Source organism: Schistocerca piceifrons, chromosome 5 (assembly GCF_021461385.2).
Source record: "Schistocerca piceifrons isolate TAMUIC-IGC-003096 chromosome 5, iqSchPice1.1, whole genome shotgun sequence".
In the NCBI taxonomy this organism is placed as follows: Eukaryota; Metazoa; Arthropoda; class Insecta; order Orthoptera; family Acrididae; genus Schistocerca; species Schistocerca piceifrons.
Genome location: NC_060142.1, coordinates 662,796,320 through 663,084,677, shown reverse-complemented (window position 1 = coordinate 663,084,677; position 288,358 = coordinate 662,796,320). Strand labels below are relative to the sequence as shown.

The 288,358-nt window shown below is 40.1% G+C and overlaps 3 protein-coding genes across 4 annotated transcripts; 2 read left to right on the top strand and 1 right to left on the bottom strand.

Annotated features, from left to right (window-relative positions):
• Positions 1-87,007: 87,007 nt before the first annotated feature.
• Positions 87,008-115,985, bottom strand: LOC124798503 (membrane protein FAM174A-like). The gene is made up of 3 exons (XM_047261941.1): positions 115,362-115,985; positions 108,778-108,948; positions 87,008-88,107 (listed from the first exon to the last, which is right to left on the bottom strand). Exons 1-2 carry the CDS (start codon positions 115,763-115,765, stop codon positions 108,810-108,812), a joined length of 543 nt encoding a protein of 180 aa, XP_047117897.1. The 5' UTR covers positions 115,766-115,985; the 3' UTR covers positions 87,008-88,107; positions 108,778-108,809.
• Positions 115,986-116,290: 305 nt separating this feature from the next.
• Positions 116,291-197,090, top strand: LOC124798502 (F-box only protein 33). 2 transcript variants are annotated; one of them, XM_047261939.1, is made up of 7 exons: positions 116,291-116,703; positions 149,893-150,127; positions 175,385-175,536; positions 175,625-175,745; positions 178,087-178,282; positions 178,364-178,488; positions 195,482-197,090. In XM_047261939.1, exons 1-7 carry the CDS (start codon positions 116,297-116,299, stop codon positions 195,614-195,616), a joined length of 1,371 nt encoding a protein of 456 aa, XP_047117895.1. In that variant the 5' UTR covers positions 116,291-116,296; the 3' UTR covers positions 195,617-197,090. The 2 variants fall into 2 exon arrangements, with proteins under 2 accessions (XP_047117895.1, XP_047117896.1); XM_047261940.1 differs by lacking the exon at positions 195,482-197,090 and adding an exon at positions 190,109-190,350.
• Positions 197,091-222,084: 24,994 nt separating this feature from the next.
• On the top strand, positions 222,085-223,467 carry LOC124799184 (piggyBac transposable element-derived protein 4-like). The gene has a single exon (XM_047262719.1). The coding sequence runs from the start codon at positions 222,085-222,087 to the stop codon at positions 223,465-223,467; it is 1,383 nt and encodes a 460-aa protein (XP_047118675.1).
• The last annotated feature ends 64,891 nt before the right edge of the window (positions 223,468-288,358 follow it).

Genomic DNA, 288,358 nt, shown 5'->3' with positions numbered 1-288,358 from the left:
GTTGCAGTCAGATAGCGTAAAAATACTAGTCAGGGCCAACCGATTAAGAGACACAGCGTAATCAGACTTACAGCTACTAAAAACTAAAAACATTTTCAATTAATATTTAATTAAGCCCCCATGCAGAGTATAGTTTTAAGTGTCAGGAAGTCGTTTCTGAAAGTATTTGTGTGGAGTGTAGCCATGTATGGGGTGAAACGTGGACGATAAATAGTTTAGACAAGACGAGAGTAGAAGCTTTCGAAATGTGGTGCTACAAAAGAATGCTGAAGATTAGATGGGTAGATCACATAACTAATGTGGAGGTATTGAATAAAATTGGAGAGAAGAGAAATGTGTGGCACAACTTGACTAGAAGAAGGCATCAAGGGATCACCAATTTAGTATTGGACGTTAGCGTTGAGGGTAAAAACCGTAGAGGGAGACCAAGAGATGAATACAGTAAACTTATTCAGAAGGACGTAGGTTGTAGTAGGTACTGGGAGATGAGGAATCTTGCACAGGGTAGAGTAGCATGGAGAGCTGCATCAAACCAGTCTTTGGGCTGAAGGCCACAACAAAAACAACATGGGAAAAACTCAGGTGGACGATTGGTTTGCTCGATTAAAAAATGGCGACTTGTCGGATGACGACAAACATCGTTCTGGACGTCCACTAACTGCCCGAACTGACGAAAATATTCTGAGTTTCTTCTCCCAGGTCAGACCGTCAATGAAACCTTTTATTTGGAAGTTTTAAGGAGATTGTGCAATAGTGTTCGTCAAAAAAGACCCTATTTGTGGCTGACAGGACACTAGTTCTTCCACCTCAGCAACGCACCTGCACACACAGACATCTCTGTTACACAATTTTTTGTTAAAAGTGGCATGGTTCTGCTGCCCCACGCACCTTGCCCGCCTGACCTGTCTCCGTGCGACTTTTTATTTCCACATACGAAAGGGGCATGAAAGGACACCGATTTGACAACACTGAAGAAGTCGAGAGAAAACCGAGGGAGTAGCTGTCAGCCATTTCTAAAGATGACTACAAAAAATGTTTCGAACAGTGGAAGCACCAGAGGGACAAACGTATTAGTTGTGATGGAGAGTATATGGAACGGGATAAGTACGTTTCCGAAACGATTTGAAAACATATAGCTTTTAAAAAATAAACCCGTTTTTTTGGTGGGGGGGGGGGATTACCCCTTCGTAACACCTACGCCACCATACCGCAGCACGCCGCTGGAGAGCTGGAACAATAGGGCGCAACCCACCGGTAAAGTGGACTATCTGTCACGAATTTGTTTTCTGCTTCTGAAAGGGTACAGTCCTCCAACCATCCATTCTGACCCGATGTAAGCTTACAACAACAGTGCACCATCATAACACACAGTAGCTAGGTGTCGTACAAGCTTCCAGTGTGCTCAGATCAGTCCGAATAATCATAAACGGCGTGCCAGGCGACCTCGTTGTGGAGAAACGGAAATTACTAGAGAAGTGCAGACTCTGGTGCTCTAAGATCGGTGTACCGAAGCTCGCCAGTACGAGGCAGCTGCGGAAATGTTGCAGCTTTGTCAGCAGTCCAGTCCAGAAGACTTCTTTAGCTACCTAGTTACCACGGATGAGTGCTCGGCATTATGACTACGACGACTGTTCAAAGAAGTATCCAGTGTCTATCTATAAAATCAATCTTCATTCAGATACAGTTATTTGACACCAGGAACTTTCAAAGTAGTCCTGTCCAGCTTCTGGACACCTCCCACAACGCTGCTGGCACTGCTGGAAGCATCGCTGGAAAGCCTCTTCTGGTATGGTGCGCTACTGCTCCGTCGAATTCCACACAATGTCTTCCCCGTTCTAAAATCTGGTCCCTTTCAGAGTATTTCTCACTTTAGGCCAAAGCCAGAAGTCGCTCGGTGCTAGGCCAGGGCAACAGGGGGGCTGACAAATCACAGTCGTGTTGCGCTTGGCCAGAAAATCTCTGAGTTAATTGAGAACGACGATCGGGTTTGTTATACCGTGGTGGAGGTGAAAAGTGCCTGCTGCCTCCAAATCTGTCCGTTTGCGTCGCACTGCTTCACGAAGGCGATGCAGAACCTCTCCTTAGTGATGTTGATAGACCTTAGAAACTTCTGGAGCGTACACTCCATGTACCGCGCAATTGGAGTCTAAAAATACGGTCAGGGTGACTTTCACATTGCCGCAGATCTGCCTCGCTTTTTTTGGGCCTCGGGGATGATAGTGATTCCACTGGAATTACTGGAACATTGTCTCTGTGTCGTACCCATATACCCAGGACTCATCACCAGTGATCACTGTGTTAAGAAAGTTGGGATTACAGTTTATAGTGTCCAGAATGTCCTGTGCGATCTTCGAACGAAGTTTCTTCTGCTCAATTGTTAACAACTTCGGCACAAATTTTGCTGATATCCTCCTGAGGTCCAAATGTACCGTTAAAAAGGAATGAATGGATCCAGTACCAATTTTTACCTCGTCTCCAAGTTCTCCGATAGTGATTCGTCTGTCATGATGGGCCTACCTGAAAGTTCTCCACTCTTTACTAATGACAGATCATCTTTGGCACGGTTGTACTGCTCCTTTACCTGCGTGGTACCTACTGCTTCGTCCCCAGATCTTGTCGAATCTTGCGGATTGTTCCACACGCTCAAAACAAAATTTGATGTTCCATTTTTCTGTCATTTTGCCCACAACGCAAAATTCGACTACCACTTATGTGTGTTCGCTTGTCAGTGACCAGCCAAAGACTGGTTGTTTCTGCAGTAGTGAGAAAAAATCAGGCATGCGCACAACGTATGCCTACAAAAACAGACAGAGCGCGCTCCCCGATACCATTATTGGTTTAGGCAATAAAAAAATAAGGTCGAATACTTTTTGAACAGCCCTCTTATCACCCCGAGATAAACGAGCAAAGCAATCATTGGAATCATTTGAAATCACTAAACCAATAAAGGCCAAGTCCCAATCATCGTCCGACAGGATGATGCTGACGTTATACTAAATTACGTTCGTAAGGGGCAAACCATAACGGGAGCATACGCCCGAAACCTCCAGACGATGTTACAGGAGGCTGTTCAAATGGTTCAAATGGCTCTGAGCACTATGGGACTCAACTGCTGTGGTCATAAGTCCCCTAGAACTTAGAACTACTTAAACCTAACTAACCTAAGGACAGCACACAACACCCAGCCATCACGAGGCAGAGAAAATCCCTGACCCCGCCGGGAATCGCACCCGGGAACCCGGGCGTGGGAAGCGAGAACGCTACCGCACGACCACGAGATGCGGGCCAGGAGGCTGTCGCGGAAAGCTCTCCCCTGCTAATTCTGTACAGGTCGCTGTGTAACATGTTGTTTCTCTGAGACAGCAACTTTTGCCTCCCTCCTCCCCTCCCCTCCCCTCCATATTCTCCTGACATGGCTCCAAGTCGCTAGTTCCTCGCTCCTCAGATGAAGAAATCATAGCGTGTCAGTGATTTCCAGAAAGACAAGGAGGTGATTTTTCGAAATGTAACGATATCTTCGTGGCCAAAATACAGGACTGTAAAATCAGTGTCTCTCTCCAAGTCATCCAACATTGGCAAAACATTGTCACGTTGCATGATGGGTGTATAAAGAGGAGCTAACACAATCACTACAGTTCGTGGTAGCAGCTAGATATTTTCGAGGTTATAACTACAGCTTTATGATTGTCCCTCGAACCTCGCTGGTCCCTGCCGTTCGTGAACACGAGCGAGGAAACAAACGACTGTCACAATTTATGCCCTAACCTCTGGCTTGGTCTTCGTATGTACGTTTTCTTGGATCATATATTCGGCAACATTCTGAAACAAAAAAAGTACAGAATAATATGTTGATACCTCAATCTGAATTTCCTGGACCTCGCAATAATTATAAACAGCAACCAACATGAATTTTCCTTCTACAGAAAATCTACATCCAGAGACCCTATTACTCATAACAGATACAATCACCTGTCATCCCACAAATATACGAGTTACACACATGTGCTCCACAAGTTAAACAGAACTTATCTCAAGCCCCTAAACTTCTCATACGAACTAAAAATAATCAAATTTTTGATGAAAATGAGTACAGAACAGACACCATAAACAAACGCAACAATAAGATAGAAATGATTAAGTGGCCACCCACACAAGAGCACAACCAAACGGTCTGCAAACACAGAGGCACCGCACACACGCGACATGGCAGACTACACCACACCAGAAAAAAGAAACAAATGGTGCACGTCACCATATAATAATAAAATAGTACACTGACTTCGAAATGTAATGAAAAAGCAACGTATCCCAATAGCATGCAGAACAAATAATGCAGTACAAAGAAGACTAACAACGGGAGGCCGCCAATTGTGAAATTCAGATCCGATTCATACTGCGCATATTAAAAGCTCATGGCCAGAGGTGTAATGTGGCAAAGCACCAAGATGCACTTCTCAGCCGTTCTCGAGAAAATCGACAGTTAAAAGAAACCGTTGCGGTGAAATACTCTCTACGGTTTGTAATTTTCTGCAGCGTGGTGGTGCACCGGTAAGCGCTCGGGTTCGTAATCCGAAGGTCGCCGGATCGAATCTCGCTCCATGCAACTTTCTTTTTTAGTTTTTGTTTTTTGTAATTCATATATATATATATATATATATATATATATATATATATATATATAATTCCCGGCAATCAGTTGCAACAATTATGCATATAATAAGTTGTTGAAAGTCGTTTGTCGTGGAAAAACTGGCGACTTCGAACATCATTATGTTTTGCGCAAACAAAGTTGTATTTCACAAATGTTATTAATTGTCTTCATAATGTTAACCACGTATAGTTAACGGAAGACGTAGAAACGAATACGTATAGCGTACCGGTAAGTCAAACGTTCGAATTAGAATAGAGACCCCACGAACACAAACTTTCTGTGGCAGGTATGAAATATAAACTCCGTCACTCGCTCGTTACACTTGAAGGACAGATGTTGAATGGGCCGAAACGAGCCGCCCCATAACAGCGTAGTTCCCTGCTAACTTCGAAAGAAGGTAGATGCGGTCCCTAGCGCAACTTTAAACATCGTCGAAAATCAGTGCGGACGGGACAGCTTTGGTACACCCTGTTAAACAAACGGAAAAATGGAGGCGGTACAACTGGAGAGCGATCCGCCTTCATTAACATGCATAAGCAATTCGTTAATAGTTTATATATAAAAACCAATAATAAAAAAAATATTGCATGGCGTGAGATTCGATCCGGGACCTTCGGATTACGAACCCCAGCGCTTACCGCTGCGCTATGACGCTGTAGAAAATCGTTACTCGTAGAGAGTATTTCACCGCAACGGTTTCTTTTAACTGTCGATTTTCTCGACAACGGCTGAGAAGTGCATCTTGGTGCTTTGCTACATTACACCTCTGGCCATGAGCTTTTATTATGCGCAGTATGAATCGAATCTGAATTTCACAATTGGCGGCCTCCCCTTGTAAGCTCAGACGAAAGAATTTCATATAAATTCAGCAACGTAAGAATATAGCAACACCAATTTCATTCCTGTCTATCCTAGTACATGGGAGAAACATGCAGGAACTTCCGAACAAAGTACACACAACACATGACAGCTCTAAAAAGTATTAGTACACATTCCACTCTGGCAGAGCACTTAATGGGTCGTATGAATAAAATTGAGAACGTACTTTATCCTCGGAGTTTCCGAAACATTCTCATACTCGCATAAATAAAGCGAGTCGGAGAATATACTACAGCTGAGAACGTTCTCAGCTTGAGTAAAAGGGTCGGGGAAACTGCTCAATGTAAAGAACACTCACTAATTTCGTATGAATAAAGCGAAGAACATTCTCCGTTTTTTGAAGTGAGCTCCGTAGCATACTTCGAGCTGAATAAGTTCTGTTGAGTTAAGTTTTACCGAGATTTTTAGTAAAAACGGCAGAACTTAGGTTACTCGGAAGGCAAAAAGAGATATAAGTAGCCCAAAGAAAGATGGAAGAAATAAACTGTAAAATTTTATACATGTTTAACATTAAAACATTATTTACCTGGTGAACTTTCCTTCCCGAAAGACATGAAAGAAAAGGCGGCAATCTCGCAAGCAAAGTGAAAATGAAATCATTTTCCAGCTCTTTAACAGACACAGGTTTTCAGAGTGGTGTAGGAGAAGGTATGCACTAGACAACTGTGGTCACTTATATTTTCAGATGTTCTTCGTCATACTTTCTCACAGCGTAACTCTTATATTTTATTATGTTAGAAATAAACAGGCGATCAGAAAAATTATTAACTTGTTACTTACAAACCTAGCAATCTGTTTCTCGTAATGAAACCTCACAGGCGACCGCTTAAGTAGTTGACACGCGAGCGGACCAATATCAGTCATGTTTAATCAAAATTATCTCCTGTTAAAAAACTCTGACAGGGACCGATTTTGAATAGAAAAACTTTTCCGCATGTCGAAAATTCGGTAACATTGTCAGAAAATGCATTTTCGTAAACTGTCTGTAATCGTCTTAATAATTTGTTGCCGCACATGAAACTAAAATCGTAACGTAGTGCGACTGTTTCAGAACACAATAAGGCCCGTTCCATTTATGTACGTGGCTGCACGATCCGTTACAGCCATGCGGAGAAGATGCCTGTCATCTTGACTGCTAGTGATACGAGGCCGTTGGGATCCAGCACGGCGTTCCGTATTACCCTCCTGAAACCACCGATTCCATAGTTGCCTACTTGAGCGAGTTGCATGAAATGTAGGATTATACGTGTGGTTCAAAATGGCTCTGAGGATTATGGGACTTAAGATCTGAAGTCATCAGTCCCCTAGAACTTAGAACTACTTAAACCTAACTAACCTAAGGACATCTCACACATGCATGCCCGAGGCAGGATTCGAACCTGCGAACGTAGCGGTCGCGCGGTTCCAGACTGAAGCGCCTAGAACCGCTAGGCCACACCGGCCGGCAATTATACGTGTGTTCTGTGTGCGCACGTGGAGAAGACAAACGCCCAGAACCTTCTCAAGAAAGTGGAGAGGCATTGAGGAAGAACTCTCTCGTCGAACAGTATAGTTCGAGTTTTTTTTTTTATTCATCCGAAATTTAGAACTTTTTCAGAGAATATTCTTTTGCTCTGAGAACCTTCTCCGGAAATGTTCTCATTTTTACTTATGCGCTCCAATAAACGAAAGCCACCACCCCACAAATATCGAAACTGATCTACACATCCTGGAACACAGCAACAGCTTACTCTGGAAATTAATGTTATAAAAAAATTGTTACATACAAAAGACTGTATCGGGAGGAAAAAACATCATAAATGAACGTTCAACACGTCGAAATTTTCTGGCGATACATCTCACGTGTCGTGACACCCAACAGCAAGATGGTATGATGACTGAATTATAGCCAATGTGAAAAGTTGTGCTTATTTGTGTTTTCAGAGCAACAAAAAGTCGGCCAACCAACGTGAGTACGTGACAGTCTACGTTACAACGCAGTGTCCACCAAAATTGTATTACAACACAACCACAAATTCCAACTGTAATAACACCGATGTTTGTATCACATCTTCATACTTGTAATAACAGCAATTCATACCTCTGCAAATGACTTTCTGTATGCCGAATAAAACAGCAACAAACACAGAAATCATGCAATGACTTTAAAGTAACTATGAAAATTATTCATATAATATCTGGAACAAAACAGTACTATACACATCTAATTAATATTTTGTCGTAATGTATTGTGACGATGCAAATCTTGCCTGTTGTTTTAGAATAAAGAAACCCACCGATGATGGCCGTATTTCGCTGAAGACAGTTTGGGGATGTATATAAACAAAAAGTGTTTGCATCAAGGCGGACTCACAATCCCATATTGTTTTATGCTGGCGCAGACCAAAAGAAGAGTTCAAGTTACAATGATTGTTCGTATGCTCCTTCCACCAGACATAAACTGCTAAAAAAATGCACCAGACTTACGACCTGTGTATTTTCTGCGTTTCCCTTTATAATGGAAACCTCTTTCACAATGCTCGTTTGACCACAGACAACCACTACTTACAGCCATTTATGTAAAGGAGTTATCTAAGAACCAAAAAAGCCTAGTAAACAACAGAAGAGCTGATCTTTTGCAGAAAGATATTGTATACTTCCTCAACGACATGAAGTTTTATTTCTGCACTTCCTCCCAAATCAGTGGAACGCAGGAAACCTGTATGTCATGCAGTACCTACACTCAGCCACGTATTTAGAATACACGAAGAATAACGTGACCGGGGGTTGCAAGCAGAGGCTGCAGTGGAAACACCGAGTGTTGCAGGGAAGTGCTGTTCGAAACTGAAGTCTACACGCTCATTTTTTGTAAATATTAAGTGGAGCCCCTCCTCGCCCACACTTGTATGTTAGTGTCTGAAAAGAATTCCACTGAAAACGCAACAAAAGCGGCGATGTACACTCCTGGAAATTGAAATAAGAACACCGTGAATTCATTGTCCCAGGAAGGGGAAACTTTATTGACACATTCCTGGGGTCAGATACATCACATGATCACACTGACAGAACCACAGGCACATAGTCACAGGCAACAGAGCATGCACAATGTCGGCACTAGTACAGTGTATATCCACCTTTCGCAGCAATGCAGGCTGCTATTCTCCCATGGAGACGATCGTAGAGATGCTGGATGTAGTCCTGTGGAACGGCTTGCCATGCCATTTCCACCTGGCGCCTCAGTTGGACCAGCGTTCGTGCTGGACGTGCAGACCGCGTGAGACGACGCTTCATCCAGTCCCAAACATGCTCATTGGGGGACAGATCCGGAGATCTTGCTGGCCAGGGTAGTTGACTTACACCTTCTAGAGCACGTTAGGTGGCACGGGATACATGCGGACGTCCATTGTCCTGTTGGAACAGCAAGTTCCCTTGCCGGTCTAGGAATGGTAGAACGATGGGTTCGATGACGGTTTGGATGTACCGTGCACTATTCAGTGTCCCCTCGACGATCAGCAGTGGTGTACGGCCAGTGTAGGAGATCGCTCCCCACACCATGATGCCGGGTGTTGGCCCTGTGTGCCTCGGTCGTATGCAGTCCTGATTGTGGCGCTCACCTGCACGGCGCCAAACACGCATACGACCATCATTGGCACCAAGGCAGAAGCGACTCTCATCGCTGAAGACGACATGTCTCCATTCGTCCCTCCATTCACGCCTGTCGCGACACCACTGGAGGCGGGCTGCACGATGTTGGGGCGTGAGCGGAAGACGGCCTAACGGTGTGCGGGACCGTAGCCCAGCTTCATGGAGACGGTTGCGAATGGTCCTCGCCGATACCCCAGGAGCAACAGTGTCCCTAATTTGCTGGGAAGAGGCGGTGCGGTCCCCTACGGCACTGCGTAGGATCCTACGGTCTTGGCGTGCATCCGTGCGTCGCTGCGGTCCGGTCCCAGGTCGACGGGCACGTGCACCTTCCGCCGACCACTGGCGACAACATCGATGTACTGTGGAGACCTCACGCTCCACGTGTTGAGCAATTCGGCGGTACGTCCACCCGGCCTCCCGCATGCCCACTATACGCCCTCGCTCAAAGTCCGTCAACTGCACATACGGTTCACGTCCACGCTGCCGCGGCATGCTACCAGTGTTAAAGACTGCGATGGAGCTCCGTATGCCACGGCAAACTGGCTGACACTGACGGCGGCGGTGCACAAATGCTGCGCAGCTAGCGCCATTCGACGGCCAACACCGCGGTTCCTGGTGTGTCCGCTGTGCCGTGCGTGTGATCATTGCTTGTACAGCCCTCTCGCAGTGTCCGGAGCAAGTATGGTGGGTCTGACACACCGGTGTCAATGTGTTCTTTTTTCCATTTCCAGGAGTGTATTTTCGCCTGGCGTGTTAAACATTGGTAACTTTCAGAGAAGCATCATAACTGCCGAATTTTGGGTGAAACCTACATTCCTCTTGTTGCCATGTTAGAATTTGCTTCTTCTGCCACAGCACAGTCGAGTTTACACAATGTCACCTCACTAACATGTTGCTCAGACAATTGCAACAGAATTCTGAAACAGTAAGTTATTAAGTTTATTAAGTGAGGAACTGAGGGGAAAGTAAGGCTAATAGCTTATGAAAAAACATGTCCTTGGTACAAAAATAAATGTGGAATGTCTTCACTTATGTTGTTCCAAAACTCACAGCATCTCTCGTTTCACCAGCTACCGATGGCCCTTAGTGGAATAACATATTAGATAATGACGTTTTGTGTAATAACCATACAGTAGTAGTAGTAGTAGCTTTATTCATCCATAGATCTCTTTTTACAAGGATGTAAGAAATGTCAAAGTATTTACAAATTTAGATCAATTTAAAATAAGCTAATTCGTATATACATATATTTACAGACTTCTAGTTAGAGACAATCATTAGATTTACTCCTGGTATACAATACTTTTCTTACAAATAACTTATTAAATAATGTAATGCCACACTGATCACTCATATCTCACTATCAGTCACTGCACACACTATACACACATTGTTTCATAATACTTCACTCATTACACACACACACACACACACACACACACACACACACACACACTGGTGATCTCTGGGCCATTTTCTGTACTGCAACTTCCCATTTGCTATCATGAAAAGCTGAGTCAGCGTACTTCCATAATGAGTGAGATGTTGAGCTCAGAAAGAGGAAGAGGTGTTAGTATGGTGCTGAGCATAGCTTGGGGGTAAGTATTTCTAGAAAGGAAAAAAGAAGGAAAAAACCATAAAGTGCAGGTGTTATATGGAATGTTGGATATTTTATAATCATGATTGTTGTTGTTGTTGTCTTCAGTCCTGAGTCTGGTTTGATGCAGCTCTCCATGCCACTCTATCCTGTGCAAGCTTCTTCATCTCCCAGTACCTACTGCAACCTACATCCTTCTGAATATGCTTAGTGTATTCATCTCTTGGTCTTCCTCTACGATTTTTACCCTCCACCCTGCCCTCCAGTACTAAATTCCTGATCCCTTGATGCCTCAGAATATGTCCCAACAATCGATTCCTTCTTCTAGTCAAGTTGTGCCACAAACTCCTCATCTCCCCAATTCAATACCTCCTCATTGGTTATGTGATCTACCCATCTAATCTTCAGCGTTCTTCTGTAGCACCACATTTCGAAAGCTTCTATTCTCTTCTGTCTAAACTATTTATCGTCCATGTTTCACTTCCATACATGGCTACACTCCATACAAATACTTTCAGAAACGACTTCCTGACACTTAAATCTATACTCGATGATAACAAATTTCTCTTCTTCAGAAACGCTTTCCTTGCCATTGCCAGTCGACATTTTATATCCTCTCTACTTCGACCGTCATCAGTTATTTTGCTCCCCAAATAGCAAAACTCCTTTACTACTTTAAGTGTCTCATTTCCTAATCTAATTCCCTCAGCATCACCCGACTTAATTCGACTACATTCCATTATCCTCGTTTTGCTTTTGTTGATGTTCATCTTATATCCTCCTTTCAAGACACTGTCCATTCCGTTCAACTGCTGTTCCAACTCCTTTGCTGTCTCTGACAGAATTACAATGTCATCGGCGAACCTCAAAGTTTTTATTTCTTCTCCATGGACTTTAATACCTACTCCGAATTTTTCTTTTGTTTCCTTTACTGCTTGCTCAATATACAGATTGAATAACATCTGGGACATTCTACAACCCTGTCTACCTCCCTTCCCAACCACTGCTTCCTTTTCATGCATCTGGACTCTTATGACTGCCGTCTGGTTTCTGTACAAATTGTAAATAACCTTTCGCTCCCTGTATTTTACCCCTGCCACCTTTAGAATTTGAAAGAGAGTATTCCAGTCAACATTGTCAGAAGCTTTCTCTAAGTCTACAAATGCTAGAAATGTAGGTTTGCCTTTCCTTAATCTTTCTTCTAAGATAAGTCGTAGGGTCAGTATTGCCTCACGTGTTCCAACATTTCTGCGGAATCCAACTGATCTTCGCCGAGGTCGGCTTCTACCAGTTTTTCCATTCGTCTGTAAAGAATTCGCGTTAGTATTTTGCAGCTGTAACTTATTAAACTGATAGTTCAGTAATTGTCACATCTGTCAACACCAGCTTTCTTTGGGATTGGAATTATTATATTCTTCTTTAAGTCTGAGGGTATTTCGCCTGTCTCATACATCTTGCTCACCAGAAGGTAGAGTTTTGTCAGGACTGGCTCTCCCAAGGTCGTCAGTAGTTCCTATGGAATGTTGTCTACTCTCGGGGCCTTGTTTCGACTCAGGTCTTTCAGTACTCTGTCAAACTCTTCACGCAGTATCGTATCTCCCATTTCATCTTCATCTACATCCTCTTCCATTTCCATAATATTGTCCTCAAGTACATCGCCCTTGTATAGACCCTCTATATACTCCTTCCACTTTCTGCTTTCCCTTCTTTGCTTAGAAGCGGGTTTCCATCTGAGTTCTTGATATTCATACAAGTGGCTCTCTTTTCTCCAAAGGTCTCTTTAATTTTCCTGTAGGCAGTATCTATCTTACCCCTAGTGAGATAAGCCTCTACATCCTTACAGTTGTCCTCTAGCCATGCCTGCTTAGCCATTTTGCTCTTCCTGTCGATCTCATTTTTGAGACGTTTGTATTCCTTTTTGCCTGCTTCATTTACTGCGTTTTTATATTTTCTCCTTTCATCAATTAAATTCAATATTTCTTCTGTTACCCAAGGATTTCTACTAGCCCTCGTCTTTTTACCTACTTGATCCTCTACTGCCTTCACTACTTCATCCCTCAGAGCTACCCATTCTTCTTCTACTGTATTTCTTTCCCCCATTCCTGTCAATTGTTCCCTTATGCTCTCCCTGATACTCTGTACTACCTCTGGTTCTTTCAGTTTATTCAGGTCCCATCTCCTTAAATTCCCACCTTTTTGCAGTTTCTTCAGTTTTAATCTACAGTTCATAACCAATAGATTGTGGTCATAGTCGACATCTGCCCCTGGAAATGTCTTACAATTTAAAACCTGGTTCCTAAATCTCTGTCTTACCAGTATGTAGCCTATCTGATACCTTTTAGTATCTCCAGGATTCTTCCATGTATACAAACTTCTTTCACGATTCTTGAACCAAGTGTTAGCTATGATTAAGTTATGCTCCGTGCAAAATCCTACCAGACGGCTTCCTTTTTAATTTCTCTCCCCCAATCCATATTCACCTACTATGTTTCCTTCTCTCCCTTTTCCTACTCTCGAATTCCAGTCACCCATGACTATTAAATTTTCGCCTCCCTTCACTACCTGAATAATTTCTTTTATCTCATCATACATTTCATCAATTTCTTCATCATCTGCAGAGCTAGTTGGCATATAAACTTTTACTACTGTAGTAGGCATGGGCTTCGTGTCTGTCTTGGCCACAATAATGCGTTCACTATGCTGTTTGTAGTAGCTTACCCGCACTCCTAGTTTTTTTATTCATTACTAAACCTACTCCTGCATTACCCCTATTTGATTTTGTATTTATAACCCTGTATTCACCAGACCAAAAGTCTTGTTCCTCCTGCCACCGAACTTCACTAATTCCCACTATATCTAACTTTAACCTATCCATTTCCCTTTTTAAATTTTCTAACCTACCTGCCCGATTAAGGGATCTGACATTCCACGCTTCGATACGTAGAATGCCATTTTTCTTTCTCCTGATAACGACGTCCTCCTGAGTAGTCCCCAGCCGGAGATCCGAATGGGGGACTATTTTACCTCCGGAATATTTTACCCAAGAGGACGCCATCATCATTTAACCATACAGTAAAGCTGCATGCCCTCGGGAAAAATTACGGCCGTAGTTTCCCCTTGCTTTCAGGCGTTCGCAGTACCAGCACAGCAAGGCCGTTTTGGTTAGTGTTGCAAGGCCAGATCAGTCAATCATCCAGACTGTTGCCCCTGCAACTACTGAAAAGGCTGCTGCCCCTCTTCAGGAACCACACGTTTGTCTGGCCTCTCAACAGATACCCCTCCGTTGTGGTTGCATCTACGGTACAGCCATCTGTATCGCTGAGGCACGCAAGCCTTCTCACCAACGGCAAGGTCCATGGTTCATGATTATTATTATTATTTATTTGTATAACATTTTTTATCAAACCCCTACTCTGTTTTAGATAAGTAATCCTTCAATGTATAAAATGTATTGCATAACACGTACGTTTTAGCTGCCTTTTTAAATAAGTGTATTTTTGCAATTTCTTTAATCTCTTTTGGTAATTTATTGTGTAGTTTTATTCCTTGGTAGAAAATGATGTTTTGATTTTTATGTTTAGTTTTTCTTGGTAAATGTAAGTTGAATCTATCTCTTGTTGCATGTTCATGGACAGAGCTGTTTGTGCAGTAATTACCAATGTTATTTTGATGAGTACAACTGACTGGTAAATGTATTTGCTTGGAGCAGTTCAAATCCCCAGTGTTCTGAACAGATCTTTACAATGAGCTCGACTAGTATTTTTGGTTATTATTCTTATGCCTCTTTTCGGGAGTTTCAAAATTGTGTACATATTTTATGCATTTGTTCCCTAAAAAAAGAATGCCATAGCTAAGAATTGAGTGTACATATGAATAAAATGTAACTAAAAGACACTGCATGTTACACACTGATGATAGGATTCTAAGGGCATAACAAGCTGATGACATTCTGTTCGCAAGTACCTTTGTGTGTTCACACGACTTCAACTGATAATCAGTATTCATTCCTAGAAATTTTGCATTTGTTACACAGTTTATAGAGGTGCCATCTACATTTAATTTAACATTGTCATTTTTCCTCTTCAAACTGAAATTCATGGCATAGGTTTTCTTTATGTTCAATGTCACTTTATTACTAATTGACCAATCATAAACTTCCTTGAGAGTTTCATTTGCTTTCTCAGCAAGGAGTTCTCTCATTTTCTCACTGATTATAATATTGCTGTCATCAGTGAAGAAGATTCGCCATGTGTAACACTACTGGGAAAGTCATTGATGTATATCAGGAACAGTATTGGTCCTAATATGCTACTTTGCAGAACCCCTATATTAATGTATTTTGGTTCTGATAAGTGTTTTACTAAATTGATGTATGTGTTATCTCTACTCTTTGTATCCTATCTGTTAGGTATGATCGAAACCAGTCATTAGCTACCCCTCTTATACCTAACGCTTCTAATTTATTTAATAGAATCTTGTGGTCGACTGTATCAAACGCCTCAGAAAGATCCAAAACTATGCCTGTGACACACCCATCTTTATCAAGAGCATCAAATACAACTTTTGTGAATTCTACTATGGCTGACTCCGTATTTTTGCCACTTCAGAAACTAAACTGTGATTCGCTTAAAAAGATTGTATTTATTGAGGTAATTCATTAATCTGTCTTTCATAAGTGCTTCTATTATTTTTGAGAATGCTGACAGCAGGGAAATGGGCTGGTAAATTTCTATGTCTTCTGCATTACCTTTCTTAAGCAAAGGTACAACTCTTGCCTGTTTTAACTGCTCTGGAAATGTCCCTGATGTGAAGGATTCATTTATTATATTTGTTAAGGGGCCTTGTATAATCCCTATGCGTTGTTTCAGTACACACATTGGTACTTCATTCTAAGCCTACTGACTTTTTATTTTTTAGTTTTTGAACAGTTTTATTCACTTCATTCTCTGTGGTTGGAAGTAGCATCATTGTATTTAGTGCAACATTATTTACAGGTGTTACATTTGTTTGGGAGAATTTTTTCTGTAACTTCCCTGCAATGCTTGAAAAATGCTCGTTTACATAGTTTGCTAAGTGTTGTGGATCATTTATTACCTTACCCCCTCCCATAGCAGTATGTTATTCAGCATTTGTTTGCCTCTCCCCGTTTGCTTTTTTATAACATCCCAGACTGCTTTGCTTTTATTCTCTGCATTATATATTATTTTGTCATTAAATGACTTTTTTGCAGCAATGAGCACCTTCCTATAGATCTTTTTGTATCTATGATAGAAATTTAAGAGTTCTGGATCATTGCGAATCTTTTTCATGGAACTGAGGTGTTTTAAGTGTTTGGGAGGACTTCTTAATACCTGCTGTTATCCATCTGCTTTTGTGAGATGTTGATACAGAGAGCATACTTTTGGAAACGCCTTTTCAAAGTTCAGTTTAAGTAATTTGAAGAATTTTTAGAGAATTTCATATTCACATTGGTTTCCTTATACACTTCATCCCAGCTGTGTTTTTCTAGTGCTCTTGAAAAATCTTTTATTTTTATTTCTGATAGATGTCATTTGTAGGCTTGTAGTTTAAGGAATGATTCGATGCCTGACTTTACTGTTGTTATTTGACAGAGACGGTCTGATAGTCCGAGATCTTTCACAGCTACATCACATTTTTCCCTGTCCATATTTGTTCCCACATGGTCAATTACTGATGAAGTCGTTGTGGTAACTCTTGTTGCACTATTGACCAATAGTGACACGCCAAAACTTTGAAGGGTGTTAATGAAGGTGCTGCTGGATTCATTTATGATATTAGTATTGATGTTAATGTCCCCACACAGAATTATGTTGACCTTTGTACTTGAGACTTTATCTAGAACTTCTGTTAACTTATTGAAAAAAAGTGTCCACACTACCACTAGGAGATCTATACACACACAAAATGATTAATTTCTTGGTGATATAAAGAAAGCTCTTCTTTGCAAACTATCACTTACCAAAATCCCACTTTGATAACTGAAACCACTGAAACCTGAAGAATGTTGTGGATACTTCATTCTGGCTTTATTGCTGGTGGGTGAGATCACCAATGAGCATGCTACAGCAGATCAGTTTTCTCGAGATTGGTGGCACATAGATACCTCTACCCAAGTCTAATTCAATATGTTAGCCAAATTTCACACGCAACAACATATCACGTGATATGCACTAAATGCAAAGTCATAGTGATCCCTATTTTTCATTGCAAACTTTTTCGAATTTCACGCAGAGTCTTACTTAAATGCATTAACGAAATGATGGGCATATAACCATGAAGCTGACATATATACAGCTATAATTTACGCAAAAATGATTTTTTTTTATTGAACAGTTTCCGTCCTCGTCCGAAGAAACGACTCAACTTGCCCACTGCTTCGGTCGAAAATTGTTCGCTGCACAGTGGGCACCACATCATAGGGTCCTGACCATATCCTGCGTAGAATTTACGCATGAGCCCAGGACAGCAAATTTTTGAAAAAAAAGATAATGCGCAAAAGAAAAAAGAAGCGATGGTTGTGGGAATTCTTATTAGTGAGAGAGACATCGGCGGTAGACTGACGGAGGTGTCAGCATTTAACTGGCAGCACTGCCTCTTCTACGTTTTTGTGTGGCTAAGCAAGGACGCTTCACATATAGAAACAGAAGCTTTTATGCAGTATGTTACCAGCTTGGTGCTTTTAGTACTGTCTGAGTATATTTCCCTCTGTTTTATTAACGTGGTGAAGTTCTGATGTAAACGTGGTGAAGTTCTGATATAAAGTAAACGTCAATATTGACGGTAGGAAACATTTCAGTGGCGTAGGCTACATAAAATTTGCTGAGCAAAAGAGGAGGAGGGAAGGAAGTGTTTAATAAAGGCCGAAGAGTTACACACGTTTTTCGTTAACAAAGGACTAGTCTGTGCAGCTGCAAGTTATTGCTGTATAGAGAACTTGAAACCTACAAGTGATTCACAGTGCAGCGGCAATTGTGGTGAAAAGCTCGAGACTAGTGAACCTGAAATTGATGACCAACGTACGAACTATTCCACAGCAAGCGAACCAGCGGGAAAGTTTCGTCAGACTTTACTGTTGATGATCTCTGCTTTTGGGAAACCGGCGAAAAAACTCGAGATTGCATAGTACAAAATGGAATTAAACTGAATGGAAACCTTGATTTTGTTAAGTCAGAGGTAGCATATGCCCTATAAACAAAGGTATATTTCCAAGGATTTGTTTGAAAGGAAATTGTTGAATGGAGACATCGCGCAAAGCGATTACTTTATTTACTCCTCCAGTTAGGGGTCACTTTACTGTGCACTAACTATTTGGTGGTTCATCCCGGTTCTATAAAAGTGACTTTAAGGGTTGGAAACACCCATCAAAGAGTAACTGAACATGAAAATTCCCGTGCGCATCGTGACTGTGTTGTAAGTTTCAAAGAAAAGGGAAATACTCTATGCAGAGTTGGTAAACAATTTAGGCTATTACTCAGTTACAAGTAGTAGTAAAGTATTGGAGAAATGAAACTACTTCTACTTCAGAATCGAACTTGTTGAAGATTATTGCCGTTTGTAGCTCATATGTAGAAGAGTACTGTAGTGGGAAACAGTTTTATTGTTTTTAATGTTTTATTATCTCGTCTTCGTCTGTGTGATTTTCCCGTCAGCTACAGTTGTGGCTTGTTTGGTATGTGAAATAGTGCAAGCGGGACCATATTTAGATAATGTTACGCACAGGGGCTCAATAATTTTTTTTTTTTTTTTTTTGTCACCTCACTGCACACATAGACAATTCTGAAAAACATTTAGTAGATAAATTGTAAGCAGGTTATCTAAAACAAGTATTTTTTTATTTAAAGAAGAAATTTTCGAGAAAGGAAAATATTGTACGGAATTATGGTAACTGACCTTGAGTTCAGAGTAGAGAGATTGGTTGCAATTTGTCCAAAATACAGGATGTAGACGCCAAACGTAGCATTATTAACCATTCACACATACACCCAAAGGATAAATCAGTAGAAACCAAAAAAGGGTATATATCAATAAAGAATGTTAGTAGTTCAGTGGATTTCTTCCGCTTTGTTATCGCCAAACACATTTATCAGATTTTCAAAGTCGAGTTTCACAGTCAGATATTTTCTATTGCTAGTACATGCAGGTGATTCAAACACTCCTTAGTTTGAGAAGTGTGCAACTAGTCCATAACCCTTCCAAGAACTGAGAAGGGTCGTTCAGCAGATTGGTTTGTTGCTACTGTCCTCCAATAAATTTGAAGAGCAATTGCGATGTTCAGATGAATATCAAAGAGATATTTCCCTCTCAGCATTTTATTTAAGACGCCAAAGAAGAACTCAAAATCAAGCTTTTGAGATGGACACAGCCTGTTCCAAAAGACTTCTCTATATCCTCTGAGCAACCATGCTGCAGCTGCGTGGCTCGAAGACTTCTTAAGTAATAGAAGCCAGTACGTTGTCCTCGATGGTGAGTGTTCATCGGAGGTGAGGGTATCATGTGGAGTGCCCCAGGGAAGTGTGGTAGGTCCGCTGTTGTTTTCTATCTACATAAATGATCTTTTGGATTGGGTGGATAGCAATGTGCGGGAAGGTGTCGTCTTTGAGTGACTGTAGGAGGATACAAGATGACTCAAGATGACTTGGACAGGATTTGTGATTGGTTTAAAGAATGGCAGCTAACTCTAAATATAGATAAATGTAAATTAATGCAGATGAATAGGAAAAAGAATCCTGTAATGTTTGAATACTGCATTAGTAGTGTAGCGCTTGACACAGTCACGTCGATTAAATATTTGGGCGTAATATTGCAGAGCGATATGAAGTGGGACAAGCATGTAATGGCAGTTGTGGGAAAGGCGGATAGTCGTCTTCGGTTCATTGGTAGAATTTTGGGAAGATGTGGTTCATCTGTAAAGGAGACCGCTTATAAAACACTAATACGACCTATTCTTGAGTACTGCTCGAGCGTTTGGGATCCATATCAGGTCGGATTGAGGGAGGACATAGAAGCAATTCGGAGGCGGGCTGCTAGATTTGTTACTGGTAGGTTTCATCATCACGCGAGTGTTTCGGGAATGCTTCAGGAACTCGGGTGGGAGTCTCTGGATGAAAGGAGGCGTTCTTTTCGTGAATCGGTACTGAGGAAATTTAGAGAACCAGCATTTGAGGCTGACTGCAGTACAATTTTACTGCCGCCAACTTATATTTCGCGGAAAGACCACAAAGATAAGATAAGAGAGATTAGGGCTCGTACAGAGGCATATAGGCAGTCATTTTTCCCTCGTTCTGTTTGGGAGTGGGACAGGGAGAGAAGATGCTAGTTGTGGTACGAGGTACCCTCCGCCACGCACCGTATGGTGGATTGCGGAGTATGTATGTAGATGTAGATGTAGCTGTTTTGCAGTGGTGTAGACTTCATTTTCGTCAAATTGGATAAGAACGAAAACTTTTAAGAAACTCTTTGTAGACACTAAGAGGCTTATAGAGTTCTGTGGATAGTCTGTCCTATGTAATTAAATAGCTGGTCTTCAGGTGTCACAATCAAAGTTTTCGAACGACAGTTACATTTTCTGACTCAGAATCTGAGTCATCAAAGAATTTCTTTTGTTTCTTCACACGTTTTTCTTTCGTTTCATTGACTCGTACAAGTTGTTGTGTAGCCAGCGGTGGCCGTGCGGTTCAAGGCGCTCAGTCCGGAACCGCGCGACTGCTACGGTCGCAGGTTTGAATCCTGCCTCGGGCATGGATGTGTGTTATGTCCTTAGGTTAGTTAGGTTTAAGTAGTTCTAAGTTCTAGGGGACTGATGACCTCAGATGTTAAGTCCCATAGTGCTCAGAGCCATTTGAACCATTTTTTTGAAGGTTTGCGGCAAGCGGTTGCGACGCGTCCACATGTCTGTTGTGGACTTAAACTATTGTTTGTGCACTGGCGACGGACAGAAGTGCGTTCCTCTTTGTATAGAAGTAGATTACAGCGGGGAAAATGAATACCGGTAACTGGTCCAACGAAGAAATATTACAATTAATCGAATGTTTTCAAGCAGAATCCCGCATTTGGGACCCGAGGAATAAAGACCATAAAGATAAAAAAAAGTGGCTGATGCCGGGAGTCATGTCAGTGAAGTTTTAAAGAAACCTGTCAAAAAAGATTAAAAACAAAAGGAAATTCTTTTGGTCACGTTTGGTAAACATTTAAAGAAGAAACAAAATTCTATTCGTTCTGGCTCAGGTACAAATTTATTTATTTATTAATATTTACATGATATATACAATAAATTTGATAAATAGATGATTGGAACAAAGTGTATATTTTCCAAAGTTCTATATTTATTTTTACTAAAATAGTTGTGTTACTAACAGAATAAGTATGTATATGACATAAATAATAAGTAATAATAATTTTCCCTCCGAATTCGAAGGTATTTACGAACCAGTTTGGTTTGCATACAACTTATGGCATCATTTCTTCTGCCAATATATACCAACAAGATTGGTTCGAACTCAGATTCGGTAAGGAAAAACACTTCAGCATTTTGGTATCTATCAATTTTGATTTTTACTGTTTCTATAATATAAAGCACATGCTCTAAAATTAAGAAGTCAGAATTCCTCATGAAGCTTCGTACTCCTACAAAAGTATGAAGTAAATTCGTCCCTAATCTTGATGGCATTTAGCGATGATCTTCGAGGTACAAGTGGCACATTTTGTATTGCATTATATTCTTTTATATTGCACCATGCACCAGGTGTTATCAGATTCCCATTACTATCCCATACATCCAAAGTTCCAGGGGGAATATATCTTTCTGAAGAAGATCAGCTTTTTCTGAGAAGGTTATGTGGTAGCAAACAGATCATAGTAATTTCTTCCACAGTTTCGAGATCTAAATTAATGTTGTTGTGGTCTTCAGTCCTGAGACTGGTTTGATGCAGCTCTCCATGCTACTCTATCCTGTGCAAGATTCATCATCTCCCAGTACCTACTGCAACCTACATCCTTCTGAATCTGCTTAGTGTATTCATCTCTTGGTCTCCCTCTACGATTTTTACCCTCCACGGTGCCCTCCAATGCTAAATTTGTGATCCCTTGATGCCTCAAAACATGTCCTACCAACCGATCCCTTCTTCTAGTCAAGTTGTGCCACAAACTTCTCTTCTCCCCAATCCTATTCAATACCTCCTCATTAGTTACGTGATCTACCCACCTAATCTTCAGCATTCTTCTGTAGCACCACATTTCGAAAGCTTCTATTCTCTTCTTGTCCAAACTAGCTATCGTCTATGTTTCACTTCCATACATGGCTACACTCCATACAAATACTTTCAGAAACGACTTCCTGACACTCAAATCTATACTCGATATTAACAAATTTCTCTTCTTCAGAAACGATTTCCTTGCCATTGCCAGTCTACATTTTATATCCTCTCTACTTCGACCATCATCAGTTATTTTACTCCCTAAATAGCAAAACTCCTTTACTACTTTAAGTGTCTCATTTCCTAATCTAATCCCCTCAGCATCACCCGACTTAATTTGACTACATTCCATTATCCTCATTTTGCTTTTGTTGATGTTCATCTTATATCCTCCTTTCAAGACACTGTCCATTCCGTTCAACTTCTCTTCCAAGTCCTTTGCTGTCTCTGACAGAATTACAATGTCATCGGCGAACCTCAAAGTTTTTACTTCTTGTCCATGAATTTTAATACCTACTCCGAATTTTTCTTTTGTTTCCTTTACTGCTTGCTCAATATACAGATTGAATAACATCGGGGAGAGGCTACAACCCTGTCTCACTCCTTTCCCAACCACTGCTTCCCTTTCATGCCTCTCGACTCTTATAACTGCCACCTGGTTTCTGTACAAATTGTAAATAGCCTTTCGCTCCCTGTATTTTACCCCTGCCACCTTCAGAATTTGAAAGAGAGTATTCCAGTTAACATTGTCAAAAGCTTTCTCTAAGTCTACAAATGCTAAATTAATAGGGCTTCGAAAAATTCTGAACACTGAAGTTAAAATGCCAAAAGTATTCTCCACTCCAACCCGGGTTCTAGACAATTGTTCGTTAAATATTCTTTTTGCGGTCCAATCTCATGAAGTCCAGGGTAGGGCTTCATAACATGCGTACTGAGTGCAAAGGCAGCATCTGTCAGAAATACGTATGGCACGTTTACGTTATTATTCAATCCAGGAAGTGGGCATGGTGTGGGGAAGTTCATTTCGTTTCTGTAGATTCTTTGCCATAATAATGAATTGTTAAAAACACCACTATCGCTAATCCTCCCTTGACATCCTATGTCAACAAATATAAAGTTATAATTGCTATCGACTAATGCCAAAAGCACTATACTGAAAGCTTTCTTGTAGTTGAAATATTCCACTATGAGGCGGACACTTGATAACTACACGCTTGTCATCCAATAATCCCACACAATGCGAGAATTTACTATTGTATCCCCTTTCTATATTAATCCAATCTTCCGCTGTAGAGGGCATCTGAAAAGGTAATGTTAAAATAATAATTAAAATTTGAAATAATTTTTTTGTACTGTAGAATTATTAATAAAATCTAATTTTTGGAACAATCAAGATCATCAGAAACAGCTGGCGAAGAAACAGTGGATGAAGCCGAGAAGACAGAAAATTATAACAGCGTGGCTGGTTCCTCGGCTCCTGCATCTACGGTTTCTTCTCCATCTACAAGTAAATCTAAGGAGAAATCTCGTCATCGCACTGCTTCGAATATAGTGGAACAGCAAATGGCCACAGCATTTGGTCAATTAACGAATGTACTTAGTCAACATCCATCATGTGCAAATGCTGAAGATGATGAATGTGATCAGTATGCTAAGCTATTATCCAAAGAGATGCGGGAACTTCCTCAAGCCAACAGAAAATTAATGATGTATGAAATAGAGGGTTTATTTATCCAAAGAATCAAACAGAGGTCATTTTCGTGTGAAACACCATCCCCTCATCATTCATTTCAATACTCTAGACCATCATCAGTGTCAAGTGGATATATAGTAGTACCAAATTGCTCAGCACGTGTTCAAACGTCATTTTCTGAACCTTCTACCCCAAATCATGACCCCTTCACTATCAATCCCATCTCCAATTTTGAAAGATCCTCCACTCCATTACCACCACCACATCCTCTAAATAGAGATGACAACATAACTATTTACTCAACTGAATCCAACCCTTCAAAGCCCACCTCTACAATTACAGTAATACCTGTAGAGACTAAAACATTATTAATGAAGCATTCCAGAAAGTTTATGAAGATTTTGAGCAGTATGATACTAGTGCATAAGTAATAACAATTGTACAGAACACTGATTAATGTTTTTGTACACCTAGCTCTTCAAACTAATATTAAAAACAAAATATCAGACATGTTTCACATTACCTTTATTTCTTATTTCAGAATGTTATTAATAGCTCTGCAGACTTCAGGTGTAATTTTTGATATTGCCTGGGTGGATACTTTAAACAAATAGTGTAGACTTTTGTTACTGTCTCCAGATGCTAAATATCTTAGTGTTATTTCCAGACAATATTTAGCTGGTATAGCTTCTCTGAAGTCTGTATTTTTTTCGAAACCATTTGTGAAATTTCATTCACCAAATATTCAAAATCAGTGTAACTCATCCTGCAGAAGTTATCAAACTGTCCAGAAGGTTCATGAAGAAGCTCATTACATTTTCTTCCATAAAATCTGTGCAATCACCAATTGCAAATCAATAATTTTTCCATAGGCCTAATTATATTAAATGAAATTCACATAAGAAACTATAGAATGATCTAGATACATGAATGAAGCTATAATGTAATAATTTAACAATTACCTGGTACGGTTTCTATGAATTTTTAACACCCATCATCTTCTTTGCCGTATTTTTCATTTTCTTTCCTCTTTTTTTTAATAATAAAGATAGGTTAAGCCAAAGTTATGGCCGACACAACCTCTACGTCCATCATGCTTGCTTCTCCAGAACAAACAAGCGCACTCACGAGTGTGTGGCTAGTTCCCCAAACGTAGCCAAGCGTTTGTAGAGGCTTGGAGCTTGCGGCAAGCACTAAGCGTGTGAACGCGGCATAGGTTTCATTATTGAAAATATGTCAGCCTCTTCTGACCGTAGTGTTGTATTGAAATGTTCCAAAATACTCCCCTACATTGTAGCCATGAATGCAATGTATTTGGAGTTAAACTTAAGCAATATCAATCCCACTTCTGATTTAATCACAGCTTTCTCACCTTCCTCTGCAGAAATGCACGTAAGAACTTTATTGACTGCATCACAGTTACTATTTACACTTTTTCAGGCATCAACTCAAGCTGACCATCTTTGCAGAGATACTTTAAACTCAAGTTTCAGTCTAGAAAAATTTACTGTAGAATTTTCCAGTGTTCTGCAGATGCTGAAAGAAATTGTTAACTGTTTGTGGCAAGTCCAAAAATGTTGTAGCAATTTTATTGCATGTGGCTGTGGCTTCACTTGATCCTACCAGATTCAGGCAATGAGTGGAGCAAGTGATGAAAATGCCAAGGGACTGAAGGATTTGATTTGAGCTTGTACGCTACAGTAAATTCCCAACATATTTGCAGTGTTATCATAACTTTGGCCATGGCAATTTCTTATATCTAATCCATGGGTGCTGAGGAACTTAAATAATGCATCTGTCAATTCTTTCCCAGTATGTCCAGCGTTTCTCATAAACTTTACAAATCACTCTTGTGGTACACCATATATATTCACATGTCATATAATGAAACTTAAAACTGATCACAGTATGAAATCAGCGGTAGAATCCACAATAATGGAGAAGTACTTTGCATCAACTATCTCCACTATGATCTCTTGTGTGTAGTCTTATCCATGATATTTATAATTTCTTCATATGCACTAAATGATAAATATGAGGTGATTCCTTAAACTGAGTTTCCATATTTAGCTACATGACCTGCTAAGAATGAATGATGACTAACTGAAACCCTCAGCTGCCGACAGGTGTTGTTGATATACCTCAATGTGGACAGCTGAAAATGTGTGCCCCGACCGGGACTCGAACCCAGGATCTCCTGCTTACATGGCAGACGCTCTATCCATCTGAGCCACCAAGGACACAGACGAATAGTGCGACTGCAGGGACTTATCCCTTGCACGCTTCCCGTGAGACTCACATTCCCAACTGTCCACAATTCTACATATGTAATGTACCTTATAGACATTTGCCCATCCACTCATTACTCGCGCACACTTTGGCGATTCCGTAAGAGTTTGGGAAACCTGCACGCATTCGCACAGACGAAGGTCAATGGCTGGGTAGCCTTTAACTATATATATGAAGCGGGAAGCGTGCAAGGGATAAGTCCCTGCAGTCGCGCTATTCATCTGTGTCCTTGGTAGCTCAGATGGATAGAGCATCTGCCATGTAACCAGGAGATCCTGGGTTCGAGTCCCAGTCGGGGCACACATCTTCAGCTGTCCACATCGAGGTATATCAACAACACCTGTCGGCAGCTGAGGGTTTCGGTTACTCATCATTTATTCCAGGGAAAAGCAGCACGGTCATCAACTGTATTCTGTTCTTTCCAGAACAGTTACTGTCTTCATACTGCCAAGAATGGATCAAATTCAGCTATCAGCTCTAAACATGTCATAAAATTACAATTCTGCAAGGAACAAAACTGGTCTTCATCTCCATGAAATGGCAATCCTCTTGAAGAAAGTCTTTTCACTATAGCCGCTGTTCCCTGTATACACACAAAAACATCAAGAGGCAATGCTGCCAGTTGTATGATGTGCACATCTCCATCCACCTACAAACGATTTCCCTCTCACTAATAAGAATTACAGCAACCATAGCTCTATTTGTGCACATAACAATTTTTGTTCAAAAATTTGCTGCCCTGGGCCCAGGCACATGTCTCCCATGTGTAAATACGGGGCTGAGTGTAGGTAAGTTTCTTGCATTCTACATTCACCAATTTTGGTTACAGTGTATAGAATAAAACTTCAAATTTTGAGTAAGTATACGACATTCTTCTATAATAGGTCAGGTCTTCTGCAATTTGTTAGACATATGTCTGCTTGTGTCTGTATATGTGCGGATGGATATGTGTGTGTGTGCGAGTGTATACCTGTGCCTTTTTCCCCCCAAGGTAAGTCTTTCCGCTCCCGGGATTGGAATGACTCCTTACCCTCTCCCTTAAAACCACATCCTTTCGTCTTTCCCTCGCCTTCCCTCTTTCCTGATGAAGCAACCGTGGGTTGCAAAAGCTTGAAATTTGTGTGTGTGTTTGTGTTTGTTAATGTCTCTATCAACATACCAACGCTTTCATTTGGTAAGTTACAGAATCTTTGTTTTTAGATATATTTTTCCCTGCAGATATTTGTATTCAGGTTACGACATGTACAATATGCCTGTGCAATATTCCTGTCATCACTGGCGATGATGTGGTGCAGATAAATAGCAAAATTCCGCATGACCCACTGAAGTGTTGGGGAAGTGTTGGGACTCTAATGATGTCGATGATCTACTGAATGGCTGTTTTTAGCTCAACAGTGGGTTTTGCGCTATTGCTGCATACCTTGTATTTAAATATGGCCCCGCAAAAAGGAGTCGCATGTGTTCAGATCCGGAGAATACGGCGGCCAATAGAGGCCCATGCCAATGGCCTCTGGGTATCCCAGAGATTAGATTAGATTCAGTTTCCGTTCCATAGACCCAAAAAATGAGATGATTCTCGTGGGTGTGGAACATGTCAGAAAGTATAACATGAACACATAAAACATTTGAATATAATACTTACTACCCTGCTCATTTGTCAGAAGATTGTTGAAATAGGTCAATACAATGCGGTAAACTGGGACAGCTAATATTTACAGAATTAACATGCTGTAAAAATGGAACATTGTTATGCACTATTAATAAATTTATCATACACAAAATACCTAATCTTGACTGTTGTGACCAAGTGCTGTCAAAACTTAAATCTAACAGATATTTTTACTTAAGCTGGCTTAACAGTCTCTGTTAAGATATTCATCTATGGTGTAGAAGGAGTTGCCAATCAAAAAGTCTTTCAAACTCTGTTTAAACCATGCTTAATCTGAAAGCAAGTTTTAATGGTTGCTGGCAATTTATTGAAAATGTGTGTTCTTGAATATTGGGGCCCTTTTTGGTCCAAGGTAAGTGATTTTAGATCTTTATGCAGATTGTTCATATTCCTAGTATTGATAGTATGTATTGAGCTATTGGTTGGAAATAGAGATGTATTACTTGCAACAAATTTTATTAAGGAATAAATATACTGAGAAGCAGTGGTTAGAATACAAAGTTCCTTGAACAGGTTTCTACTTGATGATCTTGAATTTACATCACAAATGATTCTTATCACACACTTTTGCTTCTAAAAACTTTTTCTCGGTTTGATGAGTTGCCCTAGAATATGATCCCATATGACATAATAGAATGAAAGTAAGCAAAATATGCAAGCTTTTTATATTTATATCTCCTACATCTGACATACAGACCTGTTTAGGAGCTTAAGCAATTCTGTGGTATGCACTTCCCAACCGAATTTATTATCGAGTTGTAATCCCAGACATTTAACACTGCCAACCTCTTTGACCTGCAAGTCTTCATATGTTATACACGTGCTGTAAGGAAATCTCTTACAAGTTCTGAACTGCATATAGTGGGTCCTCTCAAAGTTTAATGACAGTGAATTAGCCTCAAACCACTTATTAACGTCAGTGAAAATTTGACCAGCAGCTGTTTTTAAATCTGTACTTGATTTGCTACTTATTGCAATGTTTGTATCATCTGCAAACAAAACAAACTTAGCATCTGGCAATGTAACAGATGAGAAGTCATTAATGTACACAAGAAAAAGCAGCAGACCTGAGATGGAACTTTGAGGAACACCACATGTAATTAATTCCCAGTCAGATGAAGACTGACTGCCTACTGCACAGGTTTTTCACAACAACACAATTTGTTTCCTATTAGATGGATAAGACTTAAACCATTTTGCAGCATTGCCGGTGACACCATAATATTCTAATTTACTTAAGAGAATGCTGCGGTTCACACAGGGAACGCTTTTGACAGGTCACAGACAATGCCAGTAGCCTCTAATTTATTATCTAATGAATTAAGTACAGTCTCACTGTAAGTGTAAATAGTTTTCCCTATATCAGAACTCTTAAGAAATTCAAGTTATGACTTGGACAATATATTATTTGCAGTCAGATGCTTAAGGAGACACTTGAACACAACCTTTCCAAATATTTTTGAGAGAGCTGCCGAAAGTGAAATTGGTAGATAGTTTGATGGTACCTCTTTATCCCTCTTCTTGTAAAAAGGGTTAACTTCATCATATTTTAGCCAATCTGGAAATGTTCTGCTGATAAGAAATTGATTACACAAATAACTTAAGATAGAACTCAACTCGCATGAGCACTCTTTGATTAACTTTGTTGATATGTTATCATACCCACTGGAATATTTAGATTTTAAGGATTTTATGATTGATTCTTCTTCTGTGGGAGACGTGTCATTTACATTTTACTGAGGTATTTTTAAAGACTGGTCTCAAATACTCTGTGACACTGTTCACCGAACCTGATAACTCCAAGCTGTCAGTAACAGAAATGAAGTACTTGATTAAGAGGTTTGCAACACTAAATGTACTTGCAACCAATGTCTCATTTCTTTGCAGAGCTATCTGTTCCAAAAGGCCCCACCTGTCTCTGTCTTCACTGTATCCTATATAGTTTTTATTTTGTTGCCTGATGTAATTATTTTTTTCTCATAATAAAGCTGCTTCGATTTCTGGATTACTTACTTGAATATTTGGTGTATTCTTTGTATAGTATTACAATTCTAACATCAGAGCTGTTCCTAGATATTAGACACAGTCTCTTTTTTGTCCCACATGATATCTTTACTTCTTGTGTAATTCACGGTTTATTTTTTGACTTCTATGTGATTTGAGTTACCTTTAGGGGAAAACAGTTTTCAAAAGTGGAGGTAACTTTATTAACGAATGCTTTGTATTCTCCATTTGAGTCAGAAGTATTGTACACATATATCCAGTTCATGTCTTTGAGCAATTTCCTGAATTTCTCAATTTTTGACTTGTTTATTACCCTCCTGTACTCAGCTGTAATAGATTTTTTATCCTGACAAGTTTCAACATTTAACACAAGACACTGCATGCCATGATCAGATAGCCCATTTACTATTTGATCATGACATGCAGCATCTTGTATTAAGCCAGAATGCGGTCCCCAAAGTGCTCCTCCAGGACATCAAACAGTCTCCTGCTTCAATGGAGATGAGCTCCATTTGCATGAACCACATCTTGTCGAAATCAGGGTCACTTTCAATAACGGGGATGAAATCATCTTTCAAAACCCTCACATAGTGTTTGGTAGTCACCATGCCATCCAGGAATATTGCGCCGACTATTCTGTGACTGGACATTGCATATCACACAGTCACCTGTTGAGGGTGAAGAGACATTTTGATCATGAAATGCAGATTCTCAGTCCACCGAATGCATCAATTTTGCTTATTGATGAACCCACCCAAATGAAGGTGGACTCTGTCACTAAACCAAGCCATGCATGCATATGCTAATTCCTATCATGCCCCATGGCCAACTGTGCAGTTTGAACATCCTAACACAAACTGTTCAGAAAGTATAATGATTTTATTTCACATAGTTCAATAATTGTTACCCTGTATTTAGAAGAGAAACTCATATTGATATTAGATAAAATTTATGTGTGTCATAAGGTAACATTGTAAATGACATAACAGAGATACTCATTAGACAATAATCAAAACAGAAGACATATTTAAAACCATTAACTGGGTAGTACAATATAAACATGAAACCGATATAGATCACAAAATAAAAATAAAATATAAGTTGTGAAAGAATAAGTTTAGAACTAATACAAGCTAAAATGTTACATTAGTATGTCCAAATACAGTCACACTTCAATAGTCAAACATATATTTTAATTTGGACTTTTACTTTTGTTTTTTTTCTGTGACAGTAGCAGCAAATAATAGTCTGTGCAAATTAAAGGCTTTGTCTGAAAAAATTGGATAAAACTAGTGGCTGAGTAGTATAACAGAAAGAACACTGGCTTTCTTCAAGGTAGCTGTTTTTCTCCTAATATCTAAACACAGCGTAATCTATAAATAAATACCATAATTATCAGTAAGAATAGATTTGCACTGATCATAATGTGGCGTTAGTATAGTTTACAATAGTAGCCAGATGTGGCTACATTTGAGTATAGCTAGTCCTCCAAACTAGATAGCTCTCTCTCTTTTCTCATAACCCAAGCTTCTCTCATTTGATTCAGTGCTCGCACAATTTGCCATTTATTATGCCTTGCCGAGTACTATTTGTATCCTCTGATGCCTTACTCATAAAAGTTGTCATCGGATATGCTCTTTGACTCTGTGCTTATTATACCTCCTGCTGCAGTGCTCATTCAATTTTTTATTAGTTATGCTCTATGCCCTTTATCCCTATACTTATTAATCTGGTACAGTGTGCATACAATTTGTCATTTATTGCAGCTTGCTTCAGTTCTGTTTGTATCCTTTGCCCAAGTGCATAATTATTGTTTGCTTCAGTGCTTACAAAATTCACAGTTGATTATACCTTTTGCTTCAGCACTTATGTACTGTGTCCCTTCATGCCTTTGCAATTTGTGGTTAATTGTATCAATCGCCTCAGTGTTAGTATGGTTTGCAAACAATCATATTAATTGTCTCATGCTCATTTACGTTTCCCCTCAGGGCTTATTCTGTTTAGGCTATTTGCTGTTCATTAACTCTCTTATTTTCATTAACTCTGTTATTGTTCTCTGTTAACTCTTATTCTCAGAGACTTATTTTTCCCATTATACATTATATTTCTTCATATGATAATTTTCAGTATATTTATGACTCAAAGTTGCTTATACACATGCATAGAAATATTATAGATATGCTACAGGTTTGAGTTCTCATCTGGTATGTGGTCTTTAAAGCATGAACATACCACTTTTGAATTTCTGATGAAACCTATGGCCTGTTTAAATATTATCTCCTGATCATTTTATTTGCATCTAATCTCAGAAAGTTTATCATTAATTATCTAGACACTATTACAGTGAAATTTATACTTTCTTCTTCTAAGTAATTTTCTGTACATGGTCAGCCTTTTAAACTTGACCACTCATAATCATAATCATGAATGTCATTACTAATAAATATTCACTCATTATGTTGCATAATTCTTTGCAAAATGCAATATTACTATTGTCACTAATTACAGTGTATATCATGATATAAGATCTGTTTTGGTGTCTTCTTTATGTTACACAACTGTTTAGTCTGGCATAGGGTACGGATCTTACGACTTCATCAACAAAACGTCATAAGGAGGGCATCGCAAGGCACCTCAGTAAATAGGTGTCCTGAGCAAGTCTACATTTACATACTTCACAAGCCACAGTATGGTGCATGATGGAGGGTACCTTGTACCACTACTAATCATTTCCATTCCTGTTCTTCACACAAACAGAGCGAGGGAAAAACAATTGTCTATATGACTCAATATGAGTCCTAATTTATCTTATCTTCATGGTCCCTATGCAAAATGTATGTTGCCATCAGGAGAACTGTTCTGCAATCAACTTCAAATATTTGTTCTCTAAATTTTCTCAGTAGTGTTTCATGAAACAAATGTTGTCTTCCTTCCAGGGCTTCCAATTTTTGAGTTCACAAAACTCTATGTTATACTCTCATGTTGATCACATCTACTGGCAACAATCTAGCAGCATGCCTCTGAACTGCTTCAATGTCTTCTTGTAGTCTGACCCGATCGGGATCCCAAACACTCAAGAAGAAATCAAGAATGGGTCAAACTATTGTTCCGTATACTGTCTCCTTTATAGATGAACCACACTGTCCTAAAATTCTCCCAATAAACCGAAGTCTACCATTCACCTTACCTACAACCTTCCTTGACGACTGTTCCAATTCATATCATTTTGCAATACTACTACTACATATTTAATCAATGTGAATTTAATCATCGTGAACGTGACCAGCAGCATACTGCCATGTTGATAAATTATTAAATGAAGGAGTAATCTGAATATCATGGTTGCATTTCAGTTTGAACCTCAGTTTGAAGGAACTGTCTCAACGAGGGCCACACATACACACTTATGCGGTTAACATGAAATCACAAACCACAAATACAACTGAATAATCGGGACAGGATATATTTAATATTCCAAAATCAGAGCAATAAGTAAACACTAGGACCGAAACAAGGGGTCACGGGGAAGTTAGGGTCACAGTTAACTTGTGTGGCCACGTGGTTCACAGAAACACAATTTCTGCGTACCATGACCAAATTTTAGAAGACTAAACCACGCAGTCACGAACAATTAATATTTTACAGAGGACACATTTGAATAGACAAACGGTAATGGCAGAGGGCAAACAAACTCTAATATTAACCCACATGGATAGTTTCCAATGGACATAAAGTAATGAAACAAGGAAAATTCACAAAGAGACAAAAATTATCATGATTTGGAAAAGATTAGAATATATACACACGCGATCACATACACAAAAACATTCACACTGAACCGAGGGCGCACTTCCTATGTGAGATTGCTTCAACATATGCAATACCTTTGTGCTACATTCTTTGTCCAGGCCACAGTCTGCATTAGGAATCAAACTGAAAGTCTGCAAATGCCTTGCATTCCTTGTTGCGGCCCAGCAAAACAATTTTATAAAACAAAATGTGAGGCCAAAAACTGAAAGCTCCCCTCTCGCTATGAGACAATGCGCCATGTGGTTAAATCAACTCACCCTTCTTCGAAGAGACCTCAGCTGCAGAACCCAGGAGAGCTGGATGCAGACTGCCCAATTCACCAATTCACACTAAAACTTCTCCCACACAACCCCATGACCAGGAAAAGCCAGAGATGAGACTTCCGACACAAATCTAACATCAGTAACTTTCATACAAACGGAACAAACCTCTTTGCCTACCTGAAAACTACAAGGGTTTCCATTCTGTAAGACTACCGCTGATTATCTGCAGCAGACTAAACCACCATACAGCAAAATGAAACACACCCACATTCATTCACTCACACATGCCAGAGAGTTTTGGAATAGGAGAACAAGGGATAAACATTTTATGGAATCATAGTCGTGAGTCGGGTTACATATAAAAAGTCGTGAGTCGGGTTACATATAAAAACATGGAAGACTTATAATGGCGTTATAGACACATTTGCAAGTCTGAAAAGAACCAACATAACAACCATATGATGCTTGCAAATCTTAGAAACAAATTGGCTACAGCTAGATTGAATCATAGCTCAGTCTTCCCTGGTACGAAGTGTAGCAATGAAAATTCCCAAATTGTTCTGTAGGATGAAAGTGTATTGGAAAGCAAATAAAATGATAATGAGAGGGGACTGTAGGACCCTTTCATCACTTAAACTGTCCCGGAGAAGACTATGCCGTGAATTTTCTAGCCATACTAGAAGATTAGCCAACACTCTTCAAAACAAACATAACTTAAGAAACAACTATCACAACAGAGAAACAGCAGCTCAGAAGAAACGACTAACCTAACCTTACCGCTGACTAATACATGAAGAAATGCCCGAAAATGGTTTTACAAGAAGGGCCTTCTTAATAATATAAAAAATAAGAAAACTTGTATGACCATAAAAGGAAATGAATTTAACTCCTGGGAAATTATATCTGTGATTAAAAGTTTCATCGAGCAAAAAAAATTACCTAAGCTCCCTTCACAAGAGCAACATGATACTTAAAATTCAAACAATAAAGATACTTATAATAACATAGATACAGCATTATATAAATTGAGAAATGGGTCAGGACAAGTCTGGTACAAGATTTGGTAAGGAAATGGAGTAGATTTGGTGACACTACTAACTACAAACACAAAACTTTATGTACTACTAATTGCATTACCACACAAAATCTACAGAATTTGTACCAGTCACCAAAAACATATGGAACGACTATGATACCCACACATAAAAAATATATTTTTTTTGAAAATTAATACCCATATTACTATTCTCTGACTGCTTCTCCATGGTTTGTAGTACACACTTGCTGATCTGTTGAAAATTTCCGTGACGTCTTTTCTATGAACATTTCACAACAGAAGTTATTGTTAATGATACACAGAAGGTTCATACAAGTCATACCTGGAATCGTAACGTGATAATGTTTAGGCATCAGATTGATCTACAACGAATTAGTGGGCATAAAAATAGAAATCAAAATCACTTTATCCTATAAGTAAACACATAAAAGACTGTCAAAAAAATCAAGTCATTTGCCCATGGCCATAATTTCTCATACTATACTCACAGCCATTGCACCATTACTCACCACGTGTTGCCAGGGATCCTCACATACCTTCACCTTATTTATTTTTTATTTATTTATTTATTTATTGTTCCGTGGGACCACATTTAGGAGAAGTCTCCATGGTCATGGAACGAGTCAATACATGAAATTATAACACGATTGTAGAAACACATAAAATGAAACAAGTCGTTAGTTTAAATAAAGAAAATCAAGAATGTAACACTGGAATTTGCTTAATTTTTTATCTCTTCCAGGAGCTCCTCGACAGAATAGAAGGAGTGAGCCATGAGGAAACTCTTCAGTTTGGACTTAAAAGTGTTTGGGCTACTGCTAAGATTTTTGAGTTCTTGTGGTAGCTTATTGAAAATGGATGCAGCAGAATACTGCACTCCTTTCTGCACAAGAGTCAAGGAAGTGCATTCCACATGCAGATTTGATTTCTGCCTAGTATTAACTGAGTGAAAGCTGCTAACTCTTGGGAATAAGCTAATATTGCTAACAACAAACGACATTAAAGAAAATACATACTGTGAGGGCAATGTCAAAATTCCCAGACTATTGAATAGGGGTCGACAAGAGGTTTTCGAACTTACACCATACATAGCTCGAACAGCCCGTTTTTGAGCCAAAAATACCCTTTTTGAATCAGAAGAATTACCCCAAAAAATAATACCGTATGACATAAGCGTATGAAAATATGCGAAGTATACTACTTTTCGTGTTGAAATGTCACTTATTTCAGATACTGTTCTAATGGTAAATAAAGCGGCATTTAGTTTCTGAACAAGATCCTGAACATGGGCTTTCCACAACAGCTTACTATCTATCCGTACGCCTAGGAACTTGAACTGTTCCGTCTCGCTTATAACATGCCCATTCTGTCTGATTAAAATGTCAGTTCTTGTTGAATTGTGGGTTAGAAACTGTAAAAACTGAGTCTTACTGTGATTTAGCATCAAATTATTTTCCACAAGCCACGAACTTACTTCATGAACTACATTATTTGATAATGTTTCAATATTACACACAAGATCCTTCACTACCAAGGTAGTGTCATCAGCAAACAGAAATATTTTTGAATCACCTGTAATACTAGAAGGCATATCATTTACATAAATAAGGAACAGCAGTGGCCCCAGCACCGACCCTTGGGGAACGCCCCATTTAACAGTGCCCCATTGGGACTGAACATCATTACCACTCTCAATATTGCGGAGGATTACCTTCTGCTTTCTGTTCTTAAAGTAGGAGGCGAACCAATTGTAAGCTACTCCCCTTACTCCATAATGTTCCAACTTCTGCAGTAATATTTTGTGGTCAACACAGTCAAAAGCCTTCGTTAAATCAAAGAAAACACCTAACGTTCTCAACCTTTTATTTAATCCGTCCAAAACCTCACAGAGAAAAGAGAATATAGCATTTTCAGTTGTTAAGCCATTTCTAAAACCAAACTGTACATTTGACAGCAAATTATGTGAATTTAAATGCTGCAGTAACCTTGTATATACAAGCCTCTCGATAACTTTAGCAAACACCGATGGCATAGAAATAGGTCTATAATTGTCAACATTATCCCTGTCTCCCTTTTTATAAAGTGGCTTCACTACCGAGTACTTTAATCGGTCAGGAAACCGACCACTGCTAAAGGAAAAGTTACAGATATGGCTAAGTACTGAGCTAATATACGTGGAACAATACTTCAGTATTCTGCTAGATACCCCGTCATATCCATGAGAGTTCTTGGTCTTTAGTGATTTAATTATTAACTCAATCTCCCTCTTGTCAGTATCATGGAGGAGCATTTCAGGTAACAGTCTCGGAACACTTTTTTCTAAGAGCGCTATATGATTCCCTGTTGGGACTAGGTTTCTATTTAGTTCACCTGCTATATTCAGAAAGTGATTATTAAGTACTGTACATATATGCGACTTATCAGCAACACGGACATCCCCACTACGCACTGATTCTATATCCTCGACCTGTCTCTGCAGACCAGCCACTTCCTTTACGACTGACCATATGGTTTTAATTTTATCCTGAGACTTAGCTATTCTATCTGCATACCACATACTTTTTGCCTTCCTAATAACTTTTTTAAGCACCTTACAATACTGTTTGTAATGGGCTGCTGCATTTAGATTTTGACAGTTTCTAACGTTTTGATATAATTGCCACTTTGTTCTACAAGATATTCTTATCCCTTTAGTCAGCCACCCAGGCTGCCTGTTTGTGCTAGTACCCCGTTTTAAACGTTCTAACGGAAAGCAACTTTCAAAGAGCACGAGAAAAGTCTTGAGGAAAGCATTATATTTATCGTCTACTGTATCAGCACTATAAACATCTTGCCAATCTTGTTCCTTGATAAGGTTTACAAAAGTCTGTACAGCAACTGGATCAGCTTTCCTAAAAAGTTGGTAACTATATTTAACATGTGTTGAAGCACAAAAATCTTTTAGACTTAAAATTTGTGCATCATGATCTGAAAGGCCATTCACCTTTTTGCTAACAGAATGCCCTTCTAATAATGACGAATGAACAAAAATATTGTCTATGGTTGTTCTACTGTTCCCTTGCACTCTCGTTGGAAAGAATACGGTTTGCATAAGATTATATGAATTAAGGAGGTCTACCAGCATCCTTTTCCTTGCACACACTTATAAGTTGTTACCCTGATCATTTACCAAATATAAAATTGCATGAGTTTAAAACATGTTTCAAGATTCATCTTCCAGGGCTTTCATATTCTTATCTCTTTAAATATAGCTAGTAGTAGGTAGTGGCAAATTACAACTTCTAATCATCTTATAATGTGGTATCACTGAACATCAAACACTATTAGTCTCACTTCATACACAAATCCATCAACCTATAAGTTGTCAAATTGTCTCATTAGCAGCGCAGTACATTTGCAAGTCCCACAAAATCATCCTCACCTAGAGAGAATAAATACACCACAACTGAAGTTTATTTTACACAATTATCCATCAACCAGCAAGGCGTCAAACCGGCGCATAAACATCGCAGTACAGTTGCAAATCTCACAAAATCATCCGCACCTACAGGGAATAAATATGCTACAACTGAAATTTATCATAAACAACCACCTTACAACCATTTACTCACCACACCACCACACTCTTTACCTTATCACTCATGGGAAAAAAAAACCTATCTTACTGTGAGAGAAAGCACCTCATCTGACCCTTATAACCTTTCATACTCTGATGTTATAAAATTATGAAACATGACCCTTTTCTGATGAAAAGAAGATACAACAGTAAACATATTAAGGTACCCTTCACAATTCGTAGGAAATAATACATTTTAATTTTACCCACATAAGAAATGAATCAAAAACATAGGGGACACACGTCGTTCTGATCTCAGACGTACATGATCATTTGCTTCTTATTCAATACACGGTTTTACATTGGAGATGTGGTGCAGGCCCTTCAATTTGTGAGATCCATTTGATTAGGGGCATTAGGTGGATTGTGTTGGGGGTTTGCCGGATGAATTTCTACACCCGCTGGCGGACGACCCACGCTGTTTTTAGTACTCCTGTCATTCCTTACTTGGTAATTATTTCAGGGCCAGCCACGACTACTGCTCCCTGGTTTGCCATAGTTATGCCTAAATCGCTGCTCATTTCCATCTCTCTCTACCCATCCAGAGTGTCTCCAATTCCCTCTTGGCGATCGGTGACCATTGGCATCATTCGCTCTACCCGAATTCCGTGAAGAGTCGTGACGCTGTCAATGATAGGTCGCTCTGTGATGCCCGGGTGACCCATTGCACCATGAGTGCCATCTACCCCGACAACTGCGGCTCCACTCACGCAGATGCTGCTCGTAGGCACCCCGACCGTAATTATGAACACTGCCATTCGCATCGCACTCAAGTTCTAGGAGCAGATAACGGAAACCCTCTATGCAGTCCTTACAGCGTCCTGCAAGGATAACATGCCGAAATTGCATGGGAAATTTTCCCAGACAAATTTGAATAATTTCTGTAGGCCCATAGGGGTCTAAATACTCATTTGCCTGCAGCATGTGTTCGAAAATCTTCACAGAGCTAGAGAATTTCGGCTGGTTGAGTTCTGGTAGCGTGATAAGTCCGTGTTTTACTCGACTTTGGGCTGTTACTGACCAATAAATCGAAAGAAAATGCTGTCGAAGTTCCCTGAACGAGTATCAATTGCGTACAATTGACCTCATATGCACCGCTGGCTCACCTTCGAGGTAACTGCACATGTATTCAATTTTGTGTGCACTTGGCCACACCAGAGGAAGGGAGAATTCAAATTGTTCCTACTTGGCCTGCAGGTGAATTCCCGTGGCCAAATTATGGAAAACTTCAAACTTCCTCACCGTCAAAAAGTGTCTGAAATCAAATTCGTGATTTCTACTCCTTGACGATGCTCCTGAGTGGATCTGCACCATTCCCACTCGGTATGAGAACTGTGATCGTAACGATAATCAAACTCACTATAATTCCCGGAATCACTGTCAGAGTAATTGCCCTTGCATTCATTTATTTTTGCGTTGCGAGCCGTTACACCTTTCATGCCTAATTCTAAATGGGCCATGCGCTCACATAGCACTTTGGTAACCCCTTCTTGTTGCCCATTTATCTCACATTGTATGTGTTGAAATTTGATTAGCGACCGTATTTTGTCTGTGTCTGCTAATGATGATGTAATCATCTCCTTATTGCCGTCAAGAGTTGCCTGCTATTGTGTCCGAGATTTTGGCTATCTTTTCCCGCATCTTTTGATGGGCTGTGTCCTGCTGTAATTGCATTCGCCCTAGATCTCACTCAAGGGCCATTAGCAGTTGGCCATGGATTTCTACCTGGGCACTGATGTGGTCATGGCACTTAATGGCAGCATCCTCTATTCGGGACATAAGAGCTGCGTGGTCACTCTGGTATTGTTCCTCTCATGCGCAGAGATTATCAGCGACCATTTCTTTGTGCTCCACAACACGCTTGCAAATGACCTGCTGCCCCTCCCCTAAAGCACTAATATGTTGGTCCCTGATACCTTGCATTATCTCATTACTTAATTTTGTAGTTACTTCCTTGAGATGCCTCTTATTCTCTTCTGCTTGCCTTTTATTACCCTCTACTAACTTTTGTAGGATAGCCTATAACGAATTTATGTTTTCCGACTGGTTCGAATTTGCTAAAAAGGGCTCAGAAGTGGACAATGCCCACACTTGTGTTTTCCGTGTTTTCCTCCTGGGAGGGCTCCATGTTTTTAATTCGTCCTAGTTCAGCATTATTGTTTGACTGGTTCCCCCAACTGCGCTCCCTGAATGACTGCGTGTCTCCATCGTATACTTAGTTACTCCGTGTTCAAAACAAAAACAAAAAATACCAAAAGGCTCATAATCTACTCACATTCCCCACAAAGCACTCAAAAAATTACTACAGTATACCAACACATGCCATTGATCAAGGATCACTAATTATCACAACTGCAATGCAATGAAATAAATTATAATTCCTATAAAGCAATACATATAAAGATAAAACATGGAAACAATGCCATCTACACCTATAGTTCAAATCAACGCAAAAGTTGTTCTGTGTTGTGGAAAGGCAATATACAAGTTATCACATCCAAAAGAAATTAAACTAAACCTAACTGCACATAAGAAGTTCTATGGTTTACCGAAATCATGGCAGGGTCACCATGTGTAAGTGACGTGCACTTAGGTGGTGTTTATGAAATGAATAGAGCCCTAAGCTATATCCTGATGGCTAAATGGGCCACATGCAAATGGAAATGCTATCTGACATTAATATTAAAGTAAAAGATTGGGTTGCCACCAACACATGACAAACAAGACTGAGTTGGAAAATTAATTAATTCAATCTTCATAAAAAAAAACTCATAAAAGAACATTCATTTGTAATGTCACTCACAAAAAATGGGATACAGTTATTAATATGATCCAGGGAGTGTTCACATCAATCAAATATTACAATAAAGTAAAAAGTCCGTGAACGCTGTAAATAAGAGTAGCTTGCAGCAACATTCCTGAGAACCAGATCTATTCTAAAGAATTTGTTTTAAATAAAAAGAGAACACTAATTATTGGACCTGTGTGCATGGAAATGCTATGGATGGGTTAACAAGGAAACTACAAGGTGAATGGCATAGGTAAAGGAGACATAACATCGGTACACTGGATAAGACTTCAAACAAAATTACGAGGGTATTTCGGAAAGTAAAGATACACCGTATGCCAGAGGAACAGAAGAGTTTTGACGAGCAAGTTGGCAACACTGGTGTTAACCTTGAACCGTTAGCTTTCTCCTCACAGTTGTTCGGCAGTTGTACATCGCTTCTGGTTGGAGTAGGTCGTGTTTAAAATGGCTGCACCGATTCAGAATCCCGCCAAATGCAAAGTGGGCTCCGTCATATGTTTTCTTCATGCAAAAGGTCAGTGACCAGTGGATATTCGCAAAGAAATTGTTTCTGTTTATGGGAACATTATGAATCAACAAAATGTAACGAAATGGTGTCATCATTTCTCAGAAGGTAGGACCGATGTTCATGATGAACAAAGAACAGGTCAGCCATCTGTGATCTCTGATGCCCTTCTTCGGAGAACAGAGGAAGCAATTCGTACGAATAGATGTCCCACATTGAAAGAATTGCTTCAGATCATACTGGACATGTCAATGACAACTCTTTATGACATTGTGACTGTCAAGTTAGGGTACAGGAAATTGTGTATGCACTGGGTTCCAAAACTGTTAATGGAAGAACACAAAAGAAAAGGATGGGCCTTGCACTTGACTTCCTCACACGCTATTCTGAAGCAGGTGATCAGTTCCTTGATCACATTGTGACGAGACATGGTTTTATCACCATACACCTGAATCCAAGCAACAATCAATGCAATGGCGCCATTTGAATTGACCAAAAGCCAAGAAATGCAAAACATGGATTTCAGCGAAGAAAATCATGGCTTCTGTTTTTCGGGACAGACAAGGCATTCTTCTGTTGGAATTTATGCCTCCTGGAACGACAATTAATGCTGCTGTATATTGCCAGACTTTGAAATTTCTTCAAAGGGCAATTCAAAACAAACGCAGGGGAATGCTGACAAGTGGAGTCCACTTGCTTTATGACAACGTTCGGCCTCACACAGCGCTCGTAACCACAGCACTACTCAAACAATTCAAGTGGGACGTATTGGATGATCTGCCATACAGCCCGGACCTTGCACCCACTGACTTCCATGTCTTCTGTTACCTGAAGTCACATCTTGGTGGAAAATCATTCCACAATGATGAAGAGATCAAAGATGAAGTTGAAATGTGGTCCCGACAACAGGCGGCAACATTCTATGACTGTGGGAACCTAAAGCTTGTGCACCAACTTAACAAATGTTTGGATAATGGGGGTGATTATGTCAAAAAGTTGCAAATAATCCAGTTAATAAGATGTAACTGACGTTTTCTAAATAAATGTTCTATTTAAGGACTGCCAGCCATTATATCTTTACTTTTCGAAATGCCCTCGTATTTATTTCTTAAGACATTAATATAAGACATCTATATAACTGCTATTGCCTGGTAACTATGTATGATTTGCTTGTGAAATGCTGTACGATTCACAACAATCTCTTAATTTAGAATCACAGTCATAATTATAGGGGGACGGGAAAGATTTAATACTTGCAATCAGACCCGCATTCACTCAAAGAACAGCAACGACGGCCCCAACACCAACATGCAATGAAGCAGGAGGTTTGTTCTGCCATGTTGAGAAGTGATTAAATAAAAGAGTAATCTGAATACCATGGTTGCATTTCACGTTGAACCTCAGTTTGGAGAAACTGCCTCAATGAGGGCCACGCTTATATGATTAACAAGAAATCATAAACCGCAAATACAATTGAATAATCCGGACAGGATATATTTAATATTCCAGAATCAGAGCAATAAATAAACTCAAGGACCGAGACAGAGGGCCACAGGAAAATTAGGGTCACAGTTAACTCATGTGGCCACATGGATCGCGGAAACACAATTTCTACATACTGTGGCCAAATTTTAGCAACATTAAACCATGCAGTCACAAACAATTAACATTTTACAGGGGACATATTTGAATGGGCAAATGGTAATGACAGAGGGCCAACAAACTCTAATATTAACCCACGTGGATGGTTTCCAATGGACATCTAGTAATGAACCAAAGAAAATTCACAAAGAGACAAAAAAGATCGAGACTTGGAAAAGATTGGAATGTATACACACGCAGTCGCAGGCACACAAACATTCACACTGAACTGAGGGCGCACTTCCTACGTGAGATTGCTTCAACATACGCAATACCATTGTGGTACGTTCTTCTTACGGACTAAAGTCTGCATTAGGAGTCAAACTTAAAGTCTGCAAAGGCCTTGCATTCCTTGTTGTGGCCCAGCAAAACAATCTTTATAAAACAAAATGCGAGGTCAAAAACTAAAAGCCCCCTCTCGCTATGAGACAATGCGCCATGTGGTTAAATCAACTCACCCTTCTTCGAAGAGACCTCAGCTGCAGAACCCAGGAGAGCTGGCTGCAGGCTGCCCAATTCACCAATTCACACTAAAACTTCTCCCACACAACCCCATGGCCAGGAAAATTCAGAGATGAGACTTCCGACACCAATCTAACAGCAGTAACTTTCATGCAAAGGGAACAAACCTCTTTGCCTACCTGAAAACTACAAGGGTTGGCCATTCTGTAAGACTACCGTTGATTATCTGCAGCAGACTAAACCACCGTACAGCAAAATGAAACACACCCACATTTATTCACTCATGCATGCCAGAGAGTTTTGGAATAGGAGAACAAGGGATAAACATTTTATGGAATCATAGTTGTGAGTTGGGTTACATATAAAAACATGGAACACTTGTAATGGCATTATAGACAGATTTGCAGGTCTGAAAAGAACCAACATAACAACCATATGATGCTTGCAAATCATAGAAAGAAATACGCTACAGCTACATTGAATCATAGCTCAGTCTTCTCTGGTACAAAGTTTACACCTGAATTGTTCTGTAGGATGAAAAGTGCACTGGAAAGCAAATAAAATGATAATGAAAGGGGGCTATAGGAACCTTTCATGAAGAAGTGCACACACAAGCTAAGTGTTATGGAAATCCTTCTTTGGACGAAATGCTTAAAATCTCAATGTCTTTTGAACTCACTTAGGACTTGAATTTTAGAGGGGAGTCTCATTTTGCTACATTGACCGTGACAGCCAGGCTGGCAGTACACATGCCGAGAGCAAGCACCAGGCAAATTGGAGTGCACCCCCGCATTCTGAGTAAATGATTTGTGTCTCCCCCCCTCCCTCCCTCCCCCCCCCCCCCCCTCCTCCCTGCAGTCATTCCAAGTTGGACAGTGACACACTGAGTTTTCCTAGTCATAGTTCCTTTATGGAGGTTGCATCTCCTTTCCTGTCTAACAGCCACATGGGGGAGCATCATCTTCCCTCATGCTTTCAATGTTTCTCTCGGCACTCACATTTGCGATGTCCACGGCAGTTGGCTATCTGCTTTGCCTGTGGCATTCTCAGCCACATTGCTTGTGTGTGCCATGTGTCTCACACACACACACACACACACACACACACGCACACACACACACACATGCACACACACGCACACACTCTTCTCTGATATATAGTTTTACCAATGTGATGCTGGGCTCCCCTCCACTGAGAACTTTATTCTGTTTCAAGGTACTAAAGATATGATTATCTCATTTTCAGAATTGTTTGCTAAAAGTTTGAGTCAGGCAGTATCTGTCAAGATATGCATTCACTTGAAGCCAGATTTGGCCCTGCACTTCACACAGGCACACCCAATTCTTCACATGCTCTGGGACACCATGAAGGTGGAAATAGGCAGGTTGATTGCCCTGTGTGGTCATCCCAGTTTCTTCCAGTTAGTGGGCTTCTCCCCTCTTCGTTGTCAATAACAGGATGGCTCTCTCAGGCTGTGCAGCGATTTCAAGGCTGTGAACAACCAGTTGATCATAGATTCTTTCCAATTCCACGACCAGAGCACCTGTTCTTCAGGCTACAGAATGGAGACTGTTATGTGAAAACTGATCTGTTGATTGCTTATTTACAGCTGCCATTACATCCAGATCCCTGCGTGCTTAACATGCTATTTGGCTTGTACTGGTATAGCCGACTTCCACTTGGAATCACTGGTCCCCAAGCTGATTTTCAATGCTTCTTGGATCACTTGATTCAGGGTGTTCCCTTGTGTGGCAACCATTTAGATGATGTCATGACGGATGCATCTATGGCCTAGCACCTCCACAATTTGCACTCCTTGTTTCCTCACTTACCAGCCAAGGACCTGAATTATAGTTCTCAGTAAGTATATGTTTTTCCAGCCTTTGATGGAGTACTTTTGTTTTCTCTTCTCTAAACAACGCATCCATCTGACCAGACACTACATACAGGCCACTGATATCATGCCCTGCCCCCAAACTCTGAAAGAACTACAGTCCTTTCTGGAGAAGATTGCCTATTACAGTCATTTTACCCCTCAGGCTACCTAGCTCACCACCCCAGTCAACATTCTGCATAAGAAGGGGGCTCACATCATGTAGTCACTCAAATGTGAGGCAACATTTCTTATGCTAAAGTGGACTCTGCAGTCGTCACTGTGCCTTGTCCCATACTTGCTGCGAAAACTCCTCCTCACCACTGCTGACACCTCACAGAATGGAGTCAGCATAGAGCTCTCCCACTGGGAGCCCAATAGTTCTGAACACCCAACTACTTTCATTTCCAAAACTCTCACCCATTCTCAGTGCAACTACTTGTAGATAGAAAGAGAGAGACATTAACCACTCTCTGTACAGTGAAGACATTCCATATCTACATGTACAGCATGAAGTTACAGTTGATCATGAGCGACAAGCCATTAATCACATTATTTGGTCCTCAGTCTAAACTCCTGGACAAACCGGGACAAATGCTTCAGCCTGGGCCATTCTTTATGTCTGCAGATATGTATGACATCCTCTACAAACCTTCTGGTTGCCATGCAAATGCTGATGCTCTGTGTGGTATGCCAGCTGGCCCAGATCCTGAGTTTGATGCTTAGGAAGTTATCATTTTTCAGCTAGACTCTGCCTCATTGTTGACCATTTAGGGTCTCCATCTCAATACATCAGTGTTTGTGATTCGAGTGTGGGTGGACCCCACACTGTTCCTTTCTCTAGTGGATTCAGCATGGTTGGCCTCCGAGACTGACCATGGACACTCATGCTCTCCTGAAAAAACTTTACATTCCGGACTTGACTCTCACTTTCTGATGGTGTTCTCCTCCTCTAGACAGAACACGAATGGCCTCTGGTCATTATACCACCAATTCTGCACCACAAGGTCCTCGATCTCCTACATTCTGATCACTGGGGTGTTTCACATACGAAGCAGCTTGCCCGTCGGCATGCCTATTGGCCGGCCATCAATAGTGATATTGAGTTGATGGTTTGGTCTTGTACCACATGTACCCACCAGCAGCCAGCTCCCCCCCAAGGTTTTTTCGGCCTGGCCCCAGGCAGGCCTGTGGGAGTGTCTTCACATTGACTTAGCCAGACCTTTTCTGCAGCGGATGTGGGTTATTGTGGTCAATGCTTTTTCCTAAATACACTTGCCTCTGTCATGTTGGCAAATGACTTTTAGGCCCTGTCTCACATCTTTTATGTTGAGGGCCATAATCTCAGGCAATGGCCACCAGTTTACCTTCACACAGTTTGTTCCATTTGTGAGGTCCAAGGGATCACACACCTGCCAATCACCCTATTCCACCAGCTATCCAATGGGGAGGCGGAACAGTTGACAGATGGTGTGGACTTTCAAGGAGAACATGTCTGCCAGTGCACACTCTGCTTTTACAGATGAGGCACCCATGCTGTTTTTGGCCTCACTGCTGGGAAGTGACCCGCTGAATTACTAACTGGGCAGTCATTGTGCACTCTCCTTACACTGCTGTCTCAACTAGGACCTCAGCCCCCCTGTCTTGGGTCGATCACTGGTGCCAGCTTGGTGCCCCAGTGTGGGCACGATCATTCTATCACTATCCATCGTGGGTGAGCCAGAAACTTTGAAGGTTCTGTGACAAGCTACACTGCGACTTCCTGGACTTTTGACAACGGTTGAGAACTGTAGGTTCCTCCTAGATGGATCAGGTGTGCACTACACATCAGAGGCTGCTACTCAGGTAGCTGACTGTGTACGGGGTGCAACACAGTGGCTTTTTAGATTGGGTGGCTCTCCTTCTAATCCAGATAATGATAGTTGTAGGAAACAAAGAAGTCTAAGATCAAAAGAAGTGCCTCCCACAGATGACAGTTTTAAAATCCTAATGGTAAACTGCCAAAGCATTCGCAACAAAGTGCCAGAGTTTGAAGTGCTCATTAAAAACAGTGAAGCTCACATAACATTAGGCACAGAAAGCTGTTTGAAACCTGAAACTGATAGCAGTGAGTTTTTCAGGGAAAATTTAATCTTATATCGAAAGGATACGCAAATGGAAACTGTTGGTAGTGTATTTGTCGCAGTAGACGAGAAAGTTAAATCCACTGAGATAGAAATTGAAGTTGCATGTGAGATTGTTTGGGCAAGACCCAGTATCAGGGGTGGACATAAAATGGTTATTGGATGCTTCTATCACCCACCAGACCCATCTCTTGATGTAACCAAAGACTACAGAGAAAACGTCAGTTCACTTGTACATAAGTTCCACAATCATACAGTAATCATAAGTGGAGACTTTATACATCCAACAGTTAATTGGGAAAGATACAGTTTTGTTAGTGGTAAGCATGATAGGACATCCTGCGAAACTTTACTAAATGCCTTCCCTGAAAACTACCTAGAATGGATAGTTCGGAACTCCACTCATGATGGAAACATCTTGGATTTTGTAGCAATAAATAGACATGACCTCCGTGAGGATGTGGTTGGGACAACAATGATTACCAAGGTACAAATGAACACTAAAACAAGCAGAAATATATACAGGTTCAATAAACTAGATAAAATATCAGTAGTGTCATGTCAAAACAAGGAATTTGAAACCTTCAGCACGGCAGAAGAGCATCAGAGGAACTGTGACTCAAGTTTAAAAGAATAGTTGACCATGCACTGGATAGATATGTACCCAGTAGAACAGCTCATAATGGGAGGGAACATCCATGGTATACTGTCATTGAAAATAAACTTATAAAAAAAAAAACCTGAGATTACTGCATAACAGGTGTAAAACAAAGTGTAGGGCTATAGATAGAGAGATGTTGAATGAAATGTGGTTGGCTGTCAAGAGAGCAATGTGTGACACCTTCAATGACTACTGCAGCAGAATATTTTCAATAGACCTTTCACAGAACCCAAAGACCTTCTGGTCATATGTAAAGGGCGACAGTGGCACCGATGTTAGTATACAGTACCTAGTGAATGACACAGGAACTGAAACCAAGGGTAGCAAATCAAAAGCAGAAATGCTTAACTCTATTTTCAAATGTTCCCTTACCAAGGAAAATGGAGGAGGATTGCCAAGTCTAATCCCTGTACCACTGAAAAGATGCTGAAACAAGTATTAGTGTCAGTAGCGTTGAGAAACAGCTGAAATTGTTAAAAATTAACAAAGCTCCAGGGCCCAATGATATCTGTGTCAGATTCTATACTGAATTTGCAGCTGAGTTAGCCCCTGTTCTAACTATAATGTATCGTAGCTCCCTTGAAAAAAAGACCATGCCCACTTCTCATAAAAAGGCACAGGTCAAATCAGTCTACAAGAAGGGTAGTAGGAGTGATCCACAAAACTGCTGTCTAATATTCTTATCAAATTTTTGTAGAATCTTAGAACATATTCTGAGCTCAAACATAATGAGGTATCTTGAACAGAATGACCTTCTCAGTACCAACCAGCATGGATTTTGAAAACACTGGTCACGTGGAACCCAACTTGCACTTTTCTCACATGACATACTAAAAGTTGAGGATCAAGGCAATCAGGTAGAAGCAGTATTTCTTGATTTACAAAAAGCATTTGACTCAGTACCACACCTATGCTTATTCTCAAAAGTACAATCATATGGGGTATCAAGTGAAATTTGTGACTATATTGAGGACTTTTTGATAGGGAGGATGCACCATGTTATTTTGGATGGAGAGTCATTGTCAGATGTAGACGTAACTTCAGGTGCGCCCTAGAGAAGTATGTTGGGACCCTTGCTGTTCATGTTGCTTATTAATGACCTTGCAGACAATATTAATAGTAAAATCAGACTTTTTGAAGATGATGCAGTTATCTATAATGAATGCGATTTCAACATGTGCAAGATGGCGCCGGGTGAAACCTCCTCATGTAATGATGTCTCAGTTACTATAAAATGTGATAGCGATGTGTGTAAAAAAGGTTTAGTGAGGTACCCTGTGTATCAAGTGCAAGTCTTGGTACCACGATAAATGCATAAAAGTGAATCTGAAGTATATAAAAGACGACCATGACTGGACATGCCATCAGTGCTTCACGAGTGCCATGAAAAACGAAATACTGAACACACTAAAATCAAAAGAAACAATAATAAGGGTTCTTTCAGATGATTTAGGAACTATAACCACAAAATACCAAGAACTCCAGAAGAAATATCAAGAACTGGAATTGGAGCAAAATCATCGCCTAGTACAAGATGTTGCTGTAAAAGGCCTTTCTGTGCAGAAAACATGGCATGTGCCGACTAAAGCATTGTAAACAAACAGTAAGTACAACTCCAGTGATACCACTATCAAATAAATACTTGGTTCTAGATAAAGACTGTAATAAAACAGCAAGCACAGATGAACCAAAATCAGTGACAAAACGTCCAATAAAGTGCACAATCACGAAAAGTTGTACAACCAATAAAACAGGGAACTACAAAAAATGAGTCCTTTTACTTGGTGACAGTCACGCCGAGGGAATTACTGAGAAAATGAATGAATACAGTTCGCCATTCATGGCCACAGGAATAACTAAGCCGAGCACGCCTTTGACCAAGATAATGAAAAACAGTAATTCACTAAATGAGTTATCTAAGAATGACACCATCATAATCATGGGTGGAAGCAACTATGTATACCAAAACGAGGGTAAATTTGCCACACAATGTCTAAAAACAACACTACTGAACTTCAAAGTGCCAAATATCATAGAGACAAGCACACCTTGCAGACACGATCTGCAGGAAAACTCAGTCTTAAATTTGGAGCTTACAAAAATAAACAGACAGTTTCATAAAATATGCAAGTTTTATCAAAACATAACATTCTTTGAGCTTCCCAACTCAAGAGATCTGTTCACGAAACATGGTCAACACTATAACAGCGCTGGGAAGTCTTGCATCGGCAAAATGCGGACAAAACTAATACAGAAAGATAATCATGCTGCAAGAACTGCTATACAGCCAGCTTTGATCAAGGAAATACGAAAACACCATAACAGCTCCATAACAAGGAAGCCAGTCACAGCCACAGCATCAGTGCAGCCAGGATCATCACTTGAACAAGAAGAGGCAGTGCCAGAATCATCTTCAGCCAAAATAGCAAGAAAATGGGAGGATCCAATGGAAGAAACAGTGGCCAGTGCATCAGTCGGTAGGATAACTGTAACACCTCATCACCAAAAGGATTTTTTAGACCAAGGCAAGCGAAACGTAAAGACTACAAGGTAAGCAGTGCTCAGTGCTTCTCAGTCTTCCGTCAAAATAAGCAATGCATAAGAAACAAAGTGCAACAATTAGAAGTGGAACTGCAGTCTATTGACAGCTCACTTGTTTGCATAACAGAACATTGGTGTAATGGTTCAGAATTAACAAATGTAGCACTAAATTCATACAGTCTAGCCTTTCATTACATTAAAAACACTATGGAATGTGGTGGATTATGCATATACATGAAGGGGGGATTATCTATAAAATTAGAAATGACGTTATGGCATTAAGTGAGGATAAACACATAGAAATATCAGCTTTAGAGATAAAAAACCTAGATGTATTCCAAAGACTGAATGTGCTATGTATTTATCGTGCTCCCAGTGGTGACATGAACACATTCACTACAAAGTTAACCCAAGTGTTAGATATGGTCTCCAGCCCCAAAGGCAAAATCATCATTTGTGGAGATCTAAACATAAACATGATGAACCCAGATGTGCCCTGAACATTATGTACACCGATGGTATAACACCATTAATTAACACTGCCACTAGGATAACCAGACATTCAGCATCAAGTATTGACCATATGCTAATGGACATAGACAAAGATTGGTGTGGCATTGTCATAGATGACCTTGGCGTCTCAGATCATTCCAGTCAGTTATTAAAATTAGGCATAGAATTAGATAATAACACTAAAATAAACAAGTACAAGGTGTGGTTTCAGTTCTCTGATACTGCAGACATGTGTGTAAGTTGCGTTTGTGTGAGTATGTGTGTGCTTCTGTGTATGTGTCTACTGCTGACAAAGGCGTTTATGGTCGTGAGCTACAATTGTGTGAATCTTTTTGTTGTGCCTATCGCGACTCAGCATCTCCGCTGTAAGGTGAGTAGCAACTTTCCTTCTCTGGTATTGCTACAAGTACAGTAGGGTTTTCTCTAAGTCAAAAAGAGCTCTATTTGCCTCATTAATTAACAGTGAAACATGGGAGGAAGTGTACAGAGAAACTACTATAAATGGGAAGTTTTCAAAGTTTCTGTCAATATTTAAATTCAGATTTGAAGAAGTGTTTCCTTAAGTTCTAAGAATCACTGAATCACTAAATCATGCAACAATAACAGCTGGGTAACCAATGGGATAACAAAATCCTCTGAAACCCACAAGCACCTTAGCTCAATGAAAAACTACCATAACGATTGAGCATTTCATAACTATTATCATACATACAGAAAGATCTATAGAAAAGTATTGTTATTTACTTATTTATTTATTTATTACTTGTCATTAGCCAACATTTGTTGAAATAGACAGTTTTGACATTACATTTGATCGTGAATCTAAAATTGGGAAACTATGTACATTCAGATTACATTACATGAGGATAAAGAGTTATTCTCTACATTATAATTCCTTAACATCATAGTTACTCTCTACTACATTCCGATTCCTTAACATTGTAATTACTCTCTACTACATTCCAATTCCTTTACATCATAGTTACTCTCACTCTCTACTACATTCCAATTCCTTTACATCATATATACACTTATCAGCTAACAATTTGTGCAGCTGCTTCTTGAAGGCATCACTTTGTAGGTTTTTCAGTGATGGTGGTAACTTGTTATATAATTTTAATCCTGTTTGTTTAAAGCTACTTTGGACCTTAGACAGCCTAGTAAAGTCTACATCAAGATTGTTTTTATATCTGGTATCATGTGAATGAACATTTATTCTGGAAGGTAAGGTATGTATTTGTTTTTTTATGGAAAGAAGACACGTTTTTGTATACAGAGAAGGTAATGTTAAGACGTTAAGTTCCTTAAAGTGCAAATCCCATGCCACTTTCCTTGACGTTGACCTCCATCTGTCCAATGGCCAGCTTCACACATCCGTCCACATCAAACCCACCAACAAGCAATAGTACCTCCATTATGACAGCTGCCACCCATTCCACATCAAACGGTCCCTTCCTACAGCTTAGGCCTTCGTGGCAAACAAATCTGCTCCAGTCCCAAATCCCTGAACCATTACACCAACAACCTGAAAACAGCTTTCGCATCCCGCAACAACCCTCCCGACCTGGTACAGAAGCAAATAACCAGAGCCATTTCCTCATCCCCTCAAACCCAGAACTTCTCACAGAAGAACCCCAAAAGTGCCCCACTTGTGACAGGATACTTCCCGGGACTGGATCAGACTCTGAATGCCATGTGTGAAAGCACCCACGTGATTTACCAACTGACCTGCCTACACTGTGACGCTTTCTATGTGGGAATGACCAGCAACAAACTGTCCATTCGCATGAATGGACACAGGCAGACAGTGTTTGTTGGTAATGAGGATCACCCTGTGGCTAAACATGCCTTGGTGCACGGCCAGCACATCTTGGCACAGTGTTACACCGTCCGGGTTATCTGGATACTTCCCACTAACACCAACCTATCCGAACTCCGGAGATGGGAACTTGCCCTTCAATATATCCTCTCTTCCCGTTATCCACCAGGCCTCAATCTCCGCTAATTTCAAGTTGCTGCCACTCATACCTCACCTGTCATTCAACAACATCTTTGCCTCTGCACTTCCCTCTTCCCTCTTTCCTGATGAAGCAACCATGGGTTGCGAAAGCTTGAAATTTTGTGTGTGTGTTTGTGTGTTTTTTATTGTGCCTATCTACCAGCACTTTCCCGTTTGGTAAGTCATGGAATGATGAAGCAACCATGGGTTGCGAAAGCTTGAAATTTTGTGTGTGTGTTTGTGTGTTTTTTATTGTGCCTATCTCCCAGCACTTTCCCGTTTGGTAAGTCATGGAATCTTTGTTTTTAATATATTTTTCCCATGTGGAATGTTTCTTTCTATTTTATTGTATACACTTATGTTGACAATATCCATACAATCCTGATTGTCTACGGATGGATAAATAAATAAATAAAGTAGTGCAGAGATTGCCAACTTGCTCTAAATGTTCAGAAATGTAAAACTGTGCACTTCACAAAGTGAAAAAAACATTGTATCCTTTGACTATAGTATCAATGAGTCACTGTTGGAATCAGCCAAGTCACACAAATACCTGGGCGTAACACTTTGTGGGGATGTAAAATGGAATGATCACGCACATTCAGTTGTGGGTAAAGCAGGTGGCAGACTTCAGTTTAGTGGTACAATACTGGAGAAGTACAACCTGTCTACAAAGGAGATTGCTTACAAATCACTCATGCAACCAGTTCTAGAATATTGCTCAATTGTGTGGGTCCCATTCCATATAGGACTAACAGGGGACATTAAACATATGCAGAGAAGGGCAGTACAAATGGTCACATATTTGTTTAATCCATGGGACAGTGTCACAGAGATAGAGAAGGAACTGAATAGGAATGCTCTTGAAGACAGATGTGAACTATCCTGAGCAAGTCTACTAACAAAGTTCAAGAACAGGATGTAAATGATGACTCTAGGAATTATGAATATGCTACAATTCCCCACATGTCACTCACATATGGATCTTGAGGATAAGATTAGGATAATTACTGCATGCACAGGGGCATTCAAACAATCATTTTTCCTGCACTCCACACGTGAGTGGAACAGGAAGAGACCCTGGTAAACTGGTACAGTGGGATGTACCGTCTGCCATGCACATCACAGTGGTTTGCAGAATACAGATGTAGATCTAGAACATTGTTACAGCTTGGGATGACTGCTGTCAATAACACACTGTCGCATGGTTCTCCTGTCATGAGGATTGAACTAAGTAAACTGTGTACAAAGTCATTAAAACTTGATTTACATCCTAAAGAGCTGGAGCGCATGAGAAAATTTCTGTTGGTGAGCATAGGTATGGAACTATTAACTGGTATCTTACATGTGCCAGAGCCATATGTTACAAAGATGAATTAGTTGCATTGTGGTGTGTTATATGCAGGAGTATTGTACAAATTCAAGAAATAGACGGGGAATATGTGGGTGATGAAATGGCATTGGTAAAAGGGTTATTAGTTGTCAATTTGGTCATTCTGCATGAGAAAAATTTAGACATTTCAAGTGTGGACCTGGGTCATGATCAAACCATCAGTACAGCTGCATTATGTGCAAAAATTGAGCATTTGAAAGGTGAAGATAGGATAGCTCTCAAGAAACTATTAGTGAAAATTGAGAACATGCTCAGCCCTCTTGGACCATTATTGGCAATGCCCACAGAGCAGCACAGGATTCCAATGGGACACAAATCATCTGTGTATTGGAAACCATACAGAGTACCCCATCAGCTACATCTGACAAGGGCAGAGCATATTATCACCAACTGAATGTTAGCATAATAGAAGAAAGTAGTAGACGGTGGAAAGCACTGGTCATTAGTGTACCCAAAATGTCACCAGGCTCTACAAGCAGGCATAGTTTCTGTGGCGATTATTGTTGTTTGAACAATAAAATTGTTACAGATTCATATCTGATACCAAATATTACAGTGATTGTGGTCTACCACTGTGGTAATTGGCTGGCAGGAGTATGTATGTGAGGCTCTATGCCAGCTAGCTGACACCTTTACAGACAGCATCTGTCCTCCAGATCCCATCCCTGTGATACAAACTGATCTTCAGTCCCTCCTTAAACCCTCAGACCCTCCACAATGACTAACACCTCAATCCGTAAAACTTCCTACTCCATCAAAACCATGCATTTCCACCTTTTACCTTATTAAGATCCACAATCCCAATTACCCTGGCTGTCCCATACTGCTGGTTCCAAAGCACCCACTGAATGTATGTCTGCCTTAGGTGATCAATACTGCAACCTATAGTACAGAAACCACCCTTCTATATTAAACATAGCAATCATTTCCTGAAATCTGTGCCCATCCTACTCCCATCACACACCTTGTTTGTCACCATTGATGTCACCTCCCTCTATACCAACATCCCCCACGCACATGTGCGGTGGGGGCGGGTTTGTTCTGTCATTTTTTTCGTCTCCTTTGATCTCTCTCTCTCTCTCTCTCTCTCTCTCTCTCTCTCTCTCTCTCTCTCTCTATCTATCTATCTATCTGTCACTTTCATTGAATGGTTCACCTACCTCTATATTTCTTCCTTCTGATGTCCCTTCACGCTGCAGTAGTAGATACACACTAGGCAGTGTAAAGCAGCGTTGATGAAACAGCTACCTAATACTTACCAAACAGAGTCCGCGTAACTCAAGTTGCAAATCAGTTCCTGTAAGTTCATTTTCACAAATTTCAGGCGGTAGGAGAATGCAGTTTAATTGCAGTAAGTATTTGAAAATTCTATTAACGTCTTTTTATTCATAAGGAAGCACATGAAATGACTATCAAGTCTGTATTTAATGATGCAGATGCTTTATCATTCCAAGTTCACTGTTACTCCAATATATTTCACACGTAAAAGCAGCCAGAATTCCTGCAAGTCTGACCCGATTAATTTTGCAATCTAACCGTCACTGACCCACCACTATTAGCGAGTTCAACATTCGGTCATTTCAGTGGTCTTCTATGTTAGAAGTGCTCACCAAAGTATTACATAAAGGACACAGAATATGCCACGCGGAATTGTCTCTATGACAAAAAGGTCACATGCTTATAAAACTTCAACTAATTAATTCTGAAACATCAGACTTTCCTCAAATTGTTCGTAACTGAAGCCACCTATGTCACGACACATTTTAAATGACCTCACTAGTTCTTCATTCTACATATTATTTTCATGGAGACATCTAACATGATGTTACTCAGAAGCAGGTTAGCGAGCGACTATATCAATGCTCCTCTCCTCTCTGCCTATCTAACTATCTTCGGACAGGGACAGCTTAATTATGATTGGCGGTTGATCTGAATGACCAATCAGAATGATCCTTCCAGATCATTCATGTGGAAAAACTTGCCTTAGCCAACCACTAATCAAATAGTCATTTACATCATTACAATTTTTAATATATTGTTTAATAAAATAAAACAAAATGTAAAATAATCTTTAAATTAATATAGAAAGTTTTTCCGCTCCACACTTTTATTCTGGCTGTTCTCTTACAAAAGCAAGCACACATCGACATACGTCATCAGCATCGTGGTTACAACATAATTTTCCCACAGTTCAATTTCATAACGTTTTACATAAAATGACATTAAGTTTTAACATACATCCCACATACACTCTCTCATTCATTTCCATGTATTCACACAACAAAATAATAAGCAAATAATAATTTTGAATGGTTTTTATACTAGAAAATACAACATAATGTAGAGGAATTAAAGTTTTGAATGAAAATTCCAATTAAGTAATTTTATACACTGAGAACTTTAATATAGCTTCTATTGCTAATGAAAACCAATCTGTTCTTGTTTCTAACTGTGTTTTAAAATGTAAGTGTTGTTCTTAGGGCATTTAAGTAATTTTCTCACTCTCTGTAACTATAATAGATAAAAATCTGAAATTTTGACAGGATCCCTTCCTTAATGACAAAAGATTGCATACCAAGTTTGAACAAAATCGGATGATAATTACTAGGGTTTATTTAGACTCGTAGGGGTATGGATTTGCGTACCGACTGAATGTTACTTGAGACTGTTCTCATGGCTGGTAACGTCAGCTGCGCTGTGAGTCAGAGTGAAGAAAAAACATAGCCATCCTGAAGCCACCGTGCTACACGGCTGAGTGCCTTACTGCATTGAATGTTATTTCGTAACAACCTGCTATGTTACGCATGGTCTGTCTCCTGCTGAAAATTTATCTCAAGCAGCACCCACCTGCTTCCAAACCTATGACATCCTTCCTGCTCACCTTAATCAACTTTACACTTACCAACAAGTATTTTCCCTTTCACAGGCAGACATACAAACAGATCAGTGGAAACCAGGATGGCTCCTTCCTGTGCCAACTTTTCCATGGATTGCTTGAAGGAGACCTTCCAGGGATCCATAAGCCATCAGTCACTGGTGTGGTTTAGATGCATTGATGACATCTTTGCCATGTGGACTCATGGTGAGGTTGACCTATTAAAATGTTTGGAATCTCTTAATACAGTCTCCCAATTAAATTTCACATGGTCCTATTCCAAATCGCATGCTACTTTCCTTGATGTTGATCTCCCTGAGGCTCTGCTACACACTTCCATTCACATTAAACCTATTAATAAAGAATATCTTACATTTTGACATTTGCCATCCATTCCATGTCAAATGATTTCTCCCATACAGCCTAGGCATTTGAGGCAAACGTATTTGTTCACATGCAGACTCTTTTCAGCAATACACCATCATTCGTACCTCAGCCCTCACAGGATGTAATTACCCCACCAGCCTAGTTCAAAAGCAGATTTCCCGGTGACACATTATTTATTTGCCACACGACTGTCCTCACATTATTTGTGCATTTTTAACAAAATGTCAGTTTGGTTTCCAGAAGGGTTTCTCAATGGAAAATGCTATATATACTTTCACTAATGAAATATTAAATGCTCTGAGTAACTGGAAGTCACCCGTTGGAATTTTTTGTGATCTATCAAAGGCTTTTGATTGTGTAAATCATGGATTACTTCTAGATAAGCTCAGGTACTGTGGTATGAATGGGACAGTGCTCAAATGGTTTAAATCATACCTAACTGGAAGAGTGCAGAAAGTTGAAATAAACAGTTCACATAATATGCAAAAAACTGGTGATTTCTCAAACTGGGGAACAATCAAGAATGGGGTGCTGCAAAGTTCGGTCTTGGGTCCTCTGCTGTTCTTAATATATATTAATGACTTGCCATTCTATATTCACGAAGATGCAAAGCTGGTACTTTTTGCCGATGATACATGTATAACTATCACACCTGACAGACAAGAATTAACTGGTGAAATTGTAAACCATGTTTTTCAGAAAATCATTAAGTGGTTCTCTGCAAATGGGCTCTCATTAAACTTTGACATAACACAGTATATACAGTTCCACACAGTAAATGGAATGGCCCCATTAATAAATATAGACTTCGATCAGAAATCGGTAGCTAAGGTAGAATATTCAAAATTTTTAGGTGTACGCATTGATGAGGTGTTGAACTGGAAAAAACACACTGAGGATCTGCTGAAACGTTTGAGTTCAGCTACTTATGCTATTAGGGTTATTGCAAATTTTGGCGATATACATCTGAGTAAATTAGCTTACCATGCCTATTTTCATTCTCTGATTTCGTATGCCATCATATTCTGGGGTAACACATCATTGAGTAAAAGAGTGTTCATTGCACAAAAGCATGTAATCAGAATAATTGCTGGAGCTCATCCAAGATCATCCTGCAGACACTTATTTAAAGAGCTAGAAATCTTCACTGTAGCCTCACAATATATATATTCACTTATGAAATTTGTTACTAACAATCCGAATGAATTCAAAAGTAATAGCAGTGTACATGGCTACAACACCAGGAGAAAGGATGATCTTCACTACTCAAGGTTAAATCTAACTTTGGATCAGAAGGGGGTAAATTATGCTACCACAAAAGTCTTTGGTCACTTACCTAATAGCATCAAAAGCCTGACAGATAGCCACATAGCATTTAAAAGGAAATTAAAAGAATTTCTTAATGGCAACTCCTACTCATTAGATGAATTTTTGGATATAGTAAGTTGGTAATTTCCCAATCCCCACAAAATAATAATAATAATAATAATAATATTGAGGGTCATGTAATATTTTGTCTAATGTAATATCTTGTATAGACACCTTTTATTAACCTGACACGTTCCACATCATTACAAAGTGTCATATTCATGATCTATGGAACAAGTACTAATCTAATCTAATCTGTATCAGAACTGTGCACAACATTTGCACTTCAGTCTCTAGTTCATGACAACAGTATTTTCTTAGATTTCAGCTACATAAAAGTATACATTAGTCAGATACAAATGGTCATTTTTCTAGCTTGGTATATTCTTAGCCACAAAAATGTACATAAAATAAGCTGTGCATGACAGAAAGTCAAAACAAAACAACCAAAGCCAGCAAAAACAGCAAGGCTTACAACCGCAAACACCAACACAGCAGTACGACTGAAGTTAATTTTACTTGACACATTCTAAACATCTACTCAATAACTTATATCCTGGATTGTGTTCAGAACATAACTTAGAGTACACAAATATATAAACGAAGCATGGATACAAATACACTAAATAAAAAAACACATCATAGTAATCCACTAGAGTAAACACAGAAATCAATGCATTTAAAATTTGCATACTATTTAGGTATCTAAGAATTACTTTCTCATAGCAGAGTTCAGCTCATAGTTCTTAAAAATTACTATATACAGGTGAAACTTAGAGACTGAAATCTCATGAATCATTCTCATGAATCATCAGAGAATAGCATTAATGCTAAGTCCATGTTTGCTACGGTTTGTAGCTTATTTAGAAACTTTGCAGGAGTGTCAATATTCATTGTACACAAAGCACAGAAAACATTCTCCTTCAGGTAATCATTGTGTCCTTTTCATTAACTGGTAACATAGTTCGTGCAAGGATGAGATGCTACATTACTATTTACATTACTAACAAATGAACATTACTATAAAAAATGACAAAATAGAAAATATTTAGTAAGCTTTTGCTTACAAAATTAATGTTCATAGTGCAGAAGACACTAGCTGGTGTGTAGCAAATACGGTCCTCAATACATGAATAAACATAACAACATAGTATAAATTATTATGAAATCTCAAACCATTTGCTGGTACATACTTTATGTCTCTCTTTGAGCCTCATTATCTCCTAGTATTTAGAGCAGCAAGCTTTTTCTTCCAATAATCTTACAACAAGTTACCAAATGTTTACATACAGGTTTACACAGAAATACTTATTCTAGGAACAAAATAAGAAAATCCATCATAGACAAATTAAGTACATCTCCTTTTTAAGAGAGGTGGTTTAGGATGAGACCGAAGTAACACCATTTCGCCTAGGCTAAATGATTGAACTTGGCATAGTATTTAATGATACAAGTCTTCTCTTCCCACGAGATGTCATGTCTCGAGGCGAGTGGAAGGGGAGGTACCCACTCATTCTTCTCAGCTTTATTTAACATTATTTCATTGGATGTGTGCCCTGTGGATGATGTGGAAGATCATCCATGATTTCTTCAATGAAGGTGACTAAATCAACCCACATATTTTGCTTACGTCGAGTAGATCATCTGTGTATGCTGACATCAGATCTGATTGGTTGTGGGGTAAGTGACTGTCTGCCCCCAGTACATTAACATCCACTACTTGGATAGACAGGTCTGTACGAGAACTGACTTGATGTGCCTTTGCATGAATTAAATTTAACTTTATCTCCCTCTCATTAATAGTCAGGGTGCAGGTTTTGTGTTGGAGGTTGATACACGCATTCCTCTGTCTTAGGAACTCCATCCCTAACAAGCACTGTACGGTCAATCCCTTCACTATTAAGAACATGCACTCCATGGCTCTGCTCTCGAATTCAATTAAGACCAGTACCTGCTTTTCTACCCTTTGTGTACGGACGCCAATAGCTCCCAACACAAAGCAATTCTGTACGGGCAACGTCGGTACTTTTGTGTTTTCCTGTATTCTTTTCAGAAAATGAGTAGCCATCAAACTCACACATGCACCAGTGTCGATTATAATTGTAACCAGAATATCTCCGACTACCCCATTTACAGCTGCTTGCACCTGATCTACCTAAATACCTTTACAAGATATCGAATCACCCGATAGTTCTTCCCAAATATCAGCATCATCGCTGTAACGAAGCATGTTTGCTACATGAACAGCACTGTTGCCCCCATTAAATCCTGCAGTCACGATCAGGGAGCGTGATAAGACTGCAGTTAGTTTGACGCATCTGAAGTTTGCGCAGGGTGCTCATCTATGCACTCCACAATTTGCACTGTCTCATTTCTGAGATTTTGTGACCATCCGGCTGGTGGTCTTGGCTCGGAAGCAGTTTGATTCTAGCTTGTGTTGGTGTTTGGCGGATTATTATTTTGCGGGGAGCGTTGCGGCCACTGGTAACCTGTGTTCTGTCCGAACGACCACTGTTCCACATTGATCTGTTCCGACCGTTACGATAAGCAGGGTTAAATCTGTTATCTTTATTTCGACATTGAAACCCGCCACCATTATGTGGCTGTTGATTCCCATTTGTATTTTGCTCCGCCTCTTGCATGGGCGGGGCCGCATCATTATTAGCAGCGCCTTCTGACCATTGTCGTTATGATTGCGACACTGCACTGCTCATGCGCCATCATTGCTGTTTGCATGGCGCGCGTCATCGTGGATTAAATCAAGCACATCTACGACTGATAAAAATCCTTCTATGTCATCTTCTGAGGTGTGAATTAATTTTTCATGGATATCCACTGGTAATTTGCTTTTTAATATCCCGATCACATCTTTCGATGCGATTGGATTGTCCCAGTACCTAGTTTTGTTAATATACCACTCGAAGTACTTTCGAAGTGTTCCCTGTTTAGGGTGGTATGTTTCAGGATTAAATACCTCTCGTCTCAATCTGGCTTGGACGTGTGGTGGCCAGTACCTGGTCAAAAACACCTGCTCGAACTGTTCGTACACTGTACAGTGCTTGGCAGTGGCTGTAGCCCACAGTGTGGATTCTACTTGCATGTATGCTGCAGTGAATTGTATCTTCTGTCTGTCATTCCATGACGTAGGCAGCACCCCTCGGAAACCTTTCTTCTCCAGGATAAAAATCTGAAACTGACGATGTTTCAACAGACCTTATTTTAGCAACACTGTAGTTAAAACATTCGCTGCCCCCACAGATTCGAGTGGAGGATTACCGTACGGACTGTAATGTCCAGTATGTTGCGGTGATGTCATATTATTCTTTTAGCCCCCACCGAATTATTTTGCAAAAACGGCGGTAATGAATCTGGCACACGTGGCAACTCTTGCATCTGACAAATCTCGTTTTTTAAATCATTCACTTGTTGCTGCCACCCAGGCAACTTATTTTTCAAAATATTTTGAATGTGACCAAGATCATTCCCCAATGATTCACCAGATGCGCCTGGTTCAGACAGTACCTCTGTACCAACAGCTCATACTGCGGCACATATTTCTGTCTCGACTTTTTAAATTATGTCTTTATTGCATTCTGATACCCATTCGCCAAATTTCCTATTTAATCTTTCGCCTTGAGCATTGAGGTTTTGCTGCAATTTGTGCTCTTGCACAAATGAAAGTTCGGCGAACTGATCTGTCAAATTTGACATTTTCGCTTGCATGGTTGTCTGCGTGTCTTTTAATTCCTTCACATCAGTGTATCTTTTAATTCCTTGTCAGACAACCACTTAACCTGATCCGGAATCTCAAGATATGCTTCAGTTAAGCTCGAGATTTCAGTTCGGATTTGCACTAGGTTAGCATCCGGTTGACTGTTCAGATCAGTGACTATATCATCAAATTTCCCATGAATGTTTTTAGATAAGCCTTGAAAGTATGCATCCAATGAAGTTCTTTGCTCACTAAAACTATCTTGAATATTTTTAGTCAAATCTGCAAATTTTGCATTAGATTCAGTACTTGGTTCATTAAAACTTTCTCGGATATTTTTGGTCAAATTTTCAAATTTTGCATCAGACACGGCGCTTTGTGCATCAAATTTCCCTTGTAAATCAGTACGTTGTTCAATGAATTTCTCATCCAGCTTTTTCAACACGTTGGAAGAGATGTTATTGAACATACCTGTTAATCTTTGAAAGCAATCTTCAAAGGATGCAATCGGCTGCGTCGCATGCGCAGTTTCTTCACTCGTTCCTGGTTGCATGTCATCAGATTCCAATATATTTGGAGCATTTGCGCTTCCGCTTTCCGATTCGTCAATTTCGGAACCCGTTCACACCATTATCGCATCGGCAGCAGTGCCGTCATCCACATGCAATTGTCTATCTGTCTCATTGCCATATTCATGGTGTAAAATTTTCCGTATTTCGGCATTGACTAATAGAAACAGTAAAATATGGGAACACTGGCTTTGAATGATAATAAAATGAAGCTGGACAATGTACTGAGGTTTTAACACCTCACACAGCTGCAATATAATTATTAAGTAAGGACAAGATGGCAGCCTGAAGGGCTAAGAAAAATATTAGAAAGATGAATGTGTCATCTTGTTGCAGCACAGTGCAATGGCAGACATGATTCACAAACTTTTAACAATGGAAGTTAACATTAAAATGCAAATTAACACCAATGATGTAGTTAACGGAAAAAAATGCCGAAATATGAGTTACTGAGCACGCGTTTAAAGTTGTCAAACATGTAAAACAGGCTGAGAATGATGATGTCCCTCACCTTTTTACAGATGTGAAGCGCAGAGCTGTACTTTCATAACTCCAGGATTGTACAATATTTCCTCTTTCACCAGCTGTCCAAACAATTTACCACCAATGTCCCATTATTTTCAGATACAACAATTCTCCAAAACAGGTTGACCCTCATAAGATAGACCATGAAATATAGAACAAAACATGTATTAGCACAACAACAATAATGATGTCTGGCCCCATGTTGGGCACCAGAATGAGGCTAAATTTACACTGCCCGCGATGCGATGCGATGCCGAGCCGAGCCGAGCCATGAAGCGCTGAAATCGCGTGACAATGGGCAGGCTTGGTTTAACAGTGGCAACAGAGCGGTGCCCGTTTAGACTGCAGGCTGGGCCAAGCGATATGATGCGGTGCGACGCGAGGACTCCTCTGTAGTCGCAACCGAGTTTGCGTTTCGCGCGAGTGTTTGGAGCGATTGCTTGTTTGCGCTTGCGTCTGAAGTAATTGCTTGCTTGCAATGGACATCGAAAGACTAATTAACAGTGTGCGTGAACGCTCCGTGTTGTGGGAGCAGAAAAATAAATATTACCACCATAGGAATTTTGTTCGTCAAGCATGTAATGAAATAGCTGAAGATTGTGGAACAGACAGTAAGTACAAAAAAGTAAAATAAATAGCTACAAGACTCCAAGAAATAAGTAACACAAACAACTTCGTTTATTTTCTAATTTTAATTGTGTATAGATACTATTACAGTATTTTGATAATGAAATGACGTTCACAATAGTTACAGTATTTGATAATTTCGACATGAAATATATTTGCGTTAATGACTGTTGACATAGTTTTTGAAGGCCTCTCTGACACTCCTCGCTCTTCTTGAAGCATTACTGTTTGCTCTGTCATTTTGGAATTTCACGTCTATATTTTCAGGCGAGGTACTGAAGAATAAGTGGAAGAACCTACGTGACACTTTCCGCTCTGAACTCAAAAAAACTCGGCTGAACGTTCAGGAGATGAAGGTGGCATGCCGCATTTCCAATCCAAATGGCCGTGGTACGAGCTAATGACCTTCCTGACTGACATGACGCCACGGAAGACCAAGACTAATGTTCATCACAGTAAAAGAACAGCATCGCAACACGACGACGCACACGACGACGTACCATTTTCACCAGCCCTTACAGAGAAAGAGAGTGTTTCACCTGATGAAACCAACCAAGCCAGGTCTTCAAGACTGTAAGTTCAGAGGGTAGCGTTTCGATGCCTCCTCCCTCACCCACCCTACACACAAACCAAAACAAGAGATCCAAGAAATCGACAAACTCTGAGTTGCTAAATATAGAGAAACAAAAGTTGAAGCTAATTGAGCAACAAATGTCGAAATCAGAAACGCAAGATGACAGCTATCAGTTTGTAGTGAGTTTGCTGCCAGCAATGCGAAAACTATCACCAGCAGCTCAGTTGAGACCCAGGATAAAAATTCAGCAGGTTCTTTTGGAAGAATTGGAACAAGCAACCACTTCCACTGCACATTCGTTGATGTCACCCTATGCACCTGAAAATCCAGTTGAAATCGTAATTGCTGGAAATCCGCAGAATGAAATAGTCATTTCTGAAATTCAACCTGATGACATTGTTATTTCAAGCCACCAAGATTCTGAAAACTTTGATACTTAAGTGAGTGAACTGTGATGTGTTTTACTTCTCATTGTCAACTATGTCAAAATTTATTAAAAGAAAGTTTGAACCTATCACAATTTGTAAATCTTTCATAACAAAATGATTGCTGTAAACTTAGTATTGTACTTACCTAATGGTGATCATAACTTTTTCAGGGGTAATAGCCATTCTGAAATTTGTATTTTGCTTCTGTAATCTATTTGAAACAGACGACACTATATAATCAAATGTCTCTGTACTCATTCTGGATAACTCCAAAATTTATCCTCATCTTTTCCCAAGTCACTGTACAAATGATGAAATTTTCCTAAAGCCTTCCTCTCCTTATTGATTTCATGCACCCATTCACGACTGCGTTGAATTCTCAGAGCACTGTTTTCTAATAAAAAAGAATTTACTGGGTCTAGGAAACACGACATCGTGCCGAAACTGCTCAATTGCTGGCCAGATCGCGCGCGCGCGCTGTATCATGTGCAATGTGAACGCTCCATCGTATTGCATCGCTTTGGCCATTATGCTTCGCGTCGCGTCGCATTGCAGGCAGTGTAAACGTACACTGACACGTTTCCTAGCCTTAAAGGGGAATCCAAAATGTAAATTAGAAGTCCAAATTAATGAAGAAGTAGGATGTGCCATCAGATTGCAGTTGCATGCGTATTGTCGCCCGCAATACAGATGGTGCATCACAATGAAACTGCAACATACCGTGCTGAGTTTGATGTGAAGTGGCTAGTATAAATTAAAAAATAAAACATGGACCACCATCAATAATATGAACGAAGCGGGGCCTGTGTCCAACTGGTGCAGGCCACACTACGACGTCACTGTTAGAGGACGGCAGGCCGAATCATTCTTTGTTTCACTTGCGTGAAAACTGCGGCAAGATGCAAATGAAATGATTGGCGCACCAATCTCAGGGACATGGAGCAATATACGTGGTTTGAAATTACGGCCATATAAGTCCACTAACAATGGGTCGTCGGCGCCTCTTTTCTAGCTGTGATCATCTAAAAAACATAAGTCATAAAATATTAATAACGAAGTGACATGGAGGGTTGAAATTTAGAAATGAAATTCACAATAAAGTTAACTTTGACTATATTATAAGCATTTTAACATAGATTCATACAGAGAGTCATGACAATGCGTCCGTATCTAATCAGAGCGGGAACAGAACAGAACAAAAACCAGCAGATGCTAGACAAAAGAATTAGACATAAAAATGACTAACGAAATTAAACAGAGGCTGTACGTCAGCAGATACATCGATAAGTACACACAGATGAAATTATAAGACAGGATGTAATATGGAATCTCTGACTCCGTAAATGCCAGAAATAATTTTAAAAGCAAAATAAATACTACTAATTAAAAAGTAATACTACACTGGGCCATCACGTCTAATCCTGGTACTGCTGATCCCTCCAAAAAAAATTTTGGAGTACCCTCTTGTCACTCAGTATTATCCTGATCTTGAACGTATTAATCAGCTGCTTCAACAAGGCTATGACTTCCAAAAATTGTGCACTGAAATGAGTTCCATTCTGTCTGACATTTTGCCCATCACACCTAGGGTAGCTTCTTGTTGCCTGCCTCCTCCCATCCCCCCTCGAATCTCCATAATATCATAATCAGACCCTATGCACCTTTTGTACCTGTTTCCCGATCCCTGTGATCATTCACACTGTAGCACTTGACATAGGGTACCCTCTTACCACCACCAATACTAGCTCTGTAACACAAACACACACACAAAAAACAGATCACCCAGCGAGATAGGTTCAGGCACTCCCCTGCAGTTGAGTAGGTGCTGGTGGTCTTGAGGTTCACCCCACACACATAGCTCGTTCTCCGAGATGTATCTCTATTTACAGCTGTTTACCTTACACCAAGATACTCCAGTTTTCAGTCTATTGAGGACCTTCCATGTCTTGTATGTGAGGCAGTGACCTGCAACAGTTTCTTCTTTGGGGTCGTCTCAATATTCCTCTGTTGATGAACTATGCCAGAGTTGTATTCTGTGCATTGCAGGTAGTGTTGGAATTGGTTGTGTTGTCTACAGGAAACTTTTTCTCGATTTCAGTCTTGGTGATTTATGTTCATGTACAAACAGGGGAAGTCTTGGGTCTGTCTCCCGCTTCTTTCCTTCCATTTCAGCCACAGTTCTCCTTCAGATATCTGGAGGTGATGTGTCCAAGAGATAGTAGATTTTGTTGACTGGGTTTGCCTGCAGGCTGCCTGTCACAATGTGTCCTCTTTCATTTAGGTCAATATTTACCTGGGCACGGTGAAGGAAGATCTGAATACGATGCGGACATGGCTAGATCTGTTCACTACTAGAGTATGTGTGGCAAGACTCATACAATCACTATCTGACAGCATAAGGGATGCCAGAGTAGCAGGCAACAGCACTGCAGGAACGAAGTATATGGGGAGTTGAGGCCTACAATGCTACCCTCAGAATAATTCCTGGCTGGCACACAGAAGCTCCAGAAGGAATTAACAGCAGGCTTAAAACAAACATTTACACCAAATTAGCAGAGCTTATCATTATTCTATCAAGCTGCAATGGTAAGAATGAGAACTGATAGAGCCTGACTCCATCTGTTAATTCAAGTTCTGGTGAAAAGTATCAGCGCACGGTACAAATGTTTTGTAGTCCACCCTCACCCAATGAAGTGGGAAGCTCTACGGTAGTTTATACAGATAGAAACATGAGAGGTGATATTGGACCAAAGAAAGGGAAGTTACTTATTATTGTCAGCAGATGAACTCCATTGTTGCCAGGCAGACTGGGTCACAATATGCCTGACACATGTCATCCAGACCAACACAAATAAATGCAAGGTAAAATTGCTTTTAGGAAAAGCAGGAACAGGAGGATGCCCATGGAATACCGTTCCAAATGGCCGATGTGCATTGGATCAATTCCATGTTCAAGCCCGAAATAGTTATCATAAACTGCTACGAGTAGGGTTGACCTAAAGGGATAATTAGACTAGAGCTAAGAGATAATAGATTGGAGATCAATGGCATGACTAGTGACAGCTCAGGAGGTGCTTTTCATCTCCCAGCCACAACCACTGACACTACTATCATGAATGTGACAAACCCATTGTTATATTGGCCAGATAAACTATGGGAAGTTGTTCTAGACCAGAAGACTGAGTTAATATTAGAAGTTAATATAGAAGTTAATATATCAAGCAGCCAATGATCACTTTGGTTCACAGTGGGCTAGAGTAAGTCAGAGTATATTGTACATTTATGCCAAACCAAGAATGTGCTGATAGATTTTCCCATAAATGGAAATTGACATCAATTCAGTGGACAGGTTTTCCCAAAGGGTAGAAGAGTGTTGCGTCACTGTTTGGCCTGGATTAGCGAACGGCCCATGTGACTGAATTAGCAAAACATCATAAGGAAAGTGTGACTAAACAAGTTAGGATCTCTTTAGTTCCTCTCTTAAAATTTTGCCATCTGCCTCCTTAAATTCATTTTATTTTCATTTTCACCTAATTACCATTAACACGCATGAGTATAATCTGCATTTCCGAGAAAGAGAAAGGTTGGTGCTCAGTCTTAAGGAATATAGCACCAGCTCTAATTCAGTGCTTAGTCTTATGTATGTAATGTATTTCCTAATTTATTCTGACATTCCTAATTAATATCTTTTGCTGCTATTGGGTGAAATCAGTAATTGTTTCGTGGCTTAGATTCTATTGTTGACTTATAAACAAATATAAATTCTGTACTAATTATAAACATTTGCAAGAAAAACTACTAGGATTCTTCAAGTATTTATTTAGCTCTATTCGAAAACATATTAGCAAAGGCAGCCCTTAATTAATTCCAAAATAATTACCACTTTTATCAAACGTATCGTTTGTGTAATGATATCTGTTAATTTCATTATTTAAACAAATAATCTGGTATATCCTCTGTGGATTAGGCATTAGGTGCCAGGTGCCATATGGCTGGTAGACAGTAGCCAATGTACGGCAAGGAAACTCCTTATCATAAACTGTTGTGATCTTGATGCAGCCACGATCTGTTTGGCAGGATAGTTTCTAGAAGTGTTTGCTATTACCGGTGCGCTCGACAGTGGAGTGAATTTCCTTTGAGGTTCTATCACACAGAACTTTAGCAGACACCCAAATTATGTGATTTTTCATGCTTTCCCAATGGATCTGTTGCAAATATGCTTCTCAGGTTTGCCACCAAATCGTATTGTATAACTCTCACAATATTTGATCGATGCAACTGCTCGACATCATCAGGTGGTCATAGCAGCCGCTGTCACTGCTGCAAGGCGCGACTGATGATAATCGCACAGCGTAGTCGAAATTTATTATGCCAGGAGCAGGCAATACGTGGGAAGACACTTGTAGTTGGAGGAAAGCGGTGCTCCTAGTACCCCCTGCAGGGAGCTGTGGAAAGGCCATCCGTGGGTTCCCTATGGGCAATGACTGTGCTGCCGTGCACTCCTGTGATTAATGGCTGAATTAAATCTCAGTAGTGGGTTGCGTTGCATGATGAATTAGAAGTTCTTGTTTTTCCGGTTTTGATTTAATGGCAGCCAGTGCAGGATTAAAGGCGGCACTTAGTTGAAAACCTGCATCCCTGTTGATAAGATTGTCCACCATACAGATATGTATGGCCTCCTTAACAACACAGTCCCAGAAAGATGATTCTGGGGATAAAATTTCAGTCTTTTCGTAACATACAATGTCTCGTGTCCGGGCAATGTATGATGATGGAGTTCGATGCAACATTCTCACACGGTTCAGCATGTCTGCCCAATATCAGATTTTCCACATTGGCATGGGGTTTTATACATGCCACGTTTCCTGAGGCCAGGGTCATCTTTGACAGAGCACAGTAAATTTCTCAGTTTTGCTGGTGGCCGGTAAACACACCTGATGTCATGCCTTTTTGAGGATTTTTTCTATTCTCAAAGACATGCTGCCAAAATGGGGCAACAACTTCATTGCAGTGGGTGCCTCAGCATCTTCATTTACATCCCTGCTTTGAATTTGCTTAGAGTGAAATGCATGGCCTATCTGCCTATCAGAATAGCCATTCTGTTGGAATACCGTTATTAGGTGCTATAGCTCACCAGGTAGACTGTCGTCATCTGAGATCACATGTGCTGTATACACCAAAAAGTGTAAGACATTACTATGCCGCACAGGCTGATGACAACTTGTGGCCTGCAAATATAGCTCCGTATGAGTTGATTTGCGATAGAGGCTATGTCCCAGAGTACCATCAGCTTTTCTTCTGACTATGGTGTCCAGGAATGATAAAATGCCATCCTTTTCCAGTTCCATTGTGAATTGCATATTGGGATGGAGCGAGTTCAGATACCGGAGAAATACAGGTAATGTCTCTATTCCATGGGGCTACAGCACAAAAGTATCATCTACATACTGCCAGAAGCAGGAAGCTTCAAGACTTGCCATCTGCACTGCTTTTTCCTCAAAGTCTTCCATAAAACAGTTGGCCACTGTGGGAGACAGAGGACTTCCCATGGTGACACCATCCACTTGTTCAAAATACTGGTCACTGAATAAGAAAAAAGTTGAGGTAAGCACATGTTTAAATAATACCACAATGTCTTTCTCAAAGTGACTGCTGATAAGCTCTCACAAGTACTGCAAAGGTACTTTTGTAAATAAAGATATGACATCAAAAAACTTACCAAAATATGCGACACTTGTAGCTTAAGTGTGTTCAGGCCTCTGAATTCCAGATAAGGTGATCACTCTTGTCTAAAAGAGCTCCCAACAGTGTAGTGAGATGTTTGGCCTGAAAATAAGTAGGATCTCCAATGTTGCTCACTACTGGGCAAAGAGGAGTCCCATCCTTATGTATCTTGTGTAGTCTGTACAGTCTTGGGGGAACTGCAGCCTGTTGGTGTAGGCTCTTAGTTACTTTAGAAGGGATAGAACTCTACCTGAGAAGATCTAATGTTTTTCTCTGGATTCTGCCAGCCAGATCCTCTCTTAGCTTGTGATAGGCAGGATCGTTGAGCAGCAGTTCCATCTTGCTGTTGTATTCAACTCGTGATAAAAGGACAATGACATTCCCATTGCTGGCAGGTAAAATGACGAGTTCTTTGTCTGCTCTCAAGTGTTGCAGAGTCTCACTTTCTGCTGAGCTGATGTAGAACTTTCCTGGTGGGTCTTGTGTTAAAATTCAGCAGGTGTCACTTCTGCAACATCACTTGAAAAATTCAAAATTGCCTGTTCTATGCCAGCTACGGCATCTCAGATTGGAGCTGTTTGTGGTGTTGGTGCATAGTTCAAACCTTTCTTGAGCACTGCAACAGCTGCATTGTCCACAATTCTGTCTGTGAGATTAAACACAGTGCATCGAAGCGGCACACTCCATTCTTGCAGTTGGGCCTCGAGACGAGAATACTTAGACATTTGGCGAACCTTCACATGTTGTTTTGACCAGTCAGCAAGCACCCAGGTGGCGTTGTCTACCCAATCCAATCCCAGGATAATGCTGAGAGTTCCGAAGAGATCTTCAGATACAGTGATAGTAATTTTGTGCACTCCATGTGCAGTTCCTGTCATACCCTCTCTCTACTAGAGCTGCCCTCCCCTGTCGTTCCCAAACCTTTCACCTGGTTCAGATTCACTGATGATACCTTCATGATATGGTGTTACCTTTTGTTGTTGTTGTAATTTATTTCTCACTGTTGTGAGATTTCCTGGCTAGTTGTGTGAAGTATAGTGACACATGTGGAGTAACTTCTTAAAAATAAGATGGGGGGTCTATTTTAATCTATCCTTGTTGGTAATTTATTAGTCACTTTCTTATATAAAAGTCCTCAACATATAATTAACATCAATCCACATCCATGTAAATTACAGTTCACAAATAATATTTAAATTCTCCACAAGCCAGACCAGAGGGTATACACATTCTTGTTGTATTGGCTGTGAAAATAAAATTTTCTGATCAAATACTATTATGTTAATGACTCTTTGCCCTAAAAAAAAAGGATCCCAGACTATCACTGATGTTTATGTTTAAAAGACTTTCTCACATGTTACTGCATGAAAAATCTAATTAACTGTCACTTTAAATGTTGTACTGATTTTATTCTCCTATTTTATTAGCGAATATTAGATTTGTTAGCATTATGAGTATGAAAAATGAGCATTTCACTATCATACGGAGGCAAATAATTTTCATGAAAGAATAATCCAAAGTCACTTTTTGAACAGAATGCACATACAAAAGAACATCAAGGGACAAGAAGAAGAAGAAAAAGAGGAGCAAGAGACAAGAAGAGCAACAGACAAGAAGAGCAAGAGACATGAGACAAAATTCTTTTAAGATATATCTTATATACTACCAGTACAGAGTTTACGTAAAAACATACAGTGTTCTTTGTTTTTTGACTAAAATTATTCTAATTACTCTTTAACAACAATTTTTGGACCTTTCAGTATACAAACTCCATTGGGTATGTATTAATATTTTTAGTTGGAATAACATAAAAATATTTTTCTGTCTTATTTGATTTCACTTCTTGTGATAAGGAGGCTTATAAGATCGGTTACAATGATGTGGACCAAGGATGAAGACACCTTATCCAGAATTCCTCCAGAACCTCAACACCCTCTCCCGCACTTGTTTCATCTGGTTCTTCTCAGTGTAACAAGCCTCATTCCTTGATGTCGACCACTACCTCAAGGTCGGCTACATCAGTACCTATGTCCACATCAAACCTGCCAACAACCAACAGTATCTCCACTTTGACAGCTGCCACCCATTACACACCAAAAAATCCCTTCCATACAGCCTAGCCACCCATGGTCATCATAATTGCAGTGACGAGCAGTCCCTCTCCAATCACAACAGTGGTCTCTCAAACTGGAATTACCCTCTCAATCTCACCCAGAAAAGGATCACCCATGCCTTGTCTCACCAGCCTCCTATAATCCCCCACATAACCACAGTCTGGTCACAAGGGACTCAATAGCACCCATGACTGGAGAAACTGAACCACACTCTCCACCAGGATTTTGGCTCTCTCTCATTGTGCCTTGAAGTGAGAAATATCTTCCCCAATCCTCCCATAGTGGTATTCTGCTGCCCATCCTACCTACACAAACTTAGCTGCAAACAATGTGTTGCATTCTAGCTGGGGATTATTACTAACACACTGTCTGTTCGCATGAAGGACCATCGCTAAGCTTGCGAAGATGCAGCTGGACCACCTAGTTGCTGAACATGCAACCCAAGACATTGTGCTTCACTTTAATGAGACAGCGTGTGCCATCTGGATTATTCACACCAACCCATTTTATCCGAATTGCACAGACGGGGACTCTCCCTAAAACATATCTTTTGTTCCCATCATCCCTTACGAGAGTTCAGTCGATATGTATGTTACCAATAAACTATACATCTGCCCTATAGTAATAATTGAACTCTGAACTAGACGAAATCTTCTTAAATCTTGGATCAATAACAATGTCTGTTAAATCAGTATTCCAACTTGGGAGTTACAATCAGACTTTATTACACCTTGACTATACATCAGAAAAGAGATTAACATGCATTTTTATGTCTGACGTCGAGTTCAGGTTACGGCATTCAACAAATTAAACAAAATGTTATTGCAAAAAGATTCAATATCTGTTCACATTATTGCTGTATGTTATGTTAGACATTTATATTCCCTGGAGCCGTGCACGGCACAGCAGTCTCTTTGTTACACTTGCAATGAAGTCAAGTGCAGCACTACAGCTCAAGTCTCTGCATGAAGTCTATTAGGCGTACCTCAAACAAACAAATAGAGAACAACAGAATGTGCTCCACAAAAATTCTTAATACATAATAAACATATTTCTAACTCTCAAAATGACTTTTCTAGTCAACTTTACCAAAATGCACAACTTTGCATACTTTCTCATTCATATATCAAGCTAGTATGGAAATTTCTATTAATCACATTGTTTCCTTTTCTGAAATTCTTATCAATAAAATTGGAGGAAATCTCATACCCTCTAGCCTCAGCTTTCAATCCTGCCAGTGCACCTTCAAGTCCTTTCCTCTCCTTTCTCTCCCCCCCCCCCCCCCCCCCCCCGCCCCCCCCCGCCCCCTCCTCCCATCCACTTGTAACATAACCATATTTATATGGGAAAATATGCCTCCGGTAGCTCACCCCCACGTCGAATCTGGCTGAAAATTGGTTGTCTAGAATAGGCTATTTTAAATGATGAGTTCTACACCAGTTTTGCAGTACATACACTTTAATTGCACTTACATGCTGAATAACCTACTGCTTATGTCCATATTGAGTCTCATCTATTGTAATTTACGCACAGATAAATGGTTAGTCACATACTACACTCACCTGACGTTCTATGATGATGATCATTGTTCAAGTGCAGTAACCTAACATCGACGTACTGATTCACAACCAAAGTGTGGCAAATAAATCATTAACACACTTGCCGTTTACCATTATCCTTCCAAGTAGACAGTCATATGAAAATGAGAATTATGTGAACAGTAATTGTAAGTTGGAGGTAACAGTTCAGTTTGACCCAGTTGTCACAGTAGATGATCATTATTGAAGTTTGACACAGCCCTTAATAATAATTACACATTTCTGTCCAATTAATCATCAGAAACAATCACTAAATTAAAGAACAAATGCCCAGATGTGAAATTCAGATAAAACTTGGCACACTGTACTAGTTGCAATTTGTGTTAACTTGTCTGTGGTACATTTCCCCATACCTGTGGACATAGATCTCAAACATTCCATAACCTCCCACAAACTCACTAACGTGGCTTACAGCAGCCTCTCTTTTATAAGACCACAATAATTAGAACTACATTTACTTATTATTGTTCACTGGCTTTTTACAAATTATAAGTAAATATTAACATTCCTGGTTAAATGAACAGTCAAATTTTAGATACAATAATAATTGCTATTGAATTACACTGTTTAGTTTGTCAAAGTATGGTATATTTCAGAAAAATATTTTAACTATGAATGCTAATTACTCTGAAACTAAACAAGAGCTTAAGTTGCTAACATATTTTCGATATTAGCTGTATAAATGCTACAGCCCTTTTCATAGATTTTTCATCTCCGTTATTAGGAAGTTAACAATCAGGTATATGTTTACACACGAATAATAATAGGTACGTTTTATATTACAAGTATTTGTGATTAGCACAGTTTTTACATAAACTAATCATACTTCAGTTTCTTGCTAACCAAAATAATGTAATGGATAATAAAATTGAATTGGCTAATCCCTAATTTAATATTCAAGATTTTTGGTACTGTGCATGTCATAAAAATAACACTACTGAAGATATCTGCATAAAAATTAAAAATTTGGGAGGGAAGAATAACACAACAGTTGAATGGAATCCACCTGCTTTGTTACACCTCCTGATGCACCTAGCATGCTCTACAGACCTGCATGCTCAACACAGGCAGCACTGGCATCTCCCTCCCCCCACCCCCACCCCACACACACCCATACCCACACCCACACCCACGCCCACGCCCACACCCACGCCCACACCCTGCTATCCCTCCCCATCCCTGCCACATAACTCCTCCTTACCCACACCAGCTGGCAGCTGCTCATTGTCGCACAGTTGCAGTCAGGACTTAGTGTGTGTGAATTAGCACGTGTGAATGCATGAGACATCTACTTCTGATGGACTTTGTCTGAAAGCTTAAATATCTCTAGTATTCTCTTTCTTTGTTCCTGTCTGTGACTAAATGCATCCTCTATATGGGCATAACAATCTACCCTTTCAGTGTTGTTATTCCATTCTGGACTTTCCATTGTTTAAATTGATCAAAAACAAATCATAGTCAACATACAACTTCATTCTAATCCTGGTAGTGGAAGATATTTTCAGTGTATGATTTATCCTTGCAAGTGGAGAAGAGGTAGTGGTAAAATGTTTCCAGCCACCAGGCTGTGTACAAATATCCTCCTCTCTAATAGATTAAGGATATTTGTCACTCAACAGTGATCTGTCTTTCAGAGAGGGATGTTAAGGCCTGCAGTCCCCTTGCTACTCATCAGGATTGCATCTGTGGATTTCACTTTCTCCCATATCCCTATCGCTAATAACACGAACTTGCCACAGCACTTAAGACTTCAGGGTTGTGCGGCCACATAATTCTATCATGACAAATGTGCCACCGTATTCTATATCAGGGGTGAGCAGACATCGCACACAACTCGTGTTGCACATGAACTTTGGTCCTGTGCAAGAGTAGATTGGATATCAGGCCCTGAAGCATGGGGACAGCTCTTGGGCTGCAACAGAGTAGCACAGGACTTAGCTGTCGAAGATGATGAGAAGCAGTCACTAGACAGCATAAATCATATTGCATGCAACAGAAAATGCAGTGTCAATTGAATAAATTGAGAAGTGGGTACTTTACATTTAAAAAGGATTAGAAGTATGTAAATTTTTCTCTGTGCAGAATAATGGAAATTAAAAATATTGAATATGTGGTCACATACTTGCTGTCATTGGAAGTTTGGAAAAGAATGACATTATAACATATTTCACACAGATGAGTATAGCTTATTTTCAGAATCTGAATGATTGTGAAAATTAACTGACCTTAAAAAAAGCATTCAGAAGACACCTGATGAATCTAATGTAAGTTGCTTTCATCATGAGAGGTCTATAACTATCTTTCAGCATGTCTCTCATATAAAGGATGTACGAGGGCCATTCAATAAGCAATGCAGCACATTTTTTTCTGAAAGCAGATTTATTCAGTATTCCAATATTATTCATCACTATTTTGGCCACAAAACTTTAATTTTTAACATAATCTCCATTCAATGCAGTGCTCTTACGCACTTTACTGGGAGGGCCTGATTGCCTAGATGGTACCACTTCACCGGCCCGTGTCAGAGCCATCGTCTTGCTGCATCAATAACCTCCCCATCATCCTCACACTGCTTCCCGTTGTGTGCATTGTTCGTTGGACCAAACAGATGGAAACTGGAGGGTGTGAGATCCAGTCTGTAGGGTCGATGAGGAAGAACCGTCCAATTATGTTTTTTGAGCATTTCTCAGGTGCACAGACTTGTGAGGCCTTTCATTTTCATGGAGGAGTAGGAGAAGTTCATTTGCATTTTTGTGGTGATGAACACAATGAAAATTATTCCATTCCATTGTGGCAGGGTATTACAGCAACCACTTTTGAATTATTCCAAGACTGTTTTTATTCTGTAAGAACACACTGAAGTCATTTCTTCAGTTTCCTGACGGTAGTACAGTACACTTCAGAGGTGATCATTACACCATGAGGAAGGACATCAAACAGAATAACCCCTTCAGAGTCACAGAAGACTATCAGCATGACTTTACTGGCTGAAGGTGTGGCTTTGAACTTTTTCTTTGTGGAAGAGGTGGTGTGGCGACTCTCTATGGATTGTTGTTTTGTTTTCAGTTTGATGTTATAAACCAATTTTTCATCACAAGTGATTATATTTAACAAAAAATTGTCACTATCGGACCTGTAACATGCAAGCAACCCCCCATAGATGGTCCTTCATAGCTCTTTACGATCTTCTATCAGGTGGTGAGGAACCCAGGATGAACACACTTTTGAGTACCCCAACTGTTGGATAAATGTGTCAGCAGCACCAACAGACATCCAGTTGAGTAACGAGGTATTTTATCGTGATGCGTCAGTCACCTGGAATGAGTGTATCCGCTTGTTCCAACATGGCAGGACTCACTGCTGTGTGCAGCCGACTGGCACCTGCGAGATCAGACAGGTTTGTGCGTCCTGGTTACGGTGATGAAAGATGCCTCGGCCAATGACTCCCTATGCTTTTGTTCACTGCCAGGTCTCCATAGAAACTCTGCAAGTGTCTTTGAATATCTGTGATGCCCTGGTTTTCCATCAAAAGAAACTCAATGACAGCTCTCTGCTTGGAACGCATCACCATTACAGACACCATTTTGAAGGCTACATATAGTGCCGCCATCTATCAGAACTTCATGAAACTACAGAGGCTGAAGTGAGAATATTCCATGATCTTCCACAACAAATCATACATTTACTTCAACCGAAATTGGCAGAGCAAAGAAGTGTGTTGCTTTACTTATTGAACACCTCTCATATTATTTTATGCAGCAGTGTTTTCAATTTTTCTGGACAGCAGTAAGCAAAGTCCAGCAGTTTGTACAAGTTGTACGATTGCACATAACATAGCAAGAGTTGGAAAACAATTTGCCAACCTTGAATTCATAAAAGAGTGGATCAGTGATGCTGCAGATCTTTTGTACCCAACTGTATGTTAATCAGCTTCGAGCATCTAGCCTTTCTTGGAGGACTGCGCCTCTCTGCATAAGTACCTTGGCTGGTGATGTTTACCAGCAATTAATAAATAAAGTGCAGGACTTCATTGCATTTTCCTCACACTTGAGTCCACAGACTTTCCAGATACTGCACAATTAGTGATTTATGTCGGATTGTTTAGATATAATATCTCTAAAGAGCATTAACATTGATGCTGACATCCTACAAGCTCTGATGCTGACATCCTACAAGCTCTCAAAGGTGCTACCAGTTTACAGTGGGAATTTTTGGCATCAGTGACAACAGACAGCACCTACAATGAAAGGGAGCAAATGGGATTTGTTGAATTACTAAGAAAAAGGCTGCAGCACACAGAAGAATCATTGTACAACTTCACTGCATTTGCACCAACAGATACTCTGCGCAGAAGCAATAAAATTTTTGACATATCGACGGTTCCATAAATATTAAGCTGAATTTGGAGAAGAGTAAAGTGACATACCATACCACAGTGAAGTCAGCAGGCTTAACAGCAACAATGCACCATAAATATTTTTGGAATTGAGAATGCCAATAATGGGAAGGACAGCGTGTACCTTGTACTGGGACACAGTGCATTTCTCTACTCTGTCTTCTGTCTATGAAAAGAATTACAAGGAGTACATATCTCGAATAATACAATAAAATAGGAATTCCTCAAGCAACCTGGACACAAAACTTACCACAGCAAGAGAGTCCTAGTCTTCATTGTGCAGCAATGAAAATACAAGTAATGTCAGTGGTGGCTCAGCTGGGTTTGAGAGAGATTTTTTCTTTGTCATGAACATTAATAAATCTCAGTTAAGACCAAAACAAATGATAAAAATTTATGTAACTGTTTGTGTTTGTCTGCAGATAGAAATTCTGTAATGGGTGTTAACCTCATGGTAAATTCAATTTGTGAGAACTAAATAAAACAGATCTTAATACTCTTTCAGGTGTCCTATTAAATCCTGCTCCCTCATTAAATAAGGGAAGCCAGGAAATAGTAAACAAATGTAATGCATTACAGAGGAAGAAAAGATGGAGATTGTAGGGGAATAGTGTGGAGGGGAGAGGAGAAAAGCAGGCAGCTGGCCGGCTTGCTCACAAGCCTTCACATGAGCAGGATTCCTGCCTGCCCGTTCTATAGCTTGGCCAAGTGTATACTACTGACAGCAACACTGTGTGATACTGTGCTTCAGCTGACAGCAACTGAAGTTAACCCTACAATCAGTATTCTACTTCCATTGCCAAAAATATAAATTTTCCAGCCACATTATTTGCCTTTATGCGGGGGGGGGGGGGGGGGGAGGGGGGAGATTGGGAGGGGGGGGGGGGGGGGGGGGGAACAATACAAAGAGAAAGAAAGATGTCCTGGGCATATTTCACCTCAAGATAGTTCCAAAGTCCACTTAGCTTTTCAAGTGTGTAAGTCAGTTTGTCACACTATGAGGGTAATCTGAAAATTTTCTGACCTAAAAAAGAAAGACTTTTTTCTTCATTTTTTTTAATTTTATTTTTCAACATAATCTCCTTTTAAGTCAACATACTTCTTCCAGCGAAGCTCTCACCTTTTTAATCTGTCCAAATAAAACTGTCTCTCTCTGCAATATAATGTTTAGGATGGTGATGGCCTCTTCATTTAATGGAAATTTCTGTCCTCCGAGCTTAATTTTTATCCGAGGGGAAAAAAAAAAAAAGGTCACTTGGGGGCTCGATCTGGGGAATAAGGAGGGTGATCAAGCAGTTGAGACCACAACTCCTGGATCTTCACCAAGGCAACCACTGATGGGTGTGATGGCACATCACCTTAATTAAACAGTTGTCTATCACCATTTAGTGAACTTGAGCAATGTTATTGTCAATTTGTCAATGTTGCAATTTTTGGATGTCCTTAAAAAAAAAAAACCTCTGCGATGTCGTACAAAAACAAGATCCCAAAACAAGGTTGGCACCTTGCAACCAAACCACAAACAAGCACAGTCACTGCTAGACACAATGACGAAAGAGAGGCAGACAGGCCCTCAAGAGTTTCCATACACCATCGCTGGAGGAGGGTTGCTTGTCAGAGTTGAGTGCTGCTTGCCTCCTGTCTGCAAACATCACTGAAGACAACAGCATTGTCTCACTACAGGCAACATTGTGAGAGTTGTATTAGATAGACTATTCTTCTAAGTTTATAGACAACTGTACTTTGAGAGAAGAGACTATTATCTTTTACTGTATCAAGTGATGTGTTGAAGTTCAGTCAGTGCAACCAGTCACAACTGTTGCCAAATACCTACTAGGAGCATCTGTCTGCAGCAATTTAAGATGGAATGACCACAAATACAGTTGCGAAGACAGGCAGATTTTCAGAAGAACTCCAAGGTTATATAACCCAGCAGGGAAGTCCGAAAGATTGCTTGAACAATTCATGGACTTTGTTCATTGGGTATTTGACCTTTACCAAGTTTAATTACACAGCTCTTCAATAATCCATCACAGGCCTGTTAAACCAGCATGAGTGTGTCACAGAAATGGCCAACAAACTGCAGTAGCTGACAACAGAAAGAAATAACCCATTTGTTTACTGTAATGAACACACCTTAATAATTAAAGACATTTGAACTCCTTCCGATGAGTACTGGAAGCTGTTCTTCCCAAATATCATCACTGAAATCAGCCAGTTGTCACCAACTCTTGACTATGAACTGCCTCAAGAAGTTACCCTCCATCTATCAATTTAGGACCTTTTTTCTTCATTCTCCTGAAATGTGTGTCTCATATTAAAGCTTTGCAAGCTTGTTCCACCAATATATTCTTGGTCTGCCAAAGTGGGCACATTACAGCTCTTGACAGTGCTCTCAGCCACTCTCGCCACATAGCCAGTCCACTGAATTTGCTTGCCTCTCAATATATTTGTTATCTGCTAAGTTCCTACCACAGTATACAATTCTCCATTTGCTCACTGTATCAGATCTTTCACTATCCTTGACTGAGTCAGGATTCTTAATATTTCAAAGCTTCACTCTATTTGCATTCCTGGCTGTTCATGTCTGCACACCATGGAAAACACTCGGTTGAATGATGTCAATATACACAGTACTCATCACTGTGTTCTAGAGACTGTAGAGAGGACTTAGTAGAGGATGTTTTCATAAGGAACACACCTTTGAAAATGTATCATTTGGATATAAAATAAGTTTGAAGATCACATCTCTTTCAAATCTACTACCTCACAGCACACATACAAACTGAGAAGAGTGTACTGTCATCAGTCCCTGCTATAATTATGACATCACATACCATTTTCGTCTGACTACAAGATCGCCTGTGCGAAACTGGTATGTTCACAACCAGCTCCATGCAGATGTTGCACATCCAAATCTACATCTATGTGATTACTCCACATCTACATCTATGTGATTACTCTGCTATTCACAATTGTCTGGCAGAAGGTTCAATGAATCACCTTCAAGCTGTCTCTACTGTTCCACTCTCGAATGGCACGCATGAAAAACAAGCACTTAAATTTTTCAGTGCGAGCCCTGATTTCTCTTATCTTATCGTGATGATTATTTCTCCCTATATAGGTAGGTGCCACCAGAATGTTTTCGCAATCAGAGGAGAAAACTGGTGATTGAAATTTCATGAGAAGATCCCGTCGCAACGAAAAATGCCTTTGTTTTAATGATTGCCACTCCAATTCACGTATCATGTCTGTAGCACTATCTCCCATATTTCGTGATAATACAAAATGAGCCGCCCTTCTTTGAACTTTTTCAATGTCATCTGTCCAATCCACCTGATGTGGATCCCACACTGCACAGCAATACTCCAGAATAGGGCGGACAAGTGTGGCAAAAGCAGTCTCTTTGGTAGATCTGTTGCACCTTCTACGTGTTCTCCCAACGAGTCACAGTCTGATTTGCTCTACCCACAACTTTATCTGTGTGATCGTTCTAATTTAGGTTACTTGTATTTGTAATCCCTAAGTATTTAGTTGAATTTACAGCCGTCAGATTTGTGTGACTTTTCGTGTAATCGAAATTTAGCAGATTTCTTTTAGTACTCATGTGAATAACTTCACACTTTTCTTTATTCAGCGTCGATTGCCATTTTTCACACCACACAGATATCTTATCTAAATCACTTTGTAATTCATTTTGGTCATCTGATGACTTTACAAGATGGTAAATGACAGTGTCATCTGCAAATAATCTAAGAGAGCTACTCAGATTGTCTCCTATGTGGCTAATAAGATCAGGAACAACAGAGGGCCTATAACACTTCCTTTCACTTTCGACTTTGAAGAGGACATCCTCTGCCAAAAAGAAAGGACCTGATGAAGAGTGCTCAAAACATTGCCAATGCCATGGGCTCCTGTAGAGCACATAGGTCAGAGCTCATTATACTGATGTGTTTGTACCGTGAAGCAGGATATTTGAAAGTGATTTTATCTTCAAATTTGTTTTACACCCAAATGATATGTTTTCGACATAGCTTCCTTATCAAAAGTTTATCTACTATCTCCCTCTTCAAATGCTAGGGTCCTGTAATGGGATTTGTGAACCACCTTGGATATCATGGTCTTAGTCCAGTATGAGAGGGCACTGGATCACAGCATATTTCACAGGCTACACTAGCACTGTCTCCTATCAATTTTCTCCTCTCACAGTCCACATACTATATATTCAAATTTGTTAACTGATTTATAGGTCAATTCACATGCAGCTAGTGGAACCTAGTCTTGCTCAGACCTTGATATTAGCATGCATTCAAGTCTTACTTTCATTCATTTGTACCACTACTTTTGCCTTGAATTTTAATTTCATCATTGCTTCTTCCATGTACACATTGAATAGTACTACATCCCTGTCTTACAGCGTTTTTAATCCGACCACTTCATTCTTGGCTGTCCACTTCCCTCTTGACTCATGTACATCTTTTACATTACCCGTCTCTTCCTATAGCTTACCCCTATTTTTCTATGAATTTCAAACATCTTGCACCAGTTTACACTGCCAAATGCTTTTTCCAGGTTAAGAAATCCTATGAACGTGTCTTGATTTTTCTTTAGCCTTGGTTCCATTATCAACTGCAACATCAGAATTGCATTGAATTTACCTTTCCTGAAGCCAAACTGATTGTCATCTAACACATCCTTAATTTCCTTTTCCATTCTTCTTTATATTATTCTTGTCGCCAGACTCATACATTCTACATACAAATGTGAATAGTTGTTTCGTTGCCACTTTCCCCAATGATTTTTAGAAATTCTGATAGTGTGTTATCCATCCCTACTGCCTTATTTGATCTAAAGTCCTCCAAAGTTCTCTTAAATTCTGATTCTAGTACTGTATCCCCCATCTCTTGTAGATCGACTATTGTTTCTTCTTCTATCACACCAGACAAATCTTCCCCCTCATAGACGCCTTCAATGTGCTCTTTCCATCTATCCGCTCTCTTGTCCACATTTAACAGTGGAGTTCCTATTGCATTCTTAATATTACCACCCTAGCTTTTAATATCAACAAAGGTTGTTTTGACTTTCCTATACACTGAGTCAGTCCTTCTGACAACCATTTCTTTTTCAATCTCTTCACGTTTTTCACGCAGCCATTTCATCTTATCTTCCCTGCATTTCCTCTTATCTTCCCTGGACTTCCTATTTATTTCATTTCACAGTGACTTATTTCTGTATTCCTGAATTTCCCTGAACACTTTTGTACTTTCTTCTTCCATCGATTAACTGAAGTATTTCTTCCCTTACCATGGTTTCCTTGCAGTTACCTTCTTTGTACCTATGTTTTTCTTTCCAACTTCTGTGATTGCCCTTTTTAGAGATGTCCATTCCTCTTCAACTGTACTGCCTACTGAGCTATTCCTTATTGCTGTGTGTATAACCTTACAGAACTTCAAGTGTATCTCATCATTCTTTAGTACTTCTGTATCCCACTTCTTTGTGTATTGATTCTTCCTGATTAAATTCTTTAAACTTCAGCTTACTCTTCATCAATATTACATTGTGATCTGAGTCTGTATCTGCTCCTGGGTATGCCTTACAATCCGCTATCCGATTCGGACTCTCTCTCTGACCATGATGTAATCTAACTGAAATCTTCACCCAGCCTTTTCCAAGTATACCTCCTCCTTTTGTGATTCTTGAACAGAATATTTGCCATTACTAGCTAAAATGTATTACAGAACTCAATTAGTTTTTCTCCTCTCTCATTCCTTGTCCCAAGCTCATATTCTTCTGTAACCTTTTCTTCTACTCCTTCCCCTGCAACTGTTTTCCAGTCCCTCATGACAATTAAATTTTCATCTCTCTTTACAGACTGTATTATCCTTTCAATATCCTCATACTTTCCCTCTGTCTTCCTCTTCAGCTTGTGATGTTGGTATGTGTACCTGAACTATCATCATTGGTGTTGGTTTGAACAGCCCTGTCACTGAACTGTTCAAAGTAACACACTCTCTGCCTTACCTTCCCATTCACAACAAATCCTATGCTCGTTGTACCATTTCCTGCTGTTGTCAATATTAGCTTATACTCATCTGACCAGAAATCCTGTCTTCTTTCCATTTCACTTCACTGAGAACTTCTATATCTAGACTGAGCCTTTGCATTTGCCCTTTTCAGATTTTCTAGCTTCCCTGCCACGTTCAGGCTTCTGACATTCCATGCCCCGACTAGTAGAATGTTATCCTTTCATTGGTTGTTCAATCTTTTTCTTATGGTCAACTCAACCTTGGTAGTCTCCTCCCGAAGATCCAAATGGCGGACTACTTCAGAATCCAATGGAGAGATCATCACGACACTGTCAATTACAGGCCACATGACCTGTGTATACACATTGTGTGTTTTTAAGGCAGTGGTTCCCATTGCCTTCTGAATTCTCATGCTGTTGATCATTGTTGATTCTTCTGCTTTAGGAGCAGTTTCCCACTCCAAGGGCAAGAGACTGCCCTAAACCTCTGTCCATTCCCCGCCCTCTTTGACAAGCCCATTGGCAGAATGAGGGTGACTTCTTATGCCGGAAGTCTTTTGCTGCCAGTACTGAATATTAATCAAAACTTAAGCAGTGGTGGGTTTCAAACCTGGGACTGAGGACGTTTTGATTACTATTAAAAGATGCTAGCCCTAGATCATGGGTGCATACAGATTAGTTTCAAGATAAGTATTATGCCAACTTCAGTCCAGAGATGACAGCAGGGCAGAGTGACATGTAAAAAAGGTTGATGAGGGGGAGAAATGATAAGTGAAATAAATATTGAAATTAAGCTCTAGGAGGAAAACAGGAAGATGACAGTATGAAACTATCCTTTTCAAGGTAGAAACATACAGTTACAAAAGGTAGAACAACTTTTACCTACTTTTCGGCCAATTTAATGGCATCGTGAAGGTACGTATTGGCCAGCCAGTAAGCCTTGCTGTAATTTTATAGTTTTCTCAAATTGATTTTCCTTTTCAGCCCTACAAGAAGGTAATTTGATCTGACACAGTTCACAACAACAGGACTGAACCAAATATGCATACATAAGCTATTCGAGTGTCATTAGTATATAAAGTAAGGGAAAGGTAACAACTCACCTAGAACAGATCAATCGGTAGGTGAAGCACAGTAAGAATCCATACGAAATTTTAGTTTCATAAAAGGTTTTTAAGATGAAAGAAATGAATGCCTAAGATGTTGTCAAAATAATTTATTTACATAACATGTTAGCAACAATTTGTACATATTAAATCAGGCATTTACAAATCAGACTTCTAGCTTATTTTCTTTTTTTGCCATCTTTTGATCAGTCAAAGCTGCCTCTTTTTTATATTGCTTTAGAGGCAGTTAAAGCTTTTAGATATGATATAAAACAGCTTTCTCCAATTTCTTCACATATCTGCAATTAACATTAAAATTAGTCACAGCTTTTGATGAAACTCCTGCAGGGCTTTCTTTTCAAGAGAGCTGGTTGGGTTCCAACTGTTAGTACAAGGATATTCATCTGTTTAGGAAACCAAGCATTCATTAACAAGGTATTCAATATTTCAAAAATAAAAATGTTTTTTAAAATTCAGATCTGATGACCTAACTGATACAGAATACACTCGGGCAATTTGATAATAAAAGAAGGGTACCTACAACAAAAGTAATGATTGCTTGGAATATTTTTTATGCCAATAAAAAAATATGTATCTAAAATTTTGCCAGTTGTCTGACTGAAGCAACTTCCACATCTCCATATTTTGAACATGGGACAGATCAAAAATTTCACAGCATTTCCTCTATTTCAGAAGCATTAGGCCAATTTATCAGTTCAAATGGATAAAAAGTAAATAAATGATTATTCAGTCTAAATATTGTAAATGTTAGTTAATGTTACTTTGTCAAAGGCAGAATTAAGTATGTTGTCCACCATTTTGAAATACAGATTTTACCAGTCATGTTATCCTTTATCTCCGCACTTACACAATTGTCATTTTCAACAAAAAGCTTTCCCCCTTCTTTTTTTCTTTTGTCACTATCTGAGAGTACTATTTTTCTCAGAGATATTTAAGGTAAACCATTAATGCAGACAGGTAAACAAATACTGTCTGACAGGAAAAGAGTTGCAGAACAACACACACTAAAATAGTTCTCTCTTTGTAAGTAGCCTGGTCAACGTGCATTTCATAACAGTCATCCATAACATGACGAAACAGCTGCAGTCACTTTAAGAAATGCACAAAACCTCTTAACACGAAGAAGTGGCAGCAAGTTAGCACTCCAGTCTCACAGATGTTTATGTAAATTTACTGCAAAAGAAACAAGAAAAAATTCCACAAATATTATTAAAAATAAGGACATCTGTAATGTCACACAGAATTAATAGATCCACATCTAGTAACATGTAGAAACACTAATGTTATACGGACCATATGTAATGAAGTCAAACAATTTTGTCCAAATTTAATTTGATAATACAACAAAAATTTAAATCACATAATAATGGCACAAGCACTGAAAACAATAATTCAGTTAACTGAATAATGTGGCTCAATCCGCCTGCTAACATAAGGGCAGAGGACGAGGGTGGTGGCAAGAGGGAGGGGGGGGGGGGGGCGGCGAGAGGGAGGGGGTTCTTCGTCTTAACAATGAGGTAATTACAGGTGGATGAACTAGTAAATAGCAAAAAATCATGGTTATTACTCCTTCTGAAGTCAAATGACATACTAAATGAGAGTATATAAGTATTATGGAGTTTTACTTTCAAGATGGGAGTGGACTAAAACTTATATTATTCTGCTATAGCTATTCATCTTCTACCATCATTACAGCAGAGCCTCTGAAGGCATAACTGAATAGTCTGGATCCCCCCCCCCCCCCTCCTTTCCCATGCTGTTACTACTATAATAATGATGGACCAAATTCAAATAACCACTCATCAACATTTATACAGATGCGATTCAAAATTTCTCCAGCTGCTGTAATTTTATAAGGTGCTAATTTCCATTCAGTGTGTCAGCAATCAATGTCTATTTCATGCAGTCAATAATACTGTCATCCAGCTTCACTTGTACTGTAAAGTTTCTTACTAAGTTTGGTGACAGACATCAATAATATCTTTATTTGATCAAATGACTATCACAATCTGTTTAACAAAGATGTGCAAGATCAACGAATGAAGTCTGAAGGAAACAGGAAAGAAGAACATATTTCAAAGTCTGACAACTGCAGAATTACCAACAAATGAAATAGGTAGAGCAAATGATTGGAGAACATTTAAGACAACATTAGCAAAGTATGTTGACAAGTCTGTGGTAAACCAATGGTAAAACGAAACAGAAGGAAACCAGCCAGTGAAATCGCAGGGTAAAGGAAGCTATTAAAGAATGGAACATATTGAAGGAAAACAAACACGTGGAGAAAAACAAACAAACCCACAGGATCAAACCAGTAGATGCTCAAAAACTATCCCCATTGGAACAAGCTTATAGGGACAAGAAGCTTAGGGTTAAGAAAGTTGTGAAGCAAGAAAAGGAGATAAGTTGGGGAGTACTCACTCAAAGACTAGAGGAGGACAGTAATGGAAACAATATAATGCTATACAGACTAGTAAATAGCAAAACATCAGATAGTGAGGGCATAAAAGTAATGCGGAGGATAAAATAGGACCACAGTCCACAATGCAGAAGGGATCAGAGAAAATATGAAAACATACTTCAACACATTACAGAATCTCAAGGAGATAATGGAGGAGGAATAGAAAATAAAAGATTTACCAGAACTTGAAGTGGAACAGCCACCTCTTACAGAGAACATCTTGAAGCAGATGAAAGGAGGTAAATCAGCCAGGCCTGATGATCTGACGGCAGACATGATCAAAGTAATAAGCCATAGAAGGAATAAAATGGCTATAGTGAACACAGGGAATCATTTGGGAGTAAAATAGAGTACCAGACAACTGGAAGAAGGGGGTATAACATCACTGTTCATGAAAGGAAGTACACGAAAGTTTTCTAATTATAAGGGGATCACACTGTCTTAAAGATATTGAAAAACGTTACTAATGAAAGATTAAGATCACTGTTAGAAAACCAGTTTGATGAGTAACAACACGGATCTGAGGTCACAGTTCGTAGTGATAGTCGGTAAATCATCGAGCAGAACAGAAGTGATATCTGTTGTTTTGGAAGGTAGTGTCATAGGCCCTCTGCTGCTCCAGATTTACACAAATGATCTAGGTGATGATCTGAGCAGCCCCCTTAGATTGTTTGCAGATAATGCTGTAATTTACCATCTAGTAAAATCATCAAACGATCAATTCCAATTACAAAATGATCTGGAGAGAATTTCTGTATGGTGCGAAAAGTGGCAATTGGCACTAAACAAAGAAAAGTGCGAGGTCATCCACATGCGTACTAAAAGAAATCCGATAAACTTTGGGTATACGATAAATCACACAAATCTAGGGGCTGTCAATTTAATTAAATACCTAGGAATTACAATTACGAGCAACCTAAATTGGAAAGACCACATAGATAATACTGTGATGAAGGCGAAACAAAGACTGCGCTTTGTTGGCAGAACACTTAGAAGATGCGACAACCCCACTAAAGAGACAGCCTACATTACACTTGTCCGTCCTCTGCTGGAATATTGCTGCGCGGTGTAGGTTCCTTACCAGGTGGGATTGACGGAGGACATAAAAAAAGTGCAGAGAAGGGCAGCCTGTTTCATGTTATCGCACAATAGGGGTGAGAGTGTCACTGACATGATACCAGAGTTGGGATGGCAGTCACTAAAACAAAGGTGGTTTTCTTTGCGGCGGGATCTATTTATGAAATTTCAATCACCAATTTTCTCTTCCGAATGCGAAAATATTTTGTTGACACCCACCTACGTAGGGAGAAATGATCATCATAATAAAGTAAGAGAAATCGGAGCTCAAACGGAAAGGTTTAGATGTTCCTTTTCCCCACACGCCATCCGAGAGTGGAATGGTAGAGAAGTAGTACGAAAATGGTTCGATGAACCCTCTGCCAGGCACTTAAGTGTGAATTGCAGAGTAACCATGTAGATGTAGATGTAGAAAAAGAAGAGGAACAACAGACCTCGTATTTGCACTATGACAGCCAATGGAAAAGTATTGGGAAAAGGATAAAGATCTCATAATCATTCCTGGATTTGGAAAAAGCATATGACGCTGAGGTAAGGTTGTGCAGGCATTGTTAATTAAGCATATAAAATTTTTTTTCGTGATTTTCTTTAGATTTCTATTCTTTTTCTTTTGTTCATATGGGCATTTCTAATTGTGATTATGTAACATTCTACTGTGGTTTTTAAATGTAAAGATGTAATTGTGATTATTTCATTTGCCAATGGAGAAATACGTTTCTTGCTTTGTACCTGTGGTAAAGTTTGTAAAGTTCTCTTTTGGAATATTATTAATTGTGAAAAATGCAGTCAATAACATTTATAAAGGTTTATGTAATTTACGATAACGATATAACGTCTATAGACAGGGGACAGCGATAGTGATATCGAGAGTCGAAAGGTTGTTGCGTAGTAGAGGGGATGGTGGATGGCGTGTCTGCGAAGGGTCCACGGGAAAAATGGTACTGTGTTTCATGAAAAGCATACGTAATTGTATGGACAGTGATACCGAACTATCAGACTGTTAATTCTCTTTACCACTGTGGTATGTAATGCCATCGCCAACGAACTTTAAGAGCAAATAAACCGGACTGTGAAAGTGCCGCTAACATTACTTTGTTGTGGCCGACACGAACAGTTCTTCTATGCGAATGAACTTTGCTGGTATTGGTTTTGGGTGGTGGAACGGTTGTCTATCACATTCTATCAAGCCGTGAAAGTGAAGACTAATTAACTGTGCATTACAAATGGCTTTCAGTGACGTCGTTGAAGTCTGAAATGCGAGAACAGTGTGGACATTGTTTACGGTGTGCTTCACACACAAGAACAATTCTAAGAACTGTGTATTTGTGGCTAAGACTATATGAATGTGACGAACCGTGTAATTATGGACGATAGCGTCACGACAGTGCATAAAGTGTAAAAACGAGCGATGTCTATGTCATGTACTTTGAAAGAGAGGACATGTTAACAACGTTCGTATACTGGCATCTTGTGGTTTGTTAATCACTATGGGGTTAACGATACAGCTGTGCTGGAACTTTATTTGCATTTCGCTGGAGAAGATTAACCAGCGGAACTGTCTGTATCCTGCTCTCATCATCGTAACCTGCCGACATCGTGCCGCCAAACGCAACGCTTCATATGCAACAAAAAGTTAAGGGATTTCGCCGAGCGCTATCCCCTGACCTAGAAACTTTCTTTCTCTATTAAAAGCATAAGAATTACAGACTCTATTAAATTAAATTCTTTGTTTAGTTTGTTTGCTTTCTGCTACCGAAAATAAAATTACAATCAGTGAATTAAAAGTTGCCTGGTAGTCATTGTTGAAACACCAGTAAATATAAACTTCTTCCTCTCATTAGGACTAATTCTCCTTGCATGTCAAAATTATTGTAGTTGTTTTATGTAGTTTTATGTATTGTTATGACTCTAGATATATGACAGTGACTAATAAAGAGTATTTTGTCGCGATATATGGCTTCGCGCGAAAATTACGGCGACCGCCATAATTGCTTGCGTTCTGACCAATAACGTAAAAGTTGCTATTCCCGTATTGGTGCTTTTCCTGACGTGAGTGGGAATTATAAATCTCAGCTGTCAAATCACGTAGTGACTGTTTACCTAGTAATAAAAGTTTTTGATATTGTATTGCTACGAGTCGTAGTATTAAGAGACACTGGTTATACTCAAAAGTGGGTAGATGTATGGTGTTCATGCGATTGTTAACAGTATTGTGTGTGATTCACGGAATTTTGTCACTTTTTATAATTCCTTTCAGATATTGTCTTAGATGTCTTTGAAGTTTCAGAGAATATATACACAATTTTGTTGGTTCAGGTTAATTTCAGAGCAGTTTCTCGTGAATATTTGAGTTTTAAGTTCATAAACAAAGTGGGATCATGACCAATTGAGAAGTATAACAAAGAGTGTGGTTTTCCAACTAGAATTTTGGATGACTTCACAGTTCAGGTTTTGACAATAATTTTCCCTGTGGGTTGAGGTCATCGCAAGATGTAAGAGCTGGGAGTGTTGAGAAAACTGAATGGTTCCAAACTCCCTAATAACAGGCAACTGCTACATGAAATCTGTAAAAGTTGTGGACAAATGGGCAATGGCAGATCAGGTTGGTTCAGGTCAGACAGAGGAGTGCACTTACTCCATTACTTTTTACTGCACTTAGAGATGTGATTATAAAGGAAATCAAGAAGGTAGAAAATGGTGATCTCAATGCTTTAGCCTTTGTTGATGATGTAGCTACTTGGGGACATATGTCTGCTTGTGTGTGTGTGTGTGTGTGTGTGTGTGTGTGTGTGTGTGTGCGCGCGCGCGCGCGCGCGCGAGCGAGTGTATACCTGTCCCTTTTTCCCCCTAAGGTAAGTCTTTCCGCTCCCGGGATTGGAATGACTCCTTCCCCTCTCCCTTAAAACCCACATCCTTTCATCTTTCCCCCTTTCCTGATGAAGCAACCATGGGTTGCGAAAGCTTCAATTTTGTGTGTTTGTTTGTGTTTGTTAGTGTCTCCATCAACATACCAACGCTTTAGTCCGATAAGTTACATCATCTTTGTTTTTAGATATAAAAATAGGCATTTCATAGAGCAAAAAGGAAACTGCACCTGTCTTCGATGTCAGCAAGACGTATGACAGAAGTTTTGTAGCTCATATGATATTTTTGAAGACAATAATACAGATATCTAAGTCAAGTAAATCTATTGTGATAAATGGTCACATCAGATAGTAAAACAGAACCAATAAGAGATTTTTTGTGAAGAGGAGACAATCATGGCTGATACACAACAGAGTAAATGATACTTTGGTAATTATTGTATGAAATATGGAAAATCCCTTTACAAAGCACTTTATATCTCTTACAGATGACATGTCATCATTAGGTTCAACAAACTATGCTCTGGAATATCTGATGATATTGTTTTCAAGTACATTCTCTTCACCAGAAGAATGTGGAATATAAAAGAAACTTCAAAAATGTATGAGGTAACAGTCAAATACCAATAAAGTTAGAGCATTCATATGTGTTTAACAATGTTTCACATTATTTTCCATAACCAACAATTTATCACTGGGGCAATTTTTCAACTAGCCTTACTGAAAAAGTTTAGTCCTGTATAGGAAAGTGTGGCTGTTTGAAGGGTTTAACTGTTGGAAACCACTTTCTACAAACACAGGAAGAATGATTTTAATGAAAAATAGGCAATAAATGACAAGCTACAGACATTTTCTGTTAACTTATCAAAGGAGTTGACAGTGTGAATCACAGCCTTTAAGCGAATTAGAATATTACCGAGTCATTGAAAATGTTAAAAAAGGATCAGCTATAATTGCTAACAGAAAATAAAAGGATTTCCTATTTATCTACATTGTTGGGATATGTAAATTGATATCAGCAGTTTCCTGTTTGCTCTTTGCTGTTACCATTACTCTGTGGTTGTCAAGTATTTGTATATGTGTGTAGTCACAGTACTGAACATACTGACTTTGATGTAATAAACCATTCTTTCACAAGGTTTCCATGTGCAATTATATGAAAAATGCTCAACAAGTATTATGGGAACAATTTCTAGGTCTGTCTTTGCATACACACCACCACGTATGGTTGTGTGTGATAAGAGTCCACAAAATTAAAAATGCCATTTTTGCAGGTAGGTGTTCAACAACTGTCGAGACATCAATACATTCAAAGCAGTGCCACTGGAGGTGCATTAAATTAGTGGACCAAAGGTTCACATTATTAGTTATGAAAGTATAGGTGGTTGAATGGAATGCAGACACTATGTGTAGCCAGGGTATTCATTTATTCAGAGAGCAGACCTCCTTTTCAGTGTGTATTGAATTATATGAAAGCATTATCATGAATTTACTAAGCAAATTTAGCCAAAACCTATTCCTCCCAACTATCTCTAGTCTCCACAACCACTGAAATAAGAGTGTGCATTGTTGAAAGGGGTAAGAGAGTTGGGAACACAGAATGCTTACTATATCGAACAATGGAAAAATCCAGAATGGAATAACTACGATATTATGAAAAGGATAGTTGCTATTAACCACCACAGTCTCTGGCTGTTGAGGTAGGTGTGTGTGTGTGTGTGTGTGTGTGTGTGTGTGTGTGTGATTAAGGCATTTTTGGCCTAAAGGTCATTTGCTGATATACTTTTTGTTGTGCCTATCTGTGACTCGGCATCTTTGCTATGCAGTGAGTAGCAACTATTCTCTTCACAATATTGTCAATGTTTACTACATGGTTTTTAAAGGTTGACAACCAGAGTAATAAGAGAATGCGAGTTATTTGAGAGTATGTGTAGTGTGTGTGTCCCACTGGTGTATGAAGATGGCAATAAAGTAACCTACGTTGTTTAAGTCAATGCGTGTATCTTATAACACTCAACACTCCCCCTATGTGGTGAGTAGCAATCTATCCTTTTTCATAATATTGTTTTTATTCCATCCTGGGCTTCCCACTGTTTAATATTTATAATTAAGTGAACACAGAAATGAAGATTCAACAGGTTATGAGGCCCAGAAATCTAAACATGAAAGAGGTGAAAACGGTTGATGTGAACAATGTAACGAGATCGTGAAATCAACAAAAGCAACAAAGAAATGCTGAAGGGAAGAAAGAAGAAAAATACTTAAAAATGTCTGAAAAAAGAAGAATTTCGCCATATAAAGTTTTCAAGGGCAGCAACACTTTTGCTATGCGGGATGTCAAAATCAGAGTAATGTTCACTATTCAAGCGCTACGTGATCATGTGGGCAGACTTAATTACCTGAAAAATGTGACAAGAAAAAAAGAAGTAGCAGCAGCAGCAATGGAAGAGCAAGGTGAAACATTATACAAGTCTACCATAAATGATCCATTCTTTTTCAAAGCTCTGTGTTTTCCAAAGTATTAAATGCAAAAATATGATTCATACATTAATAGAACTGTAAACTCACCAAGTTTGCATTTTGCACTCTACAAATGTTCTGAGTTACCCTCTGGTTTCACAACACAAATCAAAAGAGCAGTCAAGTTTGTTCTATACTTTACGAAGCAACATTCTGTCAATTGGCATCACAGCAGCATTGATGTGTTCTCTGAGCTGTTCTACAGTTCTTTGAAGTGGGGTTATACAAATATAGTCCTTAATGCAACTCTGAAGGAAAAAGTCACACAAGGCAATTGGGGTGCCACATGAAAAGAGCCGCACCTTCTTCATTACTATGTCCAATCCAGCAATGCGGCAGACTATCTTCCAGACAGCAACGAACGTTGATGCTCCCATTAGGAGGTGCCAAGTTTTGCTGGAAGATGAAATTCTTGGTATCGGCTGTCAGTTGTGGAAACAACCAAAACTGCAACTGCAAAATATGAGGGTAAGAGGTACCTGTCACAGTCTTCTCACAGGAGAAAAATGGCCCATACAGCTTAATCTATGACAATGGACAGAAAACTTAACCTTCAGAGAATCTTGTTCATGTGGCATAATTTCATGAGGATTTTCAGTGCCCCACACTATCACATTGGGGTGAATAACCTTCGCACACAAACTGGTGGCTACTTCGTCACAGAATATCCACTTTGAAGTGAAATGTTCATCCTGAAGTACTTGCTGCATTCTACTGAAACATTGAAGGCGGTAGCCATAATCTTCCAGTTTAAATTGTTGCTCAAGGTGCAGAGTATTCTTTTCCAAAGTGCCTTCTGAATGTAAGCTGCTCTGTTGTAACAGATATACATCTCACATTTTCCAATACAGAAAAACTGTTCTTGCTTTGTCACCATTTTGTCAGGACACTGCCTTAATGTCAACTGGTGAGGACAACGCAAACTCTGTGATTATACAGTTCTATTCATGCATCAGTCATATTTTTAATGTAATACTGGGTCAATCAATCCAAGCAAAGCCATCCACTAAAAATTAAGGTGGTTGCTTGACAATTTTTATTTTTTTTAAAAATGTGTCTACCCTATAACTGAGAAGTTCAAAACAGTTTTTAAAAAATTGTACCTAGCAGCATAACTGAATGGCAGCCATTTTTACTAACAAGCACACGACGGTTTTTCAGTTTGGAGATATTAGTGTTAATCCGAATATCTCTGCACTGGGTTAAATTACAATATTGAAATTGACTTGATCGTTTTTGGAAAAGTCTCCTCTACAACATTGTTTATTGCCCAAAATAACTGAAAACAAAAATAACCAACCAAAAACAAAAAAACAACAAAAAAAACAAACAAAAAACAACAAAAACCAACCAAAAACAAAAATAACCAACCAAAAACAAAAAAAAAACCAACCAAAAACAAAACAAAAAAAACCAACCAAAAACAAAACAAAAAAAACCAACCAAAAACAAAACAAAAAAAAACCAACCAAAAACAAAACAAAAAAAAAACCAACCAAAAACAAAACAAAAAAAAGAACCAACCAAAAACAAAAAAAAGAACCAACCAAAAACAAAAAAAAGAACCAACCAAAAACAAAAAAAAGAACCAACCAAAAACAAAAAAAAGAACCAACCAAAAACAAAAAAAAGAACCAACCAAAAACAAAAAAAAGAACCAACCAAAAACAAAAAAAAGAACCAACCAAAAACAAAAAAACCAACCAAAAACAAAAAACCAACCAAAAACAAAAAACCAACCAAAAACAAAAAACCAACCAAATACAAAAAAAACCAACCAAATACAAAAATAACCTCTAAAGTTTACAATACCAAACAAAGAAATCCACTTTTTGGACTCAAAAATAAAGTTTTCTGCAAAATCAGCTAGCACCAAGCATTCAATTTCATAAAGTTGTGCTTTTTTTTTGTCCTTCAAAAACTTACTTTGGATTTTAAAAACATAGTGGTGTCTTTTGAGGTGATCTAAGTTATCAACTAAAGATTCAAGGTACTTTTACCATTTAACCACTGTTATCATTTCAGCCCTGTCTGTTGTGATCCACTGTATGAAGGTAACATTGTCAGGGATTTCCTCCTAGGATTCGTTTAACAATTCAAGATTGGTTTCTTCACCATGGCATTTATCATACAAACTCACCATGCAGGCATAATTGTTAGTGTCACAGACCTTTAAATCTAGTAACTCTTTGTAGTTAACATCACTGCATTTTGCAACTGCAGTTATCAGTTTGACATTTTGATGATATAAACAAACACATATGAAGTGCGTTCCTGAGGAGCCACCCAAAATACACCACTTAGGGTGAAAGTCGCAAAATGTTGACCTTCCAATTTTTCATTCAGGATGAGCATTTTTGAAAGCCAAATAAAGTTCATTTAAATTTGATGGCACTAGTTGTTTCTGCTTTGTTACTTTAACTCCATTTATAAAAAACTCTTTTGCTATCTTTGCTAACTGGGCACATTCTACTCTTTTCATCATCTTCAAAAAATTAAGGATCTTTTCACAATTGAGGGTGGTTGTGGTTGGGTTCTCTCTTCATGTTTTCTTGGTTTGGGACCCATGACTACCGTACCAAGACCGCTCTTTTAATCCTCTTTTTTTTCCCCATTTTTAGATTTGGTCTACGCTTTATGCCTTATACTGTGTGTGCTTTAACTTCCTCGTTTTATAGTTTGATCCCTCTGATTGGATCCCGTTCACTTTTAGTGGACCCTCTCTCTTTTGCGAGTAACTCTGGAATGGTAGGACTGATGACCTTGCCGTATAGTCCCGTAAACCACCGCAATTATTCAATCAATCTTTTCAGTTGTTTCTTCACTTACACCTACTCCTTTCTTCTTTCCTAAAACTGGAACAATGCCTCTACATTTATTACATCTATACTCTGAAAACCAATGTGAGGTGCATGGCAGAGGGTACGTCCCATTGTACCACTTACTAGAGCTGCTTCCTGTTCCATTCACATTTGGAGTGTGGGAAGTATGATTATTTGAATGCCTCTGTGCATGCAGTAATTAGAATGATCTTATCCTCAAGATCCCTGTCTGAGTGATACATAGGGGATTGCAGTATATTCCCAGAGTAAACACTTAAAGCCAGTTCTTGAAACTTTGTTAATAGACTTTCTAAGGATAGTTCACATCTGTCTTCAGGAGTCTTCCAGTTCAGTTCCTTCAGTACCTCTGCGACACATTCCCATGGATTTAAACAAACCTGTGACCATTCCTGCTGTCCTCCTCTGTATACGTTGAATATCCCCCGTTAGTCCTACCTGGTACAGGTCCCACACTCTTCAGCAATATTCTAGGACCGGTCCCACAAGTGATTTGTAAGCAATCTCCTTTGTAGACTGCACTTCCCCAGTATTATACCAATAAACCGAAGTCCATCACCTTCTTTACACATTACTGTACCTATGTGATCATACCATTTTATATCCCTATAAAGTGTTACACCCAGGTATTCGTACGAGTTGGCTGATTCCAACAGTGACTCATTGATGTTACAGTCATAGGATACTATGTTTTTCGTTTTGCAAAGTGCAAAATTTTACATTTCTGAACATTTAGACCAAGTTGCGAATCACTGCAATGATTTGAAATCTTATCAAGATCTAACTGAATAGTTATGCATCTTCTTTCACATAATACTTCATTATACATAACTGCATCATCTGCAAAGAGCCTGATTTTACTATTAGTATTGTCTGCAAGGTCATTTATATACAATATGAACTGCAAGAATCCCATGGGGCACACCCAAAGTTACTTCCACATCTGATGATGACTTTCCATTCAAGACAACATGCTGCATCTTCCCTACCAAAAAGTCCTCAGTCCAGTCACAAATTTCACTTGATACCCCATATGATCATCCTTTTGACATCTGCCCTTGGTAGCCGAGTGGTCAGCGCGACAAAATGTCAATCCTAAGGGCCCGGGTTCGAGTCCCGGCTGGGTCGGAGATTTTCTCCGCTCAGGGACTGGATGTTGTGTTGTCCTAATCCTCATCATTTCATCCCCATCAACGCGCAAGTCGCTCAAGTTGCATCAAATCTGAAGACTTGCACCCGGCGAACGGTCTACCCGACGGGAGGCCCTAGTCACACGACATTTACATTTATACTTTTGATAAAAAGTGTAAATGTTGTACCGAGTCAAATGCTTTTTGGAAATCAATAAATATTGCATCTACCTGGTTGCCTTGGTCCAAAGCTTTCAGTGTGTCATGTAAGGAAAGTGAGAGTTGGGTTTCACATGATCTGTGTTTTCGAAACCCATGCTGGTTGGCATTGAGGTCATTCTGTTCAAGATACCTCATTATGTTTGAGCTCAGAATATGTTTCAAGGTTCTACAACAAATCAATGTCAAGGATATTTGACTGTAGTTTTGTGGATCACTTATACTACCCTTCTTGTGCCTTTTTCAATGAACTGGGCTCTACTTTTTGTTTGAGGGGTGTACGATAGATTATAGTTAGAAGAGGGGCTAACTCAGCAGCAAATTCAGCATAGAATCTGACAGGGATTCCATTGGGGCCTGGAGCTTTGTTCAATTTTAACCATTTCAGCTGTTTCTCAACACTACTGACACTAATACTTATTTCGTTCATCTTTTCAGTGTTACGAGGATTAAATTGGGGCAGTTCTCCTGGATTTCCCTTTGCAAAGGAACATTTGAAAATGAAGTTAAGCGTTTCAGCTTTTGCTTTGTTACCCTCAATTTCCGTTCCTGTCCTTCCTGTCTCATTTGCTCATTGCTACCTAACAGCCTTTACATATGACCAGAATTTCTTTGGGTTCTGTGAAAGATCACCTGACTAATTTTCAGGTTAGTCTAACCAAATGATTAGAAACAATGAACTCATGAACCATTTTTTTTTTTTTTCCTCTTGACCATGAGTCAACGAGCAAACTAAAAATTTTAACTTCTTCCTCTTTAGGTATCACTGAAGATTTACTTTTTAAATTCTCAATTAAGCTCAAATATTCAGTGTGAGGTGATTCTGCAGGTAGGTTTCCTTCCTTTTTTTTTAGAAATACTGTTGGTATCTGCATTATTAAAGCATGATTCTAAGTCTTTTCTAATTTTGTCTGAAATTCACTGTGCCTTGCTCTCAATAGCGGATTTTCTTTTCCACTAACCAGTTTTGTTATTTTTGAAGCAGGAGATACCTCTAAATCAGAACAAGTAAAATCTAATTTGCTAATAGTTTCCTCATTAGGAATATACAGTTTGGGCACAATTTCCAGGAATCACAAAAACTTTCACTCGGAAAGCTGTTTTGCTCGCACTTAACGTAGACAAATTTTCAAGTTTTATTTCCCCTGAAACTTTTAATAACTGGCTATTTATGAACTTTCAATGGATCAGAGCATTTTTTTCCAAAAATGCGATTGTACCTCAGAATATATTTTTTCTCTTGATACTCACAAACTGATGATAAAGAAGAACCTACTCATAATTTAAACGAAGTTAGTCTTCATGAAAGTCATTAACATTTTTTTAAGTTTTTTGAAACTGAGCCATAAACTGTCTCATGACACAGTTCATTTACTATATGTCCAATAGAGCACCATTCATCCATTTTATTGCATTCCAATTAGTCTTTCAAAATTATTTGTAATTGAATTTTAAAATAATTTTAGTTAATTAAAAATCACACTAATGACGAAAGCACATAAAATATTCTACATTCTAAATGAAGTATGTACATCTACTCCAACAGAGGTTCCTGAACGGACTGACTACAACAATGCCAGACCCAGCAAATGTAGTGGGGGTACAACAGTTCGTACATAGGCTTGTCACTGATTGCTGGGCTCCTGTGGAAACTTTTAATTCTGTAAATCGAGCTTCTGCACACAACTGCCCGGAGGACTAAATTCATGCTCAAAACTGTTGCCTTTTCAACAGAAGATACATTTAACATGTTTATTATTTTGAGCTCTTAGTAATGTATTTGAGAATAAACCTAGTGTAACTGGGCAATTTTTTTCAAACATAGAACTACAGCAAAGGCTCCTATTGTTTAATATTTTATTATTAACTCAATAATACTAACTAAATATAGGATGACAGTGTTAACTAAATAGAGGCTACAAATAAATTTTATTACAATGAAATAGTGAAGCATTTAAATAGGGAACAACCATGAGATCAATTGTAGCATAACGTGAATTATTTCATTGTTTTCAAAAATTTATGTCTTTGTTCACAGTCAAATATCAATGTTCAAATTTTTACAGTACTTTACTATCACATAGGTGTACAAAATGTGCAAAAATCAGATTTTTATATTCAGTCCCACCAGAGATATCTAACTCAAACTTTAGGGGGAAAAAAAGAATCAAGATTTTCAAATTTTAAAAATTTATAAAAAAATTAAGGAAACATTTGACATTGTTCTTATTCTCTACAAGGCTAGTAGTTTATGACACCTAACTAGAGAAAAAAAACCACTAATAAATCACTTCTTGGTTGTTATTTTTGAGTCTAAAAAGTGGATTTTCTAAGTTCTCAACACCAAACTTTAGGGGTAATTTTGACTGGTTATTTTTGAATTAGGATATTTTGGGTAATAAACAATGTTGTAGAGGAGACTTTTCTGAAAACAAAAACTTTGAAAATGATTTAATCATTTACAGTAGTCTCATAGAATGAGGACACCTGACAAAAGAGTAAGGCCACATGTGTTGCGAAACTTGTGTGTGATAAACTTAAAGCTATACAAAACAGAAACTCTACTCAAAGAACTCTGAAGTTTCTTCCAGAACTTCATAGTTTCAAATACAATGAAACTAGAGACATGGCAAGTAATAGAAAAGCATTGCAGAATCTAGAATTTGAAGTAAATTGTCTACTGTCAGAACATATGTTAGATAGTACACTCACACCCTACACACTATATATTTTCCCAGTCTAATTAAAAAACTTCTTCAGCATGGGACATGTTACCTTGCGATGGGAAGACTGTGAAAAGTCTAAACGCTAGGCTCGTGACATGAGAGGAACAATTGAAAAATAATAATCAAGAACAGAGTACTGCCTTTGACATTCACTTTAAGAAAAATATAAGAAAGCATCTACTCTATAAGAAATGTGATGGATGTGGACATTTTGCAAGAAGCTTAAGAAGAAAGAATACTTCTCTGAAAGCAAGAAATCTAGTCACAAAAAATAATGTACAAGATCCAAAACCAAGACCTCTGAAGCCTTGTCCTCACCGTAAAAGAACAAACCATAATGAATAAGATTGAATATCGACATTTTTAAGAACATAGACAACACAAAAACAGCATTATTCAAATCAGAAGACACCAAAGAAGAGCTAGTCATTCGAAAAAGAGACATCGCTGAAGAGAACAAAACAGAAGACATCAATGAAGAAAAGAATAAAAAAAGGCAATGCATTTACTGCATATAAATGCAACAATGAAAAAAATTCAGAAGAAGCTAATGAGAAAGAAGAAACACCAATGTCTGTTCATTCTGAATGGACAAGACATTGGTGTAATGAAGTGGACAAACTTACAAATATGGAAGACTATGATAGCGTAGATAAAGATAAAATACTCATTATAGTATGACCAAAAACCAGATATGGACTGTATAAAGTGAACATTAAATGAGGAATGCAACCACTACCGACAGAAGAAGAGAAACCTGAATGGCATGAGAAGCTAGGTCATTCAGGCAAAAGTTTTGAAGATCAAGAGAATGTACAATGGAATTCTTAATAGTTTATTCTAAGCAGAAAAATTGTGTGAAGCTTGTTGAGAGCTAAGCTAAAAATGAAGCCATTTTCTACTGTGAGAGAAAGATTAACATAACTACTTGAAATAACACATACTGATATCTGTGTACAGATTGATCCCCACATTTAATGACTACAGATGCTAAATGACAGTATTAGATGATTTCACTCATTTTTGTGTAACTTATTTGTTAAGACGCAAGTCAGAAGCTGCAAGAGTCATAAGAAAATACATGCTAGAAATTGAAAATCAGTGTCAAAAATAAGATGTGATAAAGGTGGTGAATACACCACTTGTGAGTTTAAGAACTGGTATGAAGAAAAAGTAATTGCATTTGACTACAGTAATCCTTAGAGAGACTAAATATAACAATAACGATCACGGCAAGAGCTATGATCTTTGATAGCAAACTGAGGAAACTGCTTTGGGGAGAAGCAGAACTCATAGCAACACATTTAATCCTTAGAGTCCAACTATCGCCCAATGTGTTACACCTGCAGGAAAGTAGTTTGAAAGCACATCAGATCTGTCAAGACTTCATATTTTTTGATCAAGGGCATTTGACAAAAATTTTGGCTATCTGAAGAAACTAGATGAAAGGATTAATCCATGCATTTTTCTAGGCTACACTCAAAATGACTACAAACTGTTTGATCCAGATAAAAAATATTATTGTCTCAAGACATGTCAAATTTGAAATCAAAGGACACTGACAATCAAGCAAATGAAAGTCAAGATCAAGAAAATGAAGGTGAAGAAAATAAAGACAAAAGACGATGCAATGAAGAATGAAGAAACTACAATTTTTTGGTTTACAAAAATAGACATAATGTCTATGTCATAATGTGAGATGTGACGTAGCATGTGAAAGTTGCTGGATTTGGACGGGTTACTCCTGTAACTGAAATATCAGATCTGAAGATGGTTGTGAATGAACCAAAACCGGTCATATGAAAAAAAATAAATAAATAAATAAAATAAAAAAAATTATTAAAAAAAATTGCAATCGAGACGGATTTTAAGTAACATTACAATTTAATGGATTGAACCAATATGAAAAAAACCTTTAAAATACATAGATTATGGAACAGCATTACTTTCACATGAATAGTGTGTAAATGAAGCAGATCAATAAAACTGGGTAGCAATAGAAGATGGAAAGAACCACCAACAGAATGACACATGGAAGTTAATGAATACAAAACAGGCAGTAAGGAATGCGACCTTGACAAGAAAATAGATTTTTAAAGTCAAACATGATGGTTGATATGAAGCCAGGCTGGTTGTCTGATGGTGTCACCAAGACTAGGATACAGATTTCAAAGAATTATTCAGCCCATTTGCAGATATCTGTTCACTGTCGTTTGCTCTGGCAGCAGAGAAAAGTTTCTACATGAGAGTAATGTAAAAACAGCCTTTCTCTATGGGAAACTGGAGGAAGAGATTTTCGAAACTTGATTACGATATTTTCATGAAGACACCTGAATGATATAAAGAAGCAGGAAATATTTGTATTTTGAAGAAAGCTCCGCATATACTTAAACTCTATGAAGAGGGAATAAAACTGCCAGATTAATTAAAACAGAAGGATTAATTTATTAGAAGACAGGTCAGCAAACATTTAAAGATGTAACAATGTACATGGCTATCCATGTTGTTGAGGGAATCATAACAGGGAAGTATAATTGCACAAAACTTTTGGAAATGTACCTTGTGTCAACCAGGACTTAAAGTGGGAAGACCATATAACGAAACTTTCCTAAAGGCTCAGTTCTGTGTGTTTTGTTCTTAGAGTTATTTCTACAGTTTGCTCCTCATAAGGTACTAGAATGGTGCAGTCAAGTGATCAACAAAGCTAAGCTGCAACAACTGTGATGTGTTTTATGTGGGCATGATAACCAACAAGCTGTGTCTGTCTGCACGAGTGGCCAAGAAACAGGTGGACCACTCAATTGCTGAGTATGCTGCTCAAGCCAACACTCTTCATTTCAATTACTGCTTCACAGCCTTTGCCATCTGGACCCTTCCTACCAACACCAGCTTTTCTGAATTTCGCAGGTGGGAACTCTCCCTGCAATATACCACATGTTCTCATAACCCTCCTGACCTACACCTTTGTTAGTCCCTGTTTTCAACCACCTAATCCCCCTACCCTCTTCCCACTCCAGCACTCCACAGCCCTCTATTCCACAAATGCACCCATAGCCTATTCACTTTTCTCCTTTTCTGCACCCCCACTCCCCCTGCATCCGACTTCCTGACTGCATCCAGCTGCCTTACTCTCTCCCCATCTCGTCCCTGTGTGCTCTCACTAGCAGCACCTTACAGTACCCCACCCCTACCCTGCTCCCTTCTACCTCTTCTCCTCCCCACCCTAGCCTTCTCCTCACTTCCACCACCCAGACTGCTTCTCTCATCACGCACTGCTGCTTGGAGCATGGCCTCAGTAACCAGAGACAGTGGTCATGCTCTTTGTGTAATAACACTTCAACGACAGCATTTTGTCAGTCACTGTTTTGTAGTAATTCATCAAACAAATTATGAATCTGAGTGTAGCACCTACATATATACAGATAACTAATGGTCAGTATGTTTCAGAACAGTGACAATGGAAGTGCAGTGAGCTTATTACCTAACTGTTTGTTTGTTTTGTTTAGGGCACAAAAACAACTAGGGTCACAAAACACAGACTTGGAGAAAGGTCCACAAAATATGCCACAGAGAAACTGAGATACTGAACTACAAATTAGATGTCTTTCACCATATTGCTACGACAGATAAAAAGTAAAATGTGGTTGACAGCCCGTGCATTGTTCGCTAAGAGGGCCAAAAACTCAGACAGCAAACATAAATGAGAATGTAAGTGGTCAAAAAAAGGTCAAAACCTCTCTCACAGGTTATGGGCGTGTCCCAAAGGGGATGGTGCACATTTAAAGTCACTGAGCAGCAGAAAGGGGTGAGGGAGTTGCCCAATAAGCTGGAGGAAGTCTGCTCTGGTGACTCCGAATGACTGAGGGATGTAAACGAAATGAAGAGAAAAGGTCATATGAAGGACAATGCGGACTGCAGCAGATTGTAGCTGGGCATTCAGTGAGATGGTTTGACTTATCAGCCCTGATGAGCAGCATGACCCCATCAAGAGATGGACTGCCTTCCTCGGGAAGGTCAAAACGGACCGAGAAGAAGTGCGAGAGCTGAAAGCAGTCATGAGGATGCAATTTTGTTTCCTGGAGGCAGAGAATAATTGGATGCTGCAATTCTATGAGCAGCTGTAAGTCCTCTTTGGTGGATTGAAGATCGTGAATGTTCCATTGGGGGAGAGTCATAATGAGGAAAGGGGAGGAAGGAGAAAATGAAGGGGTTGTTACCTCGGCAGCTGCTGAGTGACAGCCTTCGAAGACCCACTACTACAGGGCGCAGAGGCTGGAGGATCCTGCTCCACGAGATTTTCCCTCTATCGATCTGTGGTGCCCAGAGCAGAAAAACTGATTGAGATGTGCGCAGGCGACACAGAGGTCAGCCAGGCGAGGGTATTAAGTGGCATCACCCTCTAAGAGGATCTTCGAGTCAGCAAAGAAGACCATTTGCCTTTGTTTGACTTCTTGGAGCCTTTCTGGTTGGCATAAGAAAACTCGGGTGTTTGTCGGCTGGAGGAACGTAGAAAGTCTTCATGGAAGCATTCCTTCTGTCCTTTCCGGCTTGCTGTTTGTGTAGCAAGGACGTCACCCTGTGAGGTAGAAGTTTGGTGGCTTACTGCACTGCTGGAGGAGGATACAGGGATGCTACCATGACACTGGGCGATTTCATAACAATAGTGCTGAATTTGAGGTTGCATGTCTGTGTGGCCATTTCATTCGTGGAGTGAGATGTATCAAGATCAGTACTGTAAGTGCCAGATGGTAGAATGCAGGGTTTTTGACTAGCCAACAAGTTGCGAGCAACCAGGTACGGCACTTTTACCTTCACCCAGATCATCTTGATACATGGGACAATCTTGGGAGGAGGCAGTATGGTCGCCATTGCAGTTGATAGAGCAGGGAGAAGGAGGCAGACAATTGCCATCATTTGCACCCCTACCACACATTACATATTTGGCCAGGTGCCGACAAGACATTCAAGTTTGGTTGAAACGATGACACTGGCAGCAGCGCAACCAGTTCGGAATGTATACTCAGACTGTGATAAATTCACAGCTAGCTTTGACCTTTGATGGAAGTACCACTCTACCAAAAGTGAAAGAAAGAGTGGATGTGTGCAGTAAGGATACATCTAACTTTTTCACCATCCAGTGGACTGCAATGACAGCCTGATCAGAGAGGAATGCTTGGATTTCTGCCTCAATCAAACCATCGAGCAGCTTACTGTAAATAACATCACAGAAAGAATTCAGCATCTGATGAGCCTCGACACAAACAGGACAGCTGTGGAGGAGCGAAGCTGCAACTAGCTGTGCTTGAGAATCAGAAGTAGTCTCCAAAAGCAAATTGTAGTTTCATAAACGAGAGCAGGATTTCACAGGGCCAGCAATTGCATCAACACCTTCCTGAATAATAAACAGTTTACAATAGCAAAGGTCTGTACGTCTTCAGTACGTGAAAGCATGAGGAACTATGGTGCATTTGGGAGGGTCTTTTAAATTGTTAGCCTCATTCTATTTATGTTTGGTAGTCGCTAACTGTGAAGATGATTGGCTCAATGCGAGAAAATCCCCATGATTGCCAGCATCTCCGATTGTGTGCTGCTTGCAACCAGGGACCCTCAGAAGAAATACTTTTTGGGAAGGGGGAGGGGGGAAGGAGAGGGGGGGAGGGAACTGTGGGACACTCATCATACCTAACACAAACAAGTTTTACAAATCTCTGAAACAAGTCAAAGTAACTCACTGGCAACACAGCACTTTCTTCCAACAACTTCACAGAACAATTGCACGAAGTCAAATAATCAGATACCTCATACAACATGAACAACTTCAAACATGAACAACTACCAAAAGAACACACCACCAAATACTGCAACATGCCATCCACAAGCTCAACCCAACTCAAGAGCAATGCGCCACAATGATTTCACACAACACATGTCACAGGTCAAAGCAGATGTGTGGAATCTGATGTTTACATATCTAGTCCATATCTTATGAAACCACATTATAATTACCTGAGAAAACCCGTCACAACTCTTGTGTATCATTATGGCCTCGTTTGATTACTAACATCAAATAGAGTTGTGTCCTCTTCATCATCTTCTGCTCCTAGAGGGGTCATTTCCACATCTTCTCTGTTTGTCAGAATCCCATATTTTCTGACTGTAGTTTTCTTTCTTCTCATACTGTTGACAACAACAATGAAATGTAAATAAAGTGGCAGAAATCAAAGACATATCAGATTAAAATAACTACCATCATCAGCAGTTCTCAGAAACTAATATCAGAAAGAGTCGCAATCCATTACTGTCAATTAATTAGAAGAAACCAACTGATCATAAGTGCTGTAAAGGATACAAAGCCAGTGATACGATTTGCAACTAAGTAAGTAACCTAATAATATATAGCTAGTTATGAACATATTCCATGTAACAGGTTCACACTATCTTTATGGCTCTGCAACACATCAATTGATTTACAAAAGTAATAATTTATTCACTGGATATATGACTGGTAAAATATTATTGTTGTGGTCTTCAGTCCTGAGACTGGTTTGATGCAGCTCTCCATGCTACTCTATCCTATGCAAGCGTCTTCATATCCCAGTACTTACTGCAACCTACATCCTTCTGAATGTGCTTAGTGTATTCATCTCATGGTCTCCCTCTACGATTTTTACCCTCCACACTGCCCTCCAATACTAAATTTGTGACCCCTTGATGCCTCAGAACATGTCCTACCAACCGGTCCCTTCTTCTGGTCAAGTTGTGCCATAAACTCCTCCCCAATTCTATTCAATACCTCCTCATTAGTTATGTGATCTACCCATCTAATCTTCGGCATTCTTCTGAAGCACCACATTTCGAAAGCTTCTATTCTCTTCTTGTCCAAACTATTTATCATCCATGTTTCACTTCCATACATGGCTACACTCCATACAAATACTTTCAGAAACGACTTCCTGACACTTAAAACTATACTCAATGTTAACAAATTTCTCTTCTTCAGAAATGCTTTCATTGCCATTGCCAGTCTAGATTTTGTATCCTCTCTACTTCAACCGTCATCAGTTATTTTGCTCCCCAAATAGCAAAACTTCTTTACTACTTTAAGTGTCTCATTTCCTAATCTAATTCCCTCAGCATCACCCGACCTAATTTGACTACATTCCATTATCCTCGTTTTGCTTTTGTTGATGTTCATCTTATATCCTCCTTTCAAGACACTGTCCATTCCGTTCAACTGCTCCTCCAAGTCCTTTGCCGCCTCTGACAGAATTACAATGTCATCGGCAAACCTTAAAGTTTTAATTTCTTCTCCATGGATTTTAATACCTACTCTGAATTTTTCTTTTGTTTTCTTTACTGCTTGCTCAATATACAGATTGAATAACATTGGTGAGAGGGTACAACCCTGTCTCACTCCCTTCTCAACCACTGCTTCCCTTTCATGCCCCTCGACTCTTATAACTGCCATCTGGTTTCTGTACAAATTGTAAATAGCCTTTCGTTCCCTTTATTTTACCCCTGCCGCCTTTAGAATTTTAAAGGGAGTATTCCAGTCACCATTGTCACAAGCTTTCTCTAAGTCTACAAATGCTAGAAACGCAGGTTTGCCTTTCCTTAATCTTTCTTCTAAGATAAGTTGTAATGTCAGTATTGCCTCACGTGTTCCAATATTTCTACGGAATACAAACTGATTTTCCCTGAAGTCGGCTTCTACCAGTTTTTCCATTCGTCTGTAAAGAATTCGCGTTAGTATTTTGCAGCGGTGACTTATTAAACTGATAGTTCGGTAATTTACACATCTGTCAACACCTGCTTTCTTTGGGATTGGAATTATTATATTCTTCTTGAAGTCTGAAGGTATTTTGCCTGTCTCATACATCTTGCTCACCAGATGGTAGAGTTTTGTCAGGACTGGCACTCCCAAGGCCGTCAGTAGTTCTAATGGAATGTTGTCTACTTCCGGGGCCTTGTTTCGACTCAGGTCTTCCAGTGCTCTGTCAAACTCTTCACGCAGTATCGTATCTCCCATTTCATCTACATCCTCTTCCATTTCCATAATATTGTCCTCAAGTACATCGCTCTTGTATAGACCCTCTATATACTCCCTCCACCTTTCTGCTTTCCCTTCTTTGCTTAGAACTGGGTTTACATCTGAGCTCTTGATATTCATACAAGTGGTTCTCTTTTCTCCAAAGGTCTCTTTAATTTTCCTGTAGGCAGTATCTATCTTACCCTTAGTTAGAGAAGCCTCTACATCCTTACATTTGTCCTCTAGCCATCCCTGCTTAGCCATTTTGCATTTCCTGTCGATCTCATTTTTGAGACGTTTGTATTCCTTTTTGCCTGCTTCACTTACTGCATTTTTATATTTTCTCCTTTCATCATTTAAATTCAATATTTCTTCGATTACTCAAGGATTTCTACTAGCCCTCGTCTTTTTACCTACTTGATCCTGTGCTGCCTTCACTACTTGATCACTCTGAGCTACCCATTCTCCTCCTACTGTATTTCTTTCCCCCATTCCTGTCAATTGTTTCCTTATGCTCTCGCTGAAATGCTGTACAACCTCTGGTTTAGTCAGTTTATTCAGGTCCCATCTCCTTAAATTCCCACCTTTTTGCAGTTTCTTCAGTTTTAATCTATAGTTCATAACCAATAGATTGTGGTCAGAGTCCACATCTGTCCCTGGAAATGTCTTACAATTTAAAACCTGGTTCCTAAATCTCTGTCTTACCATTATATAATCTATCTGATACCTTCTAGTATATCCAGGATTCTTCCATGTATACAATCTTCTTTTATGATGTTAGCTATGATTAAGTTATGCTCTGTGCAAAATTCTATCAGATGGCTTCCTCTTTCATTTCTTATCCCCAATCCACATTCACCTACTATGTTTTCTTCTCTCCGTTTTCCTATTCTCGAATTCCAGTCACCCATGACTATTAAATTTTCGTCTCCCTTCACTATCTGAATAATTTCTTTTATCTCATCATACATTTCATCAATTTTTTCATCACCTGCAGAGCTAGTTGGCATATAAACTTGTACTACTGTAGTAGGCGTGGGCTTCGTGTCTATCTTGGCCACAATAATGCGTTCACTATGCTGTTTGTAGTAGCTTACCCGCACTCCTATTTTCCTATTCATTATTGAAGCTACTCCTGCATTACCCCTATTTGATTTTGTATTTATAACCCTGTATTCAACTGACCAAAAGTCTTGTTCCTCCTGCCACCAAACTTCACTAATTCCCACTATATCTAACTTTAACATATTCATTTCCCTTTTTAAATTTTCTAACCTACCTGCCCGATTAAGGGATCTGACATTCCACACTCTGATCCGCAGAACACCAGTTTTCTTTCTCCTGATAACGATGTCCTCTTGAGTAGTCCCTGCCTGGAGATCCGAATGGGGGACTATTTTACCTCCGGAATATTTTACCCAAGAGGACGCCATCATCGTTTAACCATACAGTAAAGCCGCATGCCCTCGGGAAAAATTACGGCTGTAGTTTCCCCTTGCTTTCAGCCGTTCGCAGTACCAGCACAGTAAGGCCGTTTTGGTTAGTGTTACAAGGCCAGATCAGTCAATCATCCAGACTGTTGCCCCTGCAACTACTGAAAAGGCTGCTGCCCCTCTTCAGGACCACACATTTGTCTGGCCTCTCAACAAATACCCCTCCGTTGTGGTTGCACCTACGGTACGGCCATCTGTATCCCTGAGGCACATAAGCCTCCCAGCCTCCCCACCCACGGCAAGGTCTGTGGTTCATGGTGGAGGGGGGGGGGGGGTAAAATATTAGCAAAATGCAATCAGTCTGCAGAGGAGATTGCTTACAAAACAGCCCTGCAACCCACCCTAGCACATTGCTCAAGTGTATGTGGGAGCCACACCATACAGGATCAACAAGGGATATGTAATGTTTACAAAGAAGGGCAGTACAAATGCTCACATATATGACACATAGGAGCCAGTCACAGAGATAGCGAAGAACATGAATGGACACTAAACCTAGTTACAAAGTTTTAAGAACCAGCTTTGCATGATGACTTTATGAATTAAACTACAAACCCTATATATAATTTCTGTAGGGACCATGAGGGCAAGATTTGATCAATTACAACTTACACAGACAAGTGTGAGTGAACATTCTTACTGCACTTCATATATGAAATGAATGGGAAAAAATCCTAATGGGAAGTAGCCTGTGCTTATTCACAGTACAGATGTAGATGTATCACGTACACAAATTGTTGGCCCCATTAAGCAGCAAAATCACATCACTCAGAGCCTGCGGCCTTGCTTGGTTACTAATGTAAAATAGAGTTGTGTCCTCTTCATCAGCTTCTAGGGTCGACTGAAGCGTCCGATCCCACCCGTCGGCTTTGACCCATGACGTAAGGCTGTTGTGGTGTGTAACATCATGACTATGCGGAATTTAGTTTGTGCGAGTGAAGTGTTTGTGTGTGTAGTTTTGATGTGATCAGTGGTGCTCTCTGGTGGTGTGTTAGGTGATGTTTTTGGTTTACTTTGCATGTGTGGTGTGTTTGTAGGTGGCGCATTGTTACGGTCGGTGGTTCTCTCTGGTGGTGTGTTTATGGGTAGTGTGTTACGTGGCGTATGGGGTTCATTTGCGTGATAGCATTGCGCGTGTGTGGTATCGGGACTGTACTTTCAGCGGAACATTTTTCAGCGAGTTAACGATTTTAGTTTTGTTATTTCGACGTTATCGTAGCTTTTTTCTGTTCGTCGTGTGCGAGTTTTGGTAAATTGCTTTTTTTATGTCTTTGGTAGGTATGAATATGACTGACAATGCCAACAGTTTTCGGTTGCGGCAATGATAGGGGAAAGTGCGTTGTCTCTAATAAAATTTCTTCAACTATTCGGATTTTAGATGAAGTCATCAAGTGTTTAGTATGTCATGAAGAAATGATGCTTACTTAAAGTTCCAGCGTCTCGGACCAGGGACGGCTGTATGTGGAGATGTCAGAAGGATAACAGGTCAAGGGAAGTGTTCGATTCCAATTTTGTTGGTTTGTTGTGTTTTCTGAGATAGCGACGATTGTGGACGTGGTTGTAGATTTGTGTTTTATGATTTGGTATCGGTAGTTTCTGCTGACATATATAGGTCAAGGGAAGTGTTCGATTCCAATGTGTGGTAGTGGCTGTGGGTTTTCCGGTATCGGGAGTTGCTGTTCGCTATATAGGTCAAGGGAAGAATTCGATTCCAATTTGTGGGGTCGGGAGCTGCCATTGAGCTATATAGGTCAAGAGAAGTGTCCGATTCCAGAGGATATTGTGTTTAGTGGAATTTGCGGAGTTTTGTGTTGAAGGTTTTTTTTCGTCATTTTGTGTGGTTTGGTATGGTGGTGTGTGTGTAAATTTGTTTATGTTTACTTTGTCCCCACCCAAAAACCGCCAATTTCCCACTCTTGTCCCGGTAGTTTCATTAGGTTTTTTGTGGAACGTGTGTATGGTGGTTTTTCAATGTACTTTCGTGTCAGTGGTGTCACGTTTACGTGATTACGTCATAGGCGCCATATTGGAGTCGTAGTGTATGGTCGTTTCCGCCATATTTGTGACGTCATGGGTCAAAGCAGACGGGTGGAATCGGACGCTTCTGTATTTCCAGCTTCTGCTCCTAGAGGAGTCACTTCTAGTTTATCTCTATTTTATTATATTTATTAAATTTCAACAATTCTATTATTAAGTAATCTGTACAAGGCCAGCATGTACTACAGACACACATACAAATAGCATATATACATCCAGCCTATAAATTGAGTTATAGTTCAGTCCCCCCCCCCCTCCCCCCCCCCCGAACTCCCAAATTACTTTTACTGAAATGAAAAAGGAGAATGGCTCACTTATAAAAATGATAAGGATGGATTTACATTAAGAGATCTGATACATGGAACATATATATCTAATTAATAGCACAATGAGTAACTGTGAATGAATAAGAACAAAAATTGACAAACTAGAGAAAATCTGTGGAGTATTGTATTGACATCAGAACTGTACTTCCACTGAATTTTAAAAACAGTGTTATAAATATGCTGTTATACATACACACTTTTGTAATGATTAACAATTGTGTATACTAGTATGTGGGTCACAATAAGAGAATATACCTCTTGCTCAACAGGTCACAGGGTTATCAATGACAATAGCCTCCACTGTGCCAAATAGTATACTTACACTACTCATAGCTTACATTACTTCGTTACATCTGTATTATGCATGTTTTTTGTAAAATGAATTACCCATAGTTCAAGTGAGTAATAAAGCACTAAACTAGTTGTGTCACACACCGCCCCCCCCCTTTTTTTTTGCAATGTTTTGGCAAAGCGACATCACCAAAAATATACGTAGAAGCTGTCGACTGGTATTACAAGAAAATAATGGACACAGCCTACCACAACTTTCTCTAGATCATCACTGTCATGGTAAGTCAGTGAGATTAATGCCGGGAGAAAACTGTAAAGGTACGATAAAGCAGACTTTGAATTTAGCTTGCAGATTGTAAAATCTGATAGAGTACAGCAACGTTTTTATTTCTTATAACATAAAATATTGCTTACCTTATCGCCCTTATTACAATATATATCACGACAATGGCGCTGAGACCAACAAAAACTGAAAACCCTCGTAAAAGAGCTCCGGAATTCAAGTTACGTTGTGGCCTGCCACCAGTATGTTCACCAGCAGATTGTTCAGTTACTGTCACGTTGTTGGCATGTGAAACGTTCGTAGACGGAGTGACATCTTTATTTTTCTTGTCTTGTGCTGGTGGTCTGACAGATACAGATGACTTCTGTTTTTCTTCATGCAATTTGACGTCTGTTGCTGGTTCAGACCGGGGAAGTCTGCTGAATGATTCATGTGCATTTCCAATATCTGTCTTTGCACTACATAAAATTAAACTACACAATAGCACGCACGATACTGTTATATGGGCTGTTATACGTATTGAGTTTCCTAGCATGGTTAGGCAACATTTATGATAATTAATAGCTATTGAAATACAAGTTCCTGCCGTTCTACCACGCCAAGAGCATACGTCATTCGTTTGCACCACCAGTCCACACAAATACGTTTCGCAATTTTGACACTTGGTAATCAACACAGGTGCTACAATTCCCTTAATAAGTAAAGTAAACAGAAAAGCCTCCAAACTATTTCTGTCCAATTTTTTTCCTTGTCCTGAAAGTATTTTAGTTCAATGCAAACTCAAAATAGACCTTGGCATATTTGACAGTACATAACGAAACACAATTATTAAATGACTCGCTATCTTTTCGGGAAACAAATCACTCAGAAAAATCACACGGAAATGACTTCGTTGTTTATAAGTTATTGAAAGTTTTATTCACGATTTACGAAACTCCTTGATTATGCACTACATTTTACTTCTCTGGTGGGACAGCCGACATGTTGAGTTTACATAGAAAGAGGACCAGCTGTGTTATTTGCGTCATATCTTTGCTCCTCGATTGTAACAGATAGGGTGTCATTGATGGCAATGGAGGAAGGTAGTTGGAACCATCTGCCAAGTGTCATTTTGTTAGAAGTTTTCACTTATTTGTCTCAAAAAGAGAGAATTAGAGCTTCGTCGACGTGTAAGCAATGGCGAGGTACACTGTTTCATTCCAGCTTCTGGCCTACAGTCCATTTTAGGCTTAAAACTAAAGATGAAGATAGTGTGTTACGAACTCGGTACCAGCTTAAACATTTTGCAACGAAATTGCGTAATGCTACAATCAGCTTTGACGCAATGGATTTGATTTGTGTACAGGAGGCTGCAAGAATAATACAAACACTTCGTAAGAATGAATCTCTTCGACGTCTTTCCTTACAGCCAAGTCATTGCAGGTTTGAAGTTCCTGACAGATTTGCTGGTGATAGGATAACTTTTATCGAAAGGTAAGTGTATGGCATCTGTTTGGTAGAATATTTAGCACTGCGTATAGAATGTCGAGTGCTGCTTTCCTTATCGATAATGGAATTATTCCTGGATTGTTCATGCAAATATATTGACAGCTACATGTCATCGATGTCGTAACATATGTCACTTAGTTCCATGTTATGTTAGCGAAAAGTCAAGAAATTGTAGCCGTGCTCATGGAAAAACTTGTCGAAACAGTATGCAGATGTTAATATACGAAGGGTTTGTTAAGAAATTTAATAACAATTACGTAACAAGAGTTATTTACTATTCAATTGCTTCTACAGAGTGACTTGTAATATAAGAGATTTAAACTTAACGGAGTATCTTAGATATTTAGTCTATATCCTAAAATACGAAACATCAAATTGGTAATAATGATTGCAATGTTGCATACATTTTTTCTCTCAATATTTGGATCTTAGATATTTACATACTATAATACATTAAAGTGATTACTGTTCATTTATACAAGTAATAATAATAATAATTCTCATTGTTTACACATGTACGCCTCTACACTATAAAATCGTTTTTTTTGTGGTATGGGAGACAAATGTGTGAGAGTCAATTTGTCTTTTATTCAAGATGGTCCCAATGGCCCTCTTTGCAAAACAAAATTCTTTTTGTATTATTGCTGCTGGAGTATCCCACAAACAGCAATTCCATGCTCTAAGTATGGTTCAACTAGAGCACAGTACACTATTCATATGTTTGTTAGCATATCGTGAAAGCTGTTTCATAATAAATATCACATTGCTTAGTTTGCATCAGACATTATGTATTGTCCCCATTCAAGCTTGTTGTCAACTGAATTATCAAAAATTCTATAGTACTAACGCCAGACTTATTTCATCTATGAATATGTCTATGTGATCTTCCTTTTCTCTATTTGTGAACAATGTGAACATTCTTAGATATATAATAAATTATTCGGTGTGAGCCACCATACTGTTATTTGTTGACTTCTTTCCAGTGTTCAAAGTCGTTTTCTACATTCAGTGTCATATCAGCAGCATGCAGCATTTTTTCAATCCATCTCATTGACTTCAATATTATTTAGAAATGGGTTGAACAAAAGAGGCCAAGTAAGTTACATATCCTTGAGGCGCACTGTACCATGCATATTAACCCTGTTTTCAGATATAAATCCAGATTTTTTGTCACATATTGCTTTCTGTTTACTGACATAAGATTTCATTCATTGCACCGCATGCCCACATACGCCATAGCTGAAAAATTTTTCAGTGAGAATAAATTTCCTTTATTTCTGTCAAAGATCACAAAACTTTTGGTCTGTCAGCATTGACCATCTTCAGACCTGTTCTGTAATATGTCCCATAATAAACCCATAGTGGCATCATCACAAAATATATTTCATATTAATAACTGGAACACATAAATATTAATTATTTGTTATGAATCAATTTAATAATTTGTGCTGTATGGGCTAGGGGTTCCTGCATGACCATTGTGGATTTTGATAGAATTTTGTGTGCACATTTGCACATTAGTAAAGTTTCACGACACACGTTCATACTTGCAGAGATTTAGTCACTGACCCCGTAGTGCTGCTTTCAACAGTGTGCTCCTGAGTTTTCAGCAACTTTGGGATATATCTCCAGCAATATTTTCTTGTAAGAAACAAACTAGGCCACCTTTTAGAATTTTTTGTGCTCTCTTAAGCAAAATAATAAAACAGAATTTTGTGAGCAGTTTGCTTTTTCGCAGCATAATTTTACAGTTTCTCAATTTCATTCTGATGAAGACATCCTTAGAGGTGTCGAAACCTTGGTCAGCATACCATAGTTATTTGCAACTGGTTGGGTATCTCTGGAAGTAATTGTGAGATAAAATTGAAACTTTGCAAATAATAGCTTACCAATACTAGGTCTTCAAATACAGGGTGTACGTAAAGTCTGGGTACACACAACATTCGATATACAAATCATGAGTGACCCGGCAGACATCAATATGGTAATTGAATTCTTGCCATACCCATCCCAGCATGGCATCGTCGACTGTGGCAGTCCCTTCCCGTACTCTCTTCCGGAATTCTGCTACATCACGTGCTAGAGGTGGCACAGATCTTTATTGTGTTCCCACAGAAGTCACACGGAGTGAGATCTAGTGATCGAGGAGGCCATTTCATGAAACAGCTGTCCCCTTGTGTAGCACGGCCAATCCATCAATGCAGCAACTCCGTGTTCAGGTGCCTACGAACTTCACAATGAAAATGGGGTGGAGACCTACCCTGCTGAAAGATGAATGGAAAGTCCGAATGTATTTGAGGCATCAGCCATTGCTGCAACATGTCAAAGTAGGAATATCCAGTGTCAGTGCTCTTGGCGGAGAAGAATGGCGCGTACAGTTTTCAGCGTGACAAGGCACAAAAAACATTCACCTTTGGGGAATCGCACTCAAATTTAATGCATTCGTGTGGATGTTTTGTACCCCATATTCGACAATTATACCTGTTCACTTTCCCATTAGTGTGAAAAGTGGCTTCGTCGCTAAGAATTAAGCAGTCAACAATGCCATCCCCATCCTCATTAATTGTTGCAACTGCAAACAAAACTCAAAACACTTGTCTTTGTTGTCGTCATTGAGCTGCTGCACTAGCTCCATTTTGAACGGTTTCATAGACAGCTTTTGTCGCAGGACTTACCACACTGTCATTGGAGCCATTTCGACTTCACGGTAAGCAAGACGCACAGATTTCTTTGGACTCCTTATGAATGTGTCTCGTATGCGCTCCACATTCACTTCACTGTCACTGGGAAGTCCACTTCTCTTTGCTGGGCACAAGCAACCCGTTGTAACGAATTAGTCGTGCCAGTGGTAAATGGCCTTCCTTGTTTGGTGGCTTCTTACCGTACTTGGTTCTGAACATCTGAACTCCAACACACAGAAAGATCGCTCCGCACTTGAACTCGCCATGTGTGCGACTAGCGCTGACTGTTGGCAAATTACGAAACTACGCTGTGGCATTATACATAAAATAACTTTCAAGGTTTCTCTTCTAAATGACATGTGAATGATATCTGTACAGTGTTTGGCTCTTGTGCAATAAATAATTGAAATCGTTCCTGGACTTTATGTACACCCTGTATAAAATTCCATCCTACTACTGTTTTCCAGTAGTTTACAGATTGAGGGCATAGTTGATGATTTTTGTAAAAATACCAAAAATGTGTGTGTTTGCCCAACTTCTATGAAAATGAGTTTCCTGCAAAGTCTTTTAAACTATATTCATTAGGAAGATTGTGTTCTAATCCACATAAAAAAATAATTTGGTTTCACAATGCGGACATATAAGGTTCAAAAAAACACGAAGATGGACGAACATTCAAAATACACCTGTGTTCTGTCGGTATTCTGACATCTTTTATTATGTTCTACAGTTGTTTAGTAAAACTCTGGGGAAGGTAATATCAAAAGTCCTGAGGCCTAGGAAGTGAAATAGTCAGAAAAACTAGAAAGAAGTCTTTTCTGCATAATACAAAATATAACTAGTTATAAATTTCAAAATCTAACTATGCATTACCATTGTACTGCACATCATGGTAGTAAAATTGTTGCATAACAGATGAAACACTTATATAAACTGTGCTCATGTTTTAAACCACTGTATAAATTTTGGCGAAGTTCATAGAAATCTGACTTGACCCTTTTTTTGGAAAGGTTTCTCACTGTACAGGAATTTGAGTATGTCTTTATTGTGCAATGCTATTGATGTACTAGTCTTATTCCAATTTGAAATATAGCACATTTTGTTTGCAAATTTTGCAGATTTTTGGAACATCAGTGTACTGATAGAAAAATTATATACAAGTGTGTAGCTGTGGTCCATGGTGGCTTAAACATTGCTGTTTTCTTTTAAAGTGAGAAAACCAGCATTACTTGGCCATAGGGCCCATGGCTGATAGCTGTGCAAAAGCAGCTGTGGGTGGATTTTCTTACCACAGGTTACCAAGTGTGATACGGGTTTCTTTACACAGGATCTCCATCCTGATGACCCATTTCTTTGGCAGAGGCCAAAGCTGGAAGGAATCTTTCTTAGGATACCAAGCTTATGTTTACTTAAAGTTACTTGAACTTCTTACAGCTTTCATTAATTTACTGTTGAATGTCATGAGCAAAACTTTACTGCTATCCAAGCGAAATCACTTATGGTGCTGGAACAACTGCAATAAAGTGCTGTTCTGGAACGCAGCACCTTTCACTTCTTGGTAGCCAACTGGGTCATGTTGGAGAACAAAGCTTATTAAAGCATCCTCCTGCTCAGCAGAAGTCTCACAGATAATTCCAATCCACCAGTCCTTCACATAAATGCACACAGCATATTGTCCTGACTGAAGGTTCGATGCTGATCTCTTTCACTACTGTCACTAATTTTGGCCAGAGACTCTGCTGGTCTGAAGTGTTATTTTTTCAATAGCCAAAAAATTGTTTTCTCTAGTTTAACTAGAGTATAGTTCCACTAGTGTGTGCCCATATTTAAACCTGTTCTTGTAACACTTCATTTCAGTTTATTCTTTGATGATGAAAGAAAATTTAATGCCATTAGAAGCTCAGATTATTAGAGCAACAAAAAAGATAAAAACTATCCTTTTTATTGGATTCTTCATTCTATTTCATTTTTCATAAAAAGAATTTTGTAGAGTTAAATGCTTTAGAGATGTTTAAAAACTCAAAAAAGACTGCTTACTAGTAGTTGCGTTGACAATCTCATTTCCTAGTCATCGGGAGTTTTGATATTACCAGAGAGTAGTACACAATTGTAGATAATAAAAGCTGTCCAATATAATTTTAATATCAGTTGAATATGGCCATATTTTAGTGCACCTTCATCTTGTTGTCAGTTTTAGACCCTTATGTGCTCACACTTCAAAAACATACCTAGTTTTTTAGTTGGTTTAGAACGTGGTCTTTCTAATGAACTTGGTTTAAATGAGTTTGCAGACAAACTGACCACTTCACAAAAATGCCATGTGCACTACCACCTGTCCGAGTCAGTTGTGGGTACAATTATCTCCTTTAATCCCTGAAGTGTGCTAATCTGCTCAATAAAGCAAAATCTGGGACCAGGAGGTTAGGATCACCTCTCATATTTTGAAGATCAGAAAAAATGTGATAGGTTGTATCCAATCTCAATAGTATAAACCAAGGCCTATGTTCAGATCATTAGCTGGACCAGGTGTATTTTTACCCCCCCCCCCCCCCCCCCCCGACATCATCATCCTGTAATCATGCAAATGAACTTGACCAAGGAGACAATGGGCACTCCCCTCTTGTGATTCCTGTGGCACCATCTTCAGGAACCACTCTGCACCTGGCTGGTGAAGCAGCGCCCTCCTCCAGCATCTATTGGTGATGGGGTTCCTTCCTGGAAATCCACAGATTGTAGGTTCTGCACCAACCAGTGGCTGAAGGAACCGTGTTCTGCCCATTCCTCTTCCATTCCTTCACTCACAGTGGTTAAACTATCACAAGAATCTTGACTGCCAAAAGTTGTGAAAGAGGTGGGTGCAGAGAGGGAGGAGAAATCTCTGGAGGTGACTCCTTCAGTGACCTTCTGGGCTTCATGCCGCAAGATGCGTGCCACAGGACTGTCGGACTGAACATATGTTCATTGATATTCTCCACCCCTGTCATGTAGTCAATAATCCTGGGTCGTGACCTGCCTCCTGGCCCCTCCACACCTAATGAGGACACCCTCAACATGATGATCCCATGGAACTGCAATGGATACTACTGGCACTTGCTAAAACTAAACTAATTTCTTTACGAGAAACAAACTTCAGTGATGACCATTCCCCAACTCTCTGAGATTAATGTGCATTGTGCATTCTGTTGGAACCACATTGCCACAGAGGGCATCTGGAGACGTCTGTACATTGATTTGTGCAGATGTTTTCATTGACTGAATTCCCCTCCATTAAACATTGCAAGTAATAGCAATGGAAGTGCGAATGTCAGCAGCGATCACCATTTGTAACTTTTATTTACTTCCTGACAGGGCACTCTCTTGAGATGACCACAGTAATTCAACTACTCTCCCTCTCTTTCCCACTGCTTGTGGACTTAAATGTACACCACCACCATCTGTGGGGAAATGCCACTTCTCCTCGGTGACAGTGCTCCTGCCCACTTCAGCACTCCCCTTAGCACATTTTGGGCTGTTGGCCTTGCGATCTCTTCCCCCAATCCCATGGATTTGATACTACAGTGGTCACTACATGGCCATCTTTGTGACAGTGGCCACTTTCCAGTAGTACTGACACTTCCTTGTTACTGACTGATGGACCAAGTACCGTGTTGGGCTCTACAAAGAGCCAACTGGTATTTGTATACTTCTGCTGCTGTCTCAGGCCGCTCTGTCAGAATGCAGTGACAAGATTGTGGGAGATGCCTGGGACATGATCATGCATGCCACTGGAACAGCTATTCCCCTTTCTGTAGGTCCCCCCTCTGCTGCTAGTTGGTGCCATGGTGAGTCAAAGACTTTCCAACAGTTCTTCAGGATAGTGTAAGGCCCCTGCAACATCTCAAGTGACATCCTCTGCAGACCATTGTCTTCACTTTTAAGTGGCTTTATGCTATGGCTTACTATCTAATTAAATGGTATAAGAAGAAATGCTGGGGGTGCTACATCTCTTGCTTGGAAAAGGTATACCACTTCACGTCAAGTGTGGACCAATCTCCATAGTCTTTGACTGCCAAAGATGAAAAACTGTTCCATTTCTTTCTTCATGATGTGCGTGTTCACACTGAACGCCTTCTGTCCCACTTTGTGACAGTGTTGGCATTCTCTTCTAGTCCAGCTACCTTTTTGAATGTGTAAAAGTCAAGCTGTGGGCATCTCTATAGCCACTCCCCCTCCACCCACTTCTCAGTTATGGCAAATCATAAAATAAAGCTTTTAGTGATTGGAAACTGCATCAGGCTCTAGACCAGGGATCCCCAAAGTCTTTTGGACAAGTGACCCCTTTTCCAAAATGAACTGTTACCTCAGACCCCCATGGCTAAATTACCTACTTTTAAGATCAACCCCCTTATTCATAATGGTCCGCTAACTTAAAACAGCTGCTACAGAGTGTTATTTTTCATTCCGACTTAGGTCAAAGAAGAAGACAGAGTGAGAATTAGCAATGCTTTAAGTTAGCAGACTATTATGAATAAGGGGCCTATCTTTAGTTTTTTTTCCTATTGATACAAAATACCTAGGTACTAAGGTACCTCGTCGACCCCCAAAATCAGTTTTCGTTTATGTCGACCCCTAGGAAACCGATATCGACCCCAAGGGGTCGATATCGACCACTTTGGGGATCCCTGCTCTAGACTTGTCACACGATACATTCCCAGGCCCTCATTTGATTCATAATATGATCCAACATCTGACTAGTACTTAAAGATCCATCTATTCTGGACCTTCAAATGTATTTGGAAGAAAGTGTTTTTTATGTTGGGTTCTTGAATCATGGGGTGTTTCTTCCCCCTATCAGTGCAGTTTATGAGAAGGATGTTTCACAACCACCCATCTGATTAGGTTGGACTCGGCATTTTCCTAAATGCCAGCACCTCATTGCAGTCTTTCATGACATAAGTCACGCAACATCACTTGGTGCCATCACATTTTACTTACCCTCTATGATTGGGATTTTCAAGGCTTACTATCAGTATTTATCCCAGTAGTACACCAATCAGCTCCCAAGGGTTGCAAGAGAACTGTGTTTTGCAGTGTTCCAAGCTGAGTATTAATCTTTCTCATCACTATCAGTGGGCTAGTGAGCTTTGTCGTACCACTCCTGCTGTATGTTGAAGTTTCACATTTACTGCAGCTCCCAGTCTGTAGTGTTGGCAAAATTCCAGCTCCAAGGCACCACCTGCAGGGTTTTTCCTGTCACGCTTTCCCATGACTTCCAGTTCTCCTCTGTGAAAATGCAACTCGTACATTTTTATCATTGTACCACAGTCCATCCTGATCTGAAACTGTACTTGGATGTCCAGAGCTTTGACACCATTACAGAGTCCCTACTTTTGGGACTGTTATTTGATAAAAAGTTGATGTGGCTGACCCATATTCATCAACTTAAGACTGGCTGCATCCGAAAGCTATGTGCTTCTTTGCCCACACCTCTTTGTATGCTGATTGTGCTACCCTCCTCAGTATTTACCATGCCCTGGTCTCATCCTGTTCAAACAATGGTTACCAGGTTTATGCCTCGGCGGCATTTTCAGCTTTCGCGTTTATTGGGCCCTGTCCAATCATCATAGAGTAAGACTGGCCGCTGACACTTTCTGGTCTAGTCCCTTAGACAGTCTCCTTGCCAAAGTAGACATCTTCCCCCTTCAGTTCAGATGGTAGAAACACTCTCACAGTTAGGTCTCACCATCCAACAATTTCCTAATCATCCAACTTACCAAATTATTGTTGCGTACAAGTGAAATGGGCCACAAGGGGCATTGACTTCCTGATACCCGTTCTTAAGTGGTCTTACCATTTGTAATGTCTCTTGAGCTCTGGTGCCCTCACACACTTCATTGTGGTGTATGAAACTTATTCAGCCACTGATCACTTCTTTTGCCGCACTGGTTTCTACCTTTTGTCCACTAGAGGGTCCACAATGACCTGTGTGGTACTGTCCCTCCCTCATTGTTACTCCTCTGGGTGTCCACCCAGATGGGTTCTCAGTTACGCTGACTGGGATGGGTTCACCTCTGCTGTAGTCCTTAGCTTACCATCACAAGGTAATATTGATGCAGCTGTTCAGCATACAGCAGCCATTCATGGGGCAGCCAACCAAACTGTGACCTCTTCTTCAGGATCCCCCGTCTGAAGACGGAACCCTCATAGACCCTAGAGATTGCTGCGGCCATTAGACACCGTATGCAGGCTCTCCAATGCCATAAGTGGCACCCTGCACTGGATCACCTTAGTGCCTTTAAATGACTTCGTGCCTGCATCAGCTACCTCATAAAATGATGAAAGCAAGAATTCTGGGAACAGTACGTGTCTGCCATTGCATTACATATCTCTCCATCACAGGTATGGACAAAGGTCAAATGCCTCTATGGCTTCCAGTACCTGCAGTTGTACCAAGTATTTTTTTTAGATGGTGCCATTTATACTGATCCAGGCACCATCGTCAAACATATTGCTGAGCATTATGCTCACGCATCTGCATCTGAGAACTACTGCCCCACCTTTCGGCTCATAAAACAGCAGGTGGAGCGGAAGCACTTATCTTTCACTAACCGCCACCTGGGTGCTGTAGCCTATTGCTCTGATATGGCCCCAAGGCCAGTCCATGTCCACAACCAAATCCTGATGCCTCTCTCTGTGGATTGTCACCATCACGTCCTTGCCCTCTTCAATCAGATCTGGAATGAGGATGAGTTCACATCTTGGAGGCATGACAGTTCTGGTGCTGAACCTGGGTAAGAACCCTCTAGAGACAGACAGCTTTTGCCCAGTCAGCCTTACCAACATTCTCTGTAAGTTGCTCGACTGCATGGCTAGCAAGTGCCTGCATTGTCTCCTTATTTCTTGGGGCCTTTCGGCTGCATCTCAGGACAGTTTTTGCAAAGACCACTCCACTGCTGATAATTTGATGCACCTGGAGTCAACCATCCAGATGACATGTACACATCATCAGTATCCCACCACTAACTTTTTTGACCTACATAAGGCTTATGACGTGACATGGCATCATCAAATCCTTACTATGTTACATGATTGGGATCTCCAGAGTCCACTCCTGATTTTTGCCAATAACTTCCTGTCGCACTTTACATTCTGGTTGAAGTGGGTGCTTCACTCAGTACACCCCCCCCCCCCCCTGCTCTGCCCCCCGTCCCCATTCCGTATCCAAGAGAACTTGGGCCGCAGGGCTCTGTACTGAGTGTTCCCCTCTTTCTGGTGGCCATCAATTGTCTAGTGGCAGCTGTGCGGTCTTTGGTATCGCCCTCTTTGTGTGTTGATAATCTTAGCTTTTATTGTTGTTGCCAATCATCGCCTACAGGGTGCCATATGAAAGGTGCAGTCATGGGCTCTAACCAATGGCTTTCAGTTTTCAGCCACCAAGACTCAGGTTATGCACTGCTGTCGCCATTGTACTGCCCATCCACACCCAGAGTTTTCCCTAGATGATCAGTTAGTGCCTGTAATTGAGACACACCACTTTTTGGGACTGATCTTATATTTTCAGCTAACATGGCTGCCCCACCTTAGCTGACGTAAGTTAAAATGCTGGTGACTCCTCAGCACACTATGGTGCGTCAGGAAGACTTACTGGGGTGCAGATTTATCTATCCTTTTGCGACTCTATAAAGCCCTGATTCTGTCCTGTCTTCATTATGGGGGTCTTGCGTAGGGTTCAGTATCACCCTTAGCATTGCAGATACTGGATGCCATTCACCATTGTGGTGTCTGACTTGTGACAGGAGCCTTCCGAACTAAACCTCTGAACATCCTACTAGTTGAGGCTGGAGTCCCTCCATTACCTATCAGGTGCCAACAAGAGCTGCTGAATTACACTATATGCTTTTGTAGCTTTCCTGAACATGCCAGCTACTATGTCAATTTCCCTGGAAAGGCCCCCCCTGCAGCCCCAGGGGTTAGAATAGGCCCGAGGTATTCCTGCCTATCGTAAGAGGCGACTAAAAGGAGTCTCACAAGTTTCGGCCGTTGTGATAGTCTCCTGTAGGGTTTGACCTCAATCTTTCAAAATTTTCCCAAAGAGCAAGCCAATTTAGGAAGGGCACCTTACATGGTGCATCTTGTCCATTGTGCATTGAGATCTTTAGCCCACTTTCGCATTGTGGCATTGCAGTCCTGCTCATCCTCCATCTCTCGAGTGAGGGCACCTTCCTGGGTGTTTCCTCCACCGACTACGCAGTGTAGTTTTCTGCGCCGATGATGACCATGAAATTCTTTGCACTTCATATCCAGCATGATAGCCAGTCCATCACCCTGGGACATCGGGCCTCCCAGCAATGGCCATCCTGTGAGGTGGCCTGTTCTGCAGCTGGGTGGTGCCCGTGGGGAGGGCCCCTAGTCGCAGTGGGTGGCATCAGGGCAGATGATGCACAATGAAGCGTGCCATGTCATCACTTCTGGTGATCAAACTCCAGCAGTCTCTAAGTGTTCCAAGTCTCAGTACAATGCAAGGAAGTATGATCCTAAATCATTCCCCTCCCTGGCCACACCATGGGAGGAGCGCCAGGCTAAGCATGGCAGCTAACCTTATTCGCCACGTTACCTCTTATGTATGAGAGCTGATGGGGCCTCCTTTGTGTCAATGAAGCCTCAGTTTTTGTAGAGCATTTAGAGGACAAGTTTGGGAAGGTGAGGGGCTTGTCCAAAATGTGGTCAGGATCAGTCTCAATAAAAACGGCATCCTCTGCCCAGTCACATGCATTACTCACTTGTGACAAGCTTGGGGATGTTTCTGTTACCATCACACCTCCTAAGAGCTTAAATGTGGTCCAGGGTATTGTATTCCACAGGGACCTTCTTTCGCAGTGTGACGATGAGCTGCGTGCCAACTTAGAGCGACGAGGAGTTCATTTCATCCGGTGCGTTCATCGGGGTCGAAGGGATAATCAGGTTGCCACCGGTGCCTTCATCTTGGCCTTCAAGGGTGACACATTACCGCCGTGATGTCAAGCCATATACCCCTCCCTCTGTGCGGACCTTTAAGTGCTGGAAGTTCGGGCATATGTCTTCCCGCATCACATGTCGAGATTGTGGATGTCCATCCTATCCCGTGTGCCCTGCCTCCCAGCTGTGGAGAGCATCATTCCCCTTGCTCACCAGACTACATGATTTTACAGCGAGAAAGGAAAATCATGGAATATGAGACCCTGGACCAACTGACCTACACTGAGGCCAGGAGGAAATTTGTGCGCCTACATCCTCTTGCTATGACCTCCTCTTATGCCACCGCTACGAGAACAGTTGTAGCCCCATCAGTTAAGTGAGATCCAGTCGGCTCTCAGAGCTGGAAGACTACACCTGCCCCCTTGCTGGTGAGGGGCACTTCCCTCCCTGTTGCTCCCGCACCACCTACGTCGGGAGCACTGTCCCACCAACCATCTGGGACACCAGTCCCCACATACCAGCTGGAGAAGTGTAAGTCTTCTTCGGCTTCTCTCAGTTGAAAGGGGTCCCTTGGGTCACTCGGGTCACTCCTTTCCCAGGCTCCTGCTAGTGGGAAAGATCACACACGCCAGTGGCTGAAGTGCCCAAAAGCACCGGGTTGTAGGGCTTCATGATCATCCTCCATGCCGGAGACTGAATCAGTGAAGCCCTCCCAGCCAGAGAAACCCAAGTATCAGTGAGAGAGATCCAGAAAGAAGACCCCCAAAACCAAAGGAATTGCGGTGGCACCCACACCACTGCTGCCTACAAGTTCTGTGTCTGAGGATGAGGTGAAGATTGTGGCGTCCGCTGAGGACCTAGATCTCGCCAGACCTTCAGACACAATGGATATAGCCTATTCAGGAAATAGGTCAGTGGCAGCATGTGACCCTGAGCATAGACTGCCTTGTTCAGTGTTTCATGCCTTCCCAGTCTCACGATCATGTCATCCTCCAGTGGAATTGCAGCAGTTTTTTCCACCACCTGGCTTAGCTATGGCAACTGTTAAGCTTTACACCTGCTTTCTGCATTGCCCTCCAGGAAACCTGGTTCACAGCAGCAATGTGGACCCTTGCCCTTCAAGGCTAAAGGGGATAATACAAGAACCGTAGTGAATACAATAGTCAGGTGGAGTTGGTGTTTATCCCCTGAACTCGGTATGTTGTGAAATTGTGCCCCTTCAAACTCCTCCTGAAGCTGTGGCTGTAGGGTACAGACAATGCAGGAAATAGCTGTCTGAAATGTATATCTCCCTCCAGATGGTGCAATACCCATGAACGTATTGGCTGCACTGATTGATCAACTCCCTAAACCTTTCCTACTTTGGGAGATTTTAACGCCTATAACCCCCTTATGGGGAAGCACCATGCTTACTGGCCGTGGCAGAGATGTCAAAAATTTACAGTCCCAACTCGACCTCATGGCTCATGGTAGTTACTCGGCCATTGATTTATTAATTTGCAGCTCAGGACTTCTCCCATCTATCCACTGGAGAGCAAATGATTACCTGTGTGATAGTGACCACTTCCCCATCTTCCTGTCACTCTCCCGGCATCATGCCCATGGACGCCCACCAAGATGGGTAGCCTTCATCTCTGCTGTCACCATTGAATCTTCCCCATGTGGTGCCATCGACGTTGTAATTAAGCAGGTCACTGCAACGATAATTTCTGCGGCAGAAAATGTGATACCTCGTTCTCTAGGCTGCTCCCAGTGACACAGTCCTATGGTAGTCACTGGAAGTCGCTTAGGCAATTAGAGCGCCGGCCAACCCTACAGTGACATAAGCGGCACCCTTCCCTAGAACACCTAATAGCCTTTAAGTGGCTCCGTGCCCGCATTCTGCTTATAAAACAATGGAAACAGGAGTGTTGGGAGAGGTACTTGTCAACCATTGGGTGCCATACATCACCTTCCAAAGTGGACGAAGATCAGACGTCTTTTTGGGCTCCAGAACCGAACAGGTGTCCCAGGCGTTAACATCAATGGCGTGCTCTCTGCTGAAACAAATGTGATTGATGAGCACTGTACTCGAGCCTCTGCGTCGGAGAACTACACCCCAGCCTTTCGCACCCTCAAACGGCAGATGGAAAGGAAAGTCCTCTCATTCACTACACGCCACAGTCCCATTTACAGATTGGGAGATCCTCAGTGCCCTTGCACATTGCCCTGACACAGCTCCTGGGCCAGATCAGATTCACAGTCAGATGATTAAACATCTCTCACCTGACTACAAGCAATATCTCCTAGTCATCTTCATCCAGATCTGGTGCAAGGTGTCTTTCCTTCGCAAATGGCAGGAGAGCATCATCATTCTGGTGCTGAAACCCGATAAAAATCTGCTTGATGTGGATAGCTATCGGTCCATCAACCTCACCAAGGTTCTTTGTAAGCTGCTGGGACATACGGTGTGTTGGCAGTTGGGTTGGGTCCTGGAGGCATGTGGCGTAGTGGCTCCATGTCAGGGCGGCTTCCGCCAGGGTCACTCTAGCACTGACGATCGTGTGCCCCTCGAGTCTGCCATCTGAATAGCGTTTCCCAGATGCCAGCACCTGGTTGCCGTCTTTTTTGACTTAGGTAAAGCATGCGACACGACCTGGCGACATTGTATCCTTGCCACACTGTATGAGTGGGGTCTCCGGGGCTGGCTCCCGATTTTTATCTAAAACTCCCTCCCACTCCATACTTTCCATGTCCAAGTTGGTGCCTCCCATAGTTCCCTCCATATTCAGGAGAATGGCGTTCCGCAGGGCTCCGTATAGAGTGTATCTCTATTTTTAGTGGCCATTAACAGTCTCGCAGCAGCTGTAGGGCTGTCGGCCTCCCCTTCTCTGTATACAGATGACTTCTCCATTTTGTATTGCTTCTCAAGTACTGATTTTGCTGAGCAGTGCCTACAGGGAGCCATTCACAAAGCGCAGTCATAGGCTCTAGCCCACGGCCTCTAGTTTTCAGCCATGAAGTCATGTGTCGTGCACTTCTGTCAGCGTCGTACCATTCATCCGGGACCTGAACTTTATCTTAATGATGATCCACTCACTTGGCTACCTCACCTTCGTCAATTTAAGCGGAAGTCTGGCAGCACCTCAATGCCCTCTGTTGCCTGAGCAACACCAACTGGGGTGCAGATCGCTGTATGCTGCTGCAGCTCTACAGAGCCCTTGTTCAATCCTGCCTTGACTATGGGAGTATGGTTTACGGTTTAGCGGCACCCTGAGCATTGTGTTTACTCGACCCAGTGCACCACTATGGTGTTTGCCTAGTGACGGGAGCCATTAGAACGAGTCCGGTGACCAGTGTCCTGGTGGAGGCCGGAATCCCTCCATTGCGTATCCGACGTGAACAACTGCTCGCCAGTAGTTCTCCTGAACATCAGAATTACTGTCTCCTTTTCCCACCCGAAGTGTGCGATCCCTTCTTTTCGAAGTGGAGTCCTTCCCTTTACCACCTCTGCTTGAGGTCCATTCACATACACCTCCATGGTGTACACCTCGGTTGAAGCTTTGTCTGGACCTTTTGCATGGCCCGGAGGACTCCGTTACCCCACCGCTTTCTTGATGTGTTCTGGGGCTCTGAAGTTGTTTACACTGATGGCTGATGGTAATTTTGGCTTCGCCTATGTCTCCAGAGGCCATATTGAACAGCATCCCTTACCTGCTGGCTGCAGTGCATTCACTGTAGAGCTTTGTGGCCATATCTCGTGCACTTCAGTACATCCATCTCTGTTCTGGAGAGTTATTTCTTCTGTTCTGACTCCCTAAGCAGCTTACAAGCTATCAGCCAGCCCTACCCTCGCCATCCTTTGGTAGGGAACATCCAGGAGTCCATCCTTGCCCTGGAACATTTCAGTCATTCAGTGGCGTTTGTGTGGACCCCAGAACACGTCGGAATCCCAGGCAATGAACTTGCCGACAGGCTGGCCAAACAGGCTACATGGAAACTGCTCCTGGAGATGGGAATTTCTGAAACTGACCTGCATTCTGTTTTATGCTGCAAGGTTTTTCGGCTTTGGGAGACAGAGTGGCATAACAGTATGCAGAACAAACTGTGTGTCATTTAGGAGAAGTCTTCCCTGTGGGCTTCTCACAGGGAATCAGTTGTCCTTTGTCGGCTCCGCGTTGGCCGTACGTGGCTCACACATGGTTACCTCCTCCGTCGCAAGGACCCAACTCAGTGTTGCTGTGGCTCTCAAATGACAGATGTCCACCTCTTCCTGGACTGCCCACTTTCAGCCGCTCTGTGGTGGACTTTTAACTTTCCCAGCACCTTACCTTCGGTGCTGGGCGACAGTGCCTCAAAAGCAGCTTTAGTTTTAAGTTTTATTTGTGAGGGTGGGTTTTATCATTTGATCTGAGTTTTAGCGCATGTCCTTTGTCCCTCTGTGTCCTCCACCCTAGGGCTTCTAGGGCGGAGGTTTTAATGTGTTGCAGAGTTGCTGACTTCTCCTTTTTTATTGTCGTGGTCAGCCAGCCAAGGTAATCTGCTTTCTTGTTTTTAATCTCTTCTCCCTGTTTCTTGCATCTCTCTGTGGTTTCTTGACCTGTTTTGTCCTGTGTAGTGTTTGTTGCCCTTCTGTCATTCTTCTGGTTCTTCTTTTCCCCTGTTATTGTGCCATATGTCTTCTTTGTCTTCTTCTTTCCCTTGGGTAATTGTTCTGCTGGGAACAAGGGACTGATGACATCGCAGTTTGGTCTCTTTCCCCCTTTTAAACCAACCAACCAACCAACCAACCAACCAACCTGGAAAGATGCTCCAAACCCCACTACAGTGACCCAGAACTGGGTTTACAATTGCTGCACACCTCGAGTGTGTCTGTTGGAAATTGCAACTTCCTCCACTGTCGCCTCTGGTCAGGGAGACATCACATCTGCCCCCACGGCTTGTGCCCCAACCTTCGATTTGTCTCGAAGTGTCCTTTGATCCAAAAGATTCCATTGACTCCATGATTTTTCACTGCCTGTTCTTGGGTCTCCTTGAGATGTATCCGGTTTCAGAAATGGTATTCACCGAAGGCTCAGCAGTTGACGGATGAACAGGCTTTGCATACACATATATATGGTGTAGTGAAATGCACTCTATGCCAAACAGCTGCAGTGTCTTCACTGCTGAATTGACAGCCATTAAACTAGTCCTCAGCCATATTCGTTACTGCACTGGCAAGAGTATCGTAATCTGTTGTGACTCCCTTAGCAGCCTTCAGGATATAGACCAGTGCTGCTCTCCTCATCCAGTGGTTACGGCTATCCAGGATCATGTCTCTGACTTCCATCAAGCTGGATGGCCATTTATTTTCGTTTGGACCCCCAGTCGTCTTGGGATTTTGGGAAGTAAATGAGCTGACCAGTTGGGGAGGCTGGCCACCAGGATGCCAATTTTGGAAATGGGCACCCCAGAATTGGACCTTTGGTCTTTTATACACCATAGATTTCTGGAAGTCTGGAACTCACAATGATCTGCCCTGATCTCCCCAAACAAACTGATGAAATCAAGGAGACCACAAATGTGTGGCAGTTCTTGCTGTGTGCCTCTCACAGGGAATTCACTGTCCTTTCACCCCTGCATTCGCCTTACTTGGCAGACCCATGGCCACATTCTCAGACGTGAGGATCTCCCTCACTGCTGAGGCGGAGCCCGCCTGACAGTGGCCCACTTACTCATAGTCTGCCTTAATTTGGCTGCTTTGAGGCGGCATCTTAATCTTCCTGGCACGTTCCCTTTGGTGCTAGCAGACAATGCCCAATCGGCTGATCTGGTGTTACGTTTTGCCCGTGAAGGTGATTTCTATTCATCCCTGTAATGTAGGGCTTTTTGGCCTCATTGACAATGTGAGGGTCTGGTGGGGGCAACCTCGTCTACACCCCAGGGGTTCCTTGTCAGCCTTTGCTCATTGGGCAGCTTGCCCCTACTCTTTCCACTATTTTCTTCTCTTTATTGTTTTTCATTTCTTGGTTTTAACACTTTGTTTTGACTGATCTTTTAATGACTTGTGTGTGCTGTCTTTTTTTTTTCGCAACAAACAAACCAACCAACCAATCCATTGTGTAGTGCCAGACTTAATTGAATAACACAGAGGGGCCTGCCAAACTCAACACCCATATTTAAGGAAAGGATTACGATCAACATTATCACATGCCTCACTCCATCAACAGTTGAGTTAGAATTTAACCCAGAATATTGGTACATAGTCTTGTGATCAAGAACGTTATGCTTCTACCAGTTAAGCCACTTGCCAGCCAAATACTAGTGATAAAAGTTTGTTCCACCATCACAGTTTTCCATGCAGATTGAACACCACGAAACAGCTGTGCAGTTTATCCTTGACTGTAGTGCCAGGTTTACATTCATCAATTCGATTAAAAATTTTTAAATTTTTCCGTTATTCAGTGACTTTTGATATAGACTGGGTGTTTGCTGGAAAAATGGAAATCTTTGTATTTGTTAAATATTGACAGGACATATCTAGTGTAGCTGTATAGTTTTCATTCATTTCCCTTTGTTAGTTTGTTTGTGTGTGTGTGTGTGTGTGTGTGTGTGTGTGTGTGTGTGTGTGTGTGTGTGTGTGTGTTTTTTTTTTTTTTAAGACACACATCACGTGTCTGAGAAGATTGCCATTTGTGACAGGGATACTGATGAAGATGCTGTCGGACAGTGTATTACCTTCCAAAACTGTAGGAAAAGTTAAACTGGATAGCAGGTCACAGTACTTCAATTTCATAGTGGAAATGTTATTTAGGTGTTTCGAATTTGGATTTGTGAATTTTACTTGAATTGAAGCTTTCTTAGTGACTCACCAATGGGCAGATCCGATTATACGATGTTATGGAAAGCAGTTACAGAACTTGTTTTCCTCGGTGTTTATTCCAACATAAAACAAATCAGTGTGTTGAAATATACTAGCAGAGGATTGTTGGACGTGAAAGAAAGCTTAACAAGAATGACAGGATACAACTTGCAGAGTATATGAGTAAACATCAAACACAGTGCTGAGGACAAAGATGTGGATCACAAATAGAAAAATTCAAAAGCATCATACAACATGCATTAGAGAAGTATGTTCCAAAAATGTCTTAAGGGATGGGAAATAACCATGTTGGAAAACTTCTATGTAAACAAAGAGAGCTTATTCATAGATTCAAGAAATGTCAAACTATAGCTGACAAACAAAAAGTAAACAGAGGAAAAATTAGCACAAGGAGAGCAATGAGAGAAATGTTCACAAAGTGTTGTCAACCAATGTAACTAAAAAGCCCTACGAGGTTTTGGTCTTATATAAAATCGGTCTTCCGAAATTCCCCATGTTCACAAGTTTTCAAGGTAGAACAGAATATCCAGGAATACAAATCTATTGACCTCGTGCTATATGCTGAGTCACAGAAGAAATATGAACACCTAGATCCGGTGGATACGCCATTCAGTTAAAAGACATTGGTGGAAAAGCTGGTGGAGGGGGGGGGGGTGTCATGTAGGCAGCATTGGCTATGGAAGGGGAGGGGGGGGGGGTTCCCAGCAAATCTGTAAATAATTGATGAAACTTGTATAACTGCTGCTATTGCTCAAACTGTTGCTGCTGTTGTAGCAGTTGAACTAATTCCAGTTCGATTTCATACTTGTGAAAGACATGCGCAGAACAAACTGCCCCGTTTCGCAAAACTGCTGTATCTACAGTCTTTAGGTGTGCAAGTCGCCCAATGTGGCATCGAATACAATAAGTAGTTGCCCTTGGCGGCCAAACTTTCCCAAATGGGGGACTTCCGGCCCACAGTGCTGTTTACTCATTTTCGTTTTTCCATTGAAAGCCTCTACATAAAAAAAAAAAAATTATGTTGGTTGATACCTGCAAGGCAAATACTTACCAGATTGGAGAAACATTAACCCAACTGTTATCTGCCCAAGTACAGGGTCCTATCACTGATAACTGAATGCACACCTGCACCAAGCTGGTCTGAATAAAGAACATTTGTGTTTAGTGGAGAAGATGCAAGTGGACAAAGCTCTGCTTTCAACAGCCAAATGTATTCGTATTTCTTGGCCGGGACACTGGCTGCAGGTAACGGTGGCCACTTACTTCATCCAGAAACCGCTAGCACTGAATACAAACACTGTGATGGCGGATTGCACAGGCCCGCGCCACACACATGAAAGGCAAAGGTCCCGAGTTCTGAGTCTCAGTGCGACATACAGTTTTGATCTACCTGCAAGTTTCATTTTAGTGCACACTCCACAGTGAAGAGAAAATTTCATTCTACAACACCTTTCCTCTTCTGCATTGCTTGCCAAGAAATGCAATTCACTGGTGACCATTCTCAAACAATCTGTGGGTATCATGCATTCTGTTGGAACTGTGCTGGTCCTCAGGGGGCATGTGGATGTGTCTGAATTTTGTACGTACAGTTTTCGTTTGTGAATGGATTTCCCTTTGTACCTTATTGGGCACAATAGCAGTGCAGGTGCACATATCAACAATTACCATTTACAACATGTACCTACCTCCAGACCACTTGGCTTGAATTTACTGAGTTAATCTAACAAATCCCACCTCCCCTTTTTCTCCTGCTTGGGCACTTAAGCACATACCACCCTCTATGGTAGAGTACCATTTTTTCTGATAGGGACCTTCTAATTGGCCAGCTTATCACACATCCTCAATGATGGTTCTCCTACCCACTTCAGTGCTGCCCATGGCACCTTTTCACCTGTTGATCTAACGATCTCTTCTCACAACTGTGTAGCTTTGCTACATTGGTCACCACGTGATGACTAGACCGTGGATTTTAGGTAAAAACCTATTTTGTTCCTGAGTTCCTATTTGCATAAAAATTTGTACTTATGCGTTTCATAACTATTTACACATAATAGCGTTAATTCTATAGGACCTAAAAAAGCCTATTTCGACGTTAGTGCCTATTTTTACCTATTTCGGCTTTAATATCCTAAAAAGTGCCTATTTCATCATATAAGACAGTCGCTCCAAGTTTTTCCACACTATACGACAGATGGAAAAAAATATTTTCTGCCCAGCGTGCAGCAAGGTGGCTAGTTGATAAGCGCTTGTGCTTCGTATTTGCCTAACACTTCGGTCTTTTTTATTTTTTTATACTGCTATCCCTGTTAATACCAAATACTCTTTATAGGTCCAGAATGAGATTTTCACTCTGCAGCGGAGTGTGCGCTGATATGAAACTTCCTGGCAGATTAAAACTGTGTGCCCGACCGAGACTCGAACTCGGGACCTTTGCCTTTCGTAAAGTTTGGAAGGTAGGAGACGAGGTACTGGCAGAAGTAAAGCTGTGAGTACCGGTCGTGAGTCGTGCTTCGGTAGCTCAGTTGGTAGAGCACTTGCCCGCGAAAGGCAAAGGTCCCGAGTTCGAGTCTCGGTCGGGCACACAGTTTTAATCTGCCAGGAAGTTTCACTCTTTATAGGTGTTTTATTATTCATACGTAAAAAATAGATCAGGGATCTTTAGATTAAAACCTATTATTTTTCCTAAGCTTCAATTTGCATATAAGTTGGTGCTTAAGCATTTCATGACTGACTAAACTGAATACCGTTAGTTCTATAGGACCTAAAATTGCCCATTTCGACATTGACGCCTAATTTTGCCTATTTTGGCATCCACATCCTAAAAAGTACCTATTTCGTTAATCTGACATAGTTCTTGTGTTTTCAAAGATTAGAAAAAGGAAGTAAACTTAGGGCTTTACGTCTCGTCGAAGGCGAAGGTCGTTAGAGACTGTTTGAAATTCCTTTGCTTGCCTTACTACCAACAACACTCGGCACGGTTGAATGGTCATCCATCCAAGTACGCGCCTAGCGCGACAGTGCTTAACTTCGGTGAGCGAATGGGAACCGGTCAAAGATTTGAGTTACACATTAGAATCGAACGTTGGAGTACTAAATGTTATATTTGAAAATATTTCGTTCGTAGGATTCTGCCCAGCTGTATATTTTCGCAAAGAAATGGTTTCATAGGCCTTAAGCTGAGCACAGATTAAAAAATCACAATGTTAATCGTAGACGCCCTCTATAACTTAAACGTACTGCCCTTCGCGCATTTTCTCGCTGCTGTCTACAGGCAGTCCTATCAAACTACTCTGTTTCGTGAAAGGTATTATACATGATTTTTGCGGTTCGAAAAATAATTTGTCAGTAGTGAGATGTTTTCATCTGAAGCACCGGCAGATTCCATTCGCTTGTTCAGAAGGGGCAGTCATCTGTCAGGTGCCATATGTCCAGCAACGAGTACGGTACTTCCCCTACCGCTCCTATGCACCGCAGTAAAAGGAAGGAAAAAACAGGTCATTGTTCACTTTTTCCCAGCGAAAACAAATCAGTAAATTGTGTAGCGACCGACGTGTTAAGTGTTACTGAGGTTCTAAGTGCAATATAAATTCTAGTTTCTGTGTGAGAATACTACGCGATGCCGAAAATAGCTAGTTTAAAGTCTACTCATATAAGGCAGTGGCTGCAAGATTTTCCGCATTATACAACAGAAGGGAAAATTATTTTCTGCCAAGCATGCAACAAGGAGGTTAGTTGATGTTTTTCTTAGACTTCTTATTTTCCTGTCACTTAGGATTCTTTTTTATCGCTATCCTTTAGTAATACGAAAAACTCTTTATATGCGATTCTAAATCTGGTGAATCCTCCGAAAAAAACAAGTTCTGCAGTGATTTGTGTCATGCACTTGTGGTAGCAAACATCCCCTTTCGGAAACTAGAAAACCCTATTTTCAGAGGTTTTCTTGAGAAGTACAGCCATCAGTCTGTTCCTGCAGAGTCAAATTTACGTAAGAATTACGTGGATTCAGCTTACAATGCTGCATTGCACAGAATCCGAGATGATGTTAGAGAATCGCTCGCGAAATATGGACAGTGGTGTTACAGAATCGATATGTGATTATCTATGAAGGACTATTATCGATAGTTACATTTTATCTTTGACTAGTTTTCTCTCTGCTACTATGTGCAAGCTAGACCACGCCCACTTTCCTCAGTATTTAGGCCGCTCTCCGACGCCCGACTCATCAGTTGGCAGGACTGAACAGGACCACCCATATCTCTGAGGATGTCCAACGTAGTATTGGACGAAACATTAGGAATAGAAGTATTCCATTGACCACGGCCATATAACCCAGAAGAATTATCAACAACAGTACCATCCGGTCGTGAAAGCCTTCATTGTATGAATGGAGTTACTCAAAGATTCTTCTTTAAAACGGGACTTACCTTACATTGGGGCCCACTATACATTTATGGCAAGAATAATTTCACAATTAGAAGGCTCAGGGAGACCTATCTACGGCAACATTTCTTTGCTTGAAGAAGTCAAAATGAAAATTAATGAAGCGCCAGGTGAAGTAGGGGAAAAAGTATGGGGCAAAAATGCAAACGGTTTTGCAGAACAACACTGGCCTGAAGGAGTTGTGTGGAGCTGCCGACATACTTAGTGGAAAATCCAGCATTCCTGACTGCAGCATTCCTGTCCAACATGTGCCGAAGATGAAGTACGCCCTGTTACATCTGTTGATGTAGAATGTTCTTTTTCAGCGCATAAATTGATTCTGACTGACAAGCGCCACAGTTCTTCACTAGTAAATGTAGAAAAGATTTTGGTTATTTATTGTGAAGCCAACTATGGTCAGAATATGTGAAACTACGAATGTATTAATTAAACCATTGCCACATCTTTTTTACGGAGATCTTTATCTTGCAGGAACTCAAAAATATTTGGAGTTACGTTCAACATTAATGTTGTAGATTGCTGTTCTCTGTAGCTGTGTAAATCTTCATTCTCCTTGTTTTAATGACTAATAAGATGTTCATACTGTCAACACTGTCTATTTTAATTTATTTTTATTTTCTCTGCATCATTTTTATTAGATCCTATTTTAGGTTTTATATAGCCTAAATGAACTACTGAGGGAGCCTATTTTAGGTGCCTAAAACACACTTTTTTACGACCTAAATAATCCGTGGTCTAGTGATGACCTTTGTAATGGTGACCACATTCCGGTAATCATGTCATTTCCTTGCCACCACCAGACTGACTGACTCCCACATTGATCACTTCAAAGCTAACTGGCCTTTGTATACCTGTTTTGTTACATTCGCCATCTGTCAGACTGTGTTCGTGAGGTTGTGTAAGCTATCTCAGACATGATCATTCATGCCGCTGGAACTGCTACTCCACTTTCTACAAGTCCCCCCCCCCCCCCTCGCTCTCTCTCTCTCTCCCCCCTCTCCCCCCCTCTCTCTCTCCCCCCCCCTCTCTCCCCTACCCCCCTATCCCTGTGGGTCCGGGGTATTCCTGCCTGTCGTACGAGGCAACTAGAAGGAGTATCACATGTTTCGGCCTTTATGTGATGGGTGAAAATTGGGGAAGGGCGCCTTACAAGGTGCATCGTGTCCATCGGGCATTGAGATCTGTAGCCCACTTTCTCGTCGTCCTGCCCATTCTCCATCTCTTGGGCGAGGACACCTTCCTGGGTGCGTTTTCCGCCATGCGCTATGCAGTGTCGATTTCTGCGTAAACGGTGACCACGGACTTCTTTGCACCTGATATCCAGCACGGTAGCCAGTCCGTTGTGGTGGAGCCGCCATGCACCCTGTTGGTTGTAGCCCCCGTGACCACACAGGGATCACTCTGCTGATGCCTGCGCCGTTAACTCCCCATGTATGTCCAGGGGTAGATGACTATCCCCCTGGGGCATTGGGACTCCCGGCAACGGCCATCCTGCCAGGTGGCTTTTGCTGTGACTGGGTGGCGCCCGTGGGGAGGGCCCCTGGTTGGAGTGGGTGGCATCAGGGTGCATAACATGCGATGAAGCGTAGTCCATCATCTCTTGCTGGTGGTGAAAGACCAGCAGTCTCTAAGCAATCACGAGCTCAATTAAACACACAGAAGTAAGACCCCAAATCATTCCCCTCCCTGGCCACACCATGGGAGGAACGTCAGGCTAAGGATGGCAGCGGATCTTATTTGCCCTGGTACCTTGTATCTTCGAGAGCTGATGGGGAATCTTGCATGACGATGAAGTCTGTTTTTTGCTGAGCATTTATTAGAGGACAAGTTTGGGGAGGTGGAGGGCTTGTTCAAAATGAGATCTGGGTCAGTCTTGATCAAAACAGCATCCTCTGCCCAGTCACGAACATTACTCGCTTGTGACAAGCTGGGGGATGTTGCTGTAACCATCATGCCCCATAAGAGTGTAAATATGGTCCAGGGTATCATATTTCACAGAAACCTTCTTTTGAAGTCCGACGAGGAGCTGCGCGTTAATTTAGAGTGGCGAGGTGTACATTTTGTCTGGCGTGTTGTGGCGGAACCGACTTTAGTTACTTATAAATGATATTGCAGGTAGATCAATATATACATATATGTGTGTGTGTGTGTGTGTGTGTGTGTGTGTGTGTGTGTGTGTGTGTGTGTGTGTGCGTGTGCGCGCGCGAGTGTATACCCATCCTTTTTTCCCCCTAAGGTAAGTCTTTCCGCTCCCGGGATTGGAATGACTCCTTACCCTCTCCCTTAAAACTCACATCCTTTTGTCTTTCCCTCTCCTTCCCTCTTTCCTGATGAGGCAACAGTTTGTTGCGAAAGCTTGAATTTTGTGTGTGTGTTTGTGTGTCTGTCGACCTGCCAGCACTTTCATTTGGTAAGTCACATCATGTTTGTTTTTAGACATATATTTCCTACGTGGAATGTTTCCCTCTATTATATATATATATATATATATAATATAGCAATTCGTTTGATCTCAAAAATGATTATCTTGGCTACTACTTTTTTACTCTGCTAAAGAAATCTCCTCTTGACGTTGTGTTGAAATGTTGTCTGTAAAGTGTGAGTGGCACTAAATTGCACATCATTTATCAGATTTTACACAACTGTTCCTTAATATGGAAGCACTTTTCTCTAGCACAAGGGAACATTTAGTCTCAAAATACTACCCGCGCACAACACTGATGTATGTCTCCTATTAAAATACTTCATGTAAATCGTCCTAAATAATGAGGCTTCGTACATTGACAAATAAGAAATTGATATTACATAATGTGCTGTGAACACTGTTTTTAAAGATTCATTCTGAGTTGAATTCTGTCTTTTAAAGTAGATTCGGCACCATCGGTGCACATTTATTTCCATTCATTTATATCTAACAATATTTATGTTTGTTAAAATTCTCGATTCAAAACTGCCGCGGAGAAATTTTTGCTAAGATGGTGGCAGACAGACGATACTCAATTTGACTGTTGTTATTCTCGATTCCTTTTATATAAAGTTAATATATTTAGATAAAAGTCCTTAAGCCTTTTGCTTTCTATTCTTTAGCATTTAAAAATATTCTCAATGAAAAATGTCATATTTTTTATTCCAGCTATTAGTAAATTCCGCTGTAAGTTACTATCGCTTATGGTTGCGCTCCTAATTGCGGAGCTGAAAATTAACACTTAAAAACATTAATTAGATTGGATTACAATTGAAATAAATAGAAATCCACATCTAGACAATAGCGACTGTATTTTTTCAAATAATAATTAACAATATAGTTACAGGCTTTCTCTTTAAAGACCTCACACGTCTCATGTCCGAACAGTTCATCGGTTATCACAGAAAGAACAACTGAACCACAATTACCACAGATAACAAAAAAAATTATAATTGTTGTTGTCTATGAATGTAGTTCTCTAATAATAGTTTTAATTCACACATAAATTAAATTATTACAGAAATAATGAAATCATTATCATCGTTTTTACACGATACAGTCTTTTTTATACGTAATATCGATCATATTTGTTGAAGTTTGTACACTTAGTTCATTTTGACATCTTGTGGCTAGAACATAGTGTCGTGGATATTACAGTGTCCACCACGGTGCGAAGCATAATAAGGTTGCCACCGGTGCCTTCGTCTTGGCCTTTGGGGGTGGTACATTGCCCAAGAAGGTCAAGGTGATGGTCTAGCGGTATGATGTAAAGCCCTCTATCCCTTCCCCGATGCGGTGCTTTAAGTGCTGGAAGTTTGGCCATATGTCTCCCCGCTGTACTTCCAGCGTCACATGCCGAGATTGCAGACGCCCATCACATCCCAATACTCCGTGTGCTTTGCCTCCCATCTGTGTCAACTTTGTAAATATTGTCATTTTTGTCATTTAAGATGGATTCAGGTTGTTTTGTTTGGTGTTTGTATATTTGGAGTGTTTCAAGGATGTCTTAATTTTCTGCCTTTTGGTGAGATGTGTAGGATTTGACACTTGTGTTGTTAACATGGCGTTTTGTTTCATGCAGGTGGGTGGCTATTGCTGATGTGTGGTATTTTTTTGTTTTTTAGTGCTGCCCTGTGTTCTTGAAGGAATCTGCCTGTCTGACCTATGTAGAAGCAGTCACAGTCCAAACATTCAGTTTTGTACACACATGTGTGAGTGATAAAGTGGGTTTTGTGTGCTGCTGAGGTGGGGTAACTTCTGTCCAGTTTTGTTGTCTGTGGTGAAGGATATGCTTATGCCTTTTCATTTGAAGCCATTGGCAATCTGATATGAAATGTTACCTAGAAAGGGGATTGTAAGGAAGATGTTATTTTCTTCTTTTGTGTGTTATGATTGCTTTGCCATTATTGAGCGTTTGAGGGTGTCTACTAAGGAGCTGTTATAACCATTTGCAATAGATGTTTGTTTCATTATTTCAATTTCTTGTACACATAAGTCTTCAGAGAATGGTAGTCTGATAGCTCTGTTGAACACGGAGTGGAATGCTGCCATTTTGTGGGCTATGAGGTGACAAGATGAGTTTTGGATTGTAGTGTGTGATGTGTTAGGCTTAAGTTGGGAAGAACTGTCCGAAAGGCTTTTCCTAAAGGCCGACACCTTGTCACAGCTTTTTTTTTTGATCTGCATAAGGCGTATGACACTGCTTGGCATTGTCGTAGTTTACTCTCCCTCAACAACTGGGGCTTTTCAGGGCTCCATACCGATTGTTATTAGTCTGTTTTCATCCCACTGGTTGTTCTGTATTAAAGTTGGCACAGCTCCCCATGGGTCCAAGAAATCAGCAGCCCACATGTGTCTGTATTGAGTGTTTTTCTTTTCCTCATTGCTATGAATGGGTTAGTAATTTCTGTTCTGCTGCTGGTCACTCCTGTGTTGTATGTCGATATTTTTTGTGTTTGTTACAGCTGCCACTTGTTAGCCACTGCTGGACACCAGCTCTGAGGTACCATCTGATGGGCCTCTGCATGGGCTCTTTCATGTAGCTTCCGAACCTCTCCTTCGAAAATGTCAGTTATGTATTTCTGTCGTCACACCATGGTTCATTCAGACTTAGAACCCCACTTCTGTACCATCATCTCAGTATTGTACCACAATCCCATTTCTTGGGTCTCCTTTTTTATAAAAAGCTGGCCTCGCTGCCCGATACTCATCACCTGAAAACTAACAGCAGGTGGAAACTTAACACTCTCTGCTTCCGTGCCCACACATCTTGGGGGTGCGGATCGGGCTCCTCTTATCTGTATTTACTGGGCCCTGGTTTCTTCTCGACTGGACTGCGGTTGCCGGGTTTATGGCTTGGTGGCTCCTTCAGGTTTAAAACTGTTAGACCCCGTCCACCATCGTGGCATGTGTCTAGCCACCGGTGCCTTTTGGACTAGTGCCGTAGACAGTCCCCTTGCTGGAGAGGGTATCTTCCCCCTTCAGATTCGATGGTACCAGCTCTTGGTCTCTGACAATTCCCTGCTCATCCTCTGTAAAACATTCTTTTTACATACGAGGGGTGTCATCCTCCTGGTACCTGCTCTTCAATGGGAATACCAGTTGGAATGCACCTCACTTCCCTCTGCCAAATCTCCATCTCCCCTCCCGGGATTGTGTTCCTTGTCTTTTTTTTTTTTTTTTTTTTTTTTTTTTCCGTGACTTTCCCCTTGGATGGTGCCCAGGCCACAGATTAGGAATGACCTCTTCCAAGCTCCTAAAGTCTCGATCACTCCCATGCCTTTCTGGCACCAATTACACCCAGTTCTTAAAGAGTTTCATGGTGCTACCACCTTTCACACTGGAGGCTCTAAAAATGGCTTGGAGGGGACATGCTTTTATGTCTGCTGCCAGCACTGAACGCTATTCACTGCTGGGAACATGTAGTGCATTTACAGCAGAGCTGACAGCCATCAACAGAGTCCTCCAGCTTATTAAAACACAAGCAAGTGAGGCCCATTTAATATGTACTGACTTGGTTAGCATCTCCAGGCTATTGACCAGTGCTATTCTTGTTACCCTTTTGTCTCCGCTCACTTGTCTTTCTATGGGTCCCCAGTCATGTGGATAGCCCAGGGAATGAACTGGCTGACCGTTTGGCTAGAGGAGCACTTACTCCCCATTTGCTTTGCTGACCCCAGGTGCAGATTTTCAGAAGCACATGAGGTATCTGCTATATCTGCTAGATTGGAAATGTAACGACATCTGCTGTGCTACTGCCTCACCTAACAAACTTCGCACAGTCAAGGAAACCGCTGCAGCATGATGCTTTTCCTTTTGCTTTTCCCAAAAGGAATCTGCAGTCCCATGTTGTCTCTGTATTGGTCATATCAGGTTACACCACAGTCTTCTCTTGTGTAATGAGCCACCTCCACATTGTGGTTGTGGAGCCTTAAATACACTAGCTTTTGTCTTGGTGGAATGTTCTGTCATTTTGGCTCTCTGTACTAAGTAGGGACTTCTGGACTCATTGCATCTAATATTGGCGGACAGCTCATGGGTGGTGGATCTTTGGTCTCAGTTTCTTCCATGAAACGGAGATGCTGAGTCGTAATAGGCACAGCAAAACGTTTCGCACAATTATAGCTTTCAGCCATTAAGGCCTCTGTCAGCAGTAGACACACACACACACACACACACACACACACACACACACACACACACACACACACACAACTTACACTCGTCTGCAGTCTCGGAGAACTGAAACCACACTGTGAGCAGCAGCACCAGAGCAAGATGGGAGTGGTGACTGGGTGGGGGGGGGGGGGTAAGGATTAGACTGGAACAGGGGGGGGGGGGGGGGATAGTATGGTGACCGGCCGGTGTGGCCGAGCGGTTCTAGGCGCTTCAGTCCGAAACCGTGCAACCGTTACGGTCGCAGGTTCGAATCCTGCCTCAGGCATGGATGTGTATGATGTCCTTAGGTTAGTTAGGTTGAAGTAGTTCTAAGTTCTAGGGGACTGACGACCTGGTATGTTAAGTCCCATAGTGCTCAGAGGCATTTGAACCATTTGATAGTATGGTGGGAATGGTGGACAATGAAGTGTTGCAGCTTAGATGGAGGGCAGGAGAGAAGGTGTGGAAGGGGGTGGGGGTAAGTAGCAGAAAGGAGAGAAATAAAAAGAAATTAAAAGACTGGGTGTGGTGGTGAAATGACGGCTGTGTAGTGCTGGAATGGGAACAGGGAGGGGGCTGGATGGGTGAGGAGAGTGACTAATGAAAATTGAGGCCAGGAGGGTTGCGGAAACGTAGGATGTATTGCAGGGAAAGTTCCCACCTGCGCAATTCAGAAAAGCTAGTGTTGGTGGGAAGGATCCATATGGCACAGGCTGTGAAGCAGTCATTGAGATGAGGGATATCATATTTGGCAGTGTGTTCAGCAACAGGGTGGTCCACTTGTTTTTTGGCCTCAGTTAGTCGGTGGCCATTCATGCGGACAGACAGCTTGCTGGTTATCATGCCTACATAGAATGCAGCACAGTGGTTGCAGCTTAGCCTGTAAATCACATGATGATGTGCAAGTTGCGTTTGTGTGTGTGTGTGTGTGTGTGTGTGTGTGTGTGTGTGTGTGTGTCTACTGCTGACAAAGGCCTTAATGGCTGAAAGCTATAATTGTGTGAATCTTTTTGTTGTGCCTATTGCAACTCAGCATCTCCACAATATAGTGAGTAGCAACTTTCCTTCTCTGGTATTGTTACATTCCATCCTGGATTTTCTGCTGTTTGATTTCTTCCATGAAAGCGATTTTCATTCTCAGTTACAAGGTTTTATTCTACCCCCAGAGCAGGGTCAGAATGATTCGGAATGGGATGTCTCCTACTGGAACCTAGGTCTGGAGGGTCCCTGATCCTACCACCATGACCAGACTACAGTTTTGTCCCTCTTTTACTGTGTTTTAATTGCTTTCAGATTTGGCTCGGCTCCTTTCTCCTATTCTGGGTGTCACATTTTGTTGAATGGTAGGCTGTGTTGATTGTAATAGACCAGGGGTGGGACACCCAGAGACAACCAGTTGCTTACTTTCCTATTTCCTTCACCTTGCTTTGAGTATTGATGGAACAGATGATCACCATTACGTTTTTAGCCTTCTCACTTTTACTGTTATGGCTCTCCCAACTAGATAAGAAAGCATTCTTGGTGGACGTCTCTACTTATGGATGCATCGCCCTTGAGTCAAGAGATTGATGACATCATTGTTTGATGTCCAACCCTCCCTCTGCCCCCGGTCACTCCTCTCCCGCCCCAACCAGCCAACGAAATAGTTTCACCAAGGAAGATCATAATACGGTACCTTCTTTCAATCAATGTGCAAGCTTCTCGAAATGGCGGATATTGAGATAACTGATAAAAAATTGAAACATAACTACAACTGCTTTGTAGTGGTCTTGTATCATGACTAGGTGTGATACCTGTAAGAGTCTTCAGAGTTTATGTGAATGAACTAGCTGCCATTCTAGCAGCAGTTTAACATAGGTTGCTGGAGATGGAAAATCTGCAGGTCATTCCTATTTTAAAGAAGGGTTGTAGGACAGATAAGCATATCATTTGCTTTAGTCTGTTGTTGTAGAATTTTGGAACATGTTTTATGCTCGAGAATTGACATTTTTGGAGGATGAGAAATCGCCTATATAAAAATCGACATAGATTCCACAGCAGAGAGCCTGCAAAACTCAGCTTGCTCTATTCCTCCATGAGATCCATAGCATTGTAGTCAACGGCACTCAGGTTGATGCCCTGTTTCGTTACTTCAGGAAGGCATTTGACACTGTCCTGCTCTGCCATTTAGTGAAAATGAGAGCTTATTGTGTATCAGACTAGATCTGTGCCTGGGTTCAGGACACCCTTGCAGACAGAACTCAGCATGTCACTCTTAATGGAGCGGAATCAACAGATGTAAAGGTAATTGTGGGAGTACCCAAAGGAAGTGTGGTATGACCATTACTGTTTATGGTGTGTGTAAATGATCTAGTAACATGTGTTAGGAGCTCTTCTGGCTGTTCATGGATGACACAGTTGTCTATAAGAAGGTAGCAATGCCAGAAGACAGTAACAATTTGCAGAAGGGCCTACAGAGGCTTGGTGAATGGTGCAGGAACTGGCAGTTTACACTGGTTGTAAATAAATATAACATACTGTGAATACATGAGAAAATAAATCTGTTACCATATCCCTACTTTATTGATAACTCACTGCAAACAGTAACTACCATAAAATATCTGAGTATCTACCTGGAGTGACCTTAAGTGGAATGACTACATAAAACAGTAGTAGGAAAATCAGGTGCCAGACTAGAACTCATAGGAAGAATCTTAAGAAAATGTAATTCGCCCACTAAAGAAGTGGCTTGTGGGATGCTTGTTTGACTGATTCTTGAGTATTTTTCATCAGTCTGGGACCCCTTTCAGGAAGGGCTGGTGGAAGAGAGAGAAAATCCAACAGCCATTCGCGAATGGAACAGGGAAGGGGGGATTGGGGATCGGTTAATGGTAACAGACGTGCTCTCCACCACACACTGTCAGGTGGCTTGTGTATTGATGTAGGTGTAAGTCAATATATGTATGCCATTATTCTTAACAGGTTCAGTAACACAAGTAACACACTGTTGATCCACAAAAGTAAGAGAATTCCCTCTCTGTATATTTGGACTGATTCTTCATTTGTGAGGTCTCTACTAAATATGATTTGTGGCTAAAAGAATGCACATAATTGGTTTTGCAGTAAGAACAGGTATACTTATAAACATTTATTTTTCAACAATTCATCATTTTACAGTTACGAGTTTTGCCAAATTGTAGTCCCATTGAGATGTTTTGTCATAATTGATCCTGACGTACATGTATACTCCACAAACAATAGTACAGTGCATGGTTGATTGTGTTTTGTCCCAGTATCCTGTCTTACGAGCATGTATAGTAGGAGAAAGTAACTGTTTGTATGCTCCTGAATCTGTCTTGGCTTATCATCATGATGCCAACCTAAGATACAAAATGAAGGCTCAGTAACTGTTGCACAGTTTGCTATAAATGTTTTCTAAATGTGCCCAGAACTATTTTGCAATATCATCACCATTCTTCCAGCAATTTCAATTAACTTAACAAATCCTGATCTAGGCATCAAACATAAACTGTTATTGTGAAACTGAACTGTCCTGGCTTGCTGTCTGTTAACTACTTTCAGCAGTTACTTAATGTTACTTAACTCTGAAATAGTAGGTTTTTTTTTTTGTGTGTGTAAGTCATGTTGTCACTAAATGCATATACCTTCTGTTTCAGACACTTTATGAAGCCATTACAACAGCTGATGCAGAACTGCCGCAGTATTGAGTTTCTAGATTTGGGTTGCTTGGAGGAGATATGCCAACACGCATCAAAGCTTACGTATATCTTGGGTCAGAATCATGGCCGTTCTCTTCATCATTTGAGGCTCGCCTCAATCAAGGATGATCCTGAATGCTACCTTCTGGATGAACTGCCTCCAGCACTCTTTCGGCCCTTCCAAATGTTACAGGTAGCAGTGTGTTTCATTATACTTAGCTAATAACAATAGTAATTAATTTAAGTCTGGAAACCAAGTGAAGTGGCATTTTTGTAAGTCCATGTACTCCTATTAGGCAAGACTAAGACATTAATGGGTGCACGGTTACACTGATTTAGGTTTTACTGAATCACGTTAATGACATGCTGGCCAAGTTTCATAAACAAGCCACAGTGGAAAGGTTCCTTATTCAGTTGGGCTAACATTCCATTTCTGACAATGAAAATATAAGAAACAAGTTTCCATCCTTCCCAAACTTCGTTTCCTCTTTAATAAAGTGGATAAATTTATTTAATTTTTGTTATCTTTGGTGTGGAATGGAAAATGATATACAGCAGAATTTAACGAATGTTGTCCAAGCCTGTACTTAGTGAAATAAAGTTATTATACCCATTATGGTGGTCTTGACGAGCAGTAATTCAAAAGCTGTGTCACACTTTGTAGCAACAAATCATCAGTCATAGACTGAGAAGGTAACTCTGATGGAAGGTGATATAAAACCTTTCGAAGGCTTCAGTCTGCTTCTAATGCATCAGATACCCTTGATTCAAACAACGTGAAGTCCAGGATGATGTGAACTGCAAACTTAGGTGCAACCACTGTGTTGTGTTCTACGTGGGCATGACTATGAATAAATTGTCTGTCCACAGGAACGGCCACTACCAGATGTGGTCAAGGGACAGCTGGACCACTCAGTTGCTGATCATGACATTCAGTATAGTGTGCTTCACTTTCACTGCTTCACAGCTTGTGCCTTCTAGGGTCTTCCCACCAACCCCAACTTTTCTGACTTGCACAGATGGGAACTTTCCCTACAACATATCCCTCATTCCCATAACCCCCGTGGTCTCTACCAATGCTGATCTCTGCCTGCCATTCACCAGCCTATCCCCTTCCATCTTCACACATACAACTTGTGTTCCTCCTATGCACCTACAAGTCATTTGCTCTACTCTTTCTCTCTCCCCCCTCCCTGTTCCTTCCCAGTTCCCCCCCCCCCCCCCCCTTTCAGTACAGTGCCCCGATGCTGTACCTAGCAATCCTATCCTGTCCTCACTATGTCCCAGGACCCTCCCATGGCCAGCACTACCACCTTCACCCACCCTACCTTATTACACCTTCCCACGACATGCTATCTCCTTAAGCCCACAACCCATCCCAGCAGATTGCTGCACATGTCAGATGCCGTTGCATATGATGGGAGTGTGCTCCCTGGCGCCGTTGGATAAGCAGCTGCAGCAGCAAGTCGTATACTCCTAGCTCACTCATTTGTTACATAGTTTAATTCTTAATTTCTTTGCGTGTTTTTGGTACTTGCATTGTTTAATTCATAAATTTCGAGCGTATTATAGTATTTGAGAGTTGTAGCATCGCGTTTTAGTACCTGAATAGTGTAAATTCGCGTAGTCGTTTGTCTACTGTTTTGTTTTGAACGGCCAGTGTCGGTTGGTCGCAGTCAGTGTGCTCCCTGCCGCCGTTGGATAAGCAGCTGAGCAGCAAGTCGTATACTCCTAGCTCACTCATTTGTTACATAGTTTAACTCTTAATTTCTTTGCGTGTTTTTGGTTCTTGCATTGTTTAATTCATAAATTTCGGGCGTATTATAGTATTTGAGAGTGTAGCATCGTGTTTTAGTACCTGAATAGTGTAATTTCGCTTAGTCTCCTTCCGCCGCCGAGCAGTGTCAGCAGTGCGCAAGTAGCAGCATTACTGCATTTACTAGGCAATCTTGTATTTTAATAACCGTTTAAATTTTGTCGATTTGTTTGCGCTCTCTGTAGATTAGTTCAGACGTTCTTAGCAAAACAGTTTTTAGCATGGATAGGGACTGCAACTGCTGTGTTCGGATGCAGGCTGAGTTGGCATCCCTTCGCTCCCAGCTTCAGGCAGTGTTGGCTTCGGTCACACAGCTTGAGGCTGTTGCCAATGGGCATCACTGTGGGGGTCGGGATGGGGGTTTGTCGGGGACGGCCAGCTCGTCCCACGCATCCCCTGATCGGACTACGACTGTGGTTGCCCAGGATACTGCCCGCATTGAGGCTGATCCCTCACCTGTGGTAGAGTGGGAGGTCGTTTCAAGGTGTGGCAGGGGGCGAAAGACATTCCGGAGGGCTGAACGGAAAGCCTCTCCAGTTTGTCTGACGAACCGGTTTCAGGCTCTGTCTCAGGCTGATACTGATCTTCGGCCTGACATGGCTGCTTGTCCTGTTCCAGAGGTTGCCCCTCAGTCTGCAAGATCCGGGCAGTCGCAGAGGGTGGGCTTACTGGTAGTTGGGAGCTCCAACGTCAGGCGCGTAATGGGGCCCCTTAGGGAAATGGCAGCAAGAGAGGGGAAGAAAACCAATGTGCACTCCGTGTGCATACCGGGGGGAGTCATTCCAGATGTGGAAAGGGTCCTTCCGGATGCCATGAAGGGTACAGGGTGCACCCATCTGCAGGTGGTCGCTCATGTCGGCACCAATGATGTGTGTCGCTATGGATCGGAGGAAATCCTCTCTGGCTTCCGGCGGCTATCTGATTTGGTGAAGACTGCCAGTCTCGCTAGCGGGATGAAAGCAGAGCTCACCATCTGCAGCATCGTCGACAGGACTGACTGCGGACCTTTGGTACAGTGCCGAGTGGAGGGTCTGAATCAGAGGCTGAGACGGTTCTGCGACCGTGTGGGCTGCAGATTCCTCGACTTGCGCCATAGGGTGGTGGGGTTTCGGGTTCCGCTGGATAGGTCAGGAGTCCACTACACGCAACAAGCGGCTACACGGGTAGCAGGGGTTGTGTGGCGTGGGCTGGGCGGTTTTTTAGGTTAGATGGCCTTGGGCAAGTACAGAAAGGGCAACAGCCTCAACGGGTGCGGGGCAAAGTCAGGACATGCGGGGACCAAGCAGCAATCGGTATTGTAATTGTCAACTGTCGAAGCTGCGTTGGTAAAGTACCGGAACTTCAAGCGCTGATAGAAAGCACCGAAGCTGAAATCGTTATAGGTACAGAAAGCTGGCTTAAGCCAGAGATAAATTCTGCCGAAATTTTTACAAAGGTACACACGGTGTTTAGAAAGGATAGATTGCATGCAACCGGTGGTGGAGTGTTCATCGCTGTTAGTAGTAGTTTATCCTGTAGTGAAGTAGAAGTGGATAGTTCCTGTGAATTATTATGGGTGGAGGTTACACTAAACAACCGAACTAGGTTAATAATTGGCTCCTTTTACCGACCTCCCGACTCAGCAGCATTAGTGGCAGAACAACTGAGAGAAAATTTGGAATACATTTCACATAAATTTTCTCAGCATGTTATAGTCTTAGGTGGAGATTTCAATTTACCAGATATAGACTGGGACACTCAGATGTTTAGGACGGGTGGTAGGGACAGAGCATCGAGTGACATTATACTGAGTGCACTATCCGAAAATTACCTCGAGCAATTAAACAGAGAACCGACTCGTGGAGATAACATCTTGGACCTACTGATAACAAACAGACCCGAACTTTTCGAATATGTATGTACAGAACAGGGAATCAGTGATCATAAGGCCGTTGCAGCATCCCTGAATATGGAAGTTAATAGGAATATAAAAAATGGGAGGAAGGTTTATCTGTTTAGCAAGAGTAATAGAAGGCAGATTTCAGACTACCTAACAGATCAAAACGAAAATTTCTGTTCCGACACTGACAATGTTGAGTGTTTATGGAAAAAGTTCAAGGCAATCGTAAAATGCGTTTTAGACAGGTACGTGCCGAGTAAAACTGTGAGGGACGGGAAAAACCCACCGTGGTACAACAACAAAGTTAGGAAACTACTGCGAAAGCAAAGAGAGCTCCACTCCAAGTTTAAACGCAGCCAAAACCTCTCAGACAAACTGAAGCTAAACGATGTCAAAGTTAGCGTAAGGAGGGCTATGCGTGAAGCGTTCATTGAATTCGAAAGTAAAATTCTATGTACCGACTTGACAGAAAATCCTAGGAAGTTCTGGTCTTACGTTAAATCAGTAAGTGGCTCGAAACAGCATATCCAGACACTACGGGATGATGATGGCATTGAAACAGAGGATGACACGCGTAAAGCTGAAATACTAAACACCTTTTTCCAAAGCTGTTTCACAGAGGAAGACCGCACTGCAGTTCCTTCTCTAAATCCTCGCACAAACGAAAAAATGGCTGACATCGAAATAAGTGTCCAAGGAATAGAAAAGCAACTGGAATCACTCAATAGAGGAAAGTCCACTGGACCTGACGGGATACCAATTCGATTCTACACAGAGTACGCGAAAGAACTTGCCCCCCTTCTAACAGCCGTGTACCGCAAGTCTCTAGAGGAACGGAGGGTTCCAAATGATTGGAAAAGAGCACAGATAGTCCCAGTCTTCAAGAAGGGTCGTCGAGCAGATGCGCAAAACTATAGACCTATATCTCTTACGTCGATCTCCTGTAGAATTTTAGAACATGTTTTTTGCTCGCGTATCATGTCATTTCTGGAAACCCAGAATCTATTATGTAGGAATCAACATGGATTCCGGAAACAGCGATCGTGTGAGACCCAACTCGCCTTATTTGTTCATGAGACCCAGAAAATATTAGATACAGGCTCCCAGGTAGATGCTATTTTTCTTGACTTCCGGAAGGCGTTCGATACAGTTCCGCACTGTCGCCTGATAAACAAAGTAAGAGCCTACGGAATATCGGATCAGCTGTGTGGCTGGATTGAAGAGTTTTTAGCAAACAGAACACAGCATGTTGTTATCAATGGACAGACGTCTACAGACGTTAAAGTAACCTCTGGCGTGCCACAGGGGAGTGTTATGGGACCATTGCTTTTCACAATATATATAAATGACTTAGTAGATAGTGTCGGAAGTTCCATGCGGCTTTTCGCGGATGATGCTGTAGTATACGGAGAAGTTGCTGCATTAGAAAATTGTAACGAAATACAGGAAGATCTGCAGCGGATAGGCACTTGGTGCAGGGAGTGGCAACTGACCCTTAACATAGACAAATGTAATGTATTGCGAATACATAGAAAGAAGGATCCTTTATTGTATGATTATATGATAGCGGAACAAACACTGGTAGCAGTTACTTCTGTAAAATATCTGGGAGTATGCGTACGGAACGATTTGAAGTGGAATGATCATATAAAACTAATTGTTGGTAAGGCGGGTACCAGGTTGAGATTCATTGGGAGAGTGCTTAGAAAATGTAGTCCATCAACAAAGGAGGTGGCTTACAAAACACTCGTTCGACCTATACTTGAGTATTGCTCATCAGTGTGGGATCCGTACCAGGTCGGGTTGACGGAGGAGATAGAGAAGATCCAAAGAAGAGCGGCGCATTTCGTCACTGGGTTATTTGGTAACCGTGATAGCGTTACGGAGATGTTTAATGAACTCAAGTGGCAGACTCTGCAAGAGAGGCGCTCTGCATCGCGTTGTAGCTTGCTCGCCAGGTTTCGAGAGGGTGCGTTTCTGGATGAGGTATCGAATATATTGCTTCCCCCTACTTATACTTCCCGAGGAGATCACGAATGTAAAATTAGAGAGATTAGAGCGCGCACGGAGGCTTTCAGACAGTCGTTCTTCCCGCGAACCATACGCGACTGGAACAGGAAAGGGAGGTAATGACAGTGGCACGTAAAGTGCCCTCCGCCACACACCGTTGGGTGGCTTGCGGAGTATCAATGTAGATGTAGATGTAGATGTAGATGGGCCATAGTGCCCGGAGGCAATAGCTACATACGAGAGTTGTTCTTGTCTGGTGGTGGTACTATTGCTCCTGCTGTTGTTTTTGTTTGAATTTGTGAGAATTCCACTCCTGAGGAATATCTTGTCCAAAGGTTTGTGGCAGACTCTGCAAGAGAGGCGCTCTGCATCGCGTTGTAGCTTGCTCGCCAGGTTTCGAGAGGGTGCGTTTCTGGATGAGGTATCGAATATATTGCTTCCCCCTACTTATACTTCCCGAGGAGATCACGAATGTAAAATTAGAGAGATTAGAGCGCGCACGGAGGCTTTCAGACAGTCGTTCTTCCCGCGAACCATACGCGACTGGAACAGGTAATGACAGTGGCACGTAAAGTGCCCTCCGCCACACACCGTTGGGTGGCTTGCGGAGTATCGATGTAGATGTAGATGTAGATGGGCCATAGTGCCCGGAGGCAATAGCTACATACGAGAGTTGTTCTTGTCTGGTGGTGGTACTATTGCTCCTGCTGTTGTTTTTGTTTGAATTTGTGAGAATTCCACTCCTGAGGAATATCTTGTCCAAAGGTTTGTATACTTCTAATTTTTTCATTGTGCCTATCTATGACTCAACATCCCCTCTATTTGGCAAGCAGCAATCCATCCTTTCCATTTGTAATCTTGATTGGAAGAGGTGGTAGGCAGTTTGATTTATGCATATGTATATACTTCACTATTAAAGGATTTTTTTATTAAGGAGCTAAGTTTAGGCTTTAATTAAAAGTGAACCAATAGGCCTATCAGAAAAAGGAAATATAAAAATATTTTTCTTGTTTTGTTCTGTGTTAGCCTGTATGGAGCAGTTTGGTTTCAAAGCTGAATATATATTAGATTGTGGTAAGGGTTGTCTGGTTTTGCGTGTCTTCACTAGGAACTGTTCACTTTAAAACTATATAGCTTGAAATATATTTATGCGATGTTAATGAAATTATTAATAGGTTATGGGCACATGTATTGGTTGTGGAAATGTCAAGTTAGAGAATTTTTGTCACCCCAAAATAAAGTTCTGATGATTTTGTGAAAGTCCAGGATAAAAGTATCCTGGCAGTGGAAACTGTGGGTTTGTTTTGAAGATCTTGTTCATTGTTTTAAGAAGCTGCAACCACTGTGGCTATACAGACTGGTATAGATTTTATGAAGAGTAACATTAAACAGCTGTCGTTTGCTTGTTGGATTGTGCCATTAGCAACATGCAAGATTGTGAATTTGAGTGCAGCATTGCTGTGTACTGTAGCCTACCCCAGGTGGCTGGAAACAATACCTATGACCTTGCTTTGTCTGTATGCTATTGCTAATATCTGATTGTCTACATTGCAGTAATTATGTCGCATCAAGATGCCTCCGAAATCATCATCAGCTGGTGAACTTACAATTATTTTCAAGCTATTTCTTTTGTTCAAAGTAAGGGGGAAAATTAGAGCGACAGTATGTGTCCTGTGTACCAGAAAGTGGCACATAGTCTTGAAGTATTGTTATCATCAGTGAAGAGAATAGGAGCTACTTCAAAGGCGAATGATGGAAAAACCTCACCCACGTCATGAAAGAAACAGTGTTTTTCCCCAGGACATCCAAAACTGAAGTTAATGATTTCACTTTGTGCACAACACAAAGAACTACCAAAGATTTTTGCATGAATAGGGTACTCCTCACAATGAAAAACTTCCACCTTAAAGTGAACTGTCTGGAAATGTCCTTCATAATGAACCAGTCATACTCTGCATGAATGACACTTTTCCGATTCTACGAAACTTTTCAGTTTTTCAGATGAAGAATACTGGTAGATGCAATTAGTTTAAAAATGTGAAAATAATATAAATAGCTCTTGTAAAAATAGTACAGTATGATGTTTCTAAATGGGGAGCAAACCATTTTTAAACCTGGTGTTGAAAGTTCAAAGCCCTCTTGAGAAAAGGTGTTGGAAGATGGATTTTTTTGTATTACAAAAAGCATTAAGTGTGAAAGTTAAAACAATGCTGTGTTCTTTCCGAGCCACAACTCTTATACCTGATAGTGGCAGCATAGCACCTGATTCTGTGAAATAGTCCTTCAAAACAAACCTACGCTTTCTGTTACATGTTTCTCCTGGGCTAAGAAAAAGTGACTTTAGAAAAATCAGAACTTGTTTTTGGGTTATTGAAAAATACTGTAACATGAGATTTCCACTACCAATACGCCTGTAAACCATTAAACTTTCATTAACACTGGAGAAACATATTTCAGACATCCCCCAGGGAGCTCGCCACTCTTTGACTGGTTCATTCTTGACTGCCACGGGGCTCCAGCCTTTGTAGCATTTTTTCCCTTCTGCACTCCATGTCTATCCTCTTGATAGCATTTTCCCCTCCCTTGGGGAACATGTCTGGGGTGTTGTTGGGAATGTTCTGCAATGTCTGTCGCCGACATAAGAACAGTCTCACCTTTGTTTTTGGCTCCCTTTTCCTTGCTTTGTTTCCCTTCTCCTCTCGTTCCTTTGCTTTGGCGTTTGAGGTTCCTCTTTTTCTTCCTCCTCCCTGCGCGTTCCTGACGGCCGGCCCATGCGTCAGACGCGTAACAGGTGACTGGGTAATACATTATTCCCAACCCCAGGTTGACAGGTAGGGTTTGCATGTACCCTCTGGTACAGGCCAGGCCCATGGAGGGGTGATTGCCTGAGCTGCAACCTTCCCAAATTGCAGACTGGTCCCTCTGTCTGGTGTTTGGGAGGTGTGGACAATCACCTAAGGTGGGTGCGCCCCCTTGTGAAGGAGGCTCCCAGTTGGAAGGAGCACGCCACCGGAGACACTGGCAATCATGGGGATTTTCTCGCAACGAGTCAATCATCTTCTCAATCCAATTCTATGAAATGTAAATGTAATAAGGCTAATGATTCAAAGACCCTTCCTGCTGCTCCATGGTTCCTTGTAGTCTCACGAACTGAAGGAGGTCAGTCCTTTGCCACGGTAAATCCGTTTATTATTCAGAAAGGTGTTGATGCAATTGCCGGCCCTGTGAAATCCTCCTCTCATTTACGGAATGGCACTTTGCTTTTGGAGACTTCTTCTGATACTAAAGCACAACAACTGCTTGCTGCCTCGCTTCTCCATGGCCAACCTGTTCATGTCAAGGCTCATGGAACTTTGAATTCTTCCCATGGTGTTATTTACACCAGACTGCTCCACTGTCTGAGGCCGAAATCCAATCTTACCTCTCTGATCAGGGTGTCATGGCCATCCATCGTGTAATGAAAAAGGTAGATTCCTCCTTAGTGCCCACCCACACTCTTTTTCTTGCCTTTGAGAGAGTGGTGCTTCCATCCAAGATCAAAGCAGGCTATAAAATTATCACAGTCCAGCTGTACATTCCGAACTCGATGTGCTGCTATCAGTGTCATGGTTTTAACCACCACACACTAGAACGTCATGTTGACACCCAGCCAAATGTGTAACCTATGGTAGGGATGCACACGAGGGTGATTGTCCGCCTCTTTCTCCCCACTGTATCAACTGCAATTGTGGCCATGCTGCCTCCTCTCGGGATCGTCCTGTGTATCATGATGAGCGGGCTGTCTTAAAGATCTGGGTAAAGAAAAAAATGCCTTACTAAGTAGCTCGCAAGTTTCTGGCTAGTCGCAAACCCTGTGTTCTCCCGTCTGGCACCTATAGTTCTGTTTTTGCTACTCCTCACTCCAAGGAGGACATGGCCACACAGACATGCTACCTCTAATTCAGCTCTGAGGTTGTGAAATTGCCCAGTGTCAAAGTAGCATCACCATCCCCCTGTCCAGCTGTGCAACAAGCCATCAAACTCTCGCCTCAAGGGGCGAAGCCACCAGCTACACAACCGGTAGGCCGGAAAGGACAGAAGGAGTATTTCCTGGAAGACTTCCTCCATCCCTCCAGCCAAACAACACCCGAGTGCTTCGATCCTTTCCGGTTAGAGAAGAAGTCCACCAAAGGCAAACAGTCTTCTCCCTTGCCAACTAGAAGATCCTCTTCGGCCTCCATGTCACCAGTGTGCACTACCAACCATTTCTCAGCATTGGACTCCACAGATCAACTGCACAGGCAAGCCAATGTGTCTGTGGACCCCATGGAGCAGGATCCTCATACTTCTGTGCCCTATAGTAGGGACTCTTCACCAGCTGACACTCTCCTCCAATGGAACATTTGCGGCATTTAGTCCCACAAAGAGGATTTATGGCTGCTTTTAGCATCGCAGCATCCCCTTGTACTCTGCCTTCAGAAAACAAAATTGCGCCCTCACAACTGCTTTGAGCTTTCACATTTCTTACCGATTTGTTTTGACCTTCCCCCTGAGGTCAGAATTCCATCTCATGGGGGCATCATGCTGCTCATACGGGATGACATTCATAGTCAACCCATCTCCCTGACTATCCATCTTCAAGTTGTTACAGTTCACCATTTCCTTCCCCACCTGACTTTTTCCCTCTGTACCATTTATGTCCCTCCGTCATTGGTGACTTTAATGCGCATCATCCCCTTTGGAGTTCTTCCAGGACATGTCAGAGGTGCTGTCTTGGCCGACCGCCTTAACCAACTTAACATCTTCTGTCTTAACACTGGAGCACCCACTTTCTTTTCCAATTCGTCACACACCTATTCGCATTTGGACCTATCCTTCTGCACTGCCCAGCTTGCCCATCGTCTTGAGTGGTCTGTTCTTTCAGACACCTACTCGATCGACCATTTCTTGTGTGCTATCCATTTGCTGACTCCTACCCCATCTGCGTGTACGTCCAAATGGCAGCTTACTAAGGCTGACTGGGAGCTTTACTCCTCCCTGGCGATCTTTGAAGAACAAGATTTACCCAGTTGTAAAGATCAGGTGGAATATCTCACAAATGTTATCCTTACTGCTGCAGAATCTTCCGTTCCGTGCTGTTTCTCTTTACCACGTCATGTCCCAGTCTCTTGGTGGACTGAGGCATGCCGCGACACAATTCATGCACAGAGACATGCTCTCCGCATTTTTAACTGGCATCCTACAATGGTAAACTGCATTCATTATAAACAGATGCATGCAAAGTGTCGTCGCATTCTTCGATATAGCAAAAGAGCTAGCTGGAGTTCATTCACTAGTTCTTTTAACAGTTCCACCCCTCCCTCTGTCATGTCTGATGACTCTCTGGGACCAAGATCCATTCCCCAATTTTCGGCCTGACAGTAGCAGACAATGTCATCGTGAACACTATTGCAGTTTTCAACACCTGGGGCCGCCATTTTGTGGAAGTTTCGAGCTCTTCCCACTACCACCCTGCCTTCCTCAATCGGAAATGAGTGGAGGAGCTCGGGCGATATCTTTCTCTTCTCTGAATCATGAATGCTACAGTGCCGCCTTTACTATGAGGGAGCTAGATCATGCTCTCAGTTCATCCCAATCCTCCGCCACAGAGCCAGACACCATCCACATTCAGATGTTGCAGCACCTTTCTCTTGCAGCAGGCACTTACTGCTTAACACATACAACTGCATCTGGGCAGAGGGCACATTTCCCGGATGCTGGTGTGAAGGCACTGTCATACCCATACCTAAGCCCAGTAAGGACAAAAACCTTCCTTCTAGCTACCGCCCATCTCTCTAACAACAGCGTTTGCAAGGTGATGGAATGTATGATTCATGCCCGGCTGGTGTGGTGGCTCAAGTCTCACAATTTACTGACAACTGCACAGTGTGGATTTAGTGTGTGGCATTCTTAGTTGACCATTTCGTTACTTTGGTTGCCTATGTCATGAATGGTTTTCTGCGGAAATCCCAGACTGTAGCCATGTTTTTAGATTTGGAGAAGGCCTACGACACCTACTGGAAAACTGGTATCCTCCGTACTCTTTACACGTGGGCCTTCCGTGGCCGCCTGCCCTGTTTCCTTCAGGCATTTTTAAAAGACAGAGTTTTCAAGGTGTATGTGGGTTCTGCCTTGTCGGACACCTTTATCCAGGAAAACAGTGTGCCTCAGGGTTCCGTCCTGAGCATCATCCTCTTCGCTATCACCATTAACCTAATAATGGCCTGTCTCCCGCCGCGCATCTCTGGCTCCATTTTTGTGAATGATTTTGCCATCTATTGCTTGTACTGGTCCCTTGTCTGTTCGAGACTCGACTATGGGTGCTTTGTTTATGCATCTGCACGTCCATCCGCCTTACACAGTCTCAACACTATCCACCATTGTGGCATCCGTTTGGTCATGGGTGCCTTTTACACTAGCCCGGTTGAGAGTCTGTATGCTGAAGCTGCTGAACTACCACTGTCCCACCGTGACTTTCTCCTCAGTAGGTATGCATGCCGTTTGTCTGCTACGCATGGCCAACCCATCCTATGCCTCCTCCTTTGAGGATTCCTTTCATTGGCAGTATGCGTGCATCCCTCTTCTGTTACCTCCTGGAGTCCACTTTCGGCACTTGCTACAGTGGCTTAACTTCACACTACCTGCAGCTTTCCAAGGGGTGTGAACGCTTCACCACCTTGTCTTCATGAAGCGGCCCATGTTAACCTTGGCCTTCATTTGCTTCCTAAGGACACTACTCCAGCCTCTATCGCATTCAGTTTCATGACCTTCGCTTGGAACTTTGCGATAGTACCTTTATATACACCGATGGCTCTTGGACTGCCCCTGGGGTTGGGTGTGCCTTCATCATTGGCACCCGTGTCTTTCGATATTGACTTCCAGCACACTGCTCAGTATTTACAGCCGAGCTCTTCTCCCTGTATCAGGCCACGGATTATATCCGGTGACACAGACTTCTCAATTGTGTCCTCGGCTCAGACTCACTCAGCGCCCTTCAAAGTCTATGTGAGCTGTACACCGCTCATCTGTTAGTGCAGCGGTTCCAGGAAAACTGTCACTTGCTCACTCTTGGTGGAGCCATTGTGATGTTTCTGTGGGTTCCTGGACATGTTGGTCTGCCAGGGAACGAGGCTGCTGACACTGCTGCCAAGGCTGCAGTCCTCATACCTCAGCCCCTGAGTTCCTATATTCCCTCCGATGATTTCTGTGTTGCTTCTGTCAGAAGGTGGTGTCCCTTTGGCATCACCAATGGTCCTCTCTTCATGGGAATAAGCTCCGACTTAGTAACCCTCTCCCAGCAGCTTGGGTGACTGCCTCTCTGCCATCCTACTGGGAGGAGATTATTTAAACTCAGCTGTGTATTGGGCACTGCCTTTTTAGCCATTGTTATTTGCTAAGTGGTGCTACCCCACCACTTTGTACACATTGCACCCAAGTTTTAAGTGTCCACCTCTTTCTGATGGAACGCCCTTTTTTTTTAACCACTTATGTTCCAGCTTGGGTTTGCCACCTGATTTACCAGCCATTTTAGCACAACACAAGCTGTTGACTGCGTTTTACTTTTTTATCCGCCAAAGCAATGTGGCGAAGGCAATTTAATTTTCAGTTTTGGACCTCCATTTCTGTATGGTATCTAAAGACACTTTCCCACATGCCTGTTTTTAGCTGTCTACTATTATGTCAATTGGGATTGACGTATAGTAGTTTAACTCCTCTCTGTTTCATGTTCTATAATTTTCACTTGGGCTCGTATGACCCCAATTGTTTTTTGCACCCTAAAGCAAAACAAAACCAAACCAATATTTCAGACACAAAGGAATTACTGACATTGGCTGAGAGCGGGCATTGATTGAGCTCAATGGAGAAAGTTGAAAATTTGTGCCGGACCAGGATTCAGACCCAGATCTCCTGCTTACTTGGCAGATGCTCTGACCACTAAGCTGTTTGGACACAGTGGTCATTGTAACTGCACAGACTACCTTAGCAAGTCCCCCCTCCCCCAATCAGACCCAACCTATCCACACACTGCTGTTGTAGTGCCCATTACCCCTTATCCTCATTACTTGTGGCATTTCACAGATTCCCTGGTATGCATCTGCACTGAAGAGATCATTGGCCATCTCAGCTTAATTATACAGTGTGAGTCAACAAGGACGTTACGACTTTGGAATGATATAGAAATTTTAACTTACAGAATTAGTACATGGGTCATTTTAAAGCAAACAGCCTCACGTTTTACATAAAAGTGTCAATTGTCATTTTGGTTCGATGTGACTACCATCTGTAATACAGCAAACATCTCATCAGTAATCCATTTCTTCCCACACTCATTACTGCAAATCTGGGATAAATTGTGCAATGGCAGTGTAGATTTGATTTTTCAGGTTGGCTAAATTGTTTGTTAGGGTAGGAGTATACACATAAAACTGCAGAGTAAGAAATTCGGTGATGTCAAGTCTGGGGAGCGACGTGACTATTCACGGCCAATCCACCGACCTGGGAAGCAATAAGTTGTGGAAACCTTGAACTTCAGTGAGGAAATGAGGTGGTGCACCATTCTGCTGGTAGTAAACCATCCCATCTTGGTCATATTCATTTATCTGTGGAATTAAAAGTTTTCAAGCATACCCACACACACAATATTAATGACAGTTTTCTCCACGAAGAAGAAAGGGCCGTACACTTTGTTTACACTGTATGGTTTCAAGTGTACGCAGTACTCGCCAAACAGTCTTTTGTGGAATGCCAATCTTGAGAGACATACATCACTTTGATTTCTGTGAACTGTGGGCAAAGCTCTCCCTAACCTGTTCCACACAATTGATGACTCACAGCCGACTTGGTGATTTATCATGTTGCCGTGAACAACCAGCCTCAACAAATCTTAGGCATACTTGAAGATTCTTCAGCATATTTGTTGCAAAATTTACACTGAACAGCTTTTGCAGAGTTGGTTTTATAAAACCAAAACACACAATGAGTGTGCTCTGTATCAGTGAAATTAGCCATTTTATCTGTGCACTACACTGGTGCTCCCAGTGGTGGCACGGGGTACTGATGCACTACGTGAATCAAACTTGAGGTTGTTTGTTACAAAGTGACACATCTACAGATTCTGTAAGTTATCTCAATAAATTACTGTATCTTTCCAAAGTTGTGTGTATAAACATGTGAAAGAACAGACTATTTCGATCCAGCAGCTATTATGAATTAAGACACAAAGGAATTACAAACATTGGCATTGATTGAAATCAATGGGGAAAGTTGAAAATCTGTTCTGGATCAAGATGCAAACCTGAGTCTTCTGCTTATTAGGCAGATGCTCTGACCACTAAGCCACCCAGACACTGTGATCATAGCAGCTGCACAGACTACGCTAGCATCATTGACCATCTCGCCTAGTAAGCGGAGACCCAGGTTCAGATCACCACATATAAATATATTTCAAGCTATGTAGTTTTACAGAGAGCAGTTCCTAGCAAAGACACCCAAAACTGGACAATCTTTACTAAAATCTAAAATTAAAAATATATATATTTGACATTCAAACCAAATTGCTCCATATAGGTTAATGCAGGATAAAGCTGGAAAAATATTGGTATGATCTATTTTGCGATAAGCCTATTGGTTCACTTCTAATTGAAGCTTAAACTTGAGTCTCTATAATAAAAAAATCTGATAGTTGATACATCATTAGAGCCAAAAAAATTGGTAAATTCTTGTGATCTAATGGTAATGTCATTTTATAAGCACAGTACTGGTTCAGTCTTTGAAACTGAAGCTCTGCATCAATGAACGTGGCTGAAGTTCGCCGATGACATTGTAATTCTGTCAGAGACAGCAAGGACTTGGAAGAGCAGTTGAATGGAATGGACAGTGTCTTGAAAGGAGGGTATAAGATGAACATCAACAAAAGCAAAACGAGGACAATGGAATGTAGTCGAATTAAATCGGGTGATGCTGCGGGAATTTAATTAGGAAATGAGATGCTTAAAATAGTAAAGGAGTTTTGCTATTTGGGGAGCAAAATAACTGATGATGGTCGAAGTAGAGAGGATATAAAATGTAGACTGGCAATGGCAAGGAAAGCGCTTCTGAAGAAGAAAAGTTTGTTAACATCGAGTATAGATTTAAATGTCAGGAAGTCGTTTCTGAAAGTATTTGTATGGAGTGTAGCCATGTATGGAAGTGAAACGTGAACGATAAATAGTTTAGACAAGAAGAGAATATAAGCTTTCGAAATGTGGTGCTGCAGAAGAATGCTAAAGATTAGATGGGTAGATCACATAACTAATGAGGAGGTATTGAATAGAATTGGGGAGAAGAGGAGTTTGTGGCACAACTTGACTAGAAGAAGGGATCGGTTGGTAGGACATGTTCTGAGACATCAAGGGATCACCAATTTAGTATTGGAGGACAGCGTGGAGGGTAAAAATCGTAGAGGGAGACAAAGAGATGAATACACTAAGCAGATTCAGAAGGATGTAGGCTGCAGTAGGTACTGGGAGATGAAGAAGCTTGCACAGGATAGAGCAGCATGGAGAGGTGCGTCAAACCAGTCGCAGGGCTGAAGACGACGACAACAACAACAACAACAACAACAACAACAACAACATGGCAGACAGACTTTACTTTTTCCAACATGATGGTTGGTCCTTTCTCGTCATCACTTACACTGTTGTGTGATTCAAGTTCCAGAGTTTCTGGTCTGCTATTTGTGTCATATAGCCCTTTTAGATATTCTTCCCATCTCTGGAGGACATTGTCACGATCTTTGTATACTAACTCTTCGTCTTTACTCAAAATTTCCATAGTAGCACTTCCTGCTCTGTTTTGTTCCCATGTCATAGTCTTTACTCTGTGGTATAGTAAGTCATATCTTCCCTTCCTGTCCAGTTCTTCAATTTCATCACATTCCTCTTTTGGCCATTTTTTTCTAGCCTGCTCTGTTTCTCTTCGCAGTTCATTATTTAACCTTCGGTATATCTTTCTTGCATCTTCAGTGCTCTTGTTTTTCAATTTCCTTCTCTCCTCCATCTTGGAAATCATTTCTTGTGTGACCCATGGTTTCCCCCCCCCCCCCCCCTATATTTTGCTGTCCTGCTTTAATGATTCCTTCTTTTAGCATATGCCAGTACTCATTGGCATTATCAGGTGGTTCCTTGTAATGTGTTTAGAAACTCCCGAGACAGCATTGCTGTAATTTGTTTTTTGTTGGATCTTATCTCCTCTAGATCCCACTTCACCATGGTTGCCTTCTTCAGTTTTTTCATTCTTATTTCTATTTCTGCCATAAGTAAGTTGTGGTCACTATTAATATCTGCACCTGGTAATGTGTGCACCTTCTTGATTCCATTCCTGTATCTTTCTTCTACCAGTATAAAATTGATTTGGTTCTGTATTTATCCCCTGCTGATTTCCAAGTGTAGAACCTCCTCTTGTGGTTCTTGAACCATGTGTTTGCCACTATCAGCTGCCTTTCCCTGCAGAATTTAATTAGCCATTCACCTCTATCATTTCTCTTTCCAAGACCATGACTGCCTACTATGTTCCCCACTTTCCCTTTACCCACAATGGCATTCCAGTCTCCCATTACTATTTTGCAGCATTTTTTTTATTTTCGTCCATTATTCTCTCTATTACATTGTACATTTCCTCTACAATTTGGTCATCATGTTCTGAAGTTGGCATATACACCTGGACAATCAGTAAATCTTTTTGTGCTCCTTTCAGCCTTACACCAATAACCCGGTCATTTGCGTAGTCCACTTATTCCACACATTTAGCCTATTCCTTTGTCATAATCATTCCTACTCCATTCATTCCTTTTACTTCTCCTCCTGAGTAGTACAACACACATTCATCTGACTGCAACTCTCCGTGTCCATTCCATTTACCTCAGCAACTCCTATGAGGTCCATGTGATTCTTTTCCATCTCCCTTTCAAGGTTTCTAGTTTTCCTGATTGTAGCAGAGTTCTAACATTCCAGGTACCTATTCACGTTTTGATTTTTTGCCTCCTTTCAAGAAAGATTTAAGTGCTCATTTTCCTGTGCACCATTTGAGAATGGAACGGTAGAGAAATGGCGTGAAAGTGGTTGTATAAACCCTCTGCCAGGCACTTAATTGTGAATTGCATGTTGATGTAGAGGGATTGAACGTTTCTGTGACTGTGACTGAGTGCAGCTGATTCTGCTATGTGTTAAAAAGAAGCCCTTTATTGTTACTGTTTCGACTTACTACTTACACTTCGAATTGCTATCAAAAAATCAACTACGACAGCTCGCGGTAGATAAATCGGCATTTCAATTGAAGAAATGTGGAATGATTGGGATTCACTAAAGATAACAGCAGAATACAGTTCCATATAACAGTTGATAATGATGAAGCTGTGAGGCTATGATTGTAAAAGGAATGGGAGAGTTGGCAATCTTTCTCCACCAAGTCTTGTAGGAAAAGAAGTCAGTCTCATGCAATGAATCTCACCAGCAATTCATCAGTTGTACTGAGATCTAAGGAAATCTCTACTAACATTAGAACTCTGTCATGGTATATATGCAAATGAAGATGATTAAAGAGCAAGACAGTCATTTTTCTTATGGAAAAAAAAATCCAGTGATTTTGTGTATCATTAATTTAAATTTTGTTGTCAGACTTATCACATGACATGCAAGCAACTAGCAGCTTCTTAATAAATGTTTAGGCATTAGAAATGTCCCTAAAAGTGACTGGCATTAATCATTCCTTTTACTGTTTTATATTTTTTCTATTAACTTATGTGTTTAAAAAAGAGTGAAAAATATAAAATTGTGTATAATCCATCAAACAAGCAAAGATAAATTTAATAGTTTACAGTTCATCAATATTAAGAGAATAAAGTCTTGGTTTATATTGTACATCTCTCATCTGTGTCAACTGTATGCCAAATAAAATCCAAAATGAATAACTGAAGAAAGAGAAACTGAACAGCACTGAGAGATAATGTGAAGTATTAATTTTACATGTGGATGGATTTTACAAGGTGTACAACTTTGCTTCCATCCCCCCCCCCCCCCCCCCCTCCAAAATTTGAGGCTTTAATGAAACAAATTAGTTAGACATGTATCATTCAAAGTATTTTCCATCGCTGGCCACTACTTTCTCCCATCTTGTGGGCAGTGTGCGAATCCCGCGTCGAAAAAATTGTTCATCTTTTGAATCGATCCATGAATCAATCCAATTTCTGACTTCTTCACGAGATCGGAAGTGCTAGTTAGCCAGGCCATGCGCCATTGATCTAAACAGGTGATAGAGGGAGCAGTGTCTGGAGAATACGGTGGGTGGGGTAGGATTTCCCATTTTAACGTTTCCAAGTACGTTTTGACCTCTTTTGCAACGTGGGGTCGAGTGTTGTCATGGAGCAAAATCACTTTATTGGCCTCTCACTGTATTGCAGCCATTTGTCCTTTAATGCTCTGCTCAAACACGTTAATTGCATCCGATAACAAGCACTTGTGATTGTTTCACTTGGTTTTAACACCTCATTGCACACGACGCCGAGCTGGTCCCACCAAATGCAGAGCATGATCTTGGAGCCCATGAATATTCGGTTTGGCCATTGACGTGGAAGCCTGGCTGGGATATCTCCATGATTTTTTGTGTTTAGGGTTATCCTAGTGAGCCCATTTTTCATCCCCAGTCACAATGCAATGCAGCAATCCCTTCCGTTTTTGCCTCTGAAGCAACTGTTCACAAACACCGTTCAACATCTCGTGGTTTCAGCTCACATGGGACCCAAGTTCCTTCTTTCTGAATCATGCCCATAGCCTTACGACGTTTTGAAATGGTTTGCTGTGTCACTCTCACTAATCGTGCCAATTCTTCTTGAGTTTGACGCGAGTCTTCTCTCAGCCATGTGTCCAATTCTGCATCTTCGAAAACATTCTCTCTTCCACCACTATGCTGGTCTACGATGTTAAAATCACCATTCTTGGACCATTGAAACCATTCATGACACGTTCTTTCACTAGTAGTATTCTTACCATATGTACTTGAGAATATTCAATGAGACTCAGCTGCTGTTTTCTTCATATTGAAACAAAACAGTAACACCTCCTGCGAATGGTGAGAATTAGGCTCGTAAACTGACATTTTCAATCGAGAACAACTTTATGATGCAGACACAAATCGACTAATGTTTGAATGAGGTTATGTTGACTGAGGTCAAAGCTAACTGCCTGACGTCTGCGATCTTTCTTTCGACCGCTACTTATCATTGTCGCCACCTATCGGCAAATGGTGGAAGCAAAGTGTGTAAAAAGTTATGTAAAAAAATTCAGTATACTATTTTCCTTCAAAGTTTTAAATTCAGTTTTCTCAGAATGCCATTTTAGGGCTTGCTCATTGTGATGTGGATCTGACACAATTGGTACCTGATGGTGATACAGGTGGCTGTGTAGGCAATTTAAGCTAAAACCTCATGTCACAACCTCATAAATTTACTGTTTAGTAGAGGATGTAGTGTTCAGTAACCAGCAGCAACTAATGCAGAACTGGTGTAAAAGATACACGGGAGTTACCGATACCAAACATCTATTCTGATAACATGGATAAGGTGCGATCAATGTAACACCTAGCAGAGAGATATTTGTAGCCTCTGAACACTGCTTGTCTTGAGTTTTTAAATGAATGTTCACTGACTGTAGCAAACTTTCTTCCAGGTGTCACATTTGTTACCTTCTCCAATTCAAACGAGATTATCACCTTTGCACATAAACCTTCTTGAGGGCAGTAGGCGTAGCCGTGTTCAAAACAGTTGTTCTCTAATTTCATTGTATAATTATGTGAGAAATACGTTATTTTTGAAAATTTGTGGACACTTACAAAACTAACTTTTACTAAGTTACCAGTACAAATAACTCACTTCGAAGCAAATTAGCATCTGTGATTCCCTGTTACTGCCAAAGAATAGATCACACCAGATTTCATTGTGTGTGTGCATTTTTGAGAATTTTCAGAAGTTACTATTATTCTGTGGCTAATCTAATTCATAGTGAATCATTGTTTGTGATTTATTTTCTGTATCAGATATTCTAACTAACATTGTTACATGTGCTTTTCCCGTAAAGTTGGAGTATATATTATCTACAGTTATCATAAATTATCTTTATTTTTAAGTCTGTTAATAACTATAACTAACCTCAAAAAATTTAAAAAATTAGTAATTTTTACCACAGGTTTTTCACTTGCCTTAATGGACATCTCATTTGGTGTATTTGTTTATGTTCTTTTAGGGAACTAGTAATTCTTTAGAGCTGCAGATATAAAAGACAGTCAGCAGGCATAGTTTAAAGTTTCTTGTTCACTGTCCTGTAATACATTGCACCAGCCAAAATGCAGTTCCACTCTGGATGCTGTTCTCGAACACAGGATGAGTTGGTTGATGTTCATAAGCAGTTGGAAATCACCCCAAGTGCTGTCAAATGATTGGCAGCTGCTGTGAATCAGTAGGTTGGAAGAGCTCTCAAGAATTGTGTACCTGTGGTACCAAAGGTACCTCAAGTACTATGCTCTCCTGTGGATCCTGCCTCTTCTACAGAAAGTAAGAGATCAGTCATTACTTGTCAACTTGATTGTGAGTTGCATTTCAGTGGTAATCTAGGTGCCTTGTACATTGTGGACAGGAACCAGGGAGGACTCGGGGTTTATACTGATCCCTCTGACCAACAAGTTTGAAGGGCTGTCTTTCACTGAAACTGAGCCAGTGGAATTCTCTTCACCTGTTTCGGTGAAACCCGTTTTGTCCGGTGTTAAGACCAGGCAAACGCAAGAGGATAGGGGGCTATTAGTTGTTGCCATGTCAAACATACGGTGATTGATGGTACCCCTTAGGGAGATGGCACAGAAAAGGACACGAGGTACACTCAGTGTGTATGCCTGGGGGGTCTCATTCAACATGTTGAAGATGCTATTCTGGCACCCATTGAGGGAACAGGGTGCAAGCAACTACAGTATGTGGCGCATTTTGGAACAAATGATATGTCATCTGGGCTCAGAGGTTTGATTCCAGCCACTGACAGAGGATGTTGAGGAGACCAGCCTTGCACGTGGAGTTTCAATGAAGCTCACAGTTTTGCGGCACTGACCCGAGAATGGCCCTTTGGTTTTGAGTCGAGTTGGAGAGCTGAACCAGAGACTTAGAAAGTTGTATGATAAGCTAGGCTGTGACTTCCTGGACTTGTATCATAAGGTTGAGAATGGTTGGGTGCCCCTGAATGGGGATACTGCCCAGGTAGTGCACACAAGGATATTTTTTTTATTTTTTGTTTTAGAGTAGGCTACTCTCCATCAACAGCAGATAATTATAGCTTAGAATTAAAATATTGAGGTTTCATGACGGAGTGCCAGAAGTTGAAGCATTCCTGAAAAGCAGTGAAGCTCACATAATACTTCGTACAAAAAGTTGGTTGAAACCTGTAACTGATAGCAGTGATATTTTGGGGAAAATTTAAGTGTGTATCTAAAGGATAGACTAATGGGAAATGGGGGTGGTGTACTGGTTGCAGGATACAAACTCAAATCGACGGAGGTAGAAATTGAAGCTGCATGTAAGATTGATTGGGCAAGACTCAGTATCAGGTATGACATAAAATAATTTGATCCTTCTGTTGCTCACCAGACTCGTATCGTGATGTAGTCATTGGTGGAGACTTTAATCATCCAACAATCAATTGTCAAAATTACAGATTACTAAATGCCTTCTCTGAAAACTATCTAGAACAGATAGTTGGGAACCCCTCTAATGATATAAATATATTGGATCCTCATCAAGGATGTTCATGTCAAAACTGCTGTTGGTGATCATGACACGGTTGTGGCAACAATGATTATCGAAGTACAAAGGGCAATTAAAACAACACATATATATTCAGCAAAGTAGATACAAAATCAAATCAGTAGTTTCACATCTCTAGGAGAAACTTGAAACATTCAGCACAGGACGGGATCTTGTAGAGGAACTATGGTTCAGATTCAAAAGAAAAGTTGACCGCGCACTGGATAGCTATAAACCCAGTAGAACAATTCATAATGAGAGGGACCTTTCATGGTATACAGTCACTGTAAAGAAACTTCTAAACAGACAGATACTACTGTATACTAGGTGAAAACAAAGCGTAGGACTATAGATAGATGTATGCTGAATGAAACACATTCAGCAGCCAAGAAGGCACTGCATGAAGCCTTAAGTGACTGTTGTAGCAGAATATTGTCAAATGATTTTCCTACAAAAGCCAAAGAAATTCTGGTCGTATGTACAGGCTGTTAGTGGCACCGAAGTTAGTGTCCAGTCCTTAGCGAATTAGGGAGGAACTGAAGTTGACAGTAGCAAAGCAAAAACTGGAATGCTTAACTCTGTCTTCAAATCTTCCTTTACAAAGGAAACCCCAAGAGTACTGCTGCAGTTTAATCCTCATACCACTGAAAAGATGAATGCAATAAGTATTACAGTGTCAGTGGTGTTTAGAAACAGCTGAAATAGTTAAAATTGAACAAGATTCCAAGGCCTGATGGAATCCCTATCAGATCTATATTGAATTTGCAGCTGAGTTAGTTCCTCTTCCAACAGTAATCTGTTGTAGATTGCTCGAACAAAAAACCGTGTCAGGTTATTGCAAAAAAGCACAGATAATGCCCGTCCATGATAAGGGCAGTAGAAGTGATCCACAAAACTGCCATCCATGTCTTCCATGTCTTTGACATTGATTTGTTGTTGAATCTTAAAACATATTCTGAGCTCAACCATAAAGAGGACTGTGTGAGGTGACACAGTATTTATCACACTGGACTCGCATTTGGGAGGACGACTGCTCAAACCCCCGTCCGGCCATCCTGATTTCCCTAAATCGCTTCAGGCAAATGCAGGATGGTTCCTTTGAAAGGGCATGGCCAACTTCCTTCCCCATCCTTCCCTAATTCGATGGGACTGATGACCTCGCTGTTTGGTCCCCTCCCCTAAATCAACCAACAAACCATAATGAGGTACCATGAACAGGATGCTGTCCTCCACACCAACTAGTGTGGATTCTGAAAGTGTCTATCATGTAAAGCCCAGCTCGCACTTTCGTCACATGACATACTGAAAGCTATGGACCAAGGCAGTCAGGTAAATACAATATTTCTTGATTTCTGTAAAGCATTTCGCTCAATACCACACCTGTGCTTATTGTCAAAATCTCTATCATATGGGATATCAAGTGAAACTTGTGACTGGATTGAGGAATCTCTGGTAGGGAGGACATGGCATGTTATCTTGGATGGAGAGTCATCGTCAGATGTAGAAGCAACTTTGTGTGTGCTGCACTGAAGTGTTTTGGGACCGTTGCTGTTCATATTGCATATTAATGACTTTGCGGACAGTGTTCTTTCTGCGGATGTCGCAGTTATTGATAATGAAGTACTGTCTGAGAGGAACTGCGTAGATATTCAGTGTGATCTTGACAAGATTTGAAAGTGGTGCAAAGATTGTCAACTTGCCTTAAATGTTCAGAGATGTAAAATTGTGTTCTTCACAGAACTAGAAAAAATTAATAGTATCTTATGACTGCAATATCGATGAGTCACTGCCGGAATCGGCCAGCTCGTAAAAATACCTGGGTGTTACACTTTGTACAGAAATGAAAAGGAATGATCACAAAGGCTCTGTTGTGGGTAAAGCAGGTGGTCAACTTCAGTTTATTTGTAAAATACTGGGGAAGTGCAATCAGTGTATAAAGGAGATTGTTTACAAATCACTTGTGCGACCCATTCTAGAATCTTGTTAAAGTGTGTTGGCCTGTACCAAAAGGTTCTGATGGGGGCATATTGAACATACACAGAGTAGGACAGCAGGGGTGGTCACCTATGGGAGAGAATTAGTGATGCTGAAGGAACTGAACTGACACTCTTGAAGAGAGATGTAAATTACCCTAAGAAAGTCTACTAACAAAGTTTCAAGAACCGGCTGAACATTTCAGTGGCCTAGCCATCTGGATCCTCCCCTCTACCAACAGCTTTTCTTAATTTTGCAGGTGAAAGTTATCCTTACAGCTCATTCTCTGCTCCGAAAATCATCCCGGTGTCAACGTATGCTAACTTACAGTCTCCACACCCTCAACCCAACAGTTCCCACACCATCTGACCTCTCGCTTCATTCCCATTCTCATCTTCCAGTCTCTTTCTGTGCCGCCCTTTACTAATCCACCCACCTATCTTTCCCCACTCATTTCCTTTTTCTCCCCTCCCCCCTCCTGTCCCCACCTCCTTGCCCCACAGCCTCCCAATGCTGTGTCAATTGAAGCCTAGTCTCTGCACACTCTGCCAGACAGCGCTGCTCTTCCCTCCCCCTCCCCCAACCATACACTTCTCTTCTCTGCCTCTTCCAGATTGCTGCTTCCCTTCCTCGTGACAATTGCATTCTGGCCTGAGCTGCCAGAGATAGTGGTGTGTGTGTGTGTGTGTGGGGGGGGGGGGGGGGATGTGCTTGCTTGTGTGGATGAATGTGTTTGTTTCTCTTCCTGATGGAGGCTGTGGCCAAAAGCTAATGTGTAAGTGTCTTTTAATTGTGCCTGTCTGCAGTTTCTTCAACGTATCATATTTATGGTAAGCAGCAGTCTATCTTCCTTACATTGTTTATAAAAATTATATGTATTTGTGTGCTTGCAAATCAAGCAGTTTGTTATGGAAACTCATACTAAAATATCATCCCTCAGGTGCTAAGTGTTGACTATGACTATTTGAGTGATGAAATGTTGCCAGTCATCAGCAACCTTGGTCTTAGGCAGTTTATAATCCATGTTCATGGAGTTGAAGAGGACCATCCTGGTATACCTGATTCAGCATGGGCTGAATTTGCAAATCACAAGTGAGTATACACCACATCCAAATTTAAATTGTGTCATTTCCCTCTGATAATATAGTAATTTATTTTTTTTATTTTTTGTGTTTTTCAGCCCTTTATGTGAAGTACATCTCATCCTCATTCATGCCTATGATGCTGTGGAAATTTTGGATTCGACCATTTTCAGGCCGAACATGCCACTTTCATTCTTAAAAGTGTTTTTTTGTGAGAATGTAAGTACAGTTACCTTGCATATAGAGCAGATGGGACACAGAAGTCCTGTTTTTGGAATAATAAAATTAGTTGTATTAGTTATATTCTTCTGGCATTGTTATAGATACTGGTGGGACTTCTCTCTCTCTCTCTCTCTCTCTCTCTCTCTCTCTCTCTCTCTCTGTATTATGTAGTCACCAAGCGGCAGCAGAACACACACATAAAAGGAGTATATGTGCGTATTCTGCCACCTCTTGGTGAGTAGGTTTTTTAATCTATCCAGTTACGTTGTATTGTCAAAAATTGTTTTAGTCTGTATTATATAAGATACATTAAGGTTTCCAAAAATTTATTCACTGCGACAACTTGCACATATTTTTTGATGTCGACCACCATCTACGGGGAAAAAATGTAAATTACAATTTGAAGGAGGGAAAAAAATAGTTTTCACTGTGATCAGTTAATACAACTGGATAGCTATAATTTAACTCTCTCCCAACCAGGGCATTAGTCAGTTAATAAAATACAAGAATCACTTTGGATTTTTTCCAGGATATGACCCGACCATCTTGACCATCTTGATGTTGCCACTGACAGCTCCATAGAGCTCATCATGGTGCACTCCAGATGCTTATCTTTTTCTCTGGGTGCTAAGGCAGTTGTGTGTATCATACATATGTGTAAATAAAACTGAACCATTTTTCAAATTTGTTGCCATTCTCACCAACATAGTGCTGCCTTAACATGACTATATTACAGTTTTGCAAGCAATGTACTTAATTTTAAAAAAGTCATATTTAAATGTTAGTTCAGTGTCATTCCCTTGCAGTCTGTATTGTAGTAATAGCTGTAGACAAATATTTTAGGTTGTCTTGCATTCCTGCTTTGTCATTAAAAATTTAGGGGAATATCTCTACTTATTCGTGCTGTTGCTCGAGTGCTTAATTGATAAAAATTCAAGAAGTGTTGGTTTTGACCATCAAGCTATACTTAATTGGACTAACAAAATCTGTGCTTTCCACCTTTTTTGTGAAATGAATAAACTGCTTGTGATGATATTCATTGAAACTAAAAATCCCAAATTGTAGACTGGAATGGTAAACACTGCAAGAATGTAAGAAGACAGAGAAAAACCATGACATTCACTTCCCTAATAATTTCATTTAAAGGAATGCAAATTATGATAGTTTCACATCATTTATAGCATCTGACAAAAAAATGTTGCAAAAGTGTAATAAGTTTGGAATTAAATGAAAATTTATGAAAAGATGTAGGTGTCATGTTTCAGTTCAGAGGGATTGCTGAATGTGCACATCACTATCTCGTTCATTTCTGAACTTTTAACAAAGAATACAGTATGGACATGATGGACAAAACTAGAAATAAAATTGCCTGTATTTCACTTCAAGAAAATTGACCATGGCTAGTAGGTCCTTCTGTTTTTCAGCACTTAATTTGTTGCCCAGTGGAAGATGAGGTATATTTTGTAGGTTGGGAAGATAGTGCAATTTGAATACCAAAATTACATCATCTTTTGTTTGATTTAATTATGCTACACAACACACAGTGAAATTCTAGTGATTGCAGCTTACATCACATTGTGGTAGTTCTTTCTGGATGACAGCCATCCTTTTGTTACATACTGATTTTCTTGATTTCTTAGCTCAGTGTTCTTCTTTGTGCTCCTTGCCTTATGTTATGTTACGTTACATTACCTTACCTTCACCTTTAAAACTTTAACTTTATAAAGTGCTGGAACAAATGCTTCACATCAAAAATAACTCAAATGAAGTAAAATGTACTATTGCTTGTAGGTAAGCAAACGAGAAACAGTTAAAATATTTTTACAACCATGGTAAGACATGCTTGGCACAGTCAGTGTTCCTCATGCCACGAAGAAAGGAACTTGCACACTGCTAAATCTGGTGTCAGTAATTGGAGTACGAGGACGCTTCTCTAATATTTCCAACCTACCTCAGGTTACTAGCCATTGTACATTTAGCAGTTTACAGGAGAGGAAAAAAAAGAAAAATCAAATTATTCACTCTATCACCGTTTCTCGTTTCCAGTCATTAATTGTATTGAAGCACATATGTGTGTACACTAAATTTGCGGTATTGTAACTTGAGCAATCAAAACCTAACATCTATCTCAGAAAGATTTTTGTTGCTCTTTCTAGAACATTTATGTTCTTCATTTCATTTGACTAATTGATAATTAAATTACACAAGAATGCCAGTTTTGGGAACATTCCATTCCATAATCCATCTGTAGTAGTTAAGATAGTTTTCCTGTACTCCTTCATGTTTATAATAGAAATAAATTGTTGCACTGAGTGATAATTTTCCTGCTGCTTTACAGATGAATTACACAGCACTGCAACGGATTTCACTCTGGTACTATAACACTCTGCAATCGCTGTGGTGGATTGACTCAATTGGTGCAACTTCCAACAGCTTCTGCCTTGTAGAGCCATCTGTGGAACCTATTGCTCAGCCTGATCCCCTGGTAATGATGGCTTGGCGGTGTACCAAACTGAAGGAGCTGGTCTTCCTCGGTTAGAATTCATTCACTTCATATTAGTTTTCTTTATTTCCCACCAAACAGTATTTCATAACTACTTTGAAATAATTTCCAGGCTACAAGTATTATGAGGATGACTTGATTGCCATAGCAAGGCTGAGAGGTAGTGGATTGCAGAAATTTGAAATCCACGCACAAGACATTTTGCGCGTGTCTGATGTTCCTGATGCCCTGGAATTTGTAAGTATTCAGCAAAAATGAAATTAGCCTGGTTTTATGACACATAGAAAAAATTTAAAACCGTTAATAAACATTTACATTTATCAGGATTAACATAATGTAATTCCCCAGACTTACGTGATAGGTGAGACAAATGATAACTGTGTAAGTCAATTTCACATAAGTCAGCATCCAATTTTGCATTTCAATAAATACAAGTTGTATTCAATTGGGACCAAAGACTAGAGAAAAGAATATAATTTAGAAGATAAATATTTAATAAAACACTAAACACAACAAATTATATTCCAGTGCAGCATTGTCCATTGAAACAATTTAAACCCAAGATACTGTGATGTAGAAGGCTTCGTAAAATGTAATAATTTCATCTGAAGAGTCAAATTTTTTTTATCATGCAAAATTTCCTCATAGCATGCAGCAAAGATTTTTCCCTGTTTTGTACCAGAAATGTGCACTGCTTTGGAATCTTTAAAAGTTGTACCCCATTTTCAATTTAACTGAGACCTTCTGTTAAGTTTGCAACCATTATTTGATCTTCTTGGTGGTCTGTGTGAAACCAGCAGTTCTTGAATGTTATCAGCATCCATCTCTAAATTTATGTGGCAGGATCAACCTTTTCTTCAGTCAGATTATCAATTTGATCAGAATCTGGTGCTTATACCCTGGGTTTCATTGGTGGAAAAAACAAGAAAGGTAAGAGGTGTTTTTTTTTCCCTGAGGCACCATGTAAAGGTATTTTGTGAAATTTCGTTCCAAAGTGTCCAATAATTCTCATTGTCATCTAAAAAATTGAATTGCTTCCAAAAGTCTTTAACAAAGAGCTCATTGTTTTTCTCGTAGCTTCATGTAGATGCATAAATGATCACCTCTTGTAGCAATTTTTAAATGTTTTAATGACTCCACAGTCACTCGGTTGAAGCAGTCTGGTTGTATTTGATGGCAAAAATGCAACTTACAACTTGGGTCGAAATTAGAGTAACAATAGGATGACCTAGTGTGATGTCAGTTAGTAACATCACTTTAAATCAGATTTGTTTTAATTAACAATAATGTTAGACTTAAGGTGTGCTGTCATGACCAAACCAGTCCTCAAAAAATTAAGCTATCATCCAAGCTTTAGCATTTGACCTGCAAACCACAAGCAGTCCAGCTTTATATGTGCTTTTTAAAGTTCTCGGCTTTTCTGAGCAATCACTAAGAGATTTTAATTAATTCAATAGCTGCATTTGCACCAACCATCACTGTCAGTGGCAGCTCTAAAACCTGGAAAGATTTTTTTTCTCTTCATGCACGATAAAATTCTTTCAGCACAGACCAGTTTCATCTACATTGAATATGGTTTGGCTGGTGTAGTGCTGGACAGAGTGATGGTCTCCTCATCAGCACTTGCTGCTTCTCCAATATCTGCAGTGCTGTGCCCGTTACAATGACTTTTGAATCGGCTAAACCAACCATTATGAGCTCTAAACTTTTTATCTCCCCAGCTTCATTCAGTCTCTCAAAAACCAGCTTAGTGTGAGAGGACACTGTGCTGATCAACAGGACAATTTCTTCTGAGTGACAATACCATAACATTTACGAATGATAACTTGAATTCAAAGATGGAGCATTTTTCACAGCTTAGAGTTTCCCCGCCCCCTTTATAATTGTTCTGACTGTTAAATCCAGTAGATCAAACTTCTTTGCCAATTCACAAATTTTAATTTTTGCCTTGAAGTCTTTAATAATATCAGTTTTCCATTTCAAAGCACACAGATATAGTCATTCACACACCTCTCACACACACATGACCAGCACGTCTGGCAGCTCGGTCTGAGATGGTGGTCATGTGTACGTGAGGTGCAATTGATCAGTCAAGTAAGCTCCATGCATAAAATGATTCCACACAAAACATGTCAGAACCTTTCGCGAGCTGAATATGTGGATTTGCTTAAATCTGGCTAGTGTAAGTCAGGGAATTACTGTACATACTGCATAATAAATTTGTCAGAAGTCGGCTTTGCTGTGAACGTAATCTCTTGCTCATTAGGTATATCTTGGATATGCAGATTAGATGGATGCTGAAAGCAGTCACCCCAGATCATATATAATCATGAATTACCCCCACCCCACCCACCCATGAAGCTAACTGGCTACTTGAAAAATTCACTGCCAGCATATTGGAAAACATTGCTTGAAAAGTTCCTGAAACTCATCAGGGGCCTCACCTATTGTTTACGGTTTGTTGATCTGGGCATTTAAATTGGATAATTTATCTTAATAGTTGCTGAATTATGGATTGATCTGGTAGAATAATGTTTATGGAAACAGTGTGTAAAATCACTCAGGACACACAAAAGTCAAGGTTATAAAACAATTTGCATCATCGAAATAGAATAATGGTAAGAAAATGAAGGTTCTTAGGTTGCCACCAGAATAATGCTGGACTGTTACGGTCGTGATGGTCCCCAGACATATAAAGGACATTAATTAAGTTTTCAGTCGTAATTGAAAAACTATATAATTACCCAAGGAAAGGTGTATGAACCTGAACACAGTACGCAACAGATCAGTGAATAAAGGAAGAATCAGAAGGAAAATCACCACACGGGCAAGGTTCCAATGAACATTAGTGCTGATGGAAAAGAGCCCTTTTGAAGCAAGAATTAGATTGCAGAACACCTTGCATACTAGTTCATGAAGTGCGTAGATAAAATTAGGAAGACTAAAAATAGAAAATGAAGATTGAACTCCTCTTCCATCAACATATCGCATTTTTTGAAATCAGGATTGTTCATTGGACATGCGGTCTTACCTAGACTGCCATCATGGAAGTCACGTGCAAGTCACAGTTTGCCAAACTGCGGTAGCTGGTAACTGCTGCTGAGCTGATGCAATGTGACTGCGAATCGTGGATCTTGTCATCATCCTGATTACTGGTCATGAATTTAAGACTTGGCAGGAGACCGAAGTCGAGAAAAACACATGAGAGTGTGAAGTCTATAGAGTATCATCACCTAGTAGTCATTCGAATCAGAATACAAATGCTTCTCTCAATTTTTGAAAGCTTTTCTTCAGACCCTGGATAGGCACCCAGTGCCATCTTTTGTAGTCAGTCCCAGAAAGGGTCTAAGGGCTTTTACCAATCATGGATCTGGAAATCTGTTCTCTAGCGCCAACCACAAAGTTGCAGATGTATCCACCAATGAGGTAAGTGTGCATTTGAGACAGAAAACGAGTGTCGGCCAGCTCACATGTCTAGACTTTGGTGCTGGAAATTCTGGGAAGTTTGTTGTGCTTTGCACAGTGTTCCCATGGAAAGGGCAAAGTTTGTAAATTTACAGACACACAAGTGGGTATATATTTTGCTTGAGGAAAATTGTCTGGAGACCACACTGAGCAAGATAAGGGGTAGTGTACTTCTCACCCCCTTGCACCAGTGATTTCCCATTCTGCTATAGAGGTCACCAGTCTTCTGTTCTGCTGTTAATTGTTCACAGGAACTGAGCCAAGAGGAGAATCCCTGAAAGGCTCACCCAATGCTCCATACAGTGTGCTAGTGTGTAACCTGCATTCTGAGTGACTGGCAACTTGTCCAGAGCATATGGAAGTTCCTCTTGTTTCCACCCCAGCAAAAAGGAATTCCCATGGTAGAGACCACACACATTTAAGGGTTCAGGGTACTTATCAATGGCCGAAAAATCTAAATTTTGTAATGACTTTGTTAAATTCTGTAGTCTTTCCTGATTACATTGATGTATACATTATAGGGTTTCAAATGAAAAATTACCTGTATACACCAAATTTTAAAGTTACAGTCATGTATGCCACCACATCCCCTTTATTTCTGTCACAGAAACCAGTATTATTTCGAAAAGAACTGAGAACTTTCTGTTTCCAACAATTATACGTATGATACATTGTATATGTTGGTAACAGTGCAGGTTTTTAGCGTCTGTAAATGATTATCTTTGCTAGTATTTACTTTTGTTTCGCTGAAGCAGTTTGTTCACGTGTTACTGAATGTTTGTTGCCCAAGTGCTACATATATTTGTGGAAGTACATATCCTTTAGTGTGCAATAAATATGAACTATGACATGCATCAACAAATTCATTAAAAGGAAATTCCGTGGTAATCAGTTCACAAACAAAGCAAGCCACACTGTTGCAAGTAACGTATGTATCAGTTCTTCAGGGAATAAACTCCCACATGGCACACCTCCTGGTGATTCAAATTTTTGTGTTAACAATGACGCTATTTGTAGTGGATTTGTTGTCGTTGATGTGGACATCTTATCTTTTTTGATAAAGGAAGTGGCGAAATGAAAACAATATGATGGTGTAGGCTGTCTGGAAATAACTGAACAACAAAGTAGCAGGGAGGGTTTAGCGTCAAAATTAGTTGTTCTGTGTAGATCCTGCAATAAATCTACATCGAAAATGACTTAGAACATTGTGCATAACTCATATTATGTGAATTTGAAGTTGGTGGATGCAATGCGTGCAATAGGAAAAGGAAAAAAGGCTGCTCAAACGTTTTGTGGTTTGATGGACCTTTCTCCTCCTCCCTAATTAAAAATACTTTTAGGTGCCTTGATGGTTGTGTCTAAAGCATCTATGAAACGTGCAGTAGAAGAAACTGTAAATATTCATGGAACCAGGGACATTTCTATTGCATTTGATGGGACATGGCAACATCGAGGACATTGTTCACTGAATGGTGTTGTAAGTGCTACTTCTCTGGAGAATGGAAAAGTTGTTGATGTTGGGTGCTTACCTAATTACTGCCACACCTGCCATTGTAACACTGGACATATTGAACATCAGTGTTCTAAGAATTATGATGGTTACAGTGGAGGTATGGAGTGTGATGGAGCTCTAAAAGTATTTCAGAGGTCGTGCCCATTTATAACGTTAGATATATGAGGTACCTAGGTGATGGGGACTCTAAAGCTTTCAATAAAATTAATGAGTTCAATGTTTATGGTGATACCTTGGCGACAAAACTGGACTGTTGTGGACATGTGCAAAAGAGGATGGGTGCTAGATTGAGGAAGCTACGAAGAGAAATGAAAGGGAAGTTGCTATCTGATGGAAAATCTCTGTCTGGCCGAGGCAAATTGACAGAAACTGAAATAGACCTCCTTCAGAGTTATTATGGACTGGCCATTAGATGATCTGCACCTCTGAATGATGTCACAGCCATGAGAAAAGCTGTATGGGCCACCTACTTTCATAAGTTGTCCACAGATGACAACCCTGTTCATGGACTTTGCCCTAAAGGAGCAGATTCTTGGTGTGGTTACCAAAAAGCAAAAGAAAGTGGTCAGATATACCATCATAAGTATTCTCTTCCTGAGCCTGTTATGAATGAAATAAAACCAATTTTTAGAGACCTGGGTGACCCTGTTTTGCTTAGTAAATGTCTTCGTGGGGGCACTCAGAATACTAATGAAAGTTTCAGCCATTGCATATAGGAAAGATTGCCCAGGAATGTTTTTGTAGGACTAAATACGTTAAAAGTTGGTGTACTGGATGCAGTGATATGTTTCATTGATGGAGTGATAGGAAGGTAGGAAATCCTGAGAAATTTAGGCATAAAATGTGGCTCTAATATGAAAGATCAACTGCTTGTCTGTGACAGACAATGGGTGCATGAAGCTGAAAGATTCGCTCTTCAAGTTACCAAAGAAGCAAGAACTGCCAAAAGGAATGCCAAGAGGAAGCTTGAAGATGAAGAAATGCTGCAGGATGAAGACTATGCTTCAGGAATGTTCTGAGGCACAGTTTAATTGGACTCATATCTTCATTTGCAATTTACCGCAAGATGTGTTTTTCAGAATTCGGGTACAAATATTTCCTAAAGTTTATAAAGCATTGCTCTAATTTTTTTCTGTATCTTACAGTAGTCCATATGTATGTAGTAGACTGAAGTAAATGCATTTGAAAACTGCTTCCCCAAGAAAATAGTTAAATATACTGGTAAGAAACCTTGTAACAAACCATGGCTTACTAAGGGTATAAAAATATCTTGTAACCGGAAAAGGGAAATGTATCTGACAGCAAGAAAGAGTAGTGACCCAGAAACTATCAAAAATTATAAAAACTACTGTGTTATATTAAGAAAAGTTATTAAAAATCCAGGAATATGTGTATCATGTCTGAAATCAGCAACTCTGATAATAAAATTAAAACAATTTGGAATATTATTAAAAGAGAAACAGGTCAACCAAGAGCAGAGGAAGACAGTATTACCATCAAATTGAATGAAAACTTTACGAACAAAAAGTCAGAAGTTGAAAATATTTTTAATAATCATTTTCTAAATGTTGTGGATATAGTAGGATCCACGTATTCATTAGAAGATGCTAGGCTGTTAATGGAAGAGGCCATACCTATGCAATTTGATACAATTGAAATCTCACCCACTTCTCCCTCTGAAATTAGGAAAATAATAAACTTGCTTAAAAGCAAAAACTCACGTGGAATTGATGGCATTTCCAGCAAAATACTAAAAGCTTGTTCTCAACAGATAAGTAAGATTCTCAGCCACCTGTGTAATAGCTCTCTGGAACAGGGCATTTTCCCTGATAGACTGAAATATGCTATTGTTATACCTTTGCATAAAAAGGGGGATAGATCTGATGTCAACAATTACCGTCCAATCTCCCTTCTAACAGCTTTATCCAAAATTTTTGAGAAAGTAATGTATTCAAGAGTAGCTTCACATATCTGTAAAAATGAAGTACTAACAAAATGTCAGTTTGGTTTCCAGAAAGGTTTTTCAACAGAAAATGCCATATATGCTTTCACCAGTCAAATTTTGAATGATCTGAATAATCGAACACCACCCATTGGGATTTTTTGTGATCTCTCAAAGGCTTTTGATTGTGTAAATCATGAAATTCTGCTAGACAAGCTCAAGTATTGTGGCATGAGTGGGACAGTGCACAAATGGTTTAATTCGTACCTAACTGGAAGAGTGCAGAAAGTTGAAATAAGTAGTTCTCGTAACATGCAAAGATCAGCACATTCCTCAAACTGGGGGACTATCAAGAATGGGGTTCCACAAGGGTCAGTCTTGGGTCCTTTGTTGTTCTTATTATATATTAATGGCTTGCCATTCTATATTCATGAAGAGGCAAAGTTAGTTCTCTTCGCTGATGATACAAGTATAGTAATCACATCTGAGAAACAAGAATTAACTGATGAAATTGCGAATACTGTCTTTCAGAAAATTACTAAGTGATTCCTTGTAAATGGACTCTCACTGAATTTTGATAAGACACAGTACATACAGTTCCGTACAGTGAATGGTATGACGCCATTAATAAATATAGACCTTAATCAGAAGCATATAGCTAAGGTAGAATATTCCAAATTTTTAGGTATGTCCATTGATGAGAGATTAAATTGGAAGAAACACATTTATGATCTGCTGAAACGTTTGAGTTCAGCTACTTATGCAATAAGGGTCATTGCAAATTTTGGTGATAAACATCTTAGTAAATTAGCTTACTACGCCTATTTTCACTCATTGCTTTCATATGGCATAATATTTTGGGGTAATTCATCACTGAGGAATAAAGTATTTATTGCACAAAAGCGTGTAATCAGAATAATAGCTGGAGTCCACCCAAGATCTTCCTGCAGACATTTATTTAAGGATCTAGGGATATTCACAGTAGCTTCTCAGTATATATACTCTCTTATGAAATTTGTTATTAACAACCAAACCCAATTCAAAAGTAATAGCAGTGTGCATAACTATAATACTAGGAGAAAGGACGATCTTCACTATTCAAGATTAAATCTAACTTTGGCACAGAAAGGGGTGAATTATACTGGCACTAAAGTCTTTGGTCACTTACCAAATAGTATCAAAAGTCTGACAGATAACCAACAGGTATTTAAGAAGAAATTAAAAGAATTTCTGAATGACAACTCCTTCTACTCCATAGAGGAATTTTTAGATATAAATTAAGAAAAAAAGAAAAAAAACAAAAATATTAAAAAAATAAAAAAATAAAATAAAAAATAAAAATAAAAAATAAAGAAAAACAAAAAACACATAAAAATAAAGTTGTTATATTAACTTAAGTATGTTGTTAAATTAACCTAATTATGTCATGCATTGGAAAATTCGACTCGTTCCACATCATTACGAAATATCGTATTTATGATCCATGGAACTAGTATTAATCTAATCTAATCTAATCTGAAGCTTTATTGCAGAATCAACTAAATTATAGAGAAAAAAAACATTTTTACTAGGAAAAATATTATAAAAATTAAAATGTAAGATATGATATTTTTTATCGTTGTAATATGCTTAATAGGTGGAATTAAATAGGTCTAGTACCTCAGTCATCATGTCATGCATATCTGGTAATAATGTGGTCTCCTTCAAATGTATAACATTGGATTAAATGGTACCTCAATTTGTGGAAGCATTTTGGGGAAAAGTGCATCATTTTTTTGTAATTTTTTAATAACTTTAAGCAAGTTCAAAAATATTCAAAATACTTCTAATTTATTTAGAAAGTGTGCTGCATTAACTGATATCAACAAAAAAGCTGTAAAAGATACACATTATAAACAGTGCCTGAAAGAAATAGGTGTTCATTTTTACATAATATTGAGCCAGAAAAGTACCCTGTATCCTTAAAAAGGAAAAAAACATTTTGCAAGAAGGAAACGTTAGGTTTGGTACAGAGGTGGATAACTTATGTTACTGCAAGCTACCCCCTAACTACTCGTGTAATCAGTGCGCAATACAGGGAAAAAGTTGACAAGTAAAAACTGAATTGGAAGGTAAATGAAGCAAAAGAATTCTTCTATACAATTTATATATAAATACAAAGATGAGGTGACTTACCGAACAAAAACGCTGGCAGGTCGATAGACACACAAACAAACACAAACATACACACAAAATTCAAACTTTCGCAACAAATTGTTGCCTCATCAGGAAAGAGGGAAGGAGAGGGGAAGACGAAAGGAAGTGGGTTTTAAAGGAGAGGGTAAGGAGTCATTCCAATCCCGGGAGCGGAAAGACTTACCTTAGGGGGAAAAAAGGACAGGTATACACTCGCACACACGCACATATCCATCCACACATACAGACACAAGCAGACATATTTGGTCTTTAAATATGTCTGCTTGTGTCTGTATGTGTGGATGGATATGTGCGTGTGTGCGAGTGTATACCTGTCCTTTTTTCCCCCTAAGGTAAGTCTTTCCGCTCCCGGGATTGGAATGACTCCTTACCCTCTCCTTTAAAACCCACTTCCTTTCGTCTTCCCCTCTCCTTCCCTCTTTCCTGATGAGGCAACAATTTGTTGCGAAAGTTTGAATTTTGTGTGTATGTTTGTGTTTGTTTGTGTGTCTATCGACCTGCCAGCGTTTTTGTTCGGTAAGTCACCTCATCTTTGTATTTATATATAATTTTTCCCACGTGGAATGTTTCCTTCCATTATATTGATATCTTCTATACAATTTTATATACAAATAGGATAAAAAGTGAGCAGAAAGGCCTGAAACAGGCCACCGCCTCACACATTTGATGAAGTTCTGGAGAAGTTATAAATGACAGTAAAGTATAAAAATTAATGATAATATTTATTCTTCAGTGTTGATGATTGCTTTCATACAGAAAAATCGCCCAGAATTGTATATCAGATCATGTGATAGTACAGTGAATGTACCAGAACTCTTGTAAATGATCAGTCTGTAGCCATATGTACAAAAAATTTGTGATGATGTAAATATAGAATGACTCATTGCACTCAGTTATGACTTATCATAAAAATGATCCATGGAACTTTAAACTAACTTCTTTTCTCCCTTTTAGCTAATTTGGAGCACTGATATATAATTTTATTCATATTTATCAGGCTTGCGAACACTGAAATATCACCATGAAATATCTTTGCTGAAACTTGCTTATAAACTTAGGGTCTTGTTGCTTTAGTACTTTGGAAATTTAAGAAGAAAACGATTTGTTGCTCTTTACGTATGATCTGTAATGTTGACATTGTAACTCATTGTTATTATGGGGGGAGGGGGGGAGGCTACAATTAGATATTTAAAGCATTCTGAAATTTTTGAGAAGTTGCCCATTTTGTTGCCATATTTTGAAGATCACATTAGATTAGATTAATACCAGTTCCATGGATCATGAATACGATATTTCGTAATGATGTGGAACGAGTCAGATTTTCCAATACATGACATAATTAAGTTAATTTAACAACATAATTAAGTTAATATAACAACTTTTTATTTATTTTTTAAATTTTTTTAAATAATTTTTTCTTTGGTTTTTCTTTTTTTCTTAATTTATATCTAAAAATTCCTCTATGAAGTAGGAGTTGTCATTCAGAAATTCTTTTAGTTTCTTCTTAAATACTTGTTGGTTATCTGTCAGACTTTTGATACTATTTGGTAAGTGATCAAAGACTTTAATGGCAGTGTAATTCACCCCTTTCTGTGCCAAAGTTAGATTTAATCTTGAATAGTGAAGATCATCCTTTCTCCTAGTATTGTAGTTATGCACACTGCTATTACTTTTGGATTGGGTTTGGTTGTTAATAACAAATTTCATAAGAGAGTATATATACTGAGAAGCTACTGTGAATATCCCTAGATCCTTAAATAAATGTCTGCAGGATGATCTTGGGTGGACTCCAGCTATTATTCTGATTACACGCTTTTGTGCAATAAATAATTTATTCCTCAGTGATGAATTACCCCAAAATACGATGCCATATGCAAGCAATGAGTGAAAATAGGCGTAGTAAGCTAATTTACTAAGATGTTTATCACCAAAATTTACAATGACCCTTATTGGATAAGTAGCTGAACTCAAATGTTTCAGCAGATCATCAATGTGTTTCTTCCAATTTAATCTCTCATCAATGGACACAACTAAAAATTTTGAATATTCTACCTTAGCTATATGCTTCTGATTAAGGTCTATATTTATTAATGGCGTCATACCATTTACTATATGGAATTGTATGTACTGTGTCTCATCAAAATTCAGTGAGAGTCCGTTTACAAGGAACCACTTAGTAATTTTCTGAAAGACATTATTGACAATTTCATCAGTTAATTCATGTTTGTCAGGTGTGCGTACTATACTTGTATCATCAGCAAAGAGAACTAACTTTGCCTCTTCATGAATATAGAATGGCAAGTCATTAATATATATTAAGAACAACAAAGGACCCAAGACCGACCCTTGTGGAACCCCATTCTTGATAGTTCCCCAGTTTGAGGGATGTGCTGATCTTTGCATATTACGAGAACTGCTTATTTCAACTTTCTGTACTCTTCCAGTTAGGTACGAATTAAACCATTTGTGCACTGTTCCACTCATGCCACAATACTTGAGCTTGTGTAGCAGAATTTCATGATCAATGTGACATTGGCTTACAAACTAATTCGGCATTGAGGGTTGCCACAATGTCCAGTTACTGGAATAAGTGGAAGGGGCTCTGTAGCCATTATTTGCACAGTGTTTTCTGTATAAGTCATTTAGTTAAGCTGTGAGTGCCCCTGCACCTAGATTTTCAAGATGTGCTTGATTACGAATTGATTAAAAAAAAGTTATTTGGTATTCCTCTGCTTTTCTAGGTATGTTGCACTTTTTGTGCACTGTGTTTGCGTGGAACAGAAATATTCCTTTGGATGCTCCTGCTTACCAAAACCTACTTCCATACAGACATTTAATGATCTTGGAAGAATTGTTAAAGGGAGGCCACAGAACTACCAGCATGTTCCACGTGCTCTCAAGACTATAACAGAGTCCTTGTTGCAGCTATAATATACAGTAGATCCCTCAAACAAAAAAAAGAAAGTACAGGTTATGCCCGTCTAAAAGAATGGCTGCAAAAAGTGACCCACAAAACTACCATCCAACATCCTTGTCATTCATTTGTTGTAGAATCTTGGAACATATTCAGAGTACAAATGTAATGTGGTATCTCAAGCAGAGTGACTTTCATACTAACCAGAATGGATTCCAGAAATGTCAATCTTATGAAACCTGTAATCAGTGCCTGCAACAGCGTCCCTGCCACCACACGACCGCGGGTCACACATTGTGCAATCCACAGCCAGGAACTTGTGGCCCACACACAGTGATGTTCAGCCAGTCAGTGCAGGTGTGGAACCAGACCGTGTCCACAGTGGTCCCTGTCTGTAGTTGCCTCCGCAGTATCATAGCAACACTGGCCTGTTTACCCTTATGAAATAGCTACATACTGACACCGCTCCAGTGACATTGTGCCAAAGTTGCTGTTGACGGCTGAATTCGTATACCATCAGGGCTCTTACACATGCATGTGGCATCGCACTCTGCAATCTCGGCCTGGACTACACTACTACTGCTGCCTCCACACCTCGCCATTTGGATCAACCTTGTCTGGACTTCTGCTCTGCTCAGTACGTGACCTTCTTGGGATTGCTACTGTGCAGCAACCTGACCTCTGGACTTGTCCACAGACTTTGTTACTTTCCATCACAGCTGCTGCTCTCAGCCTAGCCACCAGAGTTGTGTATAATTCTTTTTCTGTCGGCGCTTACGGAAAAATAAACTTTATTGCTTTCTCATGCCTTCTGTTATTTGCAGCACCTCCATTCACAGATAACACAAAGCCCAACTCACACTTTTTTTCAGATCACATCCTGACTTGGCTTGAACCAGGGCAGTCAGGTATCACCTAACATGCTGACTTGCCATGCACTGAGGCAGTCGAGTAGTTGCAGTGTTTCTTGACTACTGAAACACATTCACAAACATGCTTATTATTGAAAATATGATTGTATGGGATATAAAGTCAGATTTGTTACTAGTGTCATGGCTATCAAATTTTATCAGTGGAAGGCATGGCATGGATGTAAGGATGGGGTGAAACTTTATTAAGAGTAATATGAAGACATCGTGCGAGATGGGGTGTCAGACAAGTGTCTAGACTTGAACCAGTTCTCTGTATGAAATTAAGACTTGCGGAAAGCCAGCTGAGGAAACTACAAAACTGTAATGGCCAATGTGGACAACGAGCTTGGGCGCCACAGTGACGAGCAGATGCTGGCACGCAGCCATATTGCTAGAGAAGGTTCTGGAGAAATCTCAGTCCTAGGAAGACCGTCAGAAGGGCAAGCGGAAAACAACTCTACAGGAGAAACTCGCATAAGAATCCTAGTGCAGTGGACTGAAGTCTGTGAAGAGTGACATTTGGAAGTCAGTGCCACGAGACAGGAGACTTCACCTGGAAGCGGTTGCTGTGAGTACTTGTCAGGAACAATGCCACTGCCAAGCCTCGAAGCTGCTATAGAATGAAACTTCGATAATGATGATGATGATGATGATGATGATGACGACGATGATGATGATGATGATGATGATGATGCAGTAAGACACCGTGAAGACTGTACACATTCTAGACAAATGAGTTTCCAATCAGTGTCCAGCAACAGCCATTACCTTGAGTTCGCAATGAGTAATATCTGATGTTTCAGACTACTGGAAAGAACAGTTGGTGTCTCAGACTTGTATCCAATTGTGATAAAAGTATTTGATTGTCTATTGTCAGAATGAGTTGCAGGCATAGGGCTTGTCTCTGAAAGTGAAAGGTACTGGGAGTTGCTCTAAAGGCCTAACATACACTGTAGTAGTGTGTATTCATTGAACTGCAGTCATATATAGCTACTGTAGGCCATGTCTGTGGATAGGGTTAAATAACTCTCAAAATATTTTTTTCCTAAAATGAATCCTTCAGTGTTTTCTCCCCTATTCACTTCCTACAGATCACAACTTCTTCTCCGTTCCAGAATAACCTGTGCTGAGCACCCTAAGACTCTCTCCATCTCACTCCATTAAAGGTGACATAGTAGACGTCACCAAACATCATCAGCATCCCAACAGTAATATGCAGGCTATACCATCAACCTTGGTGGTGATAGAACCTGTGCTGTGATGCGGCAGTGGATTGAGGATTTCTTTGTGGGGAGAGTGCGGCTTGTTAGCTTGGATGGAAAGTTATTGACAGGCATAGAAGTAACTTCGTGTGTGTCCCAGGGAAGTATTGGAAGCCTTGCAGTTCATGTTTTGTATTAACGACGTTGCAGGCAATACTTACAGTAACCTCAGATTTTTCACGGATGATCCAGTTATCTGTAATGAAATTTTGATGGAAAAGAGGCGCTTCAGCTCAGTATCTGATTCTACATCTTGAAAAAGTTTATGTTGAAGGTGTATCGTGCTGGGCCCCATCATGCCTAAATGACATATTATTGCAATGTTAAGGGTGTATTTGGCAGTAATAAAAGATACAGCCTGAGAGCTGAAGTACTCGGCTCTCTTAAACCATCATCTTAGCGTGCGTGCCTCTTTGGTTTGGTGCCATGCAGTGAGTCCAAATCAGTGTTGAGGGTTATCAACGAATATTAGAAACTGCCCTTGAATGAGTGTTATGTAAGTTTAAGATAACATTGTGCTCAGTTATGGCCTTGGCCATAAACAAAACATTGTAATAAGGAAACATGGTTCAATATTTTAATTTGACACATTGTAGGACATATGTTCAGGCGAATATTTTGTCTTGTTTTGATCGTAGGAATTGTCCACAAATGTTTTACAGGCACTAAAAAAATTTCCTGTGACTAAAAATAACTGGTTAATACTAATGTGTAAACCAATATGTAGATACGTATCTAGCAGAATGTTACACGCTTAACATCCATCTATGTTCATTGCCTTACTGTGCAAACCACCGTGGAGTGCATGACAGAGGCTACTTTTCATTGTACCAGTTATTAGGGTTTCTTACCTCTCCATTCATGTATGGGGTGCAGAAACAATAATTGCTTAAATGCCTCTGTGCTCACTATAATTAATGTAATTGTGTTTTCTCACTTCATTGCGGAGTGATATTTAGAGGGCTGTAGTGTGATGCTGTATTTTTCACTGAGTACTGATGCTTGAAACATCATAAGAAGACTTTATCGGGTGATTAGCACGTGTCCTTAAAAGTGTCTACTGTTTCAGGTTTTTCAGTGCCACTCTCCAGTGTGTCAAACAAATCTTTCGCCATTTGTGCAAACCCTTCTTTGTATACGTTAATTACCACATTTTAGTCCTATTTGGTACAGGTCCTACACGCTTCAGCAATATTTCAACATGGGATGCATGAGTGTTTGTAAGCAGTCTCTTTCATAGACCGATAGCATTTTCCCAGAACACTACCAGTGAACCCAAGTCATTGATATTGTCATGTGATACAATTTTTCTACTCGCCAAGCTGTGTGACAGGAGAAAATGATGTACAAAAAAAAAAAAAGTTTTATGTATGCAAGCTTTCAGAGCCAGAGGCTGTTCCTTGTGGCAGAAGGGTTGAAAGGGAAGGAAGAGGTAGAGTTCGGAAAAGTCACTAAGAACCCTGAGTCAGGGGGAACTTACCAAACAGGATGAGAAGAAAAGACTCATCCAGTGCGGTAAATCTCTGCTGACCTGGTGTTCTGGATGACTTTTCCAAAATGTACCCCTTTTCCTAAACCTCTCCAACTGTTCCTCTTCAACCTTCTGCTGGAAGGAGGAGCCACGAGCTCAGAAAGTTTGCATGAGTATAATCTTCTTTTACGTGTGTGTTCTGCTGTTGTTTAGCGTGTAGATTTTTTATCTATCAAACTACATTATATTGTTAAAAAGTGATAATTTTTGTTAGAATATTCATGAAGATGGACTAAAAGTGCACATTCTCATTAGTAACATGAAACAATTTTCGCCTAAGATACTGGGTAGATGAATATAATTGACTGGGCCCACTTAAAGAACAATGTTGCATTAGTTAACAAACCACAATTTTGTATCTAGCTTGACAATCAATGCATTAATATCTGGAGAAAATGTTTAACGCGCAGCATTTCTTTGATTTGTACGTGAAACAGTCCATTACAGTGACTGTATGGGTATGAAGAGGCATCAGAAGACTTGTTCTGATAGATAGCAGAGTTCATGATACCTTTTGCTGTGGCTTATGCTGGTGCACTGGCAGTAATTTCCTTTTGATGAGTGATAATGGGAGTTAGTTACAATGTGTTGTATCAAGAACATGAGAATGAACATCCTACTTCCATTTGTTTAATTGACAGAAGTTGTTGCATGCTCAAGAGTAGAGCATTGCTCTTTGATGGACTAGCCACAGTGAGATTGCTTGTGGCATACTAATTTCTGGTTGCCAAATTTTATTAAATGTCTTTAATACGGTATTTGATTTATAACCCATCCTAATTATTATAAGATTATGGTCACAGTTACCACCATATTTTGCTGATGCATTTTTGTAAATTTTTTTGATTATTGTCTAATGTTTTAAGGTGTTTGAAGCAAAGGAGTCATTGATGTGAGTAAATTTCTAATGGGAACACTACTCAATCAGTGTAATGTGCTTTTCCACTTCAAATAACAGAAAAGTGTGAATATTATTTCTACAGTTGCAGATTTGACAGCAGAAACTTTCCACTTGCAGTGTCTCAAGATTTTCTGTGATCCAAAGTTTAATGTACTTTTCTTTCCTAATAATTTTTCAGCAATAGCAGGCAACTGTAGTAGTATCATTGCACGAGAAGAAAGAGACCTATGGCTCTCATCTTCGTCTACATGATTTTTCAATGATGATAAAATCATCATCCATAAATAAATCTCATTATTTTAAGTCAACCATTTCACTTGTGGAATGAGTACTGTTAGTCAGTTATTGGTGCAAATTTCTGCACAGAGATCTACTGGTAAAATTAACTTACGGTATCTGTATTATACACTATCTGCAAACAGTTAATGTTATTTCAAAAATCTCGTTCATTTCCACTCTTTTGTAAGGAATTGTATCTCACCTAACAGTTCTGTAAAATCGAGATAACTTGCCATCTTTATAACAACAAACCACGTTTATGAAACACGCTGAGTAGTGGCCTGTTGGAGCTAATACTGTCTATCTCTGTGTTCAGGAAATCAGCAGAGAATTGAAGAGATCCTGGGCCCCACTGGACGATGTTACATTACCTGAGGTTATACTCAACCCTATCCTGGGGGATTCTGATGAGTACATCCTGCAGGTACTGAGAGATACTGAAACAGCATAATGAAAGTATTCTTGTAGGAAATCTCAGCTCAGCTAATATTCTGTGAGTAGAATATGCATACTGTAGCAAGAGCACCTCATGCATCTAGGCATTTACTCTGCAGCATTACTTAGTGGTCAACACAAACTGCTCACTGCAAGAATCTGTAATCCGCTGTCAAATATGAGCTGCTGCAGATACAATGTGGTATATCTTTTAAGTAAATTTAAAACATTTACTCTGTGGTCACTTGGAGCAAAATATTTTATTGTCAAGAAGAACAATACAGTTCAGTTTTATTGGTGATTATATCCACAGGAGTCATTTGAACTGGTTGTGAATAGGGCATAAAGCTTACACGCATGCCTGTCTATCTGATGATTTCCTGAAAGCAACTTTTATTTGTTGTGGAGGCTTCCTGGTACAATCTGTGATAAATTTAAAATGGTCTACATACTTTCCCATTTAATCGACAAATAAAAATTGTTAAAACTTACAGGTCTCGGTATATGTATGGGACACAGAATTTTATGTTGAATACAGTGTTATGGTTATTTATGTATTCCTACACGACCAATTTTGTCACCTGTATCAGAAAAGTGTACAGAGTCAACTGAGATGAGCTACAATCAATGTATAGCATCTGAAACATTTTATTTGTTTGTCTCAACTGTTTTAAGTTAAATGACTGTGGTAATGTTTGCCAGGGTTCCAGGTGTAATGATTAAAGCAGTTAACTTGTATGTGCATAACTTGAGCACATAGCCTTCTCTCTCCTGTTTTGTTTTGCATGCTATAAATATAAGCATGTCGTTGTACTTTTTATATCTTCATCAGACCTGTTTTGCAGAAGATATGTGCATTCCTTGGGGAAGATATTTAAAGGCTTAGGAAGTGAGCAGTTATTTATTTACAACCACTAGTCTAAATGAAGAAAGATGTAGTGAAATGTACTTTTTTATGGTGCTGTGCCTGAGATTTTGAAAGATAACCACTAAGCCATTAATGTTAAGTTGTTGGGTTCAGGAGCCAGTTAAAAGGAGGGTGTATAATATATCATTCCAATAATCACCGAAGACTTATGTAAGCAGTTCTGTGCAAGTTTGAGAACATTTTGTACACTATATTAGTGAAGGTGTGTGGATTAATATTGTAAAACAAATGCACAAAGACTGTTTCATTTTGCCAGCTATTAATATTGAGTCTGTGCAATGTGACAAAGGTAGTCACAAAATTATACTGTTGGGATCAATGTAGATGTTTTTGACACTTGGGAAGTCTGCATTAATAATATTTTGAGAAATGTCTTAGATTAAATATAGTTAACATGATTGCCTATGTCATTCAAGGCATTGGGTGTATAACATCTGTGATATCTTAGGAATTAGAGTTCAACAGCAAACTAATGGGGTTGCAAGATGTCCCCTTCCTAATAACATTAAGTCACGTCCAGAGCTGTAAGGTGCATACTATGAATAAACGTATCTGTAGTGTGTTTGATCGTTATCGTTTCCTATTTTGATGTCCTTTACAGTTATATATTTTTAATTGATGCAGTTTGTTTATGAGATACTGTTTGTAAACAACAGTTGTGAAGTTCCACATGCCTCGGATGCAGCTTTTAAAGTAGTTGTATGTGTGTTGAGTATAAAAGTGCTTTTAATATTGTGTAGTAATAAGTGTATTGGAATACAGAGATGTGGAAACATTAAAGTTTGGAGATTATAAGAAATAGGTTTTAAATAGAAATTGTATGATGCAAGTGCTCTCTTCCTGCTGGCTGCCCATTATAGAATCTCAGGAGACACCTGATTGTTACATCTAGTCAGGAAATGCTGGAGGCACACTACATAATGGAGAAAATATGACTCATTTACATACATACATACATACATACACAATTAGATTCAATAAATATTGTTGCAAACTGTACTAAAAAAAATGTAGACTGCTGAGGTTATACACAAGTAATGTGTTCTTTCCAAGAAAGACTGATTTATTATATTAAGAACCATGGTTTGATAAGAATTAGAAAACAGCAACTAGAAATTTCCTACACCTGTACCCATTCCTATAAAATGTTACTGATTTACTTTGAGAAAAAGTACTGAAAATGAATTTACTAGTGTTGCTCATATAAGTTAATAGCTTAATTTAGTTCATATTATCACTCTCCATTACATTTCATTTATAGGGCTAAGAATCAATACTGGTTTGTAGAACATCAGAGCTCAGCTATTGTCTGCCTATTGCTGAAGATAAGATATTCATTTATAAAAGTATAAATTTAATGTTGCAGTGTTTCCACTTGTTCCAAAGTATTGAAGTGAATTTGATTTTTGCTGATCTCCTACACTCCCCCCCCCTCCCCCCTTGCTTTCTCCCCCCCCCCCCCCCCCCAAATGCACATACCTTCAAACACTTGAAAAATTACCTATTTGAAAAGTGCCATAAAACAATAAAATATTTGTAATACTACCTACACTGCAACTCTAAATTCCACAATGGCACAACAGACTGAAACTGTGGTTCACATGACATTAAATGCTCAGGGGCAGCTGGCAGTTGAGTTCAATGACATTCTTATGTATCAGTCTCAACCTTGTAGCCATTTAATGTTTCCATATTCTAAAAAAGAGTCATTTAGAAGAGAATTTATTTTTATTTACCATACTGCCATATTTTACATAATGCACTGAAAAGTAAATTTTAAGCAGAAAATATATTAAAGATCAAAGATCCTAAAGTACAAGCACACTGCAGAATTTTTATGTCGTATGGAGATGTATTTAAACAACCGTGGTGAGCATAAATGGTTGTGCAACATGGAGAATAAAAAGCTAATAGAATTCAGCTGAACTGAAGGGTGCACATCAGGTACATTGTAGTTATTAGACAGCGGGACTTAAAACTAGAATAAAAGAGAACACCGTTTTGTTACTGGAATTGTTCTGAATCACTACATTTTTATAACTACAAGGTTCAGTGTGTGTACATCTATTGGTTTTTTATTAATCCTTTCTAAGAAGATGCCTTAATGATATTTGTATGTGATTTAAATTTACATCAGTACATACTGTGAGCGTTCCATTTATGAATGTGAGCAGTGAGGCATCACTTTCGATCTTTAAAGACTTTGTCATCAGTATTAGGAAGCTCACTAGTAAAGAAATATACAGCAGTATTATGCCTTGATAGCATGTATCCCTCAAACATTTGTGGATATAAGAATATAGAGGGCCTTATTTTTGTTACTAACTTTTGTAAATCATCATTCCAAGAAGTCTTTTTTTCCTTTTTTAATTAGACTATAGAAGATTTGACTTGTTTGCTCTTTGGAATGGTGAGTTGAGAAGTACCTGACATCTTTACAAATGCACATGTGAAATCTGTGTAATTATGATTTTAAATGTAGCTGTGGTGTATATAAATGTGATTGCTGTTTACATCGGTATCAGTAGTTGATGATGGGATGCACAGAAAAATACAAAATTGTTTTCATTAAAAGGATGTTGCGAAGTTTTATCTTTTGTACTGTATTTCGCTAGTCAGTGTCAGGCCTGTACGAGGTAAAAGACCTATTGTTACCTTTTATACATATAGAAACTGTATGAAAGATGTATTAACTCATCCATATAAACATACAACTTAACAGGAAATGGTTGGCTAGAAATTTTCTCTTTGGACAGCTTAAAATTTATAGTTGATTGTACTGGGAAAAATAATTGATTAATAAAAACATGTATCATGTCTTCCCGTAGCCAACGAAACAAGATATTCGCCATTAATAAGCTATTCACTAAGGACCAGACAGTACCTACAAAAATAGTTTTTTGTTAATAATAGTTATAATGAATAAAAAGAGTGTGTGTGTGTGTGTGTGTGTGTGTGTGTGTGTGGGCGCGCTCGCGTGTGCACATGTGCTTTTACATGTAGATTACTGCAGTAATAGAGCACTGATTTTTCATAGTTGTCCTTGTGAATTTTTAAGATTGATTTCAGAACTGGAGAGGTGTAGAAAATAATAACTGTGATTAACTACTAGAACATTTTAAAAAAATATGAGATGCTAAATAATTGCCATCAAAATGGACAATGTAAATTTGAAATACCGTAATAAAAGTATGATGGCAGTGTGATAACTAACAGGTTTATGTGTTGACTTTTTTAAAAATTACTAGAACACTTTATGCAGAGGGGGCAAGGAATATATCCTGTTATGGGGTCCTTTATTTACTTGTACATATCAGATCAGTAGAGATTATCCTGCCAATAAAACTATTTGATCCCATTATGGCACCTTGTATTTTGTGAGGTAGGAGAAATGCCTTCTTGTCTCACAGTTCTTCTATTAATAGCATTTTTTGCATCCAAGCCATTTTCATTTGGTTTTCTCCACACTAATGTATGTAGGTTTCTGTATTTGTTACTCAGACAGTACATATATATTCTATAAATAACACATTTGTACTTCACGCTGTTTCTCCTTGCAGCACTTGTTTCTTAAAAAGAAAAGAGTAAAAACTGAAGCTGAAGCTTAGATAGTTGTATTCTTCTTCTTCTTCTTCTCTCTCTCTCTCCTCTCTCTCTCTCTCTCTCTCTCTCTCTCTCTCTCTCTGTGTGTTTGTGTGTGTGTGTGTGTGTGTGTGTGTGTGTGTGTGTGTGTGTGTGTTTTGGGAGCAGTGCAGTTTTCTTGTAGAGACATTCTTGTATTTGAGTGATTGATTGGATTTTTGTGGATGGCTCGTGTAATAAGACATTCTGACAATGGTGCTTTTCATGTGTGTTGCCATTCTATGTATCTGGAAGATTTTAATATCCTTTGATTAGTGTAACATTTTTAGGTGATGAGAACCTAGATTAGATTAAATGTGCAGTGAAATATCATCATAAAGAATTGTGACACTTAAGTATCAAAGTTGTGAACTGATCCAGTGAAATGTTTTGGATTTAAAAAGGCAACATTTGTTTATAGTAGAAAAATTTTGGTTATATTGGAAATATGAACTCAGACGAACTTTCAGCAAATTTTGTACATTAAAACATGCAAAGAGCCAGAATGACGGACTGACTGACTGACCGACCGACTGTTGATTGAAAGAAACTGAACAGTAATCAGATTGTATAGGTTGTGTAACTGCATGATCTTAATTCAGTCCAGAGGTTTATGATTTAGCACAGTCCTTGAACTGTGGGGTACAATTCATATTAACATTTCAACTCTTCTATCCATATGCGGTTGTTGCTGTTGTATGTAAAATGCATGTCTGTTGTATTTTAGATCTGTGAATTTCTCTTGTCCTATATATTTGTCAACCTTGTGTATAGTTGGTGTAGCAGTACTGTTGTATAGTACACAGTCAGGTGTTTCCAGCTAAAAATGTTGTAAAAGTTTTAGACTGGAACAACTGAAGTGTGTAGCTTCTGAAATAAAGCAGGATAACAATAGCTCCACTTAATTACAGCAATAGTTCTGCTTAGATATGCCACTCTGTTGAAAGATTAAAAATTGACTGATGAAGTATCAAGAAAAATAAAGTTGCATAAGAATGACAAGAAGATAATCAATGCTATAGTGGGTAGTGTGCTCAATGAAGTTGCTATACTTCCTGAACCAACCAGCATACACAATAGCCAAGTGCCGCCTCCATAAGACTTCAAAGAATTATAAGTGACAATTACAGATCAAAAATCTCATGTTCTTTGTATTCTTAATGGTCCAGTCTGCCTTCATTGAAGTTTGTTCCTTCACATGTCCTTGCTCTTCATCAGTTCTCAATTTCAGCATAATTTGTTTAAAGTGTGTTAACCACACACACATCAATTGCTGCTGAATACATGAGACATTAAAACTCAAATGTTGTGCTTGTAAAATGTCTTTGATTACCTAATAGTGTGAAAGTGTTTAGTTAAATAATTTTCACTTAAAATTTACAAAAATAAATTCTCCCTCTCCCTCCCCCTCCCTCTCTCTCTCCCTCCCTCCCCCTCTCCCCCTCCCCCTGTCTCTCCCTCCCCCCTCCCCCCGTCTCTCCCTCCCCCCTCCCCCCTGTCTCTCCCTCCCTCTCTCTTTCTCTTTCTTTTTCTCTCCCCCCCTCCCCCCCTCTCTTTAAAAAGCAACAATGCTATTTTAAAAGTAAGTTAGACAAAATGAAGATACGATGTGATATTCAGTTTACAGAAACTGAGGGCCTCGGGACAGATAAGTGTGTATACAGCTGCAAGAATTTATTAAACATTCCAACAGTTTGCATGTTTGCTCTAATGCGAAGTGATGGCGAGTTGTTTTGCCAACTGCTATTGAAGTGCCTAGTTATGGGCCCTGTTATTGTTCTTGGCAAAAGAGTAAATGATTTGCATTAAGATTAGTATAGCGAACATATTTGGTATTACTATTATCAGAAATACTGAGCATTTGATTTCAATGTTGTCTCAGGGAGCCAAGTGTTTGATGCTGGCAATTATTGCCCATACTCTTTTGGTGATAATATGCTTACTCTGGATAGTTCATTGTGAGTACTTACCTCTGTTATGGCCTGACTTAGAATATTATTGTAACTCCAGCAGTACTGATAATTTTGGCAAATGTAGTTTTCAACATTCCTACTCCACTTTTGTCTCATATTTCATTAGTTCTTTACTCTCATAAAATGCAGTTCCATTAACAAAATATTTTTTCTATATAAGTAATTGATAGGTTACCTAATGGTTGTATATGGATTGTTATTATATTAGATATCATTATGTTCATTGCCGTTACAAGAACTCATTTTGAAGTAAACATCTCTCAAAAAATATTATTTGAGACAGTTTGTGTTATGTAGACATTTAATGAGGGCACATCTAAAGTTGCGAGCAGTGAGTATAACAGTGTTCATGTTGATAAGGGGCTATATAGGTATGTCTTTAACAATTTAATGTTAAAGCACATAAAATGAGAGATGAAGTTCCACAGGGTAATAAATATACATAGACACATGTGTAAAGTGTTTTAAGAATCTGTATTTGTTGAACTATTCTATTGCACTGTGCTTTCTAGTTCAAATATATTTTTAAGAGGACCCTTCACTGATTACACAAAATAGGAATGTCACTTTTAGCCTATAATACATTTCTTGCTTTGCAAAGTTCCAAGGTTAAATATATTATGTTCTTTCATGGTTACTAGTACATCATTCCATTGGCATTTTACTTTGTGTTGCTGCAGCACATGCTGCACACAGGCAGTGTATTCTGTGCCACAAATGTAAGTTGTGTGCCTAATTAATTAGCAAACAAGGTGATTTGATAAGGGTTGGGGAGGTGAGTTGCTATGCTCTCTTTCTTAGAACTGTTCAGCTATTTACTGTTTACTTTTTCTTATATTTTTAGATTTGCAAATAAAGCCTATATAACCGTGTTCTTCTTTCTTAGAGCTCACCCTCCCCCCCCCCCTTTTTTCACTCTTTGTGAACAATTATTATTATTATTATTATTTTTTTTTTTTTAAGACAGGTTCCCTATACCACATGAATGCTCGGCCTTAGGTTTAATTCACTGACATTCCAGTATCTTCCCATCATGTTGCAAGGATTTCAGCATATTGCCAGAGGAATCAGGAGAGTATAACTGACAAGGGGGACATACTGTTGATGTACAGGTGTTTCTCATAGCATTATTGTTGTGGGCAATTTGAAGTTCATGTGACACCACTTCTATGGAAGGTTATGTCAAGTGAGTAGTTTGTACACAACTTTGTGGCATTTATTTGTGGAAATGCAAGTTAATCATACATCAAAAAGTTGCCTTCCTGTAAAAGATATATCATTTGTATTGTGCATGTTCAGGGATACTATCTACATTGTGCAAATGGTGAATGTTCACTGTGTTTTGCAGTCCATAGTTCAGCCATATTAACAGGTTGCGGGTGTGCCATATGAGAAGAATGTTCTTGTTACTTCCTCAGATTGTCAGAGGATGCTGTTTCCATTTCTTTGTTGGTGGGAACTCTGGAATGTCCGTGAAGGGATTCAGAGTTGACAATGGTAGAAGAAATTTGAAGTTCTTCTTGAAATTATTTTCCTTGCCTGCTTCTTTTCCCACTAAATCATTGTGAGAAACAGACCTGTGTCTGTTCTGCCTCTGACCCGTTCACTTAAGCTGAAGGACACCCTGAAATATTGCTAAATTATAACTGAGGTGTTTCATTGGTGAAACTCTTGTCAGAGAGAGAGAGAGAGAGAGTAACTGTTAATCTGCATTAAAAGATTAGTCATTACCATAAAAAATATTCCAGAATGGAACTAAATTGTTGACATTGCTTGCTGGTTGCAAATGTGATTCAGTACAATATTTAGCCTCACCATTGCACTTCACTTGCTGTCCCATTCTTGCTTCATAGATACAATTGCAATGTCTATTGCAAAAAAAAGAAAAAGGGCACTCTGGGAAATAGATATTAAACTTCATCACAAAAGTGGGAGAAATCATATCATAAAAAATCCGATTGTATTAGTCACTAGAGATTTCCTGTGGCATATTGTAAAAGCAAACATATGTAGTTTCCTTAGATTTCCTGAATTTCATCTTAAGTATTTGTATTCTGGTATCCCTCAAGAGAGCCCTAGTATATGTGCCTTTGGGTGTTGTTCTGTGGAGACTTAATTCATATTTTTACTCTTCTGTCCATTGATAAAATGATAGGACACCAAATAATTAATGGAGAAGAATTGTGTGTTATTAAGGAAGTAAGTTTAATTGGTAATATCTAAAACTGTCATGCATTGGTTTTGTAGCATTTGCAAATTGCCTCATAAGATATAGAACTCTACAAAGAATTTATTTTATTACAAAGTATATTTTACGCTTTAAATTGAAAGGTGTCACAGAAATATTCCCTAGAAAAATTGTGTAGAAATGGCGTGGACACCACTCCCTCTCCTTCCCCTTCTCTCTCTCTCTCTCTCTCTCTCTCTCTCTCTCTCTCTCTCTCTCTCTCTATCTGTGTGCACGTTTTACTTCATTATGTTGAGTTTTTCAGTCATTAAATTAAATGTTAGAAATAAATTGAGGATTAATCCAGCTGAATGCAATTTCAGAGATATAAGTATATGTGAATGGATAAAACACAAAGGAAGACAAGAGTTTAAATGGAAGACTGGATAGTGGTTGCAATTTATTTACTGCATTATAAAATTACGCAGAGTACCAGTGAGGTGATAAATGAAATAATAAATTATTATAGAAAGAAGTTAAAATTCTGATTGGTGTGGAAAGGAGGTGTAGAGTGTAAGGTGAACTGTGGGGGTAGGGAGGGGGGGGGGCATAACAATGTAAATTTGACAAATCCTGATTTGAAAACAGCATCACACATGGATGGTTTCAAATAGTGTGGTTCTTAAGGTGTGTTTTGAATTGGGAAAGGAAGTAAGTGCATTTTTGTGCAATAGAATAACCACTGTATATTTGTTCATCAAAAACCTTCAGTCTTGGTTTCTTTCATTATAAACGAACTAGGCCAATCTCATTTTCAGTTAACAACATTTGAAATTATACAAATATGCAATAGTATGACTAAATTTGTTTTTCATTACTCTGTACCTTTTTATCATATATCCTTGTATAAACCTTATTGTTTGTGACAGAAACTATTACAGTTTAATAGTGTAAAATTTACTATATTGATCCTTGTGCAAATTATTTCCCTTAAACGATTTTACAAATTCTTATGTAAAACTAAAAATATTTTTTGCACTGTTCACTTCTAAATGATCATTTCCTTGTTACGGAAAGATTTATTTAATTTTCTAAATGTATAGCTTTGAGCCTTTCCGCATTTTTCCCAATAAAAATTAAGCATTGTAGGTGCTCAAGAATCTCTCTCTGAAGCTCATATTGTAAACAGTCTTTTAGCACTGGTTAGATTTCCAGTGGTGCATGTAGACTTCTTTGTGGAAATTGTTTATAATTGTAAAAATGTTGTACATTATTTATCACAAAGATAGAATTGAGAGCAAAGAGTGAGGCATTAAACAGTGTGAAAATTTAAACATTTAGTTTGTTGGCTTAAGTTTGCATATTAATGTGAATCTTCACAGTGGGAGTGTAAGACCCTAATAAAGTCTGAAACAGAATTAACACTGTGATGTTTTTAAATTGAGGTTTTAACATTTTCAATGTTTCCTTCATTCCTTTTCTTTCAAAACCAACATGTATGTTGGAATATTGCATCTATAAACTGGGTAGTTGTTTTTTGTGAATGAATCTAGTATTACTCTTTGAGTTACTGATTTTGGAACAGTGATTTTTATAAGGCGGAAAATTATATTCATTTGTGTGAACAGTTTGTTGTAATAGACTGATACTTTTGTGTGGATGTTTCATGTAATCAGATTGGAAATGTGTAACAGAAATTTATCGTTCTATCGTTCATAGAATAAGAATACATTGAACATTTTTGTAGACTTCAACAATTTTTGTGAATTTTGGGAACTCACTTTTATAACCACAGCCTTTCATTTGAGTGCAAAATATTGGGTTAATGGAAAATTGTGTTTTTGGCATAGTAGGCTAAAAGCAAAATAATTTACTCATTACCATATTCACAGGAGATTTTTTTCACATTAATAAGCATTGTAATATGGTAGCCATAGCTATTTTCCTCAGAGCTTAAAGCAAAATGTATCCACTTTAGAGGAGGAAAGAAGATATTTTTCAGCACAAGGCTACCTAACATGTTTTTACTAATAGATTATGTTTTATAATTCCTAATGTGTGCTTAGTTTTATTTCTTTAAATAGAAAATGAAGAACTAGTAAAAAGCAACACCAAAGGATTAGGAAGAGATAGATGTAAGTAAATAGATTTCATTATTGTACTGTTTTGTTAACATTATTGACTCTGATGCTTTGTGCATTGTTACACTACAAAATTTGAGACATTGTTGGATACATTATTATCTGTGCATTTATTTTTCGTACAGTAGTATTATAAAATACATTTTTTCTGGCATTCATAGTCACTGCTACATTGTAATACTTTTTGCAGAATGCATACTCTTGAAATGAGTTTATATTAATAAAAATTGTATCTACAGTTTGGTTAAATAAATTCTGTCGATTTTCACTTTGATCAAATTGTGATATAATTCTTAATGTGTTAGATGGTACTCGCAGAAATACTGGAGAGAACAACATAGGCAACCTCATTGAAGCACACCAGTTTCACACAAGTCCTGTTGGTTGCAAACTATACGTAACTGTGCATTCCGTAGTATGTATTTATATTAAAATGTGACACAGAATGGGTGCTAGAGTCACAAATAAAATAAAGGGCCAATACTGAAGCATATGCAAAAGTCATTTCGGATGCAGTTGTCATATGAATATATCGGTCAAGTTGCCACCGAAGAATTGAATTCAAGAGGAATGTGTTCCAAATCCCTGTCAGCTCTCCATATTTGTTTTTTTCTGGTTTCTCTAAATCGGTGAAACTGAATGCGGTTATGGTTCCTTTTAAAAGCCACAACCACTTTCGCACCCCATCCTTGCCCTATCAAAGCGTATGTGCAACCACTGATGAGCTGTTCGCCAGTAGGGCACTGACACAAACCTTCCTTCCTATTGCAAAATTCATAAAAAAGGAGTAAATTATTTTGTTAAGAATTTTTTTTCTTTGTTATTTTTAATAGAGATATGGAAAGTGGACTGTAGATGTCAAGTAAAAATGAATGTAAAGAATGATTCGGCTGCAGACTAGCCTCTCAAGCCATACATAGCATGTATGTATAAGGGCCTTAGTTGTCATGTGGACTCATTTTCTCAGAGAAAATGAGATTTGTTACAGAATATGCCTGTGGCGCATAGGCAGTTTTGTCACAATCTGTTTAATTTCATGCATTTAGCTGATTTTTGTGGATTCTTTACACTACTAGTGGTAAATGAATTGTAAGTATTAGGAAAACTATTAAACAGACATGGTTGTTTGTTACCCAATGGACAATCCCCACTTCATGAAACATGCTAGTTCGTTCTTTTCAACTTGTCTCCTGATGAAGTCGTGTAATTTGTTATCGTCTGTATTTAAATGTCAGCTGTTGTTCAATGTTTTTGTAATAAAACACTATTTTTAATAATTTTATGAAAATGGTGGAATATTTAATAGTATAGATTACCAACAAGCAGTGGCAGAACACACACATAAGACATGGTTGTAACTGGCAACCTTTTGGAGCCAATGGCTCCTTCAGGTAGAAGGGTTGAAGGGGAAGGAAGAGTGGTGAAGGAAAAGGATTGGAGAGGGGTAGGTTTCGGGAAAGTCACCCAGAACCTTTGGTCGGGGGCGACTTATCGTACTGGATGAGAAGGAAAGACTGGTTGTTTGGGACTGCATCAAACGAGATTTGCAAACCTGAGGGCTTAAAGGTGGAAGACAGGGTAATATGCGCAGACAGAGATTACTGCTTAATCACGCCGGACCTGAGTTAATAAGAGTGAAAAGCCAAGTGCATTGTACATAAAAGAGGTGGGGGAGGGGGGGGGGGGCAGAGAAAATAGATGGGAAAGACAATGAAAAATGTAGAAAACTAAAATGGAGGGAAGCAAAGAGTAGTTACAGTGAAGAAATGTAGGCGCAGTGGTTAGCGCACTGGACTCGCATTCGGGAGGATGACTGTTCAATCCCATCCTGATTTAGGTTTTCCGTGATTTCCCTAAAACGCTCCAGGCAAATGCCGGGATGGTTTCTTTGAAAGGGCACGGCCGACTTCCTTCCCTGTCCTTCCCTCATCTGATGAGACTGATGACGTCGCTGTCTGGTCTCTTCCCCCAAACAATCCAATCCAATCCAAGAAATGTGGAGACGGAAGAAATTAATGTAAATTAAAGCCAGGTGGGTGGCGAGAACCGTGCTGTAGTGCTAGTTCCCACCTGCGTAGTTCTCAGAACTGTCTGGGGGACAAATCACGAATGTTACATTGTAGAGCATGCTCTGCAACAGGATATTGCGAGTTGCCAGTATACACCCCCTGCCTATGCCCATTCATTCTAATTGATAATTTGGTGGTAGACATGCTGATGTAGAAGGCCGAACAGTGTTTACATAACAGCTGGTATATGATGTGTTGTTTCACAGGCAGCTCTCCCTTTGATAGTTTATGTTTCACCAGTTACAGGGCTGGAATAGGTGGTAGCAGGAAGGTGCATAGGGCATGTCTTCCAGTGGGGAGAGTCACAGGGGTAGGAGCCATAGGGTAGGAGGATCGGTGCAGAAGGAGCGTAGGGTCTGACAAGAATATTGCGGAGATTGGGAGGGTGAGTGAAAGCTATTCTAGGTGTGGTGGCCAGAATTTCAGACAGAATAGATCTCATTTCAGGGCATGATTTTAGGAAGTCATGGCCCTGTAGCTGATTAGCACATTCCAGGCCCAGGTAATACTGATCACCAATGCATAGATTGCTACTCACCATAAGGTTGGCACATTGAGTTGCATCCAGACACAACGAAAAGACTGTTACACATTGAGCTTACGGCCAAAGCCTTCTTCACAGAAAGGAAAGTTTATAAGTACACGTGCATGCGGCTCCCCCCCCCCCCCCCTTCACACACACACACACACACACACACACACCACACACACCAAGCACGCCTGAAGCCTACATGACTGCTATCTTTTCCCATTCTGACCAGAATCTGAGCCAGAACTCTGGCTGTACTGGCCAGATGTAACTGTCGTCCCCCCCCCCCCCCCCCCCTCTCTCTCTCTCTCTCTCTCTCTCTCTCTCTCTCTCTCTCTCTCTCTCTCTCTCTGTGTGTGTGTGTGTGTGTGTGTGTGTGTGTGTGTGTGTGTGTGTGTGTGTGTCACATGTTTCTATGTGCCAAGCACCAATCCTCTATATATAATTGGTTGCCTTTCTTCGTTTTTATGTATTTTTATCCAAGAATTTTGGTATGTGTAATCCTACTAGAAAAAGAGCAGGAGGTCAAAGCTAGTGTTATATGTTTTCTGTTACATGTTTCTGTGCACCAATCCTCAGCAGGTATATGGTTGCCTTTTCCATATTTTGGTAATATACGTTTCTTACACAGAAGACATTCAGCCACACTTACTAGACATTTCTCAAAATGTTTGCAGCATAGTCTGATTCGACTGATAAAGTTTACCAACTGTAATCAGAAATGTAGTTTAGATTTTGTAATGCTTTACTCCCTGATAAACTTTTAGAATATAATATTCGTAAAAGTCTTTAATTTCTTTCCTAAATACAGAGATAACTTACCTTCATAATTAGTTAATATTATTTCAGTAAACTTTCAGTAGGAAGAACATTTTCATATTTATTAGGTTATTAAGGTCATTGTCATTATTCTTGAACTTGGAGGCGAACTTTAAATATGAAATGTGTTAGGCAAGAAAATGAGCATTATATTTTGCAGACACAGCAGTAGTAATTTGTTTATTGTAGTGAAAAAACAGCAAGCTGAGTGATTTTTAATAATAGTAATAATAATAATAATAATAATAATAATAATAATAATTTATCGTATAGCATGCATTAAGACTTTTTAATGACATGAATAGCTATACATACACACAGTCAACACTTAAATACATCTCCAGCATAATGTAATACTAATAATAATAATAGCTGTAGGCAAATATCAAGGTTTTTTATATTGTTTATCACTCCACTCATCACTGACAGGAAATATTTTAAAGGGTCCTTGTAGGCATGTGTGTGATATGTTGATACAACATGAGTAGCTGTCTGCTGTTTAGCACCACAGTCACACAAGGTAGTGATGAAGATTTACCCTATTTCTGGAGCGTGTCTGAGGACCTTCCATATTTCATTTGGATGCAATTCAGATCAGTCCAAATTGCCTGTGTCTGGTAAAATCCAGGGGGCTTTCCTTGGATGCAGGGTAGTTTCAATCATTATGGTGGACAGTTTTTTTCCAACCGTGTTTCAATTCATCGATGGCATTGAATTTTAGACAGGAATTCTGGCATTATAAGAGTGGGATGACTTGATCTTAAACCTTTTTTTCTCCCCAGAGAATACATCATTCAATATCGGTGCATTATCTACAACCTTCTGATATCCATTATTACTATATGCACTTTACCATCCGGGACTACTAGGCTAGAGAGATCTCAGTAATCTGCAGTTAACTATACCAACTAGAGTGACAATACGAGAAGTGCGTCTGCTGACGGTCCCTATCTAGGTGCCACAGAGCTTATGAAGAACGTTATTTCTGCTTTTGAGCTAGCAGAGGTTCACATCAAGTGCTCCTTAAAAGAAATTGTCATGTCTAAGGTGAATCCCAAGGTATTTTGCAAGCATGTTACAATGTTTTTCTCCTTCAAAATAGACACCAAGGGCCAATCTGTTGGACAGATGAAAACACAACTTCTGTTTTATTTGATTTAGGTTGTAACCTCCATTCATGGAAGGATTGGCGTAAGATGTCTAAGTCGGAAGTTAAGATTTCTTCAGTTGTTTCGAAGAATTTGTGTTTGGTAGCCATTGCCAAATCATCCACATAGCAAAACTTTCTGGACTGTTGGAGGAATATCAGACACACACAAATTGAGAGAGAAGTGAGGATGGATCCCTGTGGTAAGCCATTATTCAATACTTTTGGACAGCCAGTGTCTTTTCCTATAGTTACAGTAAACATCCTTCCAGCTAAAATGTTGTCCATCTGCGTGGAGTAGGTTGTAACATCCGGCCTCCAAACCAGATAGTATACTGCACCTGAGGCAGTGTGATAATCTCAAAGATCTCCAGGCTGAAATTATTAAGAGAACTTGGGTGGCATTGGTATGATATAGCCCAAGATGTCAAAATACGTAAGCTACCATCTTGCTTTTGCCACAGCACATATTTGTAACACTTCAGCCGTAGCAAAATCTCATGTGTATGTCTGATCAGTTATTACTTACAAGAAATCATAGCTTAAGGACGTTGTAAGGAGTTCCAGAATTTTTGCATCATACTGTTTCACAGTAAATTTTCATTATTTTCTGTCTGCATTACATTGTCATTAGTCTTTTTATGCCTCTCAAACTGGCCAACTCTTGATATTTTGGAAGTGCATGTATCACTGCTGTTAGTGGGAATTAACAATAATGTTAACTTCACTTGTCTGAAAAAATAGAAATTTACTTTTTAAAATGTTGTATAGCTTTCCAAAAACACTAGGCAATTTTTACTGTTTGTATTTATTTTCCTGTCCACGCAGTCTTCAACCACCTAAAATACAAAAACTTGGCAATGATTTTATGATTACACCATTAATTCTTGTTTTCTGTTCAGTATGTAGTTTGTACACTGTCTTATTGTAATTGACTTCCAAACCTACGTGAAAACTTAATGTATTAATTCCTTCCATTCATAGTTGAGGTTTATTTGCAATAAAGGCAAACGGTACAGTTTCATCAGCAAAATGTGCATGAGGTATGTTCCGTTGACATGTCTTCCTTTTTCATTTCCTCCAGGATCACTGAGAATAGTTTGTGATAGGAAATAAATTAACTGACTGACGAGAAAAGGATTGTGCTACATACACTTCTGAAGAGAGAAGATGCTGTTGACAGAAAATGCTGGAAAAACCACCATTTATGTCTATACAGAACTGTGCACGGTTTATCAGAGAGACTCAGACATCAGTTGTCCTTTGGGGGGTGGCAGCAATAGCATTTTCAAAATTTTGATGTAGCTCTTCAGTGTAAGACAGTTGTGAGTACATATGATAGCCTCATCATAGAAGGCAGCCGCCAGTGCTTTCCGCCAATTCTCCACGCTGGCCTACATCTCGTTGTCTGTGTCAAAATGTTGTCTTCAAAGACAGCGGTTCATGTGACCAGAGATGAAACTCAGGGGGAGAAAATTGCGGACTGTATTGTGGGTAATCTAACATTTCCATTTGAAAACGATGCAGGAGCATCTTCATTGCCCCTGCAGAATGCGGCTGAGAATTGTCGTGAAGACGAAACAGCACGACAGTTATGTAATGTTAGCTGCATAGCTTCAGGCGAAATTTCTCACCAGGCCCTCGTACTTGGCGGCAGACACTATTTTCTAGACATCTTTACGCACTCACTGTGAGCTCAGAAATGAGAAGAGCGACGTGATGCTAACTGGGGTTATACTAGAGACACTACCCAACACATCTGTGCAAAGCTTTATCGGATTTTCATAGTCGTTTCCATTTCGCGACCGATCGGAGCTTACTTTCTGAACGCCCCTCGTATATATAAACACAGATGATGTGACTTACCGAACGAAAGTGCTGGCAGGTTGATAGACACACAAACATACACACGAAATTCAAGCTTTCGCAACAAACTGTTGCCTCATCAGGAAAGAGGGAAGGAGAGGGAAAGACGAAAGGATGTGGGTTTTAAGGGAGAGGGTAAGGAGTCATTCCAATCCCGGGAGCGGAAAGACTTACCTTAGGGGGAAAAAAGGACAGGTATACACGTGTGTGTGCGCGCGCGCGCCACACACACACACACACACACACACACACACACACACACACACACACTCACATCCATCCGCACATACACAGACACAAGCAGACCTGGAATTTTGAGGTTTTGGAGGGAGTGGAGCTGGAAGTGGGAGATTGAGTAGGTGGGAGAGACTGGGTTTGTGTGCAATGAGAGGAGGTTGAGGTTTGCTGGAAAGGTTGTGAAGGGTGAGTGAGTTGCCTTTCCGGAGGTGGGAAACCAGGAGATTGGATAGTTTTTTAAGATGGAGAGTGGCATGCTGTTCTAATTTGCGGTTGGCCTGTAGAAGGATGCTCTGAACAGCCGGTGTGGATGTGGGAGAGGAAAGATTGAGGACTTTTATTAAGGATAGGAGTTGACGGGTGTGTTCATTGGCTGAGTTGATGTGTAGGTGAAGGATTAGGTGGGTGAGGGCAATGGATTGTTCAGTTTGGAACTGGTATAGGGACTGATGGAAAGAAGGGTTGCAGCCAGAGATGGGAACTTTAAGTGTGAGGCCTTTGGGGGTAATGCCAAATGTCAGACAAGCCTGAGAAAATAAAATATGGGAGTGTAATCTGGCTAGGGCGAAGGCATGTTTGCGGAGGGAATGTAAATAAAACTTAATGGGGTCATTGTGGGGGTGTTGTGAGGGTGACATGGTATTAGAAGGTGGAAAGTGTAACATGAGGCTGAAATGAAAATGAAAATAAAAATATATGGGGAGAGATAAAGGTGAACTAGAAAGAGACTGGAGATCTGGTGCGAAAAATGGCGAAAAAGTGTTGGTTAGAGCTGGGCTATGTTGATCCTGTGGTGATTGGGTTGGTAGACAACGATGTGCATAAAGGTTAGGTGGTTGTGTTGCCACCAAAACACGTTAAAGGGTGGAGAAATTCGTGAAAATTCCTAAAAAACTACGTGTAAATGTATTAAAAGGATTAAAAGGAGTGGTTTTGTGGTGGCAGATTATGAAAATGAGGCTAACAATTGTCTGATGAAGAAATAATGACGTTAAAACCTGTGGGAAGCGGCTGAAAATGATCAGTGATGTGAGAAAAATGGAAATGGAAATAAAGCAAAAGTTATTAGAACTAGCCAAAATGGTTGTTTAATAGGTGAAAGGAACTGTTTGTGAACTAGAAACGGTGGATTTTATTGCAGCGGTAGTGTTGAAAGCGGGAAAAAAATTTTTTTGTTATGGTTTGGAAGTGGGTTACGTATTATTGAGTATATATCGGTGGGATAAAATTGTCTAGTAGATTACGGTAAAAAGGAGAAGGTGAATACAAAGTGAAACTACTGGCAAAAACAACCGTTTGTTGCGAAAGCTTGAATTTTGTGTGTATGTTTGTGTTTGTTTGTGTGTCTATCGACCTGCCAGCGCTTTTGTTTGGTATATCTCATCATCTTTGTTTTTAGATATATTTTTCCCACGTGGAATGTTTCCCTATCGTATTGTGACAACAGTGGCCCTTTTCCATAAGGACTGGAAATAAAAGCCCAGAAAAATAAAGTATACATACTGTTTTTCACAGGCATTCATTTGGTACACAAGACTGGCCAAGAAAAAAAGTTTCACTCCTCATTTGTATAAAGTATTAAACAATGTCTTCTGGCAGCAGACGCAGCTGACAGTTTTGGGACATGCAGATATATTTATTATACCATTACACAGATATTGAATAGAAATATACATGTAAACCAACTGTATGTAAGAGTTTATGCAAGAATTAGAATCTTAACTTAATGGTTCAATGACTTCATAGCATTTCCCATCACATGTTCTGTAGTCTTGCTAAATTTTTTCTTCTTCTTTCTTAATTGTCGCTTTGGCCTTGGAGACCCTATCTGTTCTCTAAATTCCTCCTGGCTTTCATGGTCTATTCTCCATTTCTCAGGCTCATCACCTGCCTACCCCTGTTATCTTCCTTCCACCGGGCACATGGTGATCCTCACCCACTTCCATCCTCCCTGGATCGTGATGATGCTACCTGTGGTAGTATTTCCTCTTCTATCCTCATAACATGTTCAGCCCACATCAATTTTCTTTTCTTCATCCTTCAAACAATATCAGCTTGGGAGAATAGGCCTGCCAGTTCCTTGTTTTTAATGTCCACCATTCCTTTGACGTGAGTGTCCCTCTTGGGGCCAACTATGTTCCTTAATACATTTTCCTTGAAGACTAGCAGTTTTTGTTTCTATAGAGCTACTGGGAGAATCATGCTGTGGTATAGTCTGATTTTAAAACTTCTCGAAACTGCTCTACTGCACAGCATGTCTCGTGAGCCAAGACAAGATATTTTTGTCACTGTGATCCTTGTCTTAATCTCAGTGTCCATCCTCTTCTGCTCATTAAAAATGCTTCCCAAATATTTAAATATGTCTGCTCTTTTAAAAGTGAATTTATCAACTATCAGTGGGATTTGATCATTGGGTGCTTTGCTCATGATTGTCAATTTGTACCCTGCTTTCCTTGGACTATTTCTGTAAGAACTTGTCATGAGCTACAGGTACTCTTTGCTAGCCCTATTAGATCATCATCCATCCGCATACTCAAGCTGATTTGTTGTGATATTACCCGGTTTTATTCCAGCTTGGTTTAATTTTTGGTGTTCTCTGTTTATCTTTTCTAAAATTAAATCAAAAAGTGTTGGAGATAACACTCTCCTTATCTAAGGCCAGTATGAAAACTTCTGTGGAAACAGGAACTCTTTCAATACATTGGTGGTTGCACCCCTATAAGGGCTGTCATAAGCTGTTTTGGAACCTACAAAATCTGTGTGAATAGCAACATTATGTTCCCAACCTTTCTCATTTTACCTATCCGAGTGTAAAAAGCTGGCCTGTAGTTCATCAGATCCTCCTCAAACCACATTGATAGTCACCTACAATTCCTTCTGCAATTGGGATCATTCTCTTCAGTAGGCATTGAAGTAGATTTTCGCAGCTTACATTAAGGAGTCCAATCCCTCTAAATTACAACATCCCAGGGGGTCATTCTTCATTAGTATAGGGCAGATTATGGCCATCTTCCTGGCGTTAGGCGATCTCTCGTACTCCCAAACATTCTTTAACAGTTTTGTAGTTATTTTAACCAGTACTGGTCCACCATCTTTTATTAGCTTTCCTGCAATTTGATCTTCACCAAAAGCCTTACGGTTTTGGTTATTGTTGTATTTCTTCTTCAGTGGGGATCTTTACTTTGCTGTCTACAGTGTCTGGTATTTCACGTGGAAGAGACTCAATGGAGCGTCACCACCATTTAGTAATTCTGCAAAGTACTCTGCCCACTGCTGTTCTACTTAAATGTCATTCATGGGGATTTTCCTCCTCCTGTGTCCTTAACAGATGTTTCTTTTTTCTTATATTGGTGTTACTTTTACATTCTATAACAATGAAAATAATCAATTTTTGATACAATAAGTTAATTAGATAGATAAAAAAATTACTCACCAAGCAGCGGCAGAACACACACACAAAATTATAATTACGCAAGATTTCAGAGCCAGTTACTCCTTCATGCAGAAGGATTGAAGGGGAAGGAAGAAGGGTGAAGGAAAAGGACTGAGAGGCCTAAGAAAAAGATTAGATTTCATTGTGAAGGGAAACAATTAAAAATGAAGTTCTCCTGGGTCTTCAACACCCATCGCCCACTGTACAATGACAGGAAGTGAACGCCATCTCTGTTCTGATGGAGCTCTGGATATTGGTCAGTCCCCAGGAAGACCTCCAGCATGATCAAGTGGTGAGATTTGGACGCAGCCCAAATGCGCATCATGCTGCAGCAGGGTCCCTGAAATTAAGACCACAATCACTACCTTCGTTCTGGAAGTAACTTCGTATGAACATAGCAGTGGGCTTAACAATGTAAGCTTCCAATGAACAGTTTAATTTTTTATTGCCCCTTTTTAGCTCTAATGGATGTGGCCCATTTCGGAAGTTTAACTACTTAGCCCCACGATAAGTACGAATATCACAGAACTGGGAAGGGTGGTAGGCAGCTTCCTTACTGGGGTGATGTTTTAACTATCAAACACATAAATGGCAGGCAAAACAGAGACAAGCTTTAGCTTGAAAGTTCTTACAACTTTAACTTAATATTGGCCAAACGCATGATTACTAAATTGAGCTAACAGGGCCCAGCTTTTACAACACAGCTTTTAAAACTTATTATGCTTAAAAACAACTTTATACTGGCCAAGTGCATGATTACTACTTTCAAACAATAAGCTACTGTCACCCAGATGTGCTGTGTGCTCACAGGACCACAACCACAATGTGATGTTGAAGAAAGACAGTGGGAATGATCAGCCGAGGCCTACCACATATCTTGGCTATGAATTACTCTCTCCAGTATCCTGACTGAATCCAACTAATAATCAAAACAACGAACAGCAATGTACAACTAAAGCACCACAGACATTTCAACACTTCTGCAGAGCTTAATGCCAACAAACCCCCTTGCTATTGGCAACCACGACCCTGGCCAACACAACCTCGCCTCATTGTTGCTGTTCCCCTATACAGTGCTGCAGCTGTAGACACCAGCAGTCAAGAACTGATCACCCAGCCTAGCTTGCACTACTCCATGCTGTCACCTTTGACACTGTAGCATCACCGCACAATGCAAATTGCTGGCGGAGAAAACCAATGGGCACAACATCCTCCTCCCCCCCCCCCCCCCCACACCAAATCTTCACGGTACCCCAGAGAGAGAGCCGTACCCAGTGGATGGTGCCTACGAACCAAACGGCTAGATCTGTGATATGGGTACCGGAGGAACCTGACCACTCTGAGCATCTTGCAATCTAACTGTGAATGGTGTAAAAAAATTCATGTATGATGAAGGAACCCTTAAAACATGTTAGCAAATAGATTTTTTCATGGACCTTGCTCATGGCTGCAAAATTCTTCCAAAAAACTGTCCCCTATGCAGTATTTGCAAAGTTATCTGTTCTGATTATAACACTCTCAACTGGTCTTGCCTATAAATCTTGCCACCTGCTTCATATTACAGGACATAGGAAATTTAGTAATCACCCTAACTCTTTAACTATCTTTAGTGAGACCCTCTGCAAATACCACATGCCCAAGGGACTGTGTTGAGGGACAAGCAAACCTCACCTTGTTAGGATTGACTGTAAGGTGAGCCTTACGTAATATCTCGAAAACTACCTCAAGGTGTTGGAAATGATCTTCCGTAGATGCACTATAAATTACATCATCTAGGTAATGGTAAAGGAATTCAGATTTAATCCCCTCAAAGACTTGATCCAAGAATTGTGACAATACTGCAGCACCAAAGGCCGAATGAAACCCGATTAAATTCATATAAGCTCCAGTCTGTGCTAAATACGATTAACGCCTTAGAAGATTATTCAAGAGGTATTTGGTAGCATGCCTGATTTACGGTAAATGTAGAGTGCTGAAAAAATTAGCTCCCTTAAACAATGCAAAGCAGAGTGGAGATCGGGTAACAGTACCAAACTCGAAATTATCTTCTTATTAAGTCACTGGAGTCAACAAAAGTCTGAATTCCTCCTTGTGGCTTCTTAACTGTGAATATAGGGGAAGAATAAGGTGAAGAGGATGGTTGGATGACCCCCTCTGCACCATCATCTCTACTGTGAGCTTTAGCTGTTTCATACAAGGATGGGACAATCTAAAAGACTGTCTCCAAATGGGTATGTCATCACTTACCTCAGTTTTATACTTCATCAAATGAGTAACCTCTTTTCTTAGTTAGGACATCAGGAAATTTTTCACACAAAATTCTGATCTTAGTCTTATCTTCATCAGACAAATGCTGAATCTGTTCTATCATTTCACACAACTGTACCCCTGGCTGCAACCATCATTTCCTCCCCCCTACCTCCCCTTGGTGTTTCATGCCCTGAAGTTGAGAAAACATAAATTTCTTTGCTTTGGCATGCCTAAACTGAAAATACTGATCTGCCAAGTTAGGCATGAGATTGACCTTGGCAATAAAGCCAGGTCCTAGTACCAGATTTGTCGTAAGATTATCCATGACCCTAACCTGCACTTTCCAGGTGAAGTTATCAATCAGCAGCTTTACCTCAGTGATGCCTATAATTCCAACCCATGATTTGTTAGCCTCAGAATACCTTCCGCTGTCAGACTGTATTATCAGAAATGCACAATGTGGTTGGTTCTTTGCCCTCACCTGCTGTCAGTGGCCATAATAGTTCTTCGGGAACCCAAAAATACACAAACAAGTTCCTTGTTAACATGGCATCACACAAACGGGAGGGTCATAACTCTTGGTTGCAACATTCTGGCTGTAGGGTATTTGCTTTTAACTCTCCTCCGCCTCAGCCTCCTTAATTGTCAAGTATCTGTTCCACCTCTACTCTGATCACAAAACTTCTGGATGTGACTCCTCTTTCTGAACCTAAAACATTTAATGTGACCTTCATCACAATTATATTGTCTTTTTCCAACTTCCTGGTTGCACCCAATCTGGATATTAACCTGCCTCCTTTGGTCTGTATACGTTTTGCCCTGCACCTGGCATGATAATTCCTCCAAATGTTGATAATTCTGTAGTGCTCAACACAATACTGCTCTCACCCTATCCTCCAGTCTTAGTCCATTAATAATGTGGCATTCTACTTGTTTTTTGGTACAGCTCAAGCCCAGTGCCTTGACACTCGGTTTTACCTTAACACTCGGTTTTACTCACGTATAGTCACCTGTCGGTCGTCGGGATGCCTGCTCTCTACCATAATGTATGAGCACCAATTCTTGGAGGGCATGCTCAGGTACCATCTCCGCTAAAATTTGACTTCAGAGTTGGCGCAATCCCTCCCCATGATCTATAGTCCTTTGCACATAAGATATGAAAACACCCTCCATCTTTGATGCAATTAAAACTATCAGTTCAGTATCGGCAATACCAAACATCCACCCTTCTCTGATATGTCAACCAGCATATACAAAAAGTTAACTACATTACCAATTGAACTATCACACATTATACCAGTATCACTAATAAAATTCTGCAAAGGATAGAGTAGCTTACCAAATATTATCGCTCCCTTTTCCTGTCGGTCACTAACCCTGAATTACGTTGCCCCTGCACACCTTCAGCTACCACACCATCACCACTCCACATCTCCACCCACTGCAACAATTCACTCAGATCATTTTGCAATTGCTCCAACTGCTTCCACATTTTCTCCACTCCCCTAATTTGTTGATTATCCTTCCACCTGTTCTGGTAATGTGCTATCCTTGCCATCAATCTCCACTGCTGAGCTAGTGACAGTTTACTGATATTGAAAAAGTTCTCAAACTGCCTGCAACTTGGCGACTGCTTCTTTAATAGGTGATAGCACATCACCATTCCACTGCCACAGGATGAAACAGAAACAGGCAGTCCCCCCCCCCCCCCCCCACCCACCCACCCGCCCCCCAATGCTTGGGTGCGCAAAGTAGCTTCTGCACCATACCTTCATCATGGCTCCTCAAATATGGGCTTCATATTTAGTTGCTCCTAATTCAGCAGGTGTGGCTCTCATATGGCATGTATTCTCATTCTGAAACAATGACAAAATAAAGACTGATAAATCAACAGCAGTTGAGCCTCAACTCCAACAACCATTACACTGGACTTGCATGCGGCAGGACGATGCTTCAAACCCACATCTGGCCATCCTGATTTAGGTTTTCCATGATTTCTCTACACCACTTCAGGCAAATGCCGGGGTGGTTCCTTTGAAAGGGCACAGCTGACTTCCTTCCCCAACTTTACCTAATCCGATGGGATCGATGGCCTTGCTGTTAGGTCCCCTCCCCCAAGTCACCCAATCAATCATCCAACACCCCTAAACCACAATCTGCTCTAATAGTTGTGTTCCCGATATCATAGGACTGGAGGGCTGAATTATTGACTGTTGAGCCTGGAATGGAATCGATCTTTTTAATTTATTTAAATGGGTTTCAACAATTAAACATCAATCTCTCCCAAATGTTCAACACCCATGGCCCACTGTATGACGGCAGGCAATGAATGCCATGTCGGTTCTGATGGAACTCTGCATCTTGGCCAACCCCAAGGAAAACATCTGGCAAAATCAGGTGATGAGAGATGAACCCAGGCCAGACGTGCAACACGCTGTGGCAGGAACCGTGAGACTAAGACCACAGTCACTGCCTCCATCGTGGAAGTAACTTAGCAGCAGGCCCAAGAGCTTAACCCTTTGTGACGGTGTGGTTTCATTTGAAGCCACCCATGATATTTTGATTTTGTGGCAAGAGCACAGTGGCTACATTCGTAACCACTCTTCTGGATGTAGATGGTGCTGCCATCTAGTGATGAAAATTTGAACTACGTCAATATTTCTCACGTGGTTGCAGTTTGATTCAAGTATAAGTGCCATTATTGTTTGTGGTGTGCTGGTTCTCTTTATCTTGATTTGTGATTGAATTTGCCTTTGAAATGTAAGTTTCACACATGGAACAAATTCATAATACTTTCTTATATAAGTACATGCTATATGTATTGAAACAATAATGAAAATCGTTTACTTCTTGCATACTTACTCTGGTGGTCTCATTTGAAACCACTGCGGCTGCAGGGGTAGTATTAGAAGCTTATCTTTTTTAATTTCAGTTTCGCGAAATTTTTTCTCGCAAATTAAAGGGTGAGGAAGTTCTGGCGTGTCTTTTAGAAGAAATTCCTTCTGATGTGGACATTGAGGTTGACAGTACCAGTGATAATGAAAGTGATACTTTGGCTGAAGACAGTGATCTTGATTCACAACTGCCAAGACCAGGATATCTAATGTTGTTTCTGAAAATGACAGTGATTATAGTTTCAGTTCTGAAGATAACCTGCCACTATAAGGTCTGTGAATTTTACATGGGCAAGGGATGACGGTACGATGCATTCTGTCGATGTTTTAAAGGATGTTGGTGTCAAAGGAAAACTGAAGGTGAAGGTATATTGCCAGTTGATTTCTTTTTATATCTATTTGTGGACAATATGCTGGAACACACAGTATTCCAGACTAATCTTTATGTGACTCAGAAAGGTAAGAATTACAGACCTCTTGAAAAAGATGAACTCAAGGTGTTTTTGGCTATAATGCAAATCAATCAATCTTGCACATATCGTGATTGCTGGTCATCACACAACAAACTCAGAGATCAGTACATTTCTTCACTTATGTCATTGAAAAGATTCAGCTGGATTTTATCTCATATACATGTAAATGATAATTCCCTTATGCCACAAAAAGGGAATAAATGTTACGACAAATTGTATAAAATTCGACCACTAGTAAATCAATTACTGACAAGGTTCAAAGAATGTTATGCTCTAACTAAGGAGCAATCTGTTGATGAATGCATGGTGAAATTCAAAGGGCAAATATCATTCAAACAGTATATGCCTCAAAAGCCCATCAAGAGGGGGTACAAAATATGGGTCAGAGCTGACAAAATGGGATATATCTGCGATTTTGAGGTATACACTGGGAAATCAGATGGTGCAGTGGAGAAATGTTTGGGAGAGAGGATCGTAAGAGATTTGTGTAAAGGCTTAGAAGGCAAAGGATGTCACATATATTTTGTCAATTTTTTTGCTAGTGTTCCACTTTCGCAGACACTAAAACTTTATGGTATCCTAGCCTGTGGTACCGTTAGAGCCCACAGAAAAGGACTTCCTCTTCTGAAACCAGACAAAGAGTTGCGAAGAGGAGAAAGTGCCTGGTCAGTTCGTTCTGATGGGATTGTGTGCATGAAATGGAAAGATAAACGTGTCACATTACTATCAACAATTGACTCACCTGTAACTTTGAAAGACGTCCTTAGGAAAGAAAAGGATGGCACAATTACAAAAATACCTTGCCCACAGATAGTGAAATCTTATAATTCGAACGTGGGATGTGTAGATAAAGCGGACATGATGAATAGTTTCCATGCAATTGACAGAAAATCTAGATTCTGCTGGCTCAGACTGTTTTGGCATATGATTGATATTTCTATTGGAAATGCATTTATATTGTTTCAACTAACCAAGGCGAATGAAAAGAAAAAGCTAAAGGAATTTCGGCGGTGTGTTGTAGCTGGCCTTGTAGAATCCAGTGTTTTCAAAGACAGTCCTGGTCACCCAAGCACATCATCTGAACCATGCGCAAAATGTGTACAGCTGTTGTTCCAGTGGAAAAACACACAACAGAATCAAAACATTTGCCAGTACATGGCACACCAAGGCGATGTGTACACTGCAACACAAAAAGTAATCCACATAGAAACAGATGGATATGTTCTTCCTGCCAAGTTGCTTTGTATTTATCAGCAGAAAGGAACTGTTTTGTACCCTACCACGGGAAAAAATGAAGTTAATGGCGGTGGTCTCATTTGAAGCCACCGCATTTAGTGTGCAGTGTTTTCATTTGAAATCATGCTGTACCTGCTGAAATACTGCACGAAAAAAAAGAAAAAGAAAAAGAAAATTCACATTTTTTCAGAATGTTGTACAAGTTATATCCTAATAAAACAAAAAAAGTTTAAAAAATGATTTTATTCATTTTGTGTCTGAAAGGGTTAAGCTTCCAATGTACAATTAAATTATCGTCCATTTTTAGCTTTAATGGCCATGGTCCTTGCCCGAAGCTTCACTACGTAGCCCCACGATACGTATAAATATCACTGAACAATGAAGGGAGGTAGGCAACTTCCTTTCTAGGTTTTAATCATCAAACACACAAATGGCAGGCTAAACAGTCAAGCTTTAGTTAGAAAGTTCTTACAAGTTAAACTTAATTGTGCCCAAATGTGTAATTACTGAATTAAGGTACCAGGGCCCAGCTTTAGCAACACAACTTTTTAAAACTTACTATGGTGAAAAAACTTTATACTGGCAAAGTGCATGATTACTACATTCAGACAATAAGCTACTGTCATCCAGACATGCTGAGTGGTCACAGGACCACAACTGCAGTGCGATAGCTTAACCTTAATGGGGCATAGCCACGCAGGTGAGACTGAACACTTGCCAGGCTGTAACCCTGCAGCAAGCTCGTACGACTGTATCCAGCTCATCAGTTGCAGTCAAGCACTCTTACTTGAAATCTAATAACTGTAATGGTGCATTGCTTTACTGTTCTACAGAAGCGAAGTGCAGTACTTCAAAGAACACATACTGCAACACAACTGTCCCAAAGGGCAACATACATACTTCATAATAAAAGCTTTAGAGCCAGTTGAAAGGAACAATATGGTAAAAGGCCTGACCATAGAACACCCTACACTTCCAGGAGATAGTGACCATACAATACAGGACAGGGGAATCTCTACTTTCCACAGTTCAAGCTTCAGTTTCTTGGAAACACAAATACCCACACGACAGACCACCAGTACCTCGCCCTTTCGAGTTACTATGATAGCAACAACCCGACACGGATGATCATCAATTGCCACAGCCAAGAATGGTATCACTGGCGAATAACTATCTTTTCCGTTAAGCGTACTAATGACAGGTCCTTGTGCTAACACACTGTTGTAAGTAATGAAACTTTTGCCACCAACGTTGCTGCCGGAGACAGTCCGTTCAACATTTCACAAGTGTCTCACCACACCAAAACAAGACAACCAGTATCAAATGCAGCACCTCTAAAGTGGTAGCAGCAGTCTTTTCCAACACTTTTATTACAGTGAATATGCTTTTGTAGTTCTCGTTAGAAACAAGGTGGTTATCAAGCACGGCTGTTGTCAGAGCCAGCTCTTGCAATAACTCACAACAGCCCCATCACAACACAAGACAAGGAAATCAACACGTCACACACAGTTGAAGAATAACACTAATAATTTGCCGTCTTTACTGGTAATTTAATATGATAGGAAATACCACCAAGAAGCTAAGGTAGTGACACAGCTGTCTTAGCCAGCTCTCGTAGTAAACCACTGTGGCAACACAACATCGGTTCTTATCATTGGCGTGGTCTGTCGGCATTGTCTTCTTAAAGTAGAAATAAATGTTACAACAATGCTATTCACCACTTAACTGTTCCCAGCTGGCAGTGTTGAAGAAGAACAATGGAAATTATCAACTGAGCCTAACCAAAAATGTTCGCTCCAGTATACTGAGTGAATCCAACTAATAATGATGAGGATGATGAATAGCAACAAAGAACTAAACCACTGGAAACATATATGAAACTTCCACTTGCTATCGGCAGCCACAACCCTGGCCAACACAACCCTCACTCATTGCTGCGCTTCCCCTATGCACTACTCCATGTTGTCGTCACCTTTGATGCCACTAGTGCCAACTTACTGTCACTCATCCACCTAGACAACCAATACTCCGTGGAATAAAGAGGAATTGTGGTAGAACCAAATACTAAATGAGGTGCGTAACTTGAACAACAGTGCAGCGGGATGAGGTAAAAAATTCTCTCACTGCGCATGGACAGCACTGGTATCAACCTCGTTTTTTGTTCCATATTCCTAGATTTATGAAAAGCATTTAACACAGAAGCCCACTGACTGTTAACAAAACTTATGGAATAGGTTGCCAGATATGTGAGTGGCTCAAAGACGTCTTAAGTAACAGAACCCAGTGTGTTGTCCTCAGTGGCAAGTGTTCATCAGAGAGAAGGGTAATGCCAGGAATGACCCAGGGACGTATGATAGGACATCTATTATTTCATATATACACAAATGGTGTGGCAGACACATTGGCACCAATCCACAGAGTGACTTAAGGATGATACAAAAATTCCAGGTTGGTGAGATGAATGGCAGCTGGCTCTACATGTAGAAAAATGTAAGTTAATGCAGATGGGTGGGAAAACAAACCCATAATGTTCAGATACAGCATTAGTAGTTTCCTGCTTTACATAGTCACGTCATTTAAATACCTGGGCGTAATGTTGCAAAGCAATACGAAGTGGAATGAGCACGTGATAATTTTGGTAGGGAAGGCAAATTGTCGACTTTGGTTTATTGGGAGAATTTAGGAAAGCGTGGTTCATCTGTAAAGGAGACTGAATATAGTGCTTTGGTGCTATCTATTCTTGAGCACTGCTCGAGTGTTTGGGATCCGTACCAGGTCAGATTGATGGAAGACACTGAAGCAATTCAGAGATAGGCTGCTGGATTTGTTACCAGTAGGTTCAGACAACACACAAGTATTATGGAGAAGCTTCGTGAACTCAAATGGGCATCCCTGAAGGGAAGGCATTGTTATTTTCAAGGTACACTATTCAGGAAATTTAGAGAACCGACATTTGAAAGTGACTGCAGAACAATCTTACTGCCGCCAACATATATTTTGAATAAGTACCCAAAGATAAGATACGAGAAATTGGGGTTCACACGGAGGCATATTGAGAGCCATTTTTTCCCTCGCTCTATCAGCAAGTGGAACAGGAAACGAAATGACTTGTAGTGGTACAGGATACCATCTGCCATGCACTATATGATGGATTGCAGTGTGTGTGTGAGCAGATGTAGATATTGCACAATAACACAAGCAAGGTGTCAAGTTTAACTGCTTAATACATCTGTTTTTACAACTTCTTGTAATAATTGTAGGTAATTAAAATGGATGAACTGGAAAGTTTTGCAAAAATAAAAATTGTGTGACTGGCACTTTTACACTGCGGAAATTTCATTTAAAGATGTTGAGTTTAGTCCTTTATTTTCCATTCTGAAAACTTAATAAATGGGTGGTAGAATTCAAATATGAGCATAGTTCTTCAAGATCCTCTATGTGAAAGATGGACCGACACTGTGACAACAGATTAAAAAATTGGCAGATTTACAGTATGATCTTGGACAATTGGTGAGTAAAGGAGTATTGAAAGTTGTTGACATAGGAGTATCAGAAGAAATGACATATCACTTTCTACATAAAGAACAAAGTAGGAGACGGCTTTGTGTAAGATAAGGGTGGAGGCAGGATGTAGGCACTTGTTGAATAGTGATATTAAGCAAATGTTACTATGAATGTCTCAGCAATCATTGAAGTGACTTGAAAAGAATTTAGCACCATGTTGGATTGCTTTTAATGAAATGTGAATCCACTACTTTCCACAAGAAGCAAGAGCGCTTTAACAGCAGTTGGTGGAACACATGTGCTCTGTATACAGGGTTGCCACAAGTTTCCCCTAAGTGAAATTCCCTGATATTTCCCTGATTTCCAGACAAGTTTTAGCATTTTTCCCTGACAAGTTTTGAGATGTCAAGGGTAAGCAAAGACATAGGTGACAAAAAATGTAAGTACTTCTGTATTTCTCCCCCTTGTGAGCAAAAATCTGAAGTACTAACATCAACATCTTTTGTAATGAACTGTTTTTAGATGGTGAAAGCAAGCCAAATGGTATGTGTGTTTCATTAAGACCACTGTTACTATTTTATTTCAATAAAATGAAACACATTTGGTGACAAAAATATGCATTTCTTTGGAGTCACAAGACATATTTAAAATACCTTCACTGATTTCAGAAAAATGTAGGTGTCTTGAAATAAGTATATAAGGCAGTGAAGGGTTGTGAAAACCAACACTATATTGGTTATTAACTACTGTGCTATGGCTATTATTTTACAGATATTGTGTGATTTTTCTTTTGAGAGATATATGAGTACACAGTGTACAAACTGCCAGTGACTGCCACAAATTTCTTCTTCTAATTGTCTATATTTAAACTACTTTTGAGGTGCCAAAATGTACTAGAATAAATAAAATGTCTATAAAATGTTGCACTGTACAATTTACTTGCTAGCCTCTGGCCTGCTGAGGAACACTGCAGTCCTAGGTCCACAGATAAGCCACAAAAATCCACCACATTATGCCACACACGTGGCCTGTGGGTAGATCGCCAAGGCTAAATCCGACGGGCACACCCTGCACATTAGTGGGAAATGGTGGACTTCAGATCAGCAGGCCCAATCCTGTAGAAATACCCACTGAAATGGCCAGCAGTTTTGGGCTGTTGTGGGAGTCCACTCGTGTAGCCAGCTATTCACGTGTCAGATACCATGTTGATGAAATGAGATAACAGTGATTAATCCATGCAACAGATAACTTGCGCAAACACTCAGAGAATCAGTACTTATGAGGGCAGGTAGCAGCTCATTGTGAAGATGATCGATGAGCCACAGGCATGCATGTAGAAAAGACAACCACACTCTCACAACCATAGCCTTTGTCAGAAAACACACATTCACACGATCACTCAGACACAACTCATGCACAGATGACCACCATCTCTGACTGCTGCATCAACAGTCTCTTGAGAATCAGATCCAAACAAACCGCTCTTTACACATCCCTGCCTCTCATCGGCAGCTGCTAGGCTAGTGGTAAGAAACGGTGGCAGCACTGACTGCAAGCTGAGGGGAGTGGTAGGAAGAGGAGAAGCAGTAAGAATAACGGAGAAGGGAAGCGGCGCCCAGCCGGCGACTATGCATGAGATCTCAGTAAACAAACCATTTCATCTACTGAAATAAAAACGAGATTTTTCCAGTGTTTCTTTTTCTTTTCTTTTTCTTTTTCAAATTTCCCTAATATTCGCTGATTTCCAGAAATTGTACCAACCCTGCTATAAGAAATGGGAAAGTCAATTTCATCTGGCAGAAAGGTTTCAGTCAGTGTGTTGTGAAGTGCAAAAGGGATTAGTCTTATTGGTTCTATTGCAAAAAGTAAAGCGAAAGGCAGCAAACATTATGTAATTCCTATGAACCAGCTAGGGATAAAAGTACTTTAAGGAGTCTGAACTGCAAAAGAAAACAGTTACCTCTATTCAAAACAGTGTCCTGATGCAAAAGGATCCTTTGGCAATGGGGACAATGAAGGATTTGAAGTATAAACTGTTGGAGCACCGTCCATGTGACCCTGACTTCCATCTACTCCAAGATCTAAGGAAATTAGAAACAAGAAAACATTACTCTTAGAGACTACACCAAATACAAATTACGGGTGTTAGCAGCACCTGTATAATATGCCCAGAAACCTCCAGATCTAAATTTGCCTCCTTCGTTTCTAAAGCATTTTGTGATTGGGTTTTAGGGCTAATTGATATGGCACAGAGATGGTATTCAAGACTTTTCGAGATGCTCAAACCATGACTTGAAGCAGCCCAATCTGTCCTATCCATATGGTAGTCTTCAAACGATGATGCAATGGGCCCTGCCGAGAAACCCGTATACAATAATTCACCATATTGCATGAAGAGTGAAGACAAATTGTAGCTTTCCTGAGCATTATAGATTGCAGTAGTACCAAAATAAAGCCATAAATGTTACATAGCCACCTCTTCGGAACAAATTTAAAGGTTGTACTAGCTCATTAAACCACATTTTCATCGTACAGCTAAGCAATTTTTCCTTCACTTGCTGCTAGGTTATTTGTTCCTAAACGTATCTCTGGTGCTCCACAATGTTGAAGTGAAATATGGGGAAGGAAAGGTACTAGTTTCTTCCAAATGTCAACCCATCTAGCCCTTCCTGACCGACCATTTTTGATTTCGTTGAAACTTTACGCGAACATTCGTACATTTCCCAAATGAACATTGGTTAAATTTAACGTTCGTCGAAGCAATACTGACCGAGATGTATTCATTTGTGTGACTTTGTGCAAAGCGAGCATTAATTCCTGGGGACTTTGAGAAGTTATATCTCGGGCAATAGTTATCAGTAAGAAATGAAATTTGGCCATCTTGTAAAACTTTATGCGCTATCCTAACAATCATAACGAAAAGAATTTTACGAGTGTTTTTTCAGCCACAAAATTTTAAGCAAAATCGTCCAAATAATGTCTGAGTATTGTTTCGTATATCCTAACAATGGCGAACGCGGAATGTGGCAGGTAGTAAACCTCACAACACAATGTTCTCAAATAGAAAGCTTTTTTTTATTTATGACTTTTCAGTACTGAGTAAATTAAGTGCAAAATTGAAGATTTTGTGAAAAGGTCAAAAATCTGTTTTCGACCTCATTAGTAAGACCATGATTTTCCAACATGGGCTAACTGTGCTAGATCATTTGAATCAAAGTTTGGCACGAAAATCTCAGCGCGAAAAAAGTGAAATTCCGATTCTTATATCTGATAGAGTAAAAGCATGTTCAACATGAAACTTAAAATGCCGTAGTCTGATATCACAAGGATGTAGAATACAAAATTTCGTTCATCTACTATTTTCCAACCCTCCCCAAATTCGTCGAAAAAAAATATTTTTGTAAAATGAGGAAAATAGGGTATATGTGATACTTCTTTTTCATATACTGTTTTATTGAAGGTTCAAAACCAGTCTCGTTCGTAACACCGTGTTTTAAACTTCCCAAAACAGTGGGTTTAATTTCCAACATAGACTAATAATGCTACATAAAATGAGGCAAAAGTAGACGAAAAAATGCTGCAGCGAATAAAGTTTTCACTTAGGTTTCTTATATCTTGTTGATTAAAGACATGATAAACATGAAACTTCCGACAGAAAAACTTAGCAACCTAAGATTTTCTAGTATGAAATATCATTCACGTACCGTTTTCCAAATTTCTACGAAATTATTTCAAACGTGAAGTCCATAAAAATTACAAAAAATAGGTCACGTTCAAATTGCTTTTACAAAATTTGTGTTCCATAATTGATTTGAAACTAGTCACAATTGGGAAGAGCATGTTCATAAGCATCCAGAAAATCACCTTCGATTTTCCAATTTGCGCTAACAATACCTGAAAATGACGGACAAATTTGAGTCATTGTAACACGGGAACAAGCTACATTGCAGCAATCTGTTGTCCATGTTTCGTTGCATGCGGTTTCCGTTTTTAAACTGATAAGTAATGTCTCACTATATATTGTGTTGGTCCATGGTGACATTGTCGTCACCTGTTCAAGACATAAACCGGCAACGCCATCGCGATAGCTGTCACGCAATGAGTGCGTTTCTGCACCCAACAACTGAAGCCTGTAATTTAGTTCCTTAATTTACATTCCATAGCCTTGTGGTACCTGTCTGCTTACAAAGCCATCTGCTAAGTACCTCACCTCCGATTCTCAAATCAGTATGGGTATCTCGCATATGTGGCCAGCACAAAATAATATAAATTTTGATTTTAAAATTCTCAACATTACAGTTTACATTTTACGAAATTTTTGAGCCACTTTCTGTAATTCTTCTCCTGGAAATTGGTTCTGTTGGCCATATGATGATATCGAAGGAAAACAGAGTGTGAAAATGAGTTGTTGTTCTGGTACCCAACAAGCACCCGGTCTTTTGGGCCAGTGAAATAAATGAGACAGCCTTTGAGAAAGCACAACTTTTATCGGAACATCATTTTGCTCCGTTGATATGTCAACAATGTTGCCGATCCACAGTTCATTATCAAACATACAGGCACTGTAACGGTCAGGGTAACAACTCCATCAGTTTCAGAATTAGCATGGCTGTGCTAGACACTCATTCTGTCATTAGAAATGGTGTTTATACAAACCGAAGTCGAGTCAAGAGGTACAAATTTATGATGTTCTCTCATACCGACAACCGTGCTGCTTTCTCGTCATCTTATATCTTGGAACTTTTCGCTTTCTTAGATTTCTTGTTTTGGAACATAAATACATATTCGATGCCCTGTACATTTTGGTCGTAAAAGTTGAACAGGTCTTTTAAAATCAATATTTGATTTGTTGGTCACTATTGTAGGCTTGCATGGATAGTAACCAATCGCTTGGTTATGCCACCAATCCCTTTACACGGAGAATTTCCAGGGCTGATGCAAAATAATGTTCCATTCTCGGTTATGTCGAAATCGTTTTTATGGCTACACAGATTGACAAAATTCTTATTTCTAAATTGTCCTATTGAGACGTCACTAAAATAATATACGTGGGGAGTCAAATGACCTTTACGACTTTGGAGTGATACAGAATTTATTGAGATAACTTACAGGAGCGGTAGATGTGTCGTTTCGTAGCAAACTTCAAGATTCACATAAAAGTGTCAAGTGTCAGTTTGGTTTGATGTGATTTCAGACTACCTAACAGATCAAAACGAAAATTTCTGTTCGGACACTGACAATGTTGAGTGTTTATGGAAAAAGTTCAAGGCAATCGTAAAATGCGTTTTAGACAGGTACGTGCCGAGTAAAACTGTGAGGGACGGGAAAAACCCACCGTGCTTCAACAACAAAGTTAGGAAACTACTGCGAAAGCAAAGAGAGCTTCATTGCAAGTTTAAACGCATCCAAAACCTCTCAGACAAACAGAAGCTAAACGGTGTCAAAGTTAGCTTAAGGAGGACTATGCGTGAAGCGTTCAGTGAATTCGAAAGTAAAATTCTATGTACCGGCTTGACAGAAAATCCTAGGAAGTTCTGGTCTTACGTTAAATCAGTAAGTGGCTCGAAACAGCATATCCAGACATTCCAGGATGATGGTGGCATTGAAACAGAGGATGACACGCGTAAAGCTGAAGTACTAAACACCTTTTTCCAAAGCTGTTTCACAGAGGAAGACCGCAGCGCAGTTCCTTCTCTAAATACTCGCACAAACTAAAAAATGGCTGACATAGAAATAAGTGTCCAAGGAATAGAAAAGCAACTGGAATCACTCAACAGAGGAAAGTCCACTGGACCTGACGGGATACCAATTCGATTCTACACAGAGTACACGAAAGAACTTGCCCCCTTTCTGACAGCCGTGTACCGCAAGTCTCTAGAGGAACGGAAGGTTCCAAATGATTGGAAAAGAGCACAGGTAGTCCCAGTCTTCAAGAAGGGCCGTCGAGCAGATGCGCAAAACTATAGACCTATATCTCTGACGTCGATCTGTTGTAGAATTTTAGAACAAAGTAATAGCCTACGGAATATCAGACCAGCTGTGTGGCTGGATTGAAGAGTTTTTAGCAAACAGAACACAGCATGTTGTTCTCAATGGAGAGACGTCTACAGACGTTAAAGCAACCTCTGGCGTGCCACAGGGGAGTGTTATGGGACCATTGCTTTTCACAATATGTATAATGACCTAGTAGACAGTGTCGGAAGTTCCATGCGGCTTTTCGCAGATGATGCTGTAGTATACAGAGAAGTTGCAGCATTAGAAAATTGCAGCGAAATGCAGGAAGATCTGCAGTGGATAGGCACTTGGTGCAGGGAGTGGCAACTGACCCTTAACATAAACAAATGTAATGTATGGCGAGTACATAGAAAGAAGGATCCTTTATTGTATGATTATATGATAGCAAAACAAACACTTGTAGCAGTTACTTCTGTAAAATATCTGGGAGTATGCGTGCGGAACGATTTGAAGTGGAATGATCATATAAAATTAATTGTTGGTAAGACGGGTACCAGGTTAAGATTCATTGGGAGAGTCCTTAGAAAATGTAGTCCATCAACAAAGGAGATGGCTTAAAAAACACTCCTTCGACCTATACTTGAGTATTGCTCTTCAGTGTGGGATCCGTACCAGGTCGGGTTGACGGAGGAGATAGAGAAGATCCAAAGAAGAGCGGCGCATTTCGTCACAGCGTTATTTGGTAAGCGTGATAGCGTTACGGAGATGTTTAGCAAACTCAAGTGGCAGACTCTGCAAGAGAGGCGCTCTGCATCGCGGTGTAGCTTGCTGTCCAGGTTTCGAGAGGGTGCGTTCCTGGATGAGGTATCGAATATATTGCTCCCCCCTACTTATACCTCGCGAGGAGATCACGAATGTAAAATTAGAGAGATTCGAGCGCGCACGGAGGCTTTCCGGCAGTCGTTCTTCCCGCGAACCATACGCGACTGGAACAGGAAAGGGAGGTAATGACAGTGGCACGTAAAGTGCCCTCCGCCACACACCGTTTGTGATGTGGCAGACATCCCACCGGTAATTAATTTCTTCCCACACTCGTTGCAGCAAATCGTGCGTAATTTGTGCAACAGCAGCGTCGATTCGAGTTTTCAGGTCGGCTGAATAGTTTGATAGGGGAGGAACATACACATGGTCTTTTATAAAACACCAGAGGTGTCAAATCTGGGGAGCGAGGTGGCCTTGCGATTGGCCCTTTACAGTCAGCCAACCGACCTGGGAAGCGATTATCGAGGAAATCTCGAACTTACGCGAGGAAATGATCTGGTGCACCTTCTTGCTGATAGTAAACCACCGCATCTCGGTTATCTTCATCGAACTATGGAATTAAGAATGTTTTTCGGCATATCCAGATACACAACACCAGTGATAGTTTTCTCAATGAAGAGACAGGGCCGTACACTTTCAGTTTGCTAAGGTCACGAAAGGTGTTAACTTTGGGGCTGTCACAAACGTGTTCAAGGGTTGCATGTGAATTTTAGCTGCCCCGTATTCTGCCGTTGTGAGTGTTCACTATACCACTGATGTGAAATGTTGTCTCAACGCCGAACATTATTGTGTCCAGGAATGGCTCATTGTCTTCCATCCAATGCAACATTTCCACACAGAATTTCCCACAAGCAATCTTATGTGCATCACTAATGTGCTGTACCATTGTGCATCTGTATGGTTACCGGTGTAAACGTCTATGCAGTACTCGCCAAACAGGCAGGATAGTACCGTAATCACAAACACACGGGCGACCTAGTGATTTATCATGTCGCAGTGGACAACCTGTCTCAACAAAGTTCCCCTAAGACTAAGTTGTACGTCTTGTTGGGGGTTCTTTACTATATTCGCTGCAAAATTTACACCAAACCGTTGTTGCAGAGTTCGCTTCATGAAACCGAAACACACAGCGAGCATGCTCCACCCCAGTGAAAGTAGTCATTGTAACTGTTCACTACACTGGCAGTCCTGGTGCCACACTGGGGTACTGATGCCCTACTTGAATTAGACTTTAGGTTGTTGGCTACAAAATGACACATCTACTGGCTCTGTAAGTTATCTCAATAAATTTCTGTATCATTCTCAAGTGGTAAAGTCGTGTTTGACTAACCCTGTATTTTAGTAATCTTTGTTTGAGTCGACAAAAAGTAAATTAATTTTCGAATAAACACATGTACAGGTACCATATAATGTTGCAAGTGATCTGAAATAATGCATCAACAAATTGTTTGCAACATGCCCTCATTGAGATAATAAGCTACAAAAAGCTTGCAGATTTTCCAAATGAAACTCCTGAGCAACAAGCAAGTAATTTTTAATAAGTCTGTGGAACTTAAATTAAGAAACAAATTTACAGATTTGGGATCCTGGATCAAGAAACTCATCTTGAACAGTATTGCATGACCCCTATGGTGATGGAGTTGCCAGTTAATGTTTTTGAACGGTAGTGATAATGTAACCATGGACCAACACAATGTACTGAAATATTGCTTGTCAGTTTAAAAACATAAACCACATGCAACGAATCATGGACAATAAGTTGGTGCAATGTAGCCTGTTGCAGTGGTGCATTCCCCCAAATTTGTCTGTCATTTTCCTATTGTTAGCGCACACTGGAAAATCGAACATGATTTTCTGGATTGCTTGAAAACATGCTCTTTCCAAGTGTGATTAGTTTGAAATCAATTATGAAACACAAATTTTCTAAAAAACAAATACAGAGTCTGCCAGAAAAAGGTATACACACTTAAAGGAGGGAAAAGTATTACTTATGTGCTTATGTGTTTATTTTACGTTTAATAATTGATGACACATGTTGTACAACTTTCAGTTCAGCACATGGTTACTTTTAATGGTCAAAATATTCATAACAGAACGACAAGCTGTCGCTGCAGCTATGTCAGTCAGTGTTACAGTGTAGATCGCTGCAGTTGCCGCTGTAATCTCCTGGCAAAGCTCCTCCAGCATGTGTGGCTTATGTCAGTAGATGTTATCCTTCAGAGTCCCCACAAGTAAAAGTCCACAGGTGTAACATTTGGCAACTGCGGAGCCAAATTCGTCCAATTCAGTGCCCCGGAAAATTGTCACCGAGGAAAACTCGTATGGCTAGATGGTAGTGTCTGGTGCCCTGTCCTATTGGTAGAGGATCTCTTCATCAGCCCCATAAAGCGTACCTATACCTGGCAGAATTGATGTAAGTAACATTTCCAGGTACACTTCTCCAGTGATGAGCACACATTGTTATGCCGCTTCATAGTTCCATTAAGTTTAAATTGTGTCTCGTCACTCCACACTACCTTTGTCACAAATTGTTCATCAGTTACCATTTGCTGATACCATTCGCAAAATTGCAGTGGCGATCAGGATCGTCATCATTAATCGCATGCAGTAAACTTTCCACTTCGCAGCTTTCAAAATTCTATGTACACGTGTACTGCTAGCCCCCACTTCACATGCACATTGCGTAGCAGACTTCTGTGGAGAATTAACAAACGTTACCAACACGAGAGCCGACGAAGCAGGACTTTTAGCTGAATGCTGTCTTCCTGATCTTCCTCTGTGAATATCACAAATCGTCCATGCACTTCAAAATTGTTAATTATGCGTTTAATTGCTAGGCGAGTTGGCGGTTCTGTTTAATATTCCCGCCTCCACTGATGTTGCACTTCAAAGGCATTATCAAACTTGAAAAACCATTTCACAATAGATTTTCGTTGGTCGAGTGTCAAGCATGCTCAAGCCATCTGAGCTGAGATGAAAGTACTACCATCTGTTGAACCAAGGACCATACTGCGACACACTTGTAACTCAAATCGAACGATTATATCGATATCTCGACAGAACCTGACAAAGAGTTTATACATTTTTCTGTTGGGCTCTGTAGAATGTGATCTATTTTTGTAATATTTACATACATCAAGCTTTAAATTATTCTGTAGAAATTTGGAAAGTGGTAGATGAATGATATTTTATACAGGAAAACAAATTGCTAGTTATCTTGTTTATTGTACGAGGGCAGTTCAATAAGTAATGCAACACATTTTTTTTCTGAAACAGGGGATGTTTGATTCAGCATTGAAATACACCAGGTTATTCCCCAATCTTTTAGCTACACAACACTATTTTTCAACGTAATCTCCATTCAATGCTACGGCCTTACGCCACCTTGAAATGAGAGCCTGTATGCCTGCACGGTACCATTCCACTGGTTGATGTCGGAGCCAACGTCGTACTGCATCAATAACTTCTTCATCATCCGCGTAGTGCCTCCCACGGATTGCGTCCTTCATTGGGCCAAACATATGGAAATCCGACGGTGCGAGATCGGGGCTGTAGGGTGCATGAGGAAGAACAGTCCACTGAAGTTTTGTGAGCTCCTCTCGGGTGCGAAGACTTGTGTGAGGTCTTGCGTTGTCATGAAGAAGGAGAAGTTCGTTCAGATTTTTGTGCCTACGAACACGCTGAAGTCGTTTCTTCAATTTCTGAAGAGTAGCACAATACACTTCAGAGTTGATCGTTTGACCATGGGGAAGGACATCGAACAGAATAACCCCTTCAGCGTCCCAGAAGACTGTAACCATGACTTTACCGGCTGAGGGTATGGCTTTAAACTTTTTCTTGGTAGGGGAGTGGGTGTGGCGCCACTCCATTGATTGCCGTTTTGTTTCAGGTTCGAAGTGATGAACCCATGTTTCATCGCCTGTAACAATCTTTGACAAGAAATTGTCACCCTCAGCCACATGACGAGCAAGCAATTCTGCACAGATGGTTCTCCTTTGCTCTTTATGGTGTTCAGTTAGACAACGAGGGACCCAGCGGGAACAAACCTTTGAATATCCCAACTGGTGAACAATTGTGACAGCACTACGAACAGAGATGTCAAGTTGAGCACTGAGTTGTTTGATGGTGATCCGTTGATCATCTCGAACGAGTGTGTTCGCACGCTCCGCCATTGCAGGAGTCACAGCTGTGCACGGGCGGCCCGCACGTGGGAGATCAGACTGTCTTGCTTGACCTTGCGGCGATGATGACACACGCTTTGCCCAATGACTCATCGTGCTTTTGTCCACTGCCAGATCATCGTAGACATTCTGCAAGCGCCTATGAATATCTGAGATGGCCTGGTTTTCCGCCAAAAGAAACTCGATCACTGCCCGTTGTTTGCAACGCACATCCGTTACAGACGCCATTTTAACAGCTCCGTACAGCGCTGCCACCTGTCGGAAGTCAATGAAACTATACGAGACGAAGCGGGAATGTTTGAAAATATTCCACAAGAAATTTCCGGTTTTTTCAACCAAAATTGGCCGAGAAAAAAATGTGTTGCATTACTTATTGAACTGCCCTTGTATCTTTAATCAATAAAAAATAAGAAGCCTAAGGTAAAACTATACTCGCAGCGCGATATTTCCGGCTACTTTGCCTCATTTTATGTAGCGTTGTTAGCCCATTTTCGAAATTAAACCCATTTTTCTGGGGAAGCTTAAAATATTGTTTTGAATGAGACTGGTTTTGAAGCTTTAATAGAAAACAGTATTTGTAAAAGAAGTGTCACATGTACCCTGTTTTCACCGTTTTATAAAAAATAATCATTTCTTCGACGAATGTGGAGATTATTGGAAAATAGTGGGTAAATGAAAAGTTTTGTTCCACGCCTCGTGCTACCGGGCTATCGTGTATTATATTTCATGTTCAACATGTGTTTACTCTACGAAATATTTTCATGCCGCGATTTTCGCGCCCAACTTTGATTCAAATTACCTAGCATTGTTAGCCCACATTAGATAATGAAATACACTGTGTTCTGCAGTCCATACCATGGCCTTACTAATAATCCCAGTTACGAGACTTTTATAGATCACAGTTTTTTGAAAGACCATGTCGAAAACGGACTGAACTTAATTTACTCAGTATTGGAAGTGGTAAATAAATGAAACGTTATGTTCGAGAACCTTATGATGTTAGATTACTATGTGGCAAGTATGACGTTCGCACTTTTTAGTCCCTAAGATGTAAGAAGCAAAACTGGCCATTTCGCTTAAAATTTTCGGTTGAATATGGCTCTTAAAATTCTTTTCGTTATTGTTCTTAGAGTCATACATACGACCAAATTTCACTTCTTTCAATAGAAATTCACTCTCGCCCTGAGCAATGTCGTGCATAGAGTCAAACGTGAAACTGTATGTCGGCCAGTATTATTTCAACAAACGTTTTCACCAATGTTCATCTGGGACATGTTCGGACGTTCACACAAAATTTCATCGAAATCCGTTATGGCCGAGCAAGAAAATATGCCGAAAATAACAAATGGTGGTGGAATTCAGGGCATTTCCAACCCAGAAGGCAGCAACCATTATATTCGCACCAAATACAGCTTGCCACCATGACGACGACGGCGACGGCGACGACCACCACCACCGCTGCTTTTAATATGTAGTATGTTTCAATATAATACTAATTTGTTTAAATTAGTCCTCAGTAAACTGCTTTAATGTGATTTGTAAAAACCTACCATTGAGGGAAATAAAACATTTGGAAATCATTCATCCAAAAATTTGTGAAGTACAGCCTGTAAAAGGAAAAAGAAGGCGTATCAAAAATGGCTACATACTAGAACTCAGGTAGACAGAGAAAGTTATGTTGAAGAAAGAAACAAAACCAAACAGATAATTGCAGCATCCAAGAAGAAATCTTGAGAAGACTTTGGAAACAGGTTGGAGACTATGGGTCAAGCTGCTGGAAAACCATTCTGAGGTGTAATTAGCAGTCTTCGAAAGGGAGGTAAGAAGGAAATGACACGTGTTATGGACAGGTCAGGAAAACTGCTGGTGAATCCTATGGATGCCTTGGGCAGATGGAGGGAATATTTTGAAGAGTTGCTCAATGTAGGTGAAAATACGATCAGTAATGTTTCAGATTTCGAGGTAGAATGGGATAGGAATGATGATGGAAGTAGAATCACATTTGAGGAAGTGGAGAAAATGGTCAATAGGTTGCAGTGCAATAAAGCAGCTGGGGTGGATGAAATTAGGTCGGAACTCATCAAATACAGTGGAATGTCAGGTCTTAAATGGCTACACAGGATAACCAAAATGGCCTGGGAGTAGGGACAGGTTCCATCAGACTGGACAAAAGCAGTAATAACACCAATCTTTAAACATGGAAACAGAAAAGATTGCAACAACTACAGAGGTATCTCTTTAATCTGCGTTGTGGGTAAAATCTTCTCAGGTATTGTTGAAAGGAAAGTGTGAGTATTAGTTGAAGACCAATTGGATGAAAATCAGTGTGGGTTTAGGCCTCTTAGAGGTTGTCAGGACCAGATCTTTAGCTTACGGCAAATAATGAAGAAGTGTTATGAGTGGAACAGGGAAATGTATCTATGCTTTATAGATCTAGAAAAGGCATATGACCGGGTTCCTAGGAGGCAGTTATTGTCTGTTCTATGAGATTATGGAATAGGAGGCAAACTTTTGCAAGCAATTAAAGGTCTTTACATGGATAGTCAGGCAGCATTTAGAGTTGACGGTAAATTGAGTTCATGGTTCAGAGTAGTTTCAGGGGTAAGACAAGGCTGCAACCTGTTGATCATATTATTTATGGATCATATGTTGAAAACAATAGACTGGCTGGGTGGGATTAAGATAGGTGAACACAAAATAAGCAGTCTCGCATATGCGGATGACTTAGGTGTGATGGCAGATTCTATTGAAAGTTTGCAAAGTAATATTTCAGAGCTAGATCAGAAATGTAAGGACTATACTATGAAGATTAGCATCTCCAAAACGAAAGTAATGTCAGTGGGAAAGAGATATAAACGGATTGAGTGCCAAATAGGAGGAACAAAATTAGAACAGGTGGACGGTTTCAAGTACTTAGGATGTATGTTCTCACAGGATGGCAACATAGTGAAATAACTGGAAGCGAGGTGTAGCAAAGCTAATGCAGTGAGTGCTCAGCTACAATCTACTCTCTTCTGCAAGAAGGAAGTCGGTACCAAGACTAAGTTATCTGTGCACCGTTCTATCTTTCGACCAACTTTGTTGTATGGGAGCGAAAGCTGGGTGAATTCAGGTTACCTTATCAATAAGGTTGAGGTTACGGATATGAAAGTAGCTAGGATGATTGCAGGTACTAGTAGATGGGAACAATGGCAGGAGGGTGTGCACAATGAGGAAATTAAAGAAAATCTGGGAATGAACTCTATAGATGTAGCAGTCAGGGCGAACAGGCTTAGATGGTGGGGTCATGTTACACGCATGGGAGAAGCAAGGTTACCCAAGAGACTCATGGGTTCAGCAGTAGAGGGTAGGAGAAGTCGGGACAGACCAAGGAGAAGGTACCTGGATTCGGTTAAGAATGATTTTGAAGTAATAGGTTTAACATCAGAAGAGGCACCAATGTTAGCACTGAATAGGGGATCATGGAGGAATTTCATAAGGGGGCTATGCTCCAGACTGAACGCTGAAAGGCATAATCAGTCTTAAATGATGATGACGATGATGATGAATGTGTGATCCAATTAATGTAATAACTATTACAGTAACAGTCTATAAAAAGTCTGACAACATCAAAATTTACACAATATAAAACTGAAATGTGCAATATCACCTATAAGTATTTCACTCAACATTATGACTGTGGATAAAAGTCTAGGATATGGCTACGACAGCGTGTAAATGGGAGGAATTCTGTATGTTCATTATTTCTTCCTCCATCTGCGAAGTTACATTGTTTCTCAGTGGAGCATCTTAGCCCATCTTGGGTCACTCAGTTCCTATGCTATTCAGGAACAGAATGCCAGTTCCTCTGTAGGGAAACAATCGATTCCTTAGCAGTCATATAGGATATTTTAGCAGACAATGTGCAGACAGTTTCAGCGAATATTGAAAAATGTTTCAAACACATTATACTGATATACTTATTTTAGAGCCTAAACGACAAACATGCATGTTAAATATTAGTTTACCAAACTGCCTTGTGTAATTTTCGTGTTCAGTTTCCAGGATGTTTGTCCAATAACTTAAATCATTTAACATTTGGCAGGTACACTGCATCAGTGCCTTCCCTGAAGATTTTGATCTTTTCATTTTCTTCAGTTCTTGGGAGTAGGTACAGCTGTTAGGAATGTGCAATGTAATAATTTTAAAAACTGTACTGTTAATGTTACAATGTAAATCCAATTTTCTCGTTGTAGGAGAATATTAGGAAACAATAAATACTGATTTGATCCTTTTAATTTTTGTTTAATCCTCTGAATCCTCTCGTATTCTCATCGTCTTTCCCAGCTCTGCGATAGTGGCTTCCCTGACTGCTTTATTTTTGTACAGTGAACATTTCACATTCTACAAGCACTCCTATTCTGTTTAAAGGAAAACTAACTTAACTGTTGCATAATCAGTCCAACGAGCCATGTTACTGATCCACAAGAAACAGATGACTGAGAAAAGAGAGCAGAATGAAGACAGGTAATTTATTTATTTTAATTTTTTGTTTACATGGAGCTACCAACAGCTGACTGTTTCGACTGTCATCGCAGTTTTCTACAAGTTAATGCATGGACTTTGGTCCATTGTTTTTAGCTAAGTTCTTTGTCTGCAGTAACAGTCTTTCTTTTTATTATCAACATGTATATCAGAGCACTTGGTTGATTTGTGTTTATGTCACAAAGAATTTAATTAATTTATAAAGATACAGTGACTAGACAGTAAGGCATTGATGATGTACAAAGATTTCCCTGCAAGAGTTTCTGTAATCTGTTCCATGCATAACTATGATTGTTGTTTTCTGGGAAAATGTTCTGTTCACATGTATGTCAGCAGCACAGTGCCAAATCTCTGTTTCAGAATTGTCGACAAATTATAAAATCCGGTTTAAGTGCCAAAAATTAAAAAAATTCGTTTTATTGTCAAAATATGGGCTATGTCCCTAACATTCACCAGTAAAAACTGGGCTATCTAGTAATCAGTGTGAAAGTGGTTTAAAACATTACCACCAGAATGGGCCACGTGCTAAGTGCCACCTGTTCTGATACAAAATCCAGGCTATGTGCCCATGCAGATGTTTTTAGTTTGATGTTTGATTGTGTTCAAGTTGCAGTGATTAGCCCTGTCTGTTGTGTTTACTATTGTGTTTTATGTGATGGGTGAAACAAGAAACCGTCGGAAAAGGGGTGAAGGTAGTGTTTCCCAAATAAATAAGAAACTAAGAGCCGAGGAAAAACCATATGGGAACAATAAGAAGGCTACTGTACCTCAAAAATATCCTCCACCTGATGAAGTAAGTGTATATGATAACTTTAACGCCTTAGGACTAAGGCTTTTTAGAAGAACTTCGTTTGATTATGATTTTTCTGTGGCGTTTTAAGCTAACCTATGTTTAGATTATGCAGACCATGTTATGTTATGTTTGCCTTGGTTCCTGGACTATAGTAGACCTACCAACTGTGCAGAGTAGCAAACAAACAGGTTATTCGTGGCAGTCACAAATTATTTAATGCCTCTAATTCCAATGTTTGTTGTAGGTTTCATGCCAGTACCGCTAGCAATGTAGAAACATTGCATTAGAAAACAAATTAAACATATTCAATCAGTTCTATGAACTAGATGATAATTTTAAGCAAAACTCTTATTTGATGAGAAACGTAGGTGTGTTCAAAGTTACAAGAAGGTGTCATGGTTCTCACGAAGAACCCGAGGAGAGTCGCAGACAGGCCAGTGTTTTTTATACAATTTCTGTTGACGAAGGAGGACATTTTCAAGTGTGCAAAAAAACCTTTCTGGAAATACACAAAATTACCAGACGAAGAGTGGAAACCTCGGAAAAAGCAAAAAAAGAGTGGTGATGTTACCTACATTGAACGTAGGGGAAATAAAATCAAAGAAAGGAAATATACAGCTGCTGATATAAAACGCATTGTTGAACACACAAAAGTTTCCCCAAGGAAGAAAACCATTACACAAGACTAAAAGCTCGCTTCTATTTATGAGCCAAGATTTAAATTACAGCAGAAGTATGAGGCTTTTGTTCCACTTTATCCAAACACAATCATTAGATATTTGTACTACAAAAAAGTATAGAAAGAATACTTTCCCAAACTGAGATTTCACCGCCCAAGGAAAGCTACCTGTAACACATGTGATCTGCTTAAAAGTAAAATGCTGAATGACTCAACCAATAGAGTTGTACATGATACTTCACTAGAATTTCATCATAGATGTGCTGAAAAAGCTAGAGAAGAGATGAAGCATGATCATGTACATTCTAGCATTCCTACAAGTGATACATGCACAGTATCCATAGATTTACAACAGGTTTTCTCTTTGCCAGCATTGTCACACTGCCAAATGTATTATTTACATCAACTTTCTTGTTAAAATTTGGGATTGCATGGGACTGATAATATTAAAGATTTTATGTTTCTTTGTCATGAGGGCATGAGTGGCAGGGGAGGCAACGAAATAGCGAGTTGTGTGTTAAGGGGGATTAGAAGTAAAATTACCTGGAAAAAAAGTTAATAGTGTGGTCTGACAAATACTGCGGCCAAAACAAAAATCAAATGGTATTGTTCTTATGGATATACTTGGTCTGGAACGATTTCTTTGACGAAGTACACGACAAGTCGTCTCTGGACACTCATACTTAACCTGTGACAAAGACTTTGTTCTAATTGAAAAAAGAAAAAGGGTAGAAAAATGTGAACTTCCTTTGGATCTTGAGAGAGTTTTGTGTAATGCCAATAGCGAAACTCCTTTTCTAACCACTATGATGAACGATGATGATTTTTATGACTTCTCCAAAGTAGCTAAAGAACACCTGATCACAAAAAGTTAGAAATTTCCAAGGTCGTTTGGCTCAAAGTTTCCAAAATCAACCCAGGAAAAGTGTTTACAAAAAACATTCAATTGAGTTGAAACGTGGATGCAAACGAATGTATTCAAAAAAGGCGTGAAGATGCAAACCATAAAAGGCTTAGATCTACCCCAGCTTGAACGAATAGCCAGATTGAAAAATGAGAAGGAGGACTTAAAAAAGATGATACCTTATCTTAACCAAGAAAACAAACTGTTTTACAAGACTCTGCCTGAGTAAACACAGCAGCTGTTTATAGACTGTAAGATTGTAATATTTTGTTTATTAAATAATGGTAAATTAATACAAAATGTAACATTTTAAACTTTGTAAAAGACATTTATTTTGAAATAAAACTTGTAAGAACATAGTAACGTGCTTGATTTCGTCTTTGTTCTTTAACTAGTTTGTTTGCTAACACAGCGCTTCTGTAGGCCTAACTGATTTTCCATAATAATACATAGCCGCGCGGGATTAGCCGAGCGGTCTAAGGCGATGCAGTCATGGACTGTGCGGCTGGTCCCGGTGGAGGTTCGAGTCCTCCCTCGGGCATGGTTGTGCGTGTTTGTCCTTAAGATAATTTAGGCTAAGTAGTGTGTAAGCTTAGGGACTGATGACCTTAGCAGTTAAGTCCCACAAGATTAAAAAAAATATATATATAATATGGTTAGTATAGGAAAACTCTGAACAGTAGTTTGCAGATTTTTATAATAGTAAAATTATTATTATTATACTTTCAACGCCCCTTTATTTACAGATATAAGTAGTAAACTTAGTGTGGTTTTTATGTTAGAGGTTGGCACCTAGCACCGTTCTAGTTTTGTTCCATCAACAATTTTTTTTGTTTTTGTTAAATATTTTCGGGAAACATTGCTCTAAAGAATGTTTGTAGATTAACTGTCTTCATTTATTTAGGCCATACAAAACAAGGATATCAAAAAGGAGTGCTTTCTGGAAGTTTTTTGTGATTTCCTCAAAACAGCAGTTATGGCACTTATGATTACTTGACAATTAATCTGTACAAAAATTGCCCCATAACAATAAATTGTTTCAAATGAGTAATGACTGATTGCCAATTAATTTTGATAGCTTGCTAATTAGATGTAGTTCATATAAAATTGATACAGTTTACCCCTGGTAGATGTTCATCCAGGTAAATACTGGGAAAATTACAGTCTTCTGTGTCTACTGCTTCAATTACACCTATATTACTAACAGAGGTGTTGTGTGAATTTACAACTTTAAATGGCAGTAACTATGATTTGCTAATATTAATCTTCAACCTTGATCCTGAAAATACATAGTTATTTAATCTATAGCCTGATTAAAATTACTTGACATTGACATCTGTCAATTGCCACTACAGCGTTGCCATATTGGCTGCCAGCTACCACTTGGTTATAGGTTACACACAAACATGGCCTGTCCCTTCACAAATGCTAAGAATGTGTAACACGGAGCAGTGTTGGAAGCAGCCACTGGGAGGTATGATGGAGACATGAGATGCTCTGACAGCTGATTTTAAGTGACCAATCACTGAACTGCAGCCAACAGCGCTTTTTGTAACTATGATTTTAAACTCATGCCCTAACCTACCCAAAACCTCGTAATGTGAAATGTACCCAAGACAATGGCGATCGAAAATCAGTAGCATAACTAAATCATGATCACTTTGTTCACAGTGATTAAAGCTAAACTCAGTGTGCCAACTCAAGACAGAAAAATTTCAGTTTCACCACTAAAAAACAAACTGTAATATCTCGCTATCATTCAGTGCTTATTTGAAACTATCCTACACTGGCTACATGAACTGCTGCTATGCCAACCAATGAGCAGTGCTGATTGGCATTTGCTTCTAGATTTTAGACGATATTGGCAAATTCCAAATAAAAAAATAATCATAGGAAGAAAAATAAGGGCAAATGTAAAAGTCAATACGCTAGTGAAAATGACATAGCAAAGTATTAGAAACTTTTAAAAAATGCATTTAAATCAATTAATTGAGTAAAAACAATAATGAAAGTCTTCTGATAAGATTTCGAAATAAAAAAATCTGTCTTTCACGATTTTTTAACCTAATACCTTCTCTACACCACGTTAATGCACTTACTGCTGCACTACGACGCTACAGTATGTAAATTTGTTACATTTATCGCTCTGATATTCCAGTAGCAACGATAAATTGCGCCCTTCAAAAATTTGGCATCATGTAATATTTTGCGAAATGTTTCTAATATAAGCTGATCTCAATGATAATAACTATACACTGACACTAAGTCACGTCTTCTGCGGAAGGATCTAGAAGTGTTAGGTTGGTGCTATGTATGAAATGCGTTTATATCGATAGTGTGGCGTGTTGGTATGTTGTTTTGTGGCTATCACACTGATGAAATATGAAATTAAAGGACAAGATCCAGGATTGAGGAACCAAACACAACAAGAAAGAAAGCCGAACAAGGTGAGCTGACCAGTTGTTACAGTAGTTTGGCAATGGCGAACGGTTCGGGCGTGACATTGAGTGCTCTGATTGGAGGAAACCAGCTCCAGCCCATGAAGTGTCAACTGTCAAGTAATTTTAATCGAACTATAGTCCCTCAGTTGCCTACCAGTGTTAACCCACCATTTTGTTTGCCAATAAATAACAGTAAGGTATAAGGTGCATAGATTGCCAACTGGGAGATAAGAGGTGGCTCTATATCATTTACATACACAAGAAAGAGGAAAGGCCCCAAAACTGAGCCCTGGTGTACACCTCATGTGACTGTTTCATACCTGGAACGGAAATTTATAACCTGATCACTAATTTTGTAAGTGAGGTTTGTTCACTGCTTACAGTTGACTAGGTATGTAGTCAGCATCTGCATGGATGCAGCTTTTATACTGAAGGCCTCAAGTTTACTTAGGAATAACTCATGATTTACGGCATAACAGCCGTAGTGAGGTCTAGAAATATGTCAACAATTCGCATACTTTGATCAAGGACACAATACACTTCATGAAGGAACACTGTAATTGTTGTGATAGTGATGTGATTCTTTTGAAAACTAAGCTTTGCTTCTGTTAATAACTTTTTTTTCAAGAAATGATCACCGAGTTGTGTCAGCTATACAACTTTAAATACTTTACTGAATATAGGCGTTGTTAATATGGGCCTGAAGTTTGAAGCCTCTTTCTTGGATTATTTTTTATGCATTCCTATCAATTCAAAAGATGGCTCTTGAGTGATGCATAGTTTCACTGTACCACTAACGCGCGCCATTAAACAGGTGTGCAGCTGTTCACACTTGTCCAGTGGCGGGCAAGTGGTAAGTGAGATGGGGTGGAGGAAGACACTTGACCAGTCACCGTTCAACTGAGGCCGGGGTCACAGTAGCACCGACATCGGTGCATTCCACCGACGACCGACATCGGCTTAAGACGGCCGATCTTTTAAAAGCATTACGCCAGTACAATCTAACGTACTAACTACGGATGACGGTCGGTGGAATTTAAAGCATTTTTTTTTCCTTTGGTCAAACCAGCCGACGTTGCCATGCGCATAACATGGATTATGAGAAATTTTTGAAGTTAGTACTAGAAAGAAGGAATCTGTAGCACCGTGAGGATGAGAAATATAATAATAGGGATGTGTCTAAGACTCTGTTGTCTGAAAACGCTGCTTTATTAGAAACTACAAGTTTCGAACAACTTTTAATAATTATTAATTGAACAGCACTAATGATTGTATACTTGTCTCAGCCGCCAAAAATTTGTTTTCTTGTTTTTAATCACTCGTGTCGAGTTTTGGGTAATCCAATCGTCAGATCTGGCACAATAAAAAAACGCAAAAGTGGTGTTATGTGTTTCCACTGTTCAGTGCTTACGGTGTTCAGAGTATCTTATTCTAAAGTTTATGTCTGCCTTTCAAACATGTGCTGAATGTCATTCTTTGAAGGTTAATTAACATATGTCTGTTTTGCTGAGTTTATTTGAAGTTCTGGAAAGTTTTTTAATCTTGCTTTTCAGTGCCCTCGCGAATCATATCGAGTGTGTAATAGAACGGGTCTCTCTTCATCTTTATATTTGTAAAATTTGTCTAGTTATTCCAATAACAGAGGAAAGAGTGAACAGTACTTGACACATTCTCTTCCTGGCAGGCGTAGGCCAAAATAGATTCTAATCTCCTTGATCTCGCCAAAAACTAACGAAGAAGATCGGACTCTTTGGTACCAAGCCGTCGGCCGATGATGTCGGACGGTCTCTGGCGGCGGTGTCTGACGATCACAGCTGCGCAACGTTAGTAAAAAGTACAAGGTGGCGCAGATAAAAGTAGACCGCCTCCCCTTTGTATGCGAATGCAATATTTCGACTTTTGAGATGGAGTAAACAGCTACAACAATGGACAGTTTTATGCAATAATCGATTGTTAGCATTCTTCTATCAGCTTTTCAGTTTATTTCATTAGCGAAGTTAGACTTTCTCTTTGCGGTCTGCAAAATGACTTTGTCGACAGAGGATATGTGAAAACAGATTCGGTTAAGGAAACTCGTGAAATTTTCGGGGTCAAATATCCGAATAGGGGACTACAAGCAAAGAGAGCAATACAGAGTCTGTATAAAAACTGGCGCACCGAAGGGTCTATGCAAAATGTAAAGCGACAAGAATTTCTTCAGTTGGCACACCAGAAGTTGTTGCAGACATTCACCGAAAAATTATTCAGAGACGAAAAAGTCTACACGTAAAGTGGCTAAAAGGCGCCTCTAAGTAGGGAGAGTTTCCAGCAGATTTTGCAAAGTCTTAATTTGAAACCATATAGTGTGATGGTTGTGTAGCAATTACGGGAGGATGACTCAGGAACGTGTAGATTGCTGAACATAGCATCTGAACATCAACGACGGTTTGTTAGAGCCTTTCCATTACATTATAAGTGATAAAGCATGGTTTCATCCTTCTGGTCATGTGAATTCACAGAACACGAGAACCCTAACATTGTGTGTCAGCAACCATTCCATGATGAAAAAATCGGCCTCTGGTGCGGTGTAACACGAACGTGCATCATTGGACCGATATTCTTTGATACTACCCTCAACATGGTTGCCTGTTCGGAAATACAGTTACTTAAGTTCATAATGAACTAGTCTTTGAAGTGAAGTCATTACTTCATTCAACGCCTATAAGATGCACATGTTTAGTGTGTCTGTCGGCTAGTAGATTTAGTTTCCAAACGTGCATTCCTGTTTAACATAGCCGGCGCGCCGAGTGTTCACAGCCATGATTGGGGCGCGCACTACAGTCAGCGGTGTTGAGGCATTCTCCAGGTCCCCAACTCCCGCGCGTCGTTGTAAATTCACGTCTTACTACGGCAATAACTATGTCAGATACTATGCCGTGTGTAGTAACCAAAAACGTTACTTCTTGTATAAGAAAGCGTACATTATCATTAGATTATCTCTGATTTTTATTATCTCTGTTATCGAATGTAATGTTGATGACTCTGATTTTGTTATTGCTCTGAAAAAGACGAAGGGAGCTTATAATTGTGAATGTTACGTATTACAACTTGACAGCAAGAGTAAAAGTGATGTTCAAGGAAGAAATAAACAAGGGCTCGTCTCTGGTAAATAGCTGAGACTCTAACGTAAATATTGCTCTTTCTAGTCAAATTACCACAGAAAGTTTCAGCGACACTACGTCGACATGGAGTTGGAGAGACGCTGGGGGGGATTGGCGAACGAACCTGCAAATATACACGGCGACTTTCAATGGACTCAAGAGCACTCAACAAGAAATTAGCCACATCTCTTTACGAACATGTTACCACACGACAAATCACACACAGGCCAAGTTTGGTTTCAATCGACATTAATTTCAATACACCATTTGAAAACCAAGAATAGAGTCTAATCGTGTCTATAAAACTATAAAATACAACAAAAATAACAGTATAATTTGTCAACCATTGACAGGGCTAATCTTGAGTCTGGAAATGCGCATACCACGCTTTACAACATATTCTATTTGTTACAAATAAGTATATGTTACTATTGTAAGACACTAATATTGTATTTTTGCACGTACGATTGTTGGAGTATTGCAGAGAGGATATATGTAAATCAGAAAAACTAAGATCACAATAATTGTAACATATGACGATTGCGCGGCAGTCTACGAAAAGTAGGGATATATTTTCATTTCTATCTCTGCAGACTCTTCTAAAAGAGTGTAGAATGGAATTATTAACAGTAGACAGGCAATTTCATTTTTGTATATTAGACGTAGTCAGTTTTAATAATTCGTTTGTGTCAACTGTATGTACGACTTCGTTGCTACACAGTCCACATTAGATTGTTTCTGGCGCGCGGTTTCAAAGTCACAATCAAGACATTACAGCAGGAAAAGATTGTTTATGACTCAACTGTAATTGGTGTAATCATTTTGAATGAATTACGACACTCTGAGTACGACATTAAAATTCGAACGGTTAAAACAAGACAGCAGGCTGGAATGGTGCAACAGGCGGCACAAAATGTTCAACAGGCGGTGAACGTACAGGAGGTTGGTGATACGTTTACATTAATGTTGGCACATATAGAGCAGATGTCGACCGCAATGAAAACTGAATTTCTTATTAGTCAGGCGTCATTACAGACAGAATTAGAGGCCACTAAGACAGCACTACAAAATCAAATAATAGAATCACAGACAGTACTTGATAGTGCCATTCTACAGAGTTAATTGCACAGAAAAGTTTAGCTGACGCATCCGGTTAGTTCCATGATCAGCACAAACGTTTGCTAGATGTATTTGATAATTTAAAACTGGAGCTCGAAAATGTGAAGTTAAGGCACTGCCGAGCTCTGACAAGTAGTAGGAGATGTCTCTCGTGTTCAGTATGATATTAACACGCAACTCAACAAGCAGAACCATTTACGTAGGTTTTCCACCAGTGGTTAGAAGACAAACCTATACAACTGATTACTACTGTTGAACAGAAGGTTCAGTCAGTGGTAAGTGTAGTCATTTCAGAGAAAGATTTTGCTATCCAAGAACTTTTCAGAGGTTTGCAAGAAGCTCGAACTCTATTAAGCGAACAATTTTCTGAAAGGCGTGTAACTACAGACAAGCAGATGGAAAATGTCAATCAGCAAATGAACAATCTACGTCGTACTTGGCAGGATAATTACTCGGTCATTGCTGATAATGACCACATGACAAACAGAGCTAGTTGAGACCCTGCAAAACATTAACATCACCATACGCAAATGTAAAGCCATATATGTGGGTGATTATGCAGCACTTCATATGGAAGAAAAATTAGGTGCAGACTGTTTCCATCTTTTAATACGAAGAAGAAAACTGTACACCCAGTCGTTTTCATCAGGTCATTCAAAGACGTATTACCTGGAATCTGGACCGGAAGTCAGGAGATAAGTTATGTGAATGGACATATGTTAGGTGACCGGAGCTCTCTGTGCAATTGAAGTGCAGAACTTGCAGTGCATATGACGAATTCGAGAACGCATTTTTTTGCAAAGTATTGGTCTGCAGCGAGACAAGAGAGAATCCGTAAGCAGATTTATAATCCAGAACCGTACAATTCACGGATAGGTGCACTAAGCAGTTACATTGGGCAGTACTATAATAAGAAGAAGTATTTATCGAAACCAGTCTCTGCCAAAGATCATATTAGAATATTAAAAGTGGAGTTACCATTTGACATTCAAAATAAATTATTGCCTCTCAGTGCTATCAATTTTGTCGAATATTTGTCTGCACTGAATGCAGTAGACATGTTGATGAAAGACGTAGAAGCCAGAGGTAACAATTGCAGTGGGCAAAATCATGGAGGTAAGAATAGGGGGAGATGGCGCTACGTATCCCAGCCGTACTACGTTTTGAAGCCATGGGGGCGTGGCTCGCTGCCATGACACTCTGACCAAAACATAGCGCTGCGTGTATTACAGTCGCTAATTGCACCATATACGCATGTAACGTCATCAGATTGGTTGTTTCAAAGTTTTTGTTTAAAATAAAATCTCGTAAAGGCGCAATTCCGCGTTTCTTCTGATTAAAAATAGTTTTTAATGTAATATTACGAATAGCTAGTCTTCAATGTAAACGATACAATTTTGTTAATTCAGTAATAAACGTGTATCACAAACTAAATAATTGAAACTGAAAACTAAGTTAACTATACCCTCCCTCCAAAGCCCCATAAATACATCTTGTTTGTAACACGTACTGGGACATTTCAGTTACGTTACACTACTGGGAAACACTGTTCATTACCGCCAATATTTACTGAAATACGGTACATAGAATGGCAAATCTACACAGTGTCCTGTTTAGGCCTATACTTTACGCCATTTAATGTAGTGTTAGCTTTTAATTTGGTACATGATGAAGACAAAGTGAGTTACTCAACACTTCGATTATCGACGATACGTACGTATTATACTGAAACGTGAACTTGAAAACTAAGAATTTAATTCCTTGAATTAACGTACCTTTTGCAAATGTTTTGGGTGTGTAGGGAAAACTGATGGTACAGCATTTTCTCGGAGCCTTTCTGTTGAAAGGGAAGTTCGGTCTATGTCCTCTTCTCGGAAATGCTGAGAACATATAGTGCTCCATTTAGACGCACGCCAATTCTTCCTCCTCACGGCATTCTCCCACAGAGCTTTCCGACATTCATTTTTAGGAAATCTAAAATCATACAGGAGAAAACACGCTATAGTACAAGTACCGATGTAGCACACGTTCATTCACAATGAAGTTGTAAAATCACACTTAACGAGACAACTTACACATGAAATGTTATTCCCTTCGATTTCGCATCACAATCAGAACGATTCGTACATCCGAACACCACACAAGTCACCATAATAGCGCAAAATCCTTCCAAAAGCGAGCGACAAGCCTATGCACACAAGCTTACAGCAGCAATGTTTTGGTCGGATTCAGATGGCTACCCTCGGCTTCACATAGCTTCACAGCTGTGACGTCACGGGGTCTCCCTCTATTCTTACCTCTATGGGCAAAATAGTTCTAACAGAAAGAATTATTCTAATAGGCTTGCATACAAATAACTTTCAGCAGGAATCGAATGCTGAAGAGAATCAACAATGGGTTTCTCACAATACTATGTACAACAATATGAGTAGCTCAAGAAATGGAAACGGCAGTTAATGGAAATGGCAGTTAATACAGGAACAAGAGATATGATAGGCGCTTCAATCCCGGCTATCAATAAAATCCAGAACATCACATTGGAATGGAAATTCTAACAATTAACCGAAACCTAATGAGGCAAGTAATGATTGGAGAAATCGTTTGCTTATTATTGCTGACGTTACTGATGAACAGGCTATACCCACCAATCCACGTCAGAAAAACTAAATGCGACCAACTTGAAAGACTGGTCGGAATAAGTGAATGGCGTTGTGACAATAATATTAAGATGATACGGTATAACGATGGAGCTGACGTTAGGGACGAACTATTGCTTGGTGACCAAGCCTGTAATTTTAAACCAAAAAATGTGCCACAAGCAGCTGTCAGTGTTAGTACTGTGGGATTCAATGTTTTGGCAATCTTCGACAATGGCGCAAGTGTGAGAGCTGCCTTCACGGCTCTTATGACGACCTAGTTTGCCGACCTTACCTGTGGTGAACTGCAAGATACTTGGTACTGCAGGAGGACGCTCACATTCGGTGAAACTACAAACAGGAACTAACATGGACCTTGGCAATGGAGCTATTGATTGCATTTGCCTGGTGGTACCTAACCCTATTGTTACTTGATTCTGGGGCGTGAATTACTGAGAGAGATGAATGCAATAATAGATTTTGCCTCCAGTAAACCCATGTTAAATAAATATGGAGTCCCTTAACAGTCATTTTGGCGCAGGAACAAGAATTACTTGCACGCCGTTGTCAAGGACTTGCAATTAAAAAAAATTATTCGTGATACTTGTAGGACGTTCACCAACCACTGACCAATTCTTCTAGTTAAAGAACACCAGTTAAATTAATAAAAAGGTAACTGAATATAATGCCCTAATGCCACAGCGAAAGATACGATCAAGACAATTGCTACGACAGTATGTTATGGCATTTGATGAGAAGCCAGGCATAATAAAAGGACATCTTTGTCATCTAAATGTGAAACGGCATAAAACGTGCTGTCACAGGTGTTACTCCATGCCATGGGCACTAAGGTCAGCCACCAACCGAGAAACACAATGAAATGCTTATCTGGGGTAGTATCCGGGCCAGAGAAATAAATAAAACAATTCTTCTACAGAGGACACAAACCCAAAATACCGAAGAGTCAATTCGAAAGTTTTCTGGTGTCAAGATTTTCACCACAATAGATTTAAGATCTCTGTTTCGGCAAGTAGCGCTAGACATGGAACCCGCGAAAGCACGGAGCATTCCTTTACTTGGGACACAGTTACCAATTTACAGCATAGCCATTTGGTCTTACTGTTAGTTTAGGTGTATTCATTTCAGCACTAGACACTGTGTTGGAACCTGAGTTACATGGGTTGGCTGCACCGTTTGTTGTGATATCTTAATTGCAGCACCAATTTGGTAGAGATTCTAAGACGCATTCTGGAAAATTTTCGACAATCAGGGTTGACTGCCAACCTCAAAAAGTCAAGGTTTGCACTGACAGATATCAACTTCCTTGGACATTTAATTTCTTTGTGTGGCATTTTTCTTACGAGAAAAAAGGTCAGTGCAATAGAGAATGCAGCACCACCATGCAATAAAATGTAATTGAAGACATTTTTAGGATTAGCATCATTACACTGTCGTTTTATACCAAATCAAGTCCTAAATTCGGAGCACTTGTTAAATTTATTAATGAAGAATGTGTCATGGCAATGGACTCATGCGTGCCAGATAACATTTGACAATATAAAAACCACTGTTATGTTATCTAGTGCATGGGGGCTTAATTAAATATATTATTGAAAATATTTTTAGTTTTAGAAGCTGTTTGTCCGATTACGCAGTGTCTCGTAAACGGCTGGCCCTGACTAGTATTATTACGCTATCTGACTGCAAAGAACAATGTAAGAAAATTTTCGTAAACACAGTTAATTAATTAAGTCCCCAGCAACTATAAAACCTACAAAATCCAAGCACAAATGTAACTGTTCTGTATGTGGGAGTGTGACTCAACGTCCACATCTGGCACGGTTCTTTTCCAACAAGACAAGAATTTTTAAATATCAACTATGCTGACGTGACAAAAGAAATTTAGAAAAACTATAATTACGCAAGAAAACCAGAATTCACTCTAATACAAGAACACAAGCCAGATGCTTTGTTGACTGAACCTGTAGTGACGCATTATTTCAGACACACAATTAATAAAAGAACATTGTAATTTTTACCTTCATATATATTGACGAAATGCACTCATTACAATAACATCTGCTATCTCTCCCATCAAATAACTGCATAAAACATGGAACAACACTCTTTACTACCACATCTCACTCCGACTTCACGACAAGCAGTGCCCACTAGCACATCTCGGTACGACTGACTACAACGAGCTCTCAACTAGCACTCTTCCACGAACTCTTAACACGGACTGTGGAGGCGGCTTAATAGTACTCTTTGGCGCAATCTCTGGCGCAGTGGCACAGTGTAGCCACCTTTCATATGCCCCTCCTCCACAGGCCAGAATTTGATGGTATTTTTGCCAGCATTGGTGGTGAAAATACCACCAAATTCGTCCACAAAAATACAGACAAAAAATAAAAGATAATATTAATACCTAAATATCACATAATTAGTTAAAAATTTTGGCTTTGCACTGACCTTTCACTAACCTAATATATGAAATACAGTAAGCAATACAACTTCTTTTCATACATGTGGCTTTACATAATAGTTTACACAATATACAAAAAATCAGTTTATACAAATGTTCACATAAAATGCTTTCAATGATTAGTTTATACAAAAAAGAACACCAACAGGTAACATCTTTTCAGTAGGAGCAGTCCATCAGTTGCACCCAGTAAAGTTTAGCAGGTACACCCAGCAACAAGTCACATTAGTTCAGTAGAAGCAATCCATCAGAGGTACCCAGCAATGTTAAGCAGGTGCAGACACCAACAAGTGACTTCATTTCAGTAAAAGCAGTTCACCAGTTGCACCCAGCAATGTTGAGAGCAGGTGCAGACACCAACAAGTGATACCATTTCAGTAAAAACAGTCCATCTGTGGCACCCAGCAATGTTGAGTAGGTGCAGACAGCAACAAGTGACTTCATTTCAGTAAAAACAGTTCATCAGTTGCACCCAGCAATGTTGAGTAGGTGCAGACAGCAACAAGTGACATTATTTCAGTAGAAGCAGTCCATCAGAGGCACCCAGCAATGTTGAGCAGGTGCAGACACCAACAAGTGACCATCATTTCAGTAGAAGCAGTCCACCAGTGGCACCCAGCAATGTTGAGTAGGTGCTCACAGCAATAGGGGACATCTTTTCAGTAGAAGCAGTCCATCAGTGGCACCCAGCAATGTTGAGTGGGTGCAGACAGCAACAAGTGACTTCATTTCAGTAAAAACAGTTCATCAGTTGCACCCAGCAATGTTGAGCAGGTGCAAACAGCAACAAGTGACATTATTTCAGTAGAAACAGTTCATCAGTTGCACCCAGCAATGTTGAGTGCAGGTGCAGACACCAAAAAGTCACATTTCTCAGCAGAAGCAGTTCCACAAAATTCACTAACACTGATCACACTGTTCATCAGAGTTTATGAGCAGAAATTAAACATGTCCTAGTGGCACCAATCATGAAGAAAAGGTACAAGTAACAGTCCATAATTTTTTTTACAATCACTGATCACACAGGTCATCAGCAGAAATTAAACACGACCAAATGTCACACATCATGTTGAAAAGTGCAGGTAACAGTTCAGAATATTTATCTTCACTAATCAGACAGTTCAGGCATGAACAATAGTTTGAATGCACATACAAATGCTTTTACAGTAACATACAAATCATAACAAACACACAAATGATGTCAGATAATTGTCCTATTAACTATTACAATACACAAATACCAGTAAACCTATAATATTCATGGGTGTCAGTGCAAGCCACTACCAACAAATAAAATAATATTTAGGAGATAGGTGGGTAGGATTAGGAAAGGAAAACACACAGAACACACTCACTCATCTTTCATTCACATTAAATACTACTGTGTAATTGAATAGTGTTAATTGTGTAAATGAAATTCTGTCTAAATCTGATGTTCATCATGTGTATCAAGTAGTACTGGCAGCAATGTATAATAGTCAGTAATAGTTAGTCAACGTCATAGTCATCATGTCAAGACCAATGTTTGCCAAGCCAGATCAAAATGTACTGTTGTTGAACAACTGTCAGTGAGCCAAGATATGCAATTACTTCCTCTCTCCAAAAAAAAAGTATATACTGCTTAGTGATTTAACAAAGTGTGTGTATAGACTATCTTCCTTCTATTTTAGTGTTCTAGTCTGCTCTCTTCATCCTCCTTGTTCCATAAGACCAACAAAAAAAAATATGCTCCTCACTTACTTTACCTCTTATACACCAAAACTCCAATAATCATCAGCTTCACACAATCTCAATAATACCTCAATAATACCTCTTCAATACGTCTTATCATCAATATCATTTACCTTACCTCTTGTCCACAAAAACTCCAATAATCATCTACTTCACATACTCTCAATACCTCAATAATACGTCGCTACATATAAACCTCAGCACCAATATCATTTCACTTCCATAACAACTCTTTCCTCTAGTCAGTCTCCTCGAACAAGTACAGATAAAATCCTAGTGCAACTTCAATTCTGCATCCCATACAATCCGAAGACACAGTGTCCACACACAACCTCTGTGTAATCCATCTGAGCCCAATCTTCTACTCATTATAAATTATAAGATACATTTTGGTTCCTTGTCCATCATTAAATAAAAGAAATGCATACCTGACCTCTAACAGACTTAGTTCGAATAACTCTCAGTAATTAAGTACGATTACGGAGTGTGAATGATCATAATATTTCACAGTGTGTACACCACTTCAAGAATCATAGCAGAAGCAAACATGTGGAGTATTTTTTGTGTCAAGTGTCACTTCCTATTTCAATTACTCACGAAAAATGCAGTGTAATAATTGTTAATGGTCTAAACCTAGTTTTGGTCTGTCATGTCGTTAGCTTCCTTCCTATTAGCATAAATTTATACAGTTTCCATAAAACCTCAGCTCATGTGACTTCAATGACTTTCTTGTACTAATGTCGTTCGTCGAATTATAGCAGTGAATTTTCTTATCTTAAAAATATAAGGCACTGAGCGTAAGCAAAACAAGCAATAGCGAGTAAATATACCAGTAGAGAACAGAATGTCAACAAGTGTATGCAGCACAATTCTTACAACGAGGCTCTGCCAAGTGAACAATCTATAATTAATACAGTAGTGTGACCTAAACTCTATGTTTATACACTGTACATCAGCATTGCTATATTCTAAATTGAAGAGTAGTTATGACAACAAAACAGAAATGTGTAAATATGCAATACATACGCATAGCAGCAAACATATATCTTACGTAATAAACAGGTCATTATCATCATATCAGCATACGCAAATAAATGTTCATAAGTCATCTTAATAAGTAAACATGAAGGCGCAAGCAGATAAATCACAAGGTATAACTTACATACCTAAACACATCAGCACAATAAATCAGGTTACCATTACAATTTAAATAAATAAGCACAGCAGGAACATAATAGAAAAATATGACATCAGTGAAAAAGCAGTGCAGCCAAGCGATGCATAATATATACAAATAACAATCCTGTTCATTAATAAAACATTGACAAAAATCAGAAAATGTACGCAAGCATGTCGCTTCACACGTAAATTCATAGAACATGAAATTAGCACAAAGTATGAATCACGTAATCGTGAGCAGCAAATTACGTCTAAAGTACGTACCTAAGTGGAAATTTGTTACCTGAAAATAAACTCAATTAATAGTTACCTTTTTTTTTTGTTAATTAGTTTCTTCTTCGAAATTACATTCTTCCTGAAAATTTCTCGATAGCAGGTCGTCTTAACGTCGGACACGCACAGAATTTACCTGAAGTTCTTAAATATTTTACACAACCGTATCCTGGAAAATACTGAATGTTAATAACAGAATTCATCAAGTCACTATAGCTTTATACTGAATTTAGTCGGAGAAATTAGACTGTGTGTTTGTTTACGGCTGTCAGTGCATTCGCACTGAGCGCTCGATCAGCTGTAGGCGCGTGACGTAGGAAGCAATTGTTCGCGGTCAACGACTGCCTTGTGCGGCGCGCAGACTTGACTGTTGCTTTGAGTATGTGCCGCCGCCAAAGCACAGCGCGGTATCCTTGTACTCTCTGCGTGTTTACATGTAGCTGTTAGTTTCTCTAAAGTATGTTATTCCACAAAAATTTTTCAAAAGTATATCGCTCCACAAAAATTTTGGAAACTACGAACCTCACGTTTTGTTGTAGGAACAGCATAATTACGAATAGCATCTAATTTTTCTGGATCAGGAAGAATACCTTCTGTAGAAATAATGTGACCGAGAATTTTCAGCTGTGAACGACCAAATTCAGATTTTTCTAAGTTCACTGTAATGCCAACTTTCACAAAGATACGTAACAATGAATCCAAAATTTTGTTGTGCTCACTCCAAGAACGTTTAGCAATAAGAATGTCGTCAACATAAGAAGTAATGTTGTCACGAAGATAAACAGGTAAAATTTCATTTAAGCTAAGAATGAATGCTGCAATAGGTACAGTAAGTCCAATCGGTAATTTCCAAAGTCACTTTTGGGTAAAACAGTCATATCCGGTTATTGTTCACTTACTCACTAGATAGATTGATAGTCGAAGAGTTGTTTTGACAGATGCAAAGAATAGTAAAAGAGTAGGTAGCGGTGCAGAAAACTAAAAGAGAAATAGCACCACTACAGCTCGGGGCCCTATGCTCGCTACGGCACATATTCACTTAGAGTAGTGAATCCCCTGAGGACCTTAATAACTGCACATAATTTCAAGTTTGTGACTTAATGGCAACTTTGGCGGAAGTGCGTACATAAATTGATCTGACCTTGAACATGGATGTATGTCATTCTTAGAGTTGCGGAAGATCTTAACTTTCCGGACAGTCAAAAAGTGTTTATAGTCAAAGTTTTCGCCCCGTGGCGACAAAGACCTACCGCATCTGTCCCGGTCCGAATGTCGATTATTGTAAAGTTCGCGCGCCTGGCGCTCTCTTGTTGCATCCCGTAAATGAAACAAATTATTTTCTTCAAACTCCTCTGCTACCTGTGATTCTAAATTTCTTCTACTATCTTTTCCTACAATTTCGCCTTCGATCTGCTTGACTTGCTTCCGTAATGCCTCAAATTCCATTTTCACACGTTCATTAAATTTTCCTTGATTTTCAACATGCTTATTTATGTTCTGATACTCTTCGGTTTCTGCAAATGGTAATGGAGCTGTATCATCCGCATCTCTGTCCCCATGTAAACTAAGATTTGTCAGTTTATCTGAAATTTCCTCAACTCTTTCCGATAAGTCACCTAATTGTTCTTTCTGTTTATTTACGTCTTCCGTAAGTGTCGCGACTCGGGTTTCAGTATTGACACATTTGGTAGTTAATTGTTCATATTGTTGTGTTAGATTATTTAATCTGTCATTTGGTACGGATTCCTCGATTCTTTCAAATATTTCTTTCTTATCGTTTGCACGTTGTAAATTTAACTCTGAAAATTTTTGTACTATCACGCGATCTCTTTCTTCCTGTTCTCTATCCTGTTCCCTTTGTCTGATTTCTACTGCAATTAATCTATTATTGTGAGAATTTAGAATCGGTTGTACTTCTTCCCTGATTTCTTTCTTTAACTCATCTTTCATATTTTTGAAACATGTCCCTATTCGTGAATCTATCCGTGTTTCCAAAGTTCCCATCTCTGCTTTAAATTCAGATCCTAACCAAGTTTCCATTGTTCCCATCCGTGTTTCCATTGTTCCCATATCAGTTTTAATTGTTCCTATATCTGTTTTTAATTCAGATCCTAAAGTTTCCATTCGTGTTTCCATTTTTAATATAGCACTCATCAACTGCCCCATAGTAACTGTTTCAAAATTATTTTCGCCCCTAACATTTCCCGCAAAACCAGTTTCCTTCGTCATAGCTGTAAAGCTATCTGTGTTCGATACTATTCCAGAATCTTCTATCGTTAATCTCGGATTCTGTGAATTATCTGATTGAGAAAAATTTTGAAATGGTTCCGGACTATTTTCCCGACTTATTACATTGTTTTCCCCTTCATTATCCATCATACTGTTTTCCTCTGTCGGCGAGTTCGCCATGATAACAATTTCGTCATTTTCACTATTCATCATTTTTGCCTTTTTCATTGATCGCGTAATCATTTACAAAACATAAAAAAAATTCGTCACTGTACTAAAATTACACACAATGACTCCTTATCTCCAACAATACCATTCACATGAAATGTTTCCCTCAAACACGATTAACACAGAATTGACATAATTGCACTAGATTGTCAAACGCGTATACAAAACAACAAATCAAATTCTGAGAAAAAAATACCATTAGAAGAATGACAATTACCAAATCTACACATGCAAAATAGACTACAATTACTAACTACAAATTACTACAACAATACTACCATCTACTATTTTTACAATCAGAAGAACCCAAGGGACGATCCGAAGCAGCGGTCGCCACGTGCATGGGGGCTTAATTAAATATATTATTGAAAATATTTTTAGTTTTTGAAGCTGTTTGTCCGATTACGCAGTGTCTCGTAAACGGCTGGCCCTGACTAGTATTATTACGCTATCTGACTGCAAAGAACAATGTAAGAAAATTTTCGTAAACACAGTTAATTAATTAAGTCCCCAGCAACTATAAAACCTACAAAATCCAAGCACAAATGTAACTGTTCTGTATGTGGGAGTGTGACTCAACGTCCACATCTGGCACGGTTCTTTTCCAACAAGACAAGAATTTTTAAATATCAACTATGCTGACGTGACAAAAGAAATTTAGAAAAACTATAATTACGCAAGAAAACCAGAATTCACTCTAATACAAGAACACAAGCCAGATGCTTTGTTGACTGAACCTGTAGCGACGCATTATTTCAGACACACAATTAATAAAAGAACATTGTAATTTTTACCTTCATATATATTGACGAAATGCACTCATTACAATAACATCTGCTATCTCTCCCATCAAATAACTGCATAAAACATGGAACAACACTCTTTACTACCACATCTCACTCCGACTTCACGACAAGCAGTGCCCACTAGCACATCTCGGTACGACTGACTACAACGAGCTCTCAACTAGCACTCTTCCACGAACTCTTAACACGCACTGTGGAGGCGGCTTAATAGTACTCTTTGGCGCAATCTCTGGCGCAGTGGCACAGTGTAGCCACCTTTCACTAGATATGATGATAGATTTTGGCTTAATGACAGATGCATCGTCCTGTGGATTAGTAGTCTGTCTGTTTCAGATTCAGTTAGTCGATGGATTACCTACTAAAATGAAGGCAAATGCACAACAAAGCAAGAAGCAGTTTGACCAGCAGTTGAAGAGGACGCAACTATACCCAGTGGGAACAAAGGTGTTACTAAGAGTCACCCAAAGGCTTCGTTACTTAAGAAGAAAAAAAAAAATGGTCCCTTGTGTACTGAGGATCATACCGGATTATATCAATACCGAATGCTGGTACATATGTGTTATGTTACCCCACTCGTAATAAGGTAAAGGCGATGCACCTTCTTCATGATCTAAAACGATAGTGTTCTAAAGACTGATGTAATCAGTGATAGAAATATTTTCTTATAATGTTCAGTGATAAGTTTTCGGTTAGTGTTTTTTCTCAACTACATGCATATTTCACTGACAGACAAAACTGAGGTATACTATTAGTTGAGATATAATTTTGCCACTACATATATTAGGTTGTTTGTGTTCCATGCATATTAATATTAAGTGCATCTGACATTGTTGCAGCAGTTTTATTATGCAAATTTGTTATTTTTTCGTTGTATTACGTCAGTAGTGATAGGTTTCATTTTCACTGAAGAGGATGTGAGTGATCTATTCCTGCATTACACACACAATAATAGTTCGGGATCTCGGCTGTTCAGTATAGAATGTCAAATCGGACATTTCAGCAGTCTAAATTCCCTAATTGTTATTTTATTGGGCTACCGGTTTCGGCCATATGTCACGCCATCTTCAGGCCCCCTGAGCGACGCGTAGGAAGATTCCATCCTCGGTTCCAGTCAAAATAGGGGCCAACAGTCAGAGAATGATCTGTAGATTTTTGAGACAGCGATCACTTCAAACAGCACCTGCCGAATCTTCCTACACTTCGGTCAGAGGACCTGAAGATGGCGTATTATATCGCCGAAAGTGGTAGCCCAATAAAGTACCAATTTGGAAAATTACACGGCTGAAAGGTGTTTGATTTGGCGTTTCTACACTTAACTACATCTCCACATACCTTAATCTTAGTTATGTCTATTACCAATATAAAGATCTGGATTATGTCTGTTCGAGTCCTTTGGGCATTTTTTGGCCTTTAATCATTTCTTTCGTGGTTAGGATTCCCATTCCTGCGAAATGAATCAGCAGACACCGATATGAAACTGTATGTATAAAAGTGCAGCCGTAAGCCATGCAAGCAGTCATTGTAATTTTTAATGCTTCAGTTGACTTGTAATAAAAAGTGTAAGGAATGCTTGTAAAGAAATGACTGTGGGACTATCTGTGTTCTAAGGACATTTAGACACAGTGTTTTCATAGAATAATTTAGTGATGTGATCTCCTGTGCAATGATTTTCAAAGACACATAATGATGTGTGTGAACTTTATGTAGTTAGTAACATGTTTCGTGGATCATTTTGCGTCATAGGTCGTAATGATGTGGAATGAGTCGTTATGCATTCAAATTACAAAGTAATTGGTACATACAGTTACATTCTGAACATTTCTAATTTTGTTTTTAATATGAACTTTGTATTGAAACTTGTGTTATCAGTTCATTTCTACTTGTAATTTTGTGATAAGTTGTACTACCAAGTGATGTAATGTGATATGTCATGAACACTAAATCAGTGTCATGGATTGTCATCAAGCCTATTTGCTCGATTTGCAACGAACTGACATGTCGTAATAGATCTTTACATTTCCATGAATGGTGTGCTACGATTATTAAATTAAGTGGTAATAGGTCGTAATGATGTGGAATGAGTCGTTTTCCGTTCACATTACAAAGTAATTGGTACATACAGCTACATTCTGAACATTTCTAATTTTGTTTTTAACATGAACTTTGTATTGAAACTTGTGTTAACAGTTCATTTCTACTTGTAATTTTGTGATAAGTTGTACTACCAAGTGATGTAATGTGATATGTCATGAACACTAAATCAGTGTCATAGATTATCATCCAGCCTATTTGCTCGATTTGCAACGAACTGACATGTCGTAATAGATCTTTACATTTCCATGAATGGTGTGCTACGATTATTAAATTAAGTGGTAATAGGTCGTAATGATGTGGAATGAGTCGTTTTGCGTTCAAATTACAAAGTAATTGGTACATACAGTTACATTCTGAACATTTCTAATTTTGTTTTTAACATGAACTTTGTATTGAAACTTGTGTTAACAGTTCATTTCTACTTGTAATTTTGTGATAAGTTGTACTACCAAGTGATGTAATGTGATATGTCATGAACACTAAATCAGTGTCATAGATTGTCATCCAGCCTATTTGCTCGATTTGCAACGAACTGACATGTCGTAATAGATCTTTACATTTCCATGAATGGTGTGCTACGATTATTAAATTAAGTGGTAATAGGTCGTAATGATGTGGAATGAGTCGTTTTGCGTTCAAATTACAAAGTAATTGGTACATACAGTTACATTCTGAACATTTCTAATTTTGTTTTTAACATGAATTTTGTATTGAAACTTGTGTTAACAGTTCATTTCTACTTGTAATTTTGTGATAAGTTGTACTATCAAGTGATGTAATGTGATATGTCATGAACACTAAATCAGTGTCATGGATTGTCATCAAGCCTATTTGCTCGATTTGCAACGAACTGACATGTCGTAATAGATCTTTACATTTCCATGAATGGTGTGCTACGATTATTAAATTAAGTGGTAATAGGTCGTAATGATGTGGAATGAGTCGTTTTCCGTTCGCATTACAAAGTAATTGGTACATACAGTTACATTCTGAACATTTCTAATTTTGTTTTTAACATGAACTTTGTATTGAAACTTGTGTTAACAGTTCATTTCTACTTGTAATTTTGTGATAAGTTGTGCTGCCAAGTGATGTAATGTGATATGTCATGAACACTAAATCAGTGTTGTGGTGTCACCGCCAGACACCACACTTGCTAGGTGGTAGCCTTTAAATCGGCCGCGGTCCGGTAGTATACGTCGGATCCGCGTGTCGCCACTGTCATTGATTGCAGACCGAGCGCCGCCACACGGCAAGTCTAGAGAGACTTCCTAGCACTCGCCCCAGTTGTACAGCCGACTTTGCTAGCGATGGTTCACTGACAAATTACGTTCTCATTTGCCGAGACGATAGTTAGCATAGCCTTCAGCTGCGTCATTTGCTACGACCTAGCAAGGCGCCATTATCAATTGCTATTTATCTTGTGATGCATGTACCGTCAGACCGATGTTCACCAATTGTGGATTAAAGTTACGTATTCCAGAAGCTACGTACTTTTTTTACTAGACTCAACTCCTTTAACTGTTCCAGACCTCACGCCAGCCTGCGTGAGCTTAAACGCGTGTCTTTCGCCTACCTCACAGTGGCTTGGCTGTCTTGCCAAGTCACAACAAGTGTCATGGATTGTCATCAAGCCTATTTTCTCGATTTGTAACGAACTGACATGTTGTAATAGATCTTTACATTTCCATGAATGGTGTGCTACAATTATTAAATTAAGTGGTCACTAAAGACATTTTGTGTTCTCATGGTAACCGAAAGAATGTTGTGCTCTGAATTTTTCCCTAATTTATGCGGACCAGAGGCTACATATTAGTTACGTTAGTAATTTCTAAGATTCACAGGGCAAACGTAAATTTGAATTTCTAAGGACCACCAATTCGTTGTGTGTGAATGGATTACATAGAAGTTCTCAGCCATTTGTTACACTCGCAGTTTACTGAAATTCCCTGCCCAAATTCTAATCCCTATTACGGTGATTGTTCCAAGTTCTATCATTGAGTTGTTTCCTGTACAACCCTATAGTCCATGTCAACTACCATTCTGAACATGTCTTCCTTCTATCCAGATTTTGGCCGACTTTGCTGTCAACTTTATCATCATCTGTCACCGACACGACGACAGAAGACGACAACTGTATATTAGAAGAATGTAATGTCCAATGGTTACGATATCAGACATGTACCTGAGTGACATGACTAATACTAGGGCACTGAAAAGTTTATCGAACGTTATTAAGCAAACATAATTAGTTCAATCAACATACATTGACACTCACATTGCAACTCTCAGTGCTGAAGGCCTCTATGCGATTTTTCCTGGTTTTCCTGTCTATCCATGCTTGAATGAGGAGGCTAATTACAATCCAGGACAGTTTTTTCAAGTTTTGAGAACTGTAATAAAACATAGTGAACACCACACAAAACTTAAACCTACATCACTACAAGAAAATACAGATGTAGATTAATACATAATTATTGTCATGACACACAAGAGCAATATCTAATTGGAAAATGTAATGTAATCTTATTAATATATTAAAACTAATGTGGCATGAAAACGTATAAAGAATATTGCATTCAGTAACTGAAATGTGAACTGCCGGTTAAATTTCGCGTCTGTAGCACGTCATGTTCGTGGTGTAGGAATTTTAATGGCCAGTAGTGTATTCTTGGAAATATGTTGTCAAGTTACAAATGCTATTTGTTATTTAACAGCCGGCCGCTGTGGCCGAGCTGTTATAGGCACTTCAGCCTGGAACCGCGCTGCTGATGCAGTCCCAGGTTCGAATCCTGCCACGGGCATGGATGTGTGTGATGTCCTTAGGTTAGTTAGGTTTAAGTAGTTCTAAGTCTAGGGGACTGATGACCTCGGATGTTAAGTCCCATAGTGCTTAGAGTCATTTGATTTTTTTTTTTGAAATGTGAACTTTGAACTGTCTAATGCAGGAGTTCAGCATCAATTCGTAACTCATTCTGTTGTACTCCTGGGGATGCCATTGTAACAAGAGTTTACTACGGAAATAACGGTGTCAGATGCTGTTGTCAACATTAAACCAGGATTGTGACGTGATTTCGGGACTTCGCTGTGCGTGTGTGCTTTCTGCAGCATTTGAAGTTTATAATACCAAGAGTTTTTGTTGTGTTTCACCGTTTGTTGATAGTGTAATAGCGATGGTGAATTACTGTTGTTGCTACGGATGCAAAGAAAAATATGTGAAAGGAGGGATAGTAACTTTTCATGGGTACATTCCATATAGCTCTAATTATAGTTTTCATTTTAGTAAGAGAGACTGTATACGTTTAAAAATTTCGAGACGCATCATAATTAAGACTTGATTCTGTAGACCTATTTTTCTACGATTTTATGACTATATAATAGATATTACGGCTCGTACAAAAGCTTACAAACAATCGTTTCCTCTCGTAAATTTGCTAGTGGAACAGGAAAGGGAAAGGTTAGTTGTTTCAGTAAATACTATCCTCCATGCATTTATCAGTGACTTGTCAATTATGTATATAGATTACTCACTCTACTATTTATTTAATAAACCGGGAGCAAGTACTTAAAATGCGTTAAATAAATACCTCAAAGTGCCACCAGTAAGAAAAATTGTGCTTTAGGTCGCAAAAACGAGAAAATTAATACGCAGAAATACAAGAAAAAAGGACGAATTAGCAAGGATATAATCGCTAATGTGTGGTAAATTCGGTGTTTTTCGGACACTTGCAAAAGTACTAACGTACTGTCAAGTCGTTTTGCAGGACTATCACTGCAAAAATGTACTTCATGCTCTGTAATACTATAAAGTGCGGTATCATACCAAAAACTACCAAAAATCGAGTGCATCTGAACTATACACCTATCGCAAAGAAGCTGAATGTAATATCACTTGCCCTTAAAAGTTGCGTAGCTGGTTTATCCCCGGTATCAAATGGATACTGTTAAAATGTCTGCGCAACATACATAAATAATCCACGACACGTACGAAAAGAATTCGTCTGTACTAGGGATGTAGTGACATTCTAAATATACAGGGCGCTATACGGGCAAACACACGACGTCCCGAGATCACGTGACCAGGCCGGCAATGTATGTTGACAACACAAAATCTGTTCTGCGCATGTGAATGCTCACTCTAGAGATATTTACTCTATGGTAGGAACCAAAGACGTTACTCCTTCCACAAGAAAATCGAATATTATCATTGTATTATCAATTATTTTTATCGTCTCTGTTGTCAAAGGTAATGTTGATAACTCTGATTTTGTTAATGCTCTGATAAAGACGAAGGGAGCTTATAATTGTGAATGTTACGTATTACAACTTGACAGCAAGAGTAAAAGTGGTATTCAAGGAAGAAATAAACAAGGGATCGTCTCTGGTAAATAGCTGAGACTCGAACGTAAATATTACTCTTACTAGTCAAATTACCATAGAAAGTTTCAGCTACACTACATCGACATGCAGTTGGAGAGACTCTGGGGAGATGGGCGAACGAACCTGCAAATAAACACCTCGACTTTCAACGGACTCAGAGCACACAACAAGAAATTCGCCACAGCTCTTTGCCAACTTGTTGCCACATGACAAAACATACACAAGGCGATTTTTGTTTCAATTGACATTTCAATATACCATTTTAAAACCAAGAATAGACGCTAATCTTGTCAATAAAACCGTAAAATGCAATAAAAACAACAGTATATCGTAACAATGTAGTCTTCATGGCGAGTCTTTGCGTACCATGCGTGCAGACGTCTCACTTTACACTGGATGACACCATCATAAATTTGTACCACACCGGCAGCTGTAGCTGAGTACGTCACTGGTGACTACCACATCCCGCTGCAAGCGTGCGCTGGCAGATTTTTGATCTGTTTTGCGATTCACAGCAACACGCTTCGACACAGTACTACCTCAGAACATGCCACCATCAACTTTGCAATGTTTATCACTGTCTGTATCATGTCATTTATTCACAGGCGTAACAGTCTTGTTTTCTACAGACTGAGCTCACATCATCATACTCCAATTGGTTAACATTTTATAGCGCACATCATTTCCATCCTCACAGAATCTAAGGGCTTTCAACATACCCGTGATATTCCCAACTAACATATTTAAAAGACAATTAGCCCACCTCATGGCGTAAGTATTAATGCCATAAATTACAATAGAGGTAGTTAACAACCATTGTCTCATGCAAGTTACGATTTAGACTGTTCAGATAGTATCCTTACTTTATATTAGGACTGCATTACAGACTGGCAAGGTCGACATTGTCTGTTTGTAATGACAAGTCTAGCCATTATAGATAATGTCAGCTCAAGTTAATGCGTGGGACACGGATAGGGTAGGTAAACACAAAAGAAAATCAAGGCTCAAGCATGAGCAATGTTCAAAATCCCGAGAAGTGCTCATACAGAACTTGCTTGTTTTAATGAAGAGCAATATTTAAAAGGTTTTAGAGAGTACTATATCTAAATACTGCAACTATGTGTGGCAACATAAAATATATGGGTATATACAAGGTTGGCGTTCTCTAGGACCTTCTCATTGAGCCAAGACTCTTATTTACTGACACTAGAAGCATTGGAAAGAAATTTTCAGTGATTATCCATCTAGTTTAACTGCTAAATACAACAATCTTGTCATAAAGTGTTCACGTCGTATGAAATTATCTAGATGAGTAGATATGTGTCATGGTTCTTTACCTTTTTGTCAACTCTTCAACGTCTTGGAGAAATGATACTTTACATTTTTTTGTGTGTTGCTTGTAACTGTCTTGAAAAAATAAACCTTCTCATGCTGTTCTTTTATCTACATACTGAAATTACTCATCATCTTTATATCACTTGGGTTCAGTCCTATTGTATACTGACCAGGTAGCATACTTAACACCACAGTGTTTGTCTTTAAACCATCCTACAACTACTGTTTGCATAACTGCATATGTCTGCTAGTTCGTTTAAGACTTCGGAGCAATGTCAAGCAATATACAATGGTTAGCCAGAACATTATGATCACCTACTTGACAGCCGATATGTCCACCTTTGGGATGGGTGACAGCAGAGACGCATTGTGGCATGGAAGCAATGAAGCCTTGGTAGGTCACTGGAGGGAGTTGGCACCACATCTGCACACACAAATCGCCTAATTTCTGTAAATTCCGGAGAGGGGAGCGATGAGCTCTGACACCACATCATTCAACCACATCCCAGATGTGTTCAATCGTGGTTCAGATCTGGCAAGTGGGGGGCGGGGGAAGCACATCAACTGTAATTCGCCACTATGTTTCTCAAAAAGCTCCATCACACTCCCGCCCCTGTGACATGTCGTATTACCTTATTCAAAAATACAGCTGCCATCAGGAAACATAATTGTCATGAAGAGGCGTACGTGCTCTGCAACCAGAGTACGATAGTCCTTGGAGGTCATGGTTCCTTACACGAGCTCTGCTGGACCCATGGACGCCCACGTGAATGCTGCCCAGAGCCACCAGATTTCTCTGTCCTACAGTACAGGTGTCAAGGGCTAATCTCCTGAAAGACTATGGATTCGCGCACTCCCATCAGCATGACGAAGAAGATATCAGGATTCATCAGAGCACGCACCACTCTGCCACTGTGCCAACATCCAGTGCCAATGGTCACATGCCCATTTTAGTCACAGTTGCTGATGTTATGGTGTAAACATTGGCACATGCATGGGTCACCAGATGCAGAGGCCCATCGCTAGGAGTGTTCAGTGGACTGAGTGGTCACACTTGTACTCTGCCCAGTATTAAAGTCGGATGTTCCGCTACAGTTAGCTGCCTGTCCTGTTTTATCAGTCTGCCCAGCCTATGACGTCCGATATCTGTAATGAGCAGTGGCCGCCCAACCCCACGACGTCATGATGTGGTTTCACCATGATTTCGTCACCTGAAGACACTCACCACAGCACCCCTAGAACATCCTCTGGGTCATCACAATCTGCTCCCGGTCAAACTCAGATAGACTGTGCGCTTTCCCCGTTCTACACATAGACAGCATGCTCACTGGTATTACATGCGCCGTGCTTGTGTCTAACCAGCAGTCATTCCTCGTCGAGTGACGCTGATATCACCTCGACAGGAGGTTGTTGGTCATATTGTTCCGTCTGATCAGTATAATACTCTCTATGTGCATAGTCTGTGAATAGGAGAAATTCTCACTTAACCTTCACTACCCTAAACGTCCTCTTGGAACATTTTGATATTTCCAGTATGAACATTTAAGTCTTTCCTTAGTCGATACAGATCTTATCGCAATATTTTCAATTTTCTCTGACTCCAGCCTACTTTACTGGTGGCTATCAATTTTCTCTGACTCCAGCCTACTTTACTGGTGTCTATCAATTTTCTCTGACTCCAGCCTACTTTACTGGCGTCAGAATACCTGATACAATAGGTACGCAGCAACATCTGAACCTACAGCCTGCGGCATGGTGAGTCAAGAAAATGTAATTGTTTTTGAGTGTTTTAGTCGTGGAAAATGAGATTGAGTACCATGCTTTTTGTAAGATGAATTTTGTTGCAAGTAAAGAATTAGTAGATTTGCTACACTTTAGAGGTGACTGAAGTCGCGATTGGCTAGTACTTGTTAGATGTATGCAATGTAACTGGCTAGGCAGTGCTGAGAATTGAAATGGTAATTAGATGTAAGCACTAGATTAATTTTTTTTTAATATTTCGTGTGTCTTGTGATTATTGGTGTTTCAAAATGAGTATCAGGAAGGACAAGGCCCCAGCAGAGTCACAGACACAAGGAGTGTCAGAACCAGAGGCAGTTCGCATGTTATTGGGAGAGGTAGCACAGTTACAGCAGACAGTACAGAGTTGGTCTAGTGGAATCACAATTACTACAGCAAGATATAGATTTGTCATCCGCAAGTTTAGCTGCTCCTCTCTCCGGTAAATTAACTGAGGATGTGCTAGCATTTGTGGAAGACTTTAAGAATTTGAGAGAGGTGGGAGGGTGGTCTGAGTGGAACTTTTAAGGGTAGGAAAGTTGAGATTAATGGGAGAAGCAAAAACTTATGTGGGGTATACAGAGGCTATCAAGGGAGCTAGAACGATTGAGGTATTTAGAAACAGGTTAGTCCAGAGGTATATGAAGCAGAATAGTGGCAGACATTTTAGGGAACAGCTGTTCATCGTACCGAAGGAGCATGAGAAGTCGGGGGAAGAATTTGCAGATAGAATAAGGAATATCAATGGACATACTTACAAGTTGAGATGTAATGCTATGGTGAATAAGGTGGTTTTATGAGGGGCCACTTGATGCATTCAAAAGATGATTACCTTCAGAGAAGTCAAGAAGAGTTTGGGCAGGGGTCCAGTAGATTTATGTGCAGTTGTCAGATTAGCAATAGAATGTGAAGAAATTGACGTATCAGCTGGAGTGTGGATTGGGTAGACCATGTTTTAATCCAATATAAGGTGTTATAGGTGTGGACAAAAGGGAAAATAAAGAAGCAATGCCGTCAGCCTTGGGGCAATGGGAGTGGAGGCAGAAGTCGCAGTAGTTTCAGAGGTAGCAGGAAAGAAGTAGATGTTAAACGTCAAAGGGAACCTTAAGTCACCTGCGGTCCCAGTAAGATTAGATACTACAAAGTCATATGCAGAGGTGGATTGTGCAGTCAGAGAAGTTAATTGTGGTATGTTGTTGGACACAGGAGTGCATGTGTTGGTTACTAGTGGGGATCTGGTGAAACATACGCAATGGAACCCACCACGGCATAGATTACCTGGAGTGGGGGATAAAGAAGTGATGCTGTTGGGATTGTTAGATGTACATTTTTGCCTGGATATGGTTCAGTTTTCACAATGTGTACAAACTGTGCCACATATGAGTGAGGGCTATGACATGACTTTGGGGTTGGATTTCTCGTATCAGCATTGTGTCAAAATGATCTTTTGCAGAATATGGTGGAGGTTGATGGGAAAAGTTTTCAGTTGGGTGAAATTGCTGCCAGTGTTGTGATGTTGCAAGATCAGTCTATCGTCAAAGATAAATTGTTTATACTGTGAACAGTCACGCTAACATTCAGTTCACACAACTATGTGCCTAAGGGTACTAGGAAATCACTTTGTGCTAATGTTGAGTCTAGATTTCTGGTAGGAATTTTGTGTGGTCTGCAGCTGTTGGACATAAATGAAGTACTTGGTCAGGGAGGTTGCTTAATGAAAAGAAGTGTTGTAAGTGTACGAGAGAAAAATGATCAGAAAATGGTACCAATATTTGTCCATAAGTTTGGTGCTGAGGATTTATGATTAATGAAGAGCTTGTTAATTGCTAATGTGCATATCCTGCACGAGGAAGAGTGGGATACATGGAGTGTCGGCCATGGATAGTCACCAAATGCCATTGAAACTGTATTATGAAAGAATATAAAGCAGCTAAAGAATAGATCAGCAGCTGAAGGATAGGATTATTGAGAAAAGTAATATCTCGTGGGCGGGGGGCCGCAATTGTCGTCATAGCCAAGAAGTCAAAAAAATGGCTCTGAGCACTATGCGACTTAACCAAGAAGTCAGCGGATGGATCGTGTGAGTACAGATTTTATTTCTATTGTCGCCATCTGAATGCTAAGACTATAACAGATGCCTACCCTTTGCCAAACACTACAGAAATCAAAGGCTACTTGGGTCAGTGCAAGTGTTTTTCAATGATGAACTTAACAAGTAGCCACCATCAGCTAGAAGTCGCTCTGGCAGATCGACCAGAAACAGCATTTCTTCTCTGTGGGGACATTATCAGTACAGATAATCGTGTATCCAAGTGATATGGAACAACACATCAAACAACTGAGGAAGGTATATCTGAGATTGTGGGCAGCGTATTTAATGTTGGCGCTAGAAAAGTGTAATTTTTGGTCGAAGAGGTGACATATCTTGCTCACATAATTAGCAAGAACGGGATTAAGACAGACCCTGAGATTGAATAAACCACAATGTGAATTTTCTGTGCCTGAGTCAATGAAGGAACTACAATCATTCGTTTGGGTCAGAAACTATTACCGAGATTTGTAAAGGGATCTATAGATGTTGCCCGACCATTGACGCAATTGCTGAAGAGAGGTTCAAAAATTGTTTTGTTAGAGGATTGCAAATGCGCTTTTCAAAAGCTGACAGAAGCTTTGACATTAAGTCTGATCTCAGCGTTTCCAGATTCAAGTAAGGAATTGGTTGTGTGTGTTGCCTCAAGAAATAGTGAGTGTAAAGCACCTGGTAGACTAAGTACCAAGGCGAATAAACTCAACAGAGAGGAATTACTCTAAGATGGAAAAAGAGATGTTGAGCCTTCTCTGCGGAATCACCCACTTCATTTCTATGGGAAAAATTTTAAAATGATAATATATCATGCAGTGTTGAAGTGGTTGGTGGGGTTGAAGAACCTGTCTAGAAGATTGACACAGAGGTCAGTACAATTGAGTGAGGTTGATTTTGAGATCGTGTATAAAGCTAGAAAAAAGCATGGGAATGGAAATGACCCAAGTAGGAAAGTAGCAGTGTTGCAAATATGTGGTAATGAGCTTAAGAAATGGTAGAAAGCGCAGAAGACGGATGACAAGTGTAAGCTGTGAAGTAAACAACCACAGTTTTGTATGCAGGATGATTTGCTATACAAAGCAACCAAGTTGGGACCACAAGTAGTAGTACCAGCAAAACAGAGGAATAGAGAGTTACGGGAGACGCATGATCACGTGTTAGCAGGTCTTGGAGGATATAATGCTACCAACAGGAGAGTAGCAGAGGGGTACTGGTGGGAGAATGGAAACGCAGACGTGAACCAGTGTGTGCATAGTTGCATACGGTGTGCACTGGGAGCGGATTCCTGTCAACTGAAAGTATCATTGCAGAGATTACCTGAAGCATTGGCAGCGTTTGAATTTATCAGGATTGATATTTTAGGTCCTTTCAACAAAACACCTTCAGAGAATAAATATGTACTCACGATTATAGATCAAATGTGGAAATGGTCGCAATGCCAAACAAACAGGTAGCAACATTGGCACAATCTCTAGTAAACAATTGGATACTTAAGTTTGGGATACCTGGAACGACAATAATTGATTAGGGAACCAACTTTATGTCGGATTTTTTCAAGGAATTGTCGGGAGAAAGGGAACCAATTTTCAGGACTGGGATTCGCAGTTCACTGAGGCCCTTATGCTGACTTGGCGCGGAAGAGTTTTTTCAAGTGCTTTCCCGAGGTGAGGAGTAAGTTGTTGCGCACCAGAGTGAGGGAGTCAAGTTGGTGGCTTGTCAAGTGAAGGAGGTGGTTGGACTTCGACCTTCTGCCAAGCCATTCTGGAGTTATACTTTAACTTTGTCACAACTTTGAGATTATTCAACTGCATCGGTATTGACAAGATGATGTTTTTGGCAGTCAGTCCACTACAACCAGCAGCATTCTCTATTAGCAGCTCTTGTGGCTCCGGTTGGCGCTGCCACCCTCAGCTATGATTCTGTCGCCCTGGTAACACTGACATTTGTAATGCACGCTTGCAGGTCGTGCGGAAAAGCGGAGAAAGAGATAGTTAATCTCAGCGCATTTGCTGTTTCTGAGACACTGATTTACTTACTTGAAATCCTACACTTTTTTCCTACAGGCAATTTTTCCTTTCTTGGGGTTTTCAGTCGCTAACCAGTCATGAATTAATTAAGCGATGTTGTTAACAGCTGTAGGTCTTGCGACTGTTCTAATGATTTTGCAGCCCTTCGATTTCAAATTCCATTCTAATTGTGTGCTGAGAGGATGTCATGCAAATTTGTTTCTTTTTCTACTACAGTTGAAATTATTATTGATGTGTCCGAACATTTTTTTTATAACCGCTTAAATCGTCTAGTCCATTGTAATGCTGTTGGGAATCTTTTGTAATTAACAAAGCCATGTATTAGTAGCTCTTTTGTTTCCAATCTATTCATGGAGTTTTCTAATTACCTAGTTTGTTAGTCAATGAAATGAAATGTTACTTGATCATACTCTTTCATTTAGTAGTTGCTCGATTACCCTACACATTGATTGCTCAAATTCTCTAACCATAAGCTAGTGGATGAGGCCGCCTGATAGTTTCAGGCATTTAATTTCAGTAGATTAATTTCAATAGATTAAAACTGAAGCAATTGCAGAAAGGTGGGAATTTAAGGAGATGGGACCTGGATAAACTGACTAAACCAGTGGTTGTACAGAGTTTCAGGGAGAGCATAAGGGAACAATTGACAGGAATGGGGGAAAGAAATACAGTAGAAGACGAATGGGTAGCTCTGAGGGATGAAGTAGTGAAGGCAGCAGAGGATCAAGTAGGTAAAAAGACGAGGGGTAGTAGAAATCCACAGGTAACAGAAGAAATATTGACTTTAATTGATGAAAGGAGAAAATATAAAAATGCAGTAAATGAAGCAGGCAAAAAGGAATACAAACGTCTAAAAAATGAGATTGACAGGAAGTGCAAAATGGCTAAGCAGGGATGGCTAGAGTACAAATGTAAGGATGTAGAGGCTTGTCTCACTAGGGGTAAGATAGATACTGCCTACAGGAAAATTAAAGAGACCTTTGGAGAAAAGAGAGCCACTTGTATGAATATTAAGACCTCGGATGGAAACCCAGTTCTAAGCAAAGACGGGAAAGCAGAAAGGTGGAAGGAGTATTTAGAGGGTCTATACAAGGGCGATGTACTTGAGGACAATATTATGGTAATGGAAGAGGATGTAGATGAAGATGAAATGGGAGATACGATACTGCGTGAAGAGTTTGACAGAGCACTGAAAGACCTGAGTCGAAACAAGGCCCCGGGAGTAGACAACATTCCATTAGAACTACTGACGGCATTGGGAGAGCCAGTCCTGACAAAACTCTACCGTCTGGTGAGCAAGATGCACGAGACAGGCGAAATACCCTCAGACTTCAAGAAGAATATAATAATTCCAATCCCAAAGAAAGCAGGTGTTGACAGATGTGAAAATTACCGAACTATCAGTTTAATAAGTCACAGCTGCAAAATACTAACGCGAATTATTTACAGACGAATGGAAAAACTGGTAGAAGCCGACCTCGGGGAAGATCAGTTTCGATTCCGTAGAAATGTTGGAACACGTGAGGCAATACTGACCTCACGACTTATCTTAGTGGGAAGATTAAGAAAAGGCAAACCTACGTTACTAGCATTTGTAGACTTAGAGAAAGCTTTTGACAATGTTGACTGGAATACTCTCTTTCAAATTCTGAAGGTGGCAGGGGTAAAATACAGGGAGCGGAAGGCTATTTACAATTTGTACAGAAACCAGATGGCAGCTATAAGAGTCGAGGGACATGAATGGGAAGCAGTGGTTGGGAACGGAGTGAGACAGGGTTGTAGTCTCTCCCCGATGTTATTCAATCTGTATATTGAGCAAGCAGTAAAGGAAACAAAAGAAAAATTCCGAGTAGGTATTAAAATCCAGGGAGAAGAAATAAAAACTTTGAGGTTCGCCGATGACATTGTAATTCTGTCAGAGACAGCAAAGGACTTGGAAGAGCAGTTGAACGGAATGGACAGTGTCTTGAAAGGAGGATATAAGATGAACATCTACAAAAGCAAAACGAGGATAATGGAATGTAGTCGAATTAAATCGGGTGATGCTGCCGGAATTAGATTAGGAAATGAGACACTTAAAGTAGTAAAGGAGTTTTGCAATTTGGGGAGCAAAATAACTGATGATGGTCGAAGTAGAGAGGATATAAAATGTAGACTGGCAATGGCAAGGAAAGCGTTTCTGAAGAAGAGAAATTTGTTAACATCGAATATAGATTAAAGTGTCAGGAAATCGTTTCTGAAAGTATTTGTATGGAGTGTAGCCATGTAGGGAAGTGAAACATGGACAATAAATAGTTTGGACAAGAAGAGAATAGAAGCTTTTGAAATGTGGTGCTTCAGAAGAATGTTGAAGATTGGGTGGGTAGATCACGTAACTAATGAGGAGGTATTGAACAGGATTGGGGAGAAGAGAAGTTTGTGGCACAACTTGACCAGAAGAAGGAATCGGTTGGTAGGGCATGTCCTGAGGCATCAAGGGATCACAAATTTAGCATTGGAGGGCAGTGTGGAGGGTAAAAATCGTAGAAGGAGACCAAGAGATGAATACACTAAGCAGATTCAGAAGGATGTAGGTTGCAGTAGATACTGGAAGATGAAGGAGCTTGCACAGGATAGATTAGCATGGAGAGCTGCATCAAACCAGTCTCAGGACTGAAGACCACAACAACGACAACAATTTCAGCTTTTCTTGTTCCCAATAGACGGCATACCCACGTAATCTACGTGCTTCATGGGGGTATTTTATCGTATCTCGGGATCAGGTACGATAAATCACGTAGAAAAATTTGGTCATTTGCATACATTTATTGAATTCATTGAGACGGTGTCTTTACTCACTGAACGCCGACTCCAGCACAATTGGCGACCCTTCCCCTTACAACTCGCATATGAGAAACTCGAAATATTAGCACACGAAATATCGGAACTCCAAATACGGAGATTAGAATTATCGAGACTGGAAATATCTAGACTTGAAATATCGATACTTTACTGTTCAATAATTGAACTAGCTCATCTACAAGTGCATCCTAATCTGTAAATTAGATAAGTTAGATCAGCAGTGCTATTATGCAAGCCTTGTCTATTTTCTTTGATATTAAAGAAGATTTAGGTCCGACAGTAATACCATGTATGTTTGGTACTGAAAATCTTTACGCATTTGGAAACTAATTTTATTTTGGTGAAAAGGTATATCGAACTCTCTTCTCTGTGTGGAACGTTGTCCATTAATTGTCTTTGGCCATGTTGTGTTTTACATTTCGTAACTATAGTATTATGAAGTTATTCTTCCTTATCGCAAAAATATATACTTTAAGTGATATAACACATTAATAATCTTGAAATGCATCACTTTTAGTATGGCGTGTTGTTATAAAGCATCGGAAAAATGTAACTTTGGTGGATAAGCATGTTACTACGGGTAACTTCTAGATCAAATATAGTAAAAATATATGTTAGTCAGGCAACAACATTGGCTACACTTTTATAATGGAGAACATCATGTATTCTCTTCTTTCCCCCTAAAATCGTACTTGGTGAGGCGAAGCATCACTGAAATAGTTCTAAAAATGTCAGGTGATGAAAGTTCGTTCTTTATACCACCAATAATAGTCAATAAGATCGAAATTCCAATATCTTTATGTATTTTGATAACTATTATGGACAGTTTTCACATGGAAATAGCATTGAATCACATCGTTTGTGAGTCCATTGTCATACTTATCCATCAAGTTTAAGTTACCCATTAAGTGGTCTCTTCCAATAACTGCTGTTATCAAACAGTAATTCAGATACCAGTTTGTTTTTGTCAACTGTCGCTGTCTGTCTGATTAGCAAAACATTTTCGACAATATGTGATTTGTACAGCTGAACGCTTGGTCAGTTTTGTTTTCGTACACAGCCACATTTAGACCTAAAATGAAGTGTCAGCTGCGGCCTAGCATCATTCTTTTAGCCATGACTATTTTGTATTGTTACAGAACAATTTATACACGAAAACACCATTGTAGCACATAATTTGTGAGTCCACAGTCCTGTTTTTAATATCAATTTTCATGGATTTTTAGGTGTGGAAGTAACCTTGTGACAGAATAAACTATAAACTGTGTGTATGTGTGAGTGTTGTATGTGCTGCGCTTTTGAAAAGCAATTCAGTTTCTCTTGATAATTTTGAAAATGACACCACTTTACACAGATCAGGTTGTTTGGGCATACTTTTGAACATGACACCGTGATGGCTGCTAGCATAATTGTTACGCCATCTGCGATTTTTTTTTCAATTTTCTTACCGTTGTTAAGGTTAGCACAACTTGGCTAGTTCCACCACCTTCGATTCTTAAATCTGCCACAACCACCACAACGGATACTTTTTAATTTTCTGCCACAGAAATCTTGCATTTCTTAATTTCCTACCACTGCCAACACGGATTTTTCTGCGACTGTAGCACCGGCCTGCTGAAATGTGGGCTGGAAGCCCGGATACCTCTCCACTCGCAGCACCAACAGCAATATTCTTCATGAAAACTGTTCACACCCGTATTACCCTCAACAGGTTCAAGTACTAAGTGAGGCAGACATTCAACCAAAAACAACTTTCTGTCACTGTATTTTATGTCATACGTTCATTCATTTCTCAGCATTTACCCTATTCACTGACGAGAGTTGGCTTTAAACGTGTTGGTTGCTTCAATTATCATAACGATCCCATCCGTGCAAGTGAAGAACCCAACGAACTACACATGAAGGGGTACTGTATCAGCTCTCTTTGATGCAATATTTCCCAATAAGATTTAAATTACTTTCAATTAATCTGGCAGATTCATCTGCTGGTGTTGCTTTACATAAAATGAGAGCTAGAATAAGGTTTGACTAGCGAACCACTGTACATTATTTTCATTTAACTATACTTCACATCAGCTTGATTCTGCCGCATCTGTTTGTAGTGGCCGCGCGGGATTAGCCGAGCGGTCTCAGGCGCTGCAGTCATGGACTGTGGGGGTGGCCCCGGCGGAGGTTCGATTCCTCCCTCGGGCATGGGTGTGTGTGTTTGTCCTTAGGATAATTTAGGTTAAGTAGTGTGTAAGCTTAGGGACTGATGACCTTAGCAGTTAAGTCCCATAAGATTTCACACACATTTGAACTTTTTCTTTTTTTGGTCTGTAGTGTGTCCTCTGAGGCGCGTTTAGTTGGTTGGTTGTTTTGGGGAGGGGATCAAACAGTGAGGTCATTGATCCCATCGGATTAGGGAAGGATGAGGAAGGAAGTCGGCCGTACCCTTGCAAAAGAACCATCCCGTCATCTGCCTGAAGCGATTTAGGAAACTCGCGAGAAACCTAAATCAGGATGGCCGGACGTGGATTTGAACCGTCGTTCTCCCGAGTGCGAGTCCAGTATGCTAACGACTGCGCCACCTCGTTTCGGGGAGCATTTAATATTCATTTAAATGTTAGTTTACGTGTGGCGTACGTACTTAGCCACTGTAGTGTTCGATATGGGTGGCGTAAGGAAAACACGAGTAGGAAGCGACAGCCGTAGTTTTCCGAGCCTATAAACTGTTGTAGGAAGATGTAAGGTGTCAAGCAAATCCAACACCTTCCATGAAAACCCTGACATGATAACCAAATCCAGTAGTATGTCACATAGCTCCGAATAAATCGTGACATTAAATTAACCAAAGTAATACGAGTAACGAGTAAGCAAATGGAATACCACAGACTAAATGCATGTCATACCGTCCCACCGTGAGACAGACGCAGTTCCGAGGGGAGAAGCGAGAACAGAAGCCGAGAGCAGAACCATGTTAAGCTAGACGGCCCTACGATAAGGGACGGACCCCCACGTCGCCAGCTAACCGCCAGGACCACACCCAGCCGCAAGTTTTAGCGTGAGACTTTTTCGCGTCTCTGTTACGTCAGGACCACCCTCCAGCCCATGTTAAAAGCTAGAGCCCTCCAGAAGAACAGTATAGATCTTACGATAACACAAAAAGGGCCACACCACCCGCAAGTTTTAGCGTGAGACTTTTTCGCGTCTCTGTTACGTCAGGACCACCCCCCTGCCCATGTTAAAAGATAGAGCCCTCCAGAAGAACAGTATAGATCTTACGATAACACCAAAAGGACCACACCAGCTGCAAGTTTTACCGTGAGGCTTTATCGCGTCTCTGTTATGTTGCAGACTTTAAAAACATTGCCCCACCACGAAAAGTATAACGTTTCTCATTGGATAGACAGAATTTTTGTAGGCGGAGCTTAAGGTTAACATTGAGAGCCTGATTGGTCAGATGAAAACACAGCCAGATAGTTTTTTTTAACCAACTTCGGTAAATTGTAGTAAGAAGAAGTCAGAGGACAAGAGTTGCTTCCGAGACGGCGAGGTGAGCGGAGCTGTGCTGCCTGCCGCCCCCTGACGAACACCGACAAGGTAATGAACGCACGCGATGCCGCATAACAGCGCATAAAGCTGCACTCAGAACTGCAGAAGCCTCATCTGTTACACCCCCTTTTTGCGTAATACTAGTGTCGATCGTCAATTAAAGCTCATGGTGTTCACATTTGCCACTTGAAGTAAAAAGCTGAACCGCAATGGTTTTTCTGTGATATAGTTATTGAGAAGCCACATCAGCCACTGTAATTTACGACAAGTTAGATAAGTAATTAAAGATAATTGAGGGTCACTGTAGATCATTTTGATAGTTTTCTCTCTTGTGAAACTTAATTTAAACCTAGATTATAGATGTGATATGGCATAGGTCATCCTTCGATCCATTGTAGAACTTGGAAACTCACTCAGGGAATATTCGTTCACATTTTTGTTGAACACAGTTGGTTTTTATCATCCTGTATTAAAACATTTCCTTTTATCAATAGTGCAATTTATAAACAAAGTTTTGTGAGTAGAATAAAATTTCCAATGGTAAACTTAACTGCTTTTTCGACGTTATTTTATCAGCTAACTAAAAATAGGAAAGCCTTGAACCCCTTCCACTAAATTTAGTTAGTATTAAGATTCTTTTACAGGGAGTGCAGTGGAGCTGACACTGAAATCAATAAGTATTTGGTTATATCATCGCTAGTCTCACTGAACTCTTCTGAATTCTACATGTCATGTGTGGTCTGGCGTCTCCTTACCAGCAACAGGTCCCAGGTTCAAACTAGTCAATTCCCTAGAAAACACGCTCAGAGCGTCGTTGCGCGAAAGTGGTAGGGAGACACGATATAGAACAAACAGACACCACGCAGAGTGTTAGAAAGAGACAAAAGCAAAAACAGTATGGAACTTCCTGCAGCGTAGCCACTTACCAGGGTTATGTAATGACTGCAGTGTGTGGCGAGGGACAAAACACAGAGAGGACATGGGCGACAACACGAAGTATTTTCCATGTCTGCCTGCGAAGAACGCATTACACGGCCCCCTTTCTATTTGCACGATACTACACAACCCCGCAGTTTGTGTATGAACGCCTGAATCTATCGAGGAGCGAACGTAGGGCGAGCAACATGTGAACAGGATTTTAAAGGAGATGGCCAACATCTGGACACGGTTTTTAAGGGAGCTTTAGCATGTAGGCTGCAGTCAGCATTACCCCACGAGGGGCGCTGAAATTACGTCTACTTATCACACACTAAGCCCAGTCAGCATTGGTAACCATGGGCTTTAACCAAGAATATTGTTCCTCCTATTTCTTCAAATGAACATAGGAGTATTGTATTTAACCTTCTTGCTTCAAGAAGATTTTACTTCTTTATTTTCACTGCGAGAGCGCAATATGACAACTGTCTCACCTTAGGAGACGTGAACAGACACGTGAACGCTGGACAGTTTGTACGATTACGGAAGAAAGGCCATACAAATGGGAGGATTTCTCTGTTTTTGATTACTACCAAATTGTACGATCCATCAATAGTGACTCTTTCGAAGTGTTGCGAAAGGTTGTCGTGTTCTATGAGTCAGTTCAGAAGTAAATGATGCAAGTGTGTTTAAACACGAACGTCTCCAAAATCCGCTTTCGCGAGTACTGGTTATTTGTTGACGACAAAATTATTGCGACTGCCGGCCGCGGTGGTCTCGCGGTTAAGGCGCTCAGTCCGGAACCGCGGGACTGCTACGGTCGCAGGTTCGAATCCTGCCTCGGGCATGGATGTGTGTGATGTCCTTAGGTTAGTTAGGTTTAAGTAGTTCTAAGTTCTAGCGGACTGATGACCGCAGTAGTTAAGTCCCATAGTGCTCAGAGCCATTTGAACCATTTATTGCGACTGGAAGTCAGGTCACTTCGGTCTGCTTGTGTATTTATCTGTGAGCGTTGGCCGGCCGCGGTGGTCTAGCGGTTCTAGGCGCTCAGTCCGGAGCCGCGTGACTGCTACGGTCGCAGGTTCGAATCCTGCCTCGGGCATGGATGTGGGTGATGTCCTTAGGTTAGTTAGGTTTAAGTAGTTCTAAGTTCTAGGGGACTGATGACCACAGATGTTAAGTCCCATAGTGCTCAGAGCCATTTGAACCATTTTTCTGTGAGCGTTGAAACTACCAATCTCAGGCGCTGAAGTCATGGACTGTGCGCTGGTCCCGGCGGAGGTTCGAGTCCTCCCTCGAGCATGGGTGTGTGTGTTTGTTCTTAGCATAATTTAGGTTAAGTAGTGTGTAAGCTTAGGGACTGATGACCTTAGCAGTTAAGTCCCATAAAAAAAAGGAAGAATCCCTCGGCTGCCTGTACAGGCAAAGAAACAAGTAAATATTCCCCTTCTGACAATACCTCTAGACGTGTGCCCGTCACTCTTTCTCTGCTCCCCGCATTCCCTTCAGCCAAACCGTCTGCTTTCCGCAGAAGCACGAACACAAAAATATACGTCGACAATAGTGTCGATTATTATACGAAAATGTTTCGCGATTTGTCGGCCAGGGAACACGAACTATCAACAACACTTCGTCGATTACTGTTCGTAACAGTGATCACTTACGAAATATGTGGAAGAAACAGCCGATCAATACGGGGGGATTAAAACAAAACTCTTTCAAATTCTGGGGGCAGGGGTAAAATACAGGAAGCGAAAGGCTATTTACAATTTGTACAGAAACCAGATGGCACTTATAAGAGTCGAGGGACATGAAAAGGAAGCAGTGGTTGGAAAGGGAGTGAGACAGGGTTGTAGCCTGTCCCCGATGTTATTCAATCTGTATATTGAGCAAGCAGTAAAGGAAACAAAAGAAAATTCGGAGTAGGAATTAAAATCCACGGAGAAGAAATAAAAACTTTGAGGTTCGGCTACGACTTTGTAATTCTGTCAGAGACAGCAAAGGACGTGGAAGAGCAGTTGAATGGAATGGACAGTGTCTTGAAAGGAGGATATAAGATGAACATCAACAAAAGCAAAACGAGGATAATGAAATGTAGTCGCATTAAGTCGGGTGACACCGAGGGAATTAGATTAGGAAATGAGACACTTAAAGTAGTAAAGGAGTTTTGCTATTTGGGGAGCAAAATAACTGATGATAGGCGAAGTAGAGAGGATATAAAATGTAGGATGGCAATGGCAAGGAAAGCGTTTCTGAAGAAGAGAAATTTGTTAATATCGAGTATAGATTTAAGTGTCAGGAAGTCGTTTCTGAAAGCATTGTATGGAGTGTAGCCATGTATGGAAGTGAAACATGGACAACAAATAGTTTGGACAAGAAGAGAATAGAAGCTTTCGAAATGTGGTGCTACAGAAGAATGCTTAAGATCAGATGGGTAGATCACATAACTAATGAGGAGGTATTGAATAGAATTGGAGAGAAGAGAAATTTGTGGCACAATTGACTAGAAGAAGGGATCGGTTGGTAGGGCATATTCTGAGGCATCAAGGGATCACCGATTCAGTATTGGAGGGCAGCGTGGAGGGTAAAAATCGTAGAAGGAGACCAAGAGAGGAATACACTAAACAGATTCAGAAGGATGTAGGTTGCAGTAGGTACTGGGAGATGAAGAAGCTTGCACAGGATAGAGTAGCATGGAGAGCTGCATGAAACCAGTCTCTGGAGTGAAGACCACAACAACAACAACAAAACAAAACTTCTATAATGTGCGGGATCTCGGGAAATACGGGAGAACTGGCAACGCCCCACGTGTTTGTTGGAAATGTTGACGTTGTTCCTACGGGCTGAAGCCCACAGCGTGATGGGTTGCGCATGCGCAGACGGGAAGGCAGACCTCCGCAGTCGGAGGCTCCTGACACTGCTGCAGGCGAGCCGCGGCGCGCCTCGGCCGCGCTGCAGACTTCGCCGCCGCCGTGCGCGGCCATCGCCCCGGGCGTGCCTTCCGGCGCCGGAAGTGCGTCCATCAGGGGCCGCACAACAGGTCGTGAGTCCTCCCACTTCCTGCCCGCCGGTGCGCACGCCAGCCGCCGCGTGCCGCCAAGGAATCGCCCACCGGCGGCTGTGGCGTAGCTCTGCTGCTTTTCACGCGTGCCGTCTACGAGAGGAACCACACCAGTTCGTCTACACCAGTGGTTCCCAAACTGGGGGTAATAAGCTGAATTTCCTGAGGGGTCAAAACAAAAGTCTTCAACTGTGTTTCGCTCACGAAGTTAAATTATTTTTAAAAGCTGTAACTCTTATCAGTATTTCGTAAGACTGGTGATGTAAGTTACCAGTAATTATTTTTTCTCAGATACTAGCAATAACGCGTAACACAACCTGGTGGATGTTACAGTTTGTGAAACGAATGTAAGAGCATAATCTGTCTCACATGGTTCACCTCCTTCACACATACTTTGTACCACCCATCTCTGATAGTAAAATTGAGGCTTCTCGTACATCAGATACGCTCAGGAACTTTCCGCCAGTAGACCAGAGAATTCAGTTCACAGCAATACATGAAATAACTGACAGTAGCCGGCCGGTTAGTAGGGGACTGATGACCTCAGATGTTAAGTCCCATAGTGCTCAGAGCCATTTGAACCATTTGATCTGACAGTTGACTTGACAGTCACTATGTAAAGGCTGCTAAACTGCTGTACTGCACGCACCATATTATTATTATTAAAGTCTTCCAACTTTTCTTTAGCTTCTCCTCGTTCCAGTAGGAGCCTTTCTGAGAACGCTTGTTTACGTTCTTCCGACCACTTTCATCTCTGCTGTTTTTGTTTTCGTTGCTCTGATTTAACTTCCAGTTGGTCAGCATTGTCTGAAGGTATCTCGTTCTGAAATACTAGCTCGTTTTACGTTTCCATTTTTGAGGTCCGTTCGAATTTCATGTTGCCAAGGTGCTAAGTTCTTAATTGATGTTACGTAGTCTACTATAGTTTTTGTCATTCGCTTTTCTGGTAGACAACAAAAGAATTGAAACTTCCTGGCAGATTAAAACTGTGTACCGGAATGAGACTCGAACTCGGGACCTTTGCCTTTCGCGGGCAAATGCTCTACCAACTGAGCTACCCAAGCACGACTCATGCCCCGTCCTCACAGCCTTAATTCCGACAGTACCTCGTCTCCTTCCTTCCAAACTTTACAGAAGCTCTCCTGCGAACCTTGCAGAACTAGCACTCCTGAAAGAAGGAAAGTTTGTAAGGTAGGAGACGAGGTACTGGCAGAAGTAAAGCTGTGAGGACGGGCCGTGAGTCGTCCTTGGGTAGCTCAGTTGGTAGAGCACTTGCCCGCGAAAGGCAAAGGTCCCG

Excerpts from the sequence above, each read along its gene's own strand:
- LOC124798503 (XM_047261941.1), bottom strand. The coding sequence starts at position 115,765 with ATGCTAGGAAACTCAATACGTATAACAGCCCATATAACAGTATCGTGC. Across the intron at positions 108,949-115,361 it reads ATTGTAATAAGGGCGATAAG|TATGAGAAGAAAGAAAACTA; the intron begins GTAAGCAATATT and ends TGTTGTCAACAG.
- LOC124798502 (XM_047261939.1), top strand. The coding sequence starts at position 116,297 with ATGGCAATGGAGGAAGGTAGTTGGAACCATCTGCCAAGTGTCATTTTG. Across the intron at positions 116,704-149,892 it reads AGGATAACTTTTATCGAAAG|ACACTTTATGAAGCCATTAC; the intron begins GTAAGTGTATGG and ends CTTCTGTTTCAG. Across the intron at positions 178,489-195,481 it reads TTCCTGATGCCCTGGAATTT|GAAATCAGCAGAGAATTGAA; the intron begins GTAAGTATTCAG and ends CTCTGTGTTCAG.
- LOC124799184 (XM_047262719.1), top strand. The coding sequence starts at position 222,085 with ATGCTGGAACACACAGTATTCCAGACTAATCTTTATGTGACTCAGAAA.